The sequence below is a fragment of the Bombina bombina genome, chromosome 4, assembly GCF_027579735.1.
Source record: "Bombina bombina isolate aBomBom1 chromosome 4, aBomBom1.pri, whole genome shotgun sequence".
NCBI classification, from domain to species: Eukaryota; Metazoa; Chordata; class Amphibia; order Anura; family Bombinatoridae; genus Bombina; species Bombina bombina.
Window position 1 is genome coordinate 408,842,292 of NC_069502.1, and position 288,358 is coordinate 409,130,649.

General features: G+C 37.9%; 1 protein-coding gene across 1 annotated transcript; it reads right to left on the minus strand.

Annotated features, from left to right (window-relative positions):
- Positions 1 to 195,387: 195,387 nt before the first annotated feature.
- Positions 195,388 to 199,585, minus strand: FAM43A (family with sequence similarity 43 member A). Its single transcript, XM_053710204.1, has one exon. It carries the CDS (start codon positions 199,408 to 199,410, stop codon positions 198,346 to 198,348), a length of 1,065 nt encoding a protein of 354 aa, XP_053566179.1. The 5' UTR covers positions 199,411 to 199,585; the 3' UTR covers positions 195,388 to 198,345.
- Positions 199,586 to 288,358: the final 88,773 nt, after the last annotated feature.

Sequence of the window (288,358 nt, forward strand, 5' to 3'; positions counted from 1 at the left end):
CCATAGTGATCCTTGAGGATCTATGTCAGTGCAACTCCTGTATATATTTAAAGCAATGAGCAAATTACACGTTAACAGCTAAATAATGTGTTAGGTGCATAGCTCCAAGTATTGTGCACAATACATCAATTGGCCAGTATTTAAATAGTCATCTCCAATACTTATAGTAGAGAGCAGTGTAGACTGTAGGGCAGTGCTTTCCAAACTGTGTGTCGGGACACACTAGTGTGTCGGCAGCAGTGTGTAGGTGTGTCCCTGCTTCAGCACAAATTTTTTTAAATTTAATTTTTTTTTTAAATTGTTTTTTGGTTTCTGACTTTCCGCCTACCTGCTACGCATATCACATGATTGACACGTGATTGATACCTAGTGGGTCACAGATCATCTTAACCAATTGGCACAGCTCAGTGGGAACTGAAACTATTACCATTGGCGGATTTGGCGGCACATTGGCTCCTGACTGCACGTGTAGTCTTCTTAATTGGCGCGTGACTGCAAGTGTAGCCAGTGAGTGGGACAGCAATGTGTTTGCAGCGTGGGCAGTAGTCAGTCGGACTCACAGAGCTCTGAGGGTGGCAGCTTAAACGCTGAGCTGAAGTCAGAAGTCAGTGGGGGTTTTTCTGCAGCTAGCTCCCAGTAGTGCATTGCTGCTCCTGCTCTTGATATATGGATAGGAAGTGGAAACTTAAAAATGCTTGATGATGAAATGTGAGTGTCTTTATCTAATATTCCACCAAATATTCAGAAACTGTGTTCATCCCATCAACCTCATACATCCCATTAAAATAGTAAGTAGCTATTGGTGTTATTTAACTTTTTTAATTCTTGCACATACATACTGTTACTTGTAAATACATTTTGTTATTATATAAATTTATGTATGTGTCCGTATCTTTTAAAACAAGTTAGTTTAACCTCCTTTTTGCAAGTACAACTGAATTACTGTGTCGCGAAATGATGTAAGTCTACAAAGTGTGTCACCAACATGAAAAGTTTGGAAAGCTCTGCTGTAGGGGGTTAGAAAACAACTCCAGTAACAGCAGGCACCACCAATAATGTTAGAGGTATCAGGTGTCATGTTATAATGAATCTGGATCTATGTTTATCAACCCCAAATTTACAGACTGACTGAGTGTTTAACATTAAGCAATAAACATATGTTAACTTATACAGAGGTTTTCAAAGACAAGCAAAGGCTATAGGGATAAGAAATAACAACTCCAGTATTCTGCGGGCGCCACCAGTATGGTAAAAGGTATCAGGTGTCATGAATATTAATATTTCTGGATCTATGTTAAAACAGCCCCAAAGCAGATCGTTTTGTCTTTCACAGTAAAATATATGCAGATAGTTTTAAACCAGTATCATATGGAATCTATCAAACATAGTGCACGAAATACAAGATGAAAAGGTTGCACACAAATTGTTGTTAAAGCGGTGTAAATAAAGCACCCAATGATTTGTCCCGTTACTTGGAGCCGTGTTTATACATGGTGCATCAAAACACCCTCTGGTATCTGAAGAATAACGGACTAGAATGTCAGAGTTATACGTTCAATTTGTTATACAACCATATTTTTGCTTTCAGTGAATGGATTTCCCAAATTCGTTTCTGTGTGGGCTGAATCAGCCTTAGTTGTTCACCATCATGCTGAGTTTAGCACAGCGTGGATGCCACAGCGATCTGTCCTTCATGCACGTCTATCTCCACTTCCTACGTCACTGCCGACGTACGTTTCCCCCCCCCCCCCACGTGACAGCCAGTAAACACAGGGGTTTCCACAGGGCAAAGCTCCCGGTAAGTCGATCTTCAGTGGGTTAGTGTTAGGTTTTTTTAAGGGTGTATTGGGTGAGTTGTATTTTTAGGTTAGGGACTTTGGGCCTGCAAAAGAGCAAACTGCCCTTTTAAGGGCAATGCCCATCCAAATGCCCTTTGCATGGGAGCTTAGGTTTTTTTAGATAGTATTTTATTTTGGGGGGTTGGTTGTGTGGGTGGTGGGTTTTACTGTTGGGGGGTTGTTTGTATTTTTTTTTACAGGCAAAAGAGCTGATTACTTTTGGGCAATGCCCCGCAAAAGGCCCTTTTAAGGGCTATTGGTAGTTTAGTTTAGGCTAGGGTTTTTTTTTTAAGTTTTTGGGGGGTATTTTAATAGGGCTATTAGATTAGGTGTAATTAGTTTAAATATCTGTAATTTGTTTTATTATTTTCTGTAATTTAGTGTTTGTTTTTTTTGTACTTTAGCTAATTTAATTTAATTTAGTTAATTGTATTTAATTTAGTTAATTGTATTTAATTTAGTTAATTGTATTTAATTTAGTTAATTTATTTAATTATAGTGTAGTGTTATGTGTTATTGTAACTTAGGTTAGGTTTTATTTTACAGGTACTTTTTTTATTTATTTTAGCTAGGTAGTTATTAAATAGTTAATAACTATTTAATAACTATTCTACCTAGTTAAACTAAATACAAACTTGCCTGTAAAATAAAAATAAACTAACTATTAGTTATATTGTAGCTAGCTTAGGGTTTATTTTACAGGTAAGTATTTAGTTTTAAATAGGAATAATTTATTTAATGATAGGAATATTTATTTAGATTTATTGTAATTATATTTAAGTTAGGGGGTGTTAGGATTACGGTTAGAATTAGGTTTAGAGGTTAATAACTTTAATATAGTGGCGGCGACGTTGGGGGCCGCAGATTATAGGTTAATAAATGTAGGTAGGTTGCAGCGACATTGGTGGCGGCAGATTAGGGGTTAATAAATATAATGTAGGTGTCGGTGATGTTGGGGGCAGCAGATTAGGGGTTCATAAGTATAATGTAGGTGGCGGTGTTGTCAGGAGCGGCAGATTAGAGGCTAATAATATAATGCAGGTGTCGGCAACGTTGGGGGCTGCAGATTAGGGGTTAATAAGTGTAAGATTAGGGGTGTTTAGACTCGGGGTTCATGTTAGGGTGTTAGGTATAGACATACATTTTATTTCCCCATAGGAATCAATGGGGCTGCGTTAAGGAGTTTTACGCTGCTTTTTTGCAGGTGTTAGACTTTTTTCAGTTGGCTCTCCCTGTTGATTCCTATGAGGAAATCAAGCACGAGCGCGTACGACCAGTTTACCGCTGACTTAAGCAGCGCTGGTATTGGAGTGCAGTAATGAGCAAAATTTTGCTCAACGCTCACTTCTTGTCTTTTAACGACTGGTTTCTGAAAACTCGTAATACCAGCGCTGCAGGTAAGTGAGAGAAAAGTGCTCGTTAGCACCTCATAGCCACTAACGCAAAACTCGTAATCTAGGCCTAAGCTTTTTGCACGCGTCAGGTAGTGCTCATATTTCAAATTGAAAGTAAACTAGAATATCGCTTGTGTGATAACATATTCTCCCATAGTAGTTAATAGAGAAAAAAGTGGAAAAAAACATGACAACTTACTTGCGTGCAAAACACAATCGCATATTCTCAAGTACGCTAACTCGACATGAAAATATGAATATTTCACATTTAGTGTATTTTGTGACACTTTTTTGTTTAGTTAACAGTTAACCAAAGCTCTGAGGATGCGGTAATCATTCTAGCGAAAATCGCTATTGCTCTCAAGCGATTGCATTTACTTTTAACTTGTAATAAGAGAGGAAAACCAGATGTGTGCAAACACCCCTTTTAAACCCTTTTTTTGCTTGTGCATAACTGATAACGCACCACTCGTAATCTGTCCCTAAATCTATACTGCATTGTTTACTGTGCATAATAGGCCTCTCTCGGGAGCAAGAGACATAAGTTAAACACAGACATACTATATCTGTTTGCGTCAAAAAAAAAAAAGCTTTAATCTAAGCTTTTTTTCATGGCAAAAATTATTTTTAATATGTTTATATAATAATCTTTCATTTGTATTTTTAGGTTTGAATGTCACTTTGGTATTTTAACACTAGAGTCTTTAAAACACAAGCAGAAGAGACTTTAGTGATTTAGATTACAATTATAGCATACAATGTCTGGCATTGCTGCAAAAACAAAAGCAGGAACTCAGTTCTGAACAATAGAGATAGTAGTTATATTTTAATATCTGAAGTTTTTTAACCATATTCATATAATGAGAATATTGGGTACCTAATTAAAGGGACATGAAACCACAAACTGTTCTTTAATGATTCAGATAGAACAAGCAATTTTAAACTTTCCAAATGACTTCTATTATCTAATTTGCTTAGTTATCTTGGTCTCATTTGCTGAAAAGGATAGCTGTTTAGGCTCAGAAGCTGGGAGCTAGATGGCTTTACATATATGTCTATTGTCATTGGCTTACCAATATGGTCAGCTAGCTCCCAGTAGTGCATTGCTGATCATTCAATAAAGGATACCAAGAGAATTAATTAATATTGATAATAGAAGTAAAACTTTGTTGGAAAGTTGTTTAAAAAAATGTATGCTCTGGTTGAATCATAAAATAAAAATGTTGGGCTTAATGGTGAGTTTATCTGGTTAACAATACACACTACATAATTGAGCACAATTAAAACACTGAGAGAAAATGTCTGCAGATGAGAGAAAAGAAACAGATCTTATGAGCATAGATAAAAGATACAGAAACACAATAGACAGAGCGGAGAAGATCAGGAAATGAAGGTAGCATAGCAAGATTCCAATGAATGGCAGTTACTTTGAAGCAGAAATAAAAATAACATTCACATGTCAAACAACATAGTTCTACACAGTGAGACTGCATTGTTTAGTACAAAATAATTAGGCATCTGTCAAGAAGCCAGTTATAAAATCATCCACCAAAACAAGAGAATACTGGCTCTAAAATAAATATTATTACTTGTTTTATTTTTGTTTGTTTATTATAGGCACCTACTGAGGAGATGCATCTTAAATAACTAGGTAATGTGAATTGCTACATGTATATGACATGAATGGGCTTTATATTTTTTCTGTCTCCCTGATAACATGATTTGCTCATTTCTATGTTTAAAGTCCATTGTTAGTTTCTGGGGGAAATTCTAACTCTGGGGTAGTTTTGATGGAATAGTTCATAAAAATTACTTTTTCTTTCTGATTGTAACCAATTTAGATTGGTCAAATTAAATTATTCACTAATGCCTAGATTACGAGTTTTGCGGTGCTAACGAGCTTTTTTTTTTTTTTTAATGCTACCTTAAGACAACGCTGGTATTACAGGTTTTTTTCAATCCGGCGTTAGCCGCAAAAAAGTGAGCGTAGAGCAGAATTTAGCTCCACATCTCACCTCAATACCAGCGTTGCTTACGGTAGCGGTAAGCTGGCTAAACGTGCTCATGCACGATTTCCCCATAGGAAACAATGGGGCTGAGCCAGCTGAAAAAAAACCTAACTCCTGCAAAAAAGCAGCGTCCAGCTTCTAAGGCAGCCCCTAACATGAACCCAGAGTCTAAACATCCCTAATCTTACACTTATTAACCCCTAATCTGCCGTCCCTGACATTGTCGCCACCTACATTATAATTATTAACCCCTACTCTGCCGCTCCAGACACAGCCGCCACCTACATTATCCCTATGAACCCCTAATCTGCTACCCCCAACATCGCCAAACCCTACATTATATTTATTAACCCCTAATCTGCCCCCCAATGTCACTGCAACCTAACTACATTTATTAACCCCTAATTAATAGTTACATTGTAGCTAGCGTAGGGTTTATATTTATTTTACAGGCAACTTTGTATTTATTTTAACTAGGTACAATAGCTGTTAAATAGTTATTAACTATTTAATAACTACCTAGCTAAAATAAATACAAAATTACCTGTAAAATAAATCCTAACCTAAGTTACAATTACACCTAACACTACACTATCATTAAATTAATTACCTAAACTACCTACAATTAAATACAATTAAATTAAATAAACTAAAGTACGAAAAAAACAAACACTAAATTACAGAAAATAAAAAAATAATTAAATTTTTTAAAACTAATTACACCTAATCTAACCCCCCTAATAAAATAAAAAAAGCCCCCCAAAATAATAAAATTCCCTACCCTATACTAAATTACAAATAGCCCTTAAAAGGGCCTTTTGCGGGGCATTGCCCCAAAGTAATCAGCTCTTTTACCTGTAAAAAAAATACAATACCCCCAACATTAAAACCCACCACCCACACACCCAACCCTACTCTAAAACCAACCCAATCCCCCCTTAAAAAACCTAACACTACCCCCTTGAAGATCTCCCTACCTTGAAACGTCTTCACCCAGCCGGGCACAAGTAGACCTCCAGAGGGGCAGAAGTCTTCATCCGATCCGGGAAGAAGAGGTCCTCCAAGTGGCAGAAGTCTTCATCCAGGCGGCATCTTCTATCTTCATCCATCCGGAGCGGAGCGGGTCCATCTTCAATCCAGCCAACGCGGAGCATCCTCTTCAAACGAAGTCCAAGCAAAGAATGAAGGTTCCTTTAAATGACGTCATCCAAGATGGCGTCCCTTGAATTCCGATTGGCTGATAGGATTCTATCAGCCAATCGGAATTAAGGTAGGAAAAATCCTATTGGCTGATTCAATCAGCCAATAGGATTGAAGTTCAATCCTATTGGCTGATCCAATCAGCCAATAGGATTGAGCTTGCATTCTATTGGCTGTTCCAATCAGCCAATATAATGCGACCTCAATCCTATTGGCTGATTGCATCAGCCAATAAGATTTTTCCTACCTTAATTCCGATTGGCTAATAGAATCCTATCAACCAATCAGAATTCAAGGGACACCATCTTGGATGACATCATTTAAAGGAACCTTCATTCTTCGCTTGGACTTCATTTGAAGAGGATGCTCCGTGTCCACTGGATTAAAGATGGACCCGCTCCGCTCCAGATGGATGAAGATAGAAGATGCCGCCTGGATGAAGACTTCTGCCGCTTGGAGGACCTCTTCTTCCCCGATTGGATGAAGACTTCTGCCCTTCTGGAGGTCCACTTGTGCCCGGCTGGGTGAAGACGTCTCAAGGTAGGGAGATCTTCAAGGGGTTAGTGTTAGGTTTTTTTAAGGGGGGATTGGGTGGGTTTTAGAGTAGGGTTGGGTGTGTGGGTGGTGGGTTTTAATGTTGGCGGGGTATTGTATATTTTTTTTACAGGTAAAAGAGCTGATTACTTTGGGGCAATGCCCCGCAAAAGGCCCTTTTAAGGGCTATTTGTAATTTATTATAGGGTAGGGAATTTTATTATTTTGGGGGGCTTTTTTATTTTATTAGTGGGTTTAGATTATGTATAATTAGTTTTAAAAAAAAATAATTATTTCTTTATTTTCTGTTTATTGTTTTTCGTACTTTAGTTTATTTTATTTAATTGCAGTTAGTTTAGGTAATTAATTTAATTATAGTGTAATTGTAACTTATGTTAGGATTTATTTTACAGGTAAATTTGTACTTATTTTAACTAGGTAGTTATTAAATAGTTAATAACTATTTAATAACTATTCTACCTAGTTAAAATAAATACAAACTTGCCTGTAAATTAAATATAAACCCTAAGCTAGCTACAGTGTAACTATTAGTTATATTGTAGCTAGCTTATTGTTTATTTTACAGGTAAGTATTTAGTTTTAAATAGTATTAATTTATTTAATTGTAGTAATTTTATTTCGTTTTAATTAAATTATATTTAAGTTAGGGGGGTTAGACTTTAGACTAGGTTTAGGGGTTAATAAATTTAATATAGTAGCGGCGACGTTGGGGGCGGCAGATAAGGGGTTAATAAATGTAGATAGGTGTCGGCGATGTTAGGGATGGCAGATTAGGGGTTTGCGAGACAGGAGTGCGGAGGTTTTGGGGTTAATATATTTATTAAAGTGGCGGCGATGTCCGGTAGGCAGATTAGGGGTTAAATCATTTATTTAAGTGTTTGCGATGTGGGGGGCCTCGGCTTAGGGGTTAATAGGTAGTTTATGGGTGTTAGTGTACTTTTTATTACTTTAGTTAAGAGTTTTATGTTACGGCGTTAGCCCATAAAACTCTTAACTACTGACTTTTAAATGCGGTAGGAGTTTTGACAGTAGAGGGTCTACCGCTCACTTCTTCCAAGACTCGTAATTCCGGCGTTAGGCAAATCCCATTAAAAAGATAGGATACGCAATTGACGTAAGGGGATTTGCGGTAAGCTCGAGTCGCAAGAAAAGTGAGCGGTACACCTGTACCTTCCAGACTCATAATACCAGCGGGTGTTAAAAAGCAGCGTTGGGACCTCTCAGCGCTGCTTTTTAAGGCTAACGCAAGACTCGTAATCTAGCCGTAAGTAATTACACTGAATTTGAATGCTTTCAGAGATATTGAAAAGTGCAGGTGCTTCCTTATCTATTAATCAGATAATGCTAGATTCTATCAAATAGAATGACTATTGTTGTCATAATTAAGTTTTACTTATTCAGGGGTTAGTAAAACACTCCAGGGTACATAAGATCTAGTAAATACAAGAGGTAAGAACTCCTAGAACTGAAATCACTGTGATTCCTATTTACTGTGAATGGAAACCAGCCGGTGTTTCGCCAGCTAAAAATAACACGCCATCCACAGCGTTAATAACTTGAATAAAGAAAGATTTTCCAAACAAGTGAGTAGGCCATGTTTCAAGACAACAATATTACCATTGCACTAGTGCAAAGTTAAAAACTCAAAAATTTATTGACAAACTTTAAAACTTAAAATTTGCAGAGGACACAAAACGGAGGAGTGTAGGTGATAAGGACACAGCCTACGTCAACTGATGCGCTTCACACCTTGATGGCGCTTTCTCAAAGACAGGGTACATAAGATCGAGTATAGGTCATATAACTCATATTTGGCCATGTATATCATTCAAATTAATTATATCCTGATCTGACTTTACACAAAGGCCTCTAGTTATCAAGCCGTCAACCTCAAAGACGCTGGAATTCCGCAGAGTATTTGTGGCGAGGCTGATTCGCCTAAGTTATCAAGCCCTACTGCCCGGCAAAAGTAGAATATAGTGATGTAAGCTTCGATCCGCCAGACTCAGTCCGACACAGATCGATTCTTACGTCACTCCAGATCAGCCAATAGAATGCAAGCTCAATCTGATTGGCTGATTGGATCAGCCAATCAGATTGAACTTGAATCTGATTGGCTGATTGAATCAGCCAATCAGATTTTTCCTACATTAATTCCGATTGGCTGATAGAATCCTATCAGCCAATCGGAATTCGAGGGACGCCATCTTGGATTCATTCGGCGAGTAGGCGTCGGTAAAGAAGGATGGATCCGTGTCGGCTGCTTTGAAGATGGCTCCGCTCCACTCCGGATGGATGAAGATTGAAGACGCCGCCTGGATGAAGACTTCTATCGGATGGAAGACCTCTTCAGCACCCCTTGGATGAAGACTTCTATCGGATGGAAGACCTCTTCAGCGTCCCTTGGATGAAGACTTCTATCGGATGGAAGACATCTTCAGCGCCCCTTGGATGAAGACTTCTATCGGATGGAAGACATCTTCAGCGCCCCTTGGATGAAGACTTCGGCCCGGCTGGGTGAACACGACTCAAGGTAAGGAGATCTTCAGTAGTGTTAGGTTTATTTAAGGGGGGTTTGGGTGGGTTAGAGTAGGGGTATGTGGGTGGTGGGTTTTAATGTTGGGGAGGGGTTTACAGGCAAAAGAGCTGATTACTTTGGGGCATGCCCCGCAAAAAGCCATTTTAAGAGCTGGTTACTTTGTAATGTAGTATAGGGTAGGGACTTTTATTATTTTAGGGTTTTTTTATTTTATTAGGGGACTTAGATTAGGTGTAATTAGTTTAAAATTCTTGTAATATTTTTTTTATTTTCTGTAATTTAGTGTTTCTTTTTTTTGTACTTTAGTTAGTTTATTTAATTGTATTTAATTGTAGCTACTTGAAGTTAATTAATTTAATTTATTTAATGATAGTGTAGTGTTAGGTTTAATTGTAACTTAGGTTAGGATTTATTTTACAAGAAATTTTAGATTTATTTTAGCTAGGTGGTTATTAAATAGTTAATAACTATTTAATAACTATTGTACCTAGTTAAAATAAATACAAAGTTGCCTGTAAAATAAATATAAATCCTAAGATAGCTACAATGTAATTATTAATTACATTGTAGCTATCTTAGGGTTTATTTTACAGGTAAGTATTTAGTTTTAAATAGGAATAATTTATTTAATGATAGTGTAGTGTTAGGTGTAATTGTAACTTAGGTTAGTTTTTATTTTACAGGTAAATTTGTCTTTATTTTATCTAGGTAGCTATTAAATAGTTAATAACTATTTAATAGCTATTGTACCTAGTTAAAATAAATTTAAATTTGCCTGTAACATAAAAATAAATCCTAAAATAGCTACAATATAATTATTATTTATATTGTAGCTATATTAGGGTTTATTTTATAGGTAAATATTTATTTTTAAATAGGAATAATTTAGTTAATAAGAGTAATTTTTATTTAGATTTATTAAAATAATATTTAAGTTAGGGGGTGTTAGGGTTAGTGTTAGACTTAGGTTTAGTGGTTAATTAGCTTAATATAGATGGCGTCGGTATAGGGAGGGCAGATTAGGGGTTAATAAGTTTAATATAGGTGGCGGCGGGGTCCGGGAGCGGCGGTTTAGGGATTAAACAATTTATTTAGTTGCGATGGGGTACGGGATCCGCAGGATAGGGGTTAATATATTTATTATAGGTGGCGGCAGTATAGGGGGGCAGGATAGGGGTTAATAGGTATTATGTAGGTGGCGGCAGGGTCCGGGAGCGGCGGTTTAGGGGTTAACATATTTATTATAGTTGTGGCAGGGTCCGGGAGTGGCGGTTTAGGGGCTAATAACTTTATTTAGTTGCGGGGGGCTCTGGGGGCGGCGGTATAGGGGGTAGAACAGTATAGTATAGTGTGAGTGCTTAGTGACAGCTTATCAATAAAGCTGTAGAAAAGCCGAAGGGCAGCAAGATCGGATGAGTGATAACAATAACAGTCCGCTGCTCATCTCCCCGTACTTGGTCCGCGGCTTTTTGACAGCTTTTTTGATAACTTTGGCGAGCGTATTCAGGTCCGCGGCAGTTATGTGAGGCGAGCTTAGGCGGGCGTATTGGGGACGACAATGGCAGGTACGTACGGAACTTGATAAGTAGAGGCCAAAGGGTGCACTCTCCTTTGTGTAAATATCTGATCAGGTTACCCACCTTCTAATTAAGGATACTTAAATCTTAATAGGAGAGAGTGTCTGTGATAACTGTGATCATGTGACACATCATCAACCAATCTGAATTTTACTTACATAGGTCCCACACACATTTATAGAGATATTGATTTAGTTACAAAGAGCTATATGAACCAAATCATTAATTAAATGTATAATAAACTCTATCGGCTAGATTTAGAGTTTTGTCGGTAACGACCCGCGTATCTAACGCTGGCTTTTTTCTGGCCGCACCTTTAAAATAATGGCTGCGTTAGGCTCCAAAAAAGGAGCGTAGAACATATTTAACGCCACTGCAATTCTCGATACCAGAGTTGCTTACGGACGCGGCCAGCCTCAAAAACGTGCTCGTGCACGATTCCCCCATAGGAAACAATGAGGCTGTTTGAGCTGAAAAAAACCTAACACCTGCAAAAAAGCCGCGTTCAGCTCCTAACGCAGCCCCATTGTTTGCTATGGGGAAACACTTCCTACGTCTGCACCTAACACTCTAACATGTACCCCGAGTCTAAACACCCCTAACCTTACACTTATTAACCCCTATTCTGCCGCCCCCCGCTATCGCTGACCCCTGCATATTATTATTAACCCCTAATCTGCCGCTCCGTAAACCGTCGCTACTTACATTATCCCTATGTACCCCTAATCTGCTGCCCCTAACACCGCCGACCCCTATATTATATTTATTAACCCCTAATCTGCCCCCCACAACGTCGCCTCCACCTGCCTACACTTATTAACCCCTAATCTGCCGAGCGGACCGCACCGCTATTATTATAAAGTTATTAACCCCTAATCCGCCTCACTAACCCTATAATAAATAGTATTAACCCCTAATCTGCCCTCCCTAACATCGCCGACACCTAACTTCAATTATTATCCCCTAATCTGCCGACTGGAGCTCACCGCTATTCTAATAAATGTATTAACCCCTAAAGCTAAGTCTAACCCTAACACTAACACCCCCCTAAATTAAATATAATTTAAATCTAACGAAATTAATTAACTCTTCTTAAATAAATTATTTCTATTTAAAGCTAAATACTTACCTGTAAAATAAATCCTAATATAGCTACAATATAAATTATAATTATATTATAGCTATTTTAGGATTTATATTTATTTTACAGGTAACTTTGTATTTATTTTAACCAGGTACAATAGCTATTAAATAGTTAAGAACTATTTAATAGCTAAAATAGTTAAAATAATTACAAATTTACCTGTAAAATAAATCCTAACCTAAGTTACAATTAAACCTAGCACTACACTATCAATAAATAAATTAAATAAAATACCTATAATTATCTACAATTAAACCTAAAACTACACTATCAATAAATAAATTAAATACAATTCCTACAAATAAATACAATGAAATAAACTAACTAAAGTACAAAAAATAAAAAAGAACTAAGTTACAAAAAATAAAAAAACATTTACAAATATTACAAATATATTACAACAATTTTAAACTAATTACACCTACTCTAAGCCCCCTAATAAAATAACAAAGCCCCCAAAATAAAAAAATGCCCTACCCTATTCTAAATTACTAAAGTTCAAAGCTCTTTTACCTTACCAGCCCTGAACAGGGCCCTTTGCGGTGCATGCCCCAAGAATTTCAGCTTCAGACACGACTCTAAAGCTAAGTCTAACCCTAACACTAACACCCCCCTAAATTAAATATAATTTAAATCTGACAAAATTAATTAACTCTTCTTAAATAAATTATTCCTATTTAAAGCTAAATACTTACCTGTAAAATAAATCCTAATATAGCTACAATATAAATTATAATTATATTATAGCTATTTTAGGATTTATATTTATTTTACAGGTAACTTTGTATTTATTTTAACCAGGTACAATAGCTATTAAATAGTTAAGAACTATTTAATAGCTAAAATAGTTAAAATAATTACAAATTTACCTGTAAAATAAATCCTAACCTAAGTTACAATTAAACCTAGCACTACACTATCAATAAATAAATTAAATAAAATACCTATAATTATCTACAATTAAACCTAAAACTACACTATCAATAAATAAATTAAATACAATTCCTACAAATAAATACAATGAAATAAACTAACTAAAGTACAAAAAAAAAAAGAACTAAGTTACAAAAAATAAAAAAACATTTACAAACATTACAAATATATTACAACAATTTTAAACTAATTACACCTACTCTAAGCCCCCTAATAAAATAACAAAGCCCCCAAAATAAAAAAAATGCCCTACCCTATTCTAAATTACTAAAGTTCAAAGCTCTTTTACCTTACCAGCCCTGAACAGGGCCCTTTGCGGGGCATGCCCCAAGAAGTTCAGCTTCAGACACGACTCTAAATAGGGCCCTGTTCAGGGCTGGTAAGGTAAAAGAGCTTTGAACTTTAGTAATTTAGAATAGGGTAGGGCATTTTTTTATTTTGGGGGGGGCTTTGTTATTTTATTAGGCGGCTTAGAGTAGGTGTAATTAGTTTAAAATTCTTGTAATATATTTCTAATGTTTGTAAATATTTTTTTATTTTTTGTAACTTAGTTCTTTTTTATTTTTTGTACTTTAGTTAGTTTATTTCATTGTAGTTATTTGTAGGAATTGTATTTAATTTATTTATTGATAGTGTAGTGTTAGGTTTAATTGTAGATAATTATAGGTATTTTATTTAATTTATTTGTTGATAGTGTAGTGTTAGGTTTAATTGTAACTTAGGTTAGGATTTATTTTACAGGTAAATTTGTAATTATTTTAACTATTTTAGCTATTAAATAGTTCTTAACTATTTAATAGCTATTGTACCTGGTTAAAATAAATACAAAGTTACCTGTAAAATAAATATTAATCCTAAAATAGCTATAATATCATTATAATTTATATTGTAGCTATATTAGGATTTATTTTACAGGTAAGTATTTAGCTTTAAATAGGAATAATTTATTTAAGAAGAGTTAATTAATTTCGTTAGATTAAAATTATATTTAACTTAGGGGGGTGTTAGTGTTAGGGTTAGATTTAGCTTTAGGGGTTAATACATTTATTAGAATAGCGGTGAGCTCCAGTCGGCAGATTAGGGGTTAATAATTGAAGTTAGGTGTCGGCGATGCTAGGGAGGGCAGATTAGGGGTTAATACTATTTATTATAGGGTTAGTGAGGCGGATTAGGGGTTAATAACTTTATTATAGTAGCGGTGCGGTCCGCTCGGCAGATTAGGGGTTAATAAGTCTAGGCAGGTGGAGGCGATGTTGAGGGGGGCAGATTAGGGGTTAATAAATATAATATAGGGGTCGGCGGTGTTAGGGGCAGCAGATTAGGGGTACATAGCTATAATGTAGGTGGCGGCTCTTTGCGGTCGGCAGATTAGGGGTTAATTATTGTAGGTAGCTGGCGGCGACCTTGAGGGGGGCAGATTAGGGGCTAATAAATATAATATAGGGGTCGGCGGTGTTAGGGGCAGCAGATTAGGGGTACATAAGGATAACGTAGGTGGCGGTCGGCAGATTAGGGGTTAATTTTTTAGGTAGCTGGCTGCGACATTGTGGGGGGCAGGTTGGGGTTAATAAATATAATATAGGGGTTGGCGGTGTTAGGGGCAGCAGATTAGGGGTACATAAGTATAACGTAGGTGGCGGTCGGCAGATTAGGGGTTAAAAAATTTATTCGAGTGTCGGCGATGTGGGGGGGCCTCGGTTTAGGGGTACATAGGTAGTTTATGGGTGTTAGTCTACTTTAGAGCACAGTAGTTAAGAGCTTTATGAACCGGCGTTAGCCCAGAAAGCTCTTAACTACTGACGTTTTTCTGCGGCTGGAGTTTTGTCGTTAGATTTCTAACGCTCACTTCAGACACGACTCTAAATACCGGAGTTAGAATGATCCCATTGAAAAGATAGGATACGCAATTGACGTAAGGGGATCTGCGGTATGGAAAAGTCGCGGCTGGAAAGTGAGCGTTAGACCCTTTTTTGAATGACTCCAAATACCGGCGGTAGCCTAAAACCAGCGTTAGGAGCCTCTAACGCTGGTTTTCACGGCTACCGCCAAACTCCAAATCTAGACCTATATAAGCATACCACCGTGGCATGTTTTATTTGCATAATGTTACTTCCACCTTTTATTTAGACTGTTATAACGTCACCAATAACATTCGATGTATCACATTATCATCATTCCATGTAGTCTATTTTTTATAAATATACCCAAGAATTGTTTGAATTCATTCCTGTGAGTAAGTGCGATTTAACCAGAAAATCTATATAGTTTCTATTCTTAAAAGTAGTGGCTGCAAATGACCCTCTGTTATTCCTGTTTTATAGTTCAAAGCCTCCATATTTTAATCTCTTTTCTTTGGAATTATGGTACTGCAGAAATGAATAGCCTATAAAAAGACTTGTTTCTTTTTCTCCAGGTCTTTCCTAGCACTGACTGACATAGACATAGTTTACAAAGGGACATTAGTGCAAAAATAACATGCTCGGAAAAGTTTAACCTTTATACCTATAAATGTATATTCTTTATAAACAGTACAATATTCACTTAGCTTTATGGTCTTAAATGACATTTCATTTTAGTTTACACACATACACTCGCTCAAATGTATATTATTGGTAATAAATAATGAAATATCTATGTAAAATAAAATAAAAGCCAAGAACAAAATGCATAGAATATAGAACACTGTCAATCCTTTAGTGCTAGAAAGATACCAGTGATGTTGTATAAGTGTCCCATAGAATCACATTTGCAGGCTATGTTGCTAATGTCAAGAAATTATCGCCTAGATTTAGAGTTCTGCGTTAGCCGTCAAAAGCAGCGTTAAGTGGTCCTAACGCTGCTTTTTACTGCCCGCTGGTATTTAGAGTCAGGCAGGAAAGGGTCTAACGCTCACTTTCCAGCTGTGACTTTTCCATACAGCAGATCCCCTTACGCCAATTGCGTATCCTATCTTTTCAATGGGATCTTCCTAACGCCGGTATTTAGAGTCTTGGCTGAAGTGAGCGGTACACCATCTACCAACGAGACACCAGCCGCAGAAAAAAGTCAGGAGTTAAGAGCTTTATGGGCTAACACCGGTTTATAAAGCTCTTAACTACTGTGCTCTAAAGTACACTAACACCCATAAACTACCTATGTCCCCCTAAACTGAGGCCCCCCCACATCGCCGCCACTCTAATAAAAAGTTTTAACCCCTAATCTGCCGACCGCACACCGCCCCCACCTACATTATCCCTATGTACCCCTAATCTGCTGCCCCTAACATCACCGACACCTACATAATATTTATTAACCCCTAATCTGCCCCCCCAACGTCGCCGCTACCTTACCTACACTTATTAACCCCTAATCTGCCGACCAGACCTCGCCGCCACTATAATAAATGTATTAACCCCTAAACTGCCTCACTCCCGCCTCAAAAACCCTATAATAAATAGTATTAACCCCTAATCTGCCCTCCCTAACATCGTCGACACCTAACTTCAAGTATTAACCGCTAATCTGCCGACCGGACCTTGCCGCTACTCTAATAAATGTATTAACCCCTAAAGCTAAGTCTAACCTTAACCCTAACACCCCCCTAAGTAAAATATAATTTTTATCTAACGAAATAAATGATTTCTTATTAAAAAATTAATCCTATTTAAAGCTAAATACTTACCTGTAAAATAAACCCTAATATAGCTACAATATAAATAATAATTACATTGTAGCTATTTTAGGATTTATATTTATTTTACAGGCAACTTTGTATTTATTTTAACTAGGTACAATAGCTATTAAATAGTTATTAACTATTTAATAGCTACCTAGCTAAAATAATTACAAAATTGCCTGTAAAATAAATCCTAACCTAAGTTACAATTAAACCTAACACTACACTATCAATAAATTAATTAACTAAACTACCTACAATTACCTACAATTAAATCAACTAAACTAAATTACAAAAAAAACCCACTAAATTACAAAAAAAAAAGATTACAAGAATTTTAAACTAATTACACCTACTCTAAGCCCCCTAAAAAAATAACAAAGCTCCCCAAAATAAAAAAAATGCCCTACCCTATTCTAAAATAAAAGGTTAACAGCTCTATTACCTTACCAGCCCTTAAAGGGCTTTTTGTGGGGCATGCCCCAAAGAAATCAGCTCTTTTGCCTGTAAAAAAAAAACATGCAATACCCCCCCAACATTATAACCCACCACTCACATACCCCTAATCTAACCCACCCAAACCCCCCTTAAAAAAAACTAACACTAAGCCCCTGAAGATCTTCCTACCTTGTCTTCACCCAGCCGGGTACCATCCGATCCGTCCAGAAGAGGGTCCAAAGTCTTCATCCTATCGGGCCAGAAGAGGTCTTCCATCCGGAGCGGAGCGGGTCCATCTTGAAGCAGCCGGCGCGGATCCATCCTCTTCTTCCGACGTCCTAACACCGAATGAAGGTTCCTTTAAATAACGTCATCCAAGATGGCGTCCCTCAAATTCCGATTGGCTGATAGGATTCTGTCAGCCAATTGGAATTAAGGTAGGGAAAATCTGATTGGCTGATTGAATCAGCCAATCAGATTCAAGTTCAATCGGATTGGCTGATCCAATCAGCCAATCAGATTGAGCTTGCATTCTATTGGCTGTTCCAATCAGCCAATCGGAATACGAGGGACGCCATCTTGGATGACGTCATTTAAAGGAACCTTCATTCGGTGTTAGGACGTCGGAAGAAGAGGATGGATCCAGGCCGGCTGCTTCAAGATGGACCCGCTCCGCTCCGGATGGAAGAAGATAGAAGATGCCGTCTGGATGAAGACTTCGGACCCTCTAGAGGACCTCTAGTGCTGGATAGGATGAAGACTTCGGACCCTCTTCTGGACGGATCGGATGGTACCCGGCTGGGTGAAGACAAGGTAGGAAGATCTTCTGGGGCTTTGTGTTAGGTTTTTTATGGGGGGGTTTGGGTGGGTTAGATTAGGGGTATGTGGGTGGTGGGTTGTAATGTTGGGGGGGTATTGTATGTTTTTTTTTACAGGCAAAAGAGCTGATTTCTTTGGGGCATGCCCCGCAAAAAGCCCTTTTAAGGGCTGGTAAGGTAATAGAGCTGTTAACCTTTTATTTTAGAATAGGGTAGGGCATTTTTTTTTATTTTGGGGGGCTTTGTTATTTTTTTAGGGGGCTTAGAGTAGGTGTAATTAGTTTAAAATTCTTGTAATCTTTTTTTTTGTAATTTAGTGGGGGGGTTGTAATTTAGTTTAGTTGATTTAATTGTAGGTAATTGTAGGTAGTTTAGTTAATTAATTTATTGATAGTGTAGTGTTAGGTTTAATTGTAACTTAGGTTAGGATTTATTTTACAGGCAATTTTGTAATTATTTTAGTAATATGCCTCTACGCTCCCTTTTTGGAGCCTAACGCAGCCCTTCAGAGAACTTTCAGTACCAGCGTTATTTAAAAGGTGCGGGGGGGAAAAAACATGTGTAGCTAACGCACCCCTTTGGCCGCAATACTCTAAATCTAGGCGAATGTCTTTTTTACTCTTCAAAAATATAAACTAAGATTATTTACACATGCATAGATGAGGATCTGGCCCTGATATAAAAGAAGTGATCTGAGAGACGGTATGTTTGTAAATTTCCAGACAATTTTCCTACACTTGGGTGTTCCTACCATTTACATAGTTTTCGGAGTAGCCCAATACATGATATCTTGCAATCAAATGTGAAGTACCAGCAATTAGGGATGGGCGAATGTTTTGCAATGATCTGAAAAAGGGAACAAATTGTAACACATTCATTCGTATCTAATTTCGAAAGTTTGTACAACATTCTAACATTCGTTTAATGTAATAGTATTTCTAATGCTTAACATTCAAAAACTGTAAATAGCATTCGATTATAGAATATTTAAGAATATCCGTTCTTATCAACATTCGATTATGTAAATCGAATTTCTACAATAACATTCGTTCTAACATTCGATTTCGAATATAAACACATTCGCCCATCACTACCAGCAATGTAGAAAAACCATAATTTCTTGAGGGGCGGTAAATTCTATAGTGCTAGAGATACACAAGTGTAGCTGTGTTGGTGCCCTATAAAAATCACGTTTGCAGTTTGTGCTGCTAAAGTAAAAAAAAAGTTATTTCACCTTTACTATTAACAATAAACCAGAATATTTAACCATGCCTTTTCATATCTTCTTTCACTGTATTATAATTGTGGTTTAAATAAAAATGAAATAAGAATATCTCACTAAAATCTCATAACCATTTGTGGTTTTCCCTGTAATTGAAAGATGCAATCAGAAATGTGCATTTCATTAAGCTGCTATGCTGATTTATTGATGCAAAAGCAAATAATGCTTAACTATTATGCTAAAACATAAATAAATAGCTTGTTATATAAATGATATGTGCAGAAATATTACTAATAAAGCTATTTTCATATGCTATTGGACAATTAAATTAACCATAATCCATAATATACAGTTTATCAAATAAACTGCAAAAGAAATGTAATATCATAATAAGCTCATAATTACAAAAAAAAAAACAAAAAAAACTCACAGTTAATAATGGTGCTTTATAGAGCAATAGCTCTGTTCTGAAAATATCTCTCTAGTCAAGGGAAAAAAACAACTTATTTTTTCTGGAAAAATGGAAATGTTTGGAAAAATGTAAAGAAAAAAAAAAGCAGAGTACTCTTACAAACAGAAAGTAATTTTTTTTTTTACATTGGGAACATAAAATGTAGTTTGTAAAAAATGTTTGAAATTAAAATACAGCGTATTCAGTAAATAATAAACTAAGTTTCCTTTTTAAAAATGTATTTTTTTCTACAGAACCATTTAAAGCTCCGGATATGTTGAGAAGATATGAACTATAAGGAACCTTTTTTGCCAGTACATGAAAAAAAAAAATGAAAAAACAAAGAAACCATCAATGTAATAAAACTAAGAACATTATCTTGTTTCTTTTAATCATCACACTAATTCATTGTACTAACAAACAGATCCATTAAAGAGATACCCCAGACCCATAGAGCACTTCAGATTGCTGAAGTGCTTTAGGGGTGTTTAGGAGGTTCCCTTTAGTCCTGTTTTATTAAAGTGCCTATTTCATGAGAAGGCACTTTAATAAAACTGGGTGGGAACGCCCCCCTAGCTATCAACCTGAACGCTATGAGGGCTTTCTCTCTCAGTACGAGAACTATAGTTCTCTTTTAAGTGAGTTTTTTCATAAAGAAGCATAGGTAACCGATCACTTAAGAATATATTGCTGTATCAAAATTTTTAGAAACATTCGCCCATCCCTATTCATTACAGTTCACATCTTCTCAACACTAACCTTTAAATAGTTCCCTTTGTAACAAAAAATAAAGTTTTAAAAGCATATTTAGTTTATTATTTACTGAATAAGCTGTACTTTTATTTAAACATTTTCTACAAACTGCATTTTATGTTCCCAATGTAATAAAATACTTTCTGTTTGTAAGAGTACTCCACTCTGCTTTTTTTTCCCATGGCTTCATAATTTCCAGAAATTTTACATCTCCAGAGGAGATATTTTCCGAACAGTTCTATTGCTCTATAAAACATGGTTATTAACTGTGAGTTTTACTTTTTTTTTGTATTATTATTAATTATGAGCCTATTAGGATATTACATTTCTTTGTTTATTTGACAAACTGTATATTATGGATTATGGTTAATTGCCCAATAGCATATGAAAAAGCTTTATTAGTAATCTTTAAGCACACATATATATATTTATATAACAAGCTATTTATTTATGTTTTAGTATAACAGTTAAGAATTATTTGCTTTTGCATCAATAAATCAGCATAGCAGCTTAATGAAATGCACATTTCTGATTTCATCTTTGAATTACAGGGAAAACCACAAATGGTTATGAGATTTTAGTGAGATATTCTTATTTCATTCTTATTTAAACCACAATTATAATACAGAATGCGGAATAAGATATGAAAATGCATGGTTAAATATTCTGGTTTATTATTAAGCGATAAGGAGAAATAACTTTTTTGACTTTAGCAACACAAACTGCAAACGTGATTTTTATAGGGCACCAACACACCTGCACATTTGTATCTCTAGCACTATAGAATTGACCGCCCCTCAAGACCATATTGTTTTTCCAAATAGATACATAGGGGCCGATTTATTTGCCACCTCTGAGGACAACCCCTGCTAGCGGCCGTGAATGTGCATGGGGCAGCATTGCACAAGTATTTGAGTAGAAATGCTTGTGCAATGTTAAATTCCGACAGTGTATGCTCCCAAAGATTCCTAATAAAATCTTAGAGATATAGAGACATAAAACTCAAAAGAACATCTTTCATGAGTCACATAGAATGTGCAACAACTTTCCAGTTGACTTCTATTATCTAATTTGCTTCCTTTTCTTAACATCCTTAATTGAAAATCATAGCTAGGTAGGGGCAGCCATGCACTTCTGTGAGTAGCTGCTGGATGGCAGCTGCATATATATGACTTGTTATTGGTTCCGCTTACTCCCAATAGTGCAAGAGAATGAAGCACATTTGATAATAAAAGTAAATTGGAAATGTGTTTAAATGTGTATGCTATATCTGAATCACAAAAAAATATTTTTGAGTTTCATGCCCCTTTACACAAACACACACTCAAGGGATACTTAGCTTTAATGATGCAATCAGCACTTTTTAAAACAACTAACCATTATGTTATGTCAATAAAGAGAAAATTACTTCAGCTCTACTTTCTTTACTGGTATTCTATTATTTCAGGGTAAGCAGACACCCCTATGTGACATGTACACTGTTTAAATTTTGTCATTTTGCTGCCTTTCTGTAACTACTTGTGATTTGCATTATTTTATGTCAGCCATGAGACAACCAGCTTATTTAATATAACAGAAAACAACACATATGTGTAATGGAAACATAACCAGCTTATTTAATATAACAGAAAATAACACATATTAGTGGTAACATAACCATCTTATGTAATATAACAGAAAACAACACATGTGTAATGGTAACATAACCAGCTTATGTAATATAACAGAAAACACCACATATGTGTAATGGTAACATAACCAGCTTATGTAATATAACAGAAAACACCACATATGTGTAATGGTAACATAACCAGCTTATGTAATATAACAGAAAACACATATGTGTAATGGTAACATAACCAGCTTATGTAATATAACATAAAACACATATGTGTAATGGTAACATAACCAGCTTATGTAATATAACAGAAAACAACACATATGTGTAATGGTAACATAACCAGCTTATGTAATATAACAGAAAACAACACATATGTGTAATGGTAACATAACCAGCTTATGTAATATAACAGAAAACAACACATATGTGTAATGGTAACATAGCCAGCTTATGTAATATAACAGAAAACAACACATATGTGTAATGGTAACATAACCAGCTTATGTAATATAACAGAAAACAACACATATGTGTAATGGTAACATAACCAGCTTATGTAATATAACAGAAAACACATATGTGTAATGGTAACATAACCAGCTTATGTAATATAACAGAAAACACATATGTGTAATGGTAACATAACCAGCTTATGTAATATAACAGAAAACAACACATATGTGTAATGGTAACATAACCAGCTTATGCAATATAACAGAAAACACATATGTGTAATGGTAACATAACCAGCTTATGTAATATAACAGAAAACACATATGTGTAATGGTAACATAACCAGCTTACGTAATATAACAGAAAACACATATGTGTAATGGTAACATAACCAGCTTATGTAATATAACAGAAAACACATATGTGTAATGGTAACATAACCAGCTTATGTAATATAACAGAAAACACATATGTGTAATGGTAACATAACCAGCTTATGTAATATAACAGAAAACAACACATATGTGTAATGGTAACATAACCAGCTTATGTAATATAACAGAAAACAACATATATGTGTAATGGTAACATAACCAGCTTATGTAATATAACAGAAAACACCACATATGTGTAGTGGTAACATAACCAGCTTATGTAATATAACAGAAAACACATATGTGTAATGGTAACATAACCAGCTTATGTAATATGACAGAAAACAACACATATGTGTAGGGGAAACATAACCAGCTTATGTAATATAACAGAAAACACATATGTGTAATGGTAACATAACCAGCTTATGTAATATAACAGAAAACACATATGTGTAATGGTAACATAACCAGCTTATGTAATATAACAGAAAACAACACATATGTGTAATGGTAACATAACCAGCTTATGTAATATAACAGAAAACAACACATATGTGTAATGGTAACATAACCAGCTTATGTAATATAACAGAAAACAACACATATGTGTAATGGTAACATAACCAGCTTAGGTAATATAACAGAAAACACATATGTGTAATGGTAACATAACCAGCTTATGTAATATAACAGAAAACACATATGTGTAATGGTAACATAACCAGCTTATGTAATATAACAGAAAACAACACATATGTGTAATGGTAACATAACCAGCTTATGCAATATAACAGAAAGCACATATGTGTAATGGTAACATAACCAGCTTATGTAATATAACAGAAAACACATATGTGTAATGGTAACATAACCAGCTTACGTAATATAACAGAAAACACATATGTGTAATGGTAACATAACCAGCTTATGTAATATAACAGAAAACACATATGTGTAATGGTAACATAACCAGCTTATGTAATATAACAGAAAACAACACATATGTGTAATGGTAACATAACCAGCTTATGTAATATAACAGAAAACAACACATATGTGTAATGGTAACATAACCAGCTTATGTAATATAACAGAAAACACCACATATGTGTAATGGTAACATAACCAGCTTATGTAATATAACAGAAAACACCACATATGTGTAGTGGTAACATAACCAGCTTATGTAATATAACAGAAAACACCACATATGTGTAATGGTAACATAACCAGCTTATGTAATATGACAGAAAACAACACATATGTGTAGGGGAAACATAACCAGCTTATGTAATATAACAGAAAACACATATGTGTAATGGTAACATAACCAGCTTATGTAATATAACAGAAAACAACACATATGTGTAATGGTAACATAACCAGCTTATGTAATATAACAGAAAACACATATGTGTAATGGTAACATAACCAGCTTATGTAATATAACAGAAAACAACACATATGTGTAATGGTAACATAGCCAGCTTATGTAATATGACAGAAAACAACACATATGTGTAATGTAACATAACCAGCTTATGTAATATAACAGAAAACACATATGTGTAATGGTAACATAACCAGCTTATGTAATATAACAGAAAACACATATGTGTAATGGTAACATAACCAGCTTATGTAATATAACAGAAAACAACACATATGGGTAATGGTAACATAACCAGCTTATGTAATATAACAGAAAACACATATGTGTAATGGTAACATAACCAGCTTATGTAATATAACAGAAAATAACACATATGTGTAATGGTAACATAACCAGCTTATGTAATATGACAGAAAACAACACATATGTGTAATGGTAACATAACCAGCTTATGTAATATGACAGAAAACAACACATATGTGTAATGGTAACATAACCAGCTTATGTATATAACAGAAAACACATATGTGTAATGGTAACATAACCAGCTTATGTAATATAACAGAAAACACCTATGTGTAGTGGTAACATAACCAGCTTATGTAATATAACAGAAAACAACACATATGTGTAGGGGAAACATAACCAGCTTATGTAATATGACAGAAAACAACACATATGTGTAATGGTAACATAACCAGCTTATGTAATATAACAGAAAACACATATGTGTAATGGTAACATAACCAGCTTATGTAATATAACAGAAAACACCTATGTGTAGTGGTAACATAACCAGCTTATGTAATATAACAGAAAACAACACATATGTGTAGGGGAAACATAACCAGCTTATGTAATATGACAGAAAACAACACATATGTGTAATGGTAACATAACCAGCTTATGTAATATAACAGAAAACAACACATATTAGTGGTAACATAACCAGCTTATGTAATATAACAGAAAACAACACATATTAGTGGTAACATAACCAGCTTATGTAATATAACAGAAAACACATATGTGTAATGGTAACATAACCAGCTTATGTAATATAACAGAAAACACATATGTGTAATTGTAACATAACCAGCTTATGTAATATAACAGAAAACAACACATATGTGTAATGGTAACATAACCAGCTTATCTAATATAACAGAAAACAACACATATGTGTAATGGTAACATAACCAGCTTATGTAATATAACAGAAAACAACACATATGGGTAATGGTAACATAACCAGCTTATGTAATATGACAGAAAACACATATGTGTAATAAGCAGCTTATGTAATATAACAGAAAACAACACATATTAGTGGTAACATAACCAGCTTATGTAATATAACAGAAAACAACACATATGGGTAGTGGTAACATAACCAGCTTATGTAATATAACAGAAAACACATATGTGTAATGGTAACATAACCAGCTTATGTAATATAACAGAAAACACATATGTGTAATGGTAACATAACCAGCTTATGTAATATAACAGAAAACAACACATATGTGTAATGGTAACATAACCAGCTTATGTAATATAACAGAAAACACATATGTGTAATGGTAACATAACCAGCTTATGTAATATAACAGAAAACAACACATATGTGTAATGGTAACATAACCAGCTTATGTAATATAACAGAAAACAACACATATGTGTAGTGGTAACATAACCAGCTTATGTAATATAACAGAAAACACATATGTGTAATGGTAACATAACCAGCTTATGTAATATGACAGAAAACAACACATATGTGTAATGGTAACATAACCAGCTTATGTAATATAACAGAAAACAACACATATGTGTAATGGTAACATAACCAGATTATGTAATATAACAGAAAACAACACATATGTGTAATGGTAACATAACCAGCTTATGTAATATAACAGAAAACACATATGTGTAATAGTAACATAACCAGCTTATGTAATATAACAGAAACACAACACATAAGTGTAATGGTGACATAACCAGCTTATGTAATATAACAGAAAACAACACATATGTGTAATGGTAACATAACCAGCTTATGTAATATAACAGAAAACAACACATATGTGTAATGGTAACATAACCAGCTTATGTAATATAACAGAAAACACATATGTGTAATGGTAACATAACCAGCTTATGTAATATGACAGAAAACAACACATATTAGTGGTAACATAACCAGCTTATGTAATATAACAGAAAACACATATGTGTAATGGTAACATAACCAGCTTATGTAATGTAACAGAAAACAACACATATGTGTAATGGTAACATAACCAGCTTATGTAATATAACAGAAAACAACACATATGTGTAATGGTAACATAACCAGCTTATGTAATATAACAGAAAACAACACATATGGGTAGTGGTAACATAACCAGCTTATGTAATATGACAGAAAACAACACATATGTGTAATGGTAACGTAACCAGCTTATGTAATATAACAGAAAACAACATATATGTGTAATGGTAACATAACCAGCTTATGTAATATGACAGAAAACAACACATATGTGTAATGGTAACATAACCAGCTTATGTAATATAACAGAAAACAACACATATGGGTAGTGGTAACATAACCAGCTTATGTAATATAACAGAAAACACATATGTGTAATGGTAACATAACCAGCTTATGTAATATAACAGAAAACAACACATATGTGTAATGGTAACATAACCAGCTTATGTAATATAACAGAAAACACATATGTGTAATAGTAACATAACCAGCTTATATAATATAACAGAAAACACATATGTGTAATGGTAACATAACCAGCTTATGTAATATAACAGAAAACACATATGTGTAATGGTAACATAACCAGCTTATGTAATATAACAGAAAACACATATGTGTAATGGTAACATAACCAGCTTATGTAATATGACAGAAAACAACACATATGTGTAATGGTAACATAACCAGCTTATGTAATATAACAGAAAACACATATGTGTAATGGTAACATAACCAGCTTATGTAATATAACAGAAAACACATATGTGTAATGGTAACATAACCAGCTTATGTAATATAACAGAAAATAACACATATGTGTAATGGTAACATAACCAGCTTATGTAATATAACAGAAAACAACACATATGTGTAATGGTACCATAACCAGCTTGTGTAATATAACAGAAAATAACACATATGTGTAATGGTAACATAACCAGCTTATGTAATATAACAGAAAATAAACACATATGTGTAATGGTAACATAACCAGCTTATGTAATATATCAGAAAACACCTATGTGTAGTGGTAACATAACCAGCTTATGTAATATAACAGAAAACAACACATATGTGTAATGGTAACATAACCAGCTTATGTAATATAACAGAAAACAACACATATGTGTAGTGGTAACATAACCAGCTTATGTAATACTAGTACTAAAGCCCGTGTATACGGGCCATTTTTTGCAGTACAGCGGTCCCACCCCTTGCTCTCTCCCCCTCTCTTTTGCTCTCTCTTCCCCCTCTCTTTTGCTTTCTCTCCCCCCTCTCTTTTGCTTTCTCTCCCCCCTCTTTTGTTCCCTTCCCCCTCTTTGGCTCTCCCCCCCTCTTTGGTTCCCCCCCCCCTCTTTGGCTCTCTCTTCCCCCTCTTTGGCTCTCTCTCCCCCCTCTTTGGCTCTCTCTCCCCTCTTTTGCTCTCTCTCTCTTTGGCTCTCTCTCTCCCCCCTCTTTGGCTCTCCCCCCCCCTTTGGCTCTCTCCCCCCCCTTTGGCTCTCTCCCCCCCCCCCCCGCTTTGGCTCTCCCCCCCCTTTGGCTCTCCCCCCCCCTTTGGCTCTCTCCCCCCCTTTGGCTCTCCCCCCCCCTCTTTGGCTCTCTCCCCCCCCTCTTTGGCTCTTTCTCCCCCCTCTTTGGCTCTCTCTCCCCCCCTCTTTGGCTCTCTCCCCTCTTTTGCTCTCTCTCCTCTTTGGCTCTCTTTCCTCTTTGGCTCTCTCTCTCCCCCCTCTTTGGCTCTCCCCCCCTTTGGCTCCCCCCCTTTGCCTCTCCCCCCCCCCCCCTCTTTTGCTCTCTCTCTCCCCTCTTTGGCTCTCTCCCCCCTCTTTGGCTCTCTCCCCCCCCTCTTTGGCTCTCTCCCCCCTCTTTGGCTCCCCCCCCCCTCTTTGGCTCTCCCCCCCCCCCTCTTTGGCTCTTTTTCCCCTCTTTTGTTCTCTCTCCTCTTTGTCTCTCTCTCCTCTTTGGCTCTCTTTCCTCTTTGGCTCTCTCTCTCCCCCCTCTTTGGCACTCCCCCCCTTTGGCTCTCTCCCCTCCCCTCTTTGGCTCTCTCCCCTCCCCTCTTTGGCTCTCCCCCCACCTTTGGCTCTCTCTTCCCCCTCTTTGGCTCTCTCCCCACTTTGGCTCTCTCTCCTCTTTGGCTCTCTTTACTCTTTGGCTCTCTCTCTCCCCCCTCTTTGGCTCTCTCCCCCCTTTGACTCTCTCCCCCCCCTTTGGCTCTCCCCCCCTCTTTGGCTCTCTCCCCCCCCTCTTTGGCTCTCTCTCCTCCCTCTTTGGCTCCCCCCCCCTCTTTTGCTCTCTCTCCTCTTTGGCTCTCTTTCCTCTTTGGCTCTCTCTCCTCTTTGGCTCTCTTTCCTCTTTGGCTCTCTCTCTCCCCCCTCTTTGACCCTTCTCCTGCCCTCTTTGGCCCTTTCCCCCCCTCTCCTGCTCCCTCTCTGGCTCTGTCTTCATTGAAATCCTTTGGCCTCTCTGGCCATGCCCCCCATCACGGCACCCCACCCGGCCACGCCCCATCGTGGCAACACCCGCCCGGCCACGCCCCTCATGATGCCGGCCATGCCCCCATCGCAACGCTCCCCGTCGGCCACGCTCCCTGACACTCCGCTTTCAGCCTTGCTCTGTGCTGAGTGCTGAGTGTCAGGATCCAAACGGTCAGGTATGTTTGTCACGTGCAGTCTCTACTGCGCATGACTGCATCTGACAAACATACTTGGCCATTTATTATATAGGATAACAGAAAACAACACATATGTGTAGGGGTAACATAACCAGCTTATGTAATATAACAGAAAACAACACATATGTGTAATGGTAACATAACCAGCTTATGCAATATAACAGAAAACCATATGTGTAATGGTAACATAACCAGCTTATATAATATAACAGAAAATAACACATATGTGTAATGGTAACATAACCAGCTTATGTAATATAACAGAAAAACACATGTGTAATGGTAACATAACCAGCTTATGTAATATAACAGAAAATAACACATATTAGTGGTAACATAACCAGCTTATGTAATATAACAGAAAACCACATATGTGTAATGGTAACATAACCAGCTTATGTAATATAACAGAAAATAACACATATGTGTAATGGTAACATAACCAGCTTATGTAATATAACAGAAAACACATATGTGTAATGGTAACATAACCAGCTTATGTAATATAACAGAAAATAACACATATGTGTAATGGTAACATAACCAGCTTATGTAATATAACAGAAAACACAAATGTGTAATGGTAACATAACCAGCTTATGTAATATAACAGAAAACACAAATGTGTAATGGTAACATAACCAGCTTATGTAATATAACAGAAAACACATATGTGTAATGGTAACATAACCAGCTTATGTAATATAACAGAAAACAACACATATGTTTAATGGTAACATAACCAGCTTATGTAATATGACAGAAAACAACACATATGTGTAATGGTAACATAACCAGCTTATGTAATATAACAGAAAACAACACATATGTGTAATGGTAACATAACCAGCTTATGTAATATAACAGAAAACACATATGTGTAATGGTAACATAACCAGCTTATGTAATATGACAGAAAACAACACATGTGTGTAATGGTAACATAACCAGCTTATGTAATATGACAGAAAACAACACATATGTGTAGTGGTAACATAACCAGATTATGTAATATGACAGAAAACAACGTAATGGTAACATAACCAGCTTATGTAATATAACAGAAAACAACACATATGTGTAATGGTAACATAACCAGCTTATGTAATATAACAGAAAAACACATATGTGTAATGGTAACATAACCAGCTTATGTAATATAACAGAAAACACATATGTGTAATGGTAACATAACCAGCTTATGTAATATAACAGAAAACAACACATATGTGTAATGGTAACATAACCAGCTTATGTAATATAACAGAAAACAACACATATGTGTAATGGTAACATAACCAGCTTATGTAATATAACAGAAAACAACACATATGTGTAATGGTAACATAACCAGCTTATGTAATATAACAGAAAACAACACATATGTGTAATGGTAACATAACCAGCTTATGCAATATAACAGAAAACAACACATATGTGTAATGGTAACATAACCAGCTTATGTAATATGACAGAAAACAACACATATTAGTGGTAACATAACCAGCTTATGTAATATAACAGAAAACAACACATATTAGTGGTAACATAACCAGCTTATGTAATATAACAGAAAACAACACATATTAGTGGTAACATAACAAGCTTATGTAATATAACAGAAAACAACACATATTAGTGGTAACATAACCAGCTTCTGTAATATGACAGAAATTATAAACAAAACCAGTAAAGAACCCTCAGACTCCGCCCAGCAACCACCTCCCCACCAATCGGGCCTCACTTCCTCCAGTAGTCAAAGGCCCCTTGCCTCTAAGCTTTGCCTGTGTCCAGGAGCGATCTTTTCTGTCATAATACATACCCATATGTGTTGTTTTCTGTCATATTACATAAGCTGGTTAATGTTACATCTAATATGTGTTGTTTTCTGTCATATTACATATTATATAATGGAAATACAAATGGCACTACTCATAATTAGATAAACGTTCTCATATATGTGGTTACTGAATAGTAATTATCTCACAGGGGATGGTGCTTGTACTGATAATAATTCGAAACAAAATCAGTAAAGAACTGAAAAAAAGAGTACAAATGTAGCACTCACAACGTTAATAAGTAAATAGTTAGTATTGGAGCAAAGGATGAAAAATGAAAATAAAACTTAAACCTTTACTTAATTGGCTAAAAACTAAGGGTACAGAGGTAACTTGTTTTTAAAATTTGCATATGCCTACTGCAACGGGGGTAAAGTAAAAAAATGACTTGGAACAGAAAGTGAAAACCTCACGGCTTAAATGATACCTGAATATTAGGTGGACCCTAAGAGGTTCTGTCTGTTACAAAATCACAATGTAAATATACTGTCTGAGCTCACTGGGAGCGATAATCTGGCTAAAATAATGGCTCAAATCACTACTAAGTGTGCCCTGATACCATAACTGATTCTCTGACAAGGTCTCATGTATGGGTATAGACAGTGAAAGATATCTATGTCTGAGATTACCAAGGGTATCTGTGTGTGAAGAAAAACTGCAGACCATTGGTTCCTAACAGTGTTTTTCAAACGCCTCATTACTGATAATTAACTGGTGGTAGGTCTCTGGTATTTCCAGAGAAGAAATCACTGCTCCCATTTAGAGGCATTACTTATTATAAATCAGATAGTAAACCTAAATGTCCTCTGGTACAAACTTTTGACTTTTTATATCTATTTGTATATCTAGCATTATTATCGGTAACCAAAAGGTATGAATATTAGACTACTGGCCTTTTATATAGGTCCTTGTTATTGTCTTTGGTATTGCAGGGTATAGGTCTCTGTTTGCCTTGTTACTGAGCAAAAGGAATAGGTTTCTGGTATCACCAGAGAGCACTGACTTATTTTCGGTAACCACAGGTATAGGTCTCTGATATTCCTAAAGTGCATTAATTTGCTCTCACTTAGAGGCACTCTTTATCTTACATTGAAAGGCAAACACAAATCTTTTGACCTCCCTGATCTTTAACAAGAGTCCTGACTTTTTGCTCCTAGTATTATTATAGGTAACTAAAAGGTATAGGTTCCAGGTATTACCAGAGGAATCCAGACTCTTCACATCAATGCTTCACTAAGAATATAACAGGCACCGGTCTCTGGGTACTTCCAGAGTGACCACAATTGGTCCTCATCTTGAGTGAAGTCTCCATATGTTTGAAAAAACTGTTAGGAACCAATGGGTCTGGCAGTTTTTCTTCACACACAGATACCCTTGGTAATCTCAGACATAGATATCTTTCACTGTCTATACCCGTACATGAGACCTTATCAGAGAATCAGTTATGGTATCAGGGCACACTTAGTAGTGATTTGAGCCCTTATTTTAGCCAGATTATCACTCCCAGTGAGCTCAGACAGTACATTTACATTGTGATTTTGTAACAGACAGAACCTCTTAGGGTCACCTAATATTCAGGTATCATTTAGGCCGTGAGGTTTCCACTTTCTGTTCCAAGTCATTTTTTTTACTTTACCCCGTTGCAGTAGGCATATACCCCTGTACCCTTCGTTTTTTGCCATTAAGTAAAAGTTAACTTTTATTTTCATTTTTCTTCCTTTGCTCCAATACTAACTATTTACTTATTAACGTTGTGAGTGCTACATTTGTACTCTTTTTTTCAGTTCTTTACTGATTTTGTTTCGAATTATTATCAGTACAAGCACCATCCCCCTGTGAGATAATTACTATTCAGTAACCACATATATGAGAATGTTTATCTAATATGAGTAGTGCCATTTGTATTTCCATTATATAATAGTAATATGACAGAAAACAACACATATTAGATGTAACATAACCAGCTTATGTAATATGACAGAAAAACAACACATATGTGTAGTGGTAACATAACCAGCTTATGTAATATGACCAGAAAACAACACATATGGGTATGTATTATGACAGAAAAGATCGCTCCTGGACACGGGCAAAGCTTAGAGGCAAGGGGCCTTTGACTACTGGAGGAAGTGAGGCCCGATTGGTGGGGAGGTGGTTGCTGGGCGGAGTCTGAGGGTAGGAGCAGGCAACAGCTGAGCGGGAAGACAACGTCACAGTTTTCAGTGAATTTGACAGTGACAGGTTTGTCTTGCCTGCTCAGCTTTGCCGGATGGAGGATTTTGAGGTAGTATTTCAGCAGCTGAGGGGCTGCTGCTGATGCAAAGGGCCCAGATAGTTTTTGGAGCAGCTGAAGGGAGTCATACTTCTCCCCCAAATGGAGCAGCCGGCGGAAGGAAGATAGCGACCAGCACAGCATTCTAGACCCCCTGCTCACCTCAGTCCTGAGGCTGGGAGCAAAACTGGAAGAAGGAGGCACAGTCCAAGCGCTGGGGAAGATACCGGCAGGGAGGACTAAATACACACAGAGAGAAATGCACTCACAAGGGAACGAACAACCACCATTGTTAGACTGTTCTATGGCGATTTACCACCTGGGTGCAACTTCTTTTAGCCAGCAATGCTTTTCACAGAGTAGAACTTTCCTGTAGTATATCAGTCTGATCCCGCCTATTACGGTCAGTCCAGCGCCGAAATACCAGGCAATTCCCTCTCCTGAAGAAGGAACAAAACAACCCCAGACGATCGTTTCGGCCTTCATTGGGCCTTCGTCAGTGAGGTGTAGCAGTATTCCTCTAAGCACACTGAGTAAGGAGATACCGGCAGGACAGCAGGTCTTTTGGGGAAGAGGATGGGTCGTGGGCAGTCAGGAGAGTGTGGTTTTATGAGGCAGGATGTTAGTCATGGGAGGCAGCAGTTTCAGCTTTCAGGTGAGACAAAGGAGCTCAGAGAGAGTTATGGAAAAGTTAGGCCTGAGGTTAGTAAGGGATAAGGCCTCAGCTAGAGGAGGGCCAGGACCTGAGTTACAGCCTTTTTGGACCTGAAGGGAGGGTGAGGGAATTAAGGGAAAATTTATCATTTAAATCAGGTTTACCTATGCGAGGCAGGGTAGTGGGGACGGGTTTCAGATGCAAGACCTGAGTGACGGACAGTTGAATCTTTCTGGCCACTGCAGTTCCTGTAAGTTAATATTTAGCTCAGGGGTTACTGGGTTGGGGGAACAGGTTCATTTTAGCAGAGTTATTGGGGATTCATTGTGTAGTTTTGCAGGACCCTTTAGGAAATCCTTCCACTCCTTGTAGATATTTTGTAATGGAGCAGGTGGGCGATGTGGAATTGGTTCTATCTTCTTCAGATGAGGAGTTTTGTTCCTTCCACTCCCAAAGTTCAGGCTCCTATATCAGTTGTTGGGGGTTGTTTCCTAGGGTTTGTGCTGTGGCTGGTGGGGAATCAATTTTACCTGGTAAGGGAGCTAGGTAGAAAGAAGGGGGTGGGGGTATCTCATCTGTCAGTTTGCTTTCTGCAGGGGCTCAGGAGAGTGTTGGACGGCCTGTCAGTCGGGCAGGGTCAGACTGTCCAAGAGGTTTGCGGTTGGGGAAGGTGTTTTTTTGGACAGGACTAGTTCAGACCCTAAGAGGGGTAGAAAGGGTAATTACAGCTGGGGTTTCCAGTCAGTGTTACAGCAGAGGGGGAAGGGGTTTTCTTCCTCCAAGAGGGGGGGCTTTCACAAACTTCTTGTTTGCAGAATCATCCGCAGCCGCCCCAGCAGTTGGAAGCGGTTGGAGGAGAGAGCTTCGGCGAGCAGAAAAGGTTGGGAAAACCTGTAACGGACCCGCATGTGGGCGGTCCTCATGGCGTGGAAGTTCATTCATTCAGTGACACTACGACTTCTCGCAGTGTTCAGGAAGATGCAAACTTGTCAGGTAAGAAATGCTGGGTTTGTGAGGGGAGGGGAATATTTGCAGTTTGAGCGTGAGCAAGAATGTGGGGGATTCTGTACCAGTTTCTTTGGTAGCTAGTCTGAAGTATTTGCTGGCCAGTTTGAGAAATCTGTGTCGCAGCCGGTTGCTCCATCTGTAGTGAATGTTTGGGTTCCTGCTGGGGGCTGATTGGTAGGTTCGGGATTGAATTCGGTTGCAGTTGGGAGTCAGGTTATAGAAAAAAGCATAGTATTGTAGTGGAGCACAGGAGGTTGGTTCAGGGGAAGGGGTGTCGATGGATGCTGATGGATGGATATTGAGGGGGCTTTTCAGCTAATGTCGGTTCACCCAGTGTCACATCACTTACTGGGGTGTTTCTTTGAGGGATCCTTTTACATGGATCTTTGTCTCTGCATGGGGTGCTCAATATCTTGCTCTCTATTCTATCTATAGTGTTTTAGCACCTTTTTGGAGTGGGGTAGTGTGCTTTTAATCGGGTTACAAATCACTCATCCACTATCTTGATGATTTTTTGTTTGTAGGTCCAGCTGGGTCAGATATATGTTTAAAGATGAGGGACGTTTTTTTATCAGGTTGCGGAAGTTTTTTGGGGTTCCCATTGCCTTTGAAAAAACTGAAGGCCCAGTTACAACCCTTTGTTTTTCTGAGAATAACAATCAATTCGAAAAAAAATGCAGTGCAGGATCCCGAATGATAAAGTGGCCAACCTTGAAGGGATAATTCAAAAAATTTTGCAGGTTCCCAAGGTGAGAGTAAAGGATTTACAATTGCTGTTGGGTTTATTGAATTTTTCATGTAGAATATTGCCCATGGGTAGGGTTTTTTTGCAGAAGGCTTTCGTTGGCTACGGCTGGTGTTTCTTAGGTAACTTTAACGGTTCGGCTTTGATCCAGGAGGCAAGAATATCAAGTGAGGAACTTGGGTTAGTTACTGATTTAGCGGGCGGGAATCGGCTTTGGGGCTTTCTTTCAAGGTCACTGGTGATCTGGTTGATGGGCCGGCTCTTTGGTTTGAGTTGGGTTTGGTAAAAAATTTAGTTTTCCTTGAGCTTTTCCCAATTCTTGTTTAAAAGAAGGATCTGGTGAATAAACGTGTAGGATTTTTTACTGACAACACGGGTGTGGTGTCTGCTATTAATAAATTGTCAGCATCGTCCTCCACCGGTGATTAGATTATTCAGGGTTCTGGTTTTGAAATGCCTAAGGATGAATGTATTGTTGAGGTCACATCATATTCCCGTGTGAAGAACTCAATAGCTATCTTGTTTACAGTGGTGCTGTTTTCGGGAATTGGCCACTGATGGCGGACCAAGTGGGGCAGGAATGCCCCGAAATTTCTATGAAGGCTCGGCATGGATGACTTGCCGGATTGGTAAAGTCATTCTTCGCAGCCAAGTACTTGGGCAGCCTATTCAAAGGTTTGTTCAGAATGGCTGTTTTGGTTAAGTCAGATGGGCTTGGTTGAAGGCAGTGATAGGTTAACTATGGGGTCTTCTAGAGTGGATGTGGCAGTGGTAACTTGAAAGTTTTGTCCCCTTTGGTTTTGGAGAGAAAATTAGCTGCACTTGCCTTTCCTTTTTAAACTGTTGGGGTTGACAGATCTGTCGAAGAGCTTTTGTGTTAGACAAGTTTTAAAAGGATTGAAGAAGGGAAGAAGAAGTTTGGATAGTATGCAACCTATTTAATTTCAGTTGTTGGTTAAAATTTGCTCTGTATTACCAGAAATCTGCTCTTCTTCTTATGAGGTGGCCCTGTTTAAGGCCAGCATTTGTTATGGCATTTAGCCTGAATTGGTTAGTAGGTTGGGTCATGGTGGGCTGCTTTTATCTGATGTGTTGTGGCACAGTTCAAGGGTGGAAATATATTTGAAAAGAGCAAAACAAATCAGAGTGGTTGAGGGCAATCTGTTTCGTTGTTTGCAAGTGGTTTAAGTCGTTTGTCCTTGCGAGTCTTTAGGAAGGTTTTTGAGTTTTAGGCCTCTAGTTCCTTGTTAGTTCATCAGAATGGGGTTTCATTGTCTCAATTCCAGTTTCGGTCCATCATAAGTAAGGCATTGAATCATTTGGGTTTGGTGCCGGCTGAGTTTGGGTCTCACTCGCTTAGAATAGGTGCAGCTACGGAGGCAGCTTCTCTAGGTTTGGGTGAGAGTGTATTGAAACATATTGGTAAGTGGGGATCAACAGTTATCGTCTGTATATTAGGCCTCAGTTGGCTATTTGAAGTTTAGTGTACTCTTGTTCTTTGTTTATTTTATAGGTTTTCAGTCGATCTGGTTGGTAGGTCATTCTTTTGTATATTGGGCGAGAAAGACGGCAGCGCAGAGAAAGGATGGTCTTCAGTTGGGTTTCTCTAGGAAAGTTTTTGAAGTGAAGTGGTTTGGAGTTTGTGGCCTATGATGGCTCCAGATGTTAGATTTGACTGTTGACTATTGCAAGAGATGGAACCATCCAGATATATTAGTAGTACATGCGGGAGGCAATGACCTTGGCTATATGCCACAAAGAGAGTTGGTAAGAAAAATAAAGACTGATTTAGCTAGATTAACGTCATTGTTCCCCAAGATGTGTTTAATTTGGTCTGATATACTTCCGAGGTTTACACTGGAGGTCTGCATGGGACCCAGTTAGGCTTGATAGGAGCAGAAAAAAGTTAACAAACTAATTGGAGCATTTATGAGAAGACTTAATGGAGCTGTTATAAAATATCCTGATTTGGAGGATGTCGGTAATGGAGAATTATAGGGAGGATGGGGTCAATTTTAATGAATTTGGCCTGCGGTTGTTAATTTTAAACATTCAGAAAGGTTTACAGAATATACTGCGGGTCGATGGGACTGGGCTGACGCCTCCCTTCGTCACACATTATGGCCATTTGGTTAATATTAAAGGACATAACCGCTTATGTAATAACAGAAAACAAGCATATGTTATGGTACCAGCTTATGACAGAAAACAACATAATAACATGACCAGCTTATGTTGACAGTATGGTAACATAACCAGCTTATGTAATATGACAGAAAACAACACATATGTGTGGTAACATAACCAGCTTATGTAATATAACAGAAAACAACACATATGTGTGGTAACATAACCAGCTTATGTAATATGACAGAAAACAAACATATGTGTAGGGGTAACATAACCAGCTTATGTAACATGACAGAAAACAACACATATGTGTATGGTAACATAACCAGCTTATGTAATATGACAGAAAACAACACATATGTGTAGGGGTAACATAACCAGCTTATGTAACATGACAGAAAACAACACATATGTGTAGGGGTAACATAACCAGCTTATGTAACATGACAGAAAACAACACATATGTGTAAGGGGTAACATAACCAGCTTATGTAATATGACAGAAAAAAACACATATGTTAGTGGTAACATAACCAGCTTATGTAACATGACAGAAAACAACACATATGTGTAATGGTAACATAACCAGCTTATGTAATATGACAGAAAACAACACATATGTGTAATGGTAACATAACCAGCTTATGTAATATGACAGAAAACACACATATGTGTAATGGTAACATAACCAGCTTATGTAATATGACAGAAAACACATATGTGTAATGGTAACATAACCAGCTTATGTAATATAACAGAAAACAAACACATATGTGTAATGGTAACATAACCAGCTTATGTAATATACAGAAACAACACATATGGTAGTGGTAACATAACCAGCTTATGTAATATAACAGAAAACACATATGTGTAATGGTAACATAACCAGCTTATGTAATATAACAGAAAACACATCTGTGTAATGGTACATAACCAGCTTATGTAATATAACAGAAAACAACACATTTGGGGTAATGGTAACATAAACCAGCTTATGTAATATAACAGAAAACACCATATGTGTAATGGTAACATAACCAGCTTATGTAATATAACAGAAAACACATATGTGTAATGGTAACATAACCAGCTTATGTAATATAACGAAAATAACACATATGTGTAGGGGAAACATAACCCAGCTTATGTAATATGACAGAAAAAAAACACATAAGTGGAATGGTAACATAACCAGCTTATGTAATATAACAGAAACACACATATGTGTAATGGTAACATAACCCAGTTATGTAATATAACAGAAATAACACATATGTGTAAGGTAACATAACCAGCATTTAGTAATATAACAGAAAATAACACATATGTGTAATGGTAACATAACCAGCTTATGTAATATAACAGAAAATAACACATATGTGTAGTGGTAACAAAACAGCTTATGTAATATAACAGAAAATAACACATATGTGTAATGGTAACATAACCAGCTTATGTATATAACAGAAAATAACACATATTAGTGGTAACATAACCAGCTTATGTAATATGACAGAAAATAACACATATTAGTGGTAACATAACCAGCTTATGTAATATACCAGAAAACAACACATATGTGTAGTGGTAACATAACCAGCTTATGCAATATAACAGAAAACACATATGTGTAATGGTAACATAACCAGCTTATGCAATATAACAGAAAACAACACATGTGTGTAGTGGAAACATAACCAGCTTATGTAATATAACAGAAAACAACACATATGTGTGTGGTAACATAACCAGCTTATGCAATATAACAGAAAAAACATATGTGTAATGGTAACATAACCAGCTTATGCAATATAACAGAAACAACACATGTGTGTAATGGTAACATAACCAGATTATGTAATATAACAGAAAATAACACATTTAGTGGTAACATAACCAGCTTATGTAATATAACAGAAAAATAACACATATGTGTAATGGTAACATAACCAGCTTATGTAATATAACAGAAAACACATATGTGTAATGGTAAAATAACCAGCTTATGCAATATAACAGAAAACAACACATGTGTGTAGTGGTAACATAACCAGCTTATGTAATATAACAGAAAACACATATGTGTAATGGTAACATAACCAGCTTATGCAATATAACAGAAAACAACACATATGTGTAATGGTAACATAACCAGCTTATGTAATATAACAGAAAATACATATGTGTGATGGTAACATAACCAGCTTATGTAATATAACAGAAAACAACACATATGTGTAATGGTAAACATAACCAGCTTATGTAATATAACAGAAAACAACACATATGTGTAATGGTAACATAACCAGCTTATGTAATATAACAGAAAACACATATGTGTAATGGTAACATAACCAGCTTATGTAATATAACAGAAAACAACACATATGTGTAATGGTAACATAACCAGCTTATATAATATAACAGAAAACACATATGTGTAATGGTAACATAACCAGCTTATGTAATATAACAGAAAACAACACATATGTGTAATGGTAACATAAACCAGCTTATGTAAATAACAGAAAACACATATGTGTAATGGTAACATAACCAGCTATGTAATATAACAGAAAACAACACATATGTGTAATGTAACATAACCAGCGTATGTAATATAACAGAAAACAACACATATGTGTAATGGTAACATAACCAGCTTATGTAATATAACAGAAAACACATATGTGTAATGGTAACATAACACCTGCTTATGTAATATGACAGAAAACAACACATATGTGTAATGGTAACATAACCAGCTTATGTAATATAACAGAAAACAACACATATGTGTAATGGTAACATAACCAGCTTATGTAATATAACAGAAAACAACACATATGTGTAATGGTAACATAACCAGCTTATGTAATATAACAGAAAACACATATGTGTAATGGTAACATAACCAGCTTATGTAATATGACAGAAAACACATATGTGTAATGGTAACATAACCAGCTTATGTAATATAACAGAAAACAACACATATGTGTAATGGTAACATAACCAGCTTATGTAATATAACAGAAAACAACACATATGTGTAATGGTAACATAACCAGCTTATGTAATATGACAGAAAACAACACATATGTGTAATGGTAACATAACCAGCTTATGTAATATAACAGAAAACACCACATATGTGTAGTGGTAACATAACCAGCTTATGTAATATAACAGAAAACACATATGTGTAATGGTAACATAACCAGCTTATGTAATATAACAGAAAACAACACATATGTGTAATGGTAACATAACCAGCTTATGTAATATAACAGAAAACAACACATATGTGTAATGGTAACATAACCAGCTTATGCAATATAACAGAAAACACATATGTGTAATGGTAACATAACCAGCTTATGTAATATAACAGAAAACATCACATATGTGTAATGGTAACATAACCAGCTTATGTAACATGACAGAAAACAACACATATGTGTAGGGGTAACACAACCAGCTTATGTAATATAACAGAAAACATCACATATGTGTAATGGTAACATAACCAGCTTATGTAACATGACAGAAAACAACACATATGTGTAGGGGTAACATAACCAGCCTATGTAATATAACAGAAAACACATATGTGTAATGGTAACATAACCAGCTTATGTAATATAACAGAAAACACACATATGTGTAATGGTAACATACCAGCTTATGTAATATAACAGAAAACACATATGTGTAATGGTAACATAACAGCTTATGTAATATAACAGAAAAACACATATGTGGTAATGGTAACATAACCAGCTTATGTAACATGACAGAAAACAACACATATGTGTAGGGGTAACATAACCAGCTTATGTAAAATGACAGAAACAACACATATGTGTAGGGGTAACATAACCAGCTTTATGTAACATGACAGAAAACAATACATATGTGTAATGGTAACATAACCAGCTTATGTAATATGACAGAAAACAACACATATGTGTAGGGGTAACATAACCAGCTTATGTAACATGACAGAAAACAACACATATGTGTAGGGGTAAACATAACCAGCTTATGTAACATGACAGAAAACAACACATATGTGTAATGGTAACATAACCAGCTTATGTAATATAACAGGAAAATAACACATATTAGTTGGTAACATAACCAGCTTATGTAATATGACAAGAAAACAAAACATATGTGTAATGGTAACATAACCAGCTTATGTAATATGACAGAAAACTACACATATGTGTAATGGTAACATAACCAGCTTATGTAATATAACAGAAAACACCACATATGTGTAATGGTAACATAACCAGCTTATGTAATATAACAGAAAACACATATGTGTAATGGTAACATAACCAGCTTATGTAATATAACAGAAAACAACACATATGTGTAATGGTAACATAACCAGCTTATGTAATATACCAGAAAAACAAACATATGGGTAGTGGTAACATACCAGCTTATGTAATATAACAGAAAACACATATGTGTAATGGTAACATAACCAGCTTATGAAATATAACAGAAAACACATATGTGTAATGGTAAACATAACCAGTTATGTAATATAACAGAAAACAACACATATGGATAGTGGTAACATAACCAGCTTATGTAATATAACAGAAAACACATATGTGTAATGGTAACATAACCAGCTTATGTAATATAACAGAAAACACATATGTGTAATGGTAACATAACCAGCTTATGTAATATAACAGAAAATAACACATATGTGTAGGGGAAACATAACCAGCTTATGTAATATGACAGAAAAAACACATATGTGGAATGGTAACATAACCAGCTTATGTAATATAACAGAAAACACATATGTGTTATGGTAACATAACCAGCTTATGTAATATAACAGAAAATAACACATATGTGTAATGGTAACATAACCAGCTTATGTAATATAACAGAAAATAACACATATGTGTAATGGTAACATAACCAGCTTATGTAATATAACAGAAAATAACTCATATGTGTAGTGGTAACATAAACCAGCTTATCGAATATAACAGAAAATAACACATATGTGTAATGGTAACATAACCAGCTTATGTAATATAACAGAAAATAACACATATTAGTGGTAACATAACCAGCTTATGTAATATGACAGAAAACACATATGTGTAATGGTAACATAACCAGCTTATGCAATATAACAGAAAACAACACATGTGTGTAATGGTAACATAACCAGATTATGTAATATAACAGAAATAACACATATTAGTGGTAACATAACCAGCTTATGTAATATAACAGAAAATAACACATATGTGTAATGGTAACATTACCAGCTTATGTAATATAACAGAAAACCACATATGTGTAATGGTAAAATAACCAGCTTATGCAATATAACAGAAACAACACATGTGTGTAGTGGTAACATAACCAGCTTATGTAATATAACAGAAAACACATATGTGTAATGGTAACATAACCAGCTTATGCAATATAACAGAAAACAACACATATGTGTAATGGTAACATAACCAAGTTATGTAATATAACAGAAAATACATATGTGTGATGGTAACATAACCAGCTTATGTAATATAACCAGAAGCAACACATATGTGTAATGGTAACATAACCAGCTTATGTAATATAACAGAAAACAACACATATGTGTAATGGTAACATAACCAGCTTATGTAATATAACAGAAAACACATATGTGTAATGGTAACATAAGCAGCTTATGTAATATAACAGAAAACAACACATATTGTGTAATGGTAACATAACCAGCTTATATAATATAACAGAAAACACATATGTGTAATGGTAACATAACCAGCTTATGTAATATAACAGAAAACAACACTATGTGTAATGGTAACATAACCAGCTTATGTAATATAACAGAAAACAACCATATGTGTAATGGTAACATAACCAGCTTATGTAATATAACAGAAACAACACATATGTGTAATGGTAACAAAAACCAGCGTATGTAATACTAACAGAAAACAACACATATGTGTAATGGTAACCTAACAGCTATGTAATAATAACAGCAAAAAACATATGTGTAATGGTAACATAAACCAGCTTATGCAATATGACAGAAAACAACACATATGTGTAATGGTAACATAACCCAGCTTATGTAATATAACAGAAAACAACACATATGTGTAATGGTAACATAACCAGCTATGTAATATAACAGAAAACAACACATATGTGTAATGGTAACATAACCAGCTTATGTAATATAACAGAAAACACATATGTGTAATTGTAACATAACCAGCTTATGTAATATGACAGAAAACACATATGTGTAATGGTAACATAACCAGATTATGTAATATAACAGAAAACAACACATATGTGTAATGGTAACAATAAACCAGCTTATGTAATATAACAGAAAACAACACATATGTGTAATAGGTAACAATAACCAGCTTATGTAATATGACAGAAAACAACACATATGTGTAATGGTAACATAACAGCTTATGTAATATAACAGAAAACACCACATATGTGTAGTGGTAAACATAACCAGCTTATGTAATATAACAGAAAACACATAATGTGTAATGGTACATAACCAGCTTTGTAATATAACAGAAAACAACACATATGTGTAATGGTAACATAACCAGCTTATGTAATATAACAGAAAACACCATATGTGTAATGGTAACATAAACAGCTTATGTAATATAACAGAAAACACACATATGTGTAATGGTAACATAACCAGCTTATGTAATATAACAGAAAACATCACATATGTGTAATGGTAACATAACCAGCTTATGTAATATAACAGAAAACATCTCATATGTGTAATGGTAACCATAACAGCTTATGTAATATAACAGAAAAGACATATGTGTAATGGTAACATAACCAGCTTATGTAATATAACAGAAAACACATATGTGTAATGGTAACATAACCAGCTTATGTAATATAACAGAAAACACCTATGTGTAATGGTAACATAACCAGCTTATGTAATATAACAGAAAACAACACATATGTGTAATGGTAACATAACCAGCTTATGTAATATAACAGAAAACACATATGTGTAATGGTAACATAACCAGCTTATGTAATATAACAGAAAACAACACATATGTGTAATGGTAACATAACCAGCTTATGTAATATAACAGAAAATACATATGTGTAATGGTAACATAACCAGCTTATGTAATATAACAGAAAACAACACATATGTGTAATGGTAACATAACCAGCTTATGTAATATAACAGAAAACACATATGTGTAATGGTAACATAACCAGCTTATGTAATATAACAGAAAACAACACATATGTGTAATGGTAAACATAACCAGCTTATGTAATATGACAGAAAACAACACATATGTGTAATGGTAACATAACCAGCTTATGTAATATAACAGAAAAGCACATATGTGTAATGGTAACATAACCAGCTTATGTAATATAACAGAAACACCATATGTGTAATGGTAACATAACCAGCTTATGTAATATAACAGAAAACACATATGTGTAATGGTAACATAACCAGCTTATGTAATATAACAGAAAAACAACACATATGTGTAATGGTAACATAACCAGCTTATGTAATATAACAGAAAACACACATATGTGTAATGGTAACATAACCAGCTTATGTAATATAACAGAAAACAACACATATGTGTAATGGTAACATAACCAGCTTATGTAATATAGACAAGAAAACAACAATATGTGTAATGGTAACATAACCAGCTTATGTAATATAACAGAAAACACATATGTGTAATGGTAACATAACCCAGCTTATGTAATATAACAGAAAACACATATGTGTAATGGTAACATAACCAGCATATGTAATATAACAGAAAACCACACATATGTGTAATGGTAACAATAACCAGCTTATGTAAAATAACAGAAAACACATATGTGTAAAAGGTAACATAACCTGCTTATTTAATATAACAGAAAAACACATCTGTGTAATGGTAACATAACCAGCTTATGTAATATAACAGAAAAACACATATGTGTAATGGTAACATAACCAGCTTATGTAATATGACAGAAAACAAACATATGTGTAATGGTAACATAACAAGCTTATGTAATAAAACAGAAAACCATATGATGTAATGGGTAACATAACGACTTAATAGTAATATAACAGAAAACACATATGTGTAATGGTAACATAACCCCCCCCCCCCAGCTTATGTAATATAACAGAAAAAACACATATGTGTAATGGTAACATAACCCGCTTATGAAATTTAACAGAAAACAACAATATGGGTGAGTAGGTAACATAACCAGCTTATGTAATATAACAGAAACAACACATATGTGTAATGGTAACATAACCAGCTTATGTAATATAACAGAAAACACATATGTGTAATGGTAACATAACCAGCTTATGTAATATAACAGAAAAACACATATGTGTAATTGTAACATAACCAGCTTATGTATATAACAGAAAAAACACATATGAGTAATGGTAACATAACCAGCTTATGTAATATAAAAGAAAACAACAATATGTGTAATGGAACCATAACCAGCTTATGTAATATAACAGAAAACACATATGTGAAATGGTAACATAACCAGGCTTATGTAATATATACAGAAAACACATATGTGTAATGGTAACATAAACCAGCTTATGTAATATAACAGAAAACACACATATGTGTAATGGTAAACATAAACCAGCTTATGTAATATAACAGAAAACAACACATATTGTAATGGTAACATAACCAGCTTATGTAATATAAACAGAAAACACAAATGTGTAATGGTAAACATAACCAGCTTATGTAATATAACAGAAAACACATATGTGTAATGGAAACATAACCAGCTTATGTAATATAACAGAAAAACATATGTGTAATGGTAACATAACCAGCTTATGTAATATAACAGAAAACAACACATATGGGTAGTGGTAACATAACCAGCTTATGTAATATAACAGAAAACAACACATATGTGTAATGGTAACATAACCAGCTTATGTAATATAACAGAAAACACATATGTGTAATGGTAACATAACCAGCTTATGTAATATAACAGAAAACACATATGTGTAATGGTAACATAACCAGCTTATGTAATATAACAGAAAACACATATGTGTAATGGTAACATAACCAGCTTATGTAATATAACAGAAAACAACACATATGTGTAATGGTAACATAACCAGCTTATGTAATATAACAGAAAACAACACATATGTGTAATGGTAACATAACCAGCGTATGTAATATAACAGAAAACAACACATATGTGTAATGGTAACATAACCAGCTTATGTAATATGACAGAAAACAACACATATGTGTAATGGTAGCATAACCAGCTTATGTAATATAACAGAAAACAACACATATGTGTAATGGTAACATAACCAGCTTATGTAATATAACAGAAAACACATATGTGTAATGGTAACATAACCAGCTTATGTAATATAACAGAAAACACATATGTGTAATGGTAACATAACCAGCTATGTAATATGACAGAAAACAACACATATGTGTAATGGTAACATAACCAGGCGTATGTAATATAACAGAAAACACATATGTGTAATTGGTAACATAACCAGCTTATGTAATATAACAGAAAACAACACATATGTGTAATGGTAACATAACCAGCTTATGTAATATAACAGAAAACACCTATGTGTAGTGGTAACATAACCAGCTTATGTAATGTAACAGAAAACAACACATATGTGTAATGGTAACATAACCAGCTTATGTAATATAACAGAAAACACATATGTGTAATGGTAACATAACCAGCTTATGTAATATGACAGAAAACAACACATATGTGTAATGGTAACATAACCAGCTTATGTAATATAACAGAAAACACATATGTGTAATGGTAACATAACCAGCTTATGTAATATAACAGAAAAACTATCACATATGTGTAATGGTAAATAACCAGCTTATGTAATATAACAGAAAACACCTATGTGTAGTGGTAACATAACCAGCTTATGTAATGTAACAGAAAACAACACATATGTGTAATGGTAACATAACCAGCTTATGTAATATAACAGAAAACACATATGTGTAATGGTAACATAACCAGCTTATGTAATATGACAGAAAACAACACATATGTGTAATGGTAACATAACCAGCTTATGTAATATAACAGAAAACAACACATGTGTGTAATGGTAACATAACCAGCTTATGTAATATAACAGAAAACACATATGTGTAATGGTAACATAACCAGCTTATGTAATATGACAGAAAACAACACATATGTGTAATGGTAACATAACCAGCTAATGTAATATAACAGAAAACACATATGTGTAATGGTAACATAAACAGCTTATGTAATATAACAGAAAACACATATGTGTAATGGTAACATAACCAGCTTATGTAATATGACAGAAAACAACACATATGTGTAATGGTAACATAACCAGCTTATGTATATAACAGAAAACACATATGTGTAATGGTAACATAACCCAGCTTATGTAATTTGACAGAAAACAACACATATGTGTAATGGTAACATAACCAGCTTATGTAATATAACAGAAAACAACACATATGTGTAATGGTAACATAACCAGCTTATGTAATATAACAGAAAACAACACATATGGGTAGTGGTAACATAACCAGCTTATGTAATATGACAGAAAACAACACATATGGGTAGTGGTAACATAACCAGCTTATGTAATATAACAGTAAACACATATGTGTAATGGTAACATAACCAGCTTATGTAATATAACAGAAAACAACACATGTGTGTAATGGTAACATAACCAGCTTATGTAATATAACAGAAACACATATGTGTAATGATAACATAACCAGCTTATGTAATATGACAGAAAACAACACATATGTGTAATGGTAACATAACCAGCTTATGTAATATAACAGAAAACACATATGTGTAATGGTAACATAACCAGCTTAGTAATATAACAGAAAACACATATGTGTAATGGTAACATAACCAGCTTATGTAATATGACAGAAAACAACACATATGTGTAATGGTAACATAACCAGCTTATGTAATATAACAGGAAACACATATGTGTAATGGTAACATAACCAGCTTATGTAATATGACAGAAAACAACACATATGTGTAATGGTAACATAACCAGCTTATGTAATATAACAGAAAACAACACATATGGGTAGTGGTAACATAACCCGCTTATGTAATATAACAGAAAACACATATGTGTAATGGTAACATAAACAGCTTATGTAATATAACAGAAAACACATATGTGTAATGGTAACATAACCAGCTTATGTAATATAACAGAAAACAACACATATGTGTAATGGTAACATAACCAGCTTATGTAATATAACAGAAAACACATATGTGTAATGGTAACATAACCAGCTTATGTAATATGACAGAAAACAACACATATGTGTAATGGTAACATAACCAGCTTATGTAATATAACAGAAAACACATATGTGTAATGGTAACATAACCAGCTTATGTAATATAACAGAAAACACATATGTGTAATGGTAACATAACCAGCTTATGGTAATATGACAGAAAACAACACATGTGTAATGGTAACATAACCAGCTTATGTAATATAACAGAAAACACATATGTGTAATGGTAACATAACCAGCTTATGTAATATGACAGAAAACAACACATATGTGTAATGGTAACATAACCAGTTTATGTAATATTAACAGAAAACAACACATATGTGTAATGGTAACATAACCAGCTTATGTAATATAACAGAAAACAACACATATGGGTAGTGGTAACATAACCAGCTTATGTAATATAACAGAAAACAACATATATGTGTAATGGTAACATAACCAGCTTATGCAATATAACAGAAAACACATATGTGTAATGGTAACATAACCAGCTTATGTAATATAACAGAAAACAACATATATGTGTAATGGTAACATAACCAGCTTATGTAATATAACAGAAAACAACACATATGTGTAATGGTAACATAACCAGCTTATGTAATATAACAGAAAACAACACATATGGGTAGTGGTAACATAACCAGCTTATGTAATATAACAGAAAACAACACATATGTGTAATGGTAACATAACCAGCTTATGTAATATAACAGAAAACACCTATGTGTAGTGGTAACATAACCAGCTTATGTAATGTAACAGAAAACAACACATATGTGTAATGGTAACATAACCAGCTTATGTAATATAACAGAAAACAACACATATGGGTAGTGGTAACATAACCAGCTTATGTAATATGACAGAAAACAACACATATGGGTAGTGGTAACATAACCAGCTTATGTAATATAACAGAAAACACATATGTGTAATGGTAACATAACCAGCTTATGTAATATAACAGAAAACAACACATGTGTGTAATGGTAACATAACCAGCTTATGTAATATAACAGAAAACACATATGTGTAATGGTAACATAACCAGCTTATGTAATATGACAGAAAACAACACATATGTGTAATGGTAACATAACCAGCTTATATAATATAACAGAAAACACATATGTGTAATGGTAACATAACCAGCTTATGTAATATAACAGAAAACACATATGTGTAATGGTAACATAACCAGCTTATGTAATATGACAGAAAACAACACATATGTGTAATGGTAACATAACCAGCTTATGTAATATAACAGAAAACACATATGTGTAATGGTAACATAACCAGCTTATGTAATATGACAGAAAACAACACATATGTTAAATGGTAACATAACCAGCTTATGTAATATAACAGAAAACAACACATATGTGTAATGGTAACATAACCAGCTTATGTAATATAACAGAAAACAACACATATGGGTAGTGGTAACATAACCAGCTTATGTAATATAACAGAAAACACATATGTGTAATGGTAACATAACCAGCTTATGTAATATAACAGAAAACACATATGTGTAATGGTAACATAACCAGCTTATGTAATATAACAGAAAACAACACATATGTGTAATGGTAACATAACCAGCTTATGTAATATAACAGAAAACACATATGTGTAATGGTAACATAACCAGCTTATGTAATATGACAGAAAACAACACATATGTGTAATGGTAACATAACCAGCTTATGTAATATAACAGAAAACACATATGTGTAATGGTAACATAACCAGCTTATGTAATATAACAGAAAACACATATGTGTAATGGTAACATAACCAGCTTATGTAATATGACAGAAAACAACATATATGTGTAATGGTAACATAACCAGCTTATGCAATATAACAGAAAACACATATGTGTAATGGTAACAAAACCAGCTTATGTAATATAACAGAAAACAACATATATGTGTAATGGTAACATAACCAGCTTATGTAATATAACAGAAAACAACACATATGTGTAATGGTAACATAACCAGCTTATGTAATATAACAGAAAACACCTATGTGTAGTTGGTAACATAACCAGCTTATGTAATGTAACAGAAAACAACACATATGGGTAGTGGTAACATAACCAGCTTATGTAATATAACAGAAAACAACACATATGTGTAATGGTAACATAACCAGCTTATGTAATATAACAGAAAACACATATGTGTAATGGTAACATAACCAGCTTATGTAATATAACAGAAAACACATATGTGTAATGGTAACATAACCAGCTTATGTAATATAACAGAAAACACATATGTGTAATGGTAACATAACCAGCTTATGTAATATAACAGAAAACAACACATATGTGTAGTGGTAACATAACCAGCTTATGTAATATAACAGAAAACACATATGTGTAATGGTAACATAACCAGCTTATGTAATATAACAGAAAACAACACATATGTGTAATGGTAACATAACCAGCTTATGTAATATAACAGAAAACACATATGTGTAATGGTAACATAACCAGCTTATGTAATATAACAGAAAACAACACATATGTGTAATGGTAACATAACCAGCTTATGTAATATGACAGAAAACAACACATATGTGTAATGGTAACATAACCAGCTTATGTAATATAACATAAAACACATATGTGTAATGGTAACATAACCAGCTTATGTAATATAACAGAAAACACATATGTGTAATGGTAACATAACCAGCTTATGTAATATAACAGAAAAACACATATGTGTAATGGTAAATAACCAGCTTATGTAATATAACAGAAAACACATATGTGTAATGGTAACATAACCAGCTTATGTAATATGACAGAAAACAACACATATGTGTAATGGTAACATAACCAGCTTATGTAATATAACAGAAAACACCTATGTGTAGTGGTAACATAACCAGCTTATGTAATGTAACAGAAAACAACACATATGTGTAATGGTAACATAACCAGCTTATGTAATATAACAGAAAACAACACATATGTGTAATGGTAACATAACCAGCTTATGTAATATAACAGAAAACACATATGTGTAATGGTAACATAACCAGCTTATGTAATATAACAGAAAACACATATGTGTAATGGTAACATAACCAGCTTATGTAATATAACAGAAAACACATATGTGTAATGGTAACATAACCAGCTTATGTAATATAACAGAAAACAACACATATGTGTAATGGTAACATAACCAGCTTATGTAATATAACAGAAAACACATATGTGTAATGGTAACATAACCAGCTTATGTAATATGACAGAAAACAACACATATGTGTAATGGTAACATAACCAGCTTATGTAATATAACAGAAAACACATATGTGTAATGGTAACATAACCAGCTTATGTAATATAACAGAAAACACATATGTGTAGGGGTAACATAACCAGCTTATGTAATATAACAGAAAACAACACATATGTGTAATGGTAACATAACCAGATTAAGTAATATAACAGAAAACAACACATATGGGTAGTGGTAACATAATATTATGTCTGAACTATGACAATGATAGTTTATAGATGTTGCTTAGGAACACTTCCTTACCTCTGAAGCTGAAAGTAGCTCCGTAGCATCTCACAATGTCATGGTCACTCTGTACAAATATGAAAGGGATAGAGACAGAAAAGAGAGAAGGTAGCAGGGATTTGTAATGGAGTTTCTATACAGTATGTAAGAAAGGAAACAAAATATAAAGATATATATATAACCAGCCATGGGCTGTGTATGTTAATAAGTCACAGAAATACTTTATCCGGGAGAAAATAATGTAACCCTATAATAAATGTATCATGTAAAACACAGTCACATTACTTTCTGACATGGCTAATATTATTCATGATTTCTTGTTAATATGTCAGGATTTCCTTTCAGGCTTAATATGGTTAGTCGGTCTGGCTGCATTTGTTAATCCAGAATACTTACTAACTATAGAAAGCCAGGAAATGAGGAGTTTATTTATAGGCTCGCTCAAAGGGAGCATTTGATGAAAGATGAAATTAGTCAGCAGTTGATCAAAGGTAAAGTCTTCTTTTGGCTGACAATTCAAAATAGAAAGACTGTCTAAGTAATATTGTGCTTGTAATTTCTAAGAAAAACAAGGGGAAACTTTTAAATTGTGTATGTCTCTGTTTATTCTTCTACTTCCTGTTTGTGTTTTTCAAGAAACAAAATGGATTGAACAGAGTGCAGCGGTTTGAAATCAGACACAAAATACGTATTAATGAGTAACCACTGCTGTAAGAGATTGTTGGTTTAAACTACAAAATGAAAATGTTTAATTCAGAGATTGGCATTTTATAGCATTGTAACCAGAATCTTGATTCATGTTGATATTGGCTTTCCAACCACAAAGGTCCTGCTCCCATAGTTTTGGATTTAAATCTTGTATGTGTGTATTATAATAGACTCTAGTGAAGCATATCCCAGAATTCTCTAAGGACCACAAAGGATGTTGGGTAGAAGAGACCTACATTTAGAAATGACAAGGTGAAAATGGTGTTAGTTAATATGTTTTTAATTATAACTGCAACCTAAATGATTATTATTATCATTTATTTGTATAGGGCCGCAAAATCCCATATAAAGCTTTATCATTATCATTCAAATGAAAAATATTTGTAAAAAGAAACAAAAACATAAGTGACTAAAAAAACTAGTACAGGAGGAAGGCCCTACTCCAATGAGCTACATTATACATATACATAGCCATATCCAATAATAAAAAACAGTAAACGATTAAAGGAACATAAAGGTAAATAACAGCTCTCTGTAGGTTGATATGGTCGACTATGATCTAATCCTGCATTACAGCCTTTAGCACCTTTCCATTCAGTTAGCATGTGCTCGGTACAACATTTTTATATATATAATCTCACATTAACACGCCGAGATAAAACCATATGTTTCACAAATGATACTGTGTATGGTAAAAATACTAATTAATTCTAAAGAATATTTTTGTATAATTTTTAAACATTGTGGGCTAAATTACGAGTGTCGCGCTATTGTTTGCACGTGATCGATATTGTATTTTCATGTCCATTTACGTCAAGTTTAATTTCGCTCATAATACAAGTTGAAAGTAAAGGTGAACGCTTGAGCGCAATTGCAATTTACGCTAGAATGATTACAGTGTCTTCAGAGCTCTGGTTAACTATTATGCGATTCAAAAAAGTGTCACAAAACACATAAAAATTACATTTAAAAGTACAGTTACAGTCATAATAACACTATCTAATAAACATTAATAAAAAATTATTGCACAATAAAGTTATAAGGGCTCAAAGATATGAGGTCTCAATAGAAAAAATACACGTCTAAATATTTATCTTCACAATAAATTCTACCTGGCCTTTTACAACAGGTTTGGTCTGAAGATTCTAAGCAGCGTACTGATTAGAGACAAAAGTCTTCAACATAGATACATGGATGGAGTTGAGAGTCTTTACAGTATAAGGTAACCTTCTTAAATATTCTTAATTTTTCATTAATCTTTCCTAATATAGCAGGGACCCAGTTTAACAGAGGCACAATGGACTTTGATATCACCAAGTTTAAAGGATGGAACAGGACATTTTTGTATAGATTTGTCTCTTCTAATATTTTCTTAAATTGGTCCCAATGGGCACATAGCTTCCCCACTTGCATTTATGAATTATCCTCAATAATTTGTGAAGTTGTAGAACTGGATGCAAGTGCATAAGATGGTACCCAAAAGCAGTATATAAAATAGAGTTACAAATACAGCTATGGTAATGGCTCGGCCACAGATAACATAGAAATACAATTGACTTGCTCTTCATTAGAGATGATGTAAAGATATTGCTCACAAATATGGCTGTTTTTTTCTGTCCATTAGATTGTGAGTGTTAAATTTCTAGGGTCAGAAATAAGGCCCTTTAAAACTTGGAAACAAACTCTGTCCATAATCAGAAATAATCTGTTAAAGAAAGACATGGTGATCAAAAGTTATCTGTATGATGGTAATTTTAACAAATAAATAAACCGAAACTGCTTGCTAAAAAGGTCACAGGTGACTAATATGTCTGAATTTCCCTATGACATTATTTTATTAGGGCCTTTAGACTGACCACCATTAGTATATAGTTCTATGAAATCTTGAACATGTTGGTGATGCATGAGTACTTTTTTGTAAGCCTCTGAAGAAAAAAATTACTTTGATTCTGGAACAATGTTTTTTGGCAAGTTGCTTTTGGTTTCATCGGTTTTATTTACCATACTAAGGCCTAGATTTGGAGTTCGGCGGTAGCCGTCAAAACCAGCGTTAGAGGCTCCTAACGCTGGTTTTGGCCGCCCGCTGGTATTTGGAGTCAGTGATTAAAGGGTCTAACGCTCACTTTTCAGCCGCGACTTTTCCATACCGCAGATCCCCCTACGCCATTTGCGTAGCCTATCTTTTCAATGGGATCTTTCTAACGCTGGTATTTAGAGTCGTTTCTGAAGTGAGCGTTAGAGCTCTAACGACAAGATTCCAGCCGCCTGAAAATAGCAGGAGTTAAGAGCTTTCTGGCTAACGCCGGTTCATAAAGCTCTTAACTACTGTACCCTAAAGTACACTAACACCCATAAACTACCTATGTACCCCTAAACCGAGGCCCCCCCACATCGCCGACACTCGATTAAAATTTTTAACCCCTAATCTGCCGACCGCCACCTACGTTATATTTATGTACCCCTAATCTGCTGCCCCTAACCCCGCCGACCCCTGTATTATATTTATTAACCCCTAACCTGCCCCCCACAACATCGCCGACACCTGCCTACACTTATTAACTCCTAATCTGCCGAGCGGACCTGAGCGCTACTATAATAAAGTTATTAACCCCTAATCCGCCTCACTAACCCTATCATAAATAGTATTAACCCCTAATCTGCCCTCCCTAACATCGCCGACACCTACCTTCAATTATTAACCCCCTAATCTTCCGATCGGAGCTCACCGCTATTCTAATAAATGGATTAACCCCTAAAGCTAAGTCTAACCCTAACACTAACACCCCCCTAAGTTAAATATAATTTACATCTAACGAAATAAATTAACTCTTATTAAATAACTTATTCCTATTTAAAGCTAAATACTTACCTGTAAAATAAACCCTAATATAGCTACAATATAAATTATAATTATATTATAGCTATTTTAGGATTAATATTTATTTTACAGGCAACTTTGTAATTATTTTAACCAGATACAATAGCTATTAAATAGTTAAGAACTATTTAATAGCTACCTAGTTAAAATAATAAAAAATTTACCTGTAAAATAAATCCTAACCTAAGTTACAAATAAACCTAACACTACCCTATCAATAAAATAATTAAATAAACTACCTACAATTACCTACAATTAACCTAACACTACACTATCAATAAATTAATTAAACACAATTCCTACAAATAAATACAATTAAATAAACTAGCTAAAGTACAAAAAATAAAAAAGAACTAAGTTACAGAAAATAAAAAAATATTTACAAACATAAGAAAAATATTACAACAATTTTAAACTAATTACACCTACTCTAAGCCCCCCAATAAATAACAAAGCCCCCCAAAATAAAAAATTCCCTACCCTATTCTAAATTAAAAAAGTTACAAGCTCTTTTACCTTACCAGCCCTGAACAGGGCCCTTTGCGGGGCATGCCCCAAGAAGTTCAGCTCTTTTGCCTGTAAAAAAAAACATACAATACCCCCCCCCCAACATTACAACCCACCACCCACATACCCCTAATCTAACCCAAACCCCCCTTAAATAAACCTAACACTAATCCCCTGAAGATCTTCCTACCTTGTCTTCACCATCCAGGTATCACCGATCCGTCCTGGCTCCAAGATCTTCATCCAACCCAAGCGGGGGTTGGCGATCCATAATCCGGTGCTGAAGAGGTCCAGAAGAGGCTCCAAAGTCTTCCTCCTATCCGGCAAGAAGAGGACATCCGGACCGGCAAACATCTTCTCCAAGCGGCATCTTCGATCTTCTTCCATCCGGAGCGAAGCGGCAGGATCCTGAAGACCTCCAGCGCGGAACATCCATCCGGACCGACGACTGAACGACGAATGACTGTTCCTTTAAGGGACGTCATCCAAGATGGCGTCCCTCGAATTCCGATTGGCTGATAGGATTCTATCAGCCAATCGGAATTAAGGTAGGAATTTTCTGATTGGCTGATGGAATCAGCCAATCAGAATCTAGTTCAATCCGATTGGCCGATCCAATCAGCCAATCAGATTGAGCTCGCATTCTATTGGCTGATCGGAACAGCCAATAGAATGCGAGCTCAATCTGATTGGCTGATTGGATCAGCCAATCGGATTGAACTTGATTCTGATTGGCTGATTCCATCAGCCAATCAGAAAATTCCTACCTTAATTCCGATTGGCTGATAGAATCCTATCAGCCAATCGGAATTCGAGGGACGCCATCTTGGATGACGTCCCTTAAAGGAACAGTCATTCGTCGTTCAGTCGTCGGTCCGGATGGATGTTCCGCGCTGGAGGTCTTCAGGATCCTGCCGCTTCGCTCCGGATGGAAGAAGATCGAAGATGCCGCTTGGAGAAGATGTTTGCCGGTCCGGATGTCCTCTTCTTGCCGGATAGGAGGAAGACTTTGGAGCCTCTTCTGGACCTCTTCAGCACCGGATTATGGATCGCCAACCCCCGCTTGGGTTGGATGAAGATCTTGGAGCCAGGACGGATCGGTGATACCTGGATGGTGAAGACAAGGTAGGAAGATCTTCAGGGGATTAGTGTTAGGTTTATTTAAGGGGGGTTTGGGTTAGATTAGGGGTATGTGGGTGGTGGGTTGTAATGTTGGGGGGGGGTATTGTATGTTTTTTTTTACAGGCAAAAGAGCTGAACTTCTTGGGGCATGCCCCGCAAAGGGCCCTGTTCAGGGCTGGTAAGGTAAAAGAGCTTGTAACTTTTTTAATTTAGAATAGGGTAGGGAATTTTTTATTTTGGGGGGCTTTGTTATTTTATTAGGGGGCTTAGAGTAGGTGTAATTAGTTTAAAATTGTTGTAATATTTTTCTTATGTTTGTAAATATTTTTTTATTTTCTGTAACTTAGTTCTTTTTTATTTTTTGTACTTTAGCTAGTTTATTTAATTGTATTTATTTGTAGGAATTGTGTTTAATTAATTTATTGATAGTGTAGTGTTAGGTTAATTGTAGGTAATTGTAGGTAGTTTATTTAATTATTTTATTGATAGGGTAGTGTTAGGTTTATTTGTAACTTAGGTTAGGATTTATTTTACAGGTAAATTTGTTATTATTTTAACTAGGTAACTATTAAATAGTTCTTAACTATTTAATAGCTATTGTACCTGGTTAAAATAATTACAAAGTTGCCTGTAAAATAAATATTAATCCTAAAATAGCTATAATATAATTATAATTTATATTGTAGCTATATTAGGGTTTATTTTACAGGTAAGTATTTAGCTTTAAATAGGAATCATTTATTTAATAAGAGTTAATTTATTTCGTTAGATAAAAATTATATTTAACTTAGGGGGGTGTTAGTGTTAGGGTTAGACTTAGCTTTAGGGGTTAATCCATTTATTAGAATAGCGGTGAGCTCCGATCGGAAGATTAGGGGTTAATAATTGAAGGTAGGTGTCGGCGATGTTAGGGAGGGCAGATTAGGGGTTAATACTATTTATGATAGGGTTAGTGAGGCGGATTAGGGGTTAATAACTTTATTATAGTAGCGCTCAGGTCCGCTCGGCAGATTAGGGGTTAATAAGTGTAGGCAGGTGTCGGCGACGTTGAGGGGGGCAGATTAGGGGTTAATAAATATAATATAGGGGTCGGCGATGTTAGGGCAGCAGATTAGGGGTACATAGGGATAACGTAGGTTGCGGCGGTTTACGGAGCGGCAGATTAGGGGTTAAAAAAATATGCAGGGGTCAGCGATAGCGGGGGGCGGCAGATTAGGGGTTAATAAGTGTAAGGTTAGGGGTGTTTAGACTCGGGGTACATGTTAGGGTGTTAGGTGCAGACGTAGGAAGTGTTTCCCCATAGGAAACAATGGGGCTGCGTTAGGAGCTGAACGCTGCTTTTTTGCAGGTGTTAGGTTTTTTTCCAGCTCAAACAGCCCCATTGTTTCCTATGGGGGAATCGTGCACGAGCACGTTTTTGAGGCCGGCCGCGTCCGTAAGCAACTCTGGTATCGAGAGTTGCATTTGCGGTAAAAATGCTCTACGCTCCTTTTTTGGAGCCTAACGCAGCATTTGATTAAACTCTCGATACCAGAGTTAAATTTATGGTGCGGCCAGAAAAAAGCCTGCGGAGCGTTAACAGCCCTTTTACCGCCGAACTCCAAATCTAGGCCTAAGGATTCAATGATCAAAAACAAAATCTTTGGGATTTTTAGAATGAATTTTCTGATATAGCAGTCTCTCCTTTACACACAGAACCCTGTATAATTACATTAACATCTCTCAAGGTAAAATTTAAGTTTTCAATTTGTTTTAAGGGACCTCGCTGTACTGACAAGACTTCCTAGATAATTTTGCCTGAGCGATGAACTTCTGATAGTAGTGCCCTAAGAGTTAAAGACGTCGTTTTTTGAGAATTCATTATAATCGGCTGGACCAAATTGGCGGCCTTGTCATTCTTGTCATACTTTCTGGACATAAACATTTGCTTTTCCATTCATTATTTGCTTTTTCATACACTATTTTTGTGGATTCAGTGTATAGTATGTTCTTATGGCAAGCAAGTCATAAGTTCAGGGTGAGCTCAATAGCAAATAGCTCTTTATCTCCAGCTGCATAGTTCTGAAAAAAACTTCCTGGAGATAACATGGGTGCATGATTCTATATGTGAAATGTTTTTGAAAAAGAACTGTAACAAAAAATGAAGAAGAGACGGATTATGATGCTAAATTACATGGTTATAGACTTCTACAAGCCCCCCCACAGGTTCCTCACACCACTTCCTTAGATTGGAGACTTTTTGGGTAACGCAGTCATTTTGTTGGCAGTAAATTAGTTCAGGTTTGTGCACCTAAGTCTGACAGGAGTACACTAATTCTTTATGTGCGCTAACCTGACATGAGTTATCCTAAAGGGAAATGAAACCCAAAATGTTTATTTTATGGTGTGATTTTAAACAACTCTCTAATTTACATCTATTATCAAATTTTCTTTGTTCTATCTGTATCTTTTTTTTCTGGAGCATTATATGGCCGCAGTTTTGTAAGAATGTTATCCATTTGCAAGAACACTAGATGGCAGCACTATTTCCTGTCATGTAATACTGCAGATGCCTACCTAAGTATCTCTTCATAGAATATCATGGGAACAAAACAAATTTGATCTGTCTGAATAACAAAATCATTTTTTTGTGTTTCATATCCCATGATTACAAGTCACGCAGTATGAGTTTTCCGCGCGCAATATCGTCTTTTTGCAATCAATTTTCATTGCGCAGATATTACAAGTCGAAAAAAATCACGATTGCACACGAGCAATTGACTTTTACGCAACAATCCTTTTCACGTTCAAAGAGCTGAAGTTAACAGTTTTCCGCAACATAAAAGTTTCACAAAACATTTCACAAATTTATTAGAAAAGTACAGTTACACTCATATTAACCCTGTCTAATAAAGATTATTTAAAAAAAATATTGCACACAAAGTTATAAGGGTTCAAAGAGACAAGATCTCAGGTGTTAGAAAAAAAAGCAGACGTATTATACATTGACATACAGTGGATATAAAAAGTCTACACACCCCTGTTAAAATGTCAGGTTTCTGTGATGTAAAAAAAAACGAGATAAAGATAGATCATTTCAGAACTTTTTCCACCTTTAAAGGGACAGTCTACACCAGAATTTTTATTGTTTTAAAAGATAGATAATCCCTTTATTACCCATTCCCCAGTTTTGCATAACCAACACAGTTATAATAATATACTTTTAACCTCTGTGATTATCTTGTATCTTAGCCTCTGCAAACTGCCCCCTTATTTCAGTTCTTTTGACAGACTTGCAGTTTAGCCAATCACTGCCTGCTCCCAGATAACTTCACGTGCACGAGCACAGTGTTATCTATATGAAATACGTGAACTAACACCCTCTAGTGGTGAAAAACTGTTCAAATGCATTCTGAAAAGAGGTGGCCTTCAAGGTCTAAGAAATTAGCATATGAACCTCCTAGATTAAGCTTTCAACTAAGAATACCAAGAGAACAAAGCAAAATTGGTGATAAAAGTAAATTGGAAATTTGTCTCAAATGGCATGCTCTATCTGAATCATGAAACTTTATTTTGGCCTAGACTGTCCCTTTAATGTGACCTATAAACTATACAACTCAATTGAAAAACAAACTGAATTTTTTTAGGTGGAGGGAAGTAAACAAAAAAAACTAAAATAATGTGGTTGCATAAGTGGGGATGTAGCTGTGTTCAGAATTAAGCAATCACATTCCAAATCATGTTAAATAGGATTCAGTACACACCTGCCATCATGTAAAATGTCTCTGTTTAACCCCAAATAAAGTTCAGCTGTTCTAGTAGATCTTTCCTGACATTTTCTTAGTTGCATCCTACAGCAAAAGCCATGGTCCACAGAGAGCTTCCAAAGCATCAGAGGGATCTCATTGTTAAAAGGTATCAGTCAGGAGAAGGGTACAATTTTTTTTCCAAGGCATTAGATATACCATGGAACACAGTGAAGACAGTCATCATCAAGTGGAGAAAATATGACACAACAGTGACATTACCAAGAACTAGACGTCCCTCCAAAATTGAAAAAAAGACGAGAAGAAAACTGGTCTGGGAGGCTGCCAAGAGGCCTACAGCAACATTAAAGGAGCTGCAGGAATATCTGGCAATACATGTGACAACAATCTCACATATTCTTCATATGTTTGGGCTATGGGGTAGAGTGGCAAGACGGAAACCTTTACTTACAAAGAAAAACATCCAAGTCCAGCTAAATGTAGCAAAAACACATCTGAAGTCTCCCTAAAGCATGTGGGAAAAGGTGTTATGGTCTGATGAAACCAAGGTTGAACTTTTTGGCACATCACCAAAAGAACACTATACCCACAGTGAAGCATTTTGGTGGCAGCATCATGCTTTGGGTCTGTTTTTCTTCAGCTGGAACTGGGGCCTTAGTCAAGGTAGAGGGAATTATGAACAATTCCAAATACCAGACAATATTGGCACAAAACTTTCAGGCTTCTGCTAGAAAGCTGAACATGAAGAGGAACTGCATCTTTCAGCATGACAACGACCCAAAGCATACATCCAAATTAACAAAGGAATGGCTTCACCAGAAGGAGATTAAAGTTTTGGAATGGCCCAGCCAGAGCCCAGACCTGAATCCGATTGAAAATCTGTGGGGTGATCTGAAGAGGGCTGTGCACAGGAGATGCCCTCGCAATCTGACAAAATTGGAGTGTTTTTGCAAAAAAGAGTGGGCAAATCTTGCCAAGTCAAAATGTGCCATGCTGATAGACTCATACCCAAAATGACTGAGTGCTGTAATAAAATCAAAAGGTGTTTCAACAAAGTATTAGTTTAATGATGTGCACACTTATGCAACTATATTATTTTTTTTATTTTTTTTTACTTCCCTTCACCTAAAAGATTTTAGTTTGTTTTTCAATTGAGTTGTACAATTTAAAGGTTACATTAAAGGTGGAAAAAGTTCTGAAATGATTTATCTTTGTCTCATTTTTTTACATCACAGAAACCTGACATTTTAACAGGGGTGTGTGGACTTTTTATATCCACTGTACATACACATACATACAGAAACATGCATTTATATGTATAGAGATATGTTTAATTATGGAGATAATGAAAAGATTTTACATTACAATCTTATGGACAATAAACAATATCTCAGAGGGATTTTCAAAGAGATCTCAAGATATCTAGACATACAGTACATACTGTATATTCATATACATAATCTCGCTATAAATAGCTATATCTGTCCAAAAATCATCACATATATAGAGAAATATTTATTTATAAATAAATAGAACATAATCCGTTAACAAAACATTCTTGCAATATGAAATATTTGCATTTTCATGTACACTTTTCGAGGAGAATATGTCATGGGATTTGCGCAACAGATTAGGGTTTTCACTTTTTTTTCTATTTGTCTTCTCCATTGACTTCTATGGGGGAATATGTGAACACGCCCACCATTTGGCTTTTTGGACAACGTGGATTAACGCGCGTGCAAAATAAGTTATTTTGCAACTTGTAATGCCTGCACAACCCCAAATGCGAAAAAAACATAACGCATGCAGTGTTTTTGCAAATTGTGAAAAACAGCTTTGCTGCGCGACTTGTAATCTTGCCCTATTTATTTATTAAATATAAAATATTGAAAAATATTATTAAATAATTATTATAGATGTGTGTGTGTATATAGATAGCGCGCCTTACGATAATGAATTCTGCATGTGCGCTAACAAACACCCCGTCAGACCTAAAGCTCGAAATCCGAAGCACATTATGCATATTTTACATTCCAATCTTCTTCACATATAAAAAATATATATTTTTATTATTAAATATATATTTCTATATACAGTATATCTGATAATGTTAATGTAAAACATATATCTATGCCTATATATCTATAGGAATAGGTATATGTAGATATATATAGAAATATTTATTTAAAATAAAACTAAGATTTTCCTGTATGTGAATGAAGAACAAGGGAATGTGAAATATTTACAGTAAAAACACAGTAAAAGACAATATTAAATAAAATTATAGAATTATTATTTAGACACACACACATATATATATATATATATATATATATATATATATATATATATATATATATATATATATATATATATATTTATATATATAAAATAGCTCTTTGCAGTCAAATACATGGCTTCATACTTATATATACTTTTGAACCCTTATAACTTTTTTTTTATTAATATTTCTATGAACCATTTTATCAGATAGTGTTTATAGAGTGTAAAAGTATGTTTTAATGTAGTTATGTTGTTTGTGTTAAATTAGATTGCACTTGCAATACGCTTGCAAATTAACACGCCCGCGATATTCTGATATCACTCGCACTCAAATGTTAAGGCACCACTTGTAATCTAGCCCTAAGAGATTACAATCTTTTGGTCTGTTTCCATGTAACTGTTTATTCCTGACTATAATACTACAAAATTCTGCTCTGCTTCCAAGGTGCTAATACAGTCAGTTCCTCATTATGGGCAAGATTACAAGTCGCAATGCAAATCATTTGCGAAAGCACCGCGCACGTTATGGCTTTATTTCACATTTGGGGTTGCGCAGCTATTACAAGTTGTAAAATAACTTATTTTGCGAGCACGTTAAGCCGCGTAATGCAAACAACCAAATTTCGTGCATGCTTACATATTCCCCATAGAAGTCAATGGAAAAGACAAATAGAAAAAAAACACACACAAAAACCCTAATCTGTTGCGCAAAGCCTATGACATAGTCTCCTTAAAAAGTGTACATAAAAATGTGAATATTTCATATTGTGAAAATGTTTTCACAACGGAATAAATATTTCTCTAGATATGTGATGATTTTTGGACTGATATATCTATTTATAGCGAGATATGTATATGAATGTGTATATGTCTAGATATCTTGAGATCTTTATGGGAATATCGCATTGAAAATATTGAGATATTATATAATGTGCATAAGTGTAATGTAAAATCTTTTAATATCTCCATAGTTAAACATATCTCTGTACATATAAATCCATGTTTCTCTATGTATGTGTATGTATATCAATGTAAAATCCCTGGGTCAGCTTTTTATTCTAACACCCGAGAGCTCATATTTTTGGGCCCTTATAACTTTTGTATGCAATAGATTATTAAAATAATGTTTAATAGACAGTGTTAATATGAGTGTAACTGTTCTTTGTAATGTATTTTTGAAGTGTTTTGTGAAACTTTTATGTTGTGCAAAACTGTTAACTACAGCTCTTCGAGCACGGAAAGTATTGTTGTGTAGAAGGTGAATGCATGCACGCAAAGACTTGTAATACCTGTGCAATGGAAATTGATTGCGAAAAGACCACATCACGTGCGAAAAACTCATAACACGCTACCTGTAATCTTGCCCTATGTGATTACCAAGTCCTGTTTAACTTTCAAATTGATAACTCTGTCTGTTCAAGTCCACAAGACTGTCTATTAATGTCCAGTCCGTTTCTGTTGTGCTCAGATTCTCTTCCAAAAGTTCCAAACTGGAACTTTACAAATGTATTGTAATCTTCTGTTCTTGCTATGGCCATTATCTTTAGCATAGGTGTTCAAACAATACTGAACATTAAAGAAAGTTCTAGTACCATATCTATTTGATATATAAATACTAGTGGGCATAACCTTACAAACAAAAAAAAAAAATATCCAGGCATTAAATGTTTTTGCACAACAAACTCTAATGGATTGTAATGGTAGAGAAGGAATGTTCCATTTGAAAATACTGTTGTCCCAAGCATGCATTATTGCTAATATCTGATATGAATAATCTCTAATACTTCATTCTTATCAGTCTTTGTAGTTCCCCACCATATTTCATATTTGTTCATTAACTAAAACCTGGTAACCATAAAGTGGGCTTGATCTGATGATTCTAATAATGTAATATGTGCTATGCTCACTCAGCAACATATAGGTGACTTTGTACACTCTATTCACGGGGTTAATCCTTTCTTTTGTGCTATGTGAACCAATGTTCCACAGAAAGCTAATGATACGCATATTCAGTATAGTACTGCATCAAATGCAATTTATCTTTTAAAGTAATGAAGAAAGAACATGCTGTTCTTTTCCTTACACAGCAACCATCAAACAAAAATAGATTTAATACATTAATATTAGGATTTAGGCTACTAACATGCATTTACATATTCATACAAAATGAAACATTTATTTAGATACATGCATAAACTTGATAATGTGTATGTATTATTTATTCCATTATTGTTGCACACTCTCTGAATTATTCATAACACATCATTTCTACAATATTTCCGTGACTCTAGCAGTATTGTTGTTGATGCGGCTCTGTGTAAAAGAAAGGAACATAAAAAATATCTATGTAGAAGTAAGCAGGGCACTCTTTGGTATGCAGTTCTTTGCAAGTATTACCCAAAGCAATCAGGCACCTTTTTCGTCTGACAAAGCATCATTTTTTGTAATATCCTGTGAGTCTCTTTAATCCTTTAGTGTATCTCTGGATAGAGTATATGGAGACAAAAGATAAGGTTCTTGTCAGAACTGTGAATGAATTATAGTCAAGGATAGAGAGTGATCTAGCTCAGAGCAATGGTCTTGCATGGAGCATAGAGAGTGGGGTGGTATGTTTCTTTCTATAGGACAAAACAAATAGGAGGAGAGTCTGAGAGGTAATAGCATTGTAGTATAATGAAGATTGTGTATGTGAGAGTGGAAAGCTGTGATGTTGGAGAGTGGTGTATGTTATACACAGGGTGAAGACAGCTAGAGTGGACTGACTTAGTGCTAGATTACACAAGGTTGGTAGAAATAGGCTTGCTAAAGCAAAAAGTAGCTTTTTTATGCATTACACAACACTTGTAGGTAAAATCTCCTGCTCTTGCTACATACATGTGGTTATAGGTAGCGACCGATTGCTACATAATACAAAGTTGTAGGGATTTGTAGTTTCAAGGAGCTTCAGTTGCATATTTTGCTTAGGTAACCATAGCAACAGCTTCAGTTACTACGAGTCAATGGGGCCGATTTATCATATGTCGGGCGGACATCGCTGAATGCCGACAGCTTACGATGTTGATATTTAGCATTGCACAAGCAGTTCTGGAGAACTGCTCGTGCAATGCCGCCCCCTGAAGATTTGCGGCTAATAAGCCACTAGCACGGGGTTTCAATCAATCTGATCGTATTCGATCGGGCTGATTGCTGTTCGCCGCCTCAGAGGCGGCGGACCAGTTAAGGAGCAGCGGTCTTAAGACTGCTGCTTCTTAACTGCTGTTTCCGGCGAGTCTGAAGGCTTGCACAGGAAACAGCTGCATTGGGGTCGATTGACTGCTTGGTAAATCGGCCCCTATGTGCTAGAGGCTTGTTTCCACTGAGCCGTAAAAAATTTAGCTGTAAGCTACCGGAGTGGCCAACAGCTAAAAGTAGTTTCCAGCTTCATTTTAGTACTAGGTTTCCATTTAAATATTTTGCGTATTTTCCTCTTTTACATCTAGTTGCGCTTGGTGTAATTTTTTTCAATGTACCGACAGCCTCAGACAGTGTATTAACGGTTTGCGCTTTAATGGGAAACCTGGTATAAGTTATTGCTTAATGGCTTCTAATACTTTCTATGGGACGCAAAAATATTTTTGGAAGCTGAACCCCAGCTGCGGATATTGAGGTATAACGCGGAAGAAGTCGATAAACAAAATTGCTTCCAACAGCATATTTATCGGTTTGTGACCTCGCACAAACCTAATACAGCTCAATGAAAGCGAACCCAGTGTCGCGTAGCTAGAGGAGCAAAGTAGCTGGTAGCAGTTTTAAATAAGATTGATTTTCCCTTCCCTTGTTTTTTTGTAAGTTACAAGAAATAGTGTATGTTTTATGTTTAGAAAAAAAAAAACTTGCAATATCATCTTATTATATAAATAAATACAATTTTCCTTATTTAAATATTCTTAAAATTACTAAATAATTTATACACATATCACATAAATATATCATTTAAAAAAAGTATATTACAAAGATTAATATTCATATATTGTATTATTTTAAAACCATAAGTATATTTTACTAATGTTTTGGTATTACTATTAACTCAATTATCGTTTATATCTAATAAATTAAATGTGTTTTTGATAATATTTATTGGTGTCTTGACATATAGTCCAAAGAAAAGATTACTAGATGTACTAGTGAAGGGTGTTGTGACTGAAAACCATATATTTGAGGTGGATTGCCATACATTGGGCTAAATTACAAGTGGAGCGCTAATTTATCATGGCTTGTTAAAGAGACATGATTCAGATAGAGGATACATTTTGAAACAACTTTCTAATTTACTTCTATTATCTAATTTGTTTCATTTTCTTAGTATCATTTGTTGAAGGAGCAGCAATGCACTTCTGGTTTCTAACTGAACAAATGGGTGAGCCAATGACAATCAGTATATATATACATCTACCAATCAGCAGCTATAACCTAGGTTCTTTGCTGCGCCTGAGCTTTCCTAGATAAACCGTTCAGCAAAGGATAACAAGAGAAGGAAGCAAATTAAATAATAGAAGTAAATTGGAAATTTGTTTAAAATTGCATTCTCTATCTGAATCATGAAATAAAGTTTTTTGGGTTTCATGTCCTTTTAATGCTACCTCAAGCTTGCGGTAGCAATTAGAGCTCCAAAAATTAACCAGAGGTCCGACATCTAGTTAATTTTAAAAATATCGCCCAATCGCCCCCAAAATTAAGTGTGAGGTCGCTTTTTGTTTAAATAAAATTGTAGCATCTTGTTTTTTTTTTTTTTTTTTAAAAACTGCATGAATTAGTTTTTAGGGGTTAACTTGATAGGGTGTGGGGTGTTAGAGAAAAAATGGCACTGAAAAGTGCCTTTACATTGCGGTCTATGGGGACTTTGTGTTCACTGTAAATATATATGTATAAGCTTTTATATGTATATATATATATATATATATATATATATATATATATATATATATATAGAGAGAGAGAGAGAGAGAGATAGATAGATAGATAGATAGATAGATAGATAGATATTTAAATTTTGCTGCCCATCGTTGCACGATTTATCCCCTTCGCTGCTCTAGGTTCTTAGCCGTGTCTCAAAGCATGAGAACGAGACTCCCATTGGAGCCTATGGAAGCATGCTCTCGTGAGCGCAGAGCTTCCCTGCTATATACGAACCCGAGGTCGCATTCACAATGCGCTAAACTTGTAATACCAACTCACATTTGTGTGTGCTGGTATTACTGAGTGGAGTGCAAATATTGCGCTCACGTAAGCAGGGCCGGTGCTATACTATTTTGCGCCCTAGGCAAGACCAGTTACTTGCGCCCACACACCAAAAAAAATAAAATAAAGCAACAAAACATAAAACTGCTAAATTTCTTTTAATTTTCAAGAATAAGTGCCATAAGATGCCAAAAGCACCAATATTAAAGGCAAAATATAAATGTACCAAACATAAATTAACTGCATTAACCAAATATAAATTACCTATATTAACAAAATATAAATTAACTGTAATAACAAAATATCATTTAACTGTATTTCCTTCTAAATACAGGGAGAGTCCACAGCTGCATTCATTACTTTTGGGAATACAGAACCTGGCCACCAGGAGGAGGCAAAGACACCCCAGCCAAAGGCTTGAATACCTCCCCCACTTCCCTCATCCCCCAGTCATTCTTTGCCTTTCGTCACACTGGGTCATAGGAGGTGGTGAGTGCCCCAGCTATTGGGGGTTCATGGTGCCAGTTGTTTTGACCATAAGCTACTTAGTCGAGTTATGGAAGATTCTATGTTAGAAGGGGGTTCCTCTGAGTCAGATTTTGATATCTGTGTATATTGTGAGTAGGCCCGGGTAACCCAGCCCTCTCAATTATGTTCCGTATGCCACCATAATAGGGTGTTCTCCTCTTCCAATGTTGAGAGGTTAGAGAACACTGAGCCATCCGCCTCTGAGGATTCTGCATCCCGTCAGTTTTTTTCCCTAGAATCTTCTGTTTCTACACAGGCAGTTGTCCCAAATACTGTTACCCCTTACCCTGAAGGAGGTCTCTTTCCATCAGAGGTTACTGTGCGGTTTCGCATGGCCATATCTTTGGCTTTAGTGCATTTACATCTTCCTGCCGCGTGCAAGAGAAGACTTAATCTGATGGGACGATGGGATCCGATCAGTCTTCTGGGGAAGCGGTATCCTCTGAGGCTTTAGATGTGCTACCTCCAGATTTGGAGCCCCCAGATACTCCGACGGAGGTTAAATGTTGCTTTTAGATTTAGAATGGCTTGCCTGTGAGTACTTCTGAGAGAAGTTTTGGCGACGTTGACTGATCTGGAATGGTGTCGCATGACGGGCTGGACCTGTCGGTTTCACTTTCCCTTTGGCTATCACTTGTGTTGCCTAATTTATTTTCTAATCCGGTAAGGATAAGTTTTTCTTTATTTATATTTTTAGAGCTCGAGTTTGTTACTTTGGGTTTTTCTGGTACTAGCGATCTTCATGATTGCGATTGATGTCTCTTCTGATGGAAGATATATTACAAAAATTAAACAGAAAACAGAAAAACAGAAAGACAAAAACAAAGGATGTTTCTGGTTGGGATGATGTTCCCCCGATATGTCCAAGACTATGTTTAAGCTTTGGAGCTCATATGTTTTTCTGTTTGTTATTCTCCCTTTTCTGGCTCTGCTAGAATGTTAGAATTATCCATATGAGACCTTAGACAGATATATTATATCCTACATATCAGGCTGGTCCTGGTTGGGTATTAGTTATCTCTGTTCTTTTGAGGTTCGTAACAAGATAGGTTGTATCCTATATAACAGGCTGGACCTGTTTGGGTACTAGTTACCTCTCTTCATTCTTCTTCTTAAGAGGTTATTTCCTTGTTCCTTTGGTCCAGAGGAAGCCCTTCTATCCTAGATGTTAGGTTGGTCCTAGTTAAATCATCATGGTTGGGCATCCAATATTAGAGAAGGGCCTACGAGTTAATACCCTGCTTAGCAAAGCTGTGTTTTGGAGTTTAAATTCTGCTGTGGCAGTTTTCTTCAGGAGCTAAGTTTTTCCTTTGCGGATGGGGGGAGATGGGTGACTTTTTTCTTGGAGTCTTTTTCCAGTTCCTTCTCACAGGGGTTATATTCTTCCCCCGCTATGGTGCTCCATAGGGGTTTTCTCATTCTTTTTTTATACTCTCTATTCAGAGTTTATATTTTCTTCCTCTTGAGGGTTGCTATGAGGTTTTCTCTCCCTGTATTAGGGAGATGGTTACTGCCTGTCCTTATGTTGAGAATATCCGGATTTTCAGGGCCGTATCGTTTCAGTAACCCTGTTCTGATCCTAGTTTTATTGGGATCTAGGGGCCTGTTTATTCAGTTTCCTGTTCCCTGGATTCTGGTTGCTCCTACTTTTGGCAGTTCTGGTTTTCTCTATCACCTGAGAGGGTTTTTAAGGAATTTCCATTGTCCTTTCCATCCTTGGCGTTGGTTTTCTATTGGAAGTTCCTGGGTAAACCCCAGGGTGGTTTTTGGATGCGGTTTGGTCTCTCAGACAGGAAGTCCTTTTTAGGCCTTTTTGAGTTTCAGTGCTCTATAGGCTTGCCCTGCAGTTTTCCTTCAGACCTCTGTTGGTACAGTGCGGTGGTGATGTTTAGCCTAGTTCCGATTCTTCGGTTTGGCGGTGTTGCTCCTAAATCTTCCAGATAGCATCCTGTTTCTGGATTGTCCGCTCCAGTCCATCCGTGCCTGTCCCAGTCTTTTTCCTTAAGGGATCCTTAGGATGATCTATGGATCTTTTAGGGTTTGGGATGTTTCTCTTCCTTGCCCTCCTTGACTATGTCACCCCTTCTGGGTTGACTCAGTCTGTCAGGAGCAGGCATATCAGATTGCCTTTCTTATCCTGTGTCTTCTGTTCGTAGTTTGGTCTTCTTCATTATGGGTGCCTCCTTATGGAGTTTGACTGGATCTTCGCCTTTGGATCTGTCAGAGGGTTATTTCTGAAGTGTGTCAGTCCTTTCCTCAACTTGTAGCTGTTCCCTCATTAGCTTGGGGATGGCAAACTTCCACCCCCCTGTTTTTTGGTGGGGTGGTGTTGATCCCCCTGTTTTGATATCCTTTCTTGAGGTTCTCCTTTGTCCTTTTTCAGGGTGTACCAGAAGAAGGGTTTGTTAGCCGGTTATGGATGGGACAGCTAGTTCCTCTAGCCTGAGGGTAAGCCTGGCTATCTATCAGTCGGGGGGTTACGGGTTGTATCATCCGTTGCCTTCTGCCCTGGTATGTGGGCTTCTCAACAGATTCTAGATGTCAGTTTCTGGTCTGTTTCCCATGGTTAATGAACTCTTGCTGTTCATTTCCTTTCGCTAGGACGCGGATTGCGGTCAAGCAGTTCTGTTCTAGACTTTTTGCCTCTTCAGGAACTTAGTCTTTCCTGCTAAGTTTTTTGCATCTGTATCAATGCATGCGATGGTTCTGAATTTTCTATTCTTTGACCTGTTCTGATGGGGAGTATGTCCTAGTCTCTCTTGCAGTCTGGTACTTCGCTCTCCTTGGGGTTTTCGCTCTATGGAATCTTTCCTTTGCGTTCTCCAAGGAGCCTCTCCCTCTCTTGTTCCTTTTTTTCTGAGATCGGGCCTTGAGGTCCTTTCAGACTTTTTTAGCATACTCAGCTTACTTCTATACACATTCCTATTTGGAAGTGTAGGTATTGGGAGTCTTGGTTGTCCTCCTTGTTGTGTTTGGGGAGGAGTGTTCTTCATTTGGTCTCGTAGGCAGTGGGACTGGGCTCGTTTTGGGACCAGTGATTTCTCTGGTTTATGACGTGGGCTCTTTTGGTCATGATTGTTGGACAGTTACTTGGTCCTCCTAACATTTATTTTATATTTTGCTTCTGTTGAAGCAGTTTGCGGGAGATTGGGTTTTTCTCAGGTTGTGGTGCCTTCAGATTGGGTCCGCCTCTCCTGTTACCCCCCCCCCCCGTTAGCATTTAGTGTCCTCTATAGCTTGGGTATTGTTTTCCCAAAAGTAATGAATGCAGCTGTGGACTCTCCCTGTATTTAGAAGGAAAACATAAATTATGAATTACCAGATAATTTCCTTTCCTTCGATACAGGGAGAGTCCACAGCTCCAGTCCGTGCTCTCTGGTGGGCGGCCCTAAGTTTAAGTTGTTTTCTTCTGGCACCTTTTTCACCCTGATGTTTCTCCTACTGTTCCTTGTTCACTCGGCAGAATGACTGGGGGATGAGGGAAGTGGGGGAAGTATTTGAGCCTTTGTCTGGAGTGTCCTCCTGGTGGCCAGGTTCTGAATTCCCAAAAGTAATGAATGCAGCTGTGGACTCTACTTGTATCAAAGGAAAGGTAATTATTTGGTAAGTCATAATTTATGTTTTTCCTTACAGTCAGACAGAGAAACAAGCCAAAAAAGAGACAGTTGTCACATAATAATCTCACTCTGCATGCCTTTTCTTTGCAAATTTTGTCACCATTTCCACTAGATCAAGTGCTGATTCCTGGGTATGTTCAATTGATATAGTTGCCAAGCCAACTAGTCTTTTCCAACATTGTATGACAAATTGCCTAAGGCAGGTAAGTAGTCATCCCTGACATTAGGTACCATAATAAATGTGAGTGACCATCATAATGAAGGTAGTTGGCTATACATAAGCACCTGACTAACATAATGCAGGTGATGCTTACATACATTTGATACTGGTTACTATAATACACCTAAGTGTAATTACATGACCTACTGGCCACCCTAATACAGATAAGTAACTGATGGTAACTCCCAAACACAGTCATTAAAGGGACTGTGTACACCAGAATTGGTATTGTTTAAAAAGATAGATAATCCCTTTATTACCCATTCCCTAGTTTTGCACAACCAACAGAGTTATATTAATATACTTTTTACTTCTGTGATTACCTTGTATCTAAGCCTCTGCAAACTGCCCCCTTATTTCAGTTCTTTTGACTGACATCCATTTTAGCCCATCAGAGCTGGCTCACTGGAACTTCAGCACAGTGTTATCTATATGAAACACGTGAACTAACACCCTCTACTTGTGAAAAACTGTCAAATGCCCTGAGAGAAGAGGCGGCCTTCAAGGGCTTAGAAATTAGCATATGAAACTCCTAGGTTTAGCTTTCAACTAAGAATACCAAGAGAACAAAGCAAAATTGGCGATAAAAGTAAATTGGAAAATTGTTTAAAATTACATTCTCTATCTGAATAATGAAAGTTTATTTTGGACTAGACTGTCCCTTTAACTCACAAACACAGTCCTTTTAGTGACATTCAAAATATGGATTAAAGGGATGCTCCAGTGCATCTTGTTATTATTAATAATAATAACAATGATTATAAACTTAAAAAATATCCCATGGGGAAATGCCAAATGCTTGGCCAAAAGTGTGGTGTACACATAGTGAAAACGATGTTATGAGAAGGCTAGTTTTTCTTAACTCTCACTTAGCATGGTCCATACTAGTTATTATACAGTACTGGATAAAAAGAATGGCAGTATTAGTAGCAGAATAAGGTTATTATTCTCTTATTATTATTATTATTATTATTATTATTATTATTATTATTTTAGATATCAAATTTTCCATTTACCAAAACAGTACCAAAAGTATGCAAGGTAAAAAAATTAAATGGTTTTAGAGTATGCATTTGTATTGTATGTGTATATATAATATATCTGAAAACATCAATATTTTGGAAATAAAAATCCTTGCCTTCAGAAGGGGATCAACATGACCAAGAATGTTTCTGTTTTCTTTTTTAAAACTAATAAGGTTTTTATATTAAAGGGACAGTCTAGTCCGAAAAAAACTTTAATGATTCAGATAGAGCATGTAATTTTAAACAATTCTCCAATTTACTTTTATCACCAATTTTTCTTTGTTCTCTTGGTATTCTTAGTTGAAAGATTAACCTAGGAGGTTCATATGCTAATTTCTTAGACCTTGAAGGCCGCCTCTTAAGAATGCATTTTAACAGGTTTTTCACCACTAGAGGGTGTTAGTTCATGTTTTTCATATAGATAACACTGTGCTCGTGCACGTGAAGTTACCTGGGAGCCATCACTGATTGGCTAAACTGCAAGTCTGTCAAAGAACTGAAATAAAGGGGCAGTCTGCAGAGGCTTAGATTCAAGATAATCACAGAGGTAAAAAATATATAAATATAACTGTGTTGGATATGCAAAACTAGGAAATGGGTAAAAAAGGGATTATCTATCTTTTAAAACAATAATAATTCTGGTGTATACTGTGCCTTTAATGATGTTTTTCACTTTCTTCACTAATTGTAATGTTGGACATCTGTCTCATTTATCAATTTTCTCAAAAGAAATATATAGGGGTAATTTATCAAAACTGTAAGAAAATGTCACCTTCAGGTAAATTGTTGCACTTTGCACAAACAGTATCATATGATATTTTATAAGTCAGTATATGATGCTTTGGCTTCCAAATCAGTCTACAAAATTATGTAGAAAATGGGGAGGGGCTCCTGGCTGGAGTTATTACTGAGTTGATAACCTATACATGCATGATGTTTCTGTATTTAACATTATACTAATGCTAATGATGCTAAGGTATATAAAGGTATATTATACAATATTATGATCATCCATGCCTCATCTCTGTAATGGTATATTGTGAAATTACTTTAAAAATCAAATGTGCCATAAGAATGTCACATTGCCGTAGAGGTGATAAAAAGCATAAAAGGGGAATACACAGGTTCATTAGCTGATCTTAACCATCCTAGTTAGGTAATTATTTCAGCACAGTCTGCTGTCACTTCAAACGTCACTTATTCCCACGGATACTTGTCCCCTCTAGCTGGCCTGACACCCACAGCCCTCAGCTATTCCTTTCACTTCTGATTCTCTACTTGCTACTCTGCATCACCCTCTCTTATGACTTGTGCATAGTTCTCCCTCTCACCTATCGATTCTTGGATTTTCCCATGTTTCTTGGACAAGAATTAAAATGAGCTACTGGAGATAACCGAAATACCGGGCAAGACAATAGTTTCAACATGAACAAACCACACACTAACCACCAGCACCCAGTGTTGTGACCAAGAAACGTCACATGCTACACATCATATTGACATCATCGCTTAATTACGCAAGGGGAGCCATCTTTGATTAGGGCAAATATAGAAACTAACTTGTTACATTGTTATAAATAGACTATATACGCTACACATTGTATAGACTGCTTGAAATTGGAATGCTATGAGGAAGTCCTTTTTTTTATCAGACAGCTGACAGAACGCCACTTCCATTTGCTAGTCTGATAAGTTTGCTATTATGATAGAACACCCACGAATATCCGCACAATATACCGGCTATTTTGTGCTCCACTCGTAATCTGGCCCATTATTTCTTCTGAGAGCATCAATATGGGTCCAAATTCTAACAAGTTCTATACCATTCTGAACTGGCTTGTACCATCTAACACAACATGTTATACACTTTTTTAACTTTCAATGTGGTTAATCAGAGGTTCTCCCTAACTTGTCTAAAAATTGATTTCAACCCAAGTTTTGCTGGACTCCTAAGCACAAGCCTCTTCCAAAAATCTGAGAAGCTTTCTTACAATTAAACCTATTATAGTCTATCCAGACTTGCTAATCAGTTTTTAGATAAAGTATTAGGGAGGAGGTGTGGAGGGGATCTCAGGGATAGTCATATAGAGATAGGAATATAATCATATGCTTGTTAATTGTGTATTACATAAACTTCAATTTAATATAAGAAAAGACAACAAAATCTAATATCGTAATAACATTATTTGAATATGAAAAAACTACTTTTTTCATAATTCAGATAAAGCATGCAAGTTTAAATAACTTTCCAATTTATTTCTATTATCTATTTTATTTCTATTATCTAATTTGTTTTATTCTCTTTGAATCCTTTTTTAAAAGGTATACCTAGGTAGGCCCAAAAGCTGCTGATTGGTGGCTGCACACAATTCAAAGGTTGTGCAAGGTAATCTGAACTAGAATCTAATTTTGCAGCCACATTAAAAGTATGAGCTTCCAAAAGCAGAAATCACTAGACTTAAAAAAAAAACAAGAAAAATAAACGCAGAAAAAGTAATATAAAGAAACTGTTATTTAGAAAGTATCCTTCAAATTATTTCCATCAAATATTATAGAATGTAAGAAACCTTTTCAATAGATTAAGACTGATAATAGTAAACACAATGAGATGATATCTAGAGCTAGAAATAACTGGCACAGTTTAAAGAGTGTGATTATGTACTGATTGTCTGCATATTAGTGCCATTATACAAATGAATGGTAATTTGTTCATATTCTAATGAGGCTGTATGTAAAGCTGTATCTGACAGAACAGCCATATGAAATAACACAGATACCCAGCTGCACAAGAACAGAGCAAGATGAAATGTACCCATTAGAAGAGAACATCGCAAAATACAGAACACCGACATATGGCACAATATCAAATCTCCATCTACTTTTTACAGAATAATTCATTTATAACACACTAACTGTGGGACCCAGAAGGAACTTACATGCACAAGACAGTGCTAGGGCAAGCAGCACTAGGATAGACAGAGAAAATGAAACAATATTATTTAACACTTTAAATAAACTATAAAACCAATGGAGTATATAAATCATATAGACTGCCTCAGTGGAAGAACTAATGAATGATTACTCCTCACCATACATAATGCTCAGTGAATACTTACAGTAATGCAAAGGACAACACTATATACAGTATATATATACAGCTAAATACTCAAACAAAGCTTTAGCTCAGATAAATGCCCATGCAGCCTTATTATTGTCTAGATTATGAGCGGAGCACTATTTAGCGCTCCTGCTCATGCGTTAACTTCACTAAACAGAGGCTTTTTGCACACATCGGGTTGCGCTCATAATACAAGTTAAAAGTAAAAAGTTAGCACAAGAGCAAACACCTGACTCGCACAAAAAGTTGAACTTTAAATATCGCAGCCCTGTTAACGCATTCTTCCCTAGAAGTCAATGGAGAGTGCAAACTTAAAAAAAAACACTTACACCTATAGTCACACGCTAACCCGTCAGCAGTTCACATTCCAATGCTCTTTGCATACAGAACAATGTGCTTTTTATTGTAAATACATATTTCTTTATAAATAGGTATATAGGTATAGATATGTATTTTACATGAACATTGCGACATATATATAGAAATATATAATAATAAAAAGTACATTATTTTGTATGTGAAGAACATTGGAATTAAAATATTTGTAATATGCATCAAGGTTCACAATTTAGGACTAACACAGTCGGTTTAGTGCACAGGAATAATTGCTAACTTCAATGCATGTGATTGAAATATTAAATATGAAATATTAAAAATATTAATAAAAACTATTATTATTAGCAGTTATTTGTAGAGCACCTACAAATTCCGCAGCACTAAAAACATGGTTCTAATATGCAAGGTAACAATTATGGGAGAGAAAGGGATAGAGGACCCTGCCAAGAGTTTTACTGTTGTAAATCAGCTCTCATGAAGGTGATCTACAAAGCAGCTAGGCTTGTAGGCTTACATGCTAAGGGGGTTCAAGGGGATAACCAAAGGAGGAGAGGAACTAAGATAAGAAAATGTTAGTGTATTAAATGCATCCCTGAACAGTAGAGTCTTTAAGGAGTGCTTGATAGTTTGAAAACTAGTGGACAGTCTTGTGGAGTGAAGAAGAGAGTGCCACAAAATAGGGGCCAGTCTGGAGAAGTCTTGTAGACCGAAATGTGAAGAGGTAAAAAGAGAGGAGGATAGAAGGAGGTCATAAGCAGAGCAAAGGGAATGGGAGGGAGAGTATCTGGAGACTAGGTTGGAGATATAGGTCAGGATTTTGTGTTTTATTCTGATGGTTAGAGAAAGCCAGTGAAGGGACTGGCAGAGAGGTGCAGAAGATGAGGAGTGACGTGTAAGGAAGATCAGCCTGGCAGAGGCATTTATTATGGATTGTAATTGAGATAGACTGCAGCTAGGGAGGCCGGAGAGGATGGGGTTGCAATAGCCAGGGTGGGAAGTGGTGAGAGAGTGGATTAAAGTCTTAGGTGTGTCTTGTGTAAAGAAATGGCAAATTTTGGAGATGTTTTTAAGGTGGAGGCAACAGGAATTGATATATCGGCAGAAACGTCTTCCTTAGTAGCAGGAGCAAAACAGCTGAATCTGTCGCTTTGTGGGTTTTGGACATCAGTGATCAGTTGAGGGGGTTGGAGGCTGGTAGTGTTTTGAGAGAGGATTTCATTTTTGATAAAATCTATTTTGTTGGTGAAGTGGTTGGCAAAATCTTGAGCTAAGAGAGAAGTGAAAATATGTGGTGGGGGTGAGAGGAGAATGGTGATAAAAGTGGAGAACAGACGTTTTGGGTTTGAAGAAATAGTAGAGTAGTAATTCTGCTTGGAGAGGTTGAGGACAGAATAGTGGGAGTTTAAGATGAACTTGTAATGAAGGAAATCAACTGAATAATGGGATTTTCTCCAATGTTGCTCAGCAGTGCGAGGACATCTACATGTCAGAGGAGTATGCCAAGGAGGAGGATGAGTGTGTGAGTTTTGAGCTATGGTAGGAGGTTCCAAATTGTCAAGGACTGCTGTAAGAGTGGAATTATAGTGACAGATAGATTGGCCAGTGCAGGAAAAGGAGGAGATGGAAGAGAGAAGAAGTTTGAGAGAGTTTGAAAGATGTTGCCAATCAAGTGACTTAATGCTCCTGTGGAGTTTGGTGTGAGGGTTAGAAGGAGGGAGGGCAGTAGGAAGTGTTGTGTTGTTACAAGTTAGGAGATGATGGTCAGAAAGAGGAAAGGGGGAATTTGTAAAATGTGAGGGAGTGTATAGATAGCTTAAAATCAGATCAAGGCAGAATCTATCTTTGTGAGTGAGAGAGTCGGACCATAGTGACAGACCATAAGAGGAAGTGAGCTGGAGAAGTTTTTGGCAGCAGGATTGTCAACAGGGAGGTTGAAATTCCCAAGAATGAGGGCAGGGATGTCTGAGGAGAGGATATAAGGTAGCCAGTATGCAAAATGATTGAGAAATTGAGTTGAGGAGCCAGGGGGTGATATATAAGTGAATCATGTGGGTTTCGAAGGAAGAAAATGTGAGGGAAAAGATGAGTTGTATTTGTTGAAAGGTGAAATGAGAGGAAAGTAAATTCCTACACCACTACCTTGCCTGTTTCCAGGCCTCGAGGTGTGACTGAAATGGAGACCCCCATGTAACAGTGCAGCAGGAGAAGCTGTGTTTGAGAGAGAGAGACAGATTTCTATTAGAGCCAGAAAGTTGAGGGAGTGGGAGATGAAGAGGTTGTGGATAGAAGTGAGCTTGTTTCACACAGAGCGAGAGTTCCAGAGTTCACAAGTAAAGGGGTGTTGGTTTTAGTCACAAAAGGAACTTTGATAAGGTTTCCAAAGTTCTGGTGTTTATGTCGAAGAAAAGGCATACATGGGTGGGTGAGTTTAGGAAGTTGTGGGGGGCCGGGATTGGGGGATATATCACCAGCAGTTAGTATGAGTAAGAGGGGTAGCCATCTAGTGCTACGCCACTTGTTTGTTTCTGTTCCTGTGGGTTGCAGTACCCTTGTTTTAACTACGTTACTAATAAATTGGATTTTACTTTTGGTGAACCTCTCCGTTTGTTTGTATTACTGGCTTCTCTCCAGCCGGTTCGTCAATATCTCAGCATACAGTGAGGCTTGGAGCAGGTGATTGGCAGCTGATTGGCCCGTTGGACACACACGTGGAACGGAAGCGGAAGATCATGGAAAAGGTCTGAATGGATGCCCCCCACAGCTGGATCGTTGACACTTGGATAGGCAGAGAGACTGCCCACGTCAGATTAAAGTACCGCTTAGAAGGCAGAGGGCTAGTAGACACAATGGGACCCATGAACAGTACCCTAACACAGACTTTCCCCTACAACAGAGATGCCATTATTCTGCTGGCACCTTCTTTTTGGATATAGAACTTTTATAGTCCTTCATTTTGACGATTTGCTTAGGGTATATGGTTTCATCTGTACTTTGATTTAAGAGGGAGAGTGACATAAGATGACATACAGACTTACAGTATTGAGAGTGTCTTTGGAATGTAGAGCAGGGGAAGATAGAGAATTTAGAAATGTGTGAAGTTCATGAGAGCAGAAGTGATGTGAGGATAAAAGGGATGGGTCGATGAACATAATAGGTGTAAGGGGGAAGAAGTAAATGAAAACCATACGGCCAGATTATGAATTTTACGTTAGGAGCTATGCGGTGCTAACAAGCAGTTTTTTCTCAACGCTCACTTACCTACAGCACTGGTATTACGGGTTTTTACAAACCCGGCGTTAAAAGGCAAGAAGTGAGCGTAGAGCAAAATTGTGCTCCATACTGCACTTCAATACCAGCGCTGCTTAAGTCAGCGGTGAGCTGGTCATACATGCTCGTGCACGATTTCCCCATAGACATCAATGTAGAGAGCCGGCTGAGAAAAAGTCTAACACCTGCCAAAAAGCAGCGTAAATCTCAGTAACGCAGCCCCATTGATTCCTATGGAGAAACTAAAGTTTTGTTTACACCTAACACCCTAACATGAACCCCGAGTCTAAAAACCCCTAATATTACACTTATTAACCCCTAATCTGCTGCCCCCGACATCGCCGACACCGACATTATTCTTATTAACCCCTAATCTGCTGCTCCGGACACCGCCGCCACCTACATTATACTTATTAACCCCTAATCTGCCACCCCAATGTCGCCGCAACCTACCTACACTTATTAACAATCTGCCGCCGCCAATGTCGCTGCCACTATATTACATTTATTAACCCCTAAACCTAAGTTTAACCCTAACACCCCCTAATTGAAATATAATTTAAATAAATCTAAATAAAATTACTATCATTAACTACATTATTCCTATTTAAAACTAAATACTTACCTATAAAATAAACCCTAAACTAGCTACAATATAACTAATAGTTACATTGTAACTAGCTTAGGGTTTATTTTTATTTTACAGGCAAGTTTGTATTTATTTTAACTAGGTAGAATAGTTATTAAACAGTTATTAACTATTTAATAACTACCTAGCTAAAATAAAGACAAATTGACCTGTAAAATAAAACTTAACCTAAGTTACAATAACACCTTACACTACACTACAATTAAATAAATTACCTAAATTAAATACAATTAAATAAATTAAATTAGCTAAATTATAAAAAAAAACTCACTAAATTACAGAAAATAAAAAACAAATTACAGATCTTTAAACTAATTACATTTAATCTAATAGCCCTATCAAAATAAAAAAAGCCCCCCCAAAATAAAAAAACCCTAGCCTAAACTAAACTATCAATAGCCCTGTTCCAATCAGCCAATAGAATGCGAGCTCAATCCTATTGGCTGATTGGATCAGCCAATAGGATTGAACTTCAATCCTATTGGCTGATTGCATCAGCCAATAGGATTTTTTCTACCTTAATTCCGATTGGCTGATATAATTCTATCAGCCAATCGGAATCTCCGCGTCGGATGTCTTGAAGATGGACCCGCTCAGCGTCAGATGGATGAAGATAGAAGATGCCGTCTGGATGAAGACTTCTGCCGGCTTCGTTGAAGACTTCGGCCCAGTTGGATGAAGACTTCTGCCACTTCCTTGAGGATGGATGTCCGGTCTTCAGAACAGTAAGTCGATCTTCAGGGGGTTAGTGTTAGGTTTTTTTAAGGGTGTATTGGGTGGGTTTAATTTTTAGGTCAGGGCTTTGGGCTGCAATAGAGCTAAATGCCATTTTAAGGGCAATACCCATCCAAATGCCCTTTTCAGGGCAATGGGGAGCTTAGGTTTTTTAGTTAGTATTTTATTTGGGGGGTTGGTTGTGTGGGTGGTGGGTTTTACTGTTGGGGGGTTGTTTGTATTTTATTATTTTTTTACAGGTAAAAGAGCTGATTACTTTGGGGCAATGCCCTGCAAAAGGCCCTTTTAAGGGCTATTTATAGTTTAGTTTAGGCTAGGGTTTTTTTTATTTTGGGGGGCTTTTTTTATTTTGATAGGGCTATTAGATTGGGTGTAATTAGTTTAAAGATCTGTAATTTGTTTTTTATTTTCTGTAATTTAGTGTTTGTTTTTTGTTATTTAGCTAATTTAATTTATTTAATTGTTTTTAATTTAGGTAATTTAGGTAATGTATTTAATTGTAGTGTAGTGTTAGGTGTTAGTTTAACTTAGGTTAGTTTTTATTTTACAGGTAAATTTGTATTTATTTAGCTAGGTAGTTATTAAATAGTTAAGAACTATTTAATAACTAGTTAAAATAAAAACAAACTTGCCTGTAAAATAAAAATAAACCCTAAGCTAGCTACAATGTAACTATTAGTTATATTGAAGCTAGCTTAGGGTTTATTTTATAAGTATGTATTTAGTTATAAATAGGAATAATTTAGTTAATTATAGAAATTTTCTTTAGATTTATTTAAATTATATTTAAGTTAGGGGGTGCTAGGGTTAGACTTAGATTTAGGGGTTAATACATTTAATATAGGGGCGGCGACGTTGGGGACGGCAGATTAGGGGTTAACAAGTATAATGTAGGTGGCGGCGATGTTAGGGGCAGCAGATTAGGGGTTAATAATATTTAACTAGTGTTTGCGAGGCGAGAGTGCGGTAGTTTAGGGGTTAATTTGTATATTATAGTGGCAGCGATGTCCGGAGCAGATTAGGGGTTAAAAATTGTATTATAGTGTTTGTGATGCGGGAGGGCCTCGGTTTAGGGGTTAATAGGTCATTTATGAGTGTTAGTGTACTTTTTAGCACTTTAGTTATGAGTTTTATGCTACAGATTGTAGTGTAAAACTCATAACTACTGACTTTAGAATGCATTACGGATCTTGGCGGTAGAGGGTGTACCGCTCACTTTTTGGCCTCCCAGGACAGACTCGTAATACCAGCGCAATGGAAGTCCCATAGAAAAAAAAAGGGTTTACAAAGTTTACGTAAGTCGTTTTGCGGTAAGGCCAAAGAAGTGTACGGTGTCTCTAAACCTGCAAGACTCGTAATAGCAGCAGTAGTGAAAAAGTAAGGGGAAACAGTGAAATACATAAAACACATTACAAGAGTACTTGCCTAGCGTCTTGTCCCTTGTCCAATCCTTGTTCAATTCTTGTATAAATGTGAACATATGCTATTGTGAAATTGACTTTACTCCACCTTGAGGAAGATGGATGTTCGGACTTCAGGAATGGTGAGTACAATTTTTAGTGTTAGTGTTAGGTTTTTCGGCAGTTTGCGGGGGTGGGTGTTTTTTTTTTTTGATAAGGGCTTTTTTTATTTTTTAATGGGCACTAAAGGGCAATACCCATACAAATGCCCCTTTAGGGGCAATGGGTAGCTTAGCTTTTTTAAGAGTAAGTTTTTATTTTTATTTTGGGGGGTTGGGTGGTTTTACTTTTAAGGGGTACTTTGTAATTTTTGTAAATTTAGGGGTTAATACTTTAGTTTAGTGCTGGCGATGTGGGTGTGTGGAAGATTAGGGGTTAATAGGTTTATTATAGCATTTGCAATGCGGGGTGGCGGTTTAGGGGTTAATAGGTTTATGGGTGTTAGTGTACTTTGTAACATTTTTGTTATAAGTTTTGTGAAACATTTTTGTTTTGCAAAATCCATAACTACTGGTCTTTGATAGCGGAATGGATCGTGGCGGTATAAGCTATAGCGGTAGCGTAATAGCCGGACCGCACAACCTGTAGTACGGGTGACATGAAAAGCCATATGTTGAGTGCAGAATGGATCATTGTGGTATAGGCTAAAACGCTAGCGGTATAGCCGTACCGCCGCGACTTGTAATACGGGTGAGATGACTATTCTGCTTGCAAAGGCCAATTTTTCACTAATTAAGATAGTGTTTATATGAGTGGAACTGTACATTTACATGTATTTATGTTGTGTGTAATTCAACTTTTGTTTTCTCCTACCCTTTACCCTAACCTGACAAGCGTAAATTGTGATTGCACTCGAGCGAACATGTTTACTTTCAATTCCAGTTAGCACGCTACTCATAATCTAGCCCTAAGTCAGTTATATTTCCTTATGAGACAACAGATCAGATGCTGCATTATGCCAAATGTATTTCCAAGTAAGACCTCACATGCATAGTCAGTGCAGCACCCTAAATTCCAACTATATCTGCAGTTGTTTCCCTAGATTATATACTTAGTTAATGTAGTCACCCAAGTGAGACCCCAGATCAATAATTTGTTCCCTGTAGCCTCCATTATGCTTGCTTCATCCCCACATGAAATACATGATACCTGCAGACCCACTCTTCTGTTTTCATTGGTTCTGATACTCTGTGTTTATTGATGGTAGAGTGCAATTGAGCCTGGCTACTGCATGTACAACACTGCAGCCAGTGAATTAAGCAAAATGTGATCTGGAAAGTAATGGAATATGGGATAGAGTTTTCAGTAACAGCAGAATACTTGATAGGCTGTGGGTGGTATGTTGCTGTAGAATCTCCCATTGATTTTACACCTACTACACTTTAATTTAGTTCCACTCTTTCTCCTATTAAATATGTGGCATTTTCTCATCAGTTTCATTATTAGAACAGTAAATTAAATATATACGTGAAAGTAAATGCACCCATGTACATTGGTTATGTTATTTTTTAAGATCTTATGTGCATAAACAAATAATGTGAGTGTGACACATGATCCAGGTTTGGTAGAATAATGTCAAATTGTACTTTTTACATATTTTGTCAAGGTAGTGATGAAAAGCTAGATTCATAAATAAACAAACAAGGACACACATGCAGCAGTTCTGATTTAAATGCTCTTAGAGAAAAAAAAAAAAGGGAATTGTATAAATGATAGCTTGAAAAACTCACCACTGAATATAACAATAATCAGTATGATGTAGGAGAACAGATGTTACTTTATTAAATGATAGAAAGCAGATTTAAAAGGAATTCTAATTGAACATGTTCATACTGTGATTTATCTAAAGTACGTGGGAATATTTTATGAAGAGCTGATATGTTGTGTATTTGCGTGTGTATGTCTTTGTGTGTGTGTGTGTATATATATATATATATATATATATATATATATATATATATATATATATATATATATATATATATATATTATCCAATTAGCACGTGTTCCAGCACTCCAGCTTCAACTAATAATGAAGCACCTGGGTGCAATCCTCAATGGATTGTAGATAAGAGCTAGGAAAGGGAGGGCACTCTCAGGATTTATATACATCAAAGTTAGTTTATTGTTTATAACAACAACGTTTGAAAGTCATAAGGATAGGTCGACATTTTGGATTACATAGAAGCCTTCATCAAGACAGATGAACAACTCACAACGGCGACTAGCAGCCGCACACAACACCACCGGCAAAACAGAATCTGTTTTGCCGGTGGTTTTGTGTGCGGCTGCTAGTCGCCGTTGTGAGTTGGCTTCTATGTAAGCCGAAATGTCGACCTATCCTTATGACTTTCTAACGTTGTTGTTATAAACTAACTTTGATGTATATAAATCCTGAGAGTGCCCTCCCTTTCCTAGTTCTTATATATATATATATACATATTGAGAGTGTTAATATATATGGCAAAAGGCACATTCTACCATACATACAAAAAACAATAAACAATGGTTAGGACACATTGCTACACAAAAGGGATTTTGAACAAGATGGGAGGTGAGCAGTGGATATGGAGTGGGTATTTCAGAAGCCCAGGGCAAGTAATGAAAAATGTTTGAGCTAGTGGAAAACTCCAATGCTTTAAATGAAATAAATTATTTCCCAAGCTGTGGGCACATAGAAGAGAATGACAGCAGAGCTATAATGAGGAGCTCAGGGCTAAATCAACTTGACTGAGACAAACTGTGGCAGTTAGGGTTGGAAACAAACAGGGAGATTGCACCATGGAACATGTAAGATGTATAAAATGGGTAAACGTTTGGATAGTTTTTGTTACTCTAAAAATGGATTATTACATTTTAAGAAATTCTACTAATTAAATAAGGATACAATTATGTATAGAAATATTAGAAATAAGCAATGCTTTATAGATAAAAAATAGATACAGACAGACAGACAAACTGACAGACAGACAGATAGATAGATAGATAGATAGATAGATAGATAGATAGATAGATAGATAGATAGATACATAGATAGATAGATAAATAGATAGATAAATAAATAAATAAATGTGTCTTACACTGATGCCACAGATATTTCTGTGATACAGGAAATTGCAGACATACATGAATATCCACAGGGGCTTCATTAAGGGTAAATTACCCTCACAGGTTGATTACATTTGATGAGTGGGCTTCTAGGGATGGGTAGTGAAAGTGGAGTATATTATTTGACCCTTAGTTATTGTGTAGTTAGTGTGAAAACAGTTTTATTGCAATAACTATGTGACAGCTCTGAAGCTGTGCCTCTATCTCAGCCAGATATAAATCCATACATCCACTTACTGAAAACAAGTGAATCTACTCTACAGACTTGAATCTTTATTATGGTATTTGCCTTAATGGCACAAACTTCATCAAACTTGTAAGAATTAAAGGTCAAGTTAGGTTTCAAACATGCAATCAAATGGCTTGAACATATCTTGCAGTCAGACACAGGCAGTCATAGTAAACAGCTGTAAAATACATTTTAAGAATAAATGTCACTGCATGAAGGAAGAAGTACCATAGCAATGCAAGGAAAGTAATATCTGCAGTTATGATTATTATATTACATATATCTATATTCAAGATTTTTCTATCAATACCTTTCATAAAGCACCACTCTATACACAGTAACCCTGAAGGAGAACCACAAAGCCTCTTAGTAAAAGCTTATGAGAACTAATTAAGAAACTGTCGGCTAGATAACGAGTCTTGCGTTAGGCTTAAAAAGCAGCGTTGGCCAGTCCCAACTCTGCTTTTTAATGCCCGCTGGTATTACGAATCTTGCAGGTACAGGTGTACTGCTCACTTTTTGGGCCGGACTCGGAAATACCGCAAATCCACTTACGTCAATTGCGTATCCTATTTTTTCAACGGGACTTGCATAGCACCGGTATTACGAGTCTGCCAAAAAGTGAGTGGTAGACCCTCTCCTGTCAAGCCTGGTACCGCATTTAAAAGTCAGTAGTTAAGAGTTTTACACTACAACGCCGTAGCATAAAACTCTTAACTAAAGTACTAAAAAGTACACTAACACCCATAAACTACCTATTAACCCCTAAACCGAGCCCCCCCCCCCCCACACACACACATCGCAAACACTTTTTAAAAAAAATTAACCCCTAATCTCCGAACCGGACATCGCCGCCACTATAATAAATATATTAACCCCTAAACCGCCGCCCTCCCGCCTCGCAAACACTAGTTAAATTTTATTAACCTCTAATCTGCCATCCCTAACATCGCCGACACCTACCTACATTTATTAACCCCTAATCTGCCACCCCAACGTCGCCGCCACTATATTAAAGTTATTAACCCCTAAATCTACGTCTAACCCTAACACCCCCCAACTTAAATATAATTTATTTATAGATATAATATGTAGATTACATACAGATTGGGGACTCCATAGTCAGCTGGAGAATACTAGCATTCAATATTTGATATGTGTTTATACCTTTACAAATAGTTCCAGATGTTTGTTTACTACTAAGGTTTGATGTGTTACAGTAGATGTCTTGAAAATATAGGAGAGGAACAGACAGCATACATATGTTAGATTCTCCATTTTTTATTATGTTATGTGCAAAACTCATAACCTGATGTTATGGCCATCGCTATACTGTGACTCGTAGCTTTACTTCAAAGTATCTGACATGCTTCTAGCGCAGGCCGGACCTGCACTACTGCTATTATTTATGGTCTCCTTATTCATAATATCTTAAACGAGCTACATAAACAATGTTAAATCTATGAGTTTAGATCTTAAGGCTCCATTATACCAGGTGTAACATCAGCCCAGCATGTAATTAGCTCATTTTTATTTACACACTAGTAACTCATATGCTCATGAGACTTTCTACATGGATATGTTGCTTTGTAATGTTGAAGTTTGCTTACACATGATGCAACAGTTTACCTTGTCTTTATATGGAAGCACGTTTTTTAGCATAGGCTACCTATCACACTTATATAGGCCCCCCTTTCCCACATAATAAACCTCCTAGATTAGGAGGGCTAACTACGTGGTTTATCTTGCCTATACCGCAACCCTAACTACCACTTATAGTAACTCTTACATTACAACATAATGTTGTTGACCTTATTTTCCCTACCTAGCTCAGCATTGATTAGCATTACCTACAAGTTGAGTTTAAAATCTTACATCTAATACTTCATACTTACATATCTCATCATACCCCTCATACATAAGAAAACTTGTTTTGTGGCCTTTTGGCTACTGCCTACCATGCTTTTTGACATTGAGTGTATCCTTGTTTTTCTTTTTCTTGTTTATATTGCCCCTTGATGTATTCCTTAAATGCATATGCCGGATTTCTTTTTGAAACATAATGTTCATGTTTTTTTAAAAATTCAGGACTGTTAACACAAATGTACAAACCTATTCAGATATGCCTTGAATATTTGTTTTGTTACTCTCAATTTGTCCTATAATATGCATTTACTTTTTCCTCAATAAACATTTACCCTATAATATGCATTTACTTTTTCCTCAATAAAAATCAGTTTAAAAAAAATAAATTATTATCAATGTACAGTACTAAAAAATTCTAAATAATCCATAGAATATTTTTTTTTAAGGCTATCGATAGTCCTAAAGTGCGAAAAACCCTAACGCCTAGATTACGAGTTTGGCGTTATCCTTAAAAAGCAGCGTTAAGAGGTCCCAACGCTGCTTTTTAACGCCCGCTGGTAATTACGAGTCTGACAGGTACAGGTGTACCGCTCACTTTTCTTCCGCAACTCGAGGCTACCGCAAATCCCCTTACGTCAATTGCGTATCCTATCTTTTTAATGGGATTTGCCTAACGCTGGTATTACGAGTCTTGGAAGAAGTGAGCGGTAGAACCTCTCCTGTCAAGACTTCTACCGCATTTAAAAGTACACTAACACCCATAAACTACCTATTAACCCCTAAACCGAGCCCCCCACATAGGAAACACTTTAATAAATATATTAACCCCTAATTTGCCGATCGGACATCGCCACCACTTTAATAAATATATTAACCCCTAAACCGCCGCACTCACGCCTCGCAAACACTAGATAAATTTTATTAATTAATCTGCCGTCCCTAACATCACCGACACCTACTTACAATTATTAACCCCTAATCCCCCTAATAAAATAAAAAAGCCCCCCAAAATAATAAAATTCCCTACCCTACACTAAATTACAAATAGCCCTTAAAAGGGCCTTTTGCGGGGCAATGCCCCAAAGTAATCAGCTCTTTCACCTGTAAATAAATTACAATATCCCCCCCAACATTAAAACCCACCACCCACACACCCAACCTTACTTTAAAACCCACCCAATCCCCCTTTAACCCCTTAATGACAACTGACGTACCAGGTACATCATGCATTAACAAGCAGTTAATGACAATAGACGCACCTGGTACGTCAGTTGTCTAACAGAGTGCTGGAAGCGATTGCGATCGCTTCCAGCAGCTCTGAGGGTATTGCAGTGATGCCTCGATATGGAGGCATCCTGCAATACCCCTTTACAAGCCTCCGATGCAGAGAGAGCCACTCTGTGGCCCTGTCTGCACCGGAGCATCGTTGGTGGGTGGGAGCGCAACAGGGAGGCGGGTGGGCGGCCTGCAATGGGCCCGTGATCATGTGGAGGGGGCGGGATCGGAAGTGGGAGTACCCGGGGGCGCGCACGGACGCACGCACGTGCACGGGGGGCGGCGGGCGGGTGCGTGCACGGGGCGGGAGCGGGTGGGAACCGCTGCCTACAGAAAACTAAAATAATACATTGGGAGAAAAGGGGGGGGAAATTGTATTTATAAAGTAATCGAAGGGTTCTGGGAGGGGGGGTGGGGTGGGGGATTGTAGCTACACTACAGAAAGTATCTTAAAATGAAAGAATCTTTTTTTTTTTACTTAACTGGGTACTGGCAGACAGCTGCCAGTACCCAAGATGGCGCCCATTAGGCTAGAGGGGGAGGGTTAGAGAACTGTTTGATGGGGGATCCATGATATTGGGGGCTAAGGGGGGATTCTACACAGCAGCATATGCAAATATGCTATTAAAAAACAAAAAAAAACACAAATATACCTTTTTATATTAGTACTGGCAGACTTTCTGCCAGTACTTAAGATGGCGGGAACAATTGTGGGGTGGGGGAGGGAAGAGAGCTGTTTGGCAGGGATCAGGGGGTCTGATGTTTCAGGTGGGAGGCTGATCTCTACACTAAAGCTAAAATTAACCCTGCAAACTCCCTACAAGCTACCTAATTAACCCCTTCACTGCTAGTCATAATACACGTGTGATGCACAGCGGCATTTAGCGGCCTTCTAATTATCAAAAGCAACACCAAAGCCACATATGTCTGCTATTTCTGAACAGAGAGGATCCCAGAGAAGCATTTACAACCATTTGTGCCATAATTGCACAAGCTGTTTGTAAATAATTTCAGCGAGAAACCTAAAGTTTGTGAAAAAGGAAACAATTTATTTTTATTTGATCGCATTTGGCGGTGAAATGGTGGCACAAAATATACCAAAATGGGCCTAGATCAATACTTTGGGTTGTCTACTACACTACACTAAAGCTAAAATTAACCCTACACATTCCCTACAAGCTCCCTGGTTAACCCCTGCACTGCTGGACATAATACACGTGTGGTGCGCAGCGGCATTTAACAGCCTTCTAATTACCAAAAAGCAACGCCAAAGCCATATATGTCTGCTATTTCTGAACAAAGGGGATCCCAGAGAAGCATTTACAACCATTTATGCCATAATTACACAAGCTGTTTGTAAATAATTTCAGTGAGAAACCGAAAGTTTGTGAAAAAAATTGTGAAAAAGTGAATGATTTTTTGTATTTGATCGCATTTGGCGGTGAAATGGTGGCATGAAATATACCAAAATGGGCCTAGATTCATACTTTGGGATGTCTTCTAAAAAAAAATATATACATGTCAAGGGATATTCAGGAATTCCTGAAAGATATCAGTGTCCCAATGTAACTAGCGCTAATTTTGAAAAAAAGTGGTTTGGAAATAGCAAAGTGCTAGTTGTATTTATGACCCAATAACTTGCACAAAAAGCAAAGAACATGTAAACATTGGGTATTTCTAAACTCAGGACAAAATTTAGAAACTATTTAGCATGGGTGTTTTTTGGTGGTTGCAGATGTGTAACAGATTTTGGGGCTAAAAGTTAGAAAAAGTGTTTTTTTTCCATTTTTTCCTCATATTTTATCATTTTTTTTATAATAAATTATAAGATATGATGAAAATAATGGTATCTTTAGAAAGTCCATTTAATGGCGAGAAAAACGATATATAATATGTGTGGGTACAGTAAATGAGTAAGAGGAAAATTACAGCTAAACACAAACACTGCAGAAATGTAAAAATAGCCTTTGTCACAAACGGACAGAAAATGGAAAAGTACTGTTGTCATTAAGGGGTTAAAAAAAACTAACACTACCCCCCTGAAGATCTCCCTACCTTGAGCCGTCTTCACCCAGCCGGGCACAAGTGGACCTCCAGAATTTAAACACTTTAATAAATATATTAACCCCTAATCTGCTGATCGGACATCGCCGCCACTTTAATAAATATATTAACCCCTAAACTGCCGCACTCCCGCCTCGCAAACACTAGTTACATTTTATTAACCCCTAATCTGCCGTCCCTAACATCGCAGACACCTACTTACATTTATTAACCCCTAATCTGCCATCCCTAATGTCGCCGCTACTATATTAAAGGTATGAACCCCTAAACCTAAGTCTAACCCTAACCCCCCCTAACTTAAATATAATTTAAATTAAACTAATTAAACTAAATAAATTTAACATAATTAAATAAATTAATCCTATTTAAAACTAAATACTTACTGATAAAATAAACCCTAAGATAGCTACAATAGTTTAGGATTTATATTTATTTTACAGGCAAGTTTGTATTTACTTTAACTATGTACAATAGTTATTAAATAGTTATTAACTATTTAATAACTACCTAGTTAAAATAAGTACACATTTACCTGTAAAATAAATCCTAACCTAATTTACAATTACACCTAACACTACACTATCATTAAACTAATTACCTAAACTACCTATAATTAATTACAATTAAATTAAACAAACTAAATTACAAAAAAAAAAAAAAAACACTACATTACAGGGGAAAAAAAGAATTACAAGAATAATAAAATAAAAAGCCCCCCAAAATAATAAAATTCCCTACCCTATACTAAATTACAAATAGCCCTTAAAAGGGCCTTTTGCGAGGCATTGCCCCAAAGTAATCAGCTCTTTCACCTGTAAATAAAATACAATATCCCCCCCAACATTAAAACCCACCACCCACACACCCAACCCTACTCTAAAACCCACCCAATCCCCCCTTAAAAAACACTACCCCTCTGAATCTCCCTACCTTGAGCCGTCTTCACCCAGCTGGGCACAAGTGGACCTCCAGAGGGGCAGAAGTCTTCTTCCGATCCGGGCAGAAGAGATCCTCCAAGCGGCAAAAGTCTTCATCCAAGCGGCATCTTCTATCTTCATCCATCCGGAGCGGAGCGGGTCCATCTTCAATCCAGCCGACGCGGAGCCATCCTCTTCAAACGAAGTCCTAACACTGAATGAAGGTTCCTTTAAATGACATCATCCAAGATGGGTCCCTTGAATTCTGATTGGCTGATAGGATTCTATCAGCCAATCAGAATTAAGGTAGGAAAATCCTATTGGCTGATTGGATCAGCCAATAGGATTGAAGTTCAATCCTATTGGCTGATTGGGTCAGCCAATAGGATTGAAGTTCAATCCTATTGGCTGATTGGATCAGCCAATAGGATTGAGCTCGCATTCTATTGGCTGTTCCAATCAGCCAATAGAATGCAAATTCAATCCTATTGGCTGATTGGATCAGCCAATAGGATTTTTCCTACCTCAATTCCGATTGCCTGATAGAATCCTATCAGTCAATCGGAATTCAAGGGACGCCATCATTTAAAGGAACCTTCATTCAGTGTTAGGACGTCGTTTGAAGAGGATGGCTCCGCGTCGGCTGGATTGAAGATGGACCCGCTCCGCTCCTGATGGATGAAGATAGAAGATGCCGCTTGGATGAAGACTTCTGCCGCTTGGAGGACCTCTTCTGCCCGGATCGGATGAAGACTTCTGCCCCTCTGGAGGTCCACTTATGCCCGGCTGGGTGAAGACGGCTCAAGGTAGGGAGATCTTCAGGGGGGTAGTGTTAGGTTTTTTTAAGGGGGGATTGGGTGGGTTTTAGAGTAGGGCTGGGTGTGTGGGTGGTGGGTTTTAATGTTGGGGGGGTATTGTATTTTTTTACAGGTGAAAGAGCTGATTACTTTGGGGCAATGCCCTGCAAAAGGCCCTTTGTAAGTTAGTATAGGGTAGGGAATTTTATTATTTTGGGGGGCTTTTATATTTTATTAGGGGGATTAGAGTAGGTGTAATTCATTTAAAATTCTTGTAATTCTTTTTTTATTTTCTGTAATTTAGTGTTTTTTTTCGTAATTTAGTTTATTTAATTTAATTGTAATTAATTGTAGGTAGTTTAGGTAATTAGTTTAATGATAGTGTAGTGTTAGGTGTAATTGTAACTTAGGTTAGGGTTTATTTTACAGGTACTTTTGTACTTATTTTAACTAGAAAGTTATTACATAGTTAATAACTATTTAATAACTATTGTACCTAGTTAAAATAAATACAAAGATTCCTGTAAAATAAAAATAAAACCTAAGCTAGATAAAATGTAACTATTAGTTATATTGTAGCTAGCTTAGGGTTTATTTTATCGGTAAGTATTTAGTTTTAAATAGGATTAATTTATTTAATTATGTTAAATTTATTTTGTTTAATTTAAATTATATTTGTTAGGGGGGTTAGACTTAGGGTTAGACTTAGGTTTAGGGGTTAATAAATTTAATATAGTAGTGGCGACGTTGGGGTCGGAAGATTAGGGGTTAATAAATTTAATATAGTTGCGGCGACATTGGGGGGGCAGATTAGGGGTTAATAAATATAATGTAGGTGGCAGCGATGTTGGGGGTAGTAGATTAGGGGTTACTAAGTATAATGTAGGTGTCAGCGATAGCGGAGCGGCAGATTAGGGGTTAATAATATAATGTAGGTGTCAGCGATAGCGGGGGCGGCAGATTAGGGGTTAATAAGTGTAAGATTAGGGGTGTTTAGACTCGGGGTTCATATTAGGGTGTTAGGTGCAGACATAAATTTTCTTTCCCCATAGGAAACAATGGGGCTGCTTTTTTGCAGGTGTTAGGTTTTTTTTTAGCCAGCTCAGCCCCATTGTTTCCTATGGGGAAATCATGCACGAGCACGTTTAGCCAGCTTACCGCTACCGTAAGCAACGCTGGTATTGAGGTGTGATGTGGAGCTAAATTCTGCTCTACGTTCACCTTTTTGCGGCTAACGCCAGGTTTAAAAAAACCTGTAATACCAGCGCTGGCCTAAGGGAGCAGTGGGAAAAAAAGGCTTGTTAGATCCACAAGCCTTACAGACAAAAACTCGTAATCTAGCCGTAAGTGTGTTACACATATTTTACATTTCTATGTTCTTCACATAGAAAACATGTCGCTAGCACTCTCCCACCTTGAGGGAGATGTGGGGGCTCCCACCGCTCCTACCCGGCGATCGTGCCTGTATAGTGACAGGCATTGCCGGGGCTTCATGTTTTGAGTGGTAAAGTCACGTGCAATGACGTAATGACGTCACCGTGCAACTTTATTAACAAAATGACAATGTTAAGTATAGGGAAAGGGGGCATGCTGCTTAGAAGCCTGTATATCAGGCATCTAAGCAGCTGCAGACCCCCAAGACCGACTGTTGTTACGGCAATCGCAATGTAAGTCTTGGGTATCTGAAAAAGAAAAAAAAGTTACAAAAAAAAATATTAAAAAAATAAAAAAAAACAGCTTAGCACCCAGGTGGGAAAATGCTTAGCACTCAAAGGGTTAAATATATATTTCTATTTATATATGTGATGTTAATATAAGATATATATCTATACCTATATAGTTATATAACGCGTCCGCAACATTCTTATATCACACGTGCACACTAACGTAAGCACGCCACTTGTAGCCTTATATGTTTTAAATGTGTATACGAATCATAACGATTGGGGTGCCAGAGAAAGTGGGAGTGTCTGGGTAATAATCCACATACACAGATGTAATAGTGCACTTTTGACAACAAAAATGACAACCCAATTTTAGTATGTTATACTAATCCATTGCAATCCAAAAAAAAAAAGTGCAATCCCCATTCAATAAAATATATACAGATAACCAATAAGGTTTCAATATAATATTTAACAGTTCTAAAAGCCCATGCAACCGTTTAAAAAGGGGGGCTTACTTATAAATAACAGTCCCTACTTCAGGAGCATAACTCAGTGTTAGAGAGAGAAGAAGGATACCTTTCGGGTGGCTGTGCTCCGGTCTTCTTCGTGGGGAGGTATATAGAAAATTGTTTAATCTAGAAAAAATAAAGAAAAAAACAGGGCACCCCAATGGACTCCAAAGACGTTAAGAATAGAAGAAAAAAAACTTACTCACAGATTGATATGCACTCAAACAGTGCAATTGAAGTGGGCTGGACTGTTGGAAGCCGCCCACCTGACTTATGAATGGTCTCATATCTCATGCTGAATCGATGTCCCACAGCCAGTATTAGGAAAAGGGGAAGGTGACCAAAACCAATACTGCTGCCTAGTACAAACTTGGATCCAATGCTGAAATACTGGTATCAAACCCTGTCCATGCTCGGCAACCATCAAACCTAACTGAACTGGAGATGTTTTGCAAGAGGAATGGTCCAAAATACCTTCATCCAGAATCCAGACACTCATTACAGGCTATAGGAAGCGTCTAGAGGCTGTTATTTCTGCTAAAGGAGGCTCTACTAAATATTAATGGAGAGGATAGGTGGCCCAAAAACAGACACTGCTCAGAATGCGATATCCTCCTCCTTATAGAAAGGACTCAGGTTGGCAATAATAGAATAATAAAAAAGACTTTAATTAAAATCTTTAAAATACAACATAAAAGCACTTAGCTCACAATGCGTTTCTCGGTTTACCGTTTCATCAGTTCAAAGTCACTTAAATCCCCTTTCTTCCCATTCTGATGCTCAGTTTGAGCTTCAGCAAGTTGTCTTTACCACGTCTAGATGCCTTAATGCATTGAGTTGCTGCCATGTGATTGGCTGATTAGCAATTTGTGTTACCAAGCAATGGAACAGGTGAACCAAATAAAGTGGCAGGAGAGTGTATATATTTGCATAAATAAAAAAAGAGAAGCGCTCAACCTGGGAACAAACAATAGCATAATAGCTTGTTCTATGGCTAGTTACCACCCAAGAAGCAGCCTCTTTTTGCTGAACATGTGCCTTTTTTACAAAGAAGAACTTTCCTGTAGCATATCAGTCTGATCCTGACTTAACAGTACAGTCCAGCCCCAAAATACCAGGCAATCCATCTCTGAACAAGAGAAACGGCAAAACCCCAGACGTACGTTCCGGCCTAGTGAAGGTCTCGTCAGTGAGGTGCAGCCATATCCCTCTAGGCACACTGAGCAACGGGTCCACGTCTGGATTCCCGCATCACACTTAGGAGAACTTCCCTAAGAGTCATAATTTGCATAAATAAATAGAGAGAAACGCTCAACCTGGGAACAAACAATAGCATAATAGCTTGTTCTATGGCTAGTTACCACCCAAGAAGCAGCCTCTTTTTGCTCAACATGTGCCTTTTTTACAAAGAAGAACTTTCCTGTAGCATATCAGTCTGATCCTGACTTAACAGTACAGTCCAGCCCCAAAATACCAGGCAATCCATCTCTTAACAAGAGAAACGGCAAAACCCCAGATGTAAGTTTCAGCCTAGTGTGGGCCACGTCAGTGAGGTGCAGCCATATCCCTCTAGGCACACTGAGCAACGGGTCCACATCTGGATTCCCGCATCACGCTTAGGGACACTTCCCTAAGAGTCATAATTTACATAAATAAAAAGAGAGAAGCGCTCAACCTGGGAACAAACAATAGCATAATAGCTTGTTCTATGGCTAGTTACCACCCAAGAAGCAGCCTCTTTTTGCTCAACATGTGCCTTTCAGAGAGAAGAAGAATGTATATATTTGTCTGTGTGTGTTGATTGGTATGTGCGGATGTATATATGTATATGTGTGTTTACATATGTATGTGCCCACATATAAACACACATATACACACATACAGGGAGTGCAGAATTATTAGGCAAGTTGTATTTTTGAGGATTAATTTTATTATTGAACAACAACCATGCTCTCAATGAACCCAAAAAACTCATTAATATCAAAGCTGAATATTTTTGGAAGTAGTTTTTAGTTTGTTTTTAGTTTTAGCTATTTTAGGGGGATATCTGTGTGTGCAGGTGACTATTACTGTGCATAATTATTAGGCAACTTAACAAAAAACAAATATATACCCATTTCAATTATTTATTTTTACCAGTGAAACCAATATAACATCTCAACATTCACAAATATATATTTCTGACATTTAAAAACAAAACAAAAACAAATCAGTGACCAATATAGCCACCTTTCTTTGCAAGGACACTCAAAAGCCTGCCATCCATGGATTCTGTCAGTGTTTTGATCTGTTCACCATCAACATTGCGTGCAGCAGCAACCACAGCCTCCCAGACACTGTTCAGAGAGGTGTACTGTTTTCCCTCCATGTAAATCTCACATTTGATGAAGGACCACAGGTTCTCAATGGGGTTCAGATCAGGTGAACAAGGAGGCCATGTCATTAGATTTTCTTCTTTTATACCCTTTCTTGCCAGCCACACTGTGGAGTACTTGGACGCGTGTGATGGAGCATTGTCCTGCATGAAAATCATGTTTTTCTTGAAGGATGCAGACTTCTTCCTGTACCACTGCTTGAAGAAGGTGTCTTCCAGAAACTGGCAGTAGGACTGGGAGTTGAGCTTGACTCCATCCTCAACCCGAAAAGGCCCCACAAGCTCATCTTTGATGATACCAGCCCAAACCAGTACTCCACCTCCACCTTGCTGGCGTCTGAGTCGGACTGGAGCTCTCTGCCCTTTACCAATCCAGCCACGGGCCCATCCATCTGGCCCATCAAGACTCACTCTCATTTCATCAGTCCATAAAACCTTAGAAAAATCAGTCTTGAGATATTTCTTGGCCCAGTCTTGACGTTTCAGCTTGTGTGTCTTGTTCAGTGGTGGTCGTCTTTCAGCCTTTCTTACCTTGGCCATGTCTCTGAGTATTGCACACCTTGTGCTTTTGGGCACTCCAGTGATGTTGCAGCTCTGAAATATGGCCAAACTGGTGGCAAGTGGCATCTTGGCAGCTGCACGCTTGACTTTTCTCAGTTCATGGGCAGTTATTTTGCGCCTTGGTTTTTCCACACGCTTCTTGCGACCCTGTTGACTATTTTGAATGAAACGCTTGATTGTTCGATGATCACGCTTCAGAAGCTTTGCAATTTTAAGAGTGCTGCATCCCTCTGCAAGATATCTCACTATTTTTGACTTTTCTGAGCCTGTCAAGTCCTTCTTTTGACCCATTTTGCCAAAGGAAAGGAAGTTGCCTAATAATTATGCACACCTGATATAGGGTGTTGATGTCATTAGACCCCACCCCTTCTCATTACAGAGATGCACATCACCTAATATGCTTAATTGGTAGTAGGCTTTCGAGCCTATACAGCTTGGAGTAAGACAACATGCATAAAGAGGATGATGTGGTCAAAATACTAATTTGCCTAATAATCCTGCACTCCCTGTATATACAGCCACACATATCAATCCACACACATATTTACCTTAGAGCCATTCAAAGGCCAACACATTTTCAAGTACCATATCATGTTAAAAACCCTTTTTAAATAATTAATTTAATAATAAACACATACCTTAAAATTAAAGAAAGAAATCACAGGGAATCTTATCTTTTTTTCCATGATCATGTCTTTGTGACACGCAGATCTAAGGGCTGTGACATCCCATTCTGAGAATTGATAGAATCAGGGCCGTCTTTAACACAGGGCAAAAGGAGCAGCTGCCCAGGGCCCAGTCTTTGTTGAGGGGTTCATACCAGACTGCTGATGTGACATGGGGAACACACACAGTCAGTCCTAATACTGTCACAGTCAAAAGTTCTCTGCTTATATTTATTTGTGAGAAACTGTGCCAGACCGTGCCGGTGTCATGTGACATACCAAGCTATTGCCATATGCTGTTTTAGAGGTGCACTGTGCAGCACTGAATGCTAAGCCCTACCTCAGCATCCAGCCATTCCCACTGCATCAGAAAAGGTCCTGCTTGGGTTACCACTGTCACCAGGTAATTGCTCTGATGGTGGGGATTGTTTCTGGGTAGGGCTGACTGTAGGCGCATGCAGCAGAAAGCTGGAGCGGCAGGCACGTGAGGATTTGAGCATCTGTGCAGCTGCACACACTGTTCTCTTCAGTCTTGAGGCTGTGTGACTTGTCTCACACTGCATCCATGAAGCCTTGGGTAGGCAGCATCCAGTCTGCTGCTCCCCTTAGCCCTGCTCTTTCTGCTGTGGCCCTAAGATCAACTAACTGAAGTTTGTTAGGGGAACAGTGCTTTGTAGAACGGTGTCAGTGGGAAGAATAAGTGAGTGCACACACGCCCCTCCCCATGCAGCATTGTCTAGTGCAGGGTGAGAGGGAACTTGTCCTTGCAAAGAAGGGACATGTGCTGCTGTGGCTGATGTATAGTGTCATGCTGATACTTCACACATTAATGTAAGATTTATTTTTATAGTTTTTGTTTTCTCTCTGTATCAGATTTTACAGCTTTGCATAGTAGTTCAGCTGTTCCAGTCAGTAAACTTATATTTGTCTGCTCCTCCATGCTTCCTCCTCAGTCTTTACCTTGCTGTGCTCCTGTTGACTGCCCTAAATCTCTTTAACCAGCTAACCTCACACCAGAATCACATTCAAAAGGATATTAAATGAATCCACAGTGGAGGAATTTATATATTTATTTACTTATTAGCACTGCTTAGGTCCAGTTTCACATATTGCAATTTATTTCATTTTTTTTTAAAAATTATTAGCCCAGCAGTGGATGATCCACTGTAGGGCTAATAATTAAAAAAAAAAAAAATTATAAAATAAATTGATTTAGTTGTTTTTTGGGATGTTGGGGTGGAGAGCAAATTGCATGGGGTGGGGGGGGGGCAAGAACATTTTTGCCTAGGGTCCAGTCAATATGCCTTTTGCATAGCACTCCTTAGGTTTGGTGAGCATCCTGTGAGTAGCTACAGTGCCACACCATGTTGTGTAGCTAATAAATACCTTAGTTAAAAATGTAATTATCATACAGAGATTATTTGCACCAGATAAATAAAAATAACTGTGGAGCAAACCGAATCAGCAGAAGTAACTTCAGTTAGCTACATCTTATATATCTACAGGTGAAAGTCACAAGCAAACACCAAAGCATTCAGTGGTCAACAAATGAGCTTAGGAGAGTGAGCATCTCTTTTCAATATAAAAAGCAATCATTTTCCAATATGCACAGTTTTCGCCATAGAAGATTGTAAATTCTAGTATATGGCACTTCAGGAAATAATTTTTTTTAAGTTTTTTAGAAATCAATCAAATTGTTTTAGTTTGTTTTTTAAACAATTATATTCAGCCTTGAAAACTATTAAAAATCTCACTTAAATCACTAATTCCGAATTGATAAAAATACTAAAACATTTCATATTTTTTTATAGGACTCATTTATTTCATCCTTTTTATTTTAGTTATTGATTTTTAGAAAATAAAATCATAAAAATATAATGCACAGAACACATATTTTTTGCATTTGTCATACTGTTTAATTTCTGTTCTACATAGGTTTCATGTTCTATTTTGAAACTTTGAGCAAGTGAAAACGCCCTAAACCTCAGCCTGCTGTCTACGCATCCTCTGGGGCTTGAAAAAGATAAAATACCACAATATGTGTCTGATTTGACAGACTATGAAAATTTGGGTGTAACTGTACAAAAACTCCAAAACTCTACAACTAAAGAGTATAATTTTTTCTGTGGTTAATGTTCTATGTGTTGCTTTTAATATGTAAAAAAAAAAATATATATATATATATATATTTATTTATTTTTTTTAATTGGCAGGCTTTTAAAAAAATAATTATCTAGAAAGAAAGAAAAACTTCCCACGTGTTTTTGTATCCCCCTTGGATAATGTAAGTATTAGTGAGATTTTTTCCTCCACTTTTTATTAAAAAGCCAGAAGATACCAACCAATTGTGTTAGTAAATTAGGTTTCTGCTTATGCATTAAAGGGATACGAAACACACATTTTTTCTTTCAAGAATTAGACAGAGCATAGAATTTTAAACAACTTTTTAAGTTATTTCTGTTATGTAATATGTTTCATTCTCTTGGTATCCTTTGTTAAAAAGCATACTTAGGTAGGCTCCGGAGCAGTGGTGGACTACTGGGAGCTAGCTGCTGATTGGTCGCTGCACATATATGCACTTTGTTATTGGTTCGCCTGATGTATTCAGCTAGCTAACAGTAGCTACAGCATTGCAGCCTCTTCAACAAAGGATTCCAAGAGAATTAGGCAAATATGATAATAGAAATAATTTTTAACAATGTTTAAAATTGTAATCTCTATCAGAAAAAGAATTTCAGGTTTCATGCCGCCCCTTTATGAAGACTAATTGAATCAGTACATAGATGATTCTACACTTGCAATACACAGATTCCATAAAAGCAACTAAAAGGAAATGTTACAATTGTGCCTGTAGCATTATCTCATTATAATTTCTAAAAATACTTTGGCTTAAGCACTTGATGCTGTTAAGAGATTCCATGCCATCCTAAAATCGATGGGCTTAAACGTCTTTAGGACGGCATGGAACGTCCTAACTTTTGCGGCATCCAGCTCCATATTAACACTAAACGGCGGTTGATATGACTGGGGGACGTGCCTAGCAAGACAGGCAGTTTCCCAGAAGCCAATCAGCGCTGTTTTTGAAGCACATGATCGCAGTGAAGATCATGTGCTTCATTTTACTTTTTCTGTTTACAACTGTAACTTGGACAAATTGGTCCATCCTAAAGGGGTTAATAAGTTCCCAGGATAGGTTTATGCAGATACTGTGCATCTCATTACTGTATTTGTACCAATTGCAATTGTTAGACGATTATTTCATGTATCTGCTAACCAGTGTTCCCTCTAAGGCCAGATTTTGTGAGCAGTCCAGCAGTGAAACAGTTAAGGTAACCATACCTTGCTGTCTGCATTGTGTAGTGTTTGCTAACTGCAGGGTGTGGTTCACTAATGAACTGTTTCACTGCTGAGCCGCTCACAAAATCTGGCCTTAGAGGGAACACTGCTGCTAACCTTTTTCACAAATTATGTGTCATTCTACCATTCTACAATTACAAATTACTACCCTCTTCTCTTCATTACCAGCTTTGTTACCTCTATTTTACAAAACAAATTCTTTTCTTGGAAACTTTTAAGGGGTTGATCACAATTGCTTAAAAAATGTTATCAAATTATATATCTGCAGAAATTCCCATATACTTTAATGGCAATTTATGTAGAAAAATCATTAGATACATTTGTCTAGAACTGTGACCAACCCCTAAAAAACAAATAAATTTAAAGGGCCATAAAAGTTAATAACAAAATACTCTAATAACTGTAATTTTAAGACTATTGACCCTGCACTACTGTGTGTTTAACCCTTTAATCAGCAGTGCAAGATCAACGACTCGAGTGTGTAACTAGAGCTACTGATTGTATCAGGACCCATAGCGGTACTTCTTCTGTATGTTAAACCCTTTTGTGGGGGATAAGCAAATAGTAGTGCAGGGTCGATAGCTTTAATGTCACATGCTCTAATGAATCAGAACATATAATTTTTCAACTAGTATGGCCCTTTCTGTCATATTGACTTTGTCCTATGTGTTTTTCCTGCATATGTTAAAGATAAGTTAGCTTTTATATACGTCTATTTAATTATCTCTAGTGAATGTAAAGATACAATCTGCACAACTGTGTATTGCATTTTGTAACAATCTATTTGTTAATTTGCATTAGTACCTCTCTGTTTCTGTCTGCAGCTAAAACCAATTGAGTATAACTATACATCCTGCTGACTTCTGTGTAAATATGCTGCATTCTCCAGTAATCTTTAAATCTTATGAAATTTTAAGTAATAATTGTATCTGCTTTATTTTTTATAAAGCACAATTAAGTCTATATTTATGCATGGGGATTCTGCATTCATCATTTCCCACTTTCCATCATTAATCTTTGGATCCAAGCCATTTGTTGATTTCTCATTTTCAATTATTAATCATTTGATTTATTGCCCTAGGAATAAATTTATAAACGTGTACAGTAATCTCCATAGCAAATGTAATAAACATGTTTTTGATGTCCGCAGAAAATGCTATTTATAAAATAATACTATAGACTCAATACAAAAAAAACCAACTTGTTAGAAAGTTACATTGATTAAAAAAAGAAACATTTAATATAAATAGTATTTAGTATAACAATTTGTAATACAAATATGCCCAAAAAGCAATGAGCTACTAATTTAGGCCTAGATTACAAATGGAGCGCAAAAATAATAGCGCTATTGAGTGATAACACTGCTCAAGTTAAATCCTATTCTTGTGCTCATATTACAAGTTGAAAGTATAAAGTTTTTGTTGGGATGAAAGCTTCAGATGTGCTAAAATCTGGAGGTTGGATAGCAGGGCCACGCTAACTCACTTTCCCCATAGACTTCAATAGACAGAGCTACAAATGCCTGTTGCTGGCTTTCACTCACGCGCTAACCGAAGGCATGCTACGCCAAAGGTGCTTTAAGAAATAATTTAAGTAGTTTTGTCCTTCACTCAAAAGAAAATTTTATTTGTAATTATAAAAATATATATCTTCTGAGGGAAGAAACAATGCTATTTCAAGTATTTCTATTTTAGAAACAAAAAAATAGTAATCTAGGCCTTAATGTCTATTTCCCCTTTTAAATTGTAGCTTAATTAACACATGATTCGAGGAGACTAACTTACAAATTTCTAACTCAAAATTATAAATTTATATTTATTCCGTTCCTTTCTCTGGAATTCCAAAATGTTTAATGGGATATGACAAAGTCTGAAACTGTATGAAACATATCAACATATCCCATTGTTGTTTCTAATATCATTTACATGTTTATTTTCAGTTAAACATTAATAAATGAGTAACAATACTGTCACTCAGTATTGGCGCTCTAATACTCAAACAACAAAATCAGGGCTTTGTGCATATCCCCGCAGACCAACAAATAAAAAAAAAAAATCACAAATAAGCAAACTAAATCGCTATATATATAAATAAGACCTAACATAAAGTTTATTGAGGCCAAAGCGATGCTCAGGCAGCTCTTTGGAAGAATCAGCAGACATAGCGAATCGGATTCCTGAGAAGGAAAACAAAACAGAGGCGCCTCTAAGTGCAGTAACGTAAGGGCAACAAGCCAGCCCAAAGAAATAAGTAAACCACTCACGTGCGGTGATGCACACCATAGTGCAAATGTAGCAGGCCGAGACTTCTGAGCCGATCTGCTGACTCGACAACCAGCTCTCCAGACAGGTCAACTCTCACGGTGACGGACCTACTTTCACTGTAGGTAATTGGAATCAGTCGTCCTCCACTAGTACCAAGCCATGCCTTGCAACAAAACAATGCTCAAGATGATTGAACCGGATCATAATTCAAGCAAGTAAAAATTGTAACAGAATTACCAACAGAGCGGTAGCAATAAAAACATTTATTGGATAAAAACAAATGTCATTGATACAGTGACGCGTTCCTCAGACTTTATTTTCAGTTAGTATTTTGTTGAATAATCAATATGCTGTTTGTTATGTAAATTTGTATTGCAAATATTTAGTAAAAAATAATTTGACATCGCATTTGGTCCTATTTTTTGCACATTACAACATTTTAGTCTAGAAAAAGTTGTTTTGTTTGTTTGTTTTTTGTAAAATACTGTTTTATATGTGACTATTAACTTTCCCTAAAATATTATAAAATACAAAAGTAAGCCAAAGCATTTATATTTTTAAGTGAAATGAAAGTCAAATGAGATATGAACAACAGTGAATTTAAAATTTACAGCATAAAATTTGCAAAAATGTTTCTGAGAAAGGTTATCACACATACTGTGATAATGTCACTTATACACACAGCTTTCCTAGCATACACGAGAACACATACATCAAATACATATGATTGCTTGGAGAGACATCACTTTGATAAATTACACATGTCAGGTGCTTATGCTTGTGCACTATCCGGTATGCAAGGGGAGCGCCTGAGAAAAGTTATCACAGGATGTGTGTGATTAACTTTCTGAGAAGCATTTTTGAAAATCAAAATGCTTTGTAAAAATGCTTTTAGGCAAATATTGTAATTCAATATTATTAATTTCAAATCTGACTTGTATGCCTCTTTAAGAGGCCAGTGCAATGAGGACACATGTAACTAGAAACTCACCCAGAATAACTGTCAAAAAAAAATTGATGCTGAAAATAATAACCTTTAGAGCATTTTCTATTCAAAGTGGCTAAGGTTTATCAATGTGATTGTAATGTATTAATCTGAATAATTGCATCAATGATGAATAGTGTTTGACTGGAACAAAATGATGCATTAAAAACCATGTTTAAAAGTTCTGTTTCTTTTAAGACCACTTTTGCGGAGCATCATTATTCAAGGGTGAACTGAAGAGCAAGACGAAATATTCTTCTTGAACGATAGCGTGATTTATGTGGAACATGTTTAAATTACCGTGATGGTTCAAAATAAAGTCAAACTTGTTCTGCTGCTTAGAAAATCAGTCTTGGGAAAGTGACCTAAAAATTCAAAGCATCTATCCCTAGAGGGCTATTTATACATGGTTTTCTGAACTGGTGCACCATCCTAGCTTCAGCTATACGTTCTATTTTCTGATTAATATATTGCCAAAGGCAGCTGCAATGTTCAAAGAGGAGGTCCCGTTACTGAGAACATTACATCAAAAATCAGAAACACAAAAATAAACACTAAAACACATAAATTCTCACTAATTTGTAATTTATGAAGATGATTCACCAAAGCTTGATATGGCTCTCCACATCTTAGTGAATTATAACAGATCCAAAGGAACTTTAGCGATGTGTTGAGCATTTAATGATTGTGAGGTCTGTGAGCTGTTGTTTTCCAACAGATTAGCATGTCAGTCAAGCCCGAAAACTTTCCAAATACATTTACATCTTGTTTACTGCAAATCTTTATAAATTCCCCTCTACCACTTGTATTATTTGGAGGGGCCAATCCAGACTTGTTGCTAGAATAGACAAAGCTTGCAACTGTCATTTTGCTAACAAAACTTGTATTGATTTGCAGCATCATATACTGTGTTATCACCAGTTGGGGACAGATATTTAGCAAGGTTGGGCTTGTGAAGTTTGCAGTATGCACTTCCAGTTCTAAAAAAATAAACACATAAGCAATGTTAAACTTAAATTACAGGAAAAGAAAAAACTAATTATATTGCAATGTTTAACTAAACATAATGAAACGTTTTATATGACAATCATAAGGTGTTTTATTTCCCTTTAAAGCAATCTGGTTGTTGTCTCAATGTTAGGGCAATAGTGAGATGGAAATCAGATAGAAACATGTTATGATATGCACATGGTCTAGTGCAGGGAAAGTAAGACAGGAAAGGAAGGAAGAAAAAGCTCAGAAAAACCCCAGAGACAAGCAGTGAGAAACAGACAATGGAGAAATCAGAAATGGGAACAATAGACAGAAATAGTCGTAGACAGAGAAGAAATTCAATCTCAGAAGTAAATGAGAGGTGCAGCACAGTAAAACATTTATTTACATATTAGTATTATACAGCCCCATAGAGAATGCATAAATAAGACCATAAGTCCATAAGGTTACTATATAGCTCAGAATAGGACTTGTGGCACGGCCTCTGTTACTTCTAACCTATGTTTTTAGTGACTGCACATGCAAGTGGTAATGTCCCTGACACTAATGGGCTGAAAGGAAACTGACCTCCTCAGTTACCAATGTCTAGGTTTGATAGAGATGTAATTCCAGCTTTGTACATAGATGCTATTAAAAACTGAGCATATTAATAGAACTTAGATACAGTATTAATGGTGATCAGTTGTCTTGAAGGTTAGTAACTCTATCAATGAGTTTATGGGGGATATTTAACAAAGCGTCAATCTTGGTGCATTCGCCGGCGTCAATACACTCGCCAGACATTGCCAGACATCACTGACGTGGATCCATATACAATGCACTTATTTATTAAAAAAAACGTCAAAAACATGCGCATCAAGTACGGCGAGATGCGCATCGGACTGTTGTTAACTGACAGTCATCGATGTGGCGGTTATTCAGGTTTTTCCCAACTTTATTTATACAATTTCATTACTGTCCATGAACAAGCACATTTCTCTAAAGCTAATCTTTTATTTTTTATCTGTTACTGTCCAAGAAATAGCTAGATGTCTACCTGAACAAACAATATCTCATAGAAAGTTATTTTTATATTTATTTGTTATACAAAAAAAATCTGTTATATGATACTTTCACATAAATTAATGTTTATTTGCATTTCTAGAAGTCATGATATGCTTTTATCTCAGGTTTTTTTTATAAAGGATTATTAATGCTAGAATTTGTACATATATCTTTGCACATACTTAAGTGTATATATATATATATATATATATATATATATATATATATATATATATATATATATATATATATATACAGTATATGTGTTATGTCAGAAATCTTTTGTAAACATATTTAGATGTCCCTAAGTTCCTTTTTTTGTTCTAAACAATGTTGTCTGTCATATCTCTGTGTTTATTTATACCACTGCATGTATATAGTGTAAATTTATTATTATTCTGAGCAGGAATAATTGCGAATATAACATGTAATCAGGGTATCATATGTATTTATTTGCAATCAATGGATATTTTAAGAGCTGGGTCAGTTTACTCTCTGTACCTATGTAACCCCTCCTGATTGCAATCTAGTTTTAAAAACCACCCTTACACAGGTGTTATAAAATGGGCTGGCATAAAAAATGACATTTCTTACTGAAAAAGAAATTCAAGAGCAGGAAGAAAAACACTGAAAATATCATGTCAGTAAAGAGGTGATTTTAATTTCTGCTGTATCTGAATCATGACAGTTTAATGTTAGGTGGGCTATCTCTTTGAGCTATCATCTTAAGATTATATTGAATCAAACATCAATTCGAATTTTAAAATCATTGTCTAAAATAGTACACTGTGTGTCCTAATGTCAGCATCAATGTTTATCTTTAATACTAATTTCACATATACATACTTTTAAAGTATAATACACAATGTAACAAACGGCCCTTACAAGTTCTGATGAGTGATCAATGACACAAATATTGAGCAATTTGATTCGTTAGTGATAGTTTAAAAGGTATATTTTAATCAGATTGGCTGATGTCATAAATCATGTGATGTGTGTTCCAATCAAAAGTGGTTGAAAAATTCACTAGTGTGTGGGTTGTTTAGGAGTTTGCGTCATAATTGGTGCAAAAAGTGTTGCGTCAAATTTGAGGCAAAGTGGAAAGTAGGACTTGTATTACATGGCTTAAACATGGTGCAAATAGATTTTTAAAAAAATAAATAAAAAGGAATTAGCTATATTATGTTGTGAATTTATTTCATTTTTATCTCTACATCTATTAGTTTTATTTAGAAAGAGAAAACAATTTTATTAGTTTCTTATTTACTTTTTATGTAATATGCTTCATTCTCTTGCAGCATCGAACATGAGCTTTCTGTGTTTTTAGACTCCCATTGATTTCTATGGCATCTGTAGCCTCAAGGGTAGCAGTTTGAAAACTAGGTACGCTGCGTCAGAATAGACGCGAGCGTACCTGTTAAATGTTTAGTAAATTGAGAAAAGGGTCAAATAGAGTCGAATGTGACGCAAGCATCAATCTGCGTCGGATAAAGATCGCGGGAGCGTATATTTCGTCACACATTTCAACATTTGACGATCCTGACGCTTTGATAACTATGGAGGATCAATCTCGTGACAAATACGACATGGGATTCAAGCGTATTTTCAGTTGACACTTTGATAAATATCCCCCTATGTGTTTGTTATAAACTTCATGCAAAGGGAAATTTATTTTGGTCTTAGAATGTGGTTTTGCAGTCTTGTTCTTGTGCTATCCATTTTAGGGAGACCTTCATAAGAAAGAGGTGTATATAGTAAACAAGAATTCACTAGAGCTGTATAGAAGCATTTTTTCGCAGTTAATTGTTCCCTTTTATCAGTAGCTTACTAGTTTTGATTTGTTAACAAATAAATGTAGTGCTATAAAGAGATAGATCCAGAGAAACCAAATGATAAAACAGTTTTTATAAAGTCCCGGTTGAACAAATTAAATGCTGTTTTGCTTTACTAAGAGTATTTAGAAATCAGTCTTCAGGAATAACCTAGGATGATGAGAGATTTCCCGTGGGAGATAAATATCACATATGATCATTGTGACACTATTTGAAATGGAAACTTGTTTTCTCATTGTTTGCATGTTGAGAAGCTAAAGCTCTATCAGTGTTGACTCAGGCTGCTGTGCAGCAGATTGGTCATAGGAGGTCATACAGAGAGTGTGTGTCAGCTCAATGGAAAAGTAACATGAAATAGTCAGGAAGTCTACAATCTTCATGTTTTTCTTTCCTGCATTATTGTTCATTATTTATAATAACACCTCAGAGATATTAAACATGGAGAACATCTGCAGAGGCTCGGTCACTCCTCCTTGCCTCATTTAAACCTGAACTTGTGTTTTGTTGGGTGTCATTTATTTCAACTGAAAAATCTTGGCCACACTTTACACTTAACAGCAGCCACACATAAAATACCAATATAGCTCCACTTAAAAATGAAAAAGAAAAAACAATGAACAAACATCTAAACAGATAAACACAATGTGAAGCAAATATTTGCAGTGATGGCTTTTTTTCATCAAGATTAGCAACTTTTTCTATCCAGACTAGAACCTTTTTTTCTCCAGACTAGAAAACCATAGAGATATCTTTTCAACCTTAAAAATATAAAAGATATACTTTTATGTTTAAAAAAATGTTTTTTACGCAGTTTGACAGTGCTAGGTTGTGTGTGCTCACTCACGTGGAGTTATTTAGATTCAGCACTGAGTGGCTAAAATGCAAAGAACTGAGATAAGGGGGCAGTCTGCAGAGGCTTAGATACAAGGTAATCACAAAGGTAAAAAGTATATTAATATAACAGTGTTGGTTATGCACAACTGGGGCATGGGTAATAAAGAGATTATCTATCTTTTTAAACAATAACAATTTTCAAGTAGACTATCCCATTACGTGTTTTTTTTTTTTTTTAAACCCCTCAAGATGTTGTACTTTGCCACAGTAATATTTTGAATCACTGAAAAATGTGTAATGCATTAATATAGGGATGGTGCAATAACTAGTGAAATCAATTTAACTAGAAAAAAAATGAATGGCTTTACTTATCATTAAAATATTTTCTACATGTTCCTGCTAAAAATTAGAAATCCCAAATTAGCAAGTCTTTCTCAATAGCAATATAAAATCAATAAAAGCAAGTAGCTGTGTACTGTATGATGTAGCAATCATACACAGCTACTTGCTTTTATTGATTTTATATTGCTCTTGAGAAAGACTTGCTAAAAGTTGAAACGCGTTGAGCTTAAATAAATATCTTTTTATCAAAGTTAGAAGACTGTTGATATTCTTCTTTGCTGAGACAAGCCGGATTCTCCTATTTATGGAGTAAGTTACTATTTTGTTTTTTCTTGATTTACTGGACACCTTTGGTCATTTTGAGTCTTCATTTGCTTGCAGACCTATTAACAGGTTCTTGAGAGATTCTGAAACTATTCTCGGGAACTACATCACTCTGGAGACACATTACATCGCAGCTGAACTCCCACTACTTATGGAGTGAGTATACTGCACTTATATTAATTGGATCCTACACACACCTCAAGCCCTTTTTCTCTTCGCCATATAGAGAAACATCACTGTACAGACCAGCGCCATTTATTTGCCATTTTTCCACATATATTCATATTTATTTATATTTGCTGTCCATCGCTACCTGACTTAACCACTTAGCTGTGCTAGTTCTCATGCTGTGTCTCATGAGAGTGCAATACTTCCGTGCGTTTGCACTGCATCTCACTTGTAATACCAGCGCACATTTGTATGCACCGGTATTACTAAGTTGAGCACAAATATTGGTTTCGCAGAAACTATATTTTGCACTCAATTTGTAATCTAGCCCTTACTGTTTGGCTGTGTATAAAAATAATTCTATTTATGAGAAAGAATTCTAGTTTTACTTTTTGAACACTGTTCACACAAAATGCATCCAAATTCTGCAATATTTACACTCAGTCAGTTTTAACAGTACAAATAGTAAACTTAATTTATAAGCATGATCTTGAAGTTTTGTTTCATTTTCTTGGGTAATATTTATGCTAGTATCTACAGACATACATACAGACTCAGATAACATCGCTTCTTTTGTGGATTTTATTTGTGGTTTTTCATATATAATTGTGAGAACATAAGTGGAGTCTCCACAATAGCCACTTCACTGTACTTTTCGCATATAAAATCTGCTTACTGCCTAAGTTTCTAGAAAGGCGAGGCAATTTGTATATCCTTACCCAGAATCCCCAACTGCAGTGGAAACAATGGCTTTTCTAAAAGATTATAATATACCCAACTATTACTTGAGTTTTCTGTGGAAAAAGTCACCTAATTTATTTTGCTGTTCAGATGTGCTACACATTGATTATAATCTAGTTTAAATTATTTTTCCATACAAATGCTTGTCTTCAACTGAAACTCCATATTAATTTCATTTTACAGATCTGGGTGCTTCCTGCAAAAAAAAAAAAAAAAAAAAATCTGAATGCTTTATGTATTTCCCTCATTTCTTCAAATTGTTGCCAAGTTAGTGCAGTCAATTGTTTGCAGACTTTCCTTACAGTGAAATACACACTTCTCTGCAACTCTCCTGTCGCATGAAACTACTAAAAGCAATATCTAATTGTTTTACTTGGTGACAGTGTAAGTTTAGCTGCAGTGAGCAGCACCCAGTAAGCTCTCATGCACCATTTAGACACTACTTCTTGCCCACTATGCTCTCTTCTGTGTATCAGCTGTCTCTCCTAATCATGGGCCTGTAGCTTCTGAGGCCTGGCCAGTAATGACGCAAGTTTATCGTTTTTGCACAGCTGGCAATGGTAAACTTTCAAAGGATCTGCCAAGCTATCTGCAAGCTTAGTTTACTGCTGGCTGTGCCATTGTTTTTTGCAATGGATGTTTTCCTCAGCCTCTATTAGAGTAGAAAATCAATACATTCGTGAATATATATATATATATATATATATATATATATATATATATATATATATATATATACATATATATGCACATATAGATAGGGCCACATTACAAGTGGCACATTAATGGATTTTTCGCTTGCGCACTAACTGCACTAAGTAAACGTTTAACAAGTTGAAAGTAAAAATTTAGCGTGCAAGCGCAACCACGTTAACTTCTTCTCCCCATATACTTCAAAAAAAGTCTAACACATCGCTTATTTTAATAATTAAGAGCAAAACTGATGAAAAGTGTTTCCTACAACATTTGTAAAGTAAAATAAAAGAACTGGGGGCATATTTATCAAGCTGCTCCATAACCTGTCGGCCTGCTCTGAGGCGGCGCACAGACATCGCCAGAAATCAATCCAATCAAATACGATCGGGTTGATTGACACCCCCTGCTAGTGGCCGATTGGCCACGAATCTGCAGGGGGCAGCATTGCACCAGCAGTTCACAAAAACTGCTGGTGCAATGATAAATGCCGAGAGTGTATGCTGTCGGCATTTATCGATGTGCAGAGGACATGATCCACAATATTGGATCATGTCCACTCGCACATTAATAAATAGGCGCCTAAATGTGGGCCTAATAAGCAAATTAAAATAACTATCTAGGAAAAGATCCAGAGTGGTATGATGACATGGTACTGACATTCAGTGCACTGCTTGTTTTAATGTGTTGCTTCCAAAAAAGTCATTACATGAGAAAATAAAACAATGACAAGCTGATTTATAAGAGATTATATAAAGCTTAATGGGACACTGAACCCAAATTGTTTCTTTCATGATTCAGATAGAACATGCAATTTTAAGCAACTTTCTAATTTACTCCTATTATAATTTTTTCTTAATTCTATTGCTATTTTTATGTAAGCTTTGAGCCGGCGCATCTTTAGTTTAGCACTTGCTTATTGGTGGCTAAATGCAGTGACCAATCAGCAAACGCTATCTAGGGTTCTGAACCAAAAATGGGCCAGCTCAAAGCTTACATTCCAGATCGTTCAAATAAAGATACCAAGAGAACGAAGACAAATTGATAATAGGAGTAAATTAGAAAGTTGCTTAAAATTGCATGCTCTATCTGAATCATAAAAAAAAATTGGGTTTGGTATCCCTTTAATGGTCATTGCTGGAATGCTGCCAAAAGTAGGCCCAAGCATTTTAAGTCAGAGCAGTCATTTCCTCCCCATTTGTTATGGATATATAATATAATTCCACAAAGATCTGCACTCACACCGCTATATACTGTATGTGGTCAACAGCCAGAGGGCATTGTGAAGTTTTAACATCATATTCACAATTTTTACTACTATAAAGTTTTTTTTTACCAGAAGTAATATATTAGTGTTACTCGCTCTTCCTCAAACCATGAACATACAGTGAATTAAATAACATAAATAAAATACACAACACAAATACAGCTAAAAAAATTAGTTGCTAGGCAACCGTGACAGTGTGTTAAAAAAAGTTCAACATAGAAATCAAAATCAATCTTTGTGACATTTTACATCACTCATCTACATTAAAACACACATCATTTCTTCATTTCTGAAGTTAAATGCTAGCTAGAAATAATCTGGTAAATTGCGTAATGATGTTCATCAGTATTCAAATGTTGCACTTATAAATGATTTGAAAATGACATACAAGGTCATTTGTACAACATTTTATTTTAATTTGAAATATATACCAAAATCAAAAAAGGTTTTGGTATACTCATCCTAAATAATCATTTGATGGTAGACACAAAGGTACAGAAAACATTTGTTCTGCCATTCAGATGTCATCTAATAATCCCTAATTCACTGAATTCCTTTGTGGTATTCTTCCTTTCATCTCTTCAAGGTTACTCCACATATTTATTCCTTTATATGTAAAACAGCCCTTCACAATTCTGTTCCAAAACTAGTAAGAGCCAGCTTTAGTTCATGATCCCTTGTTCTGATGTTTGTCTGTATGGAACTCTTCAGCGAATTTAGAGGTACTATGCTTACAGTACTGCATATGTACTAGGAAAGGAAATTATTTTTTTCTTGTTGGCAGAGAAGACACAGTTTTTCAGCCAGTCTTCAACACATTGTTCAATCACTGCTCAATAAAAGTCCCATGTGTATTTCAGAATTATTTTGCACAGTATTTTTAAGGTGTTCAAGCATGTAATAAATGTGCCTTGGACATTTTAGATGATGGAAAACTATGTACAGATTATAAATTTGCAAATTTCACATATTTATGATCAGGTTGTTCAAAACTGCTAATGGCCACCAGGATCCCTTGATACACAGAACATTGTGTTATATCAGACAATTAGCTTAGCTTTCTGCCTGTTGTTGTTTAAAGAATAGAACACTCTGATTCACAGCTATCAGCTAACATGCCACAAAATCTATTAATGCTTATGTACTACAATTCATTTTGACGAGACATTTAACTAGACAGTTATATCATGCATATGAAAAAGTTCACCATTTATTCTTGAAAAAACTATATTTTAAATGTTCTTGATATCCTTTGCCGGAGATGTCATGAGTAGCATTTACATTTAGCCACCAATCAGCAAGTGCTACCCAGGTACTGAACAAAAAATGAGTCGGCTTCTAAGCTTACATTTCTGCTTTTTCAAATAAAGATACTAAGAGAACGAGGAAAAATGATAATAGGAGTAAATTAGAAAGTTGCGTAAAATTGCATGCTCTATCTGAATCATGAAAGAAAAATGTGGGTTTCATATCCCTTTAACAATATTATATACTTTAAAAAACATTGGATAGCAGCGTAGTGTATAATATTGTTAAAATAATGGTTTCAGGGGCATGTCCTAACAGCCGCCATGTTCAGATGCAATAATCAGAAGCTCTAGCCTTTCTAAAGCCAGCATATAACTTATTTGTTCTGCAACTAGACAGTCAGTTTCATAATCTGGGGTACTGAATTTATAGGACTGTGCTGAATCTACTGATATTCCTCTTATGATGTTCGCTCCTAAAGATTTGTGTTTGAGGCGTTTGGACAGAAACGGCGGCGGCCTTATACCATCTGTGTATCCCCCCCCCCCCCCGCCTGCTGGGTTAAGCAGAGCTATCCTACTTCTATCTCTAGGGGGTACAACTACTCGGTAATATGGAGGAGGCATCGCATAGTGAACTACAGGTCCTCTTGTCTGCATTGGATCGGAAAGTCGACAGCAATTTTACTGATCTACTATCAGCCCTGAAAGTCACCCCCAAAAGCAAATGCATACTGAGGAGCAGAAGGCGACTACAGTGGTTTGCGACCTACAATCTAACCGCTCTGGGCATCCTCATGGTATAACTGAGATTGCTCCACTTGCTTCAGCGCCATGGGAGTTATTGTGCAGGCAGCTACAGGAAGCACAATTTCGACATAGTAAGGGTGGAGGTCCAGAAGACGCACTTATCTCTACCACTCCAGGGATTGAGAGCACAACAAATGGAGTACATACCTCGGAGCAGGTAGATAAGACTGAACACCCATTACACTGTATTGCGACACCCAATGTTTCAGTGCCGAATGGAGGCATAACATTTCCTAAGACGCCCTCATTATTAGGGCCGGCTATGGACTGGGTCTATACAGTCTACCTACAGCGTACATGCCAGATGACTTTTACTTGGCTTGAGCAATATATTCGTCAGCACCTAAATGCAACACTCTTCATTCTGAACCCTTATTGTAATAGCAGCAGGATGGGTAGCACCCGAAAGGAGATTGGATAATCCTATCCAGATATGAACGCTCTCAGTCTGTTGCAGCACCATGCAGAAGATTGTGTACACTTTATTACTATACCTAACTATGTAGAAGAGTTAATAGGCCAGTGCACCCTACCTAACCTAGGGCCGTATAACTTGGGGCTTATCTCGCATAGTTATATTGTTTTGGACATTTTACTCTACTTCAGCACAAATATATGGTTTGTAATGGCTTTCTAGATAGCCCTCCATTTACCAATGATAACTGTTCAGTTTGAGGGTCTGACTACTGTTTTAGCTTATCCTACTTAATCCAGGGTTCTTTTTTTTTCTTTTTTTCTGTTTACTTCTTTGTGCCAGTTATGTTTCCATAAAATGGCAGATGATATATGTTAATGCTGCATGAACACTATCGGCTAGATTTAGAGTTTTGCAGCCAAAGGGGTGCGTTAGCTATGCGTGTTTTTTTTCCCCCGCACCTTTTAAATAACGTTGGTATTTAGAGTTCTCTGAAGTGCTGTGTTAGGCTCCAAAAAGGGAGCGTAGAGCATAATTTACTGCCACTTCAACTCTCAATACCAGCGTTGCTTACGGTAGCGGCCAGCTTGAAAAACGTGCTCGTGCACGATTCCCCCATAGGAAACAATGGGGCTATTTGAGCTGCAAAAAGACCTAACACCTGCAAAAAAGAAGCGTTAAGCTCCTAATGCAGCCCCATTGTTTCCTATGGGGAAACACTTCCTAAGTCTGCACCTAACACTCTAACATGTACCCCGAGTCTAAACACCCCTAACCTTACACTTATTAACCCCTAATCTGCCGCCCCCGCTATCGCTGACCCCTGCATATTATTATTAACCCCTAATCTGCCGCTCCATACACTGCCGCAACCTACGTTATACCTATGTACCCCTAATCTGCTGCCCCTAACACCGCCAACCCCTATATTATATTTATTAACCCCTAATCTGCCCCCTTCAACGTTGCCGCTACCTTACCTACACTTATTAACCTCGCCGCCACTATAATAAATGTATTAACCCCTAAACCGCCTCACTCCCGCCTCAAAAACCCTATAATAAATAGTATTAACCCCTAATCTGCCCTCCCTAACATCGCCGGTACCTAACTTCAAGTATTAACCCCTAATCTGCTGACCGGACCTCGCCGCTACTCTAATAAATGTATTAACCCCTTAACCCCTAAAGCTAGTCTAACCCTAACACCCCCCTAAATTAAATATAATTTTAATCTAACGAAATAAATTATTTATTATTAAATAAATTAATCCTATTTAACTCTAAATACTTACCTGTAAAATAAACCCTAATATAGCTACAATATAATGAATAATTATATTGTTGCTATTTTAGAATTTATATTTATTTTACAGGCAATTTTGTATTTATTTTAACTAGGTACAATAGCTATTAAATAGTTATTAACTATTTAATAGCTACCTAGTTAAAATAATTACAAAAATACCTGTAAAATAAATCCTAACCTAAGTTACAATTAAACCTAACACTACACTATCAATAAATACATTAAATAAATTAGTCCTTCTGCCAAAGAATTGAACCAAATTGAACCAACGTTGAAATTAAACACTAACTTTTCGTCTAAGAAGATTAGAAAACACTTACACACTGAATATGGGAGCTGCTATTGACACTTAGTACTGACGTTTGAGATCCTATGTACTTCTGTATTTGTTTTCCAGTTACCCTCACCTTTGGATCTTACCTTTAATCATTTTTTAAACATTTCTACAGCCATTTTTTTCAGGAAAATAACTGTTTGACTCACATTTTTTCGCATTTTTGATTTTTTTGCACTTTTGAGTTAAAACCATCATTGTTTGTTTGAAGTTTTAAGGAAGCTTTTTGTTTCAACTACACTGCATTATTGTATTTCACAGCACCAATGTTTTGTGTTAGCAGACCAGTTTGTTCCAACCGTTTGTGTTTTAATTTTACAATTTATTTGAAATTCACCTTGCTCACTGCACATCACCCCACGCTCACTGTAAACCTGTATTAGTTACTAGCCAGCTCTTTGTTAACTATTATTTGCCTACACCGCAGCTAATTGGTGTCCCATTCTTTACATTATTAAACACATAGTTTAAGATCATGGTGTGAGCCATACCGTATATTAGTTGTGATAGTTTGCGACCCTTATTGACACTCCATCAACCTCCAATAACCATTATTAAACACATAGTCAAGGCCTTTGGTGTAAGCCAAAAGCTTACGGTGTAAGCCTGAAACATTATCAGTTGCGATTGTTTATAAAATTACCCCTCTTATAAACACTCCACATAACACTCATTAGCTTTCACTACCTATTATTGTATTTATAATCATTCATACACCATCTGACAAGCCACATTTGTCTAGCAGTCAATACCATTGTATATTGTGACCAATACCATCTTTAACCACCTTTATTTATCAAAGTATTTGATTTTAAGTATTTGTTATTAACTCATTACATCACCATTTGTTTTAAGTTTATTTAAATTGTTAAATACACATGGATCCATGACATTATTTACTTGTAATTTTAACTATCTACTTGTTATTTTATCTGTCAAATAAATTGCTATTGTTATTAATTGATGCTTTTGTAATTTGTGGCGCTTTATACATAGCCCCATATAGACCCAGCCTCCAAAAGTGTGGCGCTTTGATATATTTCTGATTTCTTGCCACTTTGTTAGTTGACAACTAAGTGTCAACCTATCAGAGCCAGAGGTCTGTTCTCTAGCAGGCGCTTAGTAAATCTTTCCATATTACTGCTTCCGCAAAGTGCCTCGCCACCGGCTGGTCTAATGTACATTTGTCAATGTCTGTCCTTATGGCTGATCGGTGATTGGCCATCCTGGTTCTCAGGTCATTCACCGTCTTGCCCATGAAAAACATGCCACATATACAGTGTAAAAGAAACATTATGTATTTCGTGGTGCACGTGACTCTGTGTGTAATTTGTAACTTCTTGGTGGAATACAGATGACGGAACTTGTTCCCTGTAGTTAGGCCCCCACAGGTAGTGCAGCCTAGACAGCGGAAGCAGCCCATTTTTGTTTTTAACCAGGTAGCACTAGTGTAGCATCCCCATCGTGCAAGTGTTAGTGATTGTTAGTCTCTCCTCCTTCTTTGATGTATTAGGCAATATCAACAATTCTTGTTGTATCTCTCTTTCTATGGCTTGTCTGCTGTTTTTTAAAGTTTTGCTTTGGTAGCCCCTTTGTAGAACCTGAAATAATTGAGTTCTAGGCACATCCTCAACATCTCCAGAATTGCTTCCACTGGTGGACCTATGGAAGCAATTCTGGAGATGTTGAGAATGTGCCTAGAACTCAATTATTTCAGGTTTGAGCGGGACTTTTACCTTCAAGTGGCATGAACGGCAATGGGGTCGAACATGGCCCCATCATATGCCAACTTTTTTATGGTCAAACTGGAATCTGAGGGAACAAACCTATTTTATGACAACAGGATATAACTCTTCAAAAGATACATAGACAACCTGTTCCTGTTGTCGACAAGAACAGAGGATGAACTGCTTGGTTGGTTTGAAGAGCTGAATAGGGCTCACAACTGTCAAGTTTAAGATAACCTATGACTGGAAGTCAGTTTACTTTTTGGACATAAGAATTATCAAGCAGGACAATACTCTCATCCCCACTGCAGTAGAAAGGAAAGAGAAAGCGCACATCCGATTCAAGGTAGGAGTACTTTATTCAGGCACAACACACACTAGTAATGCACTTACTAAAAAAAAGTAAAAAGACAGCAGTGTACAAAAAATCAATCACTACAGCTTCACCAGAACATAAGGCAGCAGGGAATCCAGGGCGTCCAATTGCAATTTTCAAACGATACCCGGCAAAAGGAAAAGTTCTTTCAACCAATCGGATACGTCCTTGGGCCACCTGACGTCTGTATCTACGGATCCTTTGGACAGCCACAATAACTCTACGCGTTTCGCCGGCGACACCCCGGCTTTTTCAAGAGTGACTCTCATCCCCACGCTATATAGCAAACCGACTGAAAAAAACTCCATCTTGTGTGCCTCAAGTTGCCATCCACTAGCCTGAAGAAAGTGCTACCCACTTCTCAGTTCAAGAGGGTTTTCCGCAAAAATACGGATGAGGGCTTAAAACTCAAGCAGATGGCTGAAATCTAAATTAAATTTCTACAAAGGGGCTACCAAAACAAAGCTTTAAAAAACAGCAGACAAGCCATAGAAAGAGAGACACAACAAGAATTGTTGACATTGTCTAAGACATCAAAGAAGGAAGAGAGACTAACAATCACTACCACTTTCACGATGGGGAAGGGATTGCTGAAACATTAAGAAACAACTGGCCACTACTCACCACTGATAAGCAACTACCCTTCATGGGTACAAAACCACCCAGGATTGGGTATCACAGAGCTAGATCGCTTCGGGATCAACTTATAAAGACAGGCCCCAGAGAATGCTACACTAGTGCTACCTGGTTAAAATAGAAAAACGGACTGCTTCCGTTGCCTAGGCTGCACTACCTGTGGGGGCCTAACTACAGGGACCAAGTTCTGTCATCCGTATTCCACCAAGAAGTTCCAAATTAAACACAGAGTCACCTGCACCATAAAATACATAGTGTGTCTTTTACACTGTATATGTGGCATGTTTTACATGGGCAAGATGGTGGCTGACTTGAGAACCAGGATGGCCAATTACCGGTCAGCCATAAGGACAGTCACTAACAAAGGTACATCAGACCAGCCGGTGGCAAGGGACTTTGAGGAAGCAGGACACACAGTGTCCGATTTAAAATACATTATTTGCAACTTCATAGAGAGTCTAGATGGATTTTTAATTTGGGGGCCATGGCCCCCAGATGACTCAATGTGCATCTTGATTGGCATCTTGATTGGCACTGTTGCATGTAATGTTGTACTTAGATTGTGTTTGCATTTTCAACAGCTAGGATTTTCTGCATTTGCTTGTACCAAGAATTAAGTCCTGTATTTATATCATTTTTTTAATTTATAAGGAATATATTGATATAGCTACAGATACGCACAGGTCCTTTTTACGCCTGTAATCCTATTGTTAATATTAATATTAAGGTAACAAAAGTTTAACACTTATACCCTAGGGTTTAACGGCTCATACTGCAGGCTTTATAGAAGCCTTAATTTGGGGCTATACCTAACGAGAATAGTAACTAGGGAAATATGCTAGACTATGATATATTGTATATATACTAGCCCTTAAAGATTTTACACTACCCTCCCTTGTACATCCTGATCTGGCTTTATTTTACACTGTTTAATCAGCAGTTCCCATAGATTATAGGATCCTGTACTATGCCTGGGGGTGGTACCATATATTTACTTGCACATTCTTGTCAGGCTCTTGCTAGATGAGAGCCGTAATACTGTTAACTGGTATAATGGCAACTATGTACACACTGTGGTCTCATTGTGTGCTTCATATGCCTATGCCGGTTTTACAATGTCATTTATGCCATAACTGTTCTATATCGATAGCTGTAATCTACATGTTAGTTAGCGCTGCGGAATCTGTTGGCGCTCTACAAATAACCGATAATAATAATAATAATAATTACCCTGTCACATTGTGTATTATGTTTCGCACTGTTCAATAAGCCTGGTAATCTCGTATATGTGTATCCCTTTTCAAATGTTCCATTTAGAATGTTGCCTGACAGCACTCTACTCGTTGTTTTTAACACGACGATCCCGACTGAGCGTCCAGTTGCCATGATGACGCCACGTGACTCAAGGATCATGTGACGCCGGCAAATTCCGGGATGCGGCCGTGGACGCCATTATCGGTAAAGATGTGGGGATATAAGGTGGTGAGTTATTGCATTATGGTTATACTTGTTTTGAAAACGGGGAAACCCCGAAACGTCAATAAATACGTTGTTTGTCTGAACTTAAGACCCTGTGAGTGACTTCCATTACCGGGACTATATATATTAGTAACTTTCAGGATCTGACGCTGTAATATTGCTTTAATTGTTTTTTTTACTGACAGTTCTAAACTTGCCAAAATTATGACAAGGCTTAAACATATGCAAATTTCAAATAATATTAATATTAATAATATTTAATTCAAATAAAGAGTTTCAATTAATATTGTATGCATATTTGTACAAAGCAATACATAATCTTCTTTAATCATTGTTACATTTATTTACCCAATGTAAACATTAGATTCATTTGGGAATGAATCAATTAATTTGACTTTAAACATAAGCTGTTTAAAGCTGTTTGGAAAATTGCTTCCCTTGTGCATAGTAGTCCTAAATAGTATTTCAGTTAAAGGGCCACTGTAAGTAAATATTTTCTATGCATGCTACTAACTAACTACCCCAAATACGCTTTTTATCAATAGCATTTCATTAACATATCTCTACCGTATATCAGAAATCTTGTCTGCAAATGTAATTGTTTTCCAAACCCACTCCGTGGCTATCCTTTTCTCTGTACCAATCCGTTTACAATACCTAGGTTTCAAAATGGCGCTTTAAACACAAAGTTATTGGTTTAAGTATTTTGAACATGCAGTGCTGAAAATAGTGGGCAGGATAACGTGACATCATTGGCGAATAAAAGATATAACTTTTAGAACGTTATGAAACTTCGTTTTGGAGAAAATATAGGTCAGTAGGTTTTAATTAATGTTTATTAACTTTAATATGTTAGTTGTTTAGCTTAAAAATTATAACAGAAAGTAATCTTTTTTTTTTTTTTTTTTTTTTTTTTTATTGAGGTTGTGCAAAAGTGTTACAACATATATGAAACAACACAACATAAAAACAAGTAGAAATAGTACATTACAGTTTGATAATTTCTATATAAGTAGAAGAGTGCAATTTTTAATATGTATAATCTTATAGAAAAGATTGGAACCTCTTTTTATAAATTAAAATGAATAGTGTGAATGGTCACTTCTGGGTTGGTAAGCTTAAAGTAAGTTAGCAATTAACATGGTATATAGAAACAAAAGGGATATTATTGGAGTATTACTCCACTGTGTAAATAGTATGGTAAAATATGTAGAAACAACAATTTGGTTGCGGCATAGGCAAGAGAAGCCACATAGTTAACCCTCCAAGGGTAGGAGGTATATTATGAAGGGGTGGGGGGGGGAGGTGGTAAATTAAATACAATAACTACAGTATATTACTTGTGAAACTGTCAAACCATGGTGAACTAGCTTGAGGAAGATAAAGCATATCTCAAACATAAGGAACCAGTTTAGCAGTCAGTAAACTATAAATGTAGAGCTGGTACATGTGAGGCGAAATATAACAAGTAAATTGCTTATATTGATGGTTAAAACATTCGGTAGTTACTATGAAAACATCAATTTAAGACCAGACTTATTCGAACTACAGTATATTACTTGTGAAACTGTCAAACCATGGTGAACTAGCTTGAGGAAGATAAAGCATATCTCAAACATAAGGAACCAGTTTAGCAGTCAGTAAACTATAAATGTAGAGCTGGTACATGTGAGGCGAAATATAACAAGTAAATTGCTTATATTGATGGTTAAAACATTCGGTAGTTACTATGAAAACATCAATTTAAGACCAGGCTTATTCGTGTACATTAAACCCCCATATATCTCATAATAAGTGAAAAAAGGTGAGGGGTTAAAACCCACAGTTATCAACCCTGAGAGGTTGTGTAAAGCTACAAAGGGTGGTACATTGACAACACATTTGGAACCTATCAGGGTCAACACACATAAATAAACATAGGGGCTCTACAAAGACCATGGGTAGGTATCAGGGCTGGTAAAATAAAGTCTGGCCAGAAAGTGCGGGCAATCCAAATGGTGTATTATGTGTGCCAGGATGACTGTTCCATGAGAAGATATTTAAAATCACTTAGGCTCAGTAATATGTGTAAGAGGTGTACAGGGGGACATAATACAGTAAGCAGTAATTGTAAACGGAGAGAAGGACTACATGCATAGGGCTAATGTATGTAAAATGCAGGGAGGTCCAAAATAGTATTATCAATGTGGGTCCAGCCCACTCTAGTAACTTTAACAAAAATCTGGCTGCATCACTACATACTACCCCTCATCAGTAGAAGCCATATCAGCAAATCCGCGAGTTTGCGCCCTAAAACTCTAAATAGAAATGGACAATAACCAAAGAACTATGGAAAAGGATACCCTGCAACAATGAACTCTAATAAGGTAGCATGAGCTTTAAAACAAACATATGTGACCCACAATGATAGATGAAAGTCCAACAGTACATTGAAAGATCCTGGAAATGTTCAGCACTTAATATGAAACAATAATATCAGTGTTAGCATATTTGTCCCTCCTTATTTGCAAAGCACAATTAGTATCAAAGCAGGAGAGACAAACAGTAGGATATGCATCTTAACTTAACATCAGTGATAAACTATAAACATATAAAAGGTGTGTGTCCACAATATGGTATATGACGCTTATACCAGGGAAAGTGTGATGGGGTCCTTCAAATAATAAGTGCAATTATTATTAACAGTCCAGTCCCAACATTTATTTAACCCATACCACTCCTGGGATATGTCTGTCTGAAAGGTGATGCGGAGAAGTAATGCATCAAACAGTGGGAAAGCAGGAGTCCACCGCCATGCCATCTCTGCACATCAAGACCTCCAACGGTAAGAGGAGCCGGCACAAACCTAACCAGCATCGCGTCTACTCGTCTGAGACCTCCATAAGGAGCCAAGCACAGTCCAGATGCTTGAGCATGGGAAAAGCAAAGCAGCTCACACGCAGGAGCTCTGTTCGCTGGCCAAGGCAGGTATGTAGAGAGAGCGCTGAGTTCAACTCCTGTTTGACAGGACATGAGCTGATCGGGTGAGCAGCTCTCAAAAGCAGCAGCTTTTAAGGACTCAGGCAGCTTCGTTAGAGGTTCTGGGGTATGCGGTAGATGCTGGGGCCCCAAAGCATCCCCGCTCACACTTGCACTTTCACAACCGGTCAGGCATAGGCAAACTTCCTCCTGTACTTCACCGGTATTCACAGAAACAGAGACTCCGACCGGGACTGTGGTAAAAGTAGGTCTATAGGACTCTAGAAGCTTGCTTAGCTCGGCTAGGATCCAATGAGCGTCCACCATCTCATATGCAGAAGATTGGGGTAATAGTAAGAAATGTCTCATGTCACCTAGGAAAATATAGGTTAATCTGTAAAGGATATCTTCCTCACCATGTGGATAAGAAAATGGCCGCCATCCGCTCAGCCCCAGAGTAGGCCTCCGGTCCTAACTGGGATCAGCTGTATCAATGCCATATCAGGCCCTTCACCAAATAGTAAGCAGAAGTCTTATTATCTGTTCTCCGATAATTAGAGGAAGTAGGTTACTGTGAAAAGCTTTTTAAATCAATTTGTAAGCGATAGTAGCTGGAGCTGTAGAAATGTGCGTCCACTCTAATGCGTTGCTGGCTCCGCCCCCCCCCGTTATCCAGGGCAGGTCCATCTCAGCACTGTCAGGCTCAGCACTCAGCTCTTCTGTCTTCTCCGGTCTCTTCTCTCTTCTTGTCCTTGATTCCCGCCAGTCCTACTGGAGCAAGCCTCCAATAGCAGTGAGCTCTGAGCCTCTGACACCCACGTCACCAGAAAGTAATCTTTTAAGCATCTATTTAAAGGCACAGTCTACTCCAGAATTTTTATTGTTTAAAAAGATAATCCCTTTATTACCCATTCTCCAGTTTTGCATAACTAACACTGTTATATTAATATACTTTTTACCTCTGTGATTACCTTGTCTCTAAGCATCTGCAGACTGCCCCCTTATATTAGTTCTTTTGACAGACATGCATTTTAGCCAATCAGTGCCCTCTCATAAGTAAATCCACAGGCATGCACACAATTTTATCTATATAGCACAAATGAACTGTGCTATATAGACTGTGCTATATATAACTGAAACGTCCTCTAGCTTTGAAAAACTGTCAAATGCGTTGAGATAAGGGGTGGCCTTCAAAGGCTTAGAAATTAACATATGAGCCTACCTAGGTTTAGTTTTCAACTAAGAATACCAAGAGAAGACAGCAAATTTGATAATAAAAGTGAATTGGAAAGTTATTTTAGATGGCATGCCCTATCTGAATCACAAAAGTTTAATTTTGACAATACTGTCCCTTTACTTCACCTTTTGTGTTTTGTTGCTATATGTGGGGTTTAATCAATGGTTTTTAAAGAACTTATACACATAGTGTGTCTACCTTTATAGAACCCTTGGCTTTTTATAGAAAGTTGGTGTATATTTAGGAGAGGATAACACCTTCTTCCTATAGTCCTGTCAAGGTCTTTAGCAGTGTAGGACAGCAGTGTCTGCAACAATGTATAACATTGCAATAAATATTGTTGCAAACACTGCTGCCACATTGCTAAAGACATTTGCACTCTCTTGAGTTCACCAAGGATTACTCTTTAAAAAAGGATAACAAGAGAACTATTCAAAATTGATAATAAAAGGAAACTGGAAAGTTGATTAAAAACATCATGATCTCTCGGGGGCGGAGCGTAGCCGTACAGGAACATGGCTGCACTTTGATTTTGCTCCGTAACATGTTCCCATACACTGGCTCTAATATGGAGATATAAGGAGTAGTGACCAACTTAAAACCTATATACTAACTCCCTAGTCACTGTGCAAGTGGACAAAGCCGTTATCGCATCTCGGACCTGCACCGCAAAGAGGAGAAAGGTGAGGATCCCTGATCACCACACGACTGTCGACACTTAACATCCTGTCATACCGCATACCCCTGAGACCCTCTCCGTCCAAGCGGAGCAGGTGTACTGGGGAGTCCGGAGCAGCGCACACAAGCCTGAAGCTGAACATCGGGTCGGAACTCCGCTGACTCCATTTTTAACACCCACGTGGCACTTCTCCTCACTCAGCGCAGAGAGACCCAGCGTGTGTCCAGCGGCGCTGAGCTCAATCAGACCCACTTGGAGTGTCGCTCTATTTTCAGAGACCGAAGCCACACAAAATCCCTGACTTCAGCTCCAAAGGTAACCATCGCAAGGCCTGAGCCTCTTCCTAAGAACTGACACACAGTAAATCAAGAAAGAGGACTTTTGGGCCCACACACCTCCTTAAGTCACCATCACCAAAGCCCGGCTGCGGGCAGGGAAAGACCCTGAACCATAATCGACCAGAACTTATACTAAAATTGACCAGAACTTACACTACAAAGACACCTCACTATACTTCAGCTCTGCAATCTGTTTAACCCTTTGCACTAGCTTATTGCCCTGGGGGGGGGATTTAAATAAAAAGGATCTTCATTAACACCCAAATGGCATCTAAACAGAATCTGAAAGCAGATAAGAAATCTTCCGCCCCTTCTACTACTACCATGTCCTCATTTTTCCATAAACAAGAGGCTGACATTCTAGATCCTGTTAAAGATGCCCAAACTGCAGATACTCATGCAACACTTGATCAAGACGCTGCATCACATTCACAGCAGCTTAATCTGGTACAGCAGACCATATCACAGCTGCCCTCCAAATCTGATCTAGCTGAATTAAAATCTTTCATTAAAACAGAGATGTCCTCTTTAAAAAAAAACATTGGAGAACTTGGAGCAAGAATAGAGTGCCTGGAAGATAGTCAAGACACACTAAACTCCATGATGTCCGATGCTAACCACCAATTGGTGAGACAAGATCTCACGCTACAAGCACTCCAACTTAAAGTAGAAGACCTCGACAATCGAGGTCGCAGGTGCAACCTGAGAATCAGAGGTGTCCCCGAGGAAGCAACCCAGGACTCCCTCACCTCATACCTACTACAACTATTCGAATACATAGTCCCTGCCCTCAAGCTTACTGAATCATCAATGGAACGCGCACACAGAGCGCTGAGACCTGTTCCGAAACCGCCCAACCCTCCCAGAGATATTATTATCAAATTCACACACTATCTGGAAAAAGAAGAAATCTGGAAACAAGTACGCCTTCAAAAAGAGATCAAGTTTCAAACTTATAGTATTCAAGTTTTCCAAGACATCAGCCTCGCAACAATCGAAAGAAGAAGAGGAATACGATTTATTACCCAAGTCCTGCAAGAAAGGAGAATGAAATATAGGTGGGGATTCCCTTTCAGCCTCTTAGTCCAACAAGATGGCAGAACCTACGTCTACAAAGAACCTGACGATCTTGAGGACTTCTCAAAAGGCCTAAACATCTCCTTCCCCCAGCCAAACCCGAAAGAGTCTGGCTCTCCCTCTGCAAGTAGCCAAACTGCCCCCAAACCGCAGAGATCACAGTGGATCCAAGCTAACAAGAAGAAAAAGCTAGACCTACTACCACCAAATTAGACCTCCTCCTTTGGCCGCTATCATGGCGTCCTATACAACATGCAGACTTTCTGAGGAAGAGGACACTGACCTGCTCTTCCAGGACTTGATAAGTATATAATTATAGTGCTGTATTCTATGTCGGGGATTGGGATGTGGGACTGAGGCCAGACTGACTCTATTAGACTCTCAATTGATCGTAAATGTTCCTGCATACCTAGGGAGCCTTGCCTTGTTTCTCCTCCTTTTCTCTCTCCCCCCCTCCTCCTTTACCTGCCTTCACTAACCACCCACTTAACACCTACGTAACTTTCTAATAATATGTAAACTGCAACTGTTTTGAAATGTGTCTATGTATTGAAGAAAGGGATTACTGTATATATAGTATCACTTCTATGGAGGGATGAGAAGTAGATACTGGTCTCAGATTATCACTCAATGAAAATGTTCTTATTTCATACACCTGTATCCCCCACTCAGAAGAAATGTCATTATTCGATCCACCCCATCTGGCTAAGGCAAGCATTTCTTAACTTTGATAAAACCCTCTAGACCCCCCTTAGTCTTACAGCCACTAGAAGCTTCCCCCGACCTACCCTAAACCTTATTACCCCATACTTGAGCAGTGTCCTCGCCCTCCTAGAGGCAGTCTAGACCACAAGCACAGAACCACTAACCCTTACCTTGTTCCCTCAAACCCACTCAGGCCCAGTGAACTTAAACTAGGGCCCATAAGAACAACTAGCTGTCCAGTTTATTACCAGATCTCATCCTAAATCACCTACTAGAGCTGGTACACAACTACCATAAATTTTATTTGAAGAGCCCAGTGTCAGTTGGGACATGATACCCCCTACTTCTCAACTTAAGTTAATCTTGGTTTTTCTTAAAAACATTTTTATTTGCTTGTCATATGATTTTTGCTTTTTTTTTGTCTTTGTATATTCTATGTAATATTGTATTATACTTGCTCGGCCATCTGTTCAAGCCGTGCTTAATTCTTCCCGGTCCGCCCCGCACTCAGACATATACTTACCCCAAATCACAGATAATAGTACTTTCTATTGCACTTTACAAAACTTTGCCCCAACACATAGATAATGTCTAGCTTAAACACACGTCCCCACGCCGGTAACAACATAAACATATATTCCATCAATGCAAAAGGCCTGAACATCCCCTCTAAAAGAACAACTGCCTCCAAAGACTTTCACAGACTTAAAGCTGACCTAGTATTCCTGCAGGAAACCCATTTCCGCAATGGGAAAGAACCCTCCACCTTTACACGCACTTTTGGCACATGCTACTGGGCATCACACTGTACTAACAAAAAGCAAGGGGTGGGAATCTTATTTAGGAAAAATGTCCCATTCACACCAATTCAAACAATTAGGGACAGGGAGGGGAGATACCTGCTTCTTACTGGCTTGCTTTACGGAAGACCCATCACGTTGGTGTCAATATACGCCCCAAACACCGCACAACACTCCTTCATGAAAAAAATTAAAAACCTAGTCCTGGACCACCAGAAGGGTACACTTATAATGTGTGGGGATCTAAATATTGCACTCAACCCTAACATAGACTGTTCAACACTCCACTCCACACCGTCATCGAGAATCTCCAAAGTTAAATCACACCTTGAGAAAATTGTAGCCCAGGACGTATGGAGAACATTACATCCACAGACCAGAGACTACACTTATTACTTTTACCCACATGAAACATATACCAGAATAGATTATGTGTTTGCCGATGTCGGGGGCTTGTCTTTGTTTAACTCGGCCTCGATATCTCCAATTACATGGTCTGAACATGCCTCCATATTATGTACAATGACTTGGCCCTCTAAACCCATAAGGGATTTTCAATGGAGACTTGACGAACAGCTTCTGACAGACCCAACTGTGACCCCCAAACTGATTACTTCCCTTACAGAATACTTCGCTCACAATTCTCAACCTGAGACACACGTTCACACTCTTTGGGAAGCACACAAGTCTGTTATTAGGGGAGAACTAATAGCCATTAAGGCGCAACTGAATAAAACCAAAAGAGAGTACTCCACCTCTCTGATCTCACAAATACTCCATTTAGAGGCTCTGCACAAGAAATCCCTGTCCAATAGATCCCTATTAGATGAGATCACAGAACTCAGACGGGCTCTTGCATCGCACCTCGACAAGACGCATAAAAGACAAACTTTATACACCCAACAAAGAACTATGAGGGTAGAAACAAATCAGGCAGATCATTAGCGAGATACCTCAAGCAGAAAACACACCAAAAATACATCATGCAGATCAAAGATGACAAAGGGAAACCCCAATTTTCCACCTCCAACATTTCTAAAGCCTTTAAATCCTTCTTCCAAAAGTTATACAATATCCCTCCCACCATTTCCGGAAACCCACCCCCCGACTCAACCAGGACACAAATTATAGAAGACTACCTCAATAAATTACACATACCGCACATAACCGACCTACAAAAAGAAAAATTAGAAAACCCCATTTCGTTACCCGAACTCCAACTAGCCCTGAAACACCTTCCCAACGGGAAAACGCCAGGCCCAGACGGATTCAGTTACAAATACTACTCCACATTTCAAGAAATACTCATTCCCCACATGCTAAATTATTTCCAGTCTATTGACGAAAGTAAATCATTCCCCCATCCGCGCTTGAAGCCCATATAATCTTAATTCCTAAACCAAATAAACCCCAAGGTCTCCCCAGCAGCTATCACCCAATTTCATTGCTGAACACTGACATCAAAATCTATGCGCGCATATTAGCCAACAGGATGAATGAGGTACTCCCAGACCTGATCCACCTTGATCAGGTCGGCTTCGTACCTGGAAGAGAGGCAAAGGACAACACGGTCAGGGCCTTAGATCTAATACATTATGCTCGGTCTAACAATATCCCCTCGGTAATACTATCCACTGACGCGGAGAAGGCCTTTGACCGTGTTGCCTGGGACTTCATGCATGCTACATTGAAAGGATCTATATTTAAGAAAAGAAGGCGCCAAACATAGGGTGATATCGTCACTAACTGCAAACACGCTCAGGTAACAGATAGAAGGGATACTTACAAACACGGCGGCACCAAGATGTGCCTAGCAAAACAGACCGGGACCTCAACCGTCGCCCGGAAGACCAACCAATGGCGTGCACCAAACGTCCCGCAGTCACGTGAGTGTTGCAGCCAATCCCGAATCCTTGGGCTCGCACACCTTCCTTCCAAGTGTCCGATTGAGCAAAACAGTAACAGTGTAGACAAACCAGGTGTCCCATACACTGCAGTTTCTGGAAATTGATTGGTTATGATACTGAGGTAAAAAGATGACCCACTCCAACGAGGTACTTATAAAAACAATTTATTTAAAATGTTTTAGAATCAGCAACACGTTTCTCGACCACGCAGGGTCGTTTCATCAGGCTTTAATGGATGCTACATTAGCTCATATGGGTCTAGGCACATTGTTCCTCATGAGGATCTTTTCGCTATACTCACACCCTACGGCCAGATTACTAGTTAATGGATCACTATCCCCCCCAATTTCCCATCAACAACGATACGCGTCAGGGCTGCCCCCTATCCCCCCTCCTATTCGCCTGCGTCATCGAAACATTAGCAATCAAGATTAGGCAGAACCCTCAGATAACAGGCATCAACATTAAAAACCACAAATTTGTCTTATCTCTATTTGCCGATGACATGCTCCTCACACTGACCCTGAACATTCAATTCCTCACCTCCTCAACGAATTAACCTCCTTCAAACACCTATCTAACTTCGTTATTAACATGTCCAAATCAGAAATTCTAAACTTTAACTTGCAGGACCCCTCACTGAAAACCACACAAGAGATCACACCCTTCACTTGGTGCTCCCAATCGCTGAAATACCTGGGTATCCACTTGACCCCTTCACATGATGACTTATTCCGTCTCAACTACATCCCCATCAAACATAATATAATACACGACCTTTCCTCGTGGGGTTCAAAAAAACTGTCGTGGTTGGGTCGCATCGACACCATTAAGATGAATATATTCCCACGTATCCTACACCTTCTCCAGACCCTTCTGATCCCTCTCCCTAAGTCGTATCTCCCTTCCCTTCAGAAAGCATTCAGTGACTTCATCTGGCGCCGTAGACCACCCAGAATCAGCAGGCAAATTATGCTAACCTCTAAAACACAAGGTGGTCTGGGGGTCCCCAACCTTGCTGCCTATAGCCAGGCTATCTTTTTACAACGCCTAGTAGACTGGAACATCCACTTCAACCATAAAAGATGGGTCACATTAGAACACCTATCTATGGCCAAACCACATTTGGGAAGGTTATGCTGGGGTAGCCCCCATTTATTTAAATCTATCAACGCCGACAACCCAATAATTCGGGAAACCTTCCGGGTCTGGGAACATACCATCAACACTACCCATTTCATTTCTTCGATCCCCTCACCCCTGACCTCTTTGATTGAAAACGGCGAATTCACAACTAGACCCTACACAACACAAGACACCACTAATGCGACAAACAGAGACCTCACAATGCACAACCTCACAGATAAAGAAACCCTACTCTCCAAAAACAACTTGACAACCAAGGGCTTTGACTGTTTTACAAACTGGTTCACTTATGCTCAAGTAACCCATTTCATCACCACACACCAAGGCCACGGGAACATGATTAGACCCCTAACCACTTTCGAGTCTATGTGTGTTCAGGCCCCCCCCACTACGACACACACTATCTACCATTTATAAGATCCTCACCCACACCCCTCCAGGTCACATACCCCCCTATCTTGAAAGCTGGGAAAAAGACCTAGGAACCATCATACTCCCCCAAACGAGTAGACTAATGTTTCAGGACACTAAAAAATCCTCCATTTCATCCTCAATACAAGAAGTTAACTTCAAACTTTTACACAGATGGTACCTAACCCCCAGGAAGTTACATCGCCTTTTCCACACCCACAGCAACAAATGCTGGAGGTGTGGCCATGTTAATAGCGACACCGCCCACATGTGGTGGTGGTGGTGTAACAGTGTCCAGAACTTCTGGAGGAGCACTATCTCTGATATGGAGACCATATTAGCAACTCAATTTCCGATTGACCCCCAGATATGGCTACTACATAAACCCCCCACTGCCCTTAAATATAAACCCTACATCCATTTACTCAACATTATGACCAATGGCGTCAAAACGTTGATAGCTAAGAACTGGAGGAGTAGGGAGGTTCCCTCTGTACATATGTGGCGCGCAAAAGTATCGGAAATATTAGACCTAGAAGAATACTACTTCCTCAAACACGACAAAATGGACTCCTACGCGGAGTTCTCCCAACTCTGGGCCACCTACATCCAAACTGTACATTAGGAATCCAAATAACTACCACAGAAGGGTCAGTAAGCTACACACATAACCCATAAACACCCACACTGGCAAGGGACACCATAACAACTCATATTTTAAGTAACAGAATCTGAGACGCGGGCGGACCGGGACCGTTTATTTGTTGTTTTATGTAAATAGTATCATAATTATCTTCCTTTTAATAAAGGATAGTCATGGTGACTCATCTCTTGAGCGGAGCCATCCCAGCTTTAATGCAATCTCACGCTTGGACACTCCTGCAGCCTCTCTACCTCCAAATGTTATTGCAATACTACTTGACTGTTCATTCTGGGATGGCCTGCCACTCCAGTGCCTGTTGGCACTTTGTTTATTTATGTTATCCTTAAAACCTACAGCTATTGTTGTACTTGACGACTAGGAGCTGCGACTCCAACCCTTTGTAAACTGTTTCCATTTACTACAATAAAGCTGTATTATAAAAAAAAAAAAAACATCATGATCTCTCAAATCCATTTAAGTTTAATTTTGGCTTTAATTTCCCTTTAATATGCCATAGAATATAGTAGCAGCGGCTTTTTCATTGTACCAAAGTGTGTTTTTTCAGCTTTGCACTATAATGTCTTTTTGAATTGACAACTTTTTAAAAAATTCTATTTTTATAGCCGCTATAAGTTCACACTGTACTGAATGCATTTTACCTTTAATAATGTAGTTACACTGTAACAAACACTTTATTAATATAGAACACATTTGTTGCAGCTTGGTTGTAATATTAGAAGTAAAACACGTTCAGTAAATTGTTAAATGGGTATTAAACCCCCCCAAAAAAATATTTCATGATTCGAATAGAGCATGCAATTTTAAGCAACTTTCTAATTTACTCTTATTATCATTTTTCTTCATTCTCTGGGTATCTTTATTTGAAAAGCAGGAATGTAAGTTTAGGAGCCAGACAATTTTTGGTTCAGCATCTGGGTAGCGATTGCTGATTGGTTGCTAAATGTAATAGGATAATAGGAGTAAAATAGAAAGTTGCTTAAAATTGAATGCTCTGAATCATAAAATAAAAAATGTGGGTTTCATATCCCTTTAACTTACAACGGATATAAAAATAGAATTTTTAAAAAGCTGTCAGTTCTCAAAAACACATTTTACATAGTGACGTTACTGCTTTTAAAATTCTGCCAGTGTCAGAGAAGCGTTATCTCCCACAGAGAAGAAGTATAGTAAAATGCCTTTTAGTGAGACTGCCCTCAAACACGTATTTCAGCCCATTACAAAATTTAACAGCCAATTTTGATTGGAAGATGGATCCCTTTTTAAAATAACACTATTATCACAATGCTTTTAACATTGGGTCCTATATCACTTCCATAAGACAAATATTAGTATGTAGATAATTATTATAATTATATATCTTCATTTTGAGAGGTAAAGATTGTTTTATCTGTCCCTGGTTAGTTATGATGTATATGAAAAATAGACAAACTATTCAAAAACCGTAAATTAGAGGATCCATTTTTAATTTGCTTTTCTTATATTTGTGTTTATAGTGTCTGCTAATCAAACTTTAGAAATGTGAATACAAATATTTAATTCTCTATATGCTAGTCTCTAACAAGCAATGATTAAGCAAGATAAGTGCCACAACAAGGGGCGGACTGAGACCAATCAGGGCCCCAGCCAAAAATTAGGGAAGGGCCCCCACTATCTCACACTGACCCAAATTTATTCAAATGAACATAGTAGCCTCAATGCACAGATACCCCAAGGCCCCCCAACATCCAGGGCCAGGACCCCCAATGTCAAGGGCCAGAATTAGGGCCCCCAACCTCCAGGGCCAGACCCCACACTCCATGGCCCTCACAGCGACAGACCCCTGACAGGACCCCCCACACACACTCTAGGGTCCCCCAGTAACAAACACCACATCCAGGCACAAGATCCTCACTCTGGGGCCAGGGTCCCCACAAAACCCACACTTAAATGCTTAGTTACTGATAGGGCAGCTGTCAACCCCAGCTTAAGCAACACAACAGTAGTCATGGAGATGCCATTTTTGGGGCCCCCTACTTGCTGGGCCCTCGGTCCAGGTCCTATTTGCCAGGCTGATCAGTCCATCCCTGCCCACAACTTAAGTACCAACACAGACCAAGATACATGTCAAAGGGATCCACAAAAGGAAACATATCATGAGCCAGTTTTAGAGCAGAGGAGAGCTCTACACATGGAGAGGCTGAGAAAATGTGCATGCAAAATGGTCATCTAGCATTAAAGGTGAAGAAAACTCTAACATTTCTATTATGCATATTAAAGCTGTCTATTTTGTCTTGCAATGGGGTGTGTGCCGAGCGCTAAGTGTATAAGAAAGGCCTTAAGCTTACTAACAGATTAGCCTCCTAGTAGGCTAAAAAATGGATAACAAATAGGGGAGCGATAGTAAGCGCTAAAAAGCTTAAAAGGCTAAATGCCTTGAGGATGTAACAATTATTTTAATATACAATCGATTAAAATCACATATATAAGTAGATACAGAATTTGGACGTTAAATCTTGCAATAAAAAATTAAAAAAATACAATAAAACCCATGGATCCAAAATGTGTATGCAAAATGGTCATCTAGCATTAAAGGTGAAGAAAACTCTAAAATTTCTATTATGCATATTAAAGCTGTCTATTTTGTCTTGCAACTGGGTCTTAAGGCCTAATTGCTCATTGTCAGCAGATGTCCCACTATTTTAGGACAGTGATACACCCAGCACGCCACAAAAAATGTTTTTTTTTTTTTTTATCAGTACAGGAATCTTTGTTTTACAAAATAACTGTAATACATTTAACATGAATTCTTTTATATGCAAAAAAAGAAAAAAATGGATTTGTGTCTTATAAAGAGCCTAGTGAAGAACCAAGCCTTTTACATTAAATTAATACATTTGAAATAAAACTTCATTTATATAGCAATTCATTAAGTGTATTTCTAATAAAACATACAACAATCTATATAAAATCAGAGATAACTATCACAATGTGTATTTAAATGCGTGAACATTCTGACTTTTGATGCTTCTGTATAGAACAAGGCTCTGCAAATGTTGTCTGTAAAAGACCAGATAGTAATTATTTTAGTCTTTGTGGGCCAAGAGACAAAATCCAGGATGTTATGTAGGTATTTCTTTAACAAGAGAAAAAAATTATGTATAGCTGAAATAAAAATACATGGCCAACAAATGAACCACTCAAAAGCTTTCTTTGGTTGCAGCCTCATTTTCTTTTTTTGTTTAAAAAAAGAAAATACTATTGTGATGAGATTGTGTTTTACATTTTCTTAATTTTCTGACTGTTGCTTTCCATAGAGTGGGGAAAATGTATGTACCTTGTAGTACGAAGCAGTAGTACAAAGTAGTGATCAGCTGTAACAGAGACTATGTGATGCTTTTAACCCCTTAACGACCAAGGACGTACGCCACACGTCCTCAAAAAAAATACAGTTAATGACCGAGGACGTGTGGCCCTCTCTGCACCGGACATCGATGGCTGGTATCGTTGGTGGGTGGGAGCTTACGTGGGAGGCGGGTGGGTGGCCATCGATGCTCTGTGTGGAGTGGAGGGGGACGGGATCGGGGGCGCGCACGGGAGCGCGCGCGTGCATGGGGGGTGGCGGGCGGGCGCGTGCACGGGGCGGGAACGGGTGGGAACCGCTACACTACAGAAAAAAAACAAGTTAAAAGTTATAAAAACTAATACAATTTAAATATTAAAAATGTAATCTAAGGGACCTGGAAGGGGTTGGGGGTTGGTCTTGGTGGGGAGGGAAAGCTACACTACAGAAAAGGGCATTTTTTTAAAAAAAAGGCACATTTTTTTACAAAACTGGGTACTGGCAGACAGCTGCCAGTACCCAAGATGGCGCCCATTAAGGCAGAGGGGAAGGGTTACAGAGCTGTTTGGTGGGGGATCAGTGAGGTTGGGGTCTAAGGGGGGATCCTACACATCAGCATATGTAAATATGCTTTTTTTTTTTTTTTTTTTTTAAAAGGGCCAAATACCTTTTATTTTAGTACTGGCGGAGTTTCTGCCAGTACTTAAGATGGCGGGGACAATTGTGGGGTGGGGGAGGGAAGAGAGCTGTTTGGGAGGGATCAGGGGTCTAATGTTTCAGGTGGAAGGCTGAGCTCTACACTAAAGCTAAAATTAACCCTGCAAGCTCCCTACAAGCTACATAATTAACCCCTTCACTGCTAGCCATAATACACGTGTGATGCGCAGCGGCATTTAGAGGCCTTCTAATTACCAAAAAGCAATGCCAAAGCCATATATGTCTGCTATTTCTGAACAAAGGGGATCCCAGAGAAGCATTTACAACCATTTGTGCCATAATTGCACAAGCTGTTTGTAAATAATTTCAGTGAGAAACCTAAAATTTAGAAAAAATTATTGTTTTTTTTAATTTGAACGCATTTGGCGGTGAAATGGTGGCATGAAATATACCAAAATTGGCCTAGATCAATACTTGGGGTTGTCTACTACACTACACTAAAGCTAAAACTACCCCAAAAAGCTCCCTACATGCTCCCTAATTAACCCCTTCACTGCTGGGCATAATACACGTGTGGTGCGCAGTGGCATTTAGCGGCCTTCTAATTACCAAAAAGCAACGCCAAAGTCATATATGTCTGCTATTTCTGAACAAAGGGGATCCCAGAGAATAATTTACAACCATTTATGCCATAATTGCACAAGCTGTTTGTAAATAATTTAAGTTAGAAACCAAAAGTTTGTTAAAAAATTTGTGAAAAGTGAACGATTTTTTGTATTTGATTGCATTTGGCGGTGAAATGGTGGCATGAAATATACCAAAATGGGCCTAGATCAATACTTTGGGATGTCTACTAAAAAAAAATATACACATGTCAATGGCTATTCAGAGATTCCTGAAAGATATCAGTGTTCTAATGTAACTATCGCTAATTTTGAAAAGAAATGGTTTGGAAATAGCAAAGTGCTACTTGTATTTATGGCCCTATAACTTGCAAAAAAAGCAAAGAACATGTAAACATTGGGTATTTCTAAAATCAGGACAAAATTTAGAAACTATTTAGCATGGGTGTTTTTTGGTGGTTGTAGATGTGTAACAGATTTTGGGGGTCAAAGTTAGAAAAAGTGTGTTTTTTTCCATTTTTTCCTCATATTTTATAATTTTTTTTATAGTAAATTATAAGATATGATGAAAATAATGGTATCTTTAGAAAGTCCATTTAATGGCGAGAAAAAAGGTATATAATATGTGTGGGTACAGTAAATGAGTAAGAGGAAAATTACAGCTAAACACAAACACTTCAAAAATGTAAAAATAGCCTTGGTCCCAAACGGACAGAAAATGGAAAAGTGCTGTGGTCATTAAGGGGTTAAAGGGATAGTAAACCCAATTTTTTTCTTTTATGATTCAGATAGAACATACAATTTTAAACAACTTTCCAATTTAATTCTATTATCAATTTTTTTTCATTCTCTTGTTATCCATTGCTGAAGAGACAGCATTGCACTACTGACAGGAAGCTGAAAATATCTATTTAGCCAATCACAAGAGACAAATGTGTGCAGGCACCAATTAGCAGCAGCTCCCACTAGTGTAGGTTATGTGCGTATTCATTTTTTAACAAGGGATACTAAGAGAATTTAGCACATTTGAAAATAGAAGTGAATTTAAAAGTGTCTTAAAATGACACGCTCTATCTGACTCATGCAAGTTTAATTTTTACTCTCCTATCCCTGTGAAATTATAAAAAAATGACAGAACAGCTGTCTTCCAATCAAACTTCATTTATGGGCATTAACATTTGAATTTCATATCATTTTCACGTGTCACAAAATATTATTAATGATATTTTTTTCAAACATTCAAAAAACATTCTTAGCTTGTGGACTATAAAAACCAGATGGTGGCCTTGATTTGGGCATAGTTTTGTTTACCCTTGTTATACAATATTGTATTTGCTCATTCTGATTTCTCATTTGCAATGAAAAGACAACTGAGTTCCTACTTTTCTATCATTATTTGAAAAATATTTATATTTTATTTTAACTGAGGAATCAAAGGTCTACTTAGCTTTCCATTAAAGTGACATTGAGGTGTTTTCTATCTTAAAATAATCTAACAGAATGCATTTCAAAATGTGCTACACTTTTGTAAAATTCACATTCCTGTCTTGAATGAACCATTGTTTAATTGCCAGGGATACAGAGGCATGTCCCTCTCCAATAGCATAGTTATGGTAGTTGCCCTTACCAGCCGTTAAGGATTAGTAGTAATTACACAACTAATACTGCTGTATTTGTTTTAATTTAAATATAAACAAAATTAAAGGGGCATAAACCCCCCAAAAAATAATTATGATTTAGATAGTGCATACAATTTTAAACAACTTTTCAATTTACTTCTTTTGTAAAAAAAGAAATATTTTTATCCTTTGTTGAAAAGCAGGAAGGCAAGCTCAGGAGTGTGCAAGTGTCTGGCAGCAGTTTTGCCTATCTAGATATCTCTTCTTCAACAAAGAATAACAATAGAACAAAGCAAATTTGATTATAGAAGTAAATTGGAAACTTTTTAAAATTATATTCTCTGAATCATGATAGAAAAATGTTGGGTTTCATGTCCCTTTAAGTTTTTTTTGTCATAAAATGGAGTGATCTTAATTCTAGTAATCACACATTATAGTGAGTAGAAACGATTATATCAGCCAGTCATTCAGGGCACAATCAATAGTTCTCAAATGCCAGTTGTGGCAGAGAAGCCAATTTTTTATTATTTAAAAATTATAACAATGAACAAGGTGGAACTATTCCTGCAGAAATATTCAAACAGCATGTGTACTGGGATAAAGTCTGTGTTTATGTTGTTTCATGCAGAGGAAAAGTAAAACTACCAGAAAATACAAAAGAGAAAGTACAAGAAGGAGCACGCATAGGAAAAAAGAAGGAAGAGAGGAAGTACTAAAAGTACGTTTGGAATATTTAGATTCCTCTTCCTGTAAAAAAAAATGTTTCACTTCACGTAAGGCAAATTAAAAACAATTTTATTTAAAATACACTTATATCTCTTTATTGTATTCCAACCTTAACTTCATTTACAGTATCTCACAAAAGTGAGTACACCCCTCACATTTTGTAAATATTTTATTATATCTTTTCCTGTGACAACACTGAAGAAATAACACTTTTCTACAATGTAAAGTAGTGAGTGTACAGCCTGTATAACAGTGTAAATCTGCTGTCCCCTCAAAATAACTCAACACACAGCCATTAATGTCTAAACCGTTGGCAACACAACTGAGTACACCCCTAAGTGGAAATGTCAAATTTGGCCCAATGTGTCAATATTTTGTGTGGCCACCATTATTTTCCAGCACTGCCTTAACCTTCTTGAGCATGGAGTTCACCAGAGCTTCACAGGTTGCCACTGGAGTCCTTTTCCACTGCTCCATGACGGCATCATGGAGCTGGGGGATGTTAAGAGACCTTGCGCTCCCCCACCTTCCATTTGAGGATGCCCCACAGATGCTCAATAGGGTTTAGGTCTGGAGACATGCTTGGCCAGTCCATCACCTTTACCCTCAGCTTCCTTAGCAAGGCAGTGGTCATCTTGGAGTTGTGTTTGAGGTCATTATCATGTTGGAATACTGTCATGCGGCCCAGTCTCTGAAGAGAGGGGATCATGCTCTGCTTCAGTATTTCACAGTACATGTTGGCATTCATGGTTCCCTCAATGAACTATAGCTCCCCAGTGCTGGCAGCACTCATGCAGGCCCAGACCATGTGTCAGGAGACTGTCAAGGTCTTTATAATTCCCTGTGAAGAGAAGTATGCATTTACTCTGTGAATCCAACTGTAGATTTAAGGTAGTAGTTTAGGTAAAACTTAAACTATCACTTTTTGTATATAAATATGATTGTGGAAGGATTGCTGTCTTAGGAAGCGGTTTAATATAAATGATACTGAGGATATTTAATAAGACAACAAATCTACCATTACTATTAGGTACATCTAATATTACAATAACCTATGGCCAAGAGGAGGCAGCATATATGGCAGGTTATATAATATTATTAACCTAGTGATAACGTTAGAGAATAGGTAAACAGAGAAGTATGAACTGTTAATGTTAAGGAGGTAAGATAAGATATGCGTATACGATACTTTAAGTAAATCGTTACAATATTCCAACCTGATTCAGAGTAAATATCAGAGAAGAGCCCTGATAGTCGAGTGGTATCTGTAGCGACTGTATCCTGAACCGGAGGATCAGCTGAGATGGCGTGTGACTCGAGTGGTAGCTGCATCGTCTGTATAGACTGAGCTGGAGGATCAGTTGAGATGGCGTGTGACGTCACCGCTATGTTCCGGCTTCCGCTGCAGTTGAAGACAGCAGGAGAGAGGCTGCATTTGAGTAAGTCCCAGCAGGCAGAGAACAGGATAAGCGAAGGAGAACTAAGCTGGTAGGACTTAGTAGATAGCTGAAAAAGTAGCAAATACTTGTCAGGAATATGACAATGAATATCAAGGCTAGTAACAAAGTTTTCCCAGGATGCTTCCAGGAGAGTGACTCCTGAGATCAACAATTACCAAGCAATGAGTCAAATGTGGGTGGGGGTTATATACAGATGTCAGATTGGTATCAGGTATCCTTAAAGGTACAGATATATCAAACTAGTAAATGAACATGACACCATGAGACTCCCACCACCATGCTTGACTGTAGGCAAGACACACTTGTCTTTGTACTCCTTTCCTGGTTGCCGCCATACACGCTTGACACCATCTGAAACAAATAAGTTTATCTTGGTCTCATTGGACCACAGGACATGGTTCCAGTAATCCATGATCCATTCCCTTAGTCTACTTGTCTTCAGCAAACTGTTTGCAGGCTTTCTTGTGCATCATGTTTAGAAGAGGCTTCCTTCTGGGACGACAGCCATGCAGACCAATTTGATGCAGTGTGCGGCGTATTCGTCTGAGCACTGACAGGCTGACCCCCCACCCCTTCAACCTCTGCAGCAATGCTGGCAGCACTCATACATCTATTTCCCAAAGACAACCTCTGGATACGATGCTGAGCACGTGCACTCAACTTCTTTGGTCGACCATGGCAAGGCCTGTTCTAAGTGGAACCTGTCCTGTGAAACCGCTGTATGGTCTTGCCCATTGTGCTGCAGCTCAGTTTCAGGGTCTTGGCAATCTTCTTATAGCCTAGACCATCTTCATGTAGAGCATCAATTATTTTTTTCTGATCCCCAGAGAGTTCTTTGCCATGAGGTGCCATGTTGAACTTCCAGTGGCCAGTATGAGAGAATGTGAGAGCGATAACACCAAATTTAACACACCTGCTCCCCATTCACACCTGAGACCTTGTAACACTAACGAGTCACATGACATCGGGGGGTAAAATTGATAATTGGGCCCAATTTGGACATTTCCACTTAGGGGTGTACTCACTTTTGTTGCCAACATTAATTTAGTTTAGACATTAATGGCTGTGTGTTGAGTTATTTTGAGGGGACAGCAAATTTAGACTGTTATACAAGCTGTACACTCACTACTTTACATTGTAGTAAAGTGTCGTTTCTTCAGTGTTGTCACATGAAAATATATAATAAAATATTTATAAAAATGGGAGGGATGTACTCACTTTTGTGGGATACTGTATACCTATAGTATTATATACAGGTGTAGGTACAGTATATGCATATATACACATTTCTATTAATGTCTCATGCCTCATAATAATAATAATCTTTCCAATCTTAAACATTAATCAGTAGCTGATAAACATTATTTATAGCTACGAGTATTACACAAATAATTGTACCCAATTTATCAACCTGAGAAGGATGAACGGTTGAATGGGTCATGACTGGATTCAAACCTGCAACCAAGAGGTGTGAATTGATTCTGGAAGTATTTCAGATGGCATCTTATCCAAATGAATATTCTCACCATATGCTCAGAAGATTTTTATTATAGCTTTCTGTCTCATTTAATATCTTTGTAGTGAACTCAAGGTAATGAGCATATTTTTTATTTTCTCTCTCTCTCTCTCTCTCTCTCTCTCTCTCTCTCTCTCTCTCACACACACACACACTCTCTCTGTCTGTTTGTTTTACATTTGCGGCAATATGGTCACCCTAATTATGGTTGTATTCAGAGCAGACATAGTTATGCTGCAATTATATAATTTTTTAAATCTGGGGAAAAACACTGAAAATTGTTCAACTGAACACATAGAATTTCACTGTGTATAAGAACATGTAGAACTAATGTGTTTGCCCATTTTTATATCTGAAGTGTAGGCTTAATAATTTCTTAGGATGTAGCCTGAGCCATTTCCCAGACAATCTTAAACTGATTTATAATATTTGTCTCTACCTCCCCTACTGGAAGCTTATTACATGAATCAACCACACTTCCTGTTATGAAGAATTTATGCAAATTACTCTCTAACCTTCAGCCCTCCAGCTTGTGGTATTGACCACTTGTTTTGGTATTGCTCTTGGTTTGTTTGTTTGTTTGTTTTTGTTTTGTTTGTTTGTTTTTTTAAATCATCTTCAGCTTTATTAAATCCCTAAATGTAATTGATCATATCAAGTCTTGCAGTTGTCTTCTATAAGTGATATTTTGGTTATGAAGTTTTCTCTTGTGCTTCTCAGTGTCTAGCTATCAGCTAAACAAGCATCGCCTCCCGACTAACAATAACTAAGTGCAGATATGAAAAACATTTGCCTGATTTATCACATCATTAATTTTTCCGTTTGCGGTTGCTTATAAACCACAGGATATCTGCTTTTACCTTTCTTTATAAATAGGGTTTACAAGACAATGACAATGAGTGTGTATGTCTGTGTAAAATACATAATAAAAGCGGTATTAGTAAAGACAGGAAGAGTGTAGATGAAATTGGGGTTATTTGAGAAACTGTATAAATTATAGTTGTTAGATTATTTGAATTAGGTAGATAAAAATGTGTGGTAGTAGCTAGGGTTTCCAGGATTGCTGTATACAGTTTTGTAACAGAACACAGCATGGTTTCTGTTTAAAACTGCTTAAGTCTGCAGTATTCAGCTAATCCTTCTGGCATCATAGAGGTTAAAGGATTTACGTAACTCATTTCACCTGGTGTTGCAGTTTAGTTACATAATTGCAGGAAATCCATTGGACGCTACCAGCGGGTGAAGATAAGCCAAAAGCCGTTTCTAGACTCAGCTGAAAGGATATGAGAGCAGTCAGTTTTTACCTGCTTAAACTGGTGTCCAAGACAGATACGATACCTGCAGTGTTGTGTTCTGTAAATCATGGGGCTTTACAAGTAAATAGTCGGAATCTGATTTGTTTCATATCATTTTCATATACATATGTTTCTTTATATGTGTTGTTAGTCTGAAGATGGATTAAAACCCAGAAAAAATCACAAAATAAATTTGACACATTGATGTATTAAAATCTTCACTTCTTAGAGAAATATATATATTTGTGTATATGTGTGTTTGTGTAAAATTAAACTTTCCCTTGTCACCTAACATAGTAGATGAACATAGTAGATGAGGTTGAAAAAAGACCATCAAGTTCAACCTATAAAAATCTAATATACTGTACTTACAAAAAAAGCTGCAGTAGAGCTTAAATTAATTCCACTAAAATGTGACCCATTTAATACAAGCAACATAGCACTATATTAAAATATGAGTACATACAATAATTCTTGGCACTTTCTCGTACTCTTGGAAATTTTTAAAGTTTTCTTTGCCAATGAATTTCTTTTTTCTTTTTTTCCTTTTCTTTTTTTAGATTTTCTGGCAATGTAACTTGTGGCAATGAACACAAATCCACATTGAAAATGTATGGTTTGCCATATTTTTAGATGCAGCAGTGTTCAGGAGCAAGCATCTATGCACTAAGAAAAATAAGTCAATGTGTATGTATCATTGTGTACACATAGTAATAGGGAAAATTCCACATCCAACATTTTAATAAGAGGAAAGAATCAAAAAACATTGCTAAAACCTGCCCTAAAGTATATCTGTTCCAAGAAAATAAACCTTTACACGATCTCCCTACTAACAACACAGCAAATTGATGTATCTGCAAGATTGTAATGGATTTATAACAGCAATAGCAATATGGTCTTTATATTAGTATTCCATAAGCCCTCAAAAATGCTTTTGATTGCACATGTACAAAAATTATTGCAATTTTGGCATGTTTGAACAAAACTAACTGCACTCTTCTCCATTTATACTACTTCACTGGGTAAACTTATCAACAAATATGACTTCAGATATCACCTTTATGCTGATGACACCTAGATCTACCTCCCCACCCATGCTCTCTCTCCCTCTGTCCTTTCTCACGTTAGCGACTCCTTATCTGGCATTTCTTCCTAAATGACTCACCACCTAAAGATTAACATGTCCAAGACTGAGCTCCTTCTAATATCCCCCTCTAACTCTATGCCGACTTCTGGCTTTTCTATCCTTGTCAATAGCATCATCATATCCCCATCACCCCAAGTCTGCTGAGTGAGTTACACTTGACTCAAATCTATCCTTCATCCTCACATCCAGTCGCTTTCTTCATCCTGCCGCAACCACCTACACGATATTTCCAAGATTCGCACTTTTCTGAGCGCTGATAACACAAAGCAAATAATCCACTCCCTTGTAAATTCCTGACTTGACTACTGCAATAACCTACTTACTGGCCTTCCTCTTTCCCGCATCTCCCCCTTCAATCCATCCTAAATGCCTCTGCCAGGCAAATCCACCCTTCCAGCAGCTTTGTATCTGCTGCACCTCTCTGCAAGTCCCTTCATTAGCTCCCATTCACAGCAGAAATAAATTCAAAATACTCAACCTTACATACAAAGCTCTCACCAACACCGCTCCCCACTACCTATCCTCTCTTATCAACAAATATACTCCAGCCCGAACACTAAGATCCAACAATGACATGCTTCTAACACCTGTGCTTGACTGCAGGACTTCTGTTATATCATTGTTTTCTTTAAATGAATTGTACCCATGAACAGCTTTGGAATATGTTGGTGCTTCACAAATAAAGTATAATAAATAATAATAATATACTTCTTGGATACAAAGAGAGAATCGCTCTACCAGGAACGAACAACAGCTCATCAGTTAGTTCTATGGCGATTTACCACCCAGGAGCAGCCTCTTTTAGACGAATATACTTTTCACAGAGGAAAACTTTCCTGAAGTATATCATTCTGATCCCGCCAAATAAGGTCAGTCTAGCCCCAAAATTCCAGGCAATTTTCCTCTGAAGAAGGAACATGACAAACCCAGACGATCGTTTCGGCCTCCTATGGGCCTTGTCAGTGAGGTGTAGCCACATTCCTCTAAGCACACTGGGCAAGGAGTCCACTTCTGGTTTCCCCCATTACCCATGGGGTTGTCATGTTGCCTGGTATTTCGGGGGCTGGACTGACCTTACTTGGCGGGATTAGACTGATATACTTCAGGAAAGTTTTCCTCTGTGAAAAGCACACTGGTCTAAAAGAGGCTGCTCCTGGGTTGTAAATCGCCATAGAACAAGCTAATGAGCTGTTGTTCGTTCTTGGTAGAGCGCTTCTCTCTTTGTATGCAAATATACTTCTTGGGTTCACTTTATATTTTTCATAAGGAATGAAAATGTATTTGTATAGCACCGCAAAATTCTGTAGCGCTGGGTACAGAGATAAGGGTATACAATGACAAAGATTTGTGATTAGATACAAAACATAACATACTAAACAAAACTACTACAGAAGGAGGAAGGCCCTGCTCCAAAGAGCTTACAGTCTACAGGTTGAAGGTGCAGAGACATAAGGTTTGGGGTAGCTTGTCACATGGATTGTAGTTGCAGCAGTGAGTCAAGGCTGTTCAAGATTTATTTTGGGTAGGATGAAAAAGAGAGGAGGTGGTAAACCTCTCTAAATTTTCCTATTAATGTTGTGCGAGGTAACAACTTTAGGTAAAAATGTAAATGTAGTCTGAAAAACAGCTTTATATTGATGGAAAATCATATAAGGAGACTCACAAGAAAGAGCAGACAATTTAGAAACTCTTCTAGCAGAAGAGATAGACAAAAGAAACAACACTTTCCAAGAAAGCAGTTTAATGTCCAAATTATGCATAGGCTCAACAGGAGGAGCCTTTAAAATGTTTAATACTAGGTTAATAGGCCTAATAACAGGTTTAATCTGGATAAAAGCCTGAACAAACCAATGAACATCAGGAAGGTTAGCAATCTTCCTATGAAATAATACAGGAAGAGCAGAGATTTGTCCTTTTAAATAACTGGCAGATAAACCTTTCTCTAAAACATTCTGCAAAACCTGAAGAATCCTAGGAATTCTAAAAGAATACCGGGAGTAATAATGGGTGGCACACCATGAGATAAAGGTTTTCCAAATGTTGTGTTACATTTTCCTAGAAACAGGCTTGCAAGCCTGAATCATAGTGTTAATTCTATATGACTGAGAACTATGTGTTCAATTTCCATGCCGTCAAGTGTAGAGATTTTAGATCTGGATGGAAGAAGGGACCTTGAGACAGAAGGTCTGGCCTTAGAGGAAGAGGCCAAGATGGGCAACTGGACTTTCGGACCAGGTCCGAATACCAAATCCTGTGTGGTCATTCTGGAACTATTAGGATTACAAATGATTGTTCTATTTTTATTTTGGAAATCACTCTGGAGAGTAGGATCAGATGGGGAAATATATAAGCAGGTTGGAAAGACCAAGGAACTGATAGCGCATCTAAAACCTCTGCCTAGGGATCCCTGGACCTCTCAAGGTACCTGGGAAGTTTGTTGTTCAAACCTCATTGTTGAGCAATCAGATAGAACACATCTTGGTGTTAAGACCACTCTCCTGGATGTAGGGACTGACGACTGAGGTAGTCTGGCTCCCAGTTATCTACACATGGGATGTGAATCTCAGTGATGAGGCAGGAATTGGTTTCTGCCCAAGAGAGGATTCAAGATACTTCTATCATGGCTAGGGAACTGCGAGTTACCCCTTAATGATTGGCATAAGCTACTGCTGTAACATTGTCTGTATGAAAACAGAGATAAGGCTCCCTTTTCAATAGAGGCCAAGCCTGAAGGGCCCTGACCTGAAGAGTGCACAGAAACATTGATTGGCAACGAATTTACAGAAAGCCCATAAAGGTTTTCAGATGAGGCGAAAACATAGTTTCATGGGCAGTACTCCAATCACATCCCTCTGACAAGCACTGTACTCTGAGGGGAACTGGGCTTCAATATGCTCTGAAGCGCCTTTCACTGAAGAAATCAAGCATGTAACCATGCTTCAACCACCTCCAATGAAGGCAAAGTAAAACATTAAGGTATGAGTGAGTTGGGAGGGTTTTATAGGCTTTGATGTTTGGGAAACTTTGTCTCCTCCTGGTAGGAATGTATATCCTATACGTAACAGCTGATGGACTCTTACCACCTATATCAAAGAAATAACATTTTTCCAAATTCTTAGAAAAACTACTCAGCCCTTTAGACTGTAGCTCTGACTAAAATATTTTCCAAGCATCACCAACTACACTGCCATTTTTTAGGACCAATTACAAATATTTTTGAAATCAAGAAAAGCCTAAGGGTACAGCTCTTGAAAACACATTTTCCTGATCTTTTTTGCTGTGGCTAATTAGTGACATAAGTAAATAAGCTTGTGCTCTTAGCTAACTTTGCAGATGTCGAGTAAATGTCCGTCCAGGTATAACTATGTACACAGTAGCTGTGTAGTAGAAATATGTAACACTATCCCAAAGTACTGTATAGGTCCCAGTATGTGTTATTATCTTAGTAGATGGTCCTAAACAGAATATTATACATGTAGACGTAAAATAGAAATATAGAAGGGTCACATAGAAGCCAATGGTTGGAACCAGACAGACAGCAAAATACCAATTAGTAAGCCACGTACAAAAAAACTTTAAAGGGACACTGTATCCAAAAATTTTCTTTCGTGATTCAGATTGAGCATGAAATTTTAAGCAACTTTCTAATTTACTCCTATTATCAAATTGTCTTCATTATCTTGGTATGTTTATTTGAAATGCAAGAATCTAAGTTTAAATGCCAGCCCATTTTTGGTGAACAACCTGGGTTGTCCTTGCTGATTGGTGGATAAATTCATCCAAAAGAAGTATTTTTCCAGCCTCCAGTTAAATTTAAAAGACCTTTATTAATTTCTTACAGGGTCCATCATATCAACCAACAACGTTTCAAACCTAGACATGATTAAGAACCTGGAATAGGTTTGAAACGTTGTTGGTTGATATGATGGACCCTGTAAGAAATTAATAAAGGTCTTTTAAATTTAACTGGAGGCTGGAAAAATACTTCTTTTGAATACATATTGGGGTTTGGCTAACCCTTTCCTGTGCCCCAGAAAGGAAAAGAGAGGTGCTGTCTTTCACTATTTGCATAGGATAAATTCATCCGCCAATAAAAAAGTGCTGTCCAGAGTACTGAAACCAAAAAAAAGCTTAGATGCCTTCTTTTTCAAATAATGATAGCAAGAGAACGAAGAAAAATTGATAATAGGAGTAAATAAGAAAGTTGCTTAAAATTTCATGCTCAATCTGAATCACGAAAGAAATATTTTGGGTACAGTGTCCCTTTAAGTAAACAAAAAATGACGTTATGGTACAGACAGCAGAGTGATTCAGGCTGAGTGAATTTAACTGTATGAATCACTCTAGCGCCTCAGGAGAAAGTGGCAAAAGCACACTTTTTAGAGGTAATTGCCAACACCTACATATATATGATAGTATATTAAAATGTTTTATTTTGCTTAATTAAAGTAGAGTTTAAAGGGATAGAAAGGTCAAAATTGAAATGTGTATGGGACATGTCATTTTTAAATAGGAGCATTTTTGTAATATATTTCAATTTGTAAAAATTATTCTAGTAAATGTTTTTCAGGGGCATACGCAGATATCCTGTGAGGGCAGGTGCATCAGTATTCAAGCTCAGAGAGCTGGGGTGGTGTGTATTATGTCTGTGAAGAGTTAAAGAGACTTAAATGGAGTCTACTTGAAATTTGTTGTTTATAAAGATATGTAATCAATTTATTACCAATTCCCCAGTTTTGCAGAAACAACACTGTTATATTAATACACTTTTTACCTCTGTGATCATCTTATATCTAAACCTCTGCAGACTGCTCCCTTATCTCAAGGCTTTTTACAAACTTGCATTTCAACCAATTAGTGCTGACTCATGCCTAACTCCATGGGAGTGAGCACAAAGTTATCTATATGGCACACATGAACTAGCACTGTCTAGCTGTGAACAGCTAATAAAATAAACTGAGAGAAGAGATGGCCTTCAAGGGCTTAGAAATTAGCTAGGTTTAGCCTTCAATAAAGTGCACCAACAGAAAAATTAGGCAGGCACAACTCCAGACCGCATTAAAGTTAAAAAACAAGAAATACTTTATTGGTCATCCATTAAAAATAAATAAGTACATGCAGACAGGCAGTATAGGGGACAACAAGTCTAACATGTTTCACGCCTCCACGGGCGCTTACTCATAGACTGTAGTCTGTGTCTGAACTCGGACCCTTCATAGAGCATGAAGCAGCCAGAGTTAACCATTTCATGCCCTAAAGGGAAGAAAATAAGAGTAAAAAACAACAACCTAATGTGACACTGAAAGATCATTGCCATACTTCAAAAAAGGTGTACTTAGTCTATATCTTCTTCATCCCATGATTTTTATATATATATATATATATATATATATATATATATATATATATATATATATATATATATATATATAAAAGCCTTCAATAAAGAATACAAAGAAGACAAAGCAAATTTGATAATAAAAGTAAATTGAAGGGGGGCGGAGCAGCCCAACGACCAACATGGCCGCTTAAACTGAGAGCTCCGTTAGTCGGCAGTAACCCAGAGCGAAACCTGGCACAATAAAAACCATCCGACTTCACCAATGCAGCAGAATTAACGCCGGAACACACCAGCTATCACCCGATCTGCTTCAAATGATGATCTTGTAAATGGAAGGGCAAGTGCGGTGATCACCCATACTCGCACCACATGGGAACGGAAAGAGTCAGTGGACGCAGGTAATATAAGCAGCTTCTCATCATCTACCCTGCACAAGCCACCCTGTATCCCCGACTCCACACATTAATACCCACAGCTGGAAGTGGGAATCTAAATCTAGAGGACCTCACACCAAGGACCACAAGGCCCCAAGTTAGGCCGCACGCTCGCCTGTCTGCTCCTCAATAGCGCTGCATCCATAGTAATCCGATAACAAAGACTACCAGACAAGCTGCACAGAACTCCTTTAACACACATGTCTTTGCTAAAAGCCCAGTGGGGATATAAACTCCATGTAAGTTTTCACTTGAAGACGCCATAGCACTGCGTAATAGTAGTGCAAACATCAGAGACCCACATTTAAAACGTAAACTTTATCAATAAGTTATCCCACATATTCGGAGATATTACTCAGTTTATAGTCTCAAACACAGGCTTACCCTCACCCACTAGCCCTAAATTAGCAGGCCCTACACTTTTTCTTATTGCAATAACACAGTCTGGGACCTGCCTCAGTGTGTGGGCTGCTAAATAGATCAGGCCGTGACTTATAAGAGTGTACTAACGTACTGCATAGAATACACCTAACCAACAAACTCACTCCTCAAGGAGTCATATACAACACTACCTAAGAGACCCTCACCAAAGTACCTCACCAAAAGACTTGGTCTTACAACAGATGACGAACCGTCCGTCGGTTCCACCTTTTACACTAACTAGGCCTATCTTACTGCCCCATCACTTTGCCACAATGGCTTAAAAAGAACTCTCAGACAAGACAAGGCAACTAAAGGACTCACTAACACACCGGACAAATTAGACAACTTTTTCAAGATTCTAGAAACTTACTCAGATGATAACCCAGAATCGCAAGGGCAGAAAACTGAAGCAGTAACTATAAATGTAACACCTCTTACTCATCAGGACAAAGATCCTCTCACTAAAGCGGATCTTGTTAATCTCCCAACAAAAGAGGATTTTGCCTCATTTCTCGCACACATGGGGAAACTCATAAAAGACAGCCTCACTGAGGTCAAAAAGGACATATCTGATTTAGGAGATAGAATCCTGTACCTTGAAGAAGATACTGAACAAGTCAACAAAGAATTAGACTCCCACAATCGCACCCTCGAAACACAAGATAAAATAATACAACAGATGCAGCTACATCTTGAGGACTTAGATAACCAAGGACGACATAATAACACCAGAGTACGAGGGGTACCGGAAACAATAACACCAAATCAACTTGTCCCTTACCTACAGAGACTATTCAGCTTTCTCTTACAATCAGAATAAACCCCATTGTTACCCTTGGAAAGAGCCCATAACGCCTTTAGGCCTAAGCCTTTCCGAGGCTCCAAGAGACATTATATTAAAGTTCCAAATCTTCAATGATAAGGAAAGAATTATGGAGGCCTCAAGAAAAGCAAAAACCATCCCATTTGAAGGCAACACCGTTCAAATATATGCGGATCTCAGTCCTTTTACGCTGACCAAAAGGATGGGGATTCCCCTTTTGCATCAAGGCCTTAAAAGGAACTCAAGTAATCACCTAAAGAAAACAGGATGACCTGGACGCTTTCTGCAATCAAGTAGGAATACCTCATCAACAATTGCCTTCTCTCAACTCTCCACCTCCATCAAGAGACCACTCGCCCTCAAATTACCCAAAACCCTAACGACCAGAATGGATCAGAATAAATCAGAAGAGAACCAAGTTAGCACCAAACCATTCCTCCTCAGATGTGGACCCCCATGATCCAATCCTTAAGCCAACATGGGCAAAAATTCAAAATGAACACAGCCCACGATCCAATCCTTAAGCCAACATGGACAAAAATTCCAAATGAACACTTAGAACTGATGAAAAGTGTCCCAGCTGGGGTATGTTGTTTTACTCTTATGCTCCCTCGAGCACTTACTTGAGAGACATTTAACCTAGCTAAATTGAAAGCTAGGTCTTTTTGAGGTACTAGTCCCTTACTACCCACTAGATAACCCCCCCCCCTTGAGCGGGTACTCATCATGGCTGCCAGCTCTGTTAGATTTTACAATTATGTACTATCTGTTAATTTTGTTACTATGTTCACTTTTCTGCAATCAAGTAGGAATACCTCATCAACAATTGCCTTCTCTCAACTCTCCACCTCCATCAAGAGACTACTCACCGTCAAATTACCCAGAACCCGAACGACCAGAATGGATCAGAATATATCGGAAGAGAACCAAGTTAGCAGCAAACCATTCCTCCTCAGATGTAGACCCCCGTGATCCAATCCTTAAGCCAACATAGATAAAAATTGCAAATTAACACTTAGAACGGATGAAGAGTGTCCCAGTTGGGGTATATTGTTTTACTCTTATGCTCCCTCGAGCACTTACTTTGAGAGACATTTAACCTAGCTAAATTGAAAGCTAGGTCTGTTAATTGTTAACTGTTAATTGTTGACTGTTGATTACTTACTGCTGATTATTAACTGCTAGTTATCATTTGTGAATAGTTATTATATTATAACCCTCATCAAAGGGTACTGCCTAACAGTAAGGTACTAGTCACTTACTACCCACTAGATAACCCACCCTTATCCCCCCCCCCCCCTTGAGCGGGTACTCATCATGACTGCCAGCTCTGTTAGATTTTAAAATGATGTACTATCTATTTATTTGGTTACTATGTTCACTTTTGTATTTGTTATTTTATTGTTATACACAGGTTTCCAACATAATGTTTCCATACTCATTACCCTACATCAACCAAAAGTTGTACACTATGCATACCCACCAACTTATACACCTTACTCCACAACTCACAAACACATCGGCACATGCTTCCCCCAAAATGTAATCAATTACCATAACAGGACAACCCAAACACCCCCTTTCCACTAAAAACTCTAATGGCCCATAGATCTCTTAAATAACCACCCAAATGCAAAAGGGTTCAACTCCCCAACTAAGCAGTCAGTGGTGCTCAATTGGTTCACCAAACAAAAAAACAAAATTGTCTTCATACAAGAGACACACATTCTTAAAAGCTCTGAACCTAGATTTACTTTTAAACCGTACCCGGTAGGTTTTTTCAACTCATACACATCAAAGAAAAAAAAAACAGAGTAGGTATCCTCCTGCATAAATCCATCCCTTTTCAAGTACTCAACCAATACTCTGACACCGAAGGTAGATCCTTAATCTTGGTCTGGCTTTTATACAATAGACTAATTACATTAGCCAACATATCTGCTCCAAATACGGGCCAAGTTCACTTCTTTAAAAGTTTTACAGAGGAGCTGCTGAGTGTATCAAAAGGCATTACAATAATGACTGGAGATTTCAATATGGCTTTAAACCCTACACTTGACTGCTCACAAGCAAAAAGCTCACACCCCCAAAGTTCTCTTAAAAATATATCACACCTTCGATCCGCTAACCTTATAGGTATTTTGCAACTCAACATCCAATGCATAAAACTTATACTTTCTTCTCCTACCCTAGGCAGACTTAACCATATTTGTGTTGACCAAATAGGACTCACCCTGACACGTGACTCGGACATTGAACCAACTCCATGGGCGGACCAATTTATGGTATCTTTAATCATGGACTGGCCTGAGGGACCTATAACAGACTTTAGAGGGATACAGGACAACACTCTCTTATTACAACCAACCATAGTTAAAAAAGTACAACTTTTCCTACAAAACTATTTCAGACACAATATAACCCCACAATTCTCCCCAACTATGGTATGGGAAGCCCACAAGGCAATTATTAGAGGGGTATTTATAAAGCAAAAAGCTATTTTAACTAAAACTTAAAACGCAGAATACACTCGTTTACTGAATGCACTGCAAAACGCGGAACATGCGCACATGCAAAATCCCACCAACACCAACTGCACTGAGACACTTAGGACTACTAGATTAGAGATGAACAACCTCTTAAACAAAGAGGTCCAAAGGAAAGCATTTCACCTTAATACAATTAGGGTCATACACCTAACAGAATACGCGACTACACCCAATATCCCACTTTCCTTGGTGTCTACGGACGCAGAAAAAGCTTTCGACTGACTTAACTGGACTTTTCTCAAACAGACACTACACCAATTTGGATTTGGAGAACTAATGATAAAAAGAATCTTCCATCTGTACAATAAACTAACAGCTAAGGTGAGAGTTAACGGAGTACTCTCCAATAGCTTTCAAATCATGAATGGTACCAGGCAGGGATGCCCCCTTTCATGCGGCCCTGTTCATATTCACCATGGAAGCCCTAGCCACATACATATGATACAACAAAACTATCAAAGGTATTACAATAGGCTGAAACTAATACAAAATTGCCATGTTCGCGGACAATGTCCTAGTCAAAGTATCTTCTACAACCTCCCTGCCTACATAATTAAACAAATTTGCAACTTTTAGCAACCTATCGAACTTTCTCATTAACCAACAAAATATTGAGCATCTCCTTACCTCAAAAGGAAATTCCTTCCCTCTGTTAAACTGACCCCACGCATTTCCCAATTATTCGATTTAAACTACAAACCCCTCTTGCAAGCTGCACAACAAACTCTTAAATCATGGCAGGATAAACCTCTGTCATGGTGGGGCAGAATCCAAGCAATAAAAATGACAATCTTGCCCAGAATTCTCTATATTCTACAGACTGTACCAATATCCCTCCCTAAAACAAGCACTCAGCAGCTCCAAAGGTGCATAAACTCCTTTATCTGGGGTCGTATTTGCCCTAGAATTAACACAGCAACCATGTACAGGCCAACTAAAGATGGAGGCTTGGTAGTCCCAAGGATTGAAACATACTATAAGGCAATAGTGCTCCAGAGAATATATGACTGGCACACTAAGACAGAAGCAAAATCCTGGGTCTCACTGGACTCGCAGATCCTGAAAGCACCATCCCCTGGTTCCCTCTGTTGGACTCCAAAAACTCACAGGCCCTTACCATGTAATAAATCGGAACTATATAGACATATTTTTAACAAATGGGACCATATAATAGCAAATTCCACAGGAATATCCACTAAAAAATCCCCACTAATGCCAATCTCTCCAAATATGGAATTCCTAGGGGGTTATGAAGCCATGGGCAAACCAGGTGACATACTGGAAATCCCAGAATCTGTTCATTTTTGCTCCCTCCTAGACCACAGGAAATTAAAATAACAAAACAACCTACAAAACAACCTGAATGGAGCCTTCACCTTTTGCCTCAAATACTCACAAATTCACAATTTTCTCCACAATACAAACCTTAAACCTGACCTAACCAGACCACTTATCCCATATGAACAACTCTGCACCACACCTGCTCCACCTAAGAGATCCTTATCTATGTCCAAGTGAATCCTAGACTCTGTATCCTCCACACTAACTCCAACACATGTTATGCAATGGCATAAAGAACTTCAAAACACACTAGAGGCCCAAGACTGGAAACAGATTTATATTAATACTCATTAATTCTCCACATCAACACGTCTACTAGAACTAAACTTTAAAATCCGACTACGATGGTACTTGACACCAGCTAGAATACATAAGATCCCACTTCCTTACCAACCTGCTGGAGAGGTTGCAACATGAAAGGCACAATGTTACACATGTGGTGGGACTGCCCCAAAATAACACCTTTCTGGAAAGAAATGGAACTCACTTTCAAAGAACTACTGGGCACCGATTTCGCTTTAATACCAGAAATATCCGTACTTAACATAAGCCATCCAAATAGATGTAAAATCTGCAACACACTTTCACATATCTTACAGATAGGTTTAAATAGCGCTAGATTGATGATTGCCTCATATTGGAAATCCACAAAACTCCCCTCTAAAGTCCTATGGACCCAAAAAAATGAATGATATCCTACCCCTAGAACAGTATGGATACTATAGAACAACAGGCTTTCCTTTTACGCAGATGTTAATTTCTACTGGGAAGCTCTCTCCAATAATACCACTCAGACTCCTCTTTAACCAATGATCTAATGAATCCAGTCCTTTACCGCTCAGAGAGTAACAAGGTTTTGATGTAACTACATTAAATAACTAAACCTCTGAAATACTTGTTTTATTCTATTTTTCATGTATGAGTTTTAATTTAGTAATGTTGTTTACTTATTGTACAAAGGTCAAATAGACCTACAAATATGAATTATTGTATTTAACAACGCAATACAATGTAACGACTTGCTATATATCTTGCATATGGAAAACTTCAATAAAAAATATATAAAAAAAAAAAGGAAATTGGAAAGTTGTTTAAAATTGCATGCCCTATCTCAATCATGAAAGTTACATTTTTACTTTATTGTCCCTTTAATTTGTGCCATACAAACCACTGCCAACTCTCTAAAGGTGCACAGGCACTGACAGCATATGTACACATGCCACTGAAAAACATTACAAAGTGTTTAATCTTCCTTTGAATAGTTTGTTGCTAATTATTTTTCTTTTTATAATCATTTTGTGCAGGGAGCAACTTTAGCTATTTTTCTATGTGAAGAAAAAAAAATATATTGATAAAAAAATTATAAGAACTGAAACTGGAATGTTACTGCATCTCTCTCATCCACACATTATTAAACTGAGTCACCTTTGAACCTTACTATAATTCTTGAACTAGTGAGGGGCGGTGAACTTTTTGACAGTCCATTTCAAGTGTTTTGTTTTTTACAAACATTTGGCCCCTCATTACCACCAGTTCCGTCACTATGGGCAAATTACATATGTCAGGCACTTGGATGCATTTCTAAGCAGGCGTAAGTTCTGTTTGCTATGTGGCTTTTGTTGCTAATGTTTAGCATACTAATGCAATTATATTAGTCACAAAATGAGTGAGCCTGCCCAGGGTATTTACTATTCCCAAAAAATTGAGATTGATGTACTGCTCAGCATACACAGCACACCTCTGCTGCCCAAATAATGGTGACTGTTTCCAACTAAAGGCAAATGTGACTTTATTATCATTATTTCCTATCTGCACAAAACCTATGTTTTAGCTTCTTATCGGATGGGTTTTTTTTTGGACCTATGGTGATATTTTAAAAAAACTTTTTGTTCCAACCTTAGCTGGCCAGATAAGAAGCTATGTGCAGAATGTATTTCCCATAAACATTTATGGCCAGAATACAAGTGGAGCTTTTTTTACTCTCCATCTCGAGTTTTAACTGCACCTATAAGTAAGCTTTTTGTGTGCATCAGGTTGCACTTGTATTGCATTTTAGACAATTAGTGCTGACTCGTGCATAACTCCACGCGATTGAGAACAATGTTATCTATATGGCACACATGAATGTCCAGCTGTGAAAAATTTATAAAATACAGTGAGACAAGAAACGGCCTTCAGGGGCTTAAAAATCAGCCTATGACCCTACTAGGTTTAGTCTTCAACAAAGAATGTCAAGAGAAAAAAAGCAAATTTGATGATAATAGTAAATTGGAAAGTTGTTTAAAATTACATGTCCTAGGAGGTTCCGGTGGAGGAGGAGTCAGACAGGTGTTGCTGTGCTCACACCTCCAGCCCTGCAAACCTTGGCGGCGGTGATTCTCGCGCCTTGCCCCGATTTGGGGCTGCTTTTTTTGGGGCAGTCAGCAAAATCGCCTCTGGAACCTTTCCGGTGGACTTCCAACCCACTGGCTATTATCTGAGCCTACTACTCAAACCAACAAGCTTCATCTGGCTTTTGCCAAGGGTGGCTATATTTTATATGCTCTGGGCTACCCGCATCTCTCTCCCTCCTCTGGAGGAACTTTCCCGTTTGTATGAGTGGTGACCCCCCCCCCCAATTGCCCCCCTCACCCGCCGGGTTAAACTTCGGGGACTAAGTATACATTGTATCCCTTTAAACTTTACCGGCTCTATTGTCCTACCTGCCGCTTACTGCTGGCTTGCTGCTCCTGTTGCCGGGTGTTCGCTCCGCCCCCTCCCCCACCGGTGCTGCGTGGGAGGGAGCTTGGTCTGTCTCTTGGATAGAGGTCCGGTGTGGTGCTTGCCTTCTTCGCGCTGCTGCTGGTATCTGGGCTGGCGCCCCTCTCTCCCCTCCCACCGATGCTGCGAGAGGGGAGTTGAGGCTGTAGCTTCGAGCGGTGGATTTCAAAGGACCTCAAGACGATACCAACGCACCTAAGCCTCCACATCTTGATAACGCACCTGGCGGGCAGGAAGGCACTGGTAGTGCAGGGGGTGAGTCACTGAGAACTGTTTATACAATATATTGCTTTACATTGGTCTGATGTCTCTACTGCATTGAGCTTCTAAGAGTGACTAAAGGGTTAATTTGGAGGCCTGCTGGAAAACGGCATCTATATAACACAACGCAAAAGTCTTTTTTCCTACTTGGACGAATACTTTCTAAAGGGCAAGGGAGAGAGGTGAAGGGCGAAGAGACTTTGGACCATAATCTAACCCTAGCGGACTAGCAGGCCTATAAAGGGCCTTTAAAAAATCACTGGACTTTGTATAACAGGGTGAAGGGGAGAGAAAAAAAAAGATAAAGTGAAAGTCAATATACGTGTATTTGTCTGTCACAAATCTCCTTAGAGACTTTGATTCTGGGCGCTGTTCCATAGAGGAATTGATATTTCCTAAATAGATACAATGTTGTAACTCTTTAACGAGTCTGGTTGCTCCTTTTGAAAGTTGTATATATGTGACAAAATTGTAAACTGATACTGTTATTATTTTTTTTCTTTCTTTTTTTTTTTTTTTTTTTTTAAGCTGACAGTTAATTGGTGCTTAGGCAGTAATCTCCTTGCTCCTTAAGCAAGCCTTCTTTTTCTTCTTTTAAGACTGTAAAAGTCAATTGCACAATTGTTTGGGCTTAGCTTATCATAACCCAGTATTTAACCCCTTAATGACCGAGGACGTGCAGGGTACGTCCTCAAAAAAAAAGGCAGTTAACGCCTGAGGACGTACCCTGCACGTCCTCGGTGTGGAAAGCAGCTGGAAGCGATCCTGCTCGCTTCCAGCTGCTTTCCGGTTATTGCAGTGATGCCTCGATATCGAGGCATCCTGCAATAACCATTTTTAGCCATCCGGTGCAGAGAGAGCCACTCTGTGGCCCTCTCTGCACCGGACATTAACGGCTATGTTCGTTGGTGGGTGGGAGCCGGTGTGGGAGGTGGGTGGCGGCCATCGATGGCCTTTGTGATGCGGAGGGGGGCGGGATCGGGGGCGGGGACGACCGGGGGGATGCGCACGGACGCGCGCACGTGCACGGGGAGGCCGGGCGGGCGCGTGCACGGGGAGGGAGCGGGTGGGAACCACTACGCTACAGAAAGTTTTTTCTTAGAAGTGGGGATCAAAGGGGTTTATATATTTATTTGTTGATCGGTTTGGCTGGTGGGGTATTGGACTGTGGGGGGGAAGCTACACTACAGAAACAAATAAAAAAAAATAATAAAAAAAAACATTTTTATTTGCAAACTGGGTACTGGCAGACAGCTGCCAGTACCCAAGATGGCCCCAATAAGGCAGAGGGGGAGGGTTAGGGAGCTATTTTGGGGGGATCAGGGAGGTTGGGGGCTAAGGGGGGACCCTACATAGCAGCATATGTAAATATGCTAAAAAAAATATATAATTTTTTTTAATACCTTTTATTTTAGTATTGGCAGACTTTCTGCCAGTACTTAAGATGGCGGGGACAATTGTGGGGTGGGGGAGGGAAGAGAGCTGTTTGGGAGGGATCAGGGGGTGGGATGTTTCAGGTGGGAGTCTGATCTCTACACTAAAGCTAAAATTAACCCTGCAAGCTCCCTACAAACTACCTAATTAACCCCTTCACTGCTGGCCATAATACACATGTGATGCGCAGCAGCATTTAGCGGCCTTATAATTACCAAAAAGCAACGCCAAAGCCATATATGTCTGCTATTTCTGAACAAAGGGGATCCCAGAGAAGCATTTAAAACCATTTGTGCCATAATTGCACAAGCTGTTTGTAAATAATTTTAGTGAGAAACCTAAAGTTTGAAAAAGTGAACAATTTTTTTTTATTTGATTGCTTTTGGCGGTGAAATGGTGGCATGAAATATACCAAAATGGGCCTAGATCAATACTTGGGGTTGTCTACTACACTACACTAGAGCTAAAATTAACCCTAGAAGCTCCCTACATGCTCCCTAATTAACCCATTCACTGCTGGGCATAATACACGTGTGGTGCGCAGTGGCATTTAGCAGCCTTCTAATTACCAAAAAGCAAAGCCAAAGCCATATATGTCTGCTATTTATGAACAAAGGGGATCCCAGAGAAGCATTTACAACCATTTATTCCATAATTTCATGAGTTGTTTGTAAATAATTTCAGTGAGAAACCTAAAGTTTGTGAAAAAATTTGTGAAAAAGTAAAAAAAAAATTTTATTTGATCGCATTCGGCGGTGAAATGGTGGCATGAAATATACCAAAATGGGCCTAGATCAATACTTTGGGATGTCTTCTAAAAAAAAATATATACATGTCAATGGATATTCAGAGATTCCTGAAAGATATTAGTGTCCCAATGTAACTAGCGCTAATTTTGAAAAAAAGTGGTTTGGAAATGGCAAAGTGCTACTTGTATTTATGGCCCTATAACTTGCAAAAAAAGCAAAGAACATGTAAACATTGGGTATTTCTAAACTCAGGACAAAATTTAGAAACTATTTAGCATGGGTGTTTTTTGGTGGTTGTAGATGTGTAACAGATTTTGGGGGTCAAAGTTAGAAAAAGTGTGTTTTTTTCCATTTTTTCCTCATATTTTATAATATTTTTTATAGTAAATTATAAGATATGATGAAAATAATGGTATATTTTGAAAGTCCATTTAATGGCGAGAAAAACGGTATATAATATGTGTGGGTACAGTAAATGAGTAAGAGGAAAATTACAGCTAAACACAAACACCGCAAAAATGTAAAAATAGCCTTGGTTCCAAACGGACAGAAAATGGAAAAGTGCTGTGGTCATTAAGGGGTTAATAGTGGTTATAAAGAGTGTAAATCCTTGTTTGTGGCTAATCTAGGATAAAATTACACCCTTCTCAGCTTATTTATGCATTATTTTTTGTACTCGTTGGATGTACAGTACATTTATAGGGCATATGTGCTCCCTGCAATTGGGAGAAGCCTCTTGGGATTAGACTCTGCTTGTTTTTTTTGGATTTTTTTTTTTTTTCTTTCCCAAAATTACTCTTGTCCATATGCATAGTGTGAAATCACAGTGTAATTTTGGTTGATAATCACTTTATTCACAACAACTATTCCACATCACCACATCACCTCTCAGCATTGGTGTAGCTTCAGCACCCTTCTGCTTTAATCTCACTTAGGGATCACTGCACTCCCCCCCCCTTTTTTTTTTTTTTTCTTTTTTTTTTCTTTCTTTTTTTCCCTTTTTCTCCATCCCCCACTATCCACCTCACCTAGACACCTCAATATCACCACTGGATTGATAGAACCACCAGCACCAATCAGTCCCTCGCACTCCCCATTCCTTTCTCCCTCACTCCCCCCCCCCCCCTTTTTTTTTTTTTTTTCCTCACTATCACCTCACCAACACTAGTATATGGACAAGTTTCTTGGTACCTCTGCCAAAACATCTTCACCAACAATGGCAGGCAGACAAAGGGATAAAAGACCCAAAAACACACAAGACCCGGTTTTTGATACTCAAGCGGGTATTATAAACACAATCACACCTGAAGCATTAAATATTCAAAGCCTAGTTGCCAGCATCTCTGAGGCTCTTTCTCCTAAATTTGATGCTCTCAGGCTAGAAATCAAACAGGATATCTCCTCCCTCTCGCAAGAAGTTAGACAATTCTCCTCTAGGATGCAGGAGGTTGAGCAGAAAGTGTCTGATTTAGAGGATCTGACTCTGTCACATAGCTCTAAGCTTGATAACGTGAGTAGTAGTACCCAAAAAATCCTTTCGAGGCTAGAAGAATTAGAAAATCGTAGCAGGAGAAACAACATTAGAATTATAGGCCTTCCAGAGGAGAAACAATATGAGGATCTAGCCCTCTTTATCTCTGATACCTTAAAGACAGCTCTCAAATTGCCATCTACATATCATAGTATACTGGTAGAAAGGGCACATAGGCTTGGCCCATCACACATAGTTAATAAAAATACTGCAAGGCCGAGACCAGTTATAGCAAAGCTACTTAACTACCAAGATAAAGTTTTACTCCAATATTTTCGCAAATCTCAACCTCTTATTATCAATGGCTCTAAGATTCTTATTTTTCAGGATTTCTCGGCTGACACGGCATCCAGGAGGAGGGCGCTTGCACCTATATGTACTAAATTCATAAACTCTGGATTTAACGCGACAATAATCTATCCAGCTAAGCTTAAAGTAACAGTTGACGATACGGTGCATCTCTTTCTGGAGGCACGTGCAGCCGAGAGATTTATTTTATCCTTGGACCCATTGGTATTAGCCTGAAATAACCCCAGCTAGTCAGAGTAGGCTCAATAGTTGGGTTGCCCCTTTAGGTAGGGACAGATGGGACATTTAAGGGAAATGTTAGGGTTCCCCTCCCCGTTCTTCTTTCTTTTCTTTTCCTTTTTTTTTTTCTCTCTCTCTCTTTTTGGTTCTGCGTCTTGTTTTGCTCTTCCCTCTTCCTCTCTCCCCTTCTTATCAGTTTTTTTTTCTCCTCTCCCCCCCTAGAAGGGTTTAAAGTTACAAGAAAATAGATAAATTTAGGATAATATCCTGGAATGTGGGAGGGATCTCCACTCCTATTAAACGGAAGACCATATTGACACAATTAAGGAAATACCAGACGGATATAGGTCTAATCCAGGAAACACACCTTAACTCAATTGAATCTCTTAAACTCAGAGCCTCGTGGGTTAAAGAAGTGTTCTATGCGCCAAGTATGGGTAAGAAAAGGGGAGTTGCTATCTTAATCGGGAAAAAGATTCAGCTTGAGATTGTGCACTCTGAGTCCGATCCGGAGGGGAGGTATGTCCTGCTAAAAGTAAGAATTGCTCGGGAAATCTATACGATATGTAATGTCTACGGTCCTAATGTATTCGATCCAGAATTCTGGAATAGAATGCAATCCAAACTTCTTCTGTATAGCCAGGGGCATCTAATTATCGGAGGTGATTTTAACATGGCGCCGCAATGCCCGCTCGATAGGTGTCGAGAAATTAAGAAACAGAAAAAACATAAAAAAGATAACCTCGAATTTAAAATGTTCAAGAAAATAGAGCAAAATGTATCACTGCGCGATATCTGGCGACTTCAGAATCCTGATACCCAGGAATTTACTTGCCTCTCAAAAGCACACAAGACCCTGTCACGAATAGATCTATTTCTTATAGATGAGCGTCTAGGATCCCTTGCGGTGCAGGCAAGAATAACCCCCATATTATTATCAGACCATGCCCCTATTACCCTGGATATCCAGCTTAAACATCTAAGACCCAAATCTCTGCGTTTTTTCTTTCCATATTATTTAGCGACAGATATGAAATTTAAAACTCGCCTCAGGTCTAAGTTTGAGGAATTTATTCGATTTAACTCTGAATATATTGAACGTCCAGAATTATTATGGGATACCGCTAAACGGTTCTCAGAGGAGAAATATTAGCTTATAATATAACCCTAACCAAGAAATTTAAGCTAAGAGAAAAAGAAATAAATAAGGCATTATCCAACTCATATAATACATTTTTGTTGCACAAGAATGCCTCAAACTGGGCGAAGTATGTCCAGGCTAAAGAAGCCAGGGATACATTTGTGCTGTCCCAGCAAACTCAAAAAGAAATAAAATTTCAGGCCAAGCTTTACAGATTCGGGAACAAGTCTGGAAAGATGATGTCTAGGCTGGTTAACAATGAAAAAAAACAATCTCGTATTGAAGAACTCCTGGAAAGGGATGAGCTAATCTCAAACCCTGACAAAATCGTATCTGCATTAGTGGAATATTATCAAGGGATATACTCTTGTAAAGGTTATGATCAGGATAAATCTGCAGATTTTTGGAACAAGATAGTCAGCCCCTCAATAACTGAGGACTGTAATAATACTCTTAACTCTCCTATATCTCTACAAGAAGTAAATCAGGCAATTTCTAAACTACCTATTAACAAGGCGGCTGGCCCGGATGGATTACCTAGCGAATTTTATAAAATCCTATCTGAAGAAATCTCTCCGTATTTAACAAACCTATATAATGATTTCTATATCAATAGTAAACCAGTTTCTGCTTCATTTTCCTCCTCTTACACGACTCTAATTCTTAAGGCAGGGAAGGATCCAAGGTTTAAAGAATCTTATAGACCAATAGCCCTGCTCAACTCAGATTATAAGATTCTAACATCTATTTTAGCATCCAGATTACAATCAATTTTACCATTAGTAATCCATCCGGACCAAGCTGGCTTTCTAAATAAACGAAATTCATCTGCTAAAATTAGGGAATTACTGGCCACACTGGAGTATTTTGAAAAGATCTCGCCGAGCAGGGAGGGGAGAGGGGAAGAGCCTGAGGCGCCGGATATGGCAATTCTCTCTATTGATGCAGAAAAAGCGTTTGACTCTGTTACATTTAAACATCTTAACACATCTTTATTGAACTTTGGAATCAAGGGCAAACTCCCTGACTTTGTGGAAAGTCTTTATAAAAATTCTGCTACAAGTTTGATAATTAATGGAACTGTATCTTCACCAATAATCCTGGAAAGAGGCACGCGCCAGGGCTGTCCCCTCTCCCCTCTCCTGTTCGATGTTGCTATTGAACCTTTAGCAATTATGATAAGACAAAGCTTGGAGGGAATAAAAATTTCAAATCATGAGATGAAAATAGGCCTTTATGCAGATGACGTGTTGCTGTATTTATCCAATACTAAAATTAATATCCCAAAACTTATACAGATAATTGACCAGTTCGGTACCTTTTCAGGGTATAAAATAAATGCAGCTAAATCAGAAATTTTTTGGATCTGTAAGAAAAGGGACTCCTACTTGGAAAATCCATTTAAAACAGTTATAGACTCATTTAAATACCTAGGTATAAGTATCCCTGTGAATTCTGACAACTTATATGATTATAATATTCCCCCAGTTGTCAGACAATTTAAGGAAAAGCTTAAAATATGGCAGAGCCTACCACTCTCAATCTCGGGACGAGTGGCACTAGTTAAAATGATCCTTCTTCCGAAATTACTATACATACTTCAGAACGTTCCAGTGATTCTTTTGGAAAGGGATGTACGGATGATTAATGGCTTACTTAGACAATTTCTCTGGCAGGGGAAAAGATCACGGATATCTCTCAATAAACTCTCCCTCCCACGTGAGTTTGGAGGGTTAGCATTCCCAGACATCAGAGCGTACAACCTCTGTTTTCTGGCACGAATAGCAGCTGGCTGGATTCTGTTGAAAGACTATATTTTAAACAACCGTCTTGAGATAAATATATGTAGTCCCTATCTCCCTTTAGCTCTTCTACATTCCTTTCCCAAGGAGCTTCCGTCAGAAATTAAAAGATTAAAAGCAATCTACAACCCTATCAGGGCATGGTGGAGGATTGTAAAAATTCTTTCAATTAAGTCCAAGATTTCGTACTACCTACCCCTGATAGGGAACCCAAAATTCCAACCTGGGTTACATTCTGAAGTCTTTAGCAGATGGCACAAGAATGGGTTAAATAAACTGGCACTCCTGACAGATAGAGATAGAAAAAATATTAAAACATTTGAAACATTAAAAAGGGAATTTAACCTGCCTAATAAAGACTTCTTTGCTTATTTAGAGATAAGGCATTTTCTATCTGAACTAATCAGAGAAGAGGGCTGGAGTTGGGAATTAGGCAAACTTGAAAATTGGCTTATACTCATGAAGGCCGATCGTATGTCTATTTCTGTGGGATATTACTTGTTAAGTGTCGGCAGGGGTAATCTTAACTTGGCAAGAATAGTTTCAGCATGGCCCTCATTGTCAGCACATAATAGGTTTGACCCCAAAATTTTGCAACATTCCATAGCTAAGGTGGCTAGGACAACACTCTCTGCTACATGGCGGGAAGCACATCTCAAATTACTTTACAGGGCATATTTCACCCCGGAAAAGGGTCTTAGGGTGCACAACTCGAGCTTTAACAAATGCCCTAAATGCTCTTTCCCAGCAGCTAACATAGAACATATGTTTTGGTTTTGTCCAAAAGTGAGGAATACTTGGCGCAAATTAGAGTATTGGTTGAATAGGATATTTAAAACGCTTCCTATAACTCTTACATTATCTCAGGTGATATTATGCATGGATGATTTAAACAAACGCCATCCTAATGATAAAATGATATCTATCTCTATTTTAGCTACTAGATACTTAATATGTAAAAAATGGAAAATGCGTTCTGTACCAAGTGTGGCGGAAATTCAGAATTGTTTGAAAAAACAATGTTTATTAGAACAAAAAGACACAGATATTAATAATGAAGAGGACATAAGGAATTTCTTTATCAAATGGTCAGTATATATTAAGTCACTCCCCGAAAGTGAGAGAGAATATATGATCTTCCCTTTTCAAAATTCAGAACTAGTACTGCTGGGTATATGGTAGATGGACTGCTGGGGGGAGATGGGAGAATTGTGTTTTCCCCTTCCCTTTTTTCTTTTCCTTCTTTTCTTTTCTCTTTTTTTTTTTTTTTTTTTTTTTCTTTCTCTTCCCCTTTTCTTCTTTTCTCTTCTTTTCTTTTTTTCAAATTTTTTTTTTCTTCTTTCCTCTCTTTTTCTCTTTTTTTTACCTCAAAAATAGAAAACCCCAATATAAGATGGTTTATAGCAAGAATGTCTCCTTTTATTTGCAGACTCAAAGGAAAATATTTTTACTTCCTCACTCCTCTTTCTGAGGAAAATTGTCGGTTAGTGGATATTTAATATAACCTGCCTTTTCTTTTCGCTTTTCTTTTCTTCTTCTACTTGCTATTTGAGTCAAACCTTTGGAAGATGAAAATTGTTTGTTTTGTTCTTTTCACAATGTTATGAATTAAGTCTGCATCATTGTATAAATTGCCATCTTTGTTGGTTAATAAAGAACAATTAAAAAAAAATTACATGTCCTATCTGAATCATGAAAGTTTATTTTGACTAGAATGTCCCTTTAAAACTGAGGATTCTTGGCCAAATGCATTGAGTTTTTGTTGAATTTCTCTTCTGTGCTTGAAGCTGCAATAGATATGCTAAGGCTAACTGCCAGAAGTATGGTGGGCACCAATACTGCATACAATGCACTTTGCTTCTGAGGCATTGGGATGTCAATTTGGGGAAGGTAACGTGTAACCTCACTTGTCAAGATTTATGTCTATAGTGTCTGTTTATCTGCCATATTCTAATACACTTGCTCTTAAAGTGGGCGGTACTGCCCACTGGGGTGCAGTGGGATTACTGAGAGGGGCACTAATAGGCATAAGGGGTGGAGGGGGGGCACTGGGATTAACATTTTGGGTGCTAGAAAGAAAGGTGAAGAAAAGGATGCTAATGGGCCCCTCCAAGTATAATTATTATAATTTGTGTTTGTATTTGTAATTTGTTTTACTGCTCTTTGTCTTTAATGTTTTTTCATCTATGATAGTTCAGGTATATCAGCAACTTACACTTTCTCTCACTACAATACATTTCAGCCACTTGTACTGTAGGCTTGCATTCTTAGTTTTGCCAGCACTGTACATTAGCACATATTACCATTAACTGCACAGTGTATAATCATTGTGTAGTAGCAGGAAACACAGCAAAAGGCCTGTTGTGCTTGTTTGAGTATCATTGTACACAGTCAACCCTCTAAGGTTTTTAAGTTTTCTGTTAGAAATAATCTGGTGGTGCACTACATAGCACTTCGGTAAGTAGAATAGACTTTCTATAAAGTTTTTTTTTTTATTGAGGTTAAGACAATACAGAATTGACAATTATCAAGAACCATCAGACAACAACAGGAGTACAATGAGCATTCTGAAGTCACGGTCATTAACAGGATAGTTAATATGCATAGCAATGTAATATACCATGTTCACATGTTTTTAATAATATTATTATTAATAATCCCCTACTAGAATATCAGTAGTGATAATAGAAGGGTTTCCCCCAATGGTGAATAGTGGCCTCTTTTGGACCACCTAGATTGCCAGTTGAGTGATATTGAGGAGACTTAAGGGAAAAGAGCCACTCTTGGACCCACAGTAATTTTTAGAAAATAGTAATCAGATAGCCCTCTAATTTACATTAAATGGTCACATTTATATTATCAGAAGGCATAATGATAACTCGTGAATCAATATATATTAGGAGTTATATCAAATGTAAGTTTCGACATTTTCGAGAGTGTAGTTGTCGCCCTAGCCAGGAGCCTTATCACTGAATATCAAAATGGAAGTCAGATTGTTTACATCTGAGTCTAGACTTAGAAAGAGGCAATATATTTATCATTCCTATAATAAGCCATATACTGAATAAAAGGAGAAAACATATTTATAAGCTGCATATTACAACCTGACAACTGAGAGTAATGAGATGAACCCAAGGGATAAAATGTCAGACAATGAATATAAATTTTCTTTGTTTTATGTCTGCGTACAGGGTGGTAAATAAACCAAATTGCAGTCCCTTAGTATGTTGCTATCTGTCTAGTAGGTAACATGCATAAATTGTGATACATCTCACTAACGGACCACTACTATTCTATTTCCCAGCTTGGATAAGGATAATTTACTGTCCATGTAGATATACCTTGAGGTAAAGATCTACCAGGCCACACTGTCTTGGCTTGCGGACAGCGTGGCTTGAGCTAATATAGAGCATAAGTGAAATCTCCACTACAGTCTTGGTAGTATATGTCTTCGAACATAACACTTTCTTTCAAAACCATTTTAGTTGGTTGACAGACAGTAAATGCTGAGAAGGCTGTTTTAATGTTAAAAAGAAAAAAGTTAACAAATTCAAATCGTCAGTAATAAAGGACTGTCCAAAGTAACACATCAGAACATAGAATCTACAAGTATCTTAGGGGTCCCATTACATTCTAAAGCTCAGTATCCACCTCTCTCTACTTATTCAGATAATAATAGAATGGTGCATAAAGTGGAATGATAATTAACCCACACCAGTCCTAGACACAAACCAGGTCTTCATATTAGTAAATGCGTCTCCAAATTGTGTGAGTGAGGCTAGTTCTCCCAAGGGAGCATTTATAGGATCCCATGAAATCAGCCAATGGTTAGTGCAAGGAAAACTGGCTCCCGTAGCCATAGGCAGACTAGTTATTAGGAAAGTATCTCCAATAGCATTTAAGGGAACTGGGGCGGCTCGCTCCGTATACTGTTCCATCTCCCCTACATATTTAAAGTTTCCACTAGCAGTATCATATGCAATCACTCCATCAGGAGCCTCCCTGTACATATTCTTCACTGTAGGCAAAAGTGGACCCTCAGCATGCGTAATTCCCGACTGATGACAGGACACAGTTGTGGCGTGGTCCTCCAGTCCCTCTGTAAGGTTCACACCATCCGCTGCAGGTGAGTCTGCCTCCCATGCTGCAACAGTTAGGTCATCATCACTGCTGGTAAGAGTAGATGATTTCACATCAAAGCACCTATTAAATAGTATGTGCAGATTTATGAAGGGCTCCTCCAAACATACACAGGTTTTCCTGTCAAACTCATGTATTGACTCCATGATAACTGAAAAATACAGCCTAACAGCTGTATATACCCCACTATATTTATGTAGGGGGTTGAAGGCTGTTCCTCGTGGGGTTGACGTAGGCCTCAGCGCTCTGGATTGGTCAACAGGTGCAGGAACCAGCTCCCTTTGATAGCTGGAGATTCAGCACAGACTATGGATTACCAAAATCTTAGTTAAAGAATTTGATGGCTTCACAAATTGCAGACAATCGGCAAGTTATCAGCACTCCATACACAGCAAACAATATTGCGACCATTCAAGGTGCTGCCCAGAGACACGCCCCCTATAAAGTTGATTTTTTGGTGCAGTAGTACATCTGTACTCCAAGCATTAAATTAAAGTGATTGTACAGTTTAATGACTAATTGCCCGGTATCTAAAAATAATCTTAAAAACAGGGTCACTTTCATTCATGAAACTTTATAAAGACGCTTTATTTTTAAAACACTTACCTTTGCGTTATGGTAAACATAACGCCGATCCTCCGCCCACAGGTCCTGCATTCATTAACATATAGATAACAAATCCCGCTTCCTCCAGTTGTTGCGTGCCTCATAAGCTGGACGCCAAATAGGGCACAAATTGATTGGAGGAAGTTGGATTTGTCAACGATCTGCTAAAGAAAGCAGGAGCTGCGAGCGGAGTATTGTATTTTAAAAAATAAGCAACTTTGTAAAGTTTAATGAATGAAAGTGCCCTGCTGGACTGAATATTATTTTTATAGGATAAGGTAGGGGGCACTGATGGTGTTTATGGAACCAAGGGGGCAGTGACCTGAAATTTGGGAACCACTGCTCTATGACATAAATGTCAGCTTGTTTATCTAGTTTCAAATTATTTGTATTTGCCTTTATTTTTTTAATTTGTAATTTTTCTGATCTCACACATTGCTTGCTCCCCAAAAGCACTTGCCCAACTTTTGTTTGGTAAAGGTATATGCAAGTCTATTTAAAGAGACACTGTACTATAAAATGTGTTTCCTCTTAATGTGTTCCAAATGACATGGTATATTTACTGCAGAGTATTAAATTTATGGGAAATTGTTCCTTCATGTTTGTTTTTGTATTTTAAATAGCTAATTTTGCTCATTGAAACCATGTTGTTCTCCAGGACATGCCCATAACAATGGGCCTTAGTATGCAGGTACAGCAGACCTGCTAATGTTATCTATCACCTAGATTAAGAGTTTTGCGTTAAACAGGGTTTGAACAGCCAATAGGATTTTAGAAGCTCTCATCTTATTGGCTGATTTGAATTTGAAGAATCAAATCAGCCAATAGGAATGCAAGGTAAGCCATTTTGAAACAGCTACAGTGCATTCAACTTCAGTGTACGGCGGCGACCGTATGAAGAGGACGCTCCACGCAGGATGGGATCAGCTTCCAGGATGGCTCTGCTCCGTGCCACCAGGATGAAGATAGAAGACGCCCCCGGGATGGATGAAGACCTTGCCGCCTGGATGGAGATGGATGTCCGGACTTCAGGAACCGTGAGTAGATCTTCTGGGGTTAGTGTTAGGTTTTTTTTTTTAGATTAGGGTTTGGGCTTTTGTAAAAGAGCTGTATGCCCTTTTAAGGGCAGTGAAAAAAAGCTGAATGTCCTTTTAAGGGCAATGCCCATACAAATTCCCCTTTAGGGGCAATGGGTAGCTTAGGTTTTTTTTAGAGTTAGGTTTTTTATTTTGGGGGTTGGTTGGGGGGTGGGTTTTACTGTTGGGGGACCTTGTATTTTTTTACAGGTAAAAGAGCTGATTTCTTTAGGGCAATGTCCTACAAAGGGCCCTTTTAAGGGCTATCGGTAGTTTATTGTAGGCTAGGGGGTGTTTTTATTTTGGGGGGCTTTTTATTTTTATAGGGCTACTAGATTAGGTGTAAATATTTTTATTTTTGATAATTTCTTTATTTTTTGTAATCTTAGTGTTTTTTATTTTTCGTGATTTTAGTGTTAATTATTTTTGGTAAACTTAGATTTTTTAAATTTTTCGTAGGATTTGTTTTTTTTAGTTGTAATTTAGATTTTTTTTATTTTTTCTTAGTGTTAGGTTTTTTAAATTTGTAATTTAGGTTTTTAAATTGGCAGCTTTTTTATTTTATTAGAATAGTAAGGTTAGGTTAATTTATAGTTTAATGTTAGGTTTGTTTTTACTTTACAGGTAAGTTTTTATTTATTTAAATAGAGTTATATTGTAATTTTAATTTAAAGTTAGGGGGATGTTAGGTTTAGTGGTTAATAGTTTAATTTAGTGTTTTACGATGTGGGGGGGGCGGCAGTTTAGAGGTTAATAGGTTTATTTAGTGGCGGAGATGTGGGAGGCCGGAGGTTTAGGGGTTAATAACTTTATTTAGTGGCGGCGATGTCGAGGTGCTGGGTAATAGGGGTTAATAACTTTATTATAGTGGCGGCGATGTTGGGGAGCGGCGGAATAGGGGTTAATATATTTAAATAGTGTTGGCAATATGGGTGGGCGGCAGATTAGGGGTAAATAACTTTATTAAATACTCACAATGTGAGTATTGAGCTTAATATAGTGTTTGCGATGTGTGAGGGAGGCGGTTTAGGGGTTAATAGGTAGTTTATGGGTGTTAGTGTATTTGTAACATTTTAGTTATGAGTTTTGTAAAACATTTTTGTTACACAAAATCCATAACTACTGGTCTCAGATGGCAGCATGGACCATGTCGGTATAGGCTGTAACGCAAACATTTTAACCTCACCGCACAACCTGTAATAGCAGCGCTATGGAAATCCCATGCAAAAACGACATTTTTTTGAGTGCGGGATTGACGTTGCGTTACAGGCTAAAATGCTTGCGGTATAGCTATACCAACACGTCTCCCAATAGTGCGTTCCTGCTTTTACGCTGAAATTGCCATTTTTTCAGCGTTAAAAGCCGCAGCGCAAAACTCGTATTCTAGGTGTATGTGAGGTATTGAAATACTAATTATGGCCGGTTTGAATGATTGAATATGCACAACCATTTTAAATACAAAATCTCTCTTTCCCTTCTACCTCCCCTCTGGGATATGAATGAGGGCTATTATATCCTGTTTACATAGCTTCTCTACAGAGAAAACATTTGTTACTCATATTTTCGGTATAGGCGAGTTACAACAGGCAAAAGTAGCTATTTCAAATCCCAAAATGTGCTGCTTGTAAATAATTACACTCAAGTAGGAAAAATGGTCCACTGGGAACACATTACAGGGGAGAATATTTTAGAGTAAAGGTCAGTTTAAGTTTATTATTGTTGAAAGTTTATGTTAAAATGTACTGCATCCATACTTGCTTTCACCTAAATTTAATGTGGCAATTATTCAACCTAAATCTAGAAATGATTTGTCTCTTTCTTTAGCAGCATTTATTTTCAGAGCCAGATTTCTTCTTGTTAAAGAGCAACACACTCTGCAAATCCAGATCTTAGCAAGTTACACTTTCACAAGAAGAAACCCCTGATGGCGGCCACATTTTGCATTTGTTTGCTAACGAAACAGACAAATGTACATCCCTAGAATTTATGCTCAACTTTCTGTTTCTTCCTTGGGGGGAAAAGGTGCCTGTGGGATCTCACACTGAAGTCTTTATAGTTACAGTCAGCTCAGATGCAAGAGCTTCTTTCTAATCCATCATAAAGCTAAGGCTGTTCTTTTCACAGTATGGGCTGGTTACTGAGTTTCCAACTTCTGAATACAACTTCACGTAGGAAACAGCTTTATACATTGGATGAAATCAGATGTCTTTAAAATTAGATACAACATACAGTGGGCTACAAGCAGTCATCCATATTATTTTGCCCAATAAGTGTCTTTTATTTCTATGTTACTCATTCTTTATAGTGAGTACTATCATAGGGAGGACCAAGATTTCTAGAAATGGAATCTTAAAGGGATACTAGACCCAAACTTTTCTTTCATGGCTAAATGTAGCCACCAATCAGCAAGCACTATCCAGGTTCTGAACCAAAAAATGGGCAGGCTGCTAACCTTACATTTCTGCTTTTTCAAATAAAGATAGCAAGAAAACGATGAAAAATTGTTAAAAGGAGTAAATTAGAAAGTTGCTTAAAATTGCATGCTCTATCTGAATCATGAAATAAAATTTTGGGTTTAGTATCCCTTTAAAGTAATAGTAAACCTTAGCTAATCAAGTGCCATATATTTCATCTTTGCCATTCAAAATGTATATGGCTACCTTTTCTGTTTTTAATTTATCGGTTAAAAGGTTAAAATACTGCATATAGTAATGCTTCTATTGCAATGTTTTCCGGCCCACACAGTGTGTGTGTCATTTGACAATCTTGAAGTCCAGTCCCTTTAAAGCCCTTAGAAAGCCTATGTAGAGAGTGGATTTGATTGCTGTATACATCACAGCCCAGCCAAAATATTAAATGAAGGCAGGTGGAGGAACAGACAATACTAAATAGGATTCAAAATCTTTTATTATAAAATATATATTCACTTTTAAAAAATAAATAATTATGTGGTTTTACTTGCAAACTAATACATTTTTCATTGCAACATTCTTATAGTCTGAAATTTACCATCACTTTAATGTATATAATATCTATATCTTGGATCTTCTTTCTAGAGAATATTCACTAGGCCCCCTCACTATTTCTTCTATTGTTCATAATTAGAGGGACTAGGCCATTTGAGTTTTTATATGTTTAAGGTGGAATGAGTTTTATTGTTCTGTCCATTCCCTACTAGGGGTCCTCATTGTGAGTATTGTCTAGAGCAGGGCTTCTTAAACTTCCATCTTTCAGTGCTCAGACTAACCCTCCCTTGTACCTGCTGGGTAAGGACCTTCTCTGCAGGGCTCCCTCTTCTCTTCTGAGAAGCACAGTGCGCTGGGAGGAAGTGACATGATCACTTCCTCTCAGCGCTGCTGCGGAGGAGGGAAGAGGGAGTGCTGGGAGGAAGCAGGCAGCCAGTCAGCGCTCGGATTGTGTGCCCTGTGCGATGGCACAGGTTGCATACCCCTAAGACCGGCCTTGCTATCGCGTATGCACGATAAAATACGGAATCAGGAGGCCCCTTCTTACACTTCCCTGAATTTTTTTGCAACCCCCACATTATGGTTAAGTGACTACATATGGGGTCGCAACCCACAGTTTAAGCAGCTGTGGTCTAGAAAACCCAGGGTATAGAAATTTAAAAAAAATTAGAATACATTTCTGGATATTTTTCATGATATTTTTGTAGGCATGTTAACCATAAAAAATAAGAAGATAAAATATGTTAGAATACATTAATCTTGTTTTAATATTTATTAAATTGTTATTTATTTCTATTTTTGTTGAAAGAATATAGTGAAAAAAAATTACATGCTCTAATTTGTAAGACAAAAACTCATACTAAAAATACTGCTCGGGACCCACAGAACACTGCTGGTTCTGAGCGGAAACTGACACTGACCCAATCAGCAGCAACAATAATCAGTGGCGGTTTCCACTTGGGAACAGCTATGTCCTGTGGCTCTTGAGCAGTACTTTATGTGCTTATCATATTTGCAAAATTAAACTCATAGAGGTGCAGGGTTGCTAGTGTTAAATGACATGTTCTAACAAATTGGAGCATGTCTATTTTCTCTATAATGGGCCTTTATGAGTGTTGTGTTTCCACCATCTGAAATATTACACAGGCTATTCTGTGTCCTGTCCCCATTGTGTCAAGCAAACTCCAATTAGATTTGATCACAGAATCCAGAAGCAATATTTTAACAAGAAAAGGGAATCCAACTGTGAAAATCAAATCTTCCATATCTGACAAACATAATTATTGATGATTACATCCTTTAACCTTATGCATAAGGAAGCTGCTTTATTACCTGGAAAGCCATGTATGTACAGAGTCTCTTGTTAAAGGGACACTGAACCCAAATTTTTTCTTTCGTGATTCAGATAGAGAATGCAATTTTAAGCAACTTCCTAATTTACTCCTATTATCAATGTTTCATCGTTCTCTTGCTATCTTTATTTGAAAAAGAAGGTATCTAAGCTTTTTTTTGTTCAGACTCTGGACAGCACCTTTTTATTGGTGGATGAATTTATCCACCAATCAGCAAGAACAACCCAGGTTTTTTACCAAAAATGGGCCAGCATCTAAACTTACATTCCTGCATTTCAAATAAAGATACCAAGTGAATGAAGAACATTTGATAATAGGAGTAAATTAGAAAGTTGCTTAAAATGTCATGCTCTATCTGAATCACGAAAGAAAACATTTGGGTTCAGTGTCCCTTTAACAAAATGTCATTAGTTAATGGTAGTGCTAACTTTTTAATATTAATATATTAACATTAAAGGGACATGAAAAACATTGTTTTTCTTTCGGGATTCCGAGAAAGCTTAGTTATAAACTGCTTTCTAATTTATTTCTATTATCTAATTTGTTTTGTTCTATTGGTAACCTTTAATTGACAAGCATATCTAGATGGGCTCAGAAGCTGCTGATTGGTGGCTGCACAGGTTTTCTCAACAAAAGATACTAAGAGAAGGAAGCAAAATAGATAATAAAAGTAAATTGGAAAGTAGTTTAAAACCGTATACTCTAAATCATGAAAGAAAGAAAAAAAAATTGTGCTTCATGTCCCTTTAGTAACCTTCAGGTGATTGTCGTCTTTATAATGCTTTGTACTTTCCATATCATCAATCTTGATAACATTCCATCTGGTTTAAATCACATAGATGCTCCATCATGTATTTATTTGCAGTAAACCTTTGCATGTGTAACCCTGACTGGGGTGTATCTGAACCAGGGGCATGAGTGGGAGAATCTGTCAGGTAAGTGCTACAAAAGACCAATTTCTCTGCCTCCTTTTCAGTTATATTACATATTATTTGCACCACAGGCAGAGCTATGTAACCTACTCACTACAACACATCTCTAACAAGTTTAGTTACATCTTTGCTAGAAGAATAAATACATGTTAAATACATTTTTGCTCAAAGGGACACTGAACCCACATTTTTTTTTTTCGCGATTCAGATAGAGCATGACATTTTAAGCAACTTTCTAATTTACTCCTATTATCAAATTTTCTTTATTCTCTTGGTATCTTTATTTGAAATGCAAGAATGTAAGTTTAGATGCCGGCCCATTTTTGGTGAACAACCCGGGTTGTCCTTGCTGATTGGTGGATAAATTCATCCACCAATAAAAAATTACTATCCAGAGTTCTGAACTAAGAAAAAAGCTTAGATGCCTTCTTTTTCAAATAAAGATAGCAAGAGAATGAAGAAAAATTGATAATAGGAGTAAATTAGAAAGTTGCTTAAAATTGCATTCTTTATCTGAATCATGAAAGAAAAAAATGTGGGTTCAGTGTCCCTTTAACAAGAGACTCTGTACATACATGGCTTTCCAGGTAATAAAAGCAGCTTCCTTATGCATTAGGATTAAAGGATGTAATCATCAATAATTATGTTTGTCAGATATGGAAGATTTGATTTTCACAGTTGGGTTCTCTTTTCTTGTTAAAATATTGCTTCTGGATTCTGTGATCAAATCTAATTGGAGTTTGCTTGACACAATGGGGACAGGACACAGAATAGCCTGTGTAATATTTCAGATGGTGGAAACACAACACCCATAATAGCAAGTTCAGATCAGGGATCTAGAGGAGAATTACATTAAATATAATGTTTGTTTTTTTTCTTTGTGCAGATCATAGGGATACAGGGGAAATAAAAGTATAAAACTCAACTTTGTTCACATACAAATGTTGAGTTCTCTAGGAATGAAGAACTCTAGTTGTATTCTTTTTCATTATGTTTGTCTATGTCTTGTTTTTATTTATGTTATACCCTACAAATGTATTTATAGTGCTGTAAAATATGATGGTGCACAACTAAAAATATTATTTAAAAAAAGTTATTTTGTTAATAAATGTTTATAAAGCACAAAACTTTAAAAATATGTTGGTACACTATTTAAAGACTTTTCAATAAACATATTATCAAATTTAATTTGTTCTCTTGGAGTCCTTTGTTCAAAAGCACACAAAGTAAAGGGACATTAAACACTGCATACATTTTATAAAAATAGTATTACGGTTTTTCCCCACCTCCCTCTGGTCATGGGTGAGGATATCTTGAAATCTCTCCCTGCATTCAAGTACTGGAGTGTTTGAAGTAGGGTCGGCTCCAGAACAAATTAAATGGGGGGGCATTTTTTTTTTATTACGAGGGGGCACGCATTTACAAAGCATGTACGAGAGTTAAAATAAGAGCAGACCTACATATTCTGCAGGAAAGTGTAGCTTCTGGCTGGCTTATCCCCCACTATTAACATTTGGAGAATATGTGCTAAATCACTAGGTAAAATAATTAAATCTAAATCCTATGCAGTGAACTAAAACAAAGCCATTAAAATTGAGACCCCCAGTGCAATAGCTCATTAAAAACAATTCACCCCTTAATCACCCTGATCCAAAACCCTTAAAAACCTATTCTCAAATCTTAATCATGTCCCCTAAACAGCCATGCACCCCAAACCCACCAATGCAATTAACCCCTTTGTTTGCAATAGCAGTGAAGATACTAGGTTTTGAGGTACTGGTAATTTTGTAGATTAGATTTAGCTATACCTGTTTCGCAATAACTAACGGATATCAGGCTACTTAATACAACCTATGTACTGTGAACCTATAAGAATATGATTGTATCATATAAATATGTCTATAAATGGCTACCGGCTTCTATCGATGACTCAAAAGTGCACTGTGATCTTAGGCCCGGCCTAAGATCACAGTGCCTTTTGAGGCGTCGATAGAAGCCGGTAGCCATTTATAGACATATTTATATGATACAATCATATTCTTTTCATGCTCTATTGTTTAAGAAAATGAGTAACTCACAAAAGTTAGGTAAAATTAATAGGGTTAAAGACAAGTCTCTAATTAACTTCCAATTCCAAATAAGAGGTTAAGACACGGAGCTCCTTGCAGATGCCTGATGGGACCTCACAGTTCGGCAGCTAACTCTGCCCACAGCATGCAGCATTACATAACAATTCATTATTTTATTTATTATTTTTAAAGCGTATGATAATATCAATATTTTTAGAGGGAGCACAGCATTCCATTTGGGTGGGCATTGCCCCCCAATGCCCCCCCTTGGAGCCGACCCTGGTTTGAAGTAGAGTTACTGCACTTGTGCAGACACCTGCAGTCTAACCTAGGTTCAAAAATGGCAGCAACCATAGATTTAGGTGCATGAAATCTAATGATTAATTCCCTTTAAGAGCAGCAATATATTTATGAGAGCTAGCTGGTGGTTACAGAGATACCTCTTGTCATTGGCTCACCTGGTGTGTTCTGCTAGGTCCCAGCAGCACACTGCTGCTTTGGAGCCCACTTTAAAGTGACATAAAACTGAAAAATGTTGTTTCTTTAGACAGTGCATACAAAACTATTTCATTTACTTTTCAAATTACCTTTGTACTCATGGACTGGTATGGTTTGTTAAAGCGATACAGGTCTGGAACAATACGTGTCAGGAAAAAGTACTGCCATCTAGTGTTCTTGCAAATATATAACATTCTGCTGTCCTATAGTGCCTACTGCCATGTGAACATACCTCCCTGCTTTCCAAGGATACCAAGAGAACAAAGAACATTTTTACAACAGAAGTAAATTGGAACATTGTTAAAATGACTATCTGAATCATGAAAATGTTTTAGGGGTTTCATGTCCAGTTAACTATGTGTTTAACACCTTAGTAAGGGTTAGCACATAGTTATATAAATACTCAAATATTTATGTTTCTGTAATGTTTTTAACCTTTTAACGCCGTTATGCCGTTCCATTCCGTCATAATTACACTGGGCTTTAGAGCCGTTATGACGGAATAGAACGGCATAACGGTTTTCAGCTCCTGTGCCCCCTCCGTTATTTTGTTTGTTGTGGATCCGGTTGGGGGATGTGCCTAGCACCTCTGGCACTCCCCCAGGATCCAATCAGCATGGAGGGGGTGTATCGATTGTCCCCTGTAACACTGTAGCAGCCAATGAGTGGAATCATTGGCTGTTAGAAGTGTATCCGCTTCCTCTCTGCTCTCAGTGCGATCTGAGAGAGAGAGGAAGACAGTTTAGTGTTGGTGTGTGCTGCAGAAAGCTAGAGAGGGAGAAAAAATATAGTTACAAACAATATATATATTTTTTTTGCTGCTGATCACAGAGCTGCTACTGTGATCAGCCTAATATAACTTGCTTAGCCTGTTAGGGCTTTGATCAGTGTTGATCAAAAGCGTTGGGGGTTTATTTGTGGGGGTTACAAATATATATATATATTGTTTTTGCTGCTGATCACTGAGCTGCTACTGTGATCAGCCTAATATCACAGTGATCAGCCTGTCAGGGCTTTGATCAGTGCCCAAAAGTTTATTTGTGGGGATCTTTAGTTATTATTAACCCCTTCCCTGCTGTTCCCAATCACTACCCTTCCCAGTTCCTTTTTTTTTTTAGTTTATAAAAAAAAAAAAAAAAAAAAAAAAATATATATAAAGAAAAAATCATAATTTAAAAAAAAAAAAAAAAAAAGGGAATAGGGTGGGTGGGAATAGGTGGGTGGTAATTGGGAGGTGGTAATTGGGGTGGTTTAGTGGGATTTTGGGGAAGGTGAAGTGGTAATTGGTGGTGGTGAAGTGGTACTTTGTACTGAAAAAAATCCCTTATGGCACGCTATTCAGCAGAAGAGGCTTATGCCATTCTTGCCGCAGATTCAGGGAGTGAAACCCTCTCTGCTCTGTCTGACAGCGCAACCCTTACGGCATCAGATATAGAGCCCCTGAGTGATACATCTGATGCTGGTGCTCCCTGCCCGCCACCTAAAAGGAGGCGTCGCACAAATGACCAAAATTGGATACCCCCAAATTTCACTGCCCCAGAAATGCCAGAATTTACTGAGACTCCTGGCATAACAAGTGATGTTCCAGTATGTGAGCCAATAAACTATATGTCACTGATTCTGACAGATGCTATGTTTGAGCATATAGTTGCTCAAACAAATTTATATGCCAGCCAGTATCTGTCCAAAAATCCCCAATCTCTGTATGTCAGAAAAAATACCTGGCATCCCACTGACATACCAGAGATTAAAAAGTTTTGGGCCCTGACATTAATAATGGGGATTGTGAAGAAACCCAGCATTCGTTCATACTGGAGCCAGAACCCCATCCTGGCTACCCCTCTTTTTCCAGGGGTTATGAAGAGGGACAGATATGAACAATTGCTGCGGTTTCTCCATTTTAATGATAATACCAAGTGCCCCCCCAAAAATGACCCCCTGCATGACAGGTTATATAAACTAAGGCCCCTGATAAGCCACCTGTCCCAAAAATTTAAAGAAGTTTACATACCTGAGCAGGACATTTGCATTGTTGAGTCCCTCATGAAATTTAAGGGGAGATTGCTTTTCAAGCAATATATACCATCCAAGAGGTCCCGCTATGGGGTAAAATTTTATAAGCTCTGTGAATGCAGTACTGGGTATACCTGGGCATTTCGCATCTACCAGGGAAAGGATAGCCACTTGGATCCACCTGGCTGCCCAGATTCAGTTGGCACAAGTGGGAAAATTGTGTGGGATCTCCTACTACCCCTGCTAAATAAAGGGTACCATTTGTGGCTCGATAATTTTTACACCAGCACAGAGCTATTAAAATTTTTGTTTTATTTTGAAACCGTGGCCTGTGGCACAACAAGAAAAAATCGCAAAGGTTTCCCCCAGAAGCTGACATATGGAAAAAAAAGTAGGGGCACAACGTCAGCTTTACGCCACAATGAGCTACTGGCCCTTCGGTACACTGATAAAAAAGATGTGTACATGCTCTCCACAATGCACGATGAAGCTACAGTGCCAGTGTCTGTGAAGGGAAGATCTGCACAGATCCGAAAGCCAAAGTGCATTGTGGAGTACAACAAAAACATGGGGGGGGTAGATTTAGCTGACCGGTGCCTGCAGCCATATCTAATTCAAAGAAAAACTAGAACTTGGTACAAAAAAGTAGCCTTTTATATTATGCAGATCGCAGTATATAATGCATATGTGCTGTACAAAAAAACAGGCACAGGGAAAACTTATACTTTTTTGGAATTTGTGTTAAATGTAACATCTGATATTTTGTTTAACCAGACCCCTAATCCTCCCACTGTTCAATCTGAAAATGTTGAGCGACTCTGTGGCAGGCATTTTCCCACTAGGATCCCCCCCACTGCCTGCAAATTAACACCCCAGAAAAGATGCAGAGTCTGCTATAAAAAAGGAGGGAGGAGGGATTCTAGTTACCATTGCCCTGACTGCCCCTCTCAACCTGGCCTCTGTATCACTGATTGCTTTCGAATATATCACACAGAGTTAAACTTTTAATTTGAAAGCAATCTGTATGTGTTCCTAATTTATTTTATTTTATTATTCTGTATTCCTAACTTCATAAATCCCCTGACCTTGTCCTGTCCCTTTATATGTTAAGCCCATCCACTCTAAGGCCATTATAAGTTATACAAAACAACTAAAATACTCCTTTTAGAATATCCTGAGTTATCTACTTTTGCAAATGGTATGTCATGAGGGGGGTAATTTTCATTCCTGGGCTGCCATACTGTCTCAAAGGCAACATAGGGCCAGAAAATCAATGTGCCAAATTTCTATGCAGACCCTATATTGGGCCCTGTAACTTCCTAAAACCACATAAAACCTGTGCATAGGGGGTATTGTTGCACTCATGGGAGATCACTGAACACAGATATGGGTGTATTATAGCAGTAAAAAATATAATGATGTTGATCTAAATAGAAAACATGCAAAGTCTGTGTGAAAAAAGCAAATAAAAAAATATGACCACTAAATTTGACCAGGTTTTGTGACTAAGTGGCTACAAAAAAAGACTAAACATAGTCCTTTTTTAATACCCTGGGTTGTCTACTTTTGCAAATGGTATGCCATGGTGGGGTAATTTTCATTCCTGCGCTGCCATACTGTCTCAAAGGCAACAAAGGTCCATAAAATCAATATGCCCAATTTCCATGCAAATTGGCAGACCCTATATTGGGCACTGTAACTTCCTAAAACCACATAAAACCTGTACATAGGGGGTATTGTTGTACTCATGGGACATCGCTGAACACAAAGATGGGTGTATTATAGCAGTAAAACATAAAAGGATGATATAAACAGCAAAAAGGCAGTGTTTTTGTGATAAACTAAAACTGAAATATGAACATTACCTTTGGCCAGATGTTGTGACTAAGTGGCTACAAACAAAGACTAAACATAGTCCTTTTTCAATACCCTGGGTTGTCTACTTTTATAAATGGTATGCCACGATGGGGTAATTTTCATTCCTGGGCTGCTATAATGTCTCAAAGAGGACAAAGGCCCATAAAATGAATGTGCCAATTTTCTATGTAAATGGGCAGATCCCATATTTGGCCCTGTAACATCTGTAAACCCCATAAAACCTGTACATGGGGGGTACTGTTTTACTCTTAGGACATTGACAAACACAAATATGTGTGTTTTATAGCAGCAAAACATAAAAGGTTGATGACAGAAACAGCCAAAGGGCAGTGTTTGTGCAAAAAACGCATACAAAAAAAAGGAGCACTACATTTGGCCAGGTGTTGTGACTAAGGGGCTTCACAAAAATATGTGACATGGGCCTTTTGAAATACCCTAGGGTGTCTTCTTTTGAAAATGGTATGCCATGATGGGGTAATTTTCATTCCTGGGCTGCTATAATGTCTCAAAGAGGACATAGGCACAGAAAATTAAGGTGCCAAATTTCCATGCATAAAAACTGAAATGGGCAGACCCCATATTTGGCCCTGTAACTTCTGTAAACCCCATAAAACCTGTACATGGGGGGTACTGTTTTACTCGTAGGACCTTGACAAACACTAATATGTGTGTTTTATAGCAGCAAAACATAAAAGGTTGATGACAGAGACAGCCAAAGTGCAGTGTTTGTGCAAAAAACGCATGCAAAAAAAATCACCATTACATTTGGCCAGGTGTTGTGACTAAGGGGCTTCACAAAAATATGTGACATGGGCCTTTTGAAATACCCTAGGGTGTCTTCTTTTGAAAATGGTATGCCATGATGGGGTAATTTTCATTCCTGGGCTGCTATAACGTCTTAAAGAGGACATAGGCACAGAAAATTAAGGTGCCAAATTTCCATGCATAAAAACTGAAATGGGCAGACCCCATATTTGGCCCTGTAACTTCTGTAAACCCCATAAAACCTGTACATGGGGGGTACTGTTTTACTCGTAGGACCTTGACAAACACTAATATGTGTGTTTTATAGCTGCAAAACATAAAAGGTTGATGACAGAGACAGCCAAAGTGCAGTGTTTGTGCAAAAAACGCATGCAAAAAAAATCACCATTACATTTGGCCAGGTGTTGTGACTAAGGGGCTTCACAAAAATATGTGACATGGGCCTTTTGAAATACCCTAGGGTGTCTTCTTTTGAAAATGGTATGCCATGATGGGGTAATTTTCATTCCTGGGCTGCTATAACGTCTTAAAGAGGACATAGGCACAGAAAATTAAGGTGCCAAATTTCCATGCATAAAAACTGAAATGGGCAGACCCCATATTTGGCCCTGTAACTTCTGTAAACCCCATAAAACCTGTACATGGGGGGTACTGTTTTACTCATAGGACCTTGACAAACACTAATATGTGTGTTTTATAGCAGCAAAACATAAAAGGTTGATGACAGAGACAGCCAAAGTGCAGTGTTTGTGCAAAAAACGCATGCAAAAAAAATCACCATTACATTTGGCCAGGTGTTGTGACTAAGGGGCTTCACAAAAATATGTGACATGGACCTTTTGAAATACCCTAGGGTGTCTTCTTTTGAAAATGGTATGCCATGATGGGGTAATTTTCATTCCTGGGCTGCTATAACGTCTTAAAGAGGACATAGGCACAGAAAATTAAGGTGCCAAATTTCCATGCATAAAAACTGAAATGGGCAGACCCCATATTTGGCCCTGTAACTTCTGTAAACCCCATAAAACCTGTACATGGGGGGTACTGTTTTACTCGTAGGACCTTGACAAACACTAATATGTGTGTTTTATAGCAGCAAAACATAAAAGGTTGATGACAGAGACAGCCAAAGTGCAGTGTTTGTGCAAAAAACGCATGCAAAAAAAATCACCATTACATTTGGCCAGGTGTTGTGACTAAGGGGCTTCACAAAAATATGTGACATGGGCCTTTTGGAATACCCTAGGGTGTCTTCTTTTGAAAATGGTATGCCATGATGGGGTAATTTTCATTCCTGGGCTGCTATAATGTCTCAAAGAGGACATAGGCACAGAAAATTAAGGTGCCAAATTTCCATGCATAAAGACTGAAATGGGCAGACCCCATATTTGGCCCAGTAACTCCTGTAAACCCCGTGAAACCTGTACATGGGGGGTACTGTTGTACTCGTAGGACATTGACAAACACAAATATGTGTGTTTTATAGCAGTAAAACATAAAAGCTTGATGACAGAAACAGCCAAAGTGCAGTGTTTGTGTAAAAAACGCATACAACAAAAATGACCACTACATTTGGCCAGGTGTTGTGACTAAGGGGCTTCACAAAAAGACGTGACATGGCCCTTTTGGAATACCCTAGGGTGTCTACTTTTGTAAATGGTATGCCATGATGGGGTCATTTTCATTCCTGGGCTGCTATAATGTATGAAAGGCAACTTAAGCCCAGAAAATGAATGTGCCAGATTTCTATGTAAATGGGTAGGCCGTATGTTGGGCCTTGTAAATTCCAGAAAACTCAGAAAACCTGTACATGGGGGGTATCGTTATACTCATGGGACATCGCTTAACACAAGTATGGGTGTTTTATTGCAGTAACATATATCAGGATGATGATATTCACAATAAAATCATTTGGAAAGCTTCAAATTTCTTAATTTCTCACACTTACTTTGATTTTTTTTATATAAAATTATAGTTGAGAAATAAATCTTTTATGCCAAAAGAAAGCCCTATCTGTCCTCTAAAAAACAATATATAATTAGTGTGGGTGCACTTAATGTGAAAGGGGTAAATTATGGTTGAAAAGACATATAGCTGAAATTCAAGGTTTCGTTTACGTTCAGAACTTGAACAATTGCCTATGTCATGAAAGGGTTAATATTAAAGTTTTATTTATTAAAATGAGAACTGTTTAGAGTTTAAAATCTTGTAGAAGCAGGTTTAAAGGGACAGGCAACCATGTAATCTGAACAAATTATGGAATGCTTTAAACTGTATATTACATATTAGTGGTCTGTGCTACTTCCTTGGTGAAATTATATAGAAGACACTTTTTTATCCTGAAAACAGGGTGTCTTCCAAAGGCAGGGATACTGCATTTTTGTATGGGAAGGAGATGCATAGATTACAAAAGTGCACAATAAAAATCTTAAGGGGACAGTCTACTCCAGTGTTTTTCTTCATTATTTAGCCATCTTTGTTTTAAAAAGCAGGAATGTAAGGCTTAGAAGCCAGCCCATTTTTGGTACAGAACCTTTGTTAAGCTTACTTATTGGTGGCTAAATATAGCCGCCACTAAGCAAGCAAGAACCAGGATGCTGAACCTAAAATGGGCCAGCTCCTAAGCTTTACATTCCTGCTTTTTAAATAAAAAGATAGCAAGAAAACAAAGAAAAATTCATAACAGGAGTAAATTAGAAAGTTGCTTAAAATGGCATGCTCTTTCTGAATCATGAAAGAAAAAAAATTGCGTTTACTATCCCTTTAAGCTATAGGGCACTGAAAACAGCGTAATCCCTCTGTACTTCGTCCACAATTGCAAACCTAACAGAGGGCTTTTATTTTTATGGGAGACATCTCGCCAATCACAGGGACAGACTATTTTCTTTGATAATTGCACAAAGACTGTCCCTGCGAGATTAAATGTTGTTCTTCATGTTTTTCCTTGCAAACTTTTGATCATCAGGCCTTAAATGATCTGCAATTCACGGTTTTACATTGCACCTTTACTGTTGCCCCAATATAAAGAGTGTGTGTATATATGCGTGCGAGCGAATGTGCGTGCATATATATTTTATATGCTAACAAATAAAAATCAAGAGAATTAGAACAAGAGGGAACATCTGGTGTTACCACAAGTAATTTTAGTACTTTGATTTTTCTGCATTTACGTTAAACCTCATTACCGTGAATAATTCAGAAAGTGTTCTAAAAATAGTGCCTTCCTTCCAAAGCCTCATCCAGCGTTGTATTCTGATGAATTTTTTACACAGCACAGGAAGCACGGCCAGTCATCCATTACTTACATATTAGAAACGATGGCATAACAGACTTTTAGAACTGTATATGGTAAATACTAATAGCTACAAAGCAGGAGCATTGATAGTCTACTTTCAAAATGATATATTATAAAACGTCCTTTTTTGTCTAAATATAACTATATTAATCCACCCTTCATGTATCCTAAAAGTTTTACTTGGCAAGGTAGGCGGTTATTTCAGTGCTAGCCAAAAAAAAAATCTACTCCCTTGCAATTAGCAGAAATGGGAAACCCGAGTTCCACAAACAAACTACATTGTGCCATGAGGCTTTAACCCTTTGACAGCCATTCCTTTCTGTGATTATTGAATCTAGCTAGAAAAACAAACGTTTACCACAATGTGCAGCCAATGTTTAATGTATGTTAGTAAGTATCTGACATACAAACACATTGTGTAATTATTTCAGCAAAACTTTTCAGATAAAAACAAAAAAAAAATGTAAATCATGCTGGTTTCATAATCCCAGCATACCATTTACATAAAAATACATTGCTTAAAAGGAGGGGGCAGGCCTTTTTTTTTTTTTAAGTGGTTAGCATTTTGTTCCCAAGGTCAGCATGATTTTTTTGGTGTCTGTTGATTGGTCAGCAAGTATGTACATTGCGAGTACACAGTTTTTGGTTCAGACCCTGGACAGCATTTGTTTATTGATGCTGTCCAATGACAACCCAGGTTGCTTACCAAAAATGGGCCGGCATCTAAACTTGCATTCTTGCTTTTCAAATAAAGATACCAAGAGAATGCAGAAAATTTGATAATAGGAGTAAATTAGAAAGTTGCTTAAAATTGCATGCTCTATCTGAATCACAAAAGAAAAAATTTGGTTTCAGTGTCCCTTTAAGTAAACATTGTATGTACATTTAAAGGGTATTTTAAACAACATTCCACTTTTTTTTTTTAAATGTTATGCATGCCTTTATTTAGAATACAGCAGGTTCCTACACAGTATCATCTTAGGGACACTCAAGTCCAAATAAACGTTTATGATTCAGATAGAGAATGCACTTAAGACACTTTCCAATTTACTTCCATTATCAAATTTTGCACAGTCTTTTTATATTCACACTTTCTGGGGAACAAGATCCTACTGAGCATGTGCTCAAGCTTACAAAGGTATCAGTATACTAGTCTGTGATTGGCTGATGTCTGTCACATGATACAGGGGGGCCAGAAAATGGGAGAAAAATTAAAAATAGTCAGTAAAAAAATAAATCTACTGCTTATTTGAAATTCAGAGTAAGTTATTGCATTGTCTTTGTATTACGTACTAGTTAATTATTAAATTATACTGTATTGAGTGGTCCTTTAAAAATCACTATATTGTGAATATTTTGAGTGATGAAATATATTGTGCATTATCATATACTGTGCGTGTGTAAGACCATAAAACTCATATTATAAAAGGGAACGTAATGAAAGTAAACAGAGCCACTTGGAATCTGGATGTGTTAGAACAGTCATATGATTTGAGTGAAACATTACTTTCAGAAAAGATCCAGCAGTGAAAGTTAAAGCCTGGCACTTTAAGGAAATGTATGAAAAGTACAACATTTTTGTATAACTATTTATAATCTTACATAAACTGGAAAAATGTCACTATAGCTTAGCAGTTAGGGGAAATGTTACTAGTCTCCTCAGTGTTAAAGATAGGCAAAATCCATATTTCTGATTTATTAGTCTGGGGGAAATTATATATTATACTACCATATTTGCTCTAGGAAATAGCGGCTGGGGGCGCACTGTGTATGGAACTACAAGTCCTATCATTCCACGTGCAAACTAAAGCACAATGTTGCAAATGCAGCCAGAAAAATGGTAGTTTGGCAGTAGAAAAAAAAATAATGAGGTGCAGTGGATTGTTTGAGACCTGTTTTAGTCAGTAAGATTATTTTTCAGTAATAGAGCAATCTAAAAAAAATATTCAGCTACATATTCCTACTGCAAAATAAAAGATCACAATCTCAAGCTGTTGCCACCAGTGTCATCTCAACTTTATCCACCATCTACATGACAAGCTATTATAGGCATTATTTTAGTAAGGGCTCAAGTTAACCCCTTATATATCAGATGCATCATATTTCAATCCAATATTTATCAAACATCCTGGGTTTGTTATTATGATTTAAACATTTTCAGATCCAACAGGCTATAAACTCTGCAAAAATAATATTTGTTACAAAAAATAAATAAAATTCCATCATGCAGTGAAAATGTAAAAGCCAATAAGTCTAAGTAATTATAGCTAACCAATGATGCAGAGTATATATATATCTTAATATCATTTTAAAAGGGGCATGGACATGAAGCATTACATTTTGCACCAGATTCAACCCACTTAGTATATAATCCATAACAGTAACAATAATAATAGAAATAAAACAAAAACAAAAAACTAAATCACCATGAGGCAGCCGGCTTCTATTCATGTTTACAACATACTTGAGTTCATGCCTATACATTTAACTAATTACTCTCTACTCCTGTGGAGTGAAAAAATTGCTCGTGTATACAGGTTTGTGGTGTCTATATTACTAAAATACAAATTCCTAATTTGAAGTTTATTTACAGCTAATATTTTCTGCTCAACGACAGTAAGGAGGAAACTTTTTATTGTTAAACATAAGGCTGACCAGAGATATTTTACAGCACCCAAATATTTTGTGCTGAAAAAGTCACTAATGATGGAATTAGCCAGATAACATTCACACACTTCAAATGTTAAAGATAATGTCTCACCAAAAAAACAACACAATTATAAATCACATGAAATGTGTTAATGGATTTCACTGCATATACACTAAACCATTAAAAAAAAAAAAAAAAAAATAATTAATGTTTAATAATCTAATAATAAACAGATTTGCATTTTCAATAAATCACTAAATGTCCATTTTATGCTTAATAATGCTGAGGGCCACATAAGTCTATAGAGGGACGGATGTCACTGCAGGAGGTCTTGTTTTATAGTTTTTAAATTTGTGAACAGAATTACTTTGTTCTTGTAAACATTTCAGTTTTTTTTTTTTATTGACACATGAGTTGGTATGCCCTTCACTTATTTTAGAAACGTAATGAGACATTATATTTAAACTTATCTATATAAATAAAACAGCGCTTACACGTAAATGTATTTAGGGATTAGATCAAATAGAAAAGAAAAAAAAAATCTACCTTTTCCTCTGCCTGCTAAAACCTATCTTAGTATTAGTTAAAGCAATATAAATCAGTGCTCCCGTAGTAAAAAAAAAAAAAAAAAAAAAAAAATATTCATTCAAAGTAAACGTAAAAAGAAACTGTTTATGTAAAAAAAAAAAATGAATACAACTTTTTTGTAACTGGCTACAGTTACATAAGGGAGCTGATATACTGAGAACTGAAACAAACTAAAAAACAATTACTGTATGATTCAGTTAGAGCATTAGATTTTAAACTTTCCAATTTATTATGATTATCAAATTTGCCTCATTCATTTTAAAGAAGCAGCAATGGAGCAAGCTAAACCCACAATCAGAAGATAACATCCAGTAGTGCTTTGCCGCTCTTGACCCTACCTAGATTTACTTTTCAACCATGTATATGTATAGAACAAAGCAAAATAGATAGACGTAAATTGGAAAGTTTTTTTAAAATGAAATGCAATATTTTAATAGGGAAAGAAATATTTTGGGTTTCATGTGCCTTTTAAGTTGCATTCTGCCTCTTCTGAACATGGGCAAGAAACCGACTGTTTCTCTAGCATTAACTGAACAGTAAGCCTGCTTATGCTGCTCCAGAAGAAGTTAAAATCCTTTTTAAATGATAAACACTACATATTGCAATAATTATAAGATACTGCTTAGTGCATTTTTTTATTACAATAAATGAAAAAGAATGTTTGCTATGCCTTTAAAAAGGTCCATTATAGTCTTAAAGGGACACTAAACCCACATTTTTTCTTAGGTGATTCAGATAGAGCATGCAATTTTAAGCAACTTTCTAATTTACTCCTATTATCAATGTTTCTTCATGCTCTTGCTATCTTTATTTGAAATAGAAGGCATCTAAGCCTTTTTCTTGGTTCAGGACTCTGGACAGCAGTTTGATTGGTGGATGAATTTATCCACCAATCCGCAAAGACAACCTAGGTTGTTCACCAAAAATGGGCTGGCATCTAAACTTACATTTCAAATAAAGATACCAAGAGAAAAAAGAAAATTTGATAATAGGAGTAAATTAGAAAGTTGCTTAAAATGTCATGCTCTATCCGAATCACGAAAGAAAAAATTTGAGTTCAGTGTCTCTTTAGTAAAAAAACACATGGTCTAATTCATTACAACATGTAAGTTTAAGACTAGCAACCCTGCACCTGTGTAACCCACACAAAGAGGTTAAAGACTTAGCAGAATTACCACTCGAGATCTGCAGAATAATGCTAGTCCCAAGTGGAAATGGACGCTGAGCTAGCTCTCACTAGCCCTGCTGATTGGGTCAGTGGCAGTTTCCGCAGGTCCCAAGCAGTACTTCTATTTTTGTAGGGGTTAAACAGAGGTCCCTAGTATTAAAATGATAAGCACATAAGGTTCCCACAGAATCAAATTAACACCTTGCAGCTATGGAAGAAAGTCTAGAAGTCTAACAGACCAGCAATAATAGTAGTATGTGATGGGGATTAAGTTTTAGATAGCAGTTATTTTATTGCTGCAAAAACCATTTAAATAGTTAGAAGAAAAAAAAAAAAAAAAAAAAGGATATTTTAAATTAATTTATTTTATTATATTTTTCATGTGTGCAAACATCAGAACAGTGATGTCCTTTAAAAAATAACAGAAAATATATTTATATTTACACAAAATATGTACAAGTGAACACCAACATATCATTTGTCTTTTGCACAGCAAAGATAAAAAACATTTATATATATGGACTTATGTACAAAATATATATACACATATGAAACACTGGCATAAGTACTTCACAACAGTGCAAGATTAATAATATAAAAAAAAAAAAAAAAAAAAGTATAAATGGAATGTCAGAGCAATAACAGGAAATTATCCCTGTGGGCCGTTTCCAGGAGAAATTAAGAAAGTGTAAACATGAAAAATACCAAAGAGTACCAAATCTCCTAGATGTATATAGAGTTTGGCAAGTATGTGATCTGAGGTATTAGGGGTAAAATATAAATATCACAAGAATATGGCTAAGACTGCAAAAAAAATAATGATTTAAGAACATTACAATTTATCATTTTTTTCACCAGCTGGCAGGTCACTCAAATGGAGTGGGATACACTGGCTCACAAGGTTGTCTTTACCTTTCACAAATAAGTTTTTATCACAACTGACTTCCAGAAATCAGCCCCTGCACCTAAAAGGGACATACAGGACATGTTTTCATTAAGTCTCTATAATATCACATTGTCAATCCATTTCTTGCCACATAGTTTATTCTAACAATAGAATATTAATTGTTGGGCATGTGTTTTCTACCCTGATGGTGTTGACATTAAGGAAACCAAGCTATAATTTTAAAGAGGATGCGTATATTGCATATATAATACCTTGGTGTAAATGGCAGTCTGGCTACATGAAGGGAATATATCACACATATACATAAAAAGGGATTTTTTTTTTGTCTCTTTTATTGATCATCATTAAGAGGACACTGCCAATAATTACATATATTTTCACTGCTGCTATAAAATGCACAATGTAGTGTGCCAAAAAAATTTGAATAGATTAATGTTATTTGTTTTATTGTTATTAAAAGCATCCTCACTGACCAACTACAAATGTGTTCTGGCCCAATGTGCAATAAAAGGTTTCCCAAGCACCCCTTAAAGGTGAAGTTTTTTTGGCTATTTTTTATTTTTTTTGTTCTTTTTTAAAAATCTGTGGCTCAAATATGGTTAACTTTTCTGTAGTCAAGTAGGGCAATGTTTGAATCAGATAGAGGTACCTGAGAAGTGGAATTGTGAAATACAGTTCTAATACTTTTACACGTGTACTACAAACCCAAAATGAAACAGCCAAATGAAAAAATGTTTTAGTCGCATAGTACAGGTCCTTACACAAATTGCACATTTTTGCTGCCATGTGTCACAAACAAGACATAAATCCCCCTGAACCAGCATTAGTGGGGCCCAAAGAAGAGGTGCTTGAAAAGTGCTAATATTTGCATTGTTTCAAAAAAAAAAAAAAATTACAGGGCAACAAGACAGCTACAGTAATCCTGGGTGACAGATGAACAACATCTAACCAAAATATTAAAAAACGTCAGAGGAGGAAAGTTATACATTGATATCTGTAGATTCATCTAAAATGTTTGAAGTTAGAATTGACAAGACCTGCATTAACATTTTAATACCCCATCCCATAATTTTATTGGAAGTAAAGTAAACACTCTGAGTCTCCCCCCAATATTATCTATTTTTTAATTTAGGGATTTATTTAAAGGGACATTCCAGAAAAAAAAAAATTAAATGGATATGGTGCATTTCAGTTTTGAAAAGCATTTTTTGCAATATACACATTAGAAAATGTGTTTCTAGTTAAAAAAAAAAAAAATGCTGTTTCAAAAGAGTATTTAAATATGCTTTGTGTACCAGCATTTTAAGCACAGCACTTGCTCAGAGCACCTAAAAAGGTGCGTGTATCATCTGGTAATGACTCAATTTGTTAATTGCTGACATGAACAAGACATACTGGCACTCTGGGCAGCTGGCACACTAAGAATATCTAGCTGTGCTTCATGCAGAGGGAAAAAAAAAAATGTTAAACTGATGACTTACTAGAAGCATTTTTGGCAATACATGTATATTGCAAAAAGGTTTCTGTTCAAAGATGTGCATTTAAATTTTGATCGGAATGTCCCTTTAACTTCTAGTAACAGAGATGAGGTTTAGGAAAAATAAATACATCAATCCATAAATAATAGTGCCCCTGTAACTTGGTATATTTTTAATTCAGCTTTGTTTCTCTTATACAATTTTGCTACTGCAATTACAATGCATTTTGCAAACCTAAGTATAAAATTATATATATATATTTATTTTTTACGTGAAGTGTGCTCTCTGCATGTCCATCTAAAAGATCAAAGATTTGGCTCTAAAGTGCTTAATTTTACAACCCATCAGTTTACACATTTTGCTTAAATTCTTTAAATACTGGAAAGGAAGGGTGAGCTTCTGGTAAGAGACAAACTCCTTGAACACTGAAAATGCATAGCCTGACCAGCACTATTCTGCACCTATACACTGGCTTCCTGCATCACTTTCTAACATATGGACACCATTGCACTTGCTATATCATTCTGATTGTTAATCCCTGGGAAAGGATTTTACAATAAGTAGAATTTCGGGATCCTGTTCCAAAATTCATTGACAGTTATCTTCATGTCTGTTCATAACAAGCCCGATTTTTCATTTAAATACAAAATACTATCCCTTAGCTGTCAGAGCTTTAACACATTGCACAGCAACGGGTTGCAACCAAGATGTTCGCTACATACATTTCTCTACACAACACTTGCTGGATCCCTTGTAAGTGAAGAGGTTATTACATCTGCATTAATCCTTTGTATGATCCACGGATGTAAGGAGTTACTGTCATTGTGCATGATGTGCAAAACCCCCAGGATTAGTGTCAGTGTGCATGGCTAGTCTCCAAGGTTCTGGGGGTGCTGCAAATCCAATATTCCCGGTCATCCTCATACAGTCTCAGGTTCCCTGCATTCCTCAAAACCATTAACAATGGGTCCAGAATCGTGGTTGCTCTCTATGGAGGACTCGCTGCCAGTGCTCTCCCCAGACAGCAGTCTTGTCACTCTCAGGTCCGCTTTAAGTGTCTGTAGGTCGTTGCCCAGACTCATCTCCCCTAAGTCACTGATTAGCTGAGACAGCTCGTGTTTGACTCCTACCTCCTCATCCCCGGTTCCTTCTCCATCCCCACCCCCGGTATCCAGCACATCCTCGCATTCGAAGCTCATGGCTCTCTCTTCCTCCTCCTCTCCCTGCAAGTCCTCAGTAATAGAGCCCAGCTTGGGGGCGCTGCGGCTCCTCTCCACCGGAGGTTTGTAGCAGCACTGTCCATTGAGCAGCTTCCTGAGTGGCACCAGTGGGATGCTCTGCTCCCCGATCAGTTGCTGTTGCTGGTGCCGGGCGTCCTCTCTGCGCTTGAGCCGCTTGAACTCCGCAAGGGCGTTGGCCGAGGTCTGGTAGAGCAAAAGGGCCATAGCTTTCGCCTTTTCGGGCTTAGACACCAGCACAGCGTGGCAGCGCAGCATAACCGCCTTGTGCTTCATCTCGTGCCGGTAAATCCAAGCAAAGATCTTGGGTAGCCGCGGGTCAGCCACGCAGTAGGTGATACGGTGCAGCAGATAAAGGTGCCCTGGTCGCTTGGCTTTATCCTCTACGTGCACCATGCGAATGCCCTGCGAGCTCACGGTCAGCTTCATCTTGGTGCCGTGCTTGCCCATCTCGCTCTTGCTCCAGATCTTGCACACCGCCAGATCGGTGCAGCCCTCACCCTTCGACTGCAAGGTGGTGGCGTTTCCCAGGTATAGAACGGTGTACGTGGGGTCCTCTCCTGTGATCTTGATCTTCTTTCGTTTGGACTTAAACATGCTGCCCACCCGTGTCAGGGCACCCTCCGGGCAGGACTTAGCGAAAGAGGTGAGAGCGCTGTAGTTCAGGCTGACTGCATAGCCCTTCTGCTTAGCCTGTTTGTTGTCCTCTTCGATCAGGTCGAACTTGTTCTTTTTCCAAGGCAGCATCTCGCTGTCCGGGTAGCGTCTGGAGACAAAGAAGAGCAGGGCACCCGGCTGATGCGTTGCAGGCAGCGGGGATTTAACAGGACAGCTCGCCTGGAAGCGATCATTGCATGCACCCACGTAGCTCCTCTAACCCGTTATCTGCCTTCTCAACAATACAACAGCCCTCCAGGGCAGAACAGCGGTAAATATAGTCTGGAGTAAACCATTAGCTGTCACAGAACAGGGGAGGCGGGCTGCAAGCGTTACTCCGCCTCAGCTCCTGTTGCCTGTGACACAAAACGTGCACTGATTGGCCCAACTGTGCACACTGGCTAGAGATTGCATTTTTATTATTATACCCGTACCGAGGTAAGCAGAGTGTGCGTGCTGCTGTGTGATACACCAAAATACTAGCATGTTGTGTAACATCAACAAAACTAAAACTGGACACGAAAATCACATCTTTTAACAACTGCCAAACATACGTCCCAACATTTGAAATAGCCAGAGGGTCACTTTTCTCCCTGTTAACAGAGCTCCGCTGACATCCCCGTACTATTCAGGAAAAAGCCATTAGAGGACACACACATACATACACACTCATACACACATAAATATTTTTACAGACATATTTATATACACACACATGCATACTACACACATACACCTTCATACACACACCCAAACATACACACAGATTTACACACATGCATACACCTTCATACACACAACCAAACATACTCACACACAGATTTACACACATTTACATGCAGTCACACACACACATATGCATACACCCTCATACACACAACCAAACATACTCACACACAGATTTACACACATTTACATGCACAGTCACACACACACATATACATACACACACATGCATACACCTTCATACACACAACCAAACATACTCACACACAGATTTACACACATTTACATGCACAGTCACACACACACACACATATACATACACACACATGCATACACCCTCATACACACACCCAAAAATACTCACACACAGATTTACACACATTTACATGCACAGTCACACACACACATATACATACACACACATGCATACACCTTCATACACACAACCAAACATACACACAGATTTACACACATTTACATGCACAGTCACACACACACATATACATACACACACATGCATACACCTTCATACACACAACCAAACATACTCACACACAGATTTACACACATTCACATGCACAGTCACACACACACATATACATACACACACATGCATGCACCCTCATACACACACCCAAACATACTCACACACAGATTTACTGTTACACACATTTACATGCACAGTCACACACACATGCATACACCCTCATACACACAACCAAACATACTCACACACAGATTTACACACATTTACATGCACAGTCACACACACACACATATACATACACACACATGCATACACCCTCATACACACAACCAAACATACTCACACACAGATATACACACATTTACATGCACAGTCACACACACACACATATACATACACACACATGCATACACCCTCATACACACAACCAAACATACTCACACACAGATTTACACACATTTACATGCACAGTCACACACACACACACACACATATACATACACACACATGCATACACCCTCATACACACAACCAAACATACTCACACACAGATTTACACACATTTACATTCACAGTCACACACACACACACACACATATACATACACACACATGCATACACCCTCATACACACAACCAAACATATTCACACACGGATTTACACACATTTACATGCACAGTCACACACACACATACATACACATGCATACACCCTCATACATATAACCAAACATACTCACACACAGATTTACACACATTTACATGCACAGTCACACACACACATATACATACACACACATGCATACACCCTCATACACACAACCAAACATAGACACAGATTTACATGCACAGTCACACACACACACATATACATACACACACATGCATACACCCTCATACACACAACCAAACATACTCACACACAGATTTACACACATTTACATGCACAGTCACACACACACATATACATACACACACATGCATACACCCTCATACACACAACCAAACATAGACACAGATTTACACACATGTACATGCACAGTCACACACACACGCACATATACATACACCCTCATACACACAACCAAACATACTCACACACAGATTTACATGCACAGTCACACACACACACACATATACATACACACATATGCATACACCCTCATACACACAACCAAACATACTCACACACAGATTTACACACATTTACATGCACAGTCACACACACACATATACATACACACACATGCATACACCCTCATACACACAACCAAACATATTCACACATGGATTTACACACATTTACATGCACAGTCACACACACACACATACATACACATGCATACACCCTCATACATATAACCAAACATACTCACACACAGATTTACACACATTTACATGCACAGTCACACACACACATATACATACACACACATGCATAAACCCTCATACACACAACCAAACATAGACACAGATTTACACACATTTACATGCACAGTCACACACACACATATACATACACACACATGCATACACCCTCATACACACAACCAAACATACTCACACACAGAGTTACACACATTTACATGCACAGTCACACACACACATATACATACACACACATGCATACAACCAAACATAGACACAGATTTACACACATGTACATGCACAGTCACACACACACACACATATACATACACCCTCATACACACAACCAAACATACTCACACACAGATTTACATGCACAGTCACACACACACACACATATACATACACACACATGCATACACCCTCATACACACAACCAAACATACTCACACACAGATTTACACACATTTACATGCACAGTCACACACACATATACATACACACACATGCATACACCCTCATACACACAACCAAACATACTCACACGCAGATTTACACACATTTACATGCACAGTCACACACACACATATACATACACACACATGCATACACCCTTATACACACAACCAAACATACTCACACACAGATTTACACACATTTACATGCACAGTCACACACATATACATACACACACATGCATACACCCTCATACACACAACCAAACATACTCATATACTCAGATTTACACACACACATTTACACACACACATTTATATAAACACATTCAAAAGGTGTGTAAAAATATTTATCTTGTCTGGGATCTGATGTAGACACTTGCAAATGACTTATACATGACCTGTGGTCTTGTGGTCATATATTTGGTATCAAGTCTGCAGGGGAAATACATCTACCTGTTCTTGCAGCGTGCAAAAACTGTATGCTGTCAGATCTTATCCTTAACAAAGGTCAAAGTTTGTTCTGTTTGACAAGATTTTTTAATGTGGTTTCATTCAACAACTTGCCTACAATTTGTTTTTGTTCTTGCAACAACATACCAAAAATCTTGTAATCTGATTTGTCCAGCAATGACTGCCCTTTAAATGCGGGATGGAAGGGTCGCTTACATAAAATTCTTAGTCCCTTCCCATAATTCAGGACAATGATGCAATGTTTCACCCAAGAAAACACAATACCTTAGTAATATTATTTTATAAATGAATCTCATGAAGCTGATTAAACCCCAGGTAATAATATCTCATAATATTACACATCCTATGCTATGATAGTGCTATGTGCACAAGTGTAATCAGGCAGTATGATACAGGTGTCATAAAGGCAGGACCATCAGGATAATTATCAGGCCAAGTGTGTGGCATAAGTAGATGGCTGCCTAGCGGTGCTTCAGTGGAAGAAGGACTTAACTCAGCAATCACATGCTGGATGACTGCAATAATTCCCTTAGCTTCACTGTGTGTGTGGATACATTGTACGCCAGGGGTGGGCAGACTTTTGAAAGGCAAGGGCTAACTCTAATTGTATTCCAAGTAACGTGGTCACCAAACTAAAAAAAAAAACACCAGTCGCTGGCTGAAAATTGTATTTTTGCCACAAATAGGACTTGCTGGGTGAAAATTGTATTTTTGCCACAAATAGGACTTGCTGGGTGAAAATTGTATTTTTGCCACAAATAGGACTTGCTGGGTGAAAATTGTATTTTTGCCACAAATAGGACTTGCTGGGTGAAAATTGTATTTTTGCCACAAATAATACAGCTTTAAAAATCAGCCGCGCTCTTTAAAGGGACAGTCAACACCAGAATTGGTGTTGTTTTAAAAGAATGATAATCCCTTTCTTACCAACTCCCCAGTTTTGCATAACCATCACAGTTATAATAATACACATTTTACCTCTGTAATTACCTTGTATCTAATCCTCCAGAGACTGCCCCCTTATTTTAGTTTCTTGGACAGACTTGCATTTTAGCCAATCAGTGCTCACTCCTCGGTAAATTCACGTGCATTAGCTCAATGTTATCTATATGAAACACATGAACTAATGCCATCTAGTGGTGAAAAACTATCAAAATGCATTTAGATTAGAGGCGGCCTTCAAGGTCTAATAAATTAGCATATGAACCTCCTAGGTTTAGCTTTCAACTAAGAATACCAAGAGAACAAAGCAAAATTGGTGATAAAAGTAAACTGGAAAGTTGTTTAAAAATACATACCCTAAGTTGTTTTTTTATTTGACGGTCCCTTTAATAATAAATACAGCCGCGCTCTTTACTTACTGTGAGAGCTCTCTTTACGTCATGCTGGGACCATTAAGCAACCTTATCTGTGTACCATGCCTGCGTATGAATAAGTAGTCTCACAAGCAAGATGGCTTGAGTCTAGGGCTAGTGGAGTAGTCAAGCCAGGAACACATGGAAAACCACAGCTCAGGTACAACAATGACAATGAACTATTCTCTGCCAATCATAGACAGACTCATTCTACAAATTAATTTTATTAGCTGGACGCCATGTCAGGTTTATTAGGGGGCAGGTCCTGTTGGCTGCTCTCCATCCGTCTGCTACTAGCTGAAGACTATTGCAAATAGTTGGGACAGTGACAGCAGCAGGACCTGCAGGCTCTGTACCGCCTTATACAGCAACCAGAGACTGATATAGCAGCAACAGTACTGACCTAAACAATTTGGTGACAACAAATTCTGGGGACAGAAGTCTGCAGAAACTAGCACAGTATAGCTAATATGAGTGTGTCAGAGAAAGTATCAGAGAACAGCATAAAAGCCTGGTACAGAGTAAGTAAAAGAACCTGAGGGGGGAGTAACAGACCCTGGAGAAAAAACACTACCAGACCATTCACCCAGCAGTGCCTGGTGACAAGTAACGGAGGACAGAACTAGAAAGTAGCAGCAGAATATCAAACGGAGCAGGAGCTGGAACTGCCAACCCCAGGGATACCGAGCAGCATCTCAGCCTGGCGCATGAAGAGTCGGTACTATGGACTGACCACTTTTGAGACAAAAAGTATGAGAGTTTGGGACAGACAGTAACCAAAGCTGGAGCAGCGAGTTCATAAGAGAAACATTTCTCATACATCTACGGTGGTGAGGCTCTTCACTCAGAATCTAGATGTGTGAGAAATGTTTCTCTTATTATGCAGACTTTTGAAATCTTCCAGGCGGTTACCTCAAAATTCACTCGCGGTCCAGTGGTAGACCGCGATCTACCTCTTGCCCACCCCAGTTGTACATCATTCAGAGAATTGTGCCCATGGTATGTGCAGGCGACATAAGGACAAAGCAGGTCATATATATGGATATTTTGTGTGTTCTAGGATTGTGCTGAGTGGCCCAAGCTGTATAATTGCTGACTGTGCCATATGTTGGGGGGTCAGGATTGGTTGTGGCATGAATAAGGGATAAGTTTGGAAGTTCCTGAAACGTCGCCTGTCTATTTTTGTCTCACTCTTCACTGAAATAAAAGGAATTTGCTGTCACCTTCTTGCTGTTTGTGCAGGATTGTTTGTGCTCAGGATTGACCTTCTAGTTAGTACTTTATATGTGCAGTGAGTCCTTGGTAAGCTGGGTCCCATGACCCCCCCCCCCCCCCGGTGTGTTTTTTGTTTTGGTACTCTCTCCCTCACATTAGAGAAGAGACATCAGTCAGTAATCTTGGGGCAATGATGATCAAGATGCTGGGCTTAACGCTAATATGTATTTACTTAACTTTAGATGAAATGTCCATTCCCAGGACTGTTGGAAGATATGGAATTCTAAAGTACTAGTTTGTGATACAGAGCTTCAAGAAAACTTTACCAATATTTTATTACTAATAAGAAATTGTATATAAAATACTTTAATACCAATATTAGGATTTTATGAATGGTTTGTAGTCGTGTTGAGGCATTGTACATTGACTAAGAATTCCAGTGCGTTAAAATCTAATTGGTTTATTGGAAGCTGTTTTGAGGTACTTCGGTTCTGTCATTTCTTTTTTTAAGGGCCATAATAGTTGAAAAACGACATGCTCTTATACGTAAGAGCATTTACTATATAAACTATTGACCCTACACTACTGTTTGTTTAACTCTCAAAAAAAGGGTTTAAACACAGTTGGGGTACTGCTTGTGAACCACAGAGCACTGCTGGTCTTGAGTGGAAACTGACAGAGCTAGTTACACAGCTGTGTCGTACGATTAGTTCTGCTGATTGGACCAGCTGCACTTTCTGCTCAGAACCTGCAGTGCTCTGTGAGTCTTTATCGGTACTTCAATTGTTTGTTTAAGCCCATTGCGGGGGCTAGACACACGGTAGTTCCGGGATGATAGTCTTAAAATTATATTCTGTAACAAATTTGAGACTGTAATTTTAGTTGTATATTCTTAAAGGGACATTATTCTCCAACATGTTATCTGTTCTATCTAAAAAGAGAATGGTTCAAAATGTATTGCAGAGCTTTAAAGGGACACTGAACCCAATTTTTTTCTTTTGTAAATCAGAAAGAGCATGCAATTTTAAGCAACTTTCTAATTTACTCCTATTATCAATTTTTCTTCGTTCTCTTGCTATCATTATTTGAAAAAGAAGGCATCTAAGCTTTTTTTGGGTTCAGTACTCTGGACAGCACTTTTTTATTGGTGGATGAATTTATCCACCAATCAGCAAGGACAACCCAGGTTGTTCAACAAAAATGGGCCGGCATCTAAACTTACATTCTTGCATTTCAAATAAAGATACCAAGAGAATGAAGAAAATTTGATAATAGGAGTAAATTAGAAAGTTGCTTAAAATTTCATGCTCAATCTGAATCATGAAAGAAAATTTTTGGGTACAGTGTCCCTTTAAATCAAAATCTGGCTATGTGACACCCATCCTTTACACCCTACACTGGTTGTCAATACAATTCCACATAGTATTCTAGATTGAACTGCTATCTTAGAAAGGTACGGTACAATCAAGGACACAGCTATCTAAATACGCTTCTGTGGCCAAATATCCCAGCATATACTCTTAGCTCAGCGAGTGCCCTGAAGCTATATTTGTCAAGGAGTCAACAAAAATGTGTTGCTCAAGCTTTAAGCCACGCTGCTCCATCTCTGTGGAACACTCCCCCTAGAACAGCAAAATAAGCCACTTTCCTGCATATTTTCAAAGACCTAATTGTTTCCACAATCCTTTCAAGACTAAAATATTAAACTTCAACCCTCTTATGTAAAAATACCATGTGTAAAGCATTATAAACTTTATTTTATAAAATAGGATGTTCCTGTGCTGACTACAGCAAACTTTTTTTCTTGTGAGTTGTCCCTATCAGCCAATGAGCATTAGACTCCCCAGACTCAGTTGTGCACAGTCATACACTTTCTGTTAGTATCACATTAAAGGGCCATGATACCCAAATGTTTAAACACTTGAAAGTGATGCAGCATAGTTGTAAAAAGCTGACTAGAAAATATCACCTGAACATCTCTATGTAAAAAAATATATATATTTTACCTCAAAATGTCCTAAGTATTCACACCTCAGTGCAGACATCCCAACTCTCCCTGATGTTCAGGGAGTCTCCCTGATTGTAATAGTGGCTCCCTGATGCCAGCAAATAGAATACAATCTCCCTGAAACTCCAAGTACCATGATCCAATGTGGCCCAAATCCGGATTTTTTTTTTTTTTTTTAAGGAATGCCTTTAGTTGCTGGGACGTTATAGAACCCTCAAAGCATGCATCAGTAACAAAAAAGCCCCCGCTGATTTTAATAAAACACAAATGCTACCTTTTTTACTGGATGTAATTAAACTTCGTATTCTAAAATATTTAAGCATTCAACAAGCGTTCAATCACTGGAAATAGGTTTGTTGTATGAGCTTGTGCAATAAAGTTACTTTTTTAATGTTCCTTTAATGGGAAGCTACCCTATCTTATTTAGGGTTTCAAGGTGCCCAATATATAACTGGGGGTGGTGGTGGTGGCGCAGTAGCGGGTGAAACCACCTCCCTGAAATGAGTTTTTGCAGGTTGGGATGTCTGTCAGTGTAAAGGACTTTAAGCAGCAAATCAGTATGCCTGTTCCGGGACAGGTAAGGGAGAGTGCCTCATACACACTCATCTTATTTCCCTATTTAGTTTAAGGAAGTTTACTATGAAATCTCATGAGAGTTAAGTGAAATCAAATGAGATCACAGTAAAAGAGTTCATGACCTCAGCACTGTTGATGCTGATTGGCTGATGTTCATTTCTTCCTCTTTTTTTTTTTTTAACCTGCAGCTGGGCAGTAACTGAAAGATAACGTTTTACAGAACACTTACTCTGGTGAGCTGAGGAAGTTGTGAGGTAAAATATCTTCCTTTTTTACATGGAGATTTTCAGGTGATATTTTCCTGTCAGCTTTTTACAGTTATGCTGCATCACTTTCAAGTGATTTAGCATATGAGTATTATGTCCCTTTAAATTTAAACAGCTTTTTTTTAGCTTTTTTAAGTAAAAAATATTTCAACACATTTAACTGTTCTTTTATATACGCAATAGAAAAAAACGTTGAGTAATATGTCCCTTTTTCTGCTATTAAATATTTTTAGTGAAAACATTCATTTTAACTGGTTTGTTTTTCTTATTATGTGAGTATCATTTTATTTGTATAACATTTTAAAGGAAATGTACTAGAGGCATCAAAAGAAAATAGGCCTTTTCCAACTATATACTAAAAGGATAAAAAAAAAAGAAACATAAAATTATCCAGTGCTTCAGCATTCTCTATGCATTGCTTATGTGTATGTATGTTGCTCTTTCAAAAAGGTGGTGGACAGGTATAGGGCAATTTTCATGCTTTGTGTCTTCTACAAATATGTGTTTAAATGTGTGTTTCTGTAAATATCTACAGCCTATTTGCAATATTATTATTACACTCATGTACAATGGTGAATTTATGTTTTACACTGTCACAGGTGCACAGAAATCTGCCACCCATCATTCCATCCTGTCAATTTTATATTAACTTAATTTTTTTTTCACAACTGAGCTGTTATTTATCGGCTTTCTGACAGAAATGCACATAGGGCAGTCTGTTTAACCCCCTTTCTGCTAGAATTATGGTGCAGGGTTTTGGTAAAACATGTAAGATAGGTTTAACTCATTTTTGCTAGTTACACACTCAATGCAGTGATATAACCAAATTTTGCCAGTAACACACATTGTGCCATGATTCAACTCCATTTCCTCTAGTAACATATACAGATACATCATTTCATTTTATTGCTGCTAGTAACACACATATTTAACTGATCTATTAACCCTTCTTTCCACCAGTAACATGCACATATGAAATATTTATCTGCCAGCAAAATATACTTGCTCCTTTTGTGGTTCCTTCTGTGTTCCTTGATAGAGAAGATAGCATACTACAGTTTAACCACTTTTAGCTAGTAACACACACAATACAACAATATTCCACATTCCAGCCAGTAACACACAGTGCAGTGGTTTAACCCCCATTTTGTCATAAACACACGCACAATGCCTGTGCTTTTGGGAGTCTGGGGACTCATAATTAGCCAGGCAAAAATTATGCTGCCCTCATCTGTATCAAATCAAAATATGTTCATACTCATGTACATAATGCTTCATAAGTATATTTTGATGCAGAGACTTCTCATTAGATTACAAAAGTGATTTGTAAGAAAATGCATCAATATCATGGCTTGCATAATGTTATTATGTTCCCTTTACTTGCAGTGGCTGTTCTAGGGGGTTTGGGGACTGCTAAGCACCCACATCATTATTACTGGACCCCAAATTGTTAAACATGTATACAAATATACATTTGCAAGGTAGTCTCTCTTTTACATGCCCTTTGCTCAGGCTAACGGAGGGGGTAATTGGGAGAAAGGGTGTTTTAAATAACACATATAAAGGTGTCATGCTATGATTTCATAAGAGTTGACTGTTTTGCCAATAAAGGTGTATGTTGTATATTTATTATTAATGGACATCAAATTTTGCTTTTATGAATGAATGAAAACATATAGAAGAATTAACCAGGTACTTTGTTGTTGAAATGTATTTGAGTACCCTGGGAGAAAAGGTTTAATTAACTAGTGTGAAAGTTAATTAAAATATTCACGATGCATTTGATGGTATGTAATCACTGGTAACAAATGCAGCCAAATATTACTTGACCTGGATTTTATGTAAATCAGCATGTTACTGGAAAGATTCACAAAGAACTTATTCATTTATGTAAAGGTACTGTTTCATTTTTATTTTATTTTTTTAAAAAGACAGAGAACATTCATTTCTGCAATATCCAAAAATACCACAATTCACAATGCTTAGCTAGAATTCTGTCGCCACCTTGTGGTGGAACAAGAGTTATGTTACAGTTAAATGTTCTTTTTCAATTGCTCTATGAAAATTAATTCTGACCAATACTTACATTTTACGACCAAAAACAAATAAATAAGTATGCAATCAGGGATTAAAAATGAAAAATGAACCACATTAATTCCTAAAAGTTAAAAAATAATCACATTAATTCCTAATATTAAAAATTAAACATTTATTATTAAAAAATCCTGAGAGATAGCAAATTTCTAGATTGTATCTAAACAAGATTAAATGGATGCTTAAATATGATGCTTCAGAATGAGTGGAAATAAACAGTGGAGAAGCCAAAATCCTAGCACAACTGGGTTAGGCTAATGCTAAATAAATAATACAGTGCAGTTAAAATATAAAATTGGAATAAATCATAAGAATAAATCAAAGTCTGTGAGTATTCAAGTCCTCAAAGCAATGTCCTTAATGTCCTGGAGGTATAGGAAAGGAAAAAATGTACGTGTACACGTGAAGGTGGAAAAAATATTAATTCCAAAAAAAAGGAAAAAATGGAAAAAGGAAAAAATGGAAAAAAAGGAAAAAATATATATTCCTACTGACCAGGGCTAAGTTATGAGGTGTTATTAATTTGTGATATCCTGAGAGTGTCGAAACAATTCTGGATAATAGATGACATTTGTGAAGGGATTCATAAAGTGGAAATAAGGATGATCTGCATCATGGTACCTAAAAAAAAAACAATGAAAAAAGCAACATGTGCAAAAATTGTCTAGAAGGTGGAGTTTATTTGCAAAACAACTCACCAAACATAGTAGACAATTCCTGTAAAGAATGCAAGCCTCACAAATCCTGGTAAAGGTCATTCTCAGGTCATTCAGATCGTATTCCTGCTTTTTCCTCTACGAACCGTCCCTTTGTGGGATATTGTTTTGTCCCACCCCTAAAAAATATGAGGCCGATGAAGCTGTATTGTCACAATTCCTTAAAAGTGTAGTGGGGGATCTACCCATATCTTGGGGTGGAAGGTATGTGTCAATATATTTCCCAAGGGCTGAAAATCTATTTTGGGTGTTCTTATATCCGTCCCTCCAATTATTAGTGTGATTACTATAACGCCCTTGATGGTTATTGTAATTATTATAATTGGTCCTATTTTGTCTACCGTAATATGTCTGTTGTCTGGTAGTCAGTCTAAACCCATAGGTGTCGTTTCCATAGGTGTCATGTTTATAGTGATGAAAAGGTCTGAATCGTCTATCCTGACCATATTGATGGAATCTTTGTCTATAGCCATTTGGATTGTGTTGGTGATAATGTCTATCTCTATAATTGTCTTAGGGTCTATTATAATTTTTGAAGGGTGTGTGATTATCATTATCGAACCTTTGGTTGTGACTGGGTGGAGCAAATCCTCTTCTACCTCTCATATCTGAGTAATATTCATCTTCTGAATAGTTCTCATTTGGTTCATTAAATTTATGTTTATTGAATTGTAGTTTGCAAGTTACAAATTGTGTCGACTGTCTATTTTCAAACCTCCTCCCCATCAATCTATTATTATGGTGTTGTCTCTGAGTTTTAGTAGTCCATTCCCCTATTTTGGATATAATGTTACTGTTGGGGTCTGGGATTGTCACTGTGTCTGTCTTATGTTCAGATGTGTTATTTTCTGAATTATATAGGGCAATATTAAGATCTCTATTGATCTTTTTGGTTCTCTTGGCTATAGTTTCGTCTTTCAATTGGTTAATTTTCGTTTATAAATTCTCTTGTTTTTCTTTAGGGGTTTGTGAACCTTTAAATAGCTCCATATTTTTCTCCTCAATTTTGATCTCAGAGTGTATGTGGCTCAATAGGAGTTCTCTGTATTTGATAATTAACCTCATCAGTTCTTGTGATGCTTCATTAATTATTTTATTCCAGTTTTAAGAGAACTCTTGAGAGTTGAGGGTAAAGGCACATTCTTTAACGATTATTAGGCCTTTTGGAATGATGTTTAATTCAAGACATTTTTTAAGGAAGGATACCTCAATCTTATATTTAGTTTCAGAGATTGTTTGATGTCTTGTTAGGGGATATCTAATAGTGAGCCTGTATGCTCAACCAGGCGCAGTCTACTACACATCACTTGCAATACTTACACTTTATCAGGGTGAGAAGGTTAAAAGTACAGGAAACTCAACATTTTTCTTTCATAATTTATTTCTATTATCAAGCTTTCGTTTTCTCTTGGTATAGTTTGTTGAAAACAGGGAAGTAAGCTTGGGAGCGTGCACATGTCTAGTGCACTATATGGCAGCAGTTTTGTAAGAATGATATCCAAATGCAATAGCACTAGATGGCAGGACTAATTCCTGCCATGTAGTGCCCCATACACCTACCAATGTATCTCTTCAACAAATAATACAATAGGAACAAAGCAAATTTAAAAAATAGAAGTAAATTGGAAACTTTTTAAAATATATATGCTCTGTCTGAATCACAAAAGAAAGGGTTTCATATTTTTCAGAGTAAATAATGCTTTTTAAATAGAGGGTTTTATGCATTTCATTTAAAGGTACAATTTGAAAGGAGTGCAGGAAACTCCTCAGCAGTACACACGAAGGAGAGGAGGGATTCAAAGGTACACACAGGTGTAAGAACTATAGGATGTAGATTATGTTGTAATCAACCCCATGATGGTTGGTTCTCTTAGTGCTATATATATATATATATATATATATATATATATATATATATATATATATATATATACTGTGTATTGTTATTTCAGCTTAATATTGAAGTCTTTATCAAGACTACATTTACATCCCCTAACATAAATCAATATGTGCCTTTTGTTTTACAGGATGTAACAGTAAACTGAAACATTAACAATATGTTTTAACTGACTTAATAAAGATTATTTGGATTCTTACAAAACCTGTGAGTGCCCTTACAATCAATTTTTTTATATTTTTACATTGAGCACCCATGCACAAAGAATGGAAAGCAGGGAGTGCATGGACATAAAACTAGTATGTGTGTATGTATATGTATATATATCTCAGAAGAGAGAGAACAGCACTCCTGAGATAGAACAAAAGCTAGAATAACTTCCATGCCTGTTCATTTCTATTGCAACTCAGTGTGCGCATTCTTTTAGCACACGTTGATGCCTTTTCACAGAGAAAAAAATATTCTGTAGCATATCAGTCTGACCCTGCCCAATGACAGTCCAGCACCGAAATACCAGGCAATTCTTCTCTGAACAAGAGAAACAACAACCCCAAACGATCGTTTCTGCCTTCTGTAGGCCTCGTCAGTGAGGTGCAGTTGTATCTCTCTAAGGGCATGTCCACGTCTGGTTTCCCCCATTATTCTTTGGGAGACCCAAGAGTAATTTGCGTAAATATCAGAAGAGAAAGAAAAGCTGTTCTCTCTCTTCTGATATATATATATATATATATATATATATATATATATATATATATATATATATTTATATATATATATATATATATACATATATATATATATATATATATATATATATATATATATATATATATATATATACAGGGCTCAAAATTTCAAGCCACTACCCAACACCACACCATCTAACCCCCTCTCTTTGCATATGTTTGTTTAGCCAATGTGAAACACCTTATTGTGCAGTCATTTTTTAATATTGTTTTTGTTTTATATCATAAATTAACCCCTTCACTACCGGGACTTTCAGAGAAAAACTTGCCCAAAATACCGGCAATTTTTTTATCATTTTTGCTATCACTTCATTTAAACAGAAATAAAGCCTTTTTTATTTACCTGTCAAAACTATATATATTTTTTAAGTAGACAACCCAAGGTATTGATCTAGGCCCATTTTGATTTATTTCATGCCACCGTTTCATTGCCAAATGCGAAGAAATGAAAAAAAATTCTTGATCCTCACTATAATTATTTACATACTGCTTGTGCAATCATGGCACACATGGTTGCAAAAGTTTATCTGGGATCCCCTTTGTTCAGAAATAACAGACATTATGGTAATTAGAAGGTCACCACGCACCACACTTCTATTATTACCAGGAGTGAAGAAGTTAATCTGGTAGTTTAAAAGGTTAATTTTAGCTATAGTGGTGTAGAGATTACCCTCCCACCTGACATTTCCCAAACCCTGATCCCTACCTAATCCCTCCCGAACAGCTCTCTTCCCTCCCACAATCCCCGCTCTTAGATACTGGCAGACAGTCTGCCAGTATGAAAATATAAGGCTTTTTTTTTTTTTTTTTAAATAAAATATTTTTTATTTTGATGTTTTCTGCAGTGTAGGATCAGCCCTTAACCCCCAACCTCTCTGATTCCCCCAAATAGCTCTCTAAGCCTCCCCTCTCTATTAGCCGGCTTCTTAGGTACTGGCAGCTGTCTGCCAGTACCTATAAACCGTTTTTATAATATATTTTTTTTTATTATTTATTTTATTATTTTTTGAAGCGTAGTGTCCCCCCCACCTCCTCACCTCCCGCAATCATTAGTTAGGGCACCCCACACCTAGGGATGAGAGAATGTGTTTATTTTCGAATGTTAGAACAAATGTTATTGTAGAAATTCGATTTACATAATAGAATGTTGATAAGAACGAATATTCTTAAAAATTAGATTTTCGAATGTTATTTACAGTTTTTGAATGTCACTTTCGAATTCGAATATTACATTTATAAAACACAATTGTAGACTAGAAACACTATTTCGAATTCGAATGTCACATTCGAATCGAATATCACATTCGAATCTAATATCACATTCGAATTTGAATATTACATTTATAAAACACAGTATTAGACTAGAAATACAATTTCGATTTCGACTATCACATTCAAATAGAATATCACATTTGAATTTGAATATTACATTTAAAAAACACAGTATTAGACTAGAAATACTATTTCGAATTCGAATGTTACATTCGAATTCGAATATTACATTTAAAACACAGTATTAGACTAAAAATACTATTTCAAATTCGAATGTGACATTCGGATGTAGCATTCTAATTTGAATATTACATTTATTAAACACAGTTGTAGACTAGAAATACTATTTTGAATTTGAATGTCACATTCAAATTCGAATATTACATTTCAAAATTGAATGAATAGATAGCTAAACATTCTATTATTCGAACAAATATTTTCTAATTTTATTGAAAAATTTGAAAACTAAAATTCGAAAATAGAATGTTAGAATGTTATTCGAAATTCGATTCGAACGAACTAATGTATCAAAATTCGTTTTAAATTTCGAATTTTTAGAAACATTCGCCCATCCCTACCTACACCCCAAATCCCATTTTCTGTAGGGTAGCTGCCCCATCCCTTTATTTTTTTTCTGTAGCGTAGGGACCTCCCACTCCCTCCCACCTCCACTGCTGGGCCGTCCACCTGCCTCCCGCACACACCACCAGCCGTCACCAACAGAAGATCATTACGATAATGCATCTGCCCTTCTTTGGAACCAGAGCACCGATCACGCTCTAGTTCCATATGTGGCAGATGCCTGAAGCTTTAGAAACTCCAGCTGTCGGCTGTAACTTAACAGTAGAGACCGCTGGAGCTTCCTGAAGCTAAGATGTATATAAATGTCTTACAGTACGATAGGCAAAGTACTGCAAGCCGTATATATACATCAGATTGGGTGAAGGGGTTAAATAATGCTGCATACAGTAATAAATTAACAAAGTTAGCAACATTAACTAGGGTTCTGGGGAAGACAACAGCTGGACAGAAAAAAGAAGTTGAAAGGGAAAGCAGAGAGTGTTGACATTAATGTGAGGCCATAGCAGACCTGGAAAAAATGTTTTATAATTATCATCTCTTATCTTTCTTGCTCCACTACCTCCTCTCTTTAATCTCTCTTTTTAATCCCTCCCTTCTCTCTCAGGCCATATCTTCTCTTTACTCTGTCTCTCTTCTCAAAACTCTTCACTCTTTTTTTTCTCCACTCTTTCTTTACGCAATCTTTTTCTCCACTCTTACTTTTCCTCTCCAGTCTCTCTCTGCCCCTGTTTACCAGAAGTAACAGTCTAAGCACTAATGGGGTCCCTATAGCCCTAGAGGAATAACATATCCTTACCCTTTCATGGATATATAATATCTTTTTTGATAACATTTGTAGACATACACTCGCCACTGTTAAATTTCCACTTGCCAATGGCTAATGGAAATTTTGAGCTCTGATATATATATATATATACATACAGAGAGAAGCACACTAACAGGAACGAACAACTAGCTCAATACCATTGTTAGCCTGTTCTATGGCGATTTACCACCTGTGTGCAGCTTCTTTTAGCCCGGTAATGCTTTACACAGAGAAGAACTTTCCTGTAGTATATCAGTCTAATCCCGCCTATTAAGGTCAGTCCAGCGCTGAAATACTAGGCAATTCCTCTCTGAACAAGGAACACAGCAACCCCAGACGATTATTTCGGCCTTTATTGGGCCCAGTCAGTGAGGTGTAGCCATATTCCTCTAAGCACACTGAGCAAGGAGTCCACGTCTGGTTGCCCCTTTTTCCCTTAGGGAGACTAAATAGATACAGAGAGAAGCGCACTCACAGGAATGAACAACTATCTCAATACCATTGTTAGCCTGTTCTATGGCGATTTACCACCTGTGTGCAGCTTCTTTTAGCCCTGTAATTCTTTTTAAAGAGTAGAATTTTCCTGTAGTATATCAGTCTGATCCTGCCTATTACAGTCAGTCCGGCTCCGAAATACCAGCCAATTCCTCTCTGAGCAAGGAACACAGCAACCCCAGACGATTATTTCGGCCTTTATTGGGCCTCGTCAGTGAGGTGTAGCCATATTCCTCTAAGCACACTGAGCAAGGAGTCCACATCTGGTTGCCCCTTTTTTCCTTAGGGAGACTAAATACATACAGAGAGAAGCACACTCACAGGAAAAAACAACTAGCTCAATATCATTGTTAGCCTAATTTATGGCGATTTACCACCTGTTTGCAGCTTCTTTTAGCCCAGTAATTATTTTCACAGAGTAGAGCTTTCCTGTAGTATATCAGTCTGATCCCGCCTATTACAGTCATTCCAGCGCTGAAATACCAGGCAATTCCTCTCTGAACAAGGAACACAGCAACCCCAGACAATCGTTCCGGCCTTCATTGGGCCTCGTCAGGGAGGCTGCAGCCAGGTGGTAAATCACCATAGAACAGGCTAACAATGGTATTGAGCCAGTTGTTCATTCCTGTGAGAGCACTTCTCTCTGTATGTATTTAATCTCCCTATGGGAAAAAGGGGCAACCAGACGTGGACTCTTTGCTCAGTGTGCTTAGAGGAATATGGCTACACCTCACTGACAAGGCCCAATGAAGGTCGAAACGATAGTCTGGGGTTCCTTGTTCAGAGAGGAATTGCCTGGTATTTCAGTGCTGGACTGTCCTTAATAGGCATGATTAGACTGATATACTACAGGAAAGTTCTACTCTGTGAAAAGCATTACCGGGCTAAAAAGCTGCACCCAGGTGGTAAATTGCCATAGAACAAGCCAACAATTGTATTGAGCCAGTTGCACTTCTCTCTGTGTATTTGTGTGTATATATATATATATATATATATATATATATATACTCCAGCACTTTCCTTTACCACAATGACACATATATATATATATATATATATATATATATATATATATTCGACGTGCATTTGGATTCTTCGTTAGGATCTGAATGCAGAAGTATGTGCTATTTTGCTCTTTTCAGAGCGAGATTGATTCTTGTGCAAGATCCCTACGTTAAAATCTGGTGAATGTGGTGATATTGCACAAGAATCATCCCAGCTCCAAAAAGAAAAATAGCACATACTTCCACATTTGGATCCCAACGAAGGATCCGAATGCACGTCTAATATATATTTTTATATATATGTCATTGTGGTAAAGGAAAGTGCTGGAGTGCAGTGCACTGGAATGAACCAGTGTTAAACAGACTTGCTATTTTCTGGTTATATGCTGAAAACTTGCTGTTGTTTTGACTTGCTGTAATAAACAGGCTGCAGGCCTTTTAAACTTGACAACAGTTTGGACGTGTTTTCCTTATAACCCTAGAGGGCTATGCAGGATTTGAGCTGACTTTTAATATACACCATTTATCCTAGTGGCGTATGTGTGGGATAGTTTCAACATTTTTTCTACACGGGAACCGTCACAGCATTAGTACAGATAGCTAGGGAGATATTGTCCCCTCAAGGCGGAAAATATACCTCATAACTATGAGGTATAACAAGGTTAGCAACATTTTAAAAAAAATTGTATTATCCAATACTACTACACTATATACAGTATATATATTTTTTTCTTTTGTATATGCACATTTGGAACTCCTGTCTCAAAGCGCTTCTCTACTAAAGTATGTTTAATGAGAAAAACTATGGCCTAGATTTGGAGTTTTGTCGGTAACGACCCGCGTAGCTAACGCTGGCTTTTTTTCTGGCCGCACCATAAAAATAACTCTGGTATTGAGAGTCCACAAAAAGGCTGCGTTAGGCTCCAAAAAAGGAGCGTAGAGCATTTTTAACGCAGCTTCAACTCTCGATACCAGAGTTGCTTACGCAAGCGGCCAGCCTCAAAAACGTGCTCGTGCACGATTCCCCCATAGGAAACAATGGGGCTGTTTGAGCTGAAAAAAAACGTAACACCTGCAAAAAAGCCGCGTTCAGCTCTTAACGCAGCCCCATTGTTTGCTATGGGGAAATACTTCCTACGTCTGCACCTAACACCCTAACATGTACCCCGAGTCTAAACACCCCTAACCTTACACTTATTAACCCCTAATCTGCCGCCCCCGCTATCGCTGACCCCTGCATATTATTTTTAACCCCTAATCTGCCGCTCCGTAAACCGCCGCTACTTACATTATCCTTATGTACCCCTAATCTGCTGCCCCTAACACCGCCGACCCCTATATTATATTTATTAACCCCTAATCTGCCCCCCACAACGTCGCCTCCACCTGCCTACACTTATTAACCCCTAATCTGCCGAGCGGACCTGAGCGCTACTATAATAAAGTTATTAACCCCTAATCCGCCTCAATAACCCTATAATAAATAGTATTAACCCCTAATCTGCCCTCCCTAACATCGCCGACACCTAACTTCAAACATTAACCCCTAATCTGCCGACCGGAGCTCACCGCTACTATAATAAATGTATTAACCCCTAAAGCTAAGTCTAACCCTAACACTAACACCCCCCTAAGTTAAATATAATTTTTATCTAACAAAATTAATTAACTCTTATTAAATAAATTATTCCTATTTAAAGCTAAATACTTACCTGTAAAATAAATCCTAATATAGCTACAATATAAATTATAATTAATATTTATTTTACAGGCAACTTTGTAATTATTTTAACCAGGTATAATAGCTATTAAATAGTTAAGAACTATTCAATAGTTACCTAGTTAAAATAATAACAAAATTACCTGTAAAATAAATCCTAACCTAAGTTACATTTAAACCTAACACTATACTATCATTAAATTAATTAAATAAAATACCTACAATTACCTACAATTAAACCTAACACTACACTATCAATAAATAAATTAAATACAATTCCTACAAATAACTACAATGAAATAAACTAACTAAAGTACAAAAAATAAAAAAGAACTAAGTTACAAAAAATAAAAAAATATTTACAAACATAAGAAAAATATTACAACAATTTTAAACTAATTACACCTACTCTAATCCCCCTAATAAAATAACAAAGACCCCCAAAATAACAAAATGCCCTACCCTATTCTAAATTACTACATTTCAAAGCTCTTTTACCTTACCAGCCCTGAACAGGGCCCTTTGCGGGGCATGCCCCAAGAAATTCAGCTCTTTTGCCTGTAAAAAAAAACATACAATACCCCCCCCCCCCAACATTACAACCCACCACCCACATACCCCTAATCTAACCCAAACCCCCCTTAAATAAACCTAACACTAAGCCCCTGAAGATCTTCCTACCTTGTCTTCACCCTACCAGGTTCACCGATCCGTCCTGAAGAGCTCCTCCGATGTCCTGATCCAAGCCCAAGCGGGGGGCTGAAGAGGTCCATGATCCGGCTGAAGTCTTCATCCAAGCGGGAGCTGAAAAGGTCCATGATCCGGATGAAGTCTTCTATAAACGGCATCTTCAATCTTCTTTCTTCCGGATCCATCTTGCAGACCTCCGACGCGGAACATCCTCTTCTCCCGACGCCTACTAGCCGAATGACGGTTCCTTTAAGGGACGTCATCCAAGATGGCGTCCCTCGAATTCCGATTGGCTGATAGGATTCTATCAGCCAATCGGAATTAAGGTAGGAATATTCTGATTGGCTGATGGAATCAGCCAATCAGAATCAAGTTCAATCCGATTGGCTGATTCGATTGGCCAATCAGATTGAGCTTGCATTCTATTGGCTGTTCCGATCAGCCAATAGAATGTGAGCTCAATCTGATTGGCTGATTGGATCAGCCAATCGGATTGATCTTGATTCTGATTGGCTGATTCCATCAGCCAATCAGAATATTCCTACCTTAATTCCGATTGGCTGATAGAATCCTATCAGCCAATCGGAATTCGAGGGACGCCATCTTGGATGACGTCCCTTAAAGGAACCGTCATTCGGCTAGTAGGCGTCGGGAGAAGAGGATGTTCCGCGTCGGAGTTCTGCAAGATGGACCCGGAAGAAAGAAGATTGAAGATGCCGTTAATAGAAGACTTCATCCGGATCATGGACCTCTTCAGCTCCCGCTTGGATGAAGACTTCAGCCGGATCATGGACATCTTCAGCCCCCCGCTTGGGCTTGGATCAGGACATCGGAGGAGCTCTTCAGGACGGATCGGTGAACCTGGTAGGATGAAGACAAGGTAGGAAGATCTTCAGGGGCTTAGTGTTAGGTTTATTTAAGGGGGGTTTGGGTTAGATTAGGGGTATGTGGGTGGTGGGTTGTAATGTTGGGGGGGGGTATTGTATTTTTTTTTTACAGGCAAAAGAGCTGAATTTCTTGGGGCATGCCCCGCAAAGGGCCCTATTCAGGGCTGGTAAGGTAAAAGAGCTTTGAAATGTAGTAATGTAGAATAGGGTAGGGCATTTTGTTATTTTGGGGGTCTTTGTTATTTTATTAGGGGGCTTAGAGTAGGTGTAATTAGTTTAAAATTGTTGTAATATTTTTCTTATGTTTGTAAATACTTTTTTATTTTTTGTAACTTAGTTCTTTTTTATTTTTTGTACTTTAATTAGTTTATTTTATTGTAGTTATTTGTAGGAATTGTATTTAATTTATTTATTGATAGTGTAGTGTTAGGTTTAATTGTAGGTAATTGTAGGTATTTTATTTAATTAATTTAATGATAGTATAGTGTTAGGTTTAATTGTAACTTAGGTTAGGATTTATTTTACAGGTAATTTTGTTATTATTTTAACTAGGTAACTATTAAATAGTTCTTAACTATTTAATAGCTATTGTACCTGGTTAAAATAATTACAAAATTGCCTGTAAAATAAATATTAATCCTAAAATAGCTACAATGTAATTATAATTTATATTGTAGCTATATTAGGATTTATTTTACAGGTAAGTATTTAGCTTTAAATAGGAATAATTTATTTAATAAGAGTTAATTAATTTCGTTAGATAAAAATTATATTTAACTTAGGGGGGTGTTAGTGTTAGGGTTAGACTTAGCTTTAGGTGTTAATACATTTATTATAGTAGCGGTGAGCTCTGGTCGGCAGATTAGGGGTTAATGTTTGAAGTTAGGTGTCGGCGATGTTAGGGAGGGCAGATTAGGGGTTAATACTATTTATTATAGGGTTAGTGATGCAGATTAGGGGTTAATAACTTTATAATAGTAGCGGTGCGGTCTGCTCGGCAGATTAGGGGTTAATAAGTGTAGGCAGGTGGAGGCGACGTTGTGGGGGGCAGATTAGGGGTTAATAAATATAATATAGGGGTCTGCGGTGTTAGGGGCAGCAGATTAGGGGTACATAGCTATAATGTAGGTGGCAGCGCTTTGCGGTCGGCAGATTAGGGGTTAATTATTGTAGGTAGCTGGCGGCGACGTTGGTGGGGGCAGGTTAGGGGTTAATAAATATAATACAGGGGTCGGCGGTGTTAGGGGCAGCAGATTAGGGGTACATAAGTATAACGTAGGTGGCGGTCGGCAGATTAGGGGTTAAAAAAATGTAATCGAGTGGCGGCGATGTGGGGGGGCCTCAGTTTAGGGGTACATAGGTAGTTTATGGGTGTTAGTGTACTTTAGAGTACAGTAGTTAAGAACTTTATGAACCGGCGTTAGCCCAGAAAGTTCTTAACTACTGACTTTTTTCCTGCGGCTGGAGTTTTGTCGTTAGATGTCTAACGCTCACTTCAGCCACGACTCTAAATACCGGAGTTAGAAAGATCCCATTGAAAAGATAGGATACGCAATTTACGTAAGGGTATCTGCGGTATGGAAAAGTCGCGGCTGAAAAGTGAGCGTTAGACCCTATTTTGAGTGACTCCAAAAACCAGCGTTAGGAGCCTCTAACGCTGGTTTTCACGGCTAACGCCAAACTCCAAATCTAGGCCTATGTGAATTAATACAATTATGTATTTTATGAGAAGTCACGAAAACATACAGTATCATCTGAGTATTATTATTTTCATCTTATTTTTACAGCAACATATAAATACAAACATCATGTACCCAATATATCCCCTTCCTGTTGTCACTTTCTGCTGGCTTCAGTTTATATATGGCCAAGATAGCTATTTAGGGCTAGATTACAAGTTAGAAGGCCGAAACGATCGTCTGGGGTTGTCATGTTCCTTGTTCAGAGGAGAATTGCCTGGTATTTCGGGGCTGGACTGACCTTAATTGGCAGGATCAGACTGATATACTTCAGGAAAGTTTTCTTCTGTGAAAAGCACACTGGTCTAAAAGAGGCTGCGTCCGGGTGGTAAATCGCCATAGAACAAGCCACTGAGCTGTTGTTCGTTCCTGGTAGAGCGCTTCTCTCTTCGTATGCTAGATTACAAGTTGCCAATGATAAGGGGTTTATTGAGGGTTTTTGCATGCGTCGGAAGTAGCACGCGTATTACAAGTTAAAAGTAAACACATTCGCTCAAGCACAATTGAATTAAATGCACGTTTGGTTAGCGCGACTTCAGAGCTCTGGTTTTGCTAGTCAAAAAAGTTACACAAAACACATCAAAATACATTAAAAAAAGTACAGTTACACTCATAATAACATCATCTTATAAACAATATTTTAAAAAAATTTGACATAAGAATGTTATAATATCTCAAAGATATGAGGTCTCAGGACTGCAAAATAAATGCAAAAAAATAGGACTGCAAAGGGCTTTAACATAGAGATACATACATACGCATTTCCGCATTTCTTAATATGTATGTGTGTATATATATATATATATATATATATATGTGTGTGTATATATATATATATATATATGTGTGTGTATATGTGTGTACATATGTATTTATATATTTACAGACATATAAATACATATGTATACATATATAGACATATATAAGTGCATTGGAGCCCTTTGCAGTCAAGTAGCTGAAAACATGTCAAATCATATTTATACAATGTTCATATTTAATAATCGTCTAGAATACGAGTTTTGCGTTATGAGGGATGCAGTGTTAACTTGCACGTTATTTCCATTGCGTATCTTTTAATAACGTAGGTATTATGATTCTCCAAACAACCTTACCGCGTTTATTTAATAAGCGTAATTACGGGCACGTTAAACATTCTCCCATAGAGATCAATGATAAATGAAATAAGAATGTATATTTCAGCTAACACTCAATCTCGCGAGAAATACACACTGCTCTGTCATATTACATATACCACATAATGCACAACAAAAACACACATCAAATGTACAAACAACAATCGCTCACGCAACATAGCACATACACATTCACAATTGGAAAATAAAAAGAATGCACAACATTTACACTAAACGAGGAATACATAAATACGTTCATATTGTGCAACACGGAACAAAACAACAGGAAAAAAGAATTGAACACTCATACACAAACAAAACATTTGCATTGATGATTACGGAACATTAGTACAAATAAACATTTACACCACTTCACAAATACAAGACCATCAAAAATCACCATTTACATTTACAGATACTACTTTTGGACAATGTTATGCAAAACCATCACTATGACATCATCGCATTATACACATTCCACAAATACTAACTCAATATGAGCATGCGCAAATTCAAACAACTAATACACATTCCACACACACTAATTACAAACAAAGCACACCTGAATATACTTTACTTAGCAAACCGGTACATCATTAAACATTTACATAGAGTATATAAGCACGCTGCAAGCATGGCTTCTTTGACTGTTGCTGGTGGGTTTTGTGAGATTAGAGAGGAGAGAGATTTAGTGAGTTACTGTTTTTGTGAGAGTTAGTGTTATTGTAAGAGAGTGAGTTAGTGTTATTGTGAGAGTTAGTTAGTGGTAGTGTGAGATAGGGAGTTAGTGTTAGTGTGAGAGTTAGTGAGTTATTGTGTAATAGTAAGTTAGTGTGAGAGTTAGTGTTATTTTGAGAGTTAGTGTGAGAGTTAGTGTTAAAGTTAGTATTAGTGTGAGAATTAGTGTTAGTGTGAGATAGTGAGTTAGTGAGAGAGCGTTAGTGAGCGAGAGTTTGTTTGGGTGAGTGTGTGAGTGTTTTTTCTTAATACTTATATAAACACATTTACACGCAAACACATTCGATACATACATACACTTATCAGTAACACTACATACACTCCATACCCCATCCCCTCTCATACTACACTCCATGCCCCATCCCCTTTCATCCCTTACCCCATTCCCTTTAAACCCATACCCCATTCCCTGTAAGACCATACCCATCCACTGTAAACCCATAGCCATCCCATAGTTAGATTTTGTTTGATTTTCAACTTATTGTTTACATAGCCTCATTTTTGTCTTGTTGTACATAGTTGTCTGTTTAATACCCTTTACTCTCTTTTATTTATATCCCTTTCACACTTTGAGATCTTTTTAATTTTTGTTCATTATTTTGACCCCCTTTCATTTGGGCACATTCACTTTTTGTTTGAGTATGTCGGGAGGGGGAATAGGGGGCAGATTAGCCCACAGCTATTAGAGCTCATCAGTCAGGAGGTTAGAGAACAGCTTGTAGAGGAGGTTGGGCAGGAGGTTAGTCAGGGGAGAGGGAGGGGAGCTGGACAGGTAGGGGGAGAGGAAGGGGGAGAGGAAGCGGTGGGTGGACTCGGCCAATTTATTGATGAAGAACAAGTGGCTGGGCCCAGTGGTGTGCAGTATAGAGAGGGAGCTTCACAGTCCGGGAAACAGAAGCTCACATCACAGGGGAAGCTCAGGCAGAGGGATGAGAGGTATACCATGGAGGAGAAGGAGGCCCTCATAGAGGCTTATTTGGGGAGGGTTAGGAGGCTGCAGGCTCAGAAGGCCACCCCTAAGGAGAAGAGGAAGCTATGGCTGGAGATCATGGATGCCGTTAATGCAGTGGGGGTTTATAACAGGGATGTAAAGTCTATACAGCATCGCTACCGGGACTGCAAACTGGAACTAAAAAGAAAGCTCTCAAGGGAGAACCAATACCTAACAGGGACCGGTGGCAGCCCTGAAATGATAGTTGAATATTCTTGATGGGAGGAAATGCTGCGTCCCAACATCTCCGGTGGCCATAGTCGGTATCGGAGGAGTCGATACCAGGAACTTGCCACTCTCATCTTCCGGTAAGCTCATTTACTAATCTCTTTACATTCACACGAAGAAGAAAAAATAAGAATATGACTAACGCAATTACGCTTTTTAATACATTATTACGTAAACACATTCACAATTACCTTGAGACAGTTGCATTTCAAGAAAAGCCATCACATTAGTATCTAGGCTACAGGTTAGGTGTGCATTTAATCAGACTTAAGACAAACGCAAAAAGACATTCAGATTGACCATATAGATATCAGAAACACGGGTTTGCAAATGCGGAAATCGTATTCATTGCTTTTGCTTACAATTGAATTACAAAGGCAGCCTCATTAATACACTTTCAAATAGAACATTTACATCTTGATTTGGAACTGTGCTAATATCTCAATTTCTTTCTTTTTACAATATACAAAGTTTGAGCCTGGGGAGGAGGCAGCACAGCACCCACAGGCTCCTCCTTCAACCAGGTATGAGAGTGGTGCAGATGACTCGCCACCTCTGGGAGACATGGAAAACATCCCTCTACCATCATCCCCTGAAGAAGCCCCCGCTGCAGAAGAGATCCCTGCAGCAGCCCCTCGTGCACCAGCAGCCCGCCGTGCAGAAGATCCTCAGAACATACCCCAAGAGATACCAGAGTTGCAGATCTTAACTGATTTTCTAGAAAAGATGCGTGCCTCCTGGAGGGAACTGGCGGAAAGCAGAGTCTACATGACGGAAGTACTCAATGATATTCGCCAAGACCAAAGAGAGATGTTGAATACTCTTAAGGATATATTGCAGGTCCTCCGGGAGGCGCATAATGTACCATCTGCTGCTGGACCTTCTGCTGCTGGGCCATCTGATCCTGGGCCATCTGCTGCTGGGCCATCTTCTCCTGGCCCTCCTCCATCTTCTCCTCAATCTCCTCGTCAGCCGGGTGATCCCAGTACTCCTAACTTCCCTCTACCCCAAACAACCCCTAGGAGAAATCGTCGGAGGGGGCAGTTGCTCCCCCAGAGCCTCAGTCTCGTGGGAAGAGGAAGTCATTTTTTTTAATATAATTTTATTTATTTAATGTGTAATGGATAGGTATGTGATGATGTGGTCTTCTTACACTTGTGGAGCACACTCTGTATATAATCTGCTTCTTTGGGACCGGGTCCATGGAGGCAGATTGTTTGCAGAGTGTGAATTACAAGTGTGTGGAGACCACATCATCACATACCTATCCTTGTTGATTACATTGATTGGTTTCTGTGATGTGATGTCCAAACTGTTTCCCTAATATCCAACAAAATGACCATTACAATTATACATGATGGCATATCACTGTTTTGATGCTAACATCACAGCTTACAGAGACAGTCATAAAATTATTTATTGTTGGTTACAAAGAAAACACTTTATTACGCATTATCAAGTTTGGAAAAACAAGACTTAGAGAAATGCACGTTTTACTTCTGTGATTAACCTTGTATCTATGCATATTAAAATGCCCCCTTATTTCGGTTCTTTTGACAGACCGGCATTTCAGCCAATCAGTGATCAATCCAGGCTAACTTTACTGCATGAGCTCAATGTTTTCTATATAAAACACATTAACTAATGCCCTCTAGTGGTCAAAATGCATTCAGATTAGGGGGTCGATCCGATAAAAATCGTCACCCGCAAAAGCCGGCGACGCCAATATTTACGCTGGTTTGGTATCACATATACGGCGTAACCTAGAAGTTACGCCCGTATATTTCTGCCGTCGCCCGTAGTTTTTTGGGCCATAGGCAGGTATACCAAACCAGCGCAGTTTGGTATCCAATATGCAGCGTAAGGACTTACGTGGCAAAAATTGAGAAATCTAACGCATGCGCAATGTCTATCTACCTGTCAACCGCGATCCCCCCCGAAATCCCTAATAAAGTTATTAACCCCTAAACCGCCGCTCCCGATCCCCGCCGCCATCTACATAAACTAACCCCCTACTGTGAGCCCCTAAAACCGCCGCCATCTACCTTATCTATCCCCTAATCTGACCCCTTACACCGCCGACACCTATATAAAAATTATTAACCCCTAATCTAATCCCCCTATACCGCCGCCAGCTATATTAATATTATTAACCCCTAATGTAAGCCCCTTACACCACCGCCATCTCTATTAAAATTATTAACCCCTAATTTAATCTACCTACCCCGCCGCCAGCTATATTATCTATATTAACCCTAAGTATATTATAGTTAATATAGTTATTACATTATATATATTAACTATATTAACCCTAATTATATTAGGGTTAATATAGTTAATATAGTTACTATAGTATTTATATTAACTATATTAACTCTATCTAACCCTAACACCCCTAACTAAATTTATATTAAATTAATCTTATTCATATTATAAACTAAAATATTCCTATTTAAATCTAAATACTTACCTATAAAATAAACCCTAAGATAGCTACAATATAATTAATAATTACATTGTAGCTATGTTAGGGTTAATATTTATTTTACAGGTAAATTGTTAATTATTTTAACTAGGTATAATAGCTATTAAATAGTTATTAACTATTTAATATCTACCTAGTTAAAATAATTACCCATAAAATAAATCCTAACCTAAGTTACAAATACACCTACACTATCAATAAATTAAATAAACTACAAATATCTATCTAAAAATACAATTAAATTAACTAAACTAAATTACAAAAAAAACAAACACTAAATTACAAAAAATAAAAAAAGATTACAAGATTTTTAAGCTAATTACACCTATTCTAAGCCCCCTAATAAAATAATAAAGCCCCCCAAAATAAAAAAAATTCCCTGCCCTATTCTAAATTAAAAAAAGTTCAAAGCTCTTTACCTTACCAGCCCTTAAAAGGGCCTTTTGTGGGGCATGCCCCAAAGAATTCAGCTCTTTTGCATTTAAAAACATATACAATACCCCCCCCATTACAACCCACCACCCACATACCCCTATTCTAAACCCACCCAAACCCCCCTTAAAAAAGCCTAACACTACCCCCCTGAAGATCTCCCTACCTTGTCTTCACCACACCGGGCCGAACTCCTCATCCGATCCGGGCGATGTCTTGCTCCAAGCGGCAAAGAAGAATTCTTCCTCCGGCAATGTCTTCCTCCAAGCGGAAAAGAAGAATTCTTCCTCCCGGCGACGTCTTCCTCCAAGCGGCAGCAAAGTCTTCTTCCTTCCGGCAGCATCTTCCATGAAGCGGCATCTTCAATCTTCTTTCTTCGCTCTGCCACCGCGGAGCATCCATCCCGGCCGAAGACTGAACGACGAATGAGGTACCTTTAAATGACGTCATCCAAGATGGCGTCCGCCGAATTCCGATTGGCTGATAGGATTCTATCAGCCAATCGGAATTAAGTTAGAAAAATCTGATTGGCTGAATGAATCAGCCAATCAGATTCAAGTTCAATCCGATTGGCTGAACCAATCAGCCAATCAGATTGAACTTGAATCTGATTGGCTGATTCAATCAGCCAATCAGATTTTTCTACCTTAATTCCGATTGGCTGATAGAATCCTATCAGCCAATCGGAATTCGACGGACGCCATCTTGGATGACGTCATTTAAAGGAACCTCATTCGTCGGGAAGTCGTCGTGCCGGAAGGATGCTCCGCGGCGGAGGAGCAAAGTAAGAAGATTGAAGATGCCGATTTGCTTGAAGACGTCGCCGATGGAAGAAGACTTCACTGTCGCTTGCTGGAACACATCGCCCGGATCGGATCAGGAGTTCTGCCCGGCGGGGTGAATACAAGGTAGGGAGATCTTCAGGGGGGGTAGTGTTAGGTTTATTTAAGGGGGGTTTTGGTTAGATTAGGGGTATGTGGGTGGTGGGTTGTAATGTTGGGGGGTGGTATTGTGTTTTTTTTTGCAGGCAAAAGAGCAGTTTTCTTTGGGGCATGCCCCCACAAAAGGCCCTTTTTAAGGGCTGGTAAGGTAAAAGAGCTTTGAACTTGTTTTAATTTAGAATAGGGTAGGGAATTTTTTTATTTTGGGGGGCTTTATTATTTTATTAGGGGGCTTAGAATAGGTGTAATTAGCTTAAAAATCTTGTAATCTTTTTTTTATTTTTTGTAATTTAGTTTAGTTTATTTAATTGTATTTTTAGATAGATATTTGTAGTTTATTTAATTTATTGATAGTGTAGGTGTATTTGTAACTTAGGTTAGGATATATTTTACAGGTAATTGGGTAATTATTTTAACTAGGTAGCTATTAAATACTTAATAACTATTTAATAGCTATTATACCTAGTTAAAATAATTAACAATTTACCTGTAAAATAAATATAAACCCTAAAATAGCTATAATGTAATTATTAATTACATTGTAGCTATCTTAGGGTTTATTTTATAGGTAAGTATTTAGATTTAAATAGGAATATTTTAATTAATAATATTAATATTAGATTTATTTTAATAAGAGTTTAGTTAGGATGTTAGAGTTAGATAGGGTTATTATACTTAATATATATATAATATAATAACGATATTAACTATATTAACCCTAATATAATTAGGGTTAATATAGTTAATATATATAATATAATAACTATATTAACTATATTAAACCTAATATAATTAGGGTTAATATAGTTAATATAGCTGGCGGCGGTGTAGGGGGATTAGATTAGGGGTTAATACATTTATTATAGGTGGCCGCGGTGTAGGGGGATGTAGATTGTAGGCAAAAGAGCAGTTTACTTTGTGACAAAGCCCCGCCAAAAGCCCTTTTAAGGGCTGGCAAAAGAGCTGTTACTTTGAGGCATGCCCCGCAAAAAGCCCTTTTAAGGGCTGGCAAAAGAGCTGTTACTTTGGGGCAATGCCACGCAAAAAGCCCTTTTCAGGGCTATTTGTAGGCTTAGACTTAGGTTTAGTGGTAGGGATAGTTTAGTATTTTAGGGGTTAAATAATTTAATATAGATGGCGGCGGGGTAGGGGGATTAGATTAGGGGTTAATAATTTTAAAATAGCGGCGGGGTAGGGGCTCACTTTAGGGGGTAGGTAAGGTAGATGGCGGCGGTGTTAGGGGCTCACTTTAGGGGGTTATAGATTTAATATAGCTGGCGGCGGTTTAGGGGTTAATAACTTTATTAGGTAGCGGCGGTTTAGGGGTTAATACATATTTTATTGTTAGGATAGTGAGGGGGGATAGCGGATAGAGGGTTAGACGTGTCGGGCTATGTTAGGGAGGCGTGTTAGACTTGTCGGGCTATGTTAGGGAGGCGTGTTAGACGTGTCGGGCTATGTTAGGGAGGCGTGTTAGACAGTGCGGGTGATTTAGACTTTAGTCAGGTTTTGTAGGCGCCGGCAGTTTCTAACGTGCCGCAAGTCACTGGCGACGCCAGAAATTTGTACTTCTGGACATCGCTGGTTTGTCAGACTTACGGCACGTTAGCATCTGACGGCGACAGATATGGGATAGCTCGAGTTGCGAGCTGAAACTGCGGGCGACGCAGGTTCCCTCGCTTGCGCCGCAAACTGCGATCTATATCGGATCGCGCCCTAGATGCACTCTTTAAGGTCTAAGAAATGAGCAGATGAACCTCCTAGGTTTAGCTATCAACTAAGAACACCAAGAGAACTAAGATAAATTGGTGATAAAATTTTGAGAGAAATTTGATAAAAATTGCATTTTTTTATATTTAAATCATTACTGTTTTGCTTGACTTGACTGTCCCTTTAAACAAGAACATATGCTAACATATACTAATCCTTAGGGATTGTTGGTATATCTACACGTACTTTTTCAAACAAGAAAATATTTGAATAGGATACTAAGCCTGTATGCCATATTTCTCTCAACATGTTAAATAAAGTCTATTTTATTAAAGATACATTATAGTGTTCAAATTATTTAAGAAAGACATTTAATTTAGAAGGAATCTGGTTTCATGTCCTTTTAAGAGTTACATTAGAAATATATGCTCACAGTAATATATTGGGAGATTAACAATGTGGAAGTCATACATGATACAATACTGAGCATTTACCTTAAAGGGACAGTATACACTCATTTTCATATAACTGCATGTATTAGACACTACTATAAAGAACAAGATGCACAGATACTGATATAAAAATCCATGAGAAAAAGGTTTAAATACTTACTTAGAAACTCTCAGTTTAGCTCTGTTGAAAAGTTAGCTGGAATGCCCATTGTATGTGGGAAATAAGACACTCCCCCCCCCTTCTTTTGCATATGAAAAGACCCTTTACACAAACAGGAGCAAGCTGGAGAAGGAAGCTGACGTTATTCAAATAAAACTTTGGGGCTTGGTTAGGACTCAGAAAATCACAGCAATTTTATTTAAAAATAAGCAACAATATACATTTTTTAGAAAATAAAACTTTATGGGCTATATAAATAGATCATCTACAAAACATATATGCAAAGAAAAAATAAGTGTCTAATGTCCCTTTAAGAAAAAAGGTCAGGACATAACATCTAGAATAAGTAGACATTTCATATATTTATCATATGATAAAGGTCAATGCATATTGATTACTTTATTCAAATACAAAAGCGCATCTTTACAAATTATTTATGTAGAAAATGAAACACAACACAGTAATTATTTTGAAAAATGAAAATATTGTTGACAAACATATTAAACAAGATTGAGTATATTCATGGATTTGCACTTGCCTCAAAATATATTATGCAGGAAAAACATATTGCCTTCATTCGTTTCTTCAACGAGACAGCCATCAAAATAGATTTTTGTGTTCTTTATCAGTTATGGTTCAACAATGTACATGATTGACACAATCCATAATCCAAGAAATCCATGGTTTTAAACTTGTCGTCTCATTCGCAAACGTGGGTTACGTGCAAAATCAAATATTGCGGGACAACGTAATCCAATCAGATGGATTTAACACCTTGGCATGTGACGTCTTAAGCAACATGGCTCATCCGAGATCGCGTAAAAATGTCATCCAATCAAAGGCGCATCCAAGATCTCGTAAAAATGGCATCCAATCCAAGAACACATTTTACAGTTTGGCGTGTGATGTCTTAAGCAACATGGCGGATCCGAAGTAAAAACGTCATCCAATCAAAGGCGCATACGAGATCGCGTAAAAACGTCATCCAATACAAGGACTCATTTTACAGCTTTGCATCTCAATAAGAAACGTATTTATATTTGAAAAACTAGTATGTGCTATATTGTTATCTATGAATGTCACGCTAGATAACATAACACTGTGATATATGAAATATAATCCATTGTTGGTAATAAGGATATATTTCATTAGAATAGGAGGATTATTAACTATTTAGGATGCAGCAGGGTTTAAATGGACATGAAACCCATTACACGATTATGTACGAGATTGCACTTTGAACTACCTTTTCAAATTTAATGATATTATTTAAATTTGCTTCTTTCTCCTGTTATCTTTTGATGAAATGTGTTTAGAGGTAATCTCAAGAGCAGAAAAAACCTATGTTCTAACTGCTGATTGGTGGCTACATATATATACCGATTGTCATTGGTTCACCTATGTATTCATTTAGAAACCTGTAGTGCCCTGCTGCTCCTTAAATCAATGATACAAAAAGACTGAAGAAAAATTGAGAATTTATGGGGGAAAAAATTAAAAATCGTATGTTATACATAAATGAGAAAATAGATTATTGTGTTTCATGTCCCTTTAAATTAGAAATAATGCTACAAGAAACATTATGAAACTAGGGATTGGTTATACATTATGTTACCTATAACTATGGTGTCCATCTTTATGCTTTAAAAAGGGACACATGAGAAATACACATGTCAGGGATGTTTTCAGATATGTTTAAAGATTTATTTGGAATAAGAATAATTACACATGTATTTATCATATGTGCCACTTATTCAAGTTGAAATATGGTCAGCCTACCTATAGCAATATACTGTTGGATAATTAAAGAGAAACAATAATAAGAGAAAGATATTAATCATCTAAAATATGCGCATTACACACAGTGATTTCTTTTGTTAGACTACTACAATAAGATATAAGTGAAATTGGAATACATGTGCTGTCAGTATTCAAATAATAGTCTGTTTTAAAAATATTATATGTCTATGTTGATGTAAAAAGGAAAAAAAATACATTAGAAATGCATATCCATTCCTTAAGAATTGCGGACAGCATCACTTAAAGGGACATGAAATACAAAGAATTAAGTTCAGGATTCACAGAGAGGATACTATTTCCATCAAATTCATAATTTGCATAGATTATCTCAGTTTAATAATCTTGGGATCATTTCTTAAAGGTGCATCAATTCACGAATAGTTTATAAATGAACACATGGATGAGCCAACAACAACCAATATATATATATATATATATATATATATATATATATATATATATATATACAACAAACAATCAACATCTAGAACCTTAGTTCTCTCCTAATCATGATCTTAGTATATAAAAAAAATGAAGCAAATTAAATAAGAGATGTAAATATTATATTTCTGAAAAATGTTATTATATATCTGAATCATGAAAGAACATTTTTTGGTTTCATGTCCCTTTAAGGATTAACCACATTAAATATAGATTTTAATAAATCACATGAATAAAGAGGACCAATAATATATTAATGACATTTATTTTATGATGTCATAAAACATAAAGAAATAAGATAACGTTACAAAAAGTCATATTATATAACACAGCCCCATTGGAGCCATCTGACAAGGTGCCATAGTGCATCACAGTCCTTGGAGGGAGTTGACAAGGGCAATCAAAGGCCAACACAGCCCCATTGGAGCCATCTGACAAGGTGAAAGAGTGCATCACAGTCCTTGGAGGGAGTTGAAAAGGGCCAACACAGCCCCATTGGAGCCATCTGACAAGGTAAAAGAGTGCATCACAGTCCTTGGAGGGAATTGACAAGGGCCAACACAGCCCCATTAGAGCCATCTGACAAGGTGCCATAGTGCATCACAGTCCTTGGAGGGAGTTGACAAGGGTAAACAAAGGCCAACACAGCCCCATTAGAGCCATCTGACAAGGTGAAAGAGTGCATCACAGTCCTTGGAGGGAGTTGACAAGGGCCAACACAGTCCCATTGGAGCCATCTGACAAGGTGAAAGAGTGCATCACAGTCCTTGGAGGGAGTTGACAAGGGCCAACACAGCCCCATTGGAGCCATCTGACAAGGTGCCATAGTGCATCACAGTCTTTGGGTGGAGTTGACAAGGGCAAACAAAGGCCAACACAGCCCCATTGGAGCAATCTGACAAGGTGAAAGAGTGCATCACAGTCCTTGGAGGGAGTTGACAAGGGCCAACACAGCCCCATTGGAGCCATCTGAAACAGTGAAAGTGCCTCACAGTCCTTGGAGGGAGTTGACAAGGGCCAACACAGCCCCATTGGAGCCATCTGACAAGGTGAAAGAGTGCATCACAGTCCTTGGAGGGAGTTGACAAGGGCCAACACAGCCCCATTGGAGCCACCTGACAAGGTGAAAGAGTGCATCACAGTCCTTGGAGGGAGTTGACAAGGGCCAACACAGCCCCATTGGAGCCATCTGACAAGGTGAAAGAGTGCATCACAGTCCTTGGAGGGAGTTGACAAGGGCCAACACAACCCCATTGGAGCCATCCGACAAGGTGAAAGAGTGCATCACAGTCCTTGGAGGTAGTTGACAAGGGCCAACACAGCCCCATTGGAGCCATCTGACAAGCTGAAGGAGTGCATCACAGTCCTTGGAGGGAGTTGACAAGGGCCAACACAGCCCCATTGGAGCCATCTGACAAGGTGAAAGAGTGCATCACAGTCCTTGAAGGTAGTTGACAAGGGCCAACACCGCCCCATTGGAGCCATCTGACAAGCTGAAAGAGTGCATCACAGTCCTTGGATGGAGTTGACAAGGGCCAACACAGCCCCATTGGAGCCATCTGGCAAGGTGCCATAGTGCATCACAGTCCTTGGAGGGAGTTGACAAGGGCCAATACAGCCCCATTGGAGCCATCTGACAAGGTGAAAGAGTGCATCACAGTCCTTGGAGGTAGTTGACAAGGGCCAACACAGCCCCATTGGAGCCATCTGACAAGCTGAAAGAGTGCATCACAGTCCTTGGAGGGAGTTGACAAGGGCCAACACAGCCCCATTGGAGCCACCTGACAAGGTGAAAGAGTGCATCACAGTCCTTGGAGGGAGTTGACAAGGGCCAACACAGCCCCATTGGAGCCATCTGACAAGGTGAAAGAGTGCATCACAGTCCTTGGAGGGAGTTGACAAGGGCCAACACAACCCCATTGGAGCCATCCGACAAGGTGAAAGAGTGCATCACAGTCCTTGGAGGTAGTTGACAAGGGCCAACACAGCCCCATTGGAGCCATCTGACAAGCTGAAGGAGTGCATCACAGTCCTTGGAGGGAGTTGACAAGGGCCAACACAGCCCCATTGGAGCCATCTGACAAGGTGAAAGAGTGCATCACAGTCCTTGAAGGTAGTTGACAAGGGCCAACACAGCCCCATTGGAGCCATCTGACAAGCTGAAAGAGTGCATCACAGTCCTTGGATGGAGTTGACAAGGGCCAACACAGCCCCATTGGAGCCATCTGGCAAGGTGCCATAGTGCATCACAGTCCTTGGAGGGAGTTGACAAGGGCCAACACAGCCCCATTGGAGCCATCTGACAAGGTGAAAGAGTGCATCACAGTCCTTGGAGGTAGTTGACAAGGGCCAACACAGCCCCATTGGAGCCATCTGACAAGCTGAAAGAGTGCATTACAGTCCTTGGAGGGAGTTGACAAGGGCCAACACAGCCCCATTGGAGCCATCTGACAATGTGCCATAGTGCATCACAATCCTTGGAGGGAGTTGACAAGGGCAAACAAAGGCCAACACAGCCCCATTGGAGCCATCTGACAAGGTGAAAGAGTGCATCACAGTCCTTGGAGGGAGTTGACAAGGATCAACACAGCCCCATTGGAGCCATCTGACAAGGTGCCATAGTCTATCACAGTCCTTAGAGGGAGTTGACAAGGGCCAACACAGCCTCATTGGAGCCATTTGACAAGGTGAAAGAGTGCATCACAGTCTTTGGAGGGAGTTGACAAGGGCAAACAAAGGCCAACACAGCCCCATTGGAGCAATCTGACAAGGTGAAAGAGTGCATCACAGTCCTTGGAGGGAGTTGACAAGGGCTAACACAGCCCCATTGGAGCCATCTGAAACAGTGAAAGTGCCTCACAGTCCTTGGAGGGAGTTGACAAGGGCCAACACAGCCCTATTGGAGCCATCTGACAAGGTGAAAGAGTGCATCACAGTCCTTGGAGGCAGTTGACAAGGGCCAACACAGCCCCATTGGAGCCACCTGACAAGGTGAAAGAGTGCATCACAGTCCTTGGAGGGAGTTGACAAGGGCCAACAGAGCCCCATTGGAGCCATCTGACAAGCTGAAAGAGTGCATCACAGTCCTTGGAAGGAGTTGACAAGGGCCAACACAGCCCCATTGGAGCCATCTGACAAGGGGAAAGAGTGCATTACAGTCATTGGAGGGAGTTGTCAAGGGCCAACACAGCCCCATTGGAGCCATCTGACAAGGTGAAAGAGTGCATCACAGTCCTTGGAGGGAGTTGACAAGGGCCAACACAGCCCCATTGGAGCCATCTGACAATGTGCCATAGTGCATCACAATCCTTGGAGGGAGTTGACAAGGGCAAACAAAGGCCAACACAGCCCCATTGGAGCCATCTGACAAGGTGAACGAGTGCATCACAGTCCTTGGAGGGAGTTGACAAGGATCAACACAGCCCCATTGGAGCCATCTGACAAGGTGCCATAGTCTATCACAGTCCTTAGAGGGAGTTGACAAGGGCCAACACAGCCTCATTGGAGCCATTTGACAAGGTGAAAGAGTGCATCACAGTCTTTGGAGGGAGTTGACAAGGGCAAACAAAGGCCAACACAGCCCCATTGGAGCAATCTGACAAGGTGAAAGAGTGCATCACAGTCCTTGGAGGGAGTTGACAAGGGCTAACACAGCCCCATTGGAGCCATCTGAAACAGTGAAAGTGCCTCACAGTCCTTGGAGGGAGTTGACAAGGGCCAACACAGCCCTATTGGAGCCATCTGACAAGGTGAAAGAGTGCATCACAGTCCTTGGAGGCAGTTGACAAGGGCCAACACAGCCCCATTGGAGCCACCTGACAAGGTGAAAGAGTGCATCACAGTCCTTGGAGGGAGTTGACAAGGGCCAACATAGCCCCATTGGAGCCATCTGAAAAGGTGTAAGAGTGCATCACAGTCCTTAGAGGGAGTTGACAAGGGCCAACACAGCCCCATTGGAGCCATCTGACAAGGTGAAAGAGTGCATCACAGTCCTTGGAGGGAGTTGACAAGGGCCAACACAGCCCCATTGGAGCCATCCGACAAGGTTAAAGAGTGCATCACAGTCCTTGGAGGGAGTTGACAAGGGCCAACACAGCCCCATTGGAGCCATCTGACAAGGTGAAAGAGTGCATCACAGTCCTTGGAGGGAGTTGACAAGGGCCAACACTGCCCCATTGGTGCCATCTGACAAGGTGAAAGAGTGCATCACAGTCCTTGGAGGTAGTTGACAAGGGCCAACACAGCCCCATTGGAGCAATCTGACAAGCTGAAGGAGTGCATCACAGTCCTTGGAGGGAGTTGACAAGGGCCAACACAGCCCCATTGGAGCCATCTGACAAGGTGAAAGAGTGCATCACAGTCCTTAAAGGTAGTTGACAAGGGCCAACACAGCCCCATTGGAGCCATCTGACAAGCTGAAAGAGTGCATCACAGTCCTTGGATGGAGTTGACAAGGGCCAACACAACCCCATTGGAGCCATCTGACAAGGTGCCATAGTGCATCACAGTCCTTGGAGGGAGTTGACAAGGGCCAACACAGCCCCATTGGAGCCATCTGACAAGGTGAAAGAGTGCATCACAGTCCTTGGAGGTAGTTGACAAGGGCCAACACAGCCCCATTGGAGCCATCTGACAAGCTGAAAGAGTGCATTACAGTCCTTGGAGGGAGTTGACAATGGCCAACACAGCCCCATTGGAGCCATCTGACAAGCTGAAAGAGTGCATCACAGTCCTTGGAGGGAGTTGACAAGGGCAAACAAAGGCCAACACAGCCCCATCGGAGACATCTGACAAGGTGCCATAGTGCATCACAGTCCTTGGAGGGAGTTGACAAGGACAAACAAAGGCCAACACAGCCCCATTGGAGACATCTGACAAGGTGAAAGAGTGCATCACAGTCCTTGGAGGGAGTTGACAAGGGCCAACACAGCACCATTGGAGCCATCTGACAAGGTGCCATAGTGCATCACAGTCCTTGGAGGGAGTTGACAAGGGCAAACAAAGGCCAACACAGCCCCATTGGAGCCATCTGACAAGGTGAAAGAGTGCATCACAGTCCTTGGAGGGAGTTGACAAGGGCCAACACAGCCCCATTGGAGCCATCTGACAAGGTGCCATAGTGCATCACAGTCCTTAGAGGGAGTTGACAAGGGCCAACACAGCCTCATTGGAGCCATTTGACAAGGTGAAAGAGTGCATCACAGTCCTTGGAGGGAGTTGACAAGGGCCAACACAGCCCCATTGGAGCCATCTGACAAGGTGAAAGAGTGCATCACAATCCTTGGAGGGAGTTGACAAGGGCCAACACAGCCCCATTGGAGCCATCTGACAAAGGGAAAGAGTGCATCACAGTCCTTGGAGGTAGTTGACAAGGGCCAACACCGCCCCATTGGAGCCATCTGACAAGCTGAAAGAGTGCATCACAGTCCTTGGAGGGAGTTGACAAGGGCCAACACAGCCCCATTGGAGCCATCTGACAAGGTGAAAGAGTGCATCACAGTCCTTGGAGGGAGTTGACAAGGGTCAACACAGCCCCATTGGAGCCATCTGACAAGGTGAAAGAGTGCATCACAGTCCTTGGAGGGAGTTGACAAGGGCCAACACAGCCCCATTGGAGCCATCTGACAAGGTGAAAGAGTGCATCACAGTCCTTGGAGGGAGTTGACAAGGGCCAACACAGCCCCATTGGAGATATCTGACAAGGTGAAATAGTGCATCACAGTCCTTGGAGGTAGTTGACAAGGGCCAACACAGCCCCATTGGAGCCATCTGACAAGGTGAAAGAGTGCATCACAGTCCTTGGAGGGAATTGACAAGGGCCAACACAGCCCCATTGATGCCATCTGACAAGGTGAAAGAGTGCATCACAGTCCTTGGAGGGAGTTGACAAGGGCCAACACAGCCCCATTGGAGCCATCTGACAAGGTGAAAGAGTGCATCACAATCCTTGGAGGGAGTTGACAAGGGCCAACACAGCCCCATTGGAGCCATCTGACAAAGGGAAAGAGTGCATCACAGTCCTTGGAGGTAGTTGACAAGGGCCAACACAGCCCCATTGGAGCCATCTGACAAGCTGAAAGAGTGCATCACAGTCCTTGGAGGGAGTTGACAAGGGCCAACACAGCCCCATTGGAGCCATCTGACAAGGTGAAAGAGTGCATCACAGTCCTTGGAGGGAGTTGACAAGGGTCAACACAGCCCCATTGGAGCCATCTGACAAGGTGAAAGAGTGCATCACAGTCCTTGGAGGTAGTTGACAAGGGCCAACACAGCAACATTGGAGATATCTGACAAGGTGAAATAGTGCATCACAGTCCTTGGAGGTAGTTGACAAGGGCCAACACAGCCCCATTGGAGCCATCTGACAAGGTGAAAGAGTGCATCACATTTCTTGGAGGGAGTTGACTAGGGCCATCACAGCCCCATTGGAGCTATCTGACAAGGCGAAAGAGTGCATCACAGTCCTTGGAGGTAGTTGACAAGGGCCAACACAGCCCCATTGGAGCCATCTGACAAGCTGAAAGAGTGCATTACAGTCCTTGGAGGGAGTTGACAAGGGCCAACACAGCCCCATTGGAGCCATCTGACAAGCTGAAAGAGTGCATCACAGTCCTTGGAGGGAGTTGACAAGGGCAAACAAAGGCCAACACAGCCCCATCGGAGACATCTGACAAGGTGCCATAGTGCATCACAGTCCTTGGAGGGAGTTGACAAGGACAAACAAAGGCCAACACAGCCCCATTGGAGACATCTGACAAGGTGAAAGAGTGCATCACAGTCCTTGGAGGGAGTTGACAAGGGCCAACACAGCACCATTGGAGCCATCTGACAAGGTGCCATAGTGCATCACAGTCCTTGGAGGGAGTTGACAAGGGCAAACAAAGGCCAACACAGCCCCATTGGAGCCATCTGACAAGGTGAAAGAGTGCATCACAGTCCTTGGAGGGAGTTGACAAGGGCCAACACAGCCCCATTGGAGCCATCTGACAAGGTGCCATAGTGCATCACAGTCCTTAGAGGGAGTTGACAAGGGCCAACACAGCCTCATTGGAGCCATTTGACAAGGTGAAAGAGTGCATCACAGTCCTTGGAGGGAGTTGACAAGGGCCAACACAGCCCCATTGGAGCCATCTGACAAGGTGAAAGAGTGCATCACAATCCTTGGAGGGAGTTGACAAGGGCCAACACAGCCCCATTGGAGCCATCTGACAAAGGGAAAGAGTGCATCACAGTCCTTGGAGGTAGTTGACAAGGGCCAACACCGCCCCATTGGAGCCATCTGACAAGCTGAAAGAGTGCATCACAGTCCTTGGAGGGAGTTGACAAGGGCCAACACAGCCCCATTGGAGCCATCTGACAAGGTGAAAGAGTGCATCACAGTCCTTGGAGGGAGTTGACAAGGGTCAACACAGCCCCATTGGAGCCATCTGACAAGGTGAAAGAGTGCATCACAGTCCTTGGAGGGAGTTGACAAGGGCCAACACAGCCCCATTGGAGCCATCTGACAAGGTGAAAGAGTGCATCACAGTCCTTGGAGGGAGTTGACAAGGGCCAACACAGCCCCATTGGAGATATCTGACAAGGTGAAATAGTGCATCACAGTCCTTGGAGGTAGTTGACAAGGGCAAACACAGCCCCATTGGAGCCATCTGACAAGGTGAAAGAGTGCATCACAGTCCTTGGAGGGAATTGACAAGGGCCAACACAGCCCCATTGATGCCATCTGACAAGGTGAAAGAGTGCATCACAGTCCTTGGAGGGAGTTGACAAGGGCCAACACAGCCCCATTGGAGCCATCTGACAAAGGGAAAGAGTGCATCACAGTCCTTGGAGGTAGTTGACAAGGGCCAACACAGCCCCATTGGAGCCATCTGACAAGCTGAAAGAGTGCATCACAGTCCTTGGAGGGAGTTGACAAGGGCCAACACAGCCCCATTGGAGCCATCTGACAAGGTGAAAGAGTGCATCACAGTCCTTGGAGGGAGTTGACAAGGGTCAACACAGCCCCATTGGAGCCATCTGACAAGGTGAAAGAGTGCATCACAGTCCTTGGAGGTAGTTGACAAGGGCCAACACAGCAACATTGGAGATATCTGACAAGGTGAAATAGTGCATCACAGTCCTTGGAGGTAGTTGACAAGGGCCAACACAGCCCCATTGGAGCCATCTGACAAGGTGAAAGGGTGCATCACATTTCTTGGAGGGAGTTGACTAGGGCCATCACAGCCCCATTGGAGCTATCTGACAAGGCGAAAGAGTGCATCACAGTCCTTGGAGGGAATTGACAAGGGCCAACACAGCCCCATTGATGCCATCTGACAAGGTGAAAGAGTGCATCACGGTCCTTGGAGGTAGTTGACAAGGGCCAACATAGCCCCATTGGAGCCATCTGAAAAGGTGAAAGAGTGCATCACAGTCCTTGGAGGGAGTTGACAAGGGCCAACACAGCCCCATTGGAGCCATCTGACAAGGTGAAAGAGTGCATCACAGTCCTTGGAGGGAGTTGACAAGGGCCAACATAGCCCCATTGGAGCCATCTGACAAGGTGAAATAGTGCATCACAGTCCTTGGATGGAGTTGACAAGGGCCAACACAGCCCCATTGGAGCCATCTGACAAGGTGAAAGAGTGCATCACAGTCCTTGGAGGGAGTTGACGAGGGCCAACACAGCCCCATTGGTGCCATCTGACAAGGTGAAAGAGTGCATCACAGTCCTTGGAGGTAGTTGACAAGGGCCAACACAGCCCCATTGGAGCCATCTGACAAGCTGAAGGAGTGCATCACAGTCCTTGGAGGGAGTTGACAAGGGCCAACACAGCCCCATTGGAGCCATCTGACAAGGTGAAAGAGTGCATCACAGTCCTTGGAGGTAGTTGACAAGGGCCAACATAGCCCCATTGGAGCCACCTGACAAGCTGAAAGAGTGCATCACAGTCCTTGGATGGAGTTGACAAGGGCCAACACAGCCCCATTGGAGCCATCTGACAAGGTGCCATAGTGCATCACAGTCCTTGGAGGGAGTTGACAAGGGGCCAACACAGCCCCATTGGAGCCATCTGACAAGGTGAAAGAGTGCATCACAGTCCTTGGAGGGAGTTGGCAAGGGCCAACACAGCCCCATTGGAGCCATCTGACAAGGTGAAAGAGTGCATCACATTTCTTGGAGGGAGTTGACTAGGGCCATCACAGCCCCATTGGAGCTATCTGACAAGGCGAAAGAGTGCATCACAATCCTTGGAGGGAATTGACAAGGGCCAACACAGCCCCATTGATGCCATCTGACAAGGTGAAAGAGTGCATCACAGTCCTTGGAGGGAGTTGACAAGGGACAACACAGCCCCATTGGAGCTATCTGACAAGGCGAAAGAGTGCATCACAGTCCTTGGAGGGAATTGACAAGGGCCAACACAGCCCCATTGATGCCATCTGACAAGGTGAAAGAGTGCATCACAGTCCTTGGAGGTAGTTGACAAGGGCCAACATAGCCCCATTGGAGCCATCTGATAAGGTGAAAGAGTGCATCACAGTCCTTGGAGGGAGTTGACAAGGGCCAACACAGCCCCATTGGAGCCATCTGACAAGGTGAAAGAGTGCATCACAGTCCTTGGAGGGAGTTGACAAGGGCCAACACAGCCCCATTGGAGCCATTTGACAAGGTGAAAGAGTGCATCACAGTCCTTGGATGGAGTTTACAAGGGCCAACACAGCCCCATTGGAGCCATCTGACAAGGTGAAAGAGTGCATCACAGTCCTTGGAGGGAGTTGACAAGGGCCAACACAGCCCCATTGGTGCCATCTGACAAGGTGAAAGAGTGCATCACAGTCCTTGGAGGTAGTTGACAAGGGCCAACACAGCCCCATTGGAGCCATCTGACAAGCTGAAAGAGTGCATCACAGTCCTTGGATGGAGTTGACAAGGGCCAACACAGTCCCATTGGAGCCATCTGACAAGGTGCCATAGTGCATCACAGTCCTTGGAGGGAGTTGACAAGGGCCAACACAGCCCCATTGGAGCCATCTGACAAGGTGAAAGAGTGCATCACAGTCCTTGGAGGGAGTAGACAAGGGCCAACACAGCCCCATTGGAGATATCTGACAAGGTGAAAGAGTGCATCACAGTCCTTGGAGGTAGTTGACAAGGGCCAACACAGCCCCATTGGAGCCATCTGACAAGGTGAAAGAGTGCATCACAGTCCTTGGAGGGAGTTGACAAGCGCGCACCCAGCCCCATTGGAGCCATCTGACAAGGTGCCATAGTGCATCACAGTCCTTGGAGGGAGTTGACAAGGGCAAACAAAGGCCAACACAGCCCCATTGGAGCCATCTGAAAGGGTGAAAGAGTGCATCACAGTCCTTGGAGGGAGTTGACAAGGGACAATACAGCCCCATTGGAGCCGTCTGACAAGGTGAAAGAGTGCATCACAGTCCTTGGAGGGAATTAACAAGGGCAAACAAAGGCCAACACAGCCCCATTGGAGCCATCTGAAAAGGTGAAAGAGTGCATCACAGTCCTTGGAGGGAGTTGACAAGGGCCAACACAACCCCATTGGAGCCATCTGACAAGGTGAAAGAGTGCATCACAGTCCTTGGAGGGAGTTGACTAGGGCAAACAGAGGCCAACACAGCCCCATTGGAGCCATCTGACAAGGTGAAAGAGTGCATCACAGTCCTCGGAGGGAGTTGACAAGGGCAAAAAATGGCCAAAACATGCCCATTGGAGCCATCTGACAAGGTGAAAGAGTGCATAACAGTCCTTGGAGGGAGTTGACAAGGGCCAACACAGCCCCTTTGGAGCCATCTGACAAGGTGAAAGAGTGCATCACAGTCCTTGGAGGTAGTTGACAAGGGCCAACAGAGCCCCATTGGAGCCATCTGACAAGCTGAAAGAGTGCATCACAGTCCTTGGAAGGAGTTGACAAGGGCCAACACAGCCCCATTGGAGCCATCTGACAAGGGGAAAAAGTGCATTACAGTCATTGGAGGGAGTTGTCAAGGGCCAACACAGCCCCATTGGAGCCATCTGACAAGGTGAAAGAGTGCATCACAGTCCTTGGAGGGAGTTGACAAGGGCCATCACAGCCCCATTGGATCCATTTGACAAGGTGCCATAGTGCATCACAGTCCTCGGAGGGAGTTGACAAGGGCAAACAAAGGCCAACACAGCCCCATTGGAGCCATCTGAAAAGGTGAAAGAGTGCATCACAGTCCTTGAAGGGAGTTGACAAGGGACAGCACAGCCCCATTGGAGCCATCTGACAAGGTGAAAGAGTGCATCACAGTCCTTGGAGGGAATTGACAAGGGCCAACACAGCCCCAATGGAGCCATCTGACAAGGTGAAATAGTGCATCACAGTCCTTGGAGGGAGATGACAAGGGCAAACAAAGGCCAACACAGCTCCATTGTAGCCATCTGACAAGGTGAAAGAGTGCATCACAGTCCTTGGAGGGAGTTGACAAGGGCCAACACAGCCCCATTGGAGCCATCTGACAAGGTGAAAGAGTGCAACAGGCACAACAACTAACTAAAAAAGGCCAAATGGCAACAAATAACATCAAACATAGAACAACATGGGGATGGAGGAGTTAGTAGTGCTCCCTTGGGCCATCTCTGGATCCTCCACTTATGGGGCATCAGCATCAACCTCATCATCCTGTGCATTTCCAGCTGCGTCTTCATGCGTTCTGCGTTCTATAAGCAAGCTAAGAAGCCGCAGCTGGAGTTGCATGGTGTCATGGATCCTTCCCAGCAACTGAGTGTTACTCAGCATGGTCTGCTCTATGCGTGCTAGAGCAGACCATGCTGAGTCACAACCTAAACAAAATTCAAAAATAAAAATTAATAATAATTACAGAACATCATAAAAAGAGAACAAAGAGACATTGTAATAATTTTAATAAAATCAGTATAATTAAATATACTTTTGACAAAAAAGTCTAGAGCTTTGTCCCTTTAAAATATATTCTTCCATTATTTTTAAAATACCATACTGCCCCCCCTTTATATATCATGCAGCATGAACATATATTTTTCATTTTTATTAAATTTATGTATGAATTGTAAATAATGACAGACATCATGATGTCACATGCATATTCCATGCAATCCCCCAATAAGCATATTCTGATTGTACAGACAGTCATTTCTATTCATCTGAGCGCATAGATGCAGACCATATCATTATGTCATCATTGTTTATAACTTCAAAACTACTTCTAAGTATACATCAAACATAATCATATTGAAATTTCATGATGTATGATATGTAAATGTTTTTACAAAAATCTTATGTGTAGACTGTCCATTTCAATCAAACAAACATTAATATTCCTCAGAAATAAAGCATGCATTTCAGAATGTGTCTAGTAATATTGGGATGACATACATTTAATCCTAATATAAAAGATATATTTAAAAAATAATAATAAAGAAGATCAGATATAGAAGATTATATTCTTAATATTTAATATGAACGGTAGTATCTACTGTGTATATATTCAGTATAGTAATTGTTTGAAGCATCACACTTTAGTCAATTTAAGATTCCAAAGGCAATCATCTAAATAGATATGTAAATCAGGGTTTACCTGGTTTCAAAGGCTATGTGTAGTGGCCATTTAAATTTGATCATATTACACACTCCCAATATTATTCAATTGTTGTATTTTCAAAAACAAACCTACGGGCATGTGTCTAAAAGAACTCTATTGCATTTCAATCTCAAATGCATACATGCATACTAAAATATTGTCCAAAAGATAAATATATTATCAAATCATAAATATTAGCACATAATGTTGACTTTGAAAAATATGATTTGGAATGTATTTATGAAATGTTAAATGAAAAATAACAGTGAACATTCAGAGTTTAAAGGATCAATTGAATCTTCTTATTAATTATATTTGATTCAAATCAATCAATAAGTTAAAACATAGTCATTATTGTGACTTTGTCTAAATATTTTAGAAGAACAAGAATCCTGACTTTAAATAATGTTGATTCCTGATTTCTTGCAAAATAATAATATATTTTAATATCATATATGTACTGTATATATATTTTTGCTCTATATTTCAGATGGACCTTCCACTTATGGGCATCAGCCTCCCGCCCCTCCCCAGCCAGAACCCACTCCTGCCCCTCCCCAGCCAGAACCCACTCCCGCCCCTCCCCAGCCAGAAGCCACTCCTGCCCCTCCCCTACCAGAACCCACTCCCGGCCCTCCACAGCCAGAACCCACTCCCGGACCTTCCTACTCCTATCCTGTCCCTCTCAAAAAAAGAGCCCTTGCCCCCCCCTCATCGCTCTCCCTGTTTTGCCACCCGACCAGCTCCCCCACCTGCACAGCCACCAACTCCCCAGGCCCCTGACTCCCCAGCTGTCCAGGTTCCCCCTGAGCGGCAGCCCAATCCCTCACCTCGCCCCATCCCTCCCCCTCAAGACTTTTACCACAGTCTCCACCTTCATTGTCCTGGGTGTCGGATTGTCCTTCCCAGCCACCGATGTAAGTATCATTACAAATCAACATTATAACATACTTTATTAATGGGACATTATACTGATCTAATTATACATAAATTGAATTTGAATTTAAAATGTTTTTATAAACATCTTCTTTATTTGATTAATGTAAATGTTTCCGATCTTCATTTTGTTAAATCAACAGCCACATTTTCTAATATCTAAATGATATTGACTAGATGTTGGATATCTATTATATATATATATGCAAATATTTTTGAGTTGGTATCACTGCCATTTTCACAGTGTGTCATAAACCAAATAAATATATTTTTCAAGATTGATAGGGTTTTGATTTGTCTTAATATCTTAATGGTTTATCTCTGAAGAACATATTTAATGTGTCAATCTTATATCTAGCATATTTAATTATACTGATTTTTATTGTAATTATTACAATGTCTCTTTGCTCTCTTTTTATGATGTTCTGTAATTATTATTAATTTTTATTTTTGAATTTTGTTTAGGTTGTGACAGCATGGTTAACGCTAGAGGCTCTAGCAACCATAGAGCAGACCATGCTGAGTAACACTCAGTTGCTGGGATTTCTAAACAATAATACATGTTAGATATATGTTATATATATTTGACGTACCATCAGACTCCGAGGGAGCCACTTCCTCCTCCATCTCACATGTTGTTCCAGCAATCTCTATAAAATATATGTTGTGTACATGTTAAAATCAAATATTATAACATATGTTACTGGTGCTCAAGGACACACATCAATGTTGCATTAAAGAGATACTGAACCAAAGTTAGGAATTACATCATTTTGATGGAGCATGCAAATGAAATAAGATTTGGAAGTATCGATGAGTAATAATTTGATTTTAGTGTCTGTGTTTTGAAAATATTCACAAAAGCTGAGTACATGGAACATTTAAGAGTTCTCATGTGTGTATGACTTAATGATTGTTGTCTAAATATATACTAAATATAAACGTGCTAGCCATGTTCTGAAGCACAAAGGTGTAGACTAAGAAGCTTTGAGATCTTAATATTAAAATAATAAAAAGAATATATATATAATCCCTACAATAACAGAATTGAAACTACGGACCCATGAATTAATCCTATTAGAGGAAAATGCATACCTTAAAACAGGAAGAGCTGACACTATCCATAATGTAAAGTTTTACTGGGAGATGATCACTACGAACGCTGATAACACCAGAGGATAAGAGAACAGGGATCCCCTTCCCCCCCCCCACCCCCTCCCCCCACCTCCCTTTCCCACCCCTCTTCCTTCTTTCTACCTCTTTCTCTACTCTTCTTTCCTTCTACTTTTCTTTCTCTCTGAAAATATCGTTTGTTCTTTAAGCATTGATCTAAAAGATTTCAATAGACATTGGAAGACCGTACTGATTTTGATATCTTACTTACAGCAAACCATTTTTCATCATTGTAAACTATATATATTATTTTATGGTTGTCAATGTCTTGTATAATTCAATAAAAATTTATAAAAAAAAAAAAAAGAGAATATATATATATATCATCAGAGGAGTATATTATATTTTTAATTCAAATGGAATGCTTCATCAGAATCATGATAAGAATATTTATGAAATATACACCTTTAATGACATATGAATGAGTTAATGGACTTACCAGAAGCCTGCAAAGGCAGGTCACTATCAGTGCTGAATCCCTCTGTGCTCGTCACAATAACTAGTTCTATTAATGATATAAAAAGTGAACACAGTTTGGACATCATTAAATCACATCAGTCCAAAGAATATACTTAGAAATTGGAAGATTAGAACACTAATATGAACAATAAATTTATGAGTTCATCAAGGTGATTGTAAAGAAAATGATGTCTTTCACATATGTTGGATTTCTTACTATATTAGACAGCAATATGAATCAATGGCATATCTAAATATAACTATTGATCCCTGTTTTAAAAATAATACACACACACAACACTTTGAATAACAACTGGTTAAAAATAGAACCTAATCCATGTGTCACATAGATCCATTTGTGCAATGTACAGTAATCTGTTTTAGGACACAACACATATTGATCACAATGCAAAACTTAATATATTAGTAAAACTATGTCATAATGGTGCTGTTAGAATATGCTTATATATATAAAGGTAGTCCAAGAGTGAAAGATGTGATTTAGATCAATATTGTTTCATCAAAACAGTGTAAGGATTAATGAAGATATTTTTTATTAAAGGTACACTGAACCCAAATTTTTTCTTTAGTGATTCAGATCGAGCATGCAATTTTAAGCAACTTTCTAATTTACACCTATTATCAATTTGTCCTCGTTCTCTTGCTTTCTTTATTTGAATAATAAGTCAGCTAAGCTATTTTTGTGTTTTGGGAATGTATCCACCAATCGGCAAGAACAAAACAGGTTGTTCCCCAAAAATTGGCCGGGCATCTAAAACTTACATTCTTGCATTACAAATAAAGATACCAAGAGAATGAAGACAATTTGATTATAGGAGTAAATGATAAGGTTTATTTATATTGCATGCTCAATATGAATGACAAAAGAACAATTTTGTATTCAGTGTCCCTTTAATATTAAATCTTAAAATATCTTTATTTGACAATGTCACTGTTAATGAATTGGCATATGTTGATGTAATGAATGGGATGGAGCATGCAATTACAATCAAATATATCATTTCAGGCTATCATCAAGAATCTTTAATTATCCTTCTCTCTTAAAGGGACATGAAACTCCAAATGTGTAATTGTATTAATTTCCATGATTCAAATCCAGCCTGTGATTTAAAAAATATTTCAAATATACTTATTTCTTCTATTTTGCTTCATTGTCTTTTTTTAAAGGAGCAACTATGCACTACTGTTATCTGAAGACATGTGTTGAACCAATGAAAATATGTAATTTTGTGCATCAACCAATCAGCAGATTACTCCCAGTAATGCATTGCTGCTCCTGAGTCTACCTAGATATGCTTTTAAACTAAGGATAACAATAGACTGAAGCTATTTGGATAATATAAGCAAATTGGAAAGTTTTTTTTAAAATCACATGTTGTGTCAAAATCCTAAAAGTAAAATGTTGGTTTTCATGTCCCTTTAATAATAAGAAAATATCAAAGCATATGAGATGTATATTTATATAATCTGCACATATGTGACACATGTGTTAGTGTTGTCTAAATGTAGTCAAAAAATGTCTAGCACTACCCAGGGGCAGAAAAAAATATTGCCATGACCCTAAGAATACATTAAAATGAAGTTATCAATAATAGAAGGAATATCTTCAAATACTCATAAATTGCGATTTGTATTACAATGGAATCCCAACTCTGATTCGTGATTCTTATTTTAAAATAACAAGAAAAGAGAATTAGAGTATCCATATTAATATAGATCAATGTGAATGGATTATGTAATGTTATGTTAAAGTTTGTAAGAGAAAGGTAAATTAAAATGAGACATACTATATAATGTGATGAACACAGGCTCGAGGTCCCAGCACCAACATCCATATCTGTAAAATATTCAATAAGGATTGGATATCATTAATACAAATCAGGCCATGGACACGTACAATCAGATTTTTTGATTCTAATTGACAAAGTAAAATTATATTTGTATTCATGTGAGTTTATTGTTTTATAAATTAAGGTATAAATAAAGACATCATGTATTCTTAATTTCAATCTTTTATGTTGTTGACTGTCACTTTAAGTCATTTTTTGTCTTCTTGCATTGTCATCAATTGATAGACATTGTTCAATTTTAATTTATATCTAGTATAGCTTTTCGAATGAAGAAGATTGTACATAAGGATACTGTATTCTTCACATATATACTTATTCACGTATACATTTGACCAACATGTCTAAAGCAATGCCACTGTTACAGCAAACACAAGTTCACGTGCCTGCACAATTATATCTTTCGTGATCATTGCGCAATGATTCAAAGCGGAATTACGCATCCGTGATTTGATCAACATGTGTAAAGTAATGCCACTATTACAGCAAACACATGTTCACACATGTGCGCAATTATATCTTTCATGATCCTTATGCAATTCTTCAAAGCTTAATTGAGCATCCGTGATTCAGAATTGATTTGGATATAGTAGTGTGATGAGTATCATTTCTAAAGACTTCAAATATATTTGCAATTGGGTGTATTACTATATTCAAATCAGATATTTTTTATATTAAATGATACCAATAAATATTTATAACTTTGGTATGATTGGATATTCAATGTATGAAATGGAGGATGATAGTTATTTCACGGATGCGAAATACCATTTTCACTCTGTGACACATATTCTGTAGAGCACAAGAAAAATCATTCCTATTTCATGTGTGACGAATCTTAATTCAGATATCTAAACATCATATGTAGCGTGTGTTGTGAGATCTATATAGGTTGCATATATGACTATATACACATTGCTTAAATATATACTAAAATATTAATATATTATATGAAGTGTGATATTTACCTGGTTCAGATTCTCTAACTTCTTCTCCCGGGTCACCGATCGGAGAAGCTGCTGCACTGGCCTCCGGGTCAGGAGTTTCAGATCCAGCAGCTGGGAAAGAAGAAGAACTCGACGAGTGAGCGGATGCAATTCTGCTGGGGAAGCAAAGATTGAGGAGGGCGCATAAAGTCTCCTCATAAGGTTGCAGGTATAGTTTCCGTGGGGGTGGATCCTGCTTTCCATCCCTCCGACGGGCTTTTACCCACTCCCTCATGAGGTTGATTTTTTTGCGGAGCCGCAACCTCATATCCCCGAATCTCCGCATGATTTGCTCCGGGGTCCTCTGGATGCCACACACCAATTTAACATCATTGGTGACAGACAACCAGAGGGCAGTCCTAATTTTCTGATTCGTCGACTTCTTCTTGTTCCCAAACAGCTGTGGATAGAAGTCCTTGGCCGCTTTGACCAGTGCTGCACTCTCCAACCGTGTGAACCTGGGAGACGTCATGCCTGCTTGGTTGTCTAATAATATAATATAATAATATATATATATGTGCCAGCAGGCATTAGAGAACTCACAAAAATTGCAACATGTAATGGACTTTTATATGGTGAAGTAAACATGATATGCACCATGGGACATGGTATCTGTACATCTGATTGGATAACATTTTGAAATTCTGTTATCAAGTCTGTGAGACCATATTGACTCAAGTTATGTTTGTGTGATGAACTGATTGGCCGTTCCTTAATGTTTCATATCTTTGTAACTTCCATACACATGCCTCCTGGGGGTGCTGTTACTACGTTGTCATTGTCAGGGTGCCAGGAATCAGACTGAGATGAGAAGTGCAAAAATAATCACACCTTTATTAATACCAAAAAATAATAAAAAGTCCACAAGTCAAATAACAAGCCAGGAATCAAAACCAGAGCTGGTAGTCAGACGAGCCGAGTCAGGAGCCAAAGCGAGTAGTCAGACGAGCCGGAATCAGGAACAAGGAGAACAGCAGAGTCAGGAACAAGCCAAGGATCAGGAACCAGGAGGGACATCAGATAGCCAGGTAATACACAGGAGCTCTCACAAACAGGTCTGAGACAACGCAAGGGCAAAGCATACTGAACAGAGGCCCTTTAAATAGTAAGTGATGACATCACAATTCTGAGACTGCATCCTGTATCACACTGATGATGTACATCAGTCTGGCCATAAAAGGAAGTGCAGGAATTGAGCAGCATCACACAATATACACCAGAGTCAGCAAGAGAGGTCAGTAAAATGGCTGCCAGCAGCACATGGCAAACAAAACAGGAAAAACCCTGACAGTACCCTCCCCTCAATGACCCCTCCCCCGCGGGAGGACAAAAGGCTTATTGGGGAAAAGGGCATGGAAGGCATGGAGGAGGGCAGGAGCATGAACATCAGAGGAGGGAACCCATGAACGCTCCTCCAGACCGTAGCCCCTCCAGTGAACCAAATACTGTACGTGGCCCCTGGACATACGAGAATCAATAATGCTGCTAACCTCATACTCCTCATGGTTGTCAACAAAGATAGGACAGGGACGAGGCAACACAGTGGTAAACCAATTACAAACCAATGGTTTCAAGAGGGAGACATGAAAAACATTGGAGATGCGCATTGCAGGAGGAAGGTCAAGATTGTAGGCCACAGGATTGACCCGTCGGAGTATTCGAAAAGGACCAACATAATGGGGAGCCAGTTTATTGGAAGGCACACGAAAATTCAAGTTGCGGGAGGACAGCCAAACTCACCAACCTGGTATTAAGGCGCGGGCAGACGCCTACTATCGGCCTGGAACTTTTGGCGCTGCATAGAACGATGAAGGCAATCCTGAATCTGCACCCACATGGAACGGAGTTGCTAGAGAAGCTCCTCCAAAGCCAGAATACTCTGAGACATGAATGAATCAGGCAACAAGGATGGTTGAAACCCATAATTCGCCATGAACGGGGATAACTTGGAGGAAGCATTAATAGCACTATTACGAGCAAACTCTGCCCAAGGTAACAGTTCGTACCAATTATTGTGGTTATCTGAGACATAGCAACAGAGGAACTGTTCTAGAGCTTGATTAGACCATTCTGCAGCCCCATTGGATTGAGGGTGATATGCCGAGGAGAAGGAAAGCTGTATCCCCATTTGAGCACAAAAGGAACGCCAAAATCTGGAGAAAAAACTGGCTACCCCGGTTAGACACTATCTCCTTGGGTAACCCATGTAAATGGAAGACCTCCTCGCAAAAATTGAAGCAAGCTCCTGAGCGGTAGGCAACTTCTTCAAGGGAATGCAATGTGACATTTTAGAAAAACGGTCAACCACCATAAGGATAACAGTATTGCCATTGGAAACAGGGAGCTCGACAATGAAGTCCATGGAAAGATGTGTCCAAGGACGCTCACCATTAGCAATAAGTTGAAGAAGAGCCACAGGAAGACGTTGAGGAGTCTTATTCTGTGCACAAACTGAGCAGGAGGCAACATACGCAGCAATGTCAGAACGAAGACCTGGCCACCAGAATTGTCGAGTGACAGACCAAATAATTTGGTTCTTGCCTGGGTGACCTGCGGCTTTAGGATAGTGGTAAGTGTGCAAAAGTTTAGATTGAAGATTCTCAGGAAAAAAACACTTACCACTAGGTTTCTCAGGAGGTGCATTGGTTTGTGCAGCCAGGATCTCCTCCCCCAAGGGAGAAGTCAAATTAGTACATATGGTAGCCAAAATATGGTCAGGAGGCATAACTGGAGTAGGTACAGACTCTTCCTTGGACAGAGGGGAAAATTGTCGAGAGAGGGTATCAGCCCTAACATTCTTACTACCAGGCAGGTAGGAAACCACATAATTAAACCAAGACAAAAATATCGCCCATCTAGCCTGTCGGGGTGACAAACGTTTTGCTTCAGATAGATAAGTTAAATTTTTGTGGTCAGTAAGAATGAGCACGCTAGTACCCACGAGAAGATGCCTCCATTCCTTGAGTGCCAAAATTATGGCCAGTAATTCCCTGTCACCAATTTCATAATTGCACTCTGCTGGAGACAATTTCTTAGAGAAGAACCCACACGGATGCAAGGAACCATCAGGAGTAGGACGTTGAGACAAGAGGGCACCTACTCCAGTCTCAGACGCATCTACCTCAAGAACGAAAGGCAGGATAGGGTTAGGATGAGCCAGAACTGGAGCGGCAGCAAAGGCAGTCTTAAGACTATCAAAGTCCTCAATGGCAGTAGGTGACCAATGGAGTGGATCATTCTCTTTACGGGTCAAGTCTGTGATAGGTTTGACCAAGGAAGAAAAGTTTTTAATAAACTTTCTATAGTAATTGGCAAACCCCAAAAAACATTGAATAGACCGAAGACCAACTGGGCGAGGCCGCTGCAGAACTGCAGATAACTTGTCAGGATCCATGGAGAACCCTGCAACAGAGATAACATAACCTAGGAAGGTTACTTGAGTCTGATGGAACTCAAACACAACTCAAAAACAGGCCGTTCTCACGTAGTCTCTGAAGAACCCGTGTAACATCAGAACGATGAGCCTCAAGTGTGGGTGAGTGTATAAGGATGTTGTCCAAGTACACCACAACACACTGTTGCAACATATCTCGTAGGACATCATTAATAAAGTCCGGGAAAACAGCAGGAGCATTACATAGGCCAAAAGGCATTACAAGATACTCATAATTATGAATAAGAAAGAGGGCGCCACATAGCGTAATACGGTCTGGAAATCAGCAAAGGAAATATAGTCGAAAAGGCTTACCGGAAGAAAATGCACCGTAGTGTGACCGGTGCTAGCAGGCAGACTAACACTCACAGTGGTTAGTACACTGGTGGATCTGTGATCTGTGGCGTCTGGATCAGACAGGTGAGCTCCTGTGTCACTCTAGGCTGGATAAATCGCCTTCTGGTGGAGTGAAATAATGCAACCAGGCAAAGTGTGTGCAGTCCGTGAGCCCTACCAAAGTAGGGATATAAAGCAAGACAACTTCCGCAGAGTAAAACAAATTTTAATCCAAATGAATACTGCTACCGTTAACTGGTCGTTTCATCAGTCGTTGTTCCAACCTACCTCTGCGGCAAGCGTACGGAACTCAATGGCATACTGAGCAACAGATCTTGTACCTTGCTGAATGGACATAAGTCGATTAGCAGCAGAGGAAGAGCGAGCCGTAACATCCAATACCCTTCGAAAGGAGGTCACAAATTCAGGGTAATTTGAAATCACAGGTTTATTAGTCTCCCACAAGGGATTAGCCGAGGCAAGGGCCGTGTCAGAGAGTAACGAGATGAGAAATCCCACCTTAGCTCTGTCAGAGGGAAACACCTGAGGTAACATCTCAAAGTAAATGCCCACCTAGTTCACAAAAACCCTCTGCACTGATTAGGATCGCCTCCATAATGCTGAGGTAGAGGTGCAGAATCGGACATGCTCCTGGTAGGACTAGGTGCAGCAGCTGAAACAGGAGCAGCCATAACTTGCGGGACACTTTGGTCCAAATATGCAGTGCGAGTCAGCAGGGTTTGCAGGGCTAGTGCAAATTGATCCAAGTGGTGATCCTGTTCATCCATCCTGGAAATTATGGCAGGTAAAGGATTCATGGCCCTTGGGTAATGTCAGGGTGCCAGGAATCAGATTGAGACGAGAAGTGCAAAAATAATCACACATTTATTAAAGTGGATGTAAAGTCACAGATAGTTGACAATGCCAAAAGCTTTATCTCCAAAAAATAGCATAAGTTTAATTCATCGTTTTTTTAAATACATTATATTAGATCTATTTATATACTTATCTATGTATATTCGTCTCGCTCTCTCCCTCCGCCCGCCATTTTGTTTTCCGCTTTTATTACTTTGATAGACACTTTACTCAACTAATAATCGGCCTTACCCCATGGCGTCCAGCCCCTTTTTCCAAACGTCATTTTTACTTTATGCGCATGCGTATTTTCTATGCGCATGCGTAAACAAACCACCTGGATTTTGAAGCAAGCGCTGCGCGTTCACGCTGTTCGCATGCGCATAAAAAGCCAGCAGCCACAACATTACTCTATTGACTCGGAACAGCAAGTAAGCAGTTGTTGCTTGCTGGAAAAGTATTCAATGAATGGAAACATTCATTGAATACTATGTAGCTTAGAGTTGATCACCACTCAAATAATTTAATTACATATTTACGATCGCGATCGCAATAATGTTGACTAACTCATGCGCAAATCATTCAGTTATAGGTAAACGCATGCGCACAAAAATAAGACAACGTGAACGAGCTTTGCTAATACGTCATAGAGCGGGTGGGACCGCTCTAGACGTTATGAGGAAGGAAACAGGGAAGTAATGGATGGGAGGAGCTGTAAGCAAAAAATATAATCTTTGATTTTCAACTTTTTAATAAAAAAACAAAGCGGTTTGGCTAATACAGATAAGATGAATTAATATTTATTATTACTAACAGGAAAATTTACATTCACTTTAATAGCAAAAAATAATAAAAAGTCCACAAGTCAAATAACAAGCCAGGAATCAAAACCAGAGCTGGTAGTCAGACGAGCCGAGTCAGGAGCCAAAGCGAGTAGTCAGACGAGCCGGAATCAGGAACAAGGAGAACAGCAGAGTCATGAACAATCCAAGGATCAGGAACCAGTAGGGGCATCAGATAGCCAGGTAATACACAGGAGCTCTCACAAACAGGTCTGAGACAACGCAAGGGAAAAGCATACTGAACAGAGGCCCTGTAAATAGTAAGTGATGACATCACAATTCTGAGACTGCATCCTGTCTCACACTGATGATGTACACCAGTCTGGCCATAAAAGGAAGTGCAGGAATTGAGCAGCATCACACAGTATAAACCAGAGTCAGCAAGAGAGGTGAGAAAAATGGCTGCCAGCAACACATGGTAAACAAAACAGGAAAAACCCTGACAGTCATGTAGACTTATTTATAATTTATGGGACTGTTATGCGTATATGTGTGACGCAGATTTAATATACGTGATCCGTTAAATATTAAGATATTGTTTACATTTGATTTTCATTGTATTTTTAATCTCAATAGTAAATATAATCCTGTCACATTAGTAAATGTTTTACACATTTGGATGTTTAATATTGATCATGTTATTTAATATAAATATTTGTTATTGTAAAACGTAAACATTGTATGTATTCATTGTTTATTAAATAAATATTGTGACTCATTGTGAAGTATTGACATTGCTCTATTAAATGTATTTACAATCCCAACAATGCACATTGATTGTGTGCTAGTGCGTGACATTAGAATAGAATTAAAGATGCGAATCTTGTGTTGCAAGATACGTTTACCACGCTATATTTCAGCAATGAGTAATTTGTATTTATAATGGACGGAACTTGTGTAAAATATTTATAGATTTTAAAATCCACGTTTGTTCATTATTAGTAAATTTTTAAAGGGACATTACACCCAAATATTTGATTTCCGGATCAGGAGAGAAATACAATATTAAATATTAAAATGTAACTCGATCTATTTAGCTTATTCTTTACATAAGCTTTACAGAAGAAATAGCAATGCACATGGTTGATCCTATTACACAAGGCATCTCTGTGCAACCACCAAACTTCAGCTACTGAACATATCTAGATATGGTTGTAAAGGAAAGTCTATCAAAATAATGAAGGAAATTAGATATAAGTACATTTTAATGTTAAAAAATATATTTTTGTGATGAATCATGAAATAAACGGTTTTTAATTAATGTCCATTTAATGATCTAATATGCAATCTTTAAATGTATCTAAAGATATCTCTCTAAACATTGTAAATATGCATTGTTGCCCACCCACAAATAAGTAGATATTTCCCAGTAATGCTTTGCTGATCATAAACCTATGCATCTGGGGTTTTTTCATAATTATGATAACATGAGAATAAAGCATATTTGTATTACCTTATGTATTGTATGCCCCACTGTGAATTAAATATCTTACAATGGCTGTATTTATACAGCTTTACCTTAAAGGGACATTAAACAAAAATATTTACGTTCATCATGTAGATGGATAATACAATGTTTAAATATTTATTTCTAGTATTTCATTAGCTTGTATCTCTTGATATTTTTTCATGAAAAGCATATCTAGATAGGCTCAGGTGCTGCTGATTGGTGGCTGCACATAGATGCCTTGTGTAATTGACTAACCCATGTGCATTGCTATTTCTTTAACAAAGGTTATCTAAAGAATGAATATAATTAGATAATAGAATTACTTTTGAATGTTGTTTAAAATTGTATTCTCTGTCTGAATCATGAAATAAAATGACGTGTTTAATGTCCTTTTAAGGACAAAACCACTATGAATATGTGGAGTTAAAGGGACACTGAACCCAAATTTTTTCTTTTGTAATCCAGAAAGAGCATGCAATTTTAAGCAACTTTATAATTTGCTCCTATTATCAATTTTTCATCATGCTCTTGCTATCTTTATTTGAAAAGAAGGCATCTAAGCGTTTTTTGGTTCCAGTACTCTGGACAGCACTTTTTTATTGGTGGATGAATTTATCCACCAATCAGCAAGGACAACCCAGGTTGTTCACCAAAAATGAGCCGGCATCTAAACTTACATTTGTGCATTTCAAATAAAGATATCAAGAGAATGAAGAAAATTTGATAATAGGAGTAAATTAGAAAGTTGCTTAAAATTTCATGCTCAATCTGAATCACGAAAGAAAAAAAATGGGTACAGTGTCCCTTTAACATTGGCTACATAAAATAAATGGTAACGGGAATACCTATAGATATGTGATATCTATCCAACAAGTAAAAAGTATAATTGTTATAAATTCTATTTTGATATATCTATAGTTAACTGACCCTTCAAATGAATCCACTATAGTGAAAATTCATCAATATGGCATACAATAACTAGCTTTGTAGAAATGTGAAATTAACTTAAGTTTTATTTAAAGATCACTATAAATATATTTGCTAAGAATTAAAGCATAATAACCTATATTTATTTAAATAATGTTTTTGGATACCTAAGAAAGATTATAGAGATTAGAATGTAAATATAACATTAACTTCTTACATTAAAGTGACAGTGTAGTTTAAACACTTTTATTTCTTAAAAGTGAAATTATCAAAGTTATTATGTATAATCTATACTACATATCCTCGTCATAAACATTTTATGATTTTAACATCTATAAATCACACAATCAAATCATAGATGGCTGTATCTAACTCCACCTTATATTGTGTAGCATATGTGACTTTCACATTATCTGCTTAAGCTGTGTTGATATATTTACATTATATAAATTAATCTGAGTCTATTTGATATCTATGCCTGAATAAATCCACTTGGCTGTTAATGATCCAGAAAGTCTTCGTTTCTTGTTGTTCTTCTATTTGATATCAGGCATACTTTAACAGTCATGTGACTAATATATTGTTTACATGTCAGAATATTAGATGGATGTATTTCTTCTTATCTTACTGTGATAGAGATGTCTCAAATAATATGTATTTAAATAAAATAAAACTGAAAAATATCGTATGTAATACATTTATTTAAAAAAAAAAATCAAAAATGAAAATCTGAAAAAGAAAGAAGACATATTCAAAACATTAGTCATTTAGGTTATTTTATGAACACATGTCTTAAAATATTCCTTAAATCTAATAATTGAAAATTCATCTTCTGTCTATGATCTAACATGTACTGTTTGTATTGATATTAAAAACAGGTTCAGACTTGAAATCTATATCTATCCATAATTTGCAAATAATCACATAAAATTGTCTAATCAATATTTTAATTACACATATTAGCATTTACAATTAGACAAAATAATGCATATCAAATTTTGAAAATATAAAATTATATCTATTGCATGAGTGACATAATTGAATGTAATATTTCATGTCCATTAAAATAATAATATACCTAAATGTCAACTATAAAATGTATCCCTTTGTCTGATTGGTCAGAATCTGAGCACTCTCTAGCACAAAGTAGGGGTAATGTATATCAAATAAACATATTCTAAAATAGGACATGTATATAATAAATTCTTTGAACATTCTTCCTCCTATGATTCGTACATAGCATGCATTGTGCAAACTAACCTGGATGTATGGTCTTTGAAAGGCAATTCTCTTCAAAATATGTTTATCTTCATTAGGTGTCATATTCATAATTTTCAAAATAGAGAATTGTGAAATACCATCTAAAATTTAGAAAAAACAACAATCATAAGTGTCTGCCATAAGATACATCCTGCATCCCCAGTCTTGTTCCAGAAATTTGTTGACACTTACCATGTGAACGTGTGTTAGTATGTTTTTCAAAGTCAGCACAGTATGGAATTTACTTTCAGTATGGGATTCTTCACTTTCAGTATGGGATTCTTCACTTTCAGTCTGGAATTCATCACTTTCAGTCTGTAGATGAAGTCATCTCCCTAATTGAAGATTAAGTGTAAATAAAATCATTAATAAAAATGTGTGACTTGGTTCTGCATCCCCCCTCCAAACATTTCTTAAACTATTTTTTATCAATAGCTTACTAAGCATGTGTATCAGCTTGTTTTATGTTCTATCAATCAAGTGTGAAGCTGAGTCATACATTGTGCAGACCTAACCACTGATGTATGACTTAGAATCACATAGTATTGCTAGAATATCCCTTTCGGATTATCAAAAAATCTAGTAATGTGTAAACTAAATACTACATTTAACATTGAATGCCATATGATGGATCATTGTGCAAATCCCCCCCCCCCAGTCCATACATTGTGTATACTTACCATCTGATATTGTCTTGGAAAATCAGGTGGCGAAGTCATTACAGGAGCAAATGCCAGAATCATCTGATGTCTAAATTACCTATGATAATAAAAATATCTAAATTAAAATTTGATATTCATTTGTTGAACAATCCTAACATGTTTGCACAGTTCTATACTTCTCATTTCCCTAAAATTCACACATATTCGATATTCGCAATGCTCCTATATAACTTCTAGTATTTACCATCTGAAGTGGAGGTTGATGATGTTTGCTCTGACATTGAGCCCCTCGTCCCAGAATGGCCCCTCTAGAACAGGGTTGTCCTCCTCATCTTGGAGGAGGTCTCGGGTGCCTGGACGGCCTGCAGCATCCCAGCCCGCTGAGCAATGTTATGCAGGACGCTGCAGGCTATAACGATCTTCGCCACATTACTAGGGCTGTATTGGAGGGCTCCTCCAGACCTGTCCAGGCATCTTAGTCTCATTTTGAGGAGCCCAAACATCCTCTCCACTACAGCCCTAGTCCGCTTGTGCGCCCGATTGTAGCGCTCCTGGGCCTTGTCTGTGGAGTTACGCAATGGCGTAATGAGCCAAGGCCAGCTCATGTAACCCGAATCACCTATAAATAATGAACATAACAAAATGTCAAATATTAAAAATATCGCTAAAAATATTATATTAAAATACTATTCATTTATATATACGAAAATCGCCTAAAATAGACATTTGCTAAAAGACAGAAATGGTTAAATTGCATCCTAGAACTGCACATTTAAGCTAGGACATGCTACATATCTGTTTGGAGCTAAAACTAGACATTTGCTGAGACAATTACATGGTTAAAGCACATCCTATATCTGCACATTTAAGCTAGGACATGCTACATTTGCGTATTTCGCAGAAACTAGACATTTGCTAAAAGAGAAAGAAACGGTTAAATTGCATTCTAGAGCTGCCCATTTAAGCTAGGGCATGCTACATATCTGTTTGGAGCTAAAACTAGACATTTGCTGAAAGAGACAATTACATGGTTAAAGTGCATCCTAGAGCTGCACATTTAAGCTAGGACATGCTACATATCTGCCTGGATCTAAAACTAGACATTTGCTGAGAGACAATTAAATGGTTAAAGCACATTCTATATCTGCACATTTAAGCTAGGACATGCTACATACGCGTATTTTGCATAAACTAGACATTTGCTAAAAAGACAGAAATGGTTAAATTGCATCCTAGAGCTACACATCTAAGCTAGGACATGCTACATATCTGATTGGAACTAAAACTAGACATTTGCTAAAAGAGACAATTAAATGGTTAAAGCGCATCCTATAGCTGCACAATTAAGCTAGGACATGCTACATATGCGTATTTCGCATAAACTAAACATTTGCTAAAAGAGAAAGAAATGGTTAAATTGCATCCTAGAGCTGCCCATTTCAGTTAGGTCATGCTACATATCTGCTTGGAGCTAAAACTAGACATTTGTTGAAAGACAATTAAATGGTTAAAGCGCATTCTATATCTGCACATTTAAGCTAGGACATGCTACATATGCGTATTTCGCAGAAACTAGACATTTGTTAAAAAGACAGAAATGGTTAAATTGCATCCTAGAGCTACACATTTAAGTTAGAACATGCTACATATCTGATTGGAACTAAAACTAGACATTTGCTAAAAGAGACAATTAAATGGTTAAAGCGCATCCTATAGCTGCACAATTAAGCTAGGACATGCTACATATGCGTATTTCGCATAAACTAGACATTTGCTAAAAGAGAAAGAAATGGTTAAATTGCATCCTAGAGCTGCCCATTTAAGCTAGGACATGCTACATATCTGCTTGGAGCTAAAACTACACATTTGTTGAAAGACAATTAAATGGTTAAAGCGCATTCTATATCTGCACCTTTAAGCTAGGACATGCTACATATGCGTATTTCGCATAAACTAGACATTTGTTAAAAAGACAGAAATGGTTAAATTGCATCCTAGAGCTACACATTAAAGTTAGGACATGCTACATATCTGTTTGGAGCTAAAACTAGACATTTGCTAAAAGAGACAATTAAATGGTTAAAGCGCATCCTATAGCTGCACATTTTGCACATTACACAAATACAACTGTTTTTGAAAACTACAGTGGCAATTGTCAATCTAATTAACCATGTTGTGCACAAGTACTCACCAACGAGCCACCCATGGGGAAACTGTCTGCCCTCAAACTGGCGCCACAGGAACGACTGTCTGAGGATGCAGGCATCATGACAAGCTCCGCCGAAATTTGCACACACCTGCACATCCGTGCGTTGCAAACAAACTGAACGTTGAGACTATGGAAGTGTTTGTGATTTTGGAAGGGCTGGTTATCTGCAGGAGCATGCAGCGCAATGTGGGTGCAATCTATTACTCCCAAGACATTGGGCATTCAAGCTATTGCATAGAATTCCCTCTTCAGGCGCCTCCAATTGCCATCATTTTGAGGGAATCCTATGTAATGTTTACTGACTCGTACCATGGTGTCCAGAAAGTTGTCAAAAACCACAGAGAAGGTACCCTGAGACAGCCCATGCATTTACCCCTCTCCGGATTGAAAAATTCTGGAGGCCAGGACGTGTATGCAACTTAGCATCTTGGTCATGCCAGGGATTGCAGTCCGGATATGTCTACGTGGCTCCATATGAGGTTTAAGAACATCGTAAAGGCTAATGAGCTGTTCGCGATTGAGCCTATACTTGCCATAAACCTCGAAGTCGCTCATGTTAGCCAAGGTGGGCCTCAACCTGTGAACAGGAGGACCTCTAACCAGACAAGCCCTTTGTCTCTCTTGGAGACGCCAAGCATGCCTGATTCTGTTGTATTTATAGTGAAATATGTCCAATAGTAGCGTGTTCGTAATGATTGCTGATTGTATACACTTGATTGTATGTGAGCGGCGTAAATGCTTTCAAAGTGGGCTTTTTTTAGGTGTTTGCTGAAATTTTGTTTTCCCCCAATGAATCGTAATGTGAAAGTGTAAAATCTAACATATACAGTGCACCTTCGTAATGTTTGTTCATATGCGTAATAAATACTTATTAAACGCCATCTTATAGTAAAAAGCACACGTCCACACTAACATGAATGAAAGTGCGTATTTGTGTATAATGTGCATAGACATGGCATAGAATCTGATAGATCAATGTTGCTGCAATATTGTTTCAAAACGATAAAGTAACGGCAGACATCTCTAATATTTTATATATAAGTGATTGGCGAGATGTCAATATTTTACGTGTCCCATTGAAATCGCAATAATAATGAAGATCTTTCGGCTGACATCTACAATATTGTATATATAAGTGATTTGCGAGATGTCAATATTGTACACGTCCCTTTGAAATTGCTATAATAATGATCTTCCAAATTCTTGTTTACGTATATGTAATATTGTAGTATTGAGTGAGAAACTTCTGAAAGGGGCGTTACAGTCCTAATGCTGTAATCTGTAAAGGCTAATGAGCTGTTTGCGATTGAGCCTATACTTGTCATAAACCTCGAAGTCGCTCATGTTATCCAAGGTGGGCCTCACCCTGTGAACAGGAGGACCTCTAACCAGACGAGCCCTTTGTCTCTCTTGGAGACGCCGAGCACGCCTGATTCTGTTGTACACAACTCGTGCAACAGCACCAGCAACAACTAACTGCGGATCATCCATATTTGCCAAGCTAAGCAGCACAAAGCCAAACAGCAGAGCAAACATACAAGGAATAACAAGGTATGCAAAAACACAAAAGCGATTTGATACAATGTCGATCACAAGGGACGCTTTGGCCATGATGTTTGGGGGATTTATAGTGCAATATGTCCAATGGTAGCGTGTTCGTAATGATTGCTGATTGTATACACTTGATTGTATGTGAGCGGCGCGAATGCTTTCAAAGTTGGCTTTTTTTTAAGTGTTGTGCATAGACATGGCATAGAATCTGATAGATTAATGTTGCTACAATATTGTTTCAAAACAATAAAGTAACGGCTGACATCTCTAATATTCTATATATAAGTGATTGGCGAGATGTCAATATTTTACGTGTCCCATTGAAATCGCAATGATAATGAAGATCTTCTGGCTGACATCTATAATATTGTATATATAAGTGATTTGCGAGATGTCAATATTGTACACGTCCCATTGAAATCGCTATAATAATGATCTTCCAAACTCTCGTTTACGTATATGTAATATTGTAGTATTGAGTGAGAAACTTCTGAAAGAGGCGTTACAGTCCCAATGCTGTAATCTGTATGGTTGAAGCTTATAATGACGTCATCATATTAGCAACTTGCCTGTCTAGTTAGCAAATCTTCATTGTGTTGTAGTTTGAAACATTCTTATTGTGTGCTGATTAAAAAGATAAGTGTGTGCTTTGTTGTTATGTGATGAGTGTTATGTACATGTATGTATGTATTGTGATTCTCTCCCACATATGCTGACTTATATAAAGCAGTATAGCATTGTTGTTATTTCCAAAAAAGTGACAGCTCTAATCTTTTCTAATGATCTGTTCTTATTGTACGTAATTCCTAATGGCATATTATGAGTGAATCGTGATGTTAAAGGGACACTAAATCCATAATTGATGTTTTGTGATTCTGAGAGAGAATCCAATGTTAAGCAACCTTCCAATGTAGTTGTATGATGTAAATGTGTTCATTGTTTCTATGTTGTTTTTTTGCCTGAATATCAATGCACATGTATGAGTCAATGGCAAAAGTCATGTATGTGCATCCATCAATGATCGTGTGTTGAGTCTATGTAGATATGCTGTACATCCAAGCATATGAGTTGAATAAATGAAATGCTATAATAGAGGTAAATGAGACATGTTTACAATTGGCTACTGTTTGTGAATAATGAAATGTAAAAATTAATTTTCTGTCCTTTTAAATATGATGTAATTTTTAAAACCGATTTCGTATTGGTGATGGTGATTTTTAGTTGATGTAATGTAATTTTCTATAACAATTTGATGTTGTAGTGATGTTCACACAAGTAAAAGCCATAACTCCATAGGGAAATAGTAAATTCTTGATCTTTTTGTCATAGCGGGACTAACGCAAGAAAGAATGAGTTATTGCCACAATTGTAACGCTGGTATTATGAGTTTTCAAGTCTACGCATTTTGTGTGCGTTAGGCAAATCTGCCTGTCGCATGCACAAGCACGTCTTCCCCATAGAAGTCAATGGACGAGAAAAATTTGAAGAGAAATAAAATCCAACACTTGTGTTGTGCGTAAAGTGAGTGACGTCATGTTCTTGTGTGAAAAAATAGCTAAATCATGTTTATTTTATAATAAAAATCTGTTTTGAGTAGGTAATGTGCTGTATATTGTTTGTATCTATGTATCTATCGATTAGTGTATGTATGTGAAAATATTTGTAGTTAGAAAATTTTTAATATGAAAAAAAAATATTGTGGTGTGTTTGTATGAGTGTAAGTGTACTTTGTGTAATGTTTTTGAAGTGATTCGTGGATGTTTTTGTTAGCGGTATATCATTAACTACTGGGTCTGGGTTTACGTTATGGATTTGAGCGTAGATAGTTATTTTTGTTGCGTTACGGAAACTCGTAATACCAGCGGTAGGGAAAAAGCAGCACTATGAGGAATCCACTGAAGAAAAAACAAAAGAAACCAAGTAGAAAACAGAAAATCATCTTCAAACAGGAAATTAATCGAAATTGAGAAATCTTGAGGCATCTGAAGATGATTATCATGCTTGATATGATGAGATGGCAGAATTTGACCACATCTATCCTAGAATACTTGAGATTCTTGACCTGTAGAGGATTAGATTAGAAGATGCTGGAAAAGAACAACAATATAATTATTATTATTAATATATTAAACATTTCATAACCCTAAAAGGGAAGGGAGGGAGGGAAAATAATAGTCTCTGTGTCTTTATTAAAAACTACATTATTCCTTCACTATGCTAGGATAATCAGAATTTTATTAGAAGCACAGATACTCATATTTTGCTAATTTAAAGCAAAGAGAAAATTAGTCAAGAAGAGAAGAAACAGCATTAGCAATAGGCTTAAAGTAAAATTGTTTGAAAGTAGATTCTGAAGACCAATCTGCTGCATTAAGAATGTCTTGGAAAAAGGAAGATTTAAGGAAAGCTTTGGAAGCTGAAGCTCCTCTGACAGAGGGAGCAGGAAAAGGGTCTTCCACTCCAGATAACAAAATAATCAATTTCACCCATCTAGCAATATATGTAGGTGACAGGTTTAAAAGTAAATACAAATTAAATAAGAAGTTGAGGGGAAGAAGAAGACCTAAGGGAGAAAGTCCTGGATTCATACTCTTTAAGGCAAGAAGCGACACAAAGATTGGGTTGATCAGGAAAAAACGGATAGAAAATAGACTTAGAAAAAGATTTTGTTCTACGAGAAATAATAAAGGTTACTCCAAAGGGAGAAAATATTTTTGAATTTATATCAATGGCTCTAAAATCTGAAACCCTGCGGAAGAAGAGAAGACATAAAAGAGTAGCTAATTTAGCAGACAGTTATTTGAGAGAAAGATTAGAATTAGAAGGCCAATTTTGAAGGAAAGAAATGACCAGGTCTTTATCCCAGAAAAAGGAATATTTAGAAGAATGGGGATTTTTAATCCTGATGGCTTTAAGTAAACGACAAATGTGAAGTTTTTACTAATAGGAATATCATTAATGAAATTGTGACTAATGGAGATAGCAGAACGGGCCAGATTAATGGAAGGGTAAACTAAGCCATTATCGAAGAGAGAAGATAAATAATTAATTATTTTGTGAAGAGGGGCAGAAATTGGATCCAAGTTCCTTCGTGAACACCAGCTACCCCATCTAGACCAGGCTGAAAAAAAGGCTTTTTTGGTGCCTGGAGCCCAAGACTCTTGGAGGAGAGATTGAGATTTCTCTGAAAGACCTTCAAGGGTCCAGGGGCCCCTGAAATTGTCCAAGCCATGAGATTGAGTGATCCGTCCTGAATGAGGGGATGGGGACAAACCAACGGGTTCAGAAGGAGATAGGGAAGGAGAGGAATGAGAAGAGGGGGAAGAAAAGAGAGTTCAAGAAGAGAGGAGTACCAGGATTGGGTTGGCCAGAGGGAAGGGATCAGGAGAAGAGAGATCTGGGATCTGCGAAGATGAGCAAGGGTTCTCGGAATCATGGAAAAGGGAGAAAAGGCATATGCTCCCTGAATTGGCCAGGTTTGGAGAAATTCATCTGTTGTTGAGGCCTCCAGATCCGGACGCTAACTGAAGTAGGGTTTCATTTGGAAGTTGGACCTGGAAGCGAAAAGATCTATTACAAAAGGACCACTCAAGGAAAAGAGGACAAGGAAAATCCTTGGAAGTAATTTCCAATCACTGGAGTCCTGAAGATGGCGACAGCCCCAGTCTGCGGCAAAATTTGAGAGGCCAGGGATGTATTCGACCTGGATGGAGATTTTGTTCCTCAGACAATGGTGAATAAATTATTTTGTGATATCTGAAAGAGCTTTTGATTTGGTTCCGCTCAAGCGGTTTAAATATCTCACAGCAGAAACATTGTCAATGCGGAGAAAAAACGATAAAGGAGAAGAGTTGCAAACAAAACTACTTATTGCAAAAGAACCTGCAAGAAGTTCCTTGCAATTGATGTGAAGGTTTATCTCCACATTTGTCCATTTGCCACTGGTTATAAGGGGACCACAACAGCCACCCCAACCCGAGTTGATGGCATCTGCTTCTATTATCAGATACGGGGAATTTCCAAATATGGCTCTGCCGTTCCAGGCCTCCATAGTGCGAATCCACCAAATGAGTTCCTGATGAGCCTCTAATGAGAGAGAAATCAGTTGAGAATAGGCACAACCTTTGCGGAAAAATCGCTTGAATGGAGGAAGAAAGGAGGCCGATAATGCGAGCTAAAAGTCTCAGAGGAAAGGAAGGTTTCTTTAGAACAAGGGTGATGTTTTTCTTTATGTTGGCAATTTTGTCCTGAGGGAGACTGAGGGTAGATGGTGTCTATGAGAAATCCCAGAAAGGTAAGATTCTGAGTGGGAGAGAGAATTGATTTTTCTTTGTTTATGAGGAAACCTAAGTTTTCCAATAGAGAGATAGTAAGATGGAGGTGAGATAGGAGAGTGGAATGATCTTGATTCATTAAGAGAATGTCGTCCAGATAAATGATTAAATGAACACCCCTGAATCTGAGCGATGCTGTGACAGGTTTCAGAATTGTCATAAAAGTCCAAGGAGCAGAGGAAAGGCCGAATGGAAGACAAGTGAATTGCCAAAGGATGTTGTTCCAAGAAAAACCAAGGAATCTCCTGAAATCCTGACGGATGGGAGCTGTCAAGTAAGCATCGATTAGATCCAAGCGAATCAGCCAATCCCAATCCTGAAGACAATCTTGAAGGAAATTAATGCCTTCCATCTTGAAATGTTGGTAACAGACTGAGGCTTTCAAAGTTCTGAGATTTATCACTGGATGGAAGAGACCATTCTTCTTTTTCACCAGAAACAGATTGCTTACATAACTGTCTTCGTTCCTGAGAACCAGTTCTATGGCCTGCTTTGAAGCTAGGGATGAAATTTCTGAGTCTATGGCAAGGCTGTCTGTTTTTGCAAATACATTGGGATTTGGAAGGGAAAATTGGGAAGAGACTTCTACAAAATCTATTATGGCTCCAGAAATAGTTTGGAGAACCCAGGGATCTGAAGTAATAAGGTGGCAATTTGGGAGAAATGAAGTGAGTCTTCCACCTATTTTGTTGGGGAAAAAAGGGGGAATGAGAAGATTTACCTGGGTTAAATCTAAAACGGCCTCTGTAACGGAAGGACCTTGATGGCCAGGATCGACCTCTTGATGGGAAGATGGCAGGATTTTGCGCTTGAGTTTGTGATTGGTTTGAATAAAAGTACTGGGACCTGGAGTTTTATGCGTTATAGCTGGATCGGCCGGGAAAACGGCCCCTTCTTTTCCCGGCTCTATCAAAAACACTTGATTGTGTATAAAGGTTCTTTTTAATGGTAGATTTTGTCTTTGACAAAGTATTGAACTTCTTTGCATAATTACAAGTATGTACATATTAGCACGCAGCTGCTGTTATAGAGCAACATTGGCAATATTTTATGTTTACCCAAACATAGGCACAAGAAGGTAGACGTTAAAATTTAACTTTTATTAAATAAGTATTAAAATAATAGAAAACCCCTATAAAAACACTAATCAAACATGTACAAGCGCAACTATAAGTGAACAAAATGTCCATAAAGATAATAGACAAATGCGATATAAAGGTAGTAAGTTACCTATATGGTTGATAATAGATAAATTAGTAGTAATATTATCAATGTAACAAGAAATTCCACTAGTATTTAAGCAGCATCAAATATATGCTAATAGGCAAATGGAATGCTGGGACTAAGTATGTCGGTAGTGATAGGTGTGTCTGTGCCACCAATGTATATTTGAAGTCTAAAGAGTTAACTAGCCAACTATAACTGTGTGAGGATTGAGGGACGTAAAGGTTATCTAATACTAACGGATAGGTGGCAAGTGATGGGAATACAATAAAGTCTGCTACGGAGCGGGTAAAGTACAGTAATATTTGTTCCCACTAAACCACCAATACTAATATTAGATTACCGAAACACTTAAATATCACATTTGTGTACTAGTGGGCAGTGGCTCAGGAATCAAAGCGATATCGCTGGTGAGTAAAAAGTGAAAACCAGCCCACTGATGATAGACTAGACAGATAAGTTATTAATAAATTAATAGGCTGAAAAGATCACTTCCCAAAGTTATATCACATTAATGCTAGTGAATATACTGTAGATAGTATTGGAATAAATATGGCTATATATATATATATATGCTCAAATCAAAGGGATCGCAATATAAGCGATATACTAATAGTGTGAAATGTGGCTGTGCCACCAACATTAAGTTAATGTGACTTGCGTTCTATAAAGAAACAAACAGAAGAGGCGCTCTGGTGCAGATAATCCTTGGATACAAATTGATATATGCTAGAGTTCAGAGTAATACTCACAAGGATGTTTGCACATGCAGTGCAATAACAGGTGAGCTAAAGCTTCGGAGCCGCTCGGCTGACTCGCTATGGGTAAAACAGCTGTTCACTGGTTAATCAATTTACCAACGATTCCAAAGGGTTGGGGAAAAAATACCTATAATAGAAAATAGATACCACCCTTGGTGCAGATTATCCCAGACACAGAACACACACACGGCAAATGTCGAGAAGTTTATACTCACAAGCGGAGTTGCACAAGCAGTGCAATATCAGGCGTGCCGAATCTTAAAGAGACGTTCGGCTGACTCCCTGGGGCCTGTACAGCTGCTCCTTAATGAACCAGGATCGCTGGAAGTGTGGTGGGGAATAGAAGTAGCTATGCCACTAGTAATTAATCCGTACAAGGGATGAATAGGGCAAATATTCTAGGGATATAGAAATAAATATCTCACAACAAGGTAGAATAGGTAAAAGTTTTTATTAAAAACATAAAAATTGCTAATGGCTAAGCAATTTTTATGTTTTTAATAAAAACTTTTACCTATTCTACCTTGCTATGAGATATTTATCTCTATATCTCTAGAATATTTGCCCTATTCATCCCTTGTACGGATTAATTACTAGTGGCATAGCTACTTCTATTCCTCACCACTTTAAGATTCGGCACGCCTGATATTGCACTGCTTGTGCAACTCCGCTTGTGAGTATAAACTTCTCGACATTTGCCGTGTGTGTGTTCTGTGTTTGGGATAATCTGCACCAAGGGGGGTATCTATTTTCTATTATAGGTATTTTTTCCCCAACCCTTCGGAATCGTTGGTAAATTGTTTACCCAGTGAACAGCTGTTTTACCCATAGCGAGTCAGCCGAGCGGCTCCGAAGCTTCGGCTCACCTGTTATTGCACTGCATGTGCAAATATCCTTGTGAGTATTACTCTGAACTCTAGCATATATCAATTTGTATCCAAGGATTATCTGCACCAGAGCGCCTCTTCTTTTTGTTTCTTTATAGAACGCGAGTCATCTTTTTTCCAATATCCCTGGAGAGAGCAGCTATCGTTTGGGACATCATTCCGGATTGGACACAACTTTATATTGGGACATTCACTTGCTTTAACGGATGTTTATTTCTCCACCATATGACTGTGGTGATTATATTTAATGTTATGTCTTTGTATTTATAATTATATAACTCACATCCGTTGCTTTTTGCCAGACACAGACATATACCTTAGGATTTACCCATAATTTTTACTGCTAACTCATTGGCTGAATACTTTTTCTACGAAATAGCATAAAATAGGCGCACCTTTTTTCCTGGACATACTACTCAGAATAAGTAGAGTCCCATTTGTTTTTCCAACATTAAATTAAGCACATTATATACGGGAGCTGATTATGACCCCGAATAGAATCTGTACAGACTCCAATACAAATAGTATGGCAACATTACCAACCCAAATGTGTTGGATACTATCACTCGGCTAGATTACGAGTTTTGCGGTAAGAGCTGCTCGGTGCTAACTTGCAAGTTATTGCCACTGCTCACCTCCCTACAGTGCTTCTATTACAGGTTATCATAAACCCGGCGTTAGCAGGCAAGAAGTGAGCGTTGAGCAAAATTGAGCTCCATACCGCAATCCAATACCAGCGCTAGTTTTACGTGCTTGTGCACGATTTCCCTATAGACATCAATGGGGAGAGCCGGTTGAAAAAAAGCCTAACACCTGCAATAAATGAGTGTAAAGCTCAGTAACGCAGCCCCATTGATTCCTATGGGGAAAGAAAATTTATGTTTACACCTAACACCCTAACATAAACCCCGAGTCTAAACACCCATAATCTGCTGCCCCTGACATCGCCGACACCTTCATTACACTTATTAACCCCTAATCTGCTGCCCCCGCCACTGCCGCCACCTACATTACACTTATTAACCCCTAATCTGCCGCCCCCAATGTTTCCGCCGCTATACTAAAGTTAAAAACCCCTAAACCTAACCCTAAGTCTAACCCTAACACCCACTAACTCTAATATAATTAAAATAAATCTAAATAAAAATTACTATCAGTAACTAAATAATTCCTATTTAAAACTACTGCATTACACTTATTAACCCCTAATCTGCTGCCCCTGACATCGCCACCACCTACATTACACTTATTAACCCCTAATCTGCCACCCCCAATGTCGCCCCCACCTACCTACACTTATTAACGCCTAATCTGCCACCCCCAATGTCACCGCCACCTACATTACAGTTATTAACCCCTAATCTGCCGCACCGACATCGCCGACATCTACATTACACTTATTAACCCCTAATCTGCCGCCCCCAATGTCGCCGCCACTATACTAAAGTTATAACCCCTAAACCTAACCCTAAGTCTAACCATAACCTTAACACCCACTAACTTTAATATAATTATAATAAATCTAAATAAAAATGACTATTTTTCACCTTTAATTCTGATTGGCTGATAGAAGTCTATTAGCCAATAGGAATTCAAGGGACGCCATATTGGATGACATCCCTTAAAGGAACCTTCATTCTTCGTTAGCCATCGGAAGAATAGGATGCTCTGCACCGGATGTCTTGAAGATGGAGCCGCTCCACGCCGGATGGATGAAGATAGAAGATGCCGTCTGGATGAAGACTTCTGCCGGCTTGGATGAAGACTTTGGCCCGCTTGAATGAAGACTTCTGCCAGCTTCGATGAGGACTTCTGCCGCTTTGTTGAGGATGGATGTCGGGTCTTCATAAACTGTAAGTGGATCTTCGAGGGTTAGTGTTAGGTTTTTTTAAGTGTTTATTGGGTGGGTTTTATTTTTAGCTTAGGGTTTGGGCTAAAAAAGAGCTAAATGCCCTTTTTACGGGCAATGCCCATCCAAATGCCCTTTTGAGGGCTATGGGGAGCTTAGGTTTTTATTTGGGGCGTTTGGTTGTGTGGGTGGTGGGTTTTACTGTTGGGGGGGTGTTTGTATTTTTTTTTACAGGTAAAAGAGCTGATTTCTTTGGGGCAATGCCCCGCAAAAGGCCCTTATAAGGGCTATTGGTAGTTTAGTTTAGGCTAGGGTTTTTTTATTTTGGGGGGGCTTTTTTATTTTGATAGGGCTATTAGATTAGGTGTAATTAGTTTAAATATCTGATCATTTCTTTTTTATTTTGTGTAATTTAGTGGGGGGGTTTTTGTAATTTAGTTAATTGTATTTAATTAATGTGATTTATTTAATTGTTGTGTAAGGTTAGGTGTTAGTGTAAGACAGGTTAGGTTTTATTTTACAGGTAAATTTGTATTTATTTTAACTAGGTAGTTAGTAAATAGTTAATAACTATTTACTAACTAGTCTACCTAGTTTAAATACAAACTTACCTGTGAAATAAAAATAAAACCTAAGATAGCTACAATGTAACTATTAGTTATATTGTAGCTATCTTAGGGTTTATTTTATAGGTAAGTATTTAGTTTTAAATAGGAATTATTTAGTTAATGATAGTAATTTTTATTTAGATTTATTTAAATTATATTAAATTTAGTGGGTGTTATGGTTAGACTTAGGGTTAGGTTTAGGGTTTAATAACTTTAGTATAGTGGTGGCGATGTTAGGGACAGCAGATTAGGGGTTAATAACAGTAATGTAGGTTGCGGCGATGTTATGGACAGCAGATTAGGGGTTAATAATATTTAACTAGTGTTTTTGCGATGCGGGAGTGCGGCGGTTTGGGGGTTAATATGTTTATTATATAGTGGCGGCGATGTCCGGATCAGCAGATTAGGGGTTAATAATTTTATTTTAGTGTTTGCGATGCGGGAGGGCCTTGGTTTAGAGGTTATTAGGTAGTTTTTGGGTGTTGGTGTACTTTTTAGCACTTTAGTTATGAGTTTTATGTTACGGCATAAAACCCATAACTACTGACTTTCAGGTGGCGGTACAAATCTTGTAGTTATAGGCCTCCCAGGCAAACCCGTAATACCGGCGCTGTGGAAGTCCCATTGAAAAAGGACTTTTTGAAAGCTGCGGTAGTTACGTTGCATTACAGCCAAAAAAGTGTGCGGTGCAGCTAAACCTGCAAGACTCCTAATACCAGCGGTAGTGAAAAAGAGCCATAACGATGTTTTTTCACTCATACCGCAAAACTCGTAATATAGGTGACTGACAATAAGCATCCAAATATAGGCTCTGTTTGCAACCAAGAAATGTAATTATATATCATGTGGCTATGCCACCAACATAATTATACTAAGTATTATCGAGGTATTATCAAGGTTGCTATAGGCTATGTTTGCGACCAAAAAATATATCGCAATATATCATGTAGCTATGCCACCAACATTATTATACTAGGAATTATCGTATTGTTATCATGTTTGCTATAGGTTATATTAGCGACCAACAAATATAAGGTAATATATCATGTGGCCATGCCACCAACATAATTACACTAGGTATTATCGTAGTATTATCTAAGTTGCTAAAAGTACATGAAGATTAGCTAATTAAAAAGGAGAATCGCTAGATTCTCTCTCCCCTGACATGTTTCGCAAGACTGCTTTTTCAAAGGCCTTCTATTATTTTAATAGGCCTTCTATTTTATTTTAATACTTACTTAATAAAAGTTCCATTTTAACCTCTACCGTCTTGTTCCTATGTTTGGGTAAACATAAAACATTCCCAATTTTTCTCTAAAACAGTAGTTGAGTGCTAATATAATATGTACATACTTGTTGTAATGTTACTCTGACATTACTTACTCTTTGTTCATGTACAGCACCTCTCCCCCTAATTAATAACTAATGATTGATGATATGAATAATATCTTATAATTATTGAAATAGGGGACTACGTTAGGTAGTGCCGCTATTCCCTCCTTTGTACAGTCTTTGCATAATTGTTCATTTTAAATAAAAATATGTCTCCAAATAATAAGCCATTGGAATAGGTAGAGCGTTGAGTGGTAGCAAAATCGGATAATTTTGGGTCTAATCTGAAAATAATGCTTCTCCTCCTTTCTGCGACTATGGCCTCATTAGCGTTGCCAAGAAAAGCAACAGATCTTAAAATCCATTCCCTAATGACAAAAGGATCAAAGGAAGTATTGGAAGCAATAGCCTCTTCAGTAAGATCAAAATTTTTTGCGATGAGACCAGTGGTATCTAAAAACTTATCTTGACAAGCTCTAAGGAGGCGGTCAGAATGTTTTTTAAGGTTGGAACCCTGGGGGCCAAGGAATGTTAAAATATCAGAGTCAATTTCTGGGGTAATGGTCGAATTGTTGGGTAGGGAGGGTCTAGGGTACTCGGCTCTGAGCTTTGACCTAGAGGATTTATTAAGGGAATTACGAAAGTAATGGTCCATATAATCCACAATTTCATTAGATGGAAACCATTCAGCAGAATGGGGATGTTGTATTTCATCAGGTTTGGTCAGAGGGTTACCTAAAGAATCAAGGAATTTTTTTTCTTTCTGAGGCAAATTAAGATGGGCTTTTTTGCGTCGCTTATATTTGATAAATTCATCAAAATCAGAATCGGAGGAGAAGGCATCAGAGGGATTGGATTGGTTATTGTCTGAAAAATTTTCTTCCTCAGAAGAGTAGAGGGCATTATATGGTCTTTTGCAAGCCTTAAGGTCAGAGACTGATCTGTTTAAAAGACACTGAGTGAGATCCGAATCTGAAAAAAATACGCCCTGACATACAGCTTTTATGATCATGGGTTCTGGTGCCTAGGATAATCTGCCTGCCAGCAGAGGGAATATCTGCGATTTGCAGAGTATGAGGAGAGTCTGGATGAGACAGACTAGACCTTTTTAAGTGCAATTGTTTTGGGGAGGAAGGGGTTAAATGTTTGGTTTTTGAGGGGGGGGGGGGTTATACAGTCATAAGGGAGTTAATTTTTTTATCCACTTGTGAAATACAATTGTACAATTTGTCATTCAAGGAATTTACAGAAATCTCCATGTCATCTGGCTAAGACATTAGTAGATTATATATATATACACACACACCCAATTTAAAGGGTATATGTAATACAATATTATATAAGATAGGGGCGCTATCTAAATATGCCAAGTAACTAGATATACAAGGATGATGATAAACACAGTTCTTAATATATTAATTATTATCAGAAGGTAGTGTCACATTTGTATAGGCATACAAGCATATAAAACAAATAAAAGGTTACAGAAAAAAGAACCTGTATGAATGATAATGTCCTAATAGACAAATCAAAGTCCAAAAGTTCTATCAGAGTCCCCGATGGTTATGGGGGTGTAAGGCAGCTCTCCTCAATGTATAAGGCCGTCCACAACGAATTACTCTATAAAGAAACAGAGAAGGCGCCACATAGCATAATTCCGTATGGTATACCAAAATTGAAAATTGTAGCTCAAATGCACTCACGTGTAAGAAAGCACCAAGATGTGGTGCTGGCTGGGCAAACTGGAACCTCAGAGTTGTCCGGTAAACTCTCCTCTCTGGCTAAAGCTCCCAGCAGCCAGGATAGTAGTCCCCAGCAAAGTTAAGGTGTATGGATGTCAGGAAGGCACTATAACTCCTCCAGCAATTGGAGAGTTACTCCAAACAGGGATATCCAAATAAAAAGCGATGTAGCAAGTTTGTATCAACAAAAGTGTTTATTTAAACACATTAAAAACACAGCAACGCGTTTCTCAGTATCATGTACTGTTTCCTCAGGCTGAATAAAACTATACAAATCTTGCTACTTAATATACCCTATACTAACCAATAAAAATGGCTGTTTGACAAACACACCCTGGTTTCTCTTAATTAATCACATGATTGTCAGGTGTTTGCAAATAACATTCATGTCACATCTAAGTTAATACAATACTATCTCCTGCACTCCTTCGATCCCACAAATATACATCATATACAGCAATATCCCTTTATACATTTGTCTGTAAACAATTTATAGCATATTGAGAAGTACATTACAAATGTTTCAGCAAGTAATAAACATTCAATGACCGGTAAAAAACAGAATCAATATTTATATTCAGTTCCGGTCCCCATTATCAGATTAGTCCACATCCTACCTTTTTCCTCTTAACTCACTTAGGCCTAGATTTAGAGTTTGGCGGTAGCCGTGAAAACCAGCGTTAGAGGCTCCTAACGCTGGTTTTAGGCTACCGCCGGTATTTGGAGTCACTCAAAATAGGGTCTAACGCTCACTTTTCAGCCGCGACTTTTCCATACCGCAGATCCCCTTACGTCAATTGCGTATCCTATCTTTTCAATGGGATCTTCCTAACTCCGGTATTTAGAGTCGTTTCTGAAGTGAGCGTTAGAGCTCTAACGACAAAACTCCAGCCGCAGAAAAAAAGCAGGAGTTAAGAGCTTTCTGGGCTAACGCCGGTTCATAAAGCTCTTAACTACTGTACCCTAAAGTACACTAACACCCATAAACTACCTATGTACCCCTAAACTGAGGTCCCCTCACATCGCCGCAACTCAATTAAATTTTTTTAACCCCTAATCTGCCGACCGCCACCTACGTTATACTTATGTACCCCTAATCTGCTGCCCCTAACACCGCCGACCCCTGTATTATATTTATTAACCCCTAACCTGCCCCCCTCAACGTCGCCGCCAGCTACTTACAATAATTAACCCCTAATCTGCCGACCGCAAAGCGCCGCCACCTACGTTATCCTTATGTACCCCTAATCTGCTGCCCCTAACACCGCCGACCCCTATATTATATTTATTAACCCCTAATCTGTTCCCCTCAACGTCGCCGACACCTGCCTACACTTATTAACCCCTAATCTGCCGAGCGGACCTGAGCGCTACTATAATAAAGTTATTAACCCCTAATCCGCCTCAGTAACCCTATCATAAATAGTATTAACCCCTAATCTGCCGTCCCTAACATCGCCGACACCTAACTTCAATTATTAACCCCTAATCTGACGACCGGAGCTCACCGCTACTATAATAAATGGATTAACCCCTAAAGTTAAGTCTAACCCTAACACTAACACCCCCCTAACTTAAATATAATTTACATCTAACGAAATTAATTAACTCTTATTAAATAAATTAATCCTATTTAAAGATAAATACTTACCTGTAAAATAAATCCTAATATAGCTACAATATAAATTATAATTACATTGTAGCTATTTTAGGATTAATATTTATTTTACAGGCAACTTTGTAATTATTTTAACCAGGTACAATAGCTATTAAATAGTTAAGAACTATTTAATAGTTACCTAGTTAAAATAATAACAAAATTACCTGTAACATAAATCCTAACCTAAGTTATAATTAAACCTAACACTACCCTATCAATAAATTAATTAAATAAAATACCTACAATTACCTACAATTAACCTAACACTACACTATCAATAAATAAATTAAATACAATTCCTACAAATAACTACAATTACATAAACTAACTAAAGTACAAAAAATAAAAAAGAACTAAGTTACAAAAAATAAAAAAATATTTACAAACATAAGAAAAATATTACAACAATTTTAAACTAATTACACCTACTCTAAGCCCCCAAATAAAATAACAAAGACCCCCAAAATAAAAAAATGCCCTACCCTATTCTAAATTAATAGAGTTAAAAGCTCTTTTACCTTACCAGCCCTGAACAGGGCCCTTTGCGGGGCATGCCCCAAGAAAATCAGCTCTTTTGCCTGTAAAAAAAAACATACAATACCCCCCCCAACATTACAACCCACCACCCACATACCCCTAATCTAACCCAAACCCCCCTTAAATAAACCTAACACTAAGCCCCTGAAGATCTTCCTACCTTGTCTTCACCTCAACAGGTATCACCGATCCGTCCTGGCATCCGGTGCTGAAGAGGTCCAGAAGAGGCTCCAAAGTCTTCCTCCTATCCGGCAAGAAGAGGACATCCGGACCGGCAAACATCTTCATCCAAGCGGCATCTTCGATCTTCTTCCATCCGGTGCGGAGCGGGTCCATCTTGAAGCAGCCGACGCGGATCCATCCTCTTCTTCCGGCGTCTCCCGACGAATGACGGTTCCTTTAAGGGACGTCATCCAAGATGGCGTCCCTCGAATTCCGATTGGCTGATAGGATTCTATCAGCCAATCGGAATTAAGGTAGGAATATTCTGATTGGCTGATGGAATCAGCCAATCAGAATCAAATTCAATCCGATTGGCTGATCCAATCAGCCAATCAGATTGAGCTCGCATTCTATTGGCTGTTCCGATGTAATATTTTTCTTATGTTTGTAAATATGTTTGTAAATATTTTTTTATTTTTTGTAACTTAGTTCTTTTTTATTTTTTGTACTTTAGTTAGTTTATGTAATTGTAGTTATTTGTAGGAATTGTATTTAATTTATTTATTGATAGTGTAGTGTTAGGTTAATTGTAGGTAATTGTAGGTATTTTATTTAATTAATTTATTGATAGGGTAGTGTTAGGTTTAATTATAACTTAGGTTAGGATTTATTTTACAGGTAATTTTGTTATTATTTTAACTAGGTAACTATTAAATAGTTCTTAACTATTTAATAGCTATTGTACCTGGTTAAAATAATTACAAAGTTACCTGTAAAATAAATATTAATCCTAAAATAGCTACAATGTAATTATAATTTATATTGTAGCTATATTAGGGTTTATTTTACAGGTAAGTATTTATCTTTAAATAGGAATAATTTATTTAATAAGAGTTAATTAATTTCGTTAGATGTAAATTATATTTAAGTTAGGGGGGTGTTAGTGTTAGGGTTAGACTTAGCTTTAGGGGTTAATCCATTTATTATAGTAGCGGTGAGCTCCGGTCGTCAGATTAGGGGTTAATAATTGAAGTTAGGTGTCGGCGATGTTAGGGAGGGCAGATTAGGGGTTAATACTATTTATGATAGGGTTAGTGAGGCGGATTAGGGGTTAATAACTTTATTATAGTAGCGCTCAGGCCTGCTCGGCAGATTAGGGGTTAATAAGTGTAGGCAGGTGTCGGCGACGTTGAGGGGGGCAGGTTAGGGGTTAATAAATATAATATAGGGGTCGGCGGTGTTAGGGGCAGCAGATTAGGGGTACATAGGGATAATGTAAGTTGCGGCGGTTTACGGAGCGGAAGATTAGGGGTTAATAATATAATGCAGGGGTCAGCGATAGCGGGGGCGGCAGATTAGGGGTTAATAAGTGTAAGGTTAGGGGTGTTTAGACTCGGGGTACATGTTAGAGTGTTAGGTGCAGACGTAGGAAGTGTTTCCCCATAGGAAACAATGGGGCTGCGTTAGGAGCTGAACGCTGCTTTTTTGCAGGTGTTAGGTTTTTTTTCAGCTCAAACAGCCCCATTGTTTCCTATGGGAGAATCGTGCACGAGCACGTTTTTGAGGCTGGCCGCGTCCGTAAGCAACTCTGGTATCGAGAGTTGCATTTGCGGTAAAAATGCTCTACGCTCCTTTTTTGGAGCCTAACGCAGCATTTTTTTGGACTCTCGATACCAGAGTTAATTTTATGGTGCGGCCAGAAAAAAGCCTGGGAAGCGTTAACAACCCATCTACCGCCAAACTCCAAATCTAGGCCTAAGTCAGAATGTATTATCCTCTGTGATGGCGCTCTCATGGATATCTACATAATTATAAGCGCTACGCGTCTCAAATCTAACTATAACTTCCCTCTCAAAGTTTTTTTGGGGTCATACATCTATTGTTTCGTTAGTTTGTTTCAACATAATTTCATTATACAAAGTATAAATATACGATGACTATATTATTGTGCGTTTAAATTGATCAAACTTTTACTACACACTGACGTGTCCGATTTTCATAGGTGTTACCAAGGACAACGTCTCCGGTAGGTATGTGCTGTTAGCTGTCTCCTATTGGTGTCACTAGGAATGACGTATCCAGTAGCCATAGGAGGTTTAGATATGACATAGTGTCGCACCTCCATTGTATCTATATTTGATTGGAGCTACACCAACATCATAGGTCTGTACTGATAGGAGTAATGGCAAATGTATAAGCAAAGTGGACGCTAGCTATCAGAACCGATGCGCTACACACACACATATTATCGCTGTTATTTCTTCCACATCGAGCGTGCACTTGAACACAACAACAACATTATATATCATTGGTTGGCCACTGTCTTCACTTGTAAATTCAACTACCCTAGTGATATATACAAATTAGATATCCTCAGTGTGAGAGGGAAGTTATACTTAGATTTGAGACGCGTAGCGCTTATAATTATGTAGATATCCATGAGAGCGCCATCACAGAGGATAATACATTCTGACTAAGTGAGTTAAGAGGAAAAAGGTAGGATGTGGACTAATCTGATAATGGGGACCGGAACTGAATATAAATATTGATTCTGTTTTTTACCGGTCATTGAATGTTTATTACTTGCTGAAACATTTGTAATGTACTTCTCAATATGCTATAAATTGTTTACAGACAAATGTATAAAGGGATATTGCTGTATATGATGTATATTTGTGAGATCGAAGGAGTGCAGGAGATAGTATTGTATTAACTTAGATGTGACATGAATGTTATTTGCAAACACCTGACAATCATGTGATTAATTAAGAGAAACCAGGGTGTGTTTGTCAAACAGCCATTTTTATTGGTTAGTATAGGGTATATTAAGTAGCAAGATTTGTATAGTTTTATTCAGCCTGAGGAAACAGTACATGATACTGAGAAACGCGTTGCTGTGTTTTTAATGTGTTTAAATAAACACTTTTATTGATACAAACTTGCTACATCGCTTTTTATTTGGATATCCCTGTTTGGAGTAACTCTCCAATTGCTGGAGGAGTTATAGTGCCTTCCTGACATCCATACACCTTAACTTTGCTGGGGACTACTATCCTGGCTGCTGGGAGCTTTAGCCAGAGAGGAGAGTTTACCGGACAACTCTGAGGTTCCGGTTTGCCCAGCCAGCACCACATCTTGGTGCTTTCTTACACGTGAGTGCATTTGAGCTACAATTTTCAATTTTGGTATACCATACGGAATTATGCTGTATGGCTAAGACATTAAGCTATATAATCAAGGAGACCAACAACACCAGTTAAAATAAGTGATTGAAACTTGTGGAAATTTGTAGGAAAAACTAAGTAAGTATTTGGCAACCTGTAAAATAAAATAAACATATGGGGACACTTATTGGAGACAATAAATTATTGCAATATATAGAAGGAAAAGATTGAGACTGGTTTCTTACAATGTATTCGAAAATGTACACGTTACGGAGGAACAGCTGAGGAAGCTGTAATATGCTGACAGGCTGTGTGTCAGCTCTAAGGTAATTGAGTGGGTGGGAAAAAGTGCGGGAAGGAAAAGGGGCGGGTCAGAAGACACGTAATGGCGGAGGAGAGACGGTAGAGGAAATAGAAAAAATTGCTGAATTTAACACAGCCCAGGAAACAAAGAGACTACAGGAAAACCTTCTAAAAAGAAAGTGAGGCAAGCGGTAAGGACCCCAACCTAATACACAGAAAAACTAAATAATATCAGGGATAAAATAAAAAAAATATTTATTAAAACGGAAAATTAATAAAAACGAAAGTTTAACAAAGGAAACTTATGCCTGGATTTAGAGTTCTGCGGACAAAGGGGTGCATTAGCTACGCATGCTTTTTTTCCCCTGCACCTTTTAAATACCGCTGGTATTTAGAGTTCACAGAAGGGCTGCGTTAGGCTCCAAAAAGGGAGCGTAGAGCATAATTTACCGCCACTGCAACTCTCAATACCAGCGGTGCTTATGGACGCGGCCAGCTTCAAAAACGTGCTTGTGCACGATTCCCCCATAGGAAACAATGGGGCCGTTTGAGCTGAAAAAAAACCTAACACCTGCAAAAAAGCAGCGTTCAGCTCCTAACGCAGCCCCATTGTTTCCTATGGGGAAACACTTCCTATGTCTGCACCTAACACCCTAACATGAACCCCGAGTCTAAACACCCCTAGCCTTACACTTATTAACCCCCAATCTGCCGCCCCCGCTATCGCTGACCCCTGCATTATACTATTAACCCCTAATCTGCCGCTCCGTACACCGCCGCAACCTACGTTATCCCTATGAACCCCTAATCTGCTGCCCCTAACCCCCGCCGACCCCTAAATTATATTTATTACCCCCTAATCTGCCCCCCCCAACGTCGCTGCTACCTTACCTACACTTTTTAACCTCTAATCTGCCGACCGGACCTCACAGCTACTCTAATAAATGTATTAACCCCTAAAGCTAAGTCTAACCCTAACCCTAACACCCCCCTAAGTTAAATATAATTTTTATCTAACTAAATAAATTAAATCTTATTAAATAAATTAATCCTATTTAAAGCTAAATACTTACCTGTAAAATAAACCCTAATATAGCTACAATATAAATTATAATTATATTGTTGCTATTTTAGGATTTATATTTATTTTACAGGCAACTTTGTATTTATTTTAACCAGGTACAATAGCTATTAAATAGTTAATAACTATTTAATAGCTACCTAGTTAAAATAATTACAAAAGTACCTGTAAAATAAATCCTAACCTAAGTTACAATTAAACCTAACACTACACTATCAATAAATGAATTAAATAAACTACCTACAGCTATCTACAATTAAACCTAACACTACACTATCAATAAATAAATTAAATACAAATACCTACAAATAAATACAAATAAATACACTAACTAAAGTACAAAAAAAAAAAAAAAAACTAAGTTACAAAAAATAAAAAAATAATTTACAAACATTATAAAATATTACAACAATTTTAAGCTAATTACACCTACTCTAAGCCCCCTAATAAAAAAAAAAAAAAAAATGCCCTACCCTATTCTAAAATAAAAATTGAAAAGCTCTTTTACCTTACCAGCCCTTAAAAGGGCCTTTTGCGGGTCATGCCCCCAGGAATTCTGCTCTTTTGCCTGTAACAAAAACATACAATACCCCCCTAACATTACAACCCACCACCCACATACCCCTAATCTAACCCAAACCCCCCTTAAATAAACCTAAGACTAAGCCCCTGAAGATCTTCCTACCTTGTCTTCACCACGCCGGGTATCACCGATCCATCCAGAAGAGGGTCTGAAGTCTTCCTCCTATCCGGGGCTGAAGAGGTCCATCATCCGGCTGAAGTCTTCCTCCTATCCGGGGCTGAAGAGGTCCATCATCCGGCTGAAGTCTTCCTCCTATACAGGGCTGAAGAGGTCCATCATCCGGCTGAAGTCTTCATCCAAGCGGTGGCTGAAGATGTCCATCATCCGGCTGAAGTCTTTTATCAAGCGGCATCTTCAATCTTCTTTCTTCCGGCTCCATCTTCATCCTGCCGACGCGGAACATCCATCCTGGCTGACGACTTCCCGACGAATGACGGTTCCTTTAAGGGACGTCATCCAAGATGGCGTCCCTCGAATTCCGATTGGCTGATCGGAACAGCCAATAGAATGCGAGCTCAATCTGATTGGCTGATTCGATCAGCCAATCGGATTTAACTTGAATCTGATTGGCTGATTCCATTTCCTACCTTAATTCCGATTGGCTGATAGAATCCTATCAGCCAATCGGAATTCGAGGGACGCCATCTTGGATGACGTCCCTTAAAGGAACCGTCATTCGTCGGGAAGTCATCAGCCAGGATGGATGTTCGTCGGCGGGATGAAGATGGAGCCGGAAGAAAGAAGATTGAAGATGCCGCTTGATAGAAGACTTCAGCTGGATGATGGACCTCTTCATCCCCCGCTTGGATGAAAACTTCAGCCAGATGATGGACCTCTTCAGCCCCAGATAGGAGGAAGACTTCAGCCGGATGATGGACCTCTTCAGCCCCGGATAGGAGGAAGACTTTGGACCCTCTTCTGGACGGATCGGTAATACCCGGGGTGGTGAAGACAAGGTAGGAAGATCTTCAGGGGCTTAGTGTTAGGTTTATTTAAGGGGGGTTTGGGTTAGATTAGGGGTATGTGGGTGGTGGGTTGTAATATTGGGGGGGGCATTGTATGTTTTTTTTACAGGCAAAAGAGCAGAATTCTTTGGGGCATGCCCCGCAAAAGGCCCTTTTAAGGTCTGGTAAGGTAAAAGAGCTTTTCAATTTTTATTTTAGAATAGGGTAGGGCATTTTTTTTATTTTGGGGGGCTTTTTTATTTTATTAGGGGGCTTAGAGTAGGTGTAATTAGCTTAAAATTGTTGTAATATTTTTATAATGTTTGTAAATTATTTTTTTATTTTTTGTAACTTAGTTCTTTTTTTATTTTTTGTAACTTAGTTCTTTCTTTATTTTTTGTACTTTAGTTAGTGTATTTATTTGTAGGTATTTGTATTTAATTTATTTATTGATAGTGTAGTGTTAGGTTTAATTGTAGATAATTGTAGGTAGTTTATTTAATTAATTTATTGATAGTGTAGTGTTAGGTTTAATTGTAACTTAGGTTAGGATTTATTTTACAGGTACTTTTGCAATTATTTTAACTAGGTAGCTATTAAATAGTTATTAACTATTTAATAGCTATTGTACCTGGTTAAAATAAATACAAAGTTGCCTGTAAAATAAATATAAATCCTAAAAGAGCTACAATATAATTATAATTTATATTGTAGTTATATTAGGGTTTATTTTACAGGTAAGTATTTAGCTTAAAATATGAATAATTTATTTAATAAGATTTATTTTATTTTGTTAGATTAAAATTATATTTAACTTAGGGGGTGTTAGTGTTAGGGTTAGACTTAGCTTTAGGGGTTAATACATTTATTAGAGTAGTGGTGAGGTCCGGTCGGCAGATTAGGGGTTAATAATTGTAGGTAAGGTAGCGGCGACATTGGGGGGGGCAGATTAGGGGTTAATAAATATTATGTAGGGGTCGGCAGTGTTAGGGGCAGCAGATTAGGGGTACATAGGGATAATGTAGGTTGCGGCGGTGTGTGGTCGGCAGATTAGGGGTTAAATTTTTTTATTATAGTGGCGGCGATGTGGGGGGGGCCTCGGTTTAGGGGTACATAGGTAGTTTATGGGTGTTAGTGTACTTTAGAGCACAGTAGTTAAGAGCTTTATGAACCGGCGTTAGCCCAGAAAGCTCTTAACTCCTGGCTTTTCTCTGCGGCTGGAGTCTTGTCATTAGAGTTCTAACG

Bases quoted from the DNA above. Each gene is read 5' to 3' on its own strand.
- FAM43A (XM_053710204.1), bottom strand. From the start codon at position 199,410: ATGCTGCCTTGGAAAAAGAACAAGTTCGACCTGATCGAAGAGGACAAC.